General features: G+C 33.2%; 3 protein-coding genes and 1 pseudogene across 53 annotated transcripts in view; all 4 read left to right on the forward strand.

Moving 5' to 3' along the window:
* LOC145243857 (oxidation resistance protein 1-like) overlaps positions 1-32,581 on the forward strand; it is an 886,868-nt gene extending 854,287 nt beyond the window's left edge. For 37 of the 50 annotated variants that reach the window (XM_080106914.1, XM_080106919.1, XM_080106921.1 and 34 more), the window contains 6 exons: positions 14,785-14,898; positions 15,944-16,096; positions 19,872-19,967; positions 22,369-22,442; positions 26,618-26,753; positions 31,700-32,581. In XM_080106914.1, the coding sequence (XP_079963040.1) occupies positions 14,785-14,898; positions 15,944-16,096; positions 19,872-19,967; positions 22,369-22,442; positions 26,618-26,753 (573 nt within the window). In that variant the 3' untranslated portion in view covers positions 31,700-32,581. Of the gene's footprint in view, positions 1-14,784; positions 14,899-15,943; positions 16,097-19,871; positions 19,968-22,368; positions 22,443-26,617; positions 26,754-28,918; positions 28,978-31,699 lie in introns of all 50 variants that reach the window. The other 13 variants (XR_013862960.1, XR_013862953.1, XR_013862955.1 and 10 more) reach the window with 1 other exon arrangement.
* Positions 32,582-68,701: 36,120 nt separating this feature from the next.
* Positions 68,702-135,442, forward strand: LOC145243863 (cholinesterase-like). Its single transcript, XM_080106932.1, has 11 exons — positions 68,702-69,094; positions 77,121-77,270; positions 80,485-80,680; positions 87,396-87,581; positions 101,051-101,253; positions 104,474-104,639; positions 107,433-107,611; positions 114,825-114,951; positions 120,023-120,185; positions 133,411-133,583; positions 134,881-135,442. The coding sequence occupies exons 1-11, from the start codon at positions 68,768-68,770 to the stop codon at positions 135,039-135,041; spliced, it is 2,031 nt and encodes a 676-aa protein (XP_079963058.1). The 5' UTR covers positions 68,702-68,767; the 3' UTR covers positions 135,042-135,442.
* A 21,405-nt stretch (positions 135,443-156,847) lies between these two features.
* On the forward strand, positions 156,848-243,473 carry LOC145243864 (G-patch domain and KOW motifs-containing protein-like). 2 transcript variants are annotated; one of them, XR_013862966.1, is made up of 12 exons: positions 156,848-157,072; positions 174,157-174,317; positions 176,888-177,027; positions 179,524-179,627; positions 189,274-189,463; positions 202,432-202,564; positions 211,086-211,302; positions 216,651-216,750; positions 220,255-220,324; positions 223,916-224,001; positions 224,625-224,811; positions 243,458-243,473. XR_013862966.1 is itself a non-coding variant. In XM_080106933.1 (11 exons), the coding sequence occupies exons 1-11, from the start codon at positions 156,879-156,881 to the stop codon at positions 224,757-224,759; spliced, it is 1,530 nt and encodes a 509-aa protein (XP_079963059.1). In that variant the 5' UTR covers positions 156,849-156,878; the 3' UTR covers positions 224,760-224,925. The 2 variants fall into 2 exon arrangements, 1 of the variants encoding a protein (XP_079963059.1); XM_080106933.1 differs by lacking the exon at positions 243,458-243,473 and having other exon boundaries at positions 156,849-157,072; positions 224,625-224,925.
* On the forward strand, positions 200,977-201,113 carry LOC145244112 (U2 spliceosomal RNA; annotated as a pseudogene).
* Positions 243,474-244,021: the final 548 nt, after the last annotated feature.

Consider the following 244,021-nt stretch of genomic DNA (forward strand, 5'->3'; position numbering starts at 1 on the left):
TGATGAAAGATAATAACTTTGGTTACGTCTGTGATGAAAGATAATAACTTTGGTCATGTCTGTGATGAAAGATAATAACTTTGGTCATGTCTGTGATGAAAGATAATAACTTTGGTTATGTCTGTGATGAAAGATAATAACTTTGGTCATGTCTGTGATGAAAGATAATAACTTTGGTCATGTCTGTGATGAAAGATAATAACTTTGGTTATGTCTGTGATGAAAGATAATAACTTTGGTCATGTCTGTGATGAAAGATAATAACTTTGGTCATGTCTGTGATGAAAGATAATAACTTTGGTCATGTCTGTGATGAAAGATAATAACTTTGGTTACGTCTGTGATGAAAGATAATAACTTTGGTTATGTCTGTGATGAAAGATAATAACTTTGGTTACGTCTGTGATGAAAGATAATAACTTTGGTTACGTCTGTGATGAAAGATAATAACTTTGGTTACGTCTGTGATGAAAGATAATAACTTTGGTCATGTCTGTGATGAAAGATAATAACTTTGGTTACGTCTGTGATGAAAGATAATAACTTTGGTTATGTCTGTGATGAAAGATAATAACTTTGGTTACGTCTGTGATGAAAGATAATAACTTTGGTCATGTCTGTGATGAAAGATAATAACTTTGGTCATGTCTGTGATGAAAGATAATAACTTTGGTCATGTCTGTGATGAAAGATAATAACTTTGGTTATGTCTGTGATGAAAGATAATAACTTTGGTCATGTCTGTGATGAAAGATAATAACTTTGGTCATGTCTGTGATGAAAGATAATAACTTTGGTTACGTCTGTGATGAAAGATAATAACTTTGGTCACAGCTGTGATGAAAGATAATAACTTTGGTTACGTCTGTGATGAAAGATAATAACTTTGGTTACGTCTGTGATGAAAGATAATAACTTTGGTCATGTCTGTGATGAAAGATAATAACTTTGGTCATGTCTGTGATGAAAGATAATAACTTTGGTTACGTCTGTGATGAAAGATAATAACTTTGGTTACGTCTGTGATGAAAGATAATAACTTTGGTCATGTCTGTGATGAAAGATAATAACTTTGGTCATGTCTGTGATGAAAGATAATAACTTTGGTCATGTCTGTGATGAAAGATAATAACTTTGGTCACGTCTGTGATGAAAGATAATAACTTTGGTCACGTCTGTGATGAAAGATAATAACTTTGGTCATGTTTGTGATGTTTCGTATTAGAAGGAATCGATACTCGCTAAATATTGGTTACTCCAGCCCCTATCCCATCACTGCAATGTTGAATTCCTGTGCTTGTTTCACAAGTACTTCTATACAATGTGCTCTGATGAACTTAAATTGCATGAATATCTCTGACTAGAAGCAAATTTCTACCCCTTCACTGTCATCATCATCAAGTGGTGCCCTGCCTGGTACAGGCATTAACTGCTATGGCTTGCCATCTATCTCTTTCCCTCAAAGTATTCATGAATTCATTGTTGCTCATCAATTTCAATGTTGCCCAGGTATTCAGACTGTCAATGTATGTTTCTCACTGTAATCCTCTGCTTCTTCTACCCATGGTCTTTTCCGTCAAGCTAATCTGTTCTATTCCACTTTGTCTGTAGACACTATGGCCCCCATTTGTCTTTTCCATACTGTTCATATTAGAGACCTTTCTTGGTTTGTTTTCTTTTCTATTTAGAATATCTTCAAAATTTTCCAAATTTCAGTTGCCACTTGTCTCTTCCTCGTGCTGTTGGTGATTGTTCGGCATTCAGAACCGTATAAAAGAAAAGACTATACATATGTTTAGAGTATCCTTCACTGTAGAGGTTTCAACATGCTGGAAAATTTCCTATCCAAATAGCTTCTTTCCTAACCTGACTGCTTGCCTTTGGAATGACCTCCCTGTTCCTTGTTTCTTCTCACCTGTAACTGCCAAAATTTAGATGTAATATAAACAAACATCTTCCTGCTGCTGCTTAACCCCCCACTTAGGATGCTTGCTATAAATCCCTTTACTCACTTTACCCTTCATTGCTTTAATCACAATAATCTCTTATGTTTCGGTGGCAATATGCCTTGTTTGGGGTGAAATAAAGTTGAACAAAAACTAATTTCACTTGCATTTTTTATTGTATGGGTCTGTCTTTTCCCATGCATGGCACGATAGATCATGTGACTCCCATCGGTTGATCCATTTACAGATGTCACCAGATATAAAATACTCAACATGAAGGACCACTTTTACTCATATTTTTTCAGTCAGACTGTTCATATGATAACTTGTGGTCAATTGAGATCTGATCTATAAACAGATTTTGGCAGTTACAGGTGGGCTTTCCCGAGGCCACAATCCTGTGGGTGAGGACAGCTGATGGTCTACTTGTATTGCATGTCTGGTATTCTGCACAACTACTTGTCCAGCACCCCCTCACTCATCCACCCTAACTGAAACTTTTAAATAAAATAAAATGAAATGACAGCTCAAGCAAAAGTTACGTTTAAACCAGGACCAAACTCAAAGAAAACCAACCTGCCTCCTCCCTTGAGGCTTGCATTTACTAATATCCGCGGGCTTAGAACTAACTTAGATGATGTTGAGTCATTTCTCCTTGTAAACACCCCGGATATCTTAGCATTAAGTGAAACTAACCTTCACTCCTCCATACCCTCTAACCACTTTAACATGCCTGGTTATCTCCCACTCTACCGTAAGGACTCGGACAGACATATGCATGGACTTGGAGTCTATATTCGAAACACCCTCCCCCTAACTAGAGAAATAAAACTAGAATCAGAGGGCCAGGCCTTTATGTGCTTCAGACTAAATATGCAACACAATATTAGCTACTTATATTTTCTCTACCGCTCTCCCTCAAACCAAGACTGTACCCTAATAAACAAAGTCTCAGACAGCATAGATATAGCACTCTCCCTCGATACTAGCGCACAAATACATGTATTTGGTGACTTCAATGTCCACCACAGTAACTGGCTAGGATTCTCAAATCACACAGACGTAGCTGGTAGCGCCACATATAGCTTCTCTATATCTCATTCCCTATCTCAGATGGTTACATTTCCGACACGTTTCCCAGACCAGCACGATCAACATGCCTCACTTCTAGATCTCTTTCTGACAACAGTTCCCAATGACTGTACAACAAATGCCCATAGCCCACTCGGGAATGCTGATCACGCTGTGATAATGGTAGAAATCAGCCTAAATTCTCGCCCTAAAACTGAAGACCCACTACTCAAAACAACGAGGTATTACAAAAAGGCTGATTGGGAAGCCATCAGGGAGCTCATCAGAGATGCCCCATGGCAAAATATCTTTACTCTTCCAGCGGAACAGTGTGCAAATGAGACAACTGAATGGTTCAAAACTGCTATTGAAGCACATGTTCCCGCACGGAAATACTATAGCAAGCCCCACTCCCCCCAATGGTTTACTTCTGCTTGTGCAGCTGCCATTTGTCAAAGGCAGCATGCGTTCCGCAGATTCAACCGACATAAGTCCAGCTCAAATAAACAGAAGTTTATAGAAGCTAGAAATAATTGTAAGAGAGTGATAGACACAGCTAAGTCAGATTACTCTGAAACCACCAGAAAGCGCATCGAAGCACAGAAATTAGGAACCCGGGATTTTTGGAAAATCTACAACAGCGTAGTTAATAATGGACAGTCAATTATTCCCCCACTAACAAACAATCATGAGGTTGCTTGCACGGCAACTGACAAGGCTAATCTGCTTGCCAGTCGGTTTGCCTCAAACTCCACACTGAACTCGGTACACCACTCACTCCCTGATTTTCCTCTGCGAACAGACGCCACACTTGACGACTTGAAAATCACCCCTTCTCAGGTACATGCTATTATAAAAAACCTAGACACCTCTAAAGCATGTGGACCAGATCTCATCCCGGCTGTGCTATTAAAAAAATGCTCTGCCGAGGTTGCTCCAGTTCTGTCCAAACTTTACAATAAATGCCTTAACGAATCTTGTTTTCCCGACTGCTGGAAAACCGCCTCTGTGGTACCAGTCTTCAAGAATTCTGGTGAAAGAACTGACCCACTAAATTATCGCCCCATTAGCCTCCTCCCGCTTTTCGCCAAAATATTTGAGTCCTTAGTTAATAAAGCCCTAGTCCAGCACCTAACAGCTGCTAAACTCTTGACTGACAAACAATATGGATTCAGGCAAGCCCGTTCAACAGCAGATATCTTAACTGTAGTTTCTGAACGTATATACCGTTCATTGGATAAAACAGGGGAGGGTAGAGCGGTGGCCCTTGATATATCTAAGGCTTTTGACAGGGTATGGCACGATGGTCTTCTAAGGAAAATTAGATCATATGGAATCACTGGAAGAATTCATAACGTAATTAAATCCTTCTTAAGTAATAGAAAAATCAAAGTTGTCCTCGACGGACGTACATCCAAACAATATGACATAAATGCGGGAGTGCCTCAGGGGTCTATCCTTGGACCTCTATTGTTCCTGATATTCATAAACGACCTCCCTGATAATATTGTTTCGGAGATGTGTATATTTGCCGATGACACCACTCTCTATAACAGATATGAGGGGAAAACAAATGAACACATATCCAAGAAAATGGCAGAAACACTAGAGGATGACCTCCAATCCGTAGTGGAATGGGGACAAAAATGGTTGGTCTCATTCAATGCTGCTAAGACTAAGCTTGTTTCCTTCAATAACTACAAGAAACCTTCTCTACCACCAATAGCAATGGCCAAGAACACATTGCCTGAAAGTACTTCTTTTAAACTCCTCGGCCTAACGTTTACAGGGAATATGAACTGGAATAGATACATTGAGAGCATTGCCAAGGCTGCTGCAAGGAAGGTTGGCTCCCTCTACCGTGCTAGAAAACTACTTACGCCTGCCAGTATCCTATACCTCTATAAGGCAACCATTCGCCCATGTATGGAGTACTGTTGTCACATCTGGGCTGGTGCATCTGCTGCTTGTCTCTCGCTCCTGGACAGGGTTCAAAAAAGAGTCGCAAACCTGATAGGTCCTGAACTGTCATCTGGGCTTCAACCTCTGTCCCATCGACGAGATGTTGCATCCCTCTGCCTGTTCTACAAATACTTTAATGGTGAATGCTCTGACGAACTGCAAACACTTGTACCTCCCCGACGTAACTACCCCCGACAAACCCGACAAGCTACTAAGTCTCATCCCTTTACAGTGGAGATCCCTAGGTGCAAGAAAGCCTTTTACTCCAATAGTTTCTTCCCCAGAACTGCGGGTCTTTGGAACTCCCTTCCGGGATTCTGCTTTCCCAACTGCAATGATATGCAGAAGTTCAAGTGTAATGTTAACAAACATCTTTCTACTCTTCTCCCTTCATAATGACCCCGCTAATTAATTCCCTAATAGTAGCCCCCTGCTTCAAAGTGGCACTGTGCCTTGTTTGAGGTGAAAATTGAATAAAAAAAAAAAAAAAAAAAAAAAAGATCTTTGAGACAAGATTGAGCATATTCGCTGTCGTTTCAACAGCAAAACAATTAAGCATAGTGACGTGTGTGCACTTTGGGGTGCATTGTTTTTTAATGTAAATAAATTTGTATTCAACATTTTTGAGACAAGAATTGATAATTTGTATTTTTCTAATTGTTATCATCCAATCATATTCACAACATTTTGGCCAATGTAATCTCCAACCGTCATTACTTGAGAATTTTTTTTTGTTTTTTTGTATTTTCACCTCAAACAAGGCATAGTTCCACTTTGATGCAGGGATATTATGTTGGAAGTTGAGCATCAAGATGTCTGTTCACATAACACTTGAACTTCTACATGCCAGCACAGTCAGGAATCTGGAAGTGAATTGCAGTCTTGCAGTTCTAGGGAAGAAACTATTAGAGTAGAAGGCCTTCTTACATCTAGGGACCTATACTGTGTAGGGCTGAGACTTTGTTGCTTTTTGGGTTTGTCACGGATATTTATTTTGAGGGGGTACAAGTGCTTGTAGTTCGTCGGAGCACCTAACATTAAAATACTTGTAAAACAGACAGAGGGATGCAACATTTCATTGATGGGGTAGTGGTTAATGCCTATCTGACAGTGCGGGTTAGGTTTAGGTTTAGGTTGGCAACTCTCTTTTGAATCCTTTCTAAAAATGAGAGACTAGTAGCAGATGCATCAGCCCAAATGTGGAATATTTCTTTGAACTTGGGAACTTGTACAGAATTTCAATCTGAACGTTTTATTAATCCTTATCCTGTGGAGTTTGATAAGTGGTGATTTATTTGTAAAAATAAAAATAAAAAAAAAACAACCCAGAACATCCAGCTTTTATAACATGCTAAATATTATATACTGTTAAACAATTCCTAACAGAATATAGCGATTTTGTTCATATCATAGCTTATTCGATCTTAAGGGCTAAGTTTTGGACAATTAAATTACTCAAGTCATATTACTATTGAATGGGATATAAAATATCCACAACGATAACTTATCAAATGTCAATATTACTTGCGATCTGTGAATGACGTCAGAGGAATATTAAATCTGAACAATATAGGGAAAACAGTACTCTATCCTTGGACGTACCTGGCTCTTATATAGATAGAGAATTGCATCAGCAGTGAGATATCTACTGGATTGATAGAAAGATCCCACCATTTTCTCAGCCATCCTCTCCTCTCCAAAGTAGATAACCTGAAAACGGTCAAGGAGAAAAATTAAATAGTTTCAAAAGTTATTGCCCTTCCATTTGTTTAAAGATTTAAACTCTAATATCAACATTTCTATTAAAAAATGTGTGCAGAACAGGAGACTTTGTTAGTATGGTCACATTGAAAGAATGGATGAGAGTTCTTGGGTTAGTCAAGGTATAAAATGGTTGAGGTAGGAGGTTCAGTTTACAGAGGGAAGGGCAAGCAAAGCATGGGAGAATGTGATGAAAATGAACTTAAGAGAAATGGAGATAAAGACCTGGCCAGAGATAGGTTAGTTCGGAAGTCTATTCTTAAAACTGTCTAATCAGCATGTAAAATAGACCTTAAACTGTGACGATGATGTATTCATGATTATGTTGTATGGACTGGAATATGAATTGCAGACGGAAAAAATTCAAACATTGATGTTGAACATGTAACGGATAAAGAATTTATTTACTTGCATTTACAAAGATTGACTTTGGATAACTTATGTGAATTTAGTGTTGTCTCTCAGTTTATCCTTGTGGTTAGATTCCCATTTTGAAAACCATTCTCTCCTCTCCAAAGTAGATAACCTGAAAAGGTCAAGGAGAATAAATAGTTCCAAGAGTTATTGCCCTTTCATTTGTTTAAAGACCTGGCCTTTGGGCCGAGATCACAGTGTAGTATCTGTTCTTCAGATGCTGCACTTCAATTTCTTGTTCTGTCAGTGGAGGAGAAGTCCTTCATGACTGCGACAATCTTTAATTTTTGTTCCTTTTCTCCACGTTAAAAAATGACTCTGGTGTCTAACTGTGTCCCATGGGGAGGCATTGTAAATAGGAACTCTAATATCAACATTTCTATAAAAAAAAAAAAATTATCTTAAATCCAAGTGGCACTGTGTCTTGTTTGGTGTTTAAAAAACAAAGAAACAAAAAGTTTTAAATTAGAAACTAATGTTCACTTTTTACTGCGAAAAATACATGTTGACAAAAAATTTTTATTTGTGTTACATATCGTTACATGTCATTACATATCGTTACATGTTGTTACAATTTAAAGTGTCTTAAAATAAATACTCTTTCTTTTTAATAGAAAAAAAATTGTCAGATAAATAAAAATAGATAACTCTATTTTAGATAAAATTTACAGGGATATTGTGTATGGGAGTTGAGCAGCAAGATGTCTGTTCACATTACACTTGAATTTCTGGATGTCAATACAGTCGGTGAAGTAGGGACCCGGGAGGGAATTCCAAAATTTAGCAGTTCAAGGGAAGAACCTATTAGGATAGAAGGTTTTCCGGCATCTAAGAATCTCTACAGTGTGGGGGTGTGATTTTGCTGTTTATCTAGTTGGAGATATTTATGTCGAGGGGGGCACAAGGGCTTGGAATTCATCAGAGCACCTTCCATTAAAATACTTGTAATATAGGCACAGAGATGCAACATTTCGTCGATGGGACAGAGGATGGAGATTTGAAAATGAGAAAGTGTTAAATCAATATGTTCAAGGTTTTGTATTTAAGTTTTAGTTAAAAATTTAAAAAACTAAAACAAAATATCAAACAAAACACTAGAATATATTATTTCTAAACTATTTATAATAAAAATATTATTTCTAAACTATTTATAATAAAAATATATTATTTCTAAACTATTTATAATAAAAATATTATTTCTAAACTATTTATAATAAAAATATTATTTCTAAACTATTTATAATAAAAATATATTATTTCTAAACTATTTATAATAAAAATATATAATTTCTAAACTATTTATAATAAAAACATTATTTCTAAACTATTTATAATAAACATATATTATTCCTAAAATATTTATAATAAAAATATATTATTTCTAAACTATTTATAATAAAAATATATTATTTCTAAACTATTTATAATAAAAATATATTATTTCTAAACTATTTATAATAAAAATATATTATTTCTAAACTATTTATAATAAACATATATTATTCCTAAACTATTTATAATAAAAATATTATTTCTAAACTATTTATAATAAAAATATATTATTTCTAAACTATTTATAATAAAAATATATTATTTCTAAACTATTTATAATAAAAATATATTATTTCTAAACTATTTATAATAAAAATATATTATTTCTAAACTATTTATAATAAAAATATATTATTTCTAAACTATTTATAATAAAAATATATTATTTCTAAACTATTTATAATAAAAATATATTATTTCTAAACTATTTATAATAAAATATATTATTTCTAAACTATTTATAATAAAAATATATTATTTCTAAACTATTTATGATAAAATATATTATTTCTAAACTATTTATGATAAAATATATTATTTCTAAACTATTTATAATAAAAATATATTATTTCTAAACTATTTATAATAAAAACATTATTTCTAAACTATTTATAATAAACATATATTATTTCTAAAATATTTATAATAAAGATATATTATTTCTAAACTATTTATAATAAAATATATTATTTCTAAACTATTTATAATAAAAATATATTATTTCTAAACTATTTATGATAAAATATATTATTTCTAAACTATTTATAATAAAATATATTATTTCTAAACTATTTATAATAAAAACATTATTTCTAAACTATTTATAATAAAAACATTATTTCTAAACTATTTATAATAAACATATATTATTTCTAAAATATTTATAATAAAGATATATTATTTCTAAACTATTTATAATAAAATATATTATTTCTAAACTATTTATAATAAAAATATATTATTTCTAAACTATTTATAATAAAAATATATTATTTCTAAACTATTTATAATAAAAATATATTATTTCTAAACTATTTATAATAAAATATATTATTTCTAAACTATTTATAATAAAAATATATTATTTCTAAACTATTTATAATAAAAACATTATTTCTAAACTATTTATAATAAAAATATATTATTTCTAAACTATTTATAATAAAAATATATTATTTCTAAACTATTTATGATAAAATATATTATTTCTAAACTATTTATGATAAAATATATTATTTCTAAACTATTTATAATAAAAATATATTATTTCTAAACTATTTATAATAAAAACATTATTTCTAAACTATTTATAATAAAGATATATTATTTCTAAACTATTTATAATAAAAATATATTATTTCTAAACTATTTATAATAAAAATATATTATTTCTAAACTATTTATAATAAAAACATTATTTCTAAACTATTTATAATAAAGATATATTATTTCTAAACTATTTATAATAAAGATATATTATTTCTAAACTATTTATAATAAAAATATATTATTTCTAAACTATTTATAATAAAAATATATTATTTCTAAACTATTTATAATAAAAATATATTATTTCTAAACTATTTATGATAAAATATATTATTTCTAAACTATTTATAATAAACATATATTATTTCTAAACTATTTATAATAAAAATATATTATTTCTAAACTATTTATAATAAACATATATTATTTCTAAAATATTTATAATAAAGATATATTATTTCTAAAATATTTATAATAAAGATATATTATTTCTAAACTATTTATAATAAACATATATTATTTCTAAACTATTTATAATAAACATATATTATTTCTAAACTATTTATAATAAACATATATTATTTCTAAACTATTTATAATAAACATATATTATTTCTAAAATATTTATAATAAAGATATATTATTTCTAAAATATTTATAATAAACATATATTATTTCTAAAATATTTATAATAAAGATATATTATTTCTAAAATATAATTATATAAAATAATAATAAAAAGGCCTAAAATTTAATTTGATCCATAATAGATTTAATCCTTTCTCATTTTCAAATATGGTGGTTTATACGCCTGAAGAAGGCCGGAGGTTACATCGACTGAAACTTTGTGTAAATAACTCCCAAGATGAGAACATTAGTCTAAATAATTCAAATAATACAAAGAGAACATTGTTTTAAAATGATAGAAATTGTTACGATTTTCAATAAAGAAGAAACACTCGTTTTATTTATTTAAAAAAATAGTTCACTCACGATCACAATTATTTTTGCATGAAAAGAGACACTTTTTTACTTTTTACTCTTACAGGCTTTATTTCAAACGCAATATCATTAAAAGTAAATTATGAAGATACATAAAGAAAACTAGTGTGGAATTTCCACAAAGTCCCACAAGTAAACATTAACTAACTAATCCTTGTTGAGTGTGTTCCATCTTCTAACACACACACACACACACACACACATTTTTTTGAATTGATAAAAACTGGAAAGACACAAAACCTAATTATTTAGCCAGACTATTTTTCCCAAAACCCTGACACAAATTCTTTTGGGTTTGTTTATTTCTCCTTGGAAAATGCCACCATTGTTTGGTCATGAGTCTTACAAGCTGGGAATCATTAGTCGGATGCGACACACTTGTTTAATCGACTCACATTTTCACACAATTTTTTCTTTATTTCCATTCACCAACAACGCAATTACTTGTCTTTACCTTTTTTTTGATCCTATCTTTTCCGCCTTTTGAGTTTCTCTCTTTCCCTCCCACCTCTCTCATTTATCTCCCACTCTCTACCTCCCCTCACCCTACCTCTCTCCACACTCTCTTACTCCTCCCTCTTTCTTCTCATAAAAACAAAGTCAAAACAAATCACATCAAACTAAATCCTCACTATTCCTAACATCTCTGTAAGTAATGATAAAACCTTTGATTTGAATGCATTGATTTTTATGGCATTTCAAGATTGACTATTCTTTTCGGATCAATATTAAATTGAGATTCATGTGACACAGATATATGCACGAAAATATGTCGCTGTTTGTGTACGAATGATGCATGACCAATGATACATGCAGGATAGGATAGCATTCAGTTAACACCAGAATGTAAAAATAAAATCTGTAAGATGCTCAATTTGTTTGTCACATTTAAATTTGAAATTGTCATTTTCATTATTGAATGCACTGATTTAACATTAACTTGGAGAAATATTTTGAGTCAGTTGATGATAATAGCATTTGATAGGCTATTTTCGGGATGGTAATAGCGCTTGATGGGCTATTTTCGGGATCGTAATAGCGCTCGCTAGGCTATTTTCAGGGTGGTAATAGCGCTCGCTAGGCTATTTTCAGGGTGGTAATAGCGCTCGCTAGGCTATTTTCAGGGTGGTAATAGCATTCGATGTGTTTTATCCGAGTCTTTGTCACATTTTTCTTCTCTTTAAAGTGAGATTACTGTATTTTAGTTGATAACAACTTGCATATGGGAATTACTAGATTAGTGTTTACACAATATTTGCTTGCTTGACTTCTTTTGTGCTGGTTGAAGGTTTACCAGTTGCATTTATTTTTTATAGAATTCCTATTAATATTTCTTGCTTAATTACCAGAAACCCAGAACACTACTCTTGTTTTTGTTTTTTTGTATTTTTTAACTAATTGGCACATCTAAATCAAAAATTGCTCCAATGTTTCTGCATTATTTTTAAATGAACTTAAAGAATTTGTTTACATTGGATTTGATATGTTGTATTCAACCGGAAAGCAGACCAGTGGAACAGTGTTCCATCAGACGTGCAGTTCTGGGAAAGAAGCTTTGTTCATGGAATTTGCATTTAAATTTGGACACAGATAGGGAGTGGGGAAATCTTATATAGTGGGTGTAGCTAGTCAAGTGTTTTTGTGAAATTACTGCAAGGAGTATCATAGATTTTATTTCCTACACACGTTGTGAGAGTGAAAGAAAATGTCATTAAATGTGAGAAATAAAGTAAAATGTATGAGAACCAACCAGAAAAGGAGAAAAAAGGAAGTGAGTTTTGATTCTTTCAACAAAAAAAAAAAAAATGAAATCGCCTATCAGTTTCTCTCCTTTTAATTTGCATTCTTCTTCTCGTTCTTTTCTCTTTTTCTCACTAATTTGAATAAATAGATTTGTTAGCCAAACTTTTTTTTTTTTTTGGTGCATAACTACTCCTTGCACAATTTGATGTTTACACAGTTTTTTATTTTTACCTGAAGTAAATTTGGTTTTCCTATTACTATTGCATAACTGCTTTAAGTTAATTAGCAAAATAACTTTTTATACCCTTCTAATTTTTTTTTCTTTTCACAGTGGCTGTTGCGTGATTATTATTATTACTCACTAAGAGTTTTTACACAGTCCATCTTTAAAAAATTTTCTTTGAAAACGTGTGGTGTTCCCTGGAATCTTAGTGACAAGTCTCCCCAGATTTCCAGTCATCACCACTTCCTTGAATAACCTTTGCAAATTAGTTTCTGTAATCGCAATGGCCATTTACTATTGTTTTCTCATTGGTAATGACCATTTGTCTTCATTGGAATTTGGGTGGCAATAAGCCTCCTCAAGGTCTCAGTCCTTTTCGCACTCACCTGATGGAAGTCTGGTTAGTGCTTTCTCTCTTTGGTCTTTTCATGCTCCTTAAACCTTCTTATGTATTTGGTGTGGCACTAATTTATGATGACACTAAAAAAACAATAGGGGGGATTAAAATGGAAGGCGAGGACGGTTAACTTACAAGTTTCAGTTTTCATGATTCACCTGGTGTTTCTTTGTGGTTTACATCTGTAGCTGCGTCTACATGTCCAACTTTCACCTGTGGATCAGATGTATTAGTTTATTATTATTATATTATTATTATTATTATTATTTTATTATTTTTATTTTATTTTTATTATTTTATTATTATTTTTATTATTTTGAATTGAGTGAATTAAAAATATATATATAGATAGTCACTTTTGGTGATTTTGTTTTCTGTTTTTATCACATAGATCCTTCTAAAAATTGTTGGCTTTTTGCTGTTGTTTTTAGTTCTCAAGTGAAATATTTTATTGTTTCAACATTTTTTTATGTTTGGATTGTTTGAACTACTGTCCATGCTGTCTGCATAGCCACGTGGTGCAACAGTTAAAGATGTTATCAGTTCTAAACGAACCTTTCAGAGGTTTGAGGTTTAATCTTTACTACAGACGATATTAATAAAAAAAAAAACTGCTTAAAACATCTACTCGGTTGTGGTTGATGGAATGAGAATAACTAACCCTTATTGATTATATAAAGAATTTAAAATTTCATATAGATTCACGATTGTGACCCTATATATTACTTGAGAGTCACTACTTATCAAGGCTTGGAGGCCACGTGAGGATAAGAGTTAATGTAAGGCAGTGGTGTAGTAATCACTTATCGTGTAAATTGGGTTGTATTCAACCACAAAAAAAAACAAAAAAACAAAAAAACAAAGCATGCCAGCAAAACAGTGTTCCAAAGGCAGGCAATTCTGGGACAGAAGCTTTGTTCATGGAATCCGCATTTAGATTTAGGCACAGCTAGAGAGTAGAGAAAATCATATCTAGTGGTTATAGTTAGTCGAGTGTTTTGTTTTTGCTTTTTTGCAAAAGTTTAGCAAGAAGGTCTCAGATTACATCATTGAAAATGTGAAAATAGTAGTTCAAATATGCATAGGCCATGAAGAAATAAATTGGATGAAAACAATTCTGTTGAGATAAAATAAAATTGCTGATTAGCAAATGTACAACTGAAAGAATTTGTATGAACGAGGCGGAAACTTAGCTGTTGCTAAGCTGATTTCAGTAGTTATGTCTTTTTTTAAATTTTGTCTGTTTGGTCAGTCCACAAGCAGATAACTCTGGGCAAATCAAATATTTTGCAAAATGTCTCTTGGCAAAGGAGGTTAGGGTTAGGGCACAATGAGTTATCTGCCTTGGATTTAGTTATCAATCTAACAATTTTCTTTTTCAAATTTTCAGCAAATAACAATATTCGTACTCGTTCTTAAAATCAAGTTTGATATGCAACAATACAGCATTTTTTTTTTTTTTTTAAACATTGACATCTACAACAAGAATGGATATTGTATATCACAATTAGTTCCAAATTGCCAGACACTATTTCAGAATGTGAACCAAGAGAATTCCTGCAAAATGGTTCGAATTTTGGAGTGGAAAAAGAATTGTAATTTTTTTTATTAATGTTTCAATTCCATAATAAAAATATTCATAGTATTTTTTTTTTGAATTTCAGATTGTCACAAGTGATGAAGCCTATCGTAGGAAGTCACTTGAGATAGACGACACTCCTTATCTTCCAGAATTGGTAGGAGAAACGCATATCTTAACTGAAGAACAGATAACCACGGTACGTAGCCTTTTATTAGTTCATTTTATAACGTACACATTTTGTAAGCAAAATTGCTTGTGCCTTAAAATAATAAAAATTATATATATATATTAAAAAAAAAAAAATTGAGTTTTCTTATACAATAGCTAGGGAAGCCATTTCTGCTTTCTATCTTCCATTTAAAAAAAATGGTAACTCAGCTGACCAATGTCATTCAGAAAAAAAAATTATTCTCTGACTAAGAACAATTATAAGAAAGACGGGAAACGTATCTGTTTTCTAAAAGGAACAATGAAGACGTATATGTTTTGAATAAAATGTGTTGCATAATTGACATGAAAAGGAAATTGTTAATTTGATGACAGGTGAATTACTTCCCTTGAATTTTTATAAAGGAAATGAAGGTATTTGTACAGTTTAATCAAGACATTAAAAACTGAAAATATCGAAAAAAAATAAAAATAGTCATATTGTACCTATCCGTTATGGAACAAAGTTCTCCGAAAAAAATTTCACTTAATTTGATAAAGTTTTTTTTTACAGCGAAAAAACAATTTATGATACCGATCAAAAGGTAGCACATTTCAATTTTTAGGAAGAAAATGATTTCGCTGTTGTAAAAACGTGTTTTTCCGCTGTAAAAAAAAAAACAAAAAAACGATCAAATTAAGTGAAATTTTTCAGAGAACTGCAGTCCAAAACGGATATGTACAAAATAACTTTTCGACATTTTCCTTTTTTCATGTCTTGTTAAAACTGTACAAGTACGGAAATGGAGACTAAGGTATGTGAAGAAAATGTATTTGTAAAATTCTAAGCAAAGTGTGGAAAACATTACGATTTGGAACTGCACTCTGCTACCAAATATGAATGTTTCAGAGACTCTTCACTTGTAATCAGCAAGTTTGGCTTCCTGTATAATAATTGAAGGAAAGTAACTAATCTCACATTGACATGACGATTAAAAATATTTGTATTGTGATTTTACTAATTGAGTTTACATGATTTTAATTTTAACTATGGCTCATTTTTGTGCTTTTTTTTTTTTTTTTTGTTATTGCAGTTAGTTGAACATCTTCCTGGCCGCACTGTTGGGTATTCATGGGTGCTTATTTACAGCACAGATTTGCATGGATTCAGCCTGAAAACGCTATATCGTGATATGGCCAACTATGACAGTCCTGTCTTATTAGTTGTCCGTAGCACTCGTAATCAGGTTAGTCAATTGTACGGATGTTTTTCTTTATCAAAATTGAAAAAGTTTTCAGATTGCTTTCTAAAAATTCCAAGTTTTTTTTTGTTTTGTTTTGTTTTGTTTTTGGCACAAAATTTTCTAAATCCCTTTACTACATAGTAAACGGTTTTTTTTTGGTTTATTTTAATAAACATAATGTGGACATTTTTAACAATGGCCAACAAAAAAAAGAATGAAAAATGAATGTTATCAAAGGCAAGCTAAGTTATTCTTCCACCTACCTAGATAAGCTTTTATGTTTTGACTTATTTACAAATAACTATCATAAAGCCTCCCAAGTTAGAACAAAAAACAAAATAGTGGTCTCTTTAGAACCATAGTGAAGTCTCGATAATTGTTCAAAAATCGAAAAATTAAACAAAATATGTATATAAACATATCCAATAAATATCACCTATAATGCAAAACTGTAATCTTCTGTTATTATTGTGTGATGTGTGCAGAATAGGAATCTTTTTTAATTGCTGCAGACAAGGTATGAAGCCACTTGATGTTGATGTGAGTTACCAATTTGTAGAGATTGGAGTTACCAATCTTTATGGTATATAAAATGTGTGTTCAAAAAATTTGATCCCAAAATGAGACAACAAATACCGAGTTACAATCTATACAAAGAATATATTTTATTTAACAAAGTAAAAACAACAAGTGCGGGTGTGTGTGTGTGTGTGTGCGGGTGTGTGTGTGTGTGCGGGTGTACACGCATAAGCATGCTTTGACTTGATACGTTTGTATGTTAATGTTTGTATATGCATGAATAGGAAAAGTCCTAATAAATTCATTGTGAATGCATGTGTACCGAGTGTTCAGATAAGTTTGTTAATGTTGTTGTATACATATGTTGTCTTACCTTCAAACTAAGGTTATGTCTGTTAACACAAACAGAATGTGCGTCTGATTACATCGGCAGTTTGAGCGAAAAGAGGGCGAGATAGAGAATGGAAGTGGGAACTGATCTGAAACTGTTAACATTTTTATGTTTTAATTTCTATAATTTTTATAAAATAAATTAATATATATATATATATATATATATATATATATATGTATATATATATATATATGTATATTCCAAAATCAGAAGATATATTTTATTCTCATAATATTTTATTTATATTTTTTATACAGCATGTCTTACACGTGTTTCATTGAATAGCAGGAGCCAACTAAACCACTTATCAAAGATAAAAATATATTCTGTATATTCATCCTTGGGTGGTTAACCACAACAGGATAAGGATACTGAATCTTGTAACTGTCATCCATAGTTGTTGCATCATCACGTGGTGAAACAACAATAATTATGAAAATAAAATTTTTTAAAAATGTTCATACGGATCTGATAAGAACACAAAATTGGATTCATAAAACCATAAAATCCAACATTGATCGCCCTTCGGGGCCCGTGGTGCAGTGGATAGAGGCATTGTCTCTACGGTTCCACATGAGCATTGTCTGAAGATAGCGGTTTCAATCCTGCCTAAAGCATGCTTGGGGATTAGTTGGCCGCAACATAGCGAGACAACAACTATGGAAAGCAGTAATTACTGGGGATACAGTTACAAAACTCAGCATTCCTATTCCATTAGGGTTAATCACCTGAAGAAGGCCAGAGGATGAGTTGGTAAAACAACAACAACTATGAAGATGAGGATAACAGTCTGCAAAAACAAAGAATGCATGAATTATGAAACCTCATCTCAAAGGATTTAAAAAAATAAAAATGAAATAATATATAAAAATATATTCCTCAAAAAATAGATTGAAAAGGATTTAATAAGAAAAAATTGTTGATAAAAAAAAAATGGAGTTTGCACAAACAGAAGAATCAAAGACATTTAATTATTGCAGCATTTATAGGCACCTACCACATAGAAAAACCATTGCATTCAACCCATGCATGTGGAATCAGTCTACTTTAATTCTTTTATTTATTTTTTATATATATATATATATATATATATATATATATATATATATATATATATATATATATATATATATACACAGACATGACAAAAGAATAGACACCAAGTTAAATATTTTTTATATTTACAGATTAGAATAGTGTTGAAATAAGAGTATCTTATTAAAATTGCATCTAACAACATTGAAGCATGCCAGGAACCAAACGACCATCAGACCTATCGGAATTTATGCAGGGAGAAATCATGCATCAACATGGTGGTTGTCTTAGTCAACGGAAGATAGCAGGAACTTTGTCAATACCCCTTTCTATTGTTAATAAAATGATCGTACAATTCACAAGAGAGGATAAAGAGTGCACAAAACCTCATCCAGGTCATCCTTGGCTCTCTGAAAGAATCTTGCGTCTTGTGAAAAGAAATGTTGAAGAGGATCCTCAGTGCAAAGTCTCTGGCATGGCAACACAAGCTGGTGTCTGTCTCAGAACAGCTGTCACATATCTTCACATGTTGGGCTACTATGGTAGAGCTGTGAGAAGGAAACCTTTTCTTCGTCCTGCTATTATCAAGTGCAGAAAAGATTCAGCTCATTTTGGAACAATGCCTGTTTTTTTTTATAAGTCACAATTTGGATTATTTCCCAACAGTGGAAGGGTATGAGTATGAAGGTTCCTTCAGCAAGAGTTTAACTTTAAAAAGACTGCAGCCAATCCTGAAACATGGAGATTTCTCGGTTATGGTATTGGATGCACTTTGGAGTGATGGTTGTTCAGACCTGGTGGAGTGCGAAAGAAACATCAATTCTGCTAATTATGTTTCAATATTACATGGAGGACTCCTAATATTCTCAAGTCGTAAAATGAACCAAGTTAACTCCATATTTATGCAAGACGGAGATCTTTGTCACACTGCTACAATGACACTGCATTGGTTGAGCCAAAATGGGATTAATAAACTTCCATTACTAAGTCAGTCTCCAGATATGAACCCAATTGAAAGTCTTTGAGGCATATTAGACAGGAACCTTCGCAAAAAGAAAAGGAAGCCATCTTCTAAGCCTGAACGTTTAGCATTTTTGCATCAGACATGGCAATAAATTCTTCAAGATGATATTTGTCAACTGATCAATACCATGCCTAAAAGGGTTTTAGCATTAAAAATGGCAAAAGTAATGTCAACCAAGTCTTAGATATTAAATTTTTGACCATTTTTTTAAATTTATTCTATAAATTATGTTTATTGAATTGAAATAAACTGTTTCTATGGGTGTCTATTCTTTTCTATCATGTGTATATATATATATATATATATATATATATATATATATATATATATATATATATATATAATGGATTTGAAACAAAAAATTTAATTTCCAATTTCTGCAGAATTTTACAATATCCATAATATGCACATTTGAAAGTTGAATACGTTTGACAAAGGGAATATTTTCCAAAATATTGCAATACGGATCCTCCATTTAATCATGCTAACACAAGTAAGAATACAATACATGTAATATATATATATATATATATATATATATATATATATATATATGGATATGCATATACAATAAAAAGGAAACTGTTTTTAACTTTTATGAGCTATCCATATATAAAACTAATTTTTCAGTAATTTTTTGTTTGATTAAAAATTTGATGCTTTTTATTAAAATAAAATAAAAAAAAATTATTTTTTGAATGAATAGAGCTGATGTATTTTTTATCTTTCTGGTCCTGATGTAAAAACATGTCTCTAATCTTGCATATTCTAAACAAAAATGTGAATTTCTTTTTCTTTGCCACCAGGTGTTTGGTGCCCTCATCTCGTGCCCTCTAAAAGTAAGTGATCACTTTTATGGGACGGGCGAATCATTCCTCTTCAGTTTTTACCCTACATTCCGCGTAAGTTGCTTTTCTTATATTTTCACATTTTTTTATTATCTTTGTTTTATGTCTATTGCTTTTTTTTTTTTTTTTTTTCGTCCTGTTTGCTAGGACTGTAGAATTCACCAATTCCACCTCTGCAATGAGTGATGATCTATGATATCTAGGGACAGGATCTTGCTGGCTGAGCAGCCAATGTCTATTGAACTTAAAATTCATTGTTTGCAACACTTTACTTTGGTCCTTACAAAACTAAATCAGCAGTCAGACCCAATCCAATTGATCATGGCAAACCCTGACACCCACTTCCTCTAAAAGAAAAAGAAAGATTAAAATAAACTGCCGATATAATTTTTACATAAATGGTTTTATCACAAAGTAAAATGAAATAAAACAGAATACGAGTATTAGGTGGCTCAGAGTTCAATTGATTCTGCAGTAGAAAGCCACAACATGGCTGTATACTCCTCGAAAGGCATCCCTGAACTTGGTCAGTGAGGCTCATAGAAGGCTGTGATTTTCCCCTTAATAAGAATATACCTTTCCTGTAACTTTGAGGTGCCAAGATGAATGGGTTTATCTCCTGTTACTTTCCAGTTGGGCTCCAGGTTAGGTCGGTAGCAGGAAGGATGAAATGGTGACAAATATAATAATATAAAGCAAGAATAAATAAGTCAAGAACAAAACTATTGCAACTAAAAACAAAGTTTAAATCTTGAAAACAGAGGATGAAATCCCATACATAAATAAATCTCCAACAAAATAGAAATCTGGTTTTAAAATGAACTCTAACCCCCAAAAATATAACATGACTAATAAAATTATCCAGTGAAATTTTGGATAACACGACCAACCACTGAAAATTAAAACTCGTTATTGCCACATTCTGCCCAGCAGTCATATCCTTACAAGAAACTGTGCTTATGCATTATAATTGGATATAAAAAAAAATGCATAAACATTATTACGTGATTATGTATCATGTCGAAATCGGTTAACATTCCAAAAATTATGAAACATAATACAGTTGAAAAATAATTAAATTAAAAGTAAAATTTTTCAAATAATGCAGTTTTATTAGTTTCTTCTATTGCAACCAATTCCATATAACAAACTGACTTATCTCCCTTGTTTTCAGTTTTGCTGTTTCAAATTAGAAAATGGTGATTGCGAATATACGATAATAAAAATGTTTATTTGTTGCATTTGCTTTTCTGTTCAATATATTTTATTTCCACTTAATACTGAACAAATATCTTTGAGAACACACTTGATTTAACATTAAGCGATCCTACCACTCAAATGGATTATTACTGAGGAATACATGATGAAACATGCTGAAACGGCCCAATTATTCTAGAAGGTACAGACCTGCAGAAGAATAACAAAATATGACATCTTTAGAAAGGCAAATTGACAAGATTTCAAGAATGTCAAACAAAATCTGCAAGACAAATTATGAAAAAAAAATTGTATATTTTACACATTACAACAAAATTGTAGAAGTAAACTTACAAAAACTAATACTCTGCCAAATGCAATAATTCTTTGTTTAATAAAAAATGCCAAAAATCTGGAAATTGAAAAAAAAAACCCAAGGAAAACTTGGAGATTTGTGATAAAAATAAGAAAGAGCGAGAAAATGCTCTTAGATTATTAAAGACACCAATTGATAACATGACAAGTATGAGATATCTATACATATATAAAAGCGAAAATGTATGTATAACATGACAAGAATTCAAATAGCAAAAAAAGTATGAGATATAGTCAATAAAAAAGGTTTAATGACATCTTTGCTGAAGAAGTATGTTTTTCTTAAAGAATATTTTTAAATGTTTTTTTTTCTTTAAGAATAATGTTTTTAAATAATTTTTTTCAAAGAATCTAACATGATTTATCATTAAATGACCTGAAAAAAGTTCATACCCCATAAAACAAACATACAAAATGCATTAAGGTGCCGTGTTTGTCATAGGGAGGATAAAATGAATTACTATTAGCTTCAAAACTGAGACAGAAATAAGCATGAAGCACTCTGGGTCTACCAACTGCAATTGTTACAATATAAATTTGGAAGCATCATGTTTTTGATCCATCATTGTATGTTTTTGGCTCTATTCTGTTTTGTCGCATTGTTTTATCCAGTTCTTTCAAGAATATGGTACTTATAAGAGGAAGCATTTGATGGTTGCCAACATCGAAAAGTGAAAGTGGTGCTATGGAACAGACAAGATTTGAACTGCCACACTCATGGTAGTATCCACTTCACTCCAGCCACCTCTCACTATTACTATCCAAAACAGTAAACCCTAATGTATTTCTAAACTATTAGGTTGTAAAAATCCGTTTATGTTTTTGCATTGTTTTTCATGTTCTTTTTTTATCTGTTTATTTTTTTTTTTGTTTCTTTTTCTAGATTTTCCGGTGGACAGGTGAAAATAATTTCTTTGTAAAAGGCAATCAAGAGAGTTTAGCAATTGGTGCTGGCAAGTAAGTCATTATTTTGAACTTCAGGATTTCTTCTTTATTTTTACTTTTTTTAATTATTTTCTATTTTTCTGGATATGCTTTTCATTCGCATCTATTTTTTTTTTAATAAAGAAAAACAAGTGCTACCAAATCAGGCTGTCTGAAGATACTGGCTTCCTGAGAAAATAGCACCAAACACTGATGTTACTGTTTTCTTTTTTTTTTCTCTTTGCAAACTTCAATCAAGTTCTGCAAAGTCAAAAACAACAACTTGTCTATACAAAACAAGCAAACCAAACATCATGAATAAATATTTAAAGTTGCAAAGAACTTTAAGCATAAAATCTTTTCCAAAATTACTTGATTTTATAGTTGAAAGAAAGTTCAGTGAGAAAGGTTAGGAATATTTCAATGACTAAGTTTACACGTTAGCTTTTGATGAGCAGACTATAATGAGAAAAGTTAATTAGTTATTTTTTGTGTGTTTATTGATGTCTGCATGTGTATGCTTTTGACTGTACATAGCAGCAGACCAAGCCTGACAGAAGGGTGGAGGGGGGACTGAGATTATATCGATCTGTCATAGATTTCAGCTCAATTATTTATTGAAGAAAAATCTAGCCTTATCTAGTGATCGAGGTCACTCCAACAGGGCCATTTTGAATAAATTCAGAAAATCGTCTATTTTTTATTTGTTTTTATTGATTCAGGTGGATACATGCATGGATTTAGTTGTGTAGAAACAAGTTTAAGCTTTTTCATTTTGGACACCAAAGATTAAACTTTGGTCACTAAATCAGTTACTACCCACTTTGTGATCCATTCTTATCGAGAAATATCCTGATACTTATATAGATTCATATCGCGATGTAAAAAAGCTTTGCATTATATTTTTAGATTGTGCAAATTTTAGTGTGAATATTCCAATAATCATGCATTCCAATAACAAACATATCCAGTCAAATCTGTTAATTATTGTCTCCCTTTACTACAAAATTTGTTGACAAAGAAAATTTTCGCATAAAAAAATGCATCTGTTTAAAACTAAAATTTAACAAATTAAACAGAATATCAGTTGTTTGACCCAACTATCTATGGTGGTCGAATTTTACATTAATGGCAGTTATAATAGAGCTAGGTTAGAACTTTTACTATGTGAACAATCCCAACTATCTATGGTGGTCGAATTTTACATTAATGGCAGTTATAATAAAGCTAGGTTAGAACTTTTACTATGTGAACAATCCCGGGCAATTATCAATTGCCTTGCTGACCCAATTTGTTTGATTGATGACGGAACCAAACCAAGAAAAAATAGCTTCAGTTAGCAGATTTGGGGTTGATAATAATAATATCTTGATACTAACATTATTTTGCTTAAAAACAATGTATTTCAAAGTATTAGATATATCGAAATATTAGATATATCGAAATATATAAAAATTAAAATGTAAAATTCGATCACAGCTATTTTGTGAAATTAATTTACATTCTCTTCACAGTCAGAGTTTTAGCAATTCAATATCAGTTTTGAATACAACCATTGTCTCCCTTTATAAATCTAATTTATAAATCTAATTTATAAAACTCACTGTCCGTTTTGATATTTTCAAACTCTATCGTTTCCAAAACTAAACAGAAACAGAAAGAATCTGAAAAACTTTTTTCACCCTAAACGCTAAACCTTTATCCATGATATAAAAATATTTGTAAATAGAATTGTTTGTTATATTAAAATGAAAGCATTGAATTAATGAGATGTTTTTCTGCAAAGCAATATGCAAATTAGTTAATCTTACTCATAATACACCCCCACCCCCCACCCCAAAAAAAAAGAAAAAAGATCATTTATTTACATTACAAGGTTTATGGACTGACGTTGCCTGAGAAAATTGAGGAAACAAAACCAAAAATTACAACCCTCCAAAGTAAATTGACTGGAAAGAATCTGTAAAAATTATTCTCAGCTGCCATAGCCAACATCTACCCCATCTGATGTGGAAGACGTCCATTTAAAGAACATGCTTCAGATACCTATTTTTCATGGATTCAGTTCATTTCAGTTTCATTTAAAAAAATTTAAATACAAATAATTTTTTAAATTACTTATATTCATATTAGGAGAATCTTAAAAAATATTACTCTCCATCATTTGAAAACAACTTATTACATATTTTTGTTAAACAATCAGGATTTTATGACTTTTTAAACTACCAATAAGTTATAATAATTATTTTTAAACTACCAATAAGTTATAATAATTATTTTTAAACTACCAATAATTTATAATAATTATTTTTAAATAATCAATAGTCTATTAGATAAATCTTAAATGTTGGTTTCTTTGTGTGTTCATATGTCCGCTAAAAACTTTTGCCAGCCATATCAGACCAGATCAAGACAGGGACCATCTGAAAGACCAATCCTTTGGACGCATAATGTGTGAAAATTAGAAAAAATAATTCTCTGGTGATCAACTAGACCGTTTTTTGGTAGGGGGATCATTGCGATTTTTTACAAATCATGCACGCGTATCAAACTTAAACTATGTTTAAAAACGTTATTTTGCAGGGTCATAAGTCATTGTGTCCATAACAGCTAGCGCGTTAGCTAATAACTTTTTTCCCTTCTTATCCTCTTTTGCATTTCAGGTTCAAACCCAGCTGCCGCAGCTCTTTCTTTTTTTTTTTTTTTTTTTCTTTTTTTTTTTCTTTTTCATTCACATGGGCACTGGCTGCTATTTTGATTGAAAGAAAAGTTTCTTTGATTCATTTGTTTTGTTTTTTAGGGAAAGGGGCTGAGAGTAGCTACTTCTCTTTGTATTCCTTCTGCCAAAATATCCGATGGGGAGGTTGTTCTTTTTGTGGGGGTATCGATGAAAGTGCTCAATATCCTTAGTATAGCAGCTGTGTCCAAACCAACCTTCAAGTCCACCTGGGCAACGCCGGGTATCCATACTAGTCTACAATAATTAGACAAGCAAAATGGTGAAGAAGAGATGCTAACTGATATAAATACATGGTGCAAAATGAAAAAAAAATAAGTCCCTATTTACTTGCCTCTTCATGGAAGGAAGATTTAGACACAGAGTCGGTTTTTAATGTGGGAAAGTTTTTAAAAAAGGGCACTCAGGATTGGGGCAAAAAGTGTCCTCAATCAAGAAAAATGTCTTCCTTACTCACCAAGAACAGAAAAGATGAAGTGTAGGTAGTATCAGAAATAGGTGCTACATTTTTGCATTGAGCCCAAAAACTAAGGAAAATTATACCACATGAGAAATAACTCTGCTCCTTACTTAAAAAATTGTAAATAGTTAAATGGCATCGGTTATTTCCCTTTGGTATAATACAACCAGCTAGCTTGCTCCAGTTATTTACTGAGCAGCATTTTTTTCCTTTTCTTATTTTCTCATTCTTTTAAAGTAACCGACTTACTTTAACTTATGCATTTATATTAATGATTCCCAACCACTGTGACACAGAATGATTACTGGTGTGCCGCAAAGTCATTTAAAGCGGTTTAATTTCTTAATCATGATGACACCATTCAATTCAGAATTGCCTAATGTTTTGGAATCTACACATTTCATGGTTTATATTGAAGTATGTACACCTGCCATTGGACGCTTTTTGGATTCAGATTATGGAAGTTTATCTAATTCTAAGTAAAAAAGGCATTAAAATCTTAATGCAATTCTCAACTTATGTGAACTTTGGCTTTATTTAAACAACCTTAAAAATAAAAAATGTGAAAGAAGAATTGAGGAAACAATCTTTTTCACATCAACACCAAGCACAACTGTTTCACTGACATTCACCATTATTGTTTTTACCAGATATTGAAGACAGAATATGTTGATTCTTATTATATAATCGTTGGGTTTTTTTATTGCAAAAGAGTAGAATATGAGTAGAAAATATTTTTGTGATATTTTTGTGCTGTGAAAATATTTAACCTCCCTAGTGTGCTGCCATGTAAAAAAGCTTGGAAACCACTGATTTATATAATCATTTTATTATTATTAAGGTCTGGTATGCTTCAAATTTTTAATGGATCCTTATATAAAGATAGAAGTTTTATGCTAAAACATTGAATTTCTATAAAAATGTTGCATTGCCAAACTTTGATAAATCTTTTCTTTTTCTTTTTCAAAAGATTGTCACTTTACCAATGAAATTTCTCTTTGTTATTTGAAGGGGATTTTTTGGCCTCTGGTTCGATGGTGATTTGTATCATGGCCGTAGCCACCCCTGCGATACCTTTGGAAATGAAGTCCTGTCAGAAGAGGAAGATTTTGTGGTTCAAGCATTTGAGGCCTGGGGATTCGTATAAGTAAGTAGACAACTATTATTGCTTGGATTTCACCTTTCATTTCAAATCTTTTAAATAAGATTTTGTATCTCGTTAGCTAAAAAAAATATGCATTCTCTTGTCACATTTTTTTGTTAGTATATATAACTAACAAAAATATACTACACAGGAGGAGGTAATGCCTAAGAGGATAATATTATGACCACAGAACATATACTACACTCCTTTCATTCTACAAAAAGGAGGCAATCTCTGTGACAATGATATGACAAGCAAATATATTGCGCATTTCGCACAAGATTGGGAGGATTATGGAATGGACCGACAAACTAAGAGAAATGGAAGATCGGATTTTGACGGTCAAAAACAATGCGAGAAGAAATATTAATGGAATGGAAAAGTTGAGATAACTGAGAATGAGAACAGAGGTACGAAGATATTTTTATAGTGAAAAGACAGTATTTCCCAACCATATTCCTGTCATGGCTCCTTTTCATCTAATGTGAGTTCTTGGTGGCCCCTTTGTGTCATTTGTGTCAGCTTAAGGTCTTACCCCTTCTACAGCCGTCCCTCAACATAATATATCTGGAATAGTTTGGATGGTAAATGGCATCAAAAATGCCAATTCCAGTTGTGAATCAAAGAATATGATTTGGATATTTTATTTGAATGAACTCAATTTATTTACGCAATATGAAAAGTTGTCACTACTACCTTTCCTGTTGTTGTTGATCGTCATTCATGGTGATTTCTTTGGCATTTGTTTCCGTGATATCTTTCTATTAAGAACTCTTTCTAGAAGGATATTAGATGGCTGCTACAGATTAAATGTAACTAATCCTTGTATCTAGAATCCTTATTCTAATTTTGATAAAAGTCCATCGTATGATTTTAAGTCTAAAATTTAAGGGGTTTTAAGAAGTTAAAATTCAAGAAATTTTAGCGTCAAATTATTATAGATCAAATTTAATGCAAATCTGAAATATCGTTAATAATAATAAAAAAATAGGGAGTTGAGCCTATGTCTGGCATTCTTAAAATTGTTTAAAATATTTTAAAAACAACAAAGTTTGAAGAATATTTATTAATTGATGTCTAAGGGCAAGTGAAGTGCACTTTTAGCCTCTGTCGGCAATCACATAGAGATAGTGTCTCAAGATAAAACCATTGCTTTCCATCATCTCATTGTTGGCATAAAAAAGGCATTCAGCTTATAGAAGATTTTGCCTCAAAGAAACAACTTTCAAATGAACCAGAAATAAATGGAAGTTAATTGCTAAAAGCTGTCCAACATATGCCAGCATGTAAAGCAATCATTAAACCAGATATGATAATGACAACAATTATTAATATTTCATGACAAAAATCCAAGGTATCTTTTCTTTTCTTTTCTTTTGCCGGTTTTATTTTTTGTAATCTTGTTTTTTCTTTGTAATTCACAATCTTTCAAAATTCCATCATGAATAAATTATAATTCTGAATTTTCATCTAAAAAAATATTTTTTATAACAGGATGAAATTTTTTGTTTTCTTTATACTGTTTAACTTTTGATGTCAATAAATATTCAAGTTTTTCTTTTTTTTATTTTTACTTTTCATTTGTCTTTTCTTTCTTTTAACTTGTTCCTTTTTCCTTTCTTTTGTTTTTTCCCTTTTGTTTCTTTTCCCTTTTGTTTTTTCTTTTCTTTGTTTTTTTTCTTTTCTTTGTTTTTTTTCCTTTCTTTGTTTTTTTTCCTTTCTTTGTTTTTTTTCCTTTCTTTGTTTTTTTCCTTTCTTTGTTTTTTTCCTTTCTTTGTTTTTTTCCTTTCTTTGTTTTTTTCCTTTCTTTGTTTTTTCCTTTCTGTGTCTTTCTTTTTTGTCTCTTTTTCATTTTCCTTCTTTTTCACCTGTTTTTTGTCTTGTTTATTTTTTCTTTTCTTGTTTCTATTTTATTTTTATGTTTCCTTTTTTATTTTTTATTTTATTTTTATTTTTTTTTTCATTGTTTTAGATTTTTTCTTTTGTTTCTTTTTATTCATTCATTCTTTTTTAATTTTTTTATTCTTGTGTTTTTTATTGTCTTTTTATTTTATTTTTTATTCTGTTTTACTCTTTAAATTTTTTTCCATTCTTTTTCTTTATTTTTCTTTTTTCTTGTTCTATTTTATTTTTTGTTTTTTATTTTCTTTTTCTTTTATTTTTTTTAGGGGACTATGGGGAGTTGAGCAGCGAGATATCTGTTCACATTACATTTTAACTTCTGCAGGTTAGTATAGTCAGGGAAGCAGGGAACAGGGAGGGAATTCCAAAGTTTAGTGGCCTGAGGGAATAAACTAATAGAGTAGAAGGCTTTCCAACATCCAGTGCTATGAGTTCATACACATTCCATCAAAATACTTGTACAAAATACATTGCAGCAATGGAACAGAAGTTGGAACTTGGAACTTGGCCAACAGTGCAATACTTATTAGATCTGAAACTCTTTTTCAGACCTTCTCTAAGACAGACGTGGCAACAATACCCCATGTATGGTCCAATTTTGGATGTTTGATATAGGATGCTCTCTGGTGCAGATAATTTTCTAATGCAGCAGTCCTCAATGTATTTGTTTCAATTTATGTTTATTGTGAATGTTAGGTCAAGAAGTTTGAAGGGTGAGCTCCCAGGTATGGTGTTATTTATCATGGCAATCATTGGTTGTGAACATTTTTTGTGTAGTTGGTAAAGGAAAGAAGCTTAGTCTTAGTAGCATTAAATGTTACCAACCATTTACGTTTTACAACCGATTTTAGTACAGAATGAAGGTTGATTGCCATGGTTTTTGCCAATGTCTTGGATATGTGTACATTTATTTTTTTCCTCATGTCTATTGTAGAGCGTAGTGTTATCAGCAAATTCAGGAAGGTCATTTATGGATATCAGAAATAATAAAGGCCCAAGGATCAACACACCTGCATTAATGTTATTTAGATGTACAGTCATTGAGAGCAACCTAGATTTTTCTCATGTCTAGGAAGGATCTGATTATATTAATTTTTGTGAGAAGCCCTTCACATCAGACTTTGTCGAATGCTTTGGATATATCAACATTTATCTAGCTTCTTCGGCCTTATCAAGTGCATGGTATATGCATTCAGAGATGACGGTTAAAATATTTGTAGTAGAATGGCATTGTCTAAATCCATATTGTTGGTCAGAAAGAAACTTTCCATTCACAAAATGGTGAACTAGTGCTTGATTGGTTGAAGACTCCAAAAGTTTTAGCAAAAGGTGGGGAGCAGGGGGCGCTGATGAGAAGATAATTGAGCGGATCAGTTCTTTTGCCAGAATTCTTGAATAATGGTACTAGGTAATTTTCCAACTATCAGGAAAGCAAGACTTGGCTAGATATTTTTTGGAGAACACAGGGACAAGCTCAGCAGAGCATTTTTAATTAGTATGACAGAGATTAGATCAGGCCTACATGTCTTGGAGGTGTCTAGGTTTTTTATGATATCATGGAGATGAGAAGGGATGATTTTCAAATATGAGTGTTGCTTCTGTCTGCGAAGAGAAATTTAGGAGAGAGTGGTTTGAGAAATCTAAGTTAAAATTGGAGGCAGACCACCGGGAAAGCAGGTCTGCTCTCTTGGTTGCTGTGCAAGCAACCTCATTGTTGTTGGATAGTGAAGGAATTGTTGAATGTCTATTATACATTTTCTAGAAATCACAAGATCCTATTTTCTGCAACTCTATACATTTCCCCGATCACTTCAATATACCTTCTCTTGACTGCGGCTATTTCTCTTTTACAATCATTTCTAGCTTATGTCAACTTGTGTTTATTTGTACTTGATTTATGGCAAACGAATCGGTAGAATGCTTGCTGCCTTTGCGCAATGGCAGTTGCACAAGTTGAAGTCTTTGAAACTTTCTTTTTGCAGATTTTTTTTCTTTTCCCCTCACTATTATCACCATTCCATATATTTCTTTAAATCGTAACCTACCTCGATTTAGCTTTGTTGATCGAGGTTCAACATTGGTTAGCTATCCCTTCAGTCTTTTAATTTTTTAATTCATTATGTTTAAAAATAAGTATGGTCTGTATATAACCATATTAAAATTTGGCACTACACAAAATATATATATATATATATAGCATAAGTTATCATTCCAAAACCGGAAGATGTATTTAATTCTCATTCAGAGTACTTTATTCATATTTTTATGTAGTATGTCTTATACATGTTTCACTGAATAGCGGCAGTCCACCAGACAGCTTCTCAGAGACAGATGTGTGTTCTCCAGAAAAAAATTTTTTTTTGTTTAATAAAAAAAAAAAAATTTGAAGAAAACATGTTAATAAAAATGAATGGAGATATTTAAAGTTTGCAAAATCATAAGAATAAAAAAACTCTAATTGTAGTGTTTATAGATATCCTGCTGAAAACAAACAAAAAAACACTTGAATTCAAAACCCATGAGCAGAAGTTATCTTATGGCACTATCCTTTTGGAAAGACAAAAAACACTACCGTGGCCAACTTCAAACTACACATGGAACTTGTATTCATTCTTTCAATTCACTCACTAAAAAGATCATCCAAAAAAATAAAGAAAAAGATCATCAAAAAAACTAAAGAAAAAGATCATCCGAAAAAAATAAAGAAAAAAAATCTAATTAAATGAAAGCTCTCTGTTGTCTTTAACATTATTGTTTATATTAAATTTATTTATACAAACATTTATGGCTACATATGTGCATACATGTTTCTGTAATCACGCGTATTAAGGAGATTACAGAAACATGTATGCACATATGTAGCCATCAATGTTTGTATAAATAAATTTAACATACCTGCTCTCTTTACTCATTGAGCACTTTTTGGTAGACACATGTTGTTTCATTGGATATACCACTAGGAAACTAATCTCTACTGCCATAATATATATATATATATATATATATATAATATCTGATTAATATATTCTCCTTTCTTTCTTTTTCAGAGTACATCTACACTTAATTTTGGACTGACTGAGCTTTTAAACCACCGACTCTACGTTGTTATATTTGAGTCACTGGTATTGTGCATGCCCCGTCTGCGTAGGGTCGGTGGTGTGTTAGAACAAGCCAGCAACGGACTATTATACTACTTGTGCCATGGAATGGTACTTGCAGCGGTAGTTCTGGGAGCAGGCAGGCGGGCTCGACGGCTTGCTGGCATGAAGGCAGCAATATTAGGTTGGACATTAGTGAACGGTGGCCAGCATTTTGCCACACAACTCGAGTGGATTTCAAAAAAAAAAAAAAACTACTCAGCTTTTTTTACTCTGTGGCACTTTGGATCCGACTGTCTTGCCTGCTACTGTGATAGCTAATTGTTCCTCTAAGTGCGGAGCTGCACTAGCCGACATCTTGTTTCTTTAAAAAAAAAAATGAAAAACACAAAAAAAAAATAATAATATAAAACCAAAAATATAATCCCTTTCCTCCCAAAAAATAAGGAATTAAAAAAAAAAAAATTAAAATATAAAATAAACTCACTCAACCTCTAAATCAGCCACTTCCATTTTCTTTATTTTTCATTTTTCTTCTTTTTTTTTCTATTATTTTTTACATCTTTTTTTCTAACCATAACCTAACCACTCTGTTGAACAAACAGATAGGTTGTCGTGGTTACTTTTATTCACCGTTTTTGTTTTATTTATTTTTTTATTTGAATATTTTTTTTTAAGATCAAAATGTTGATTTGAATGTCTCGTTATAACTGACAATGACAATAGTGGAGGTGACGGTGATATAGATTATTTTGATGTATGTTTAACTATTTCTTTTCATGTACAGATCAGGAACCAAAGTATGTGCAACAAATAAATCAATAAAATACATGTTTGGTAGATGTTTTTTTCCAAGAAAGGAAACAAAAAAAAAACTGTGAGAAAGAAAGATTTTTCCTCTCTTTCTTTCTTCATTTACCATTTTTGTGAGAGAAAAAAAAAAGTTATTTAAAATAAAATAGAAAGGTTATTGTTAAAAAAAAAAACAATTAAAAACACAAATACAACTTGTTTTACTATCGTCACTGACTGCAAATCATTGTATCTGCCGCCATTTCCTTGCCCCTTCCCCCCCTCTCTACTCTTCCCCAATCTCTCTTCCCTCTCTAGCTTGTGAACGAATGTTTAGTACGCATATATATATATATATATATATATATATGCATACTAATGAACAATAGCGTTTGCACTTAACTCCAAAAGGCAAAAATAAAAAAAAATAACGCATCAAATGTCTTTTTTTTTTCTTTTTCTACAATATTTTTTTTTTTGTTTTTTTACTGAAGACATGATGTTTTATTATTTGCATTAAGTGACAGTTTTAACGTTAGACTAGAAGTACATCAAGGTTCTGTACTGAGTTCATTGCTTTTCATTTGTGTCTTAGATGCATTGCTTGGAAGAGATACTCTATGTTGATTTAATGTTTTCCTGTGAAAAAATGGGATGTTAAAGACTTGGATCCATGCTATGGGAATGTTAACATTTGAGAGTGAATGCTAGCAAGACTAAAGTGAATTGTTATGCACAAGGTAAATTTTGCTGTAAAAACAAAAAACAAACATGCAAGTTAAATCTTAAAATACCTGAGTTTAGTTTTTTAAAAGAAACATATTTTCGTCCTTGTTTAGAATTTGATTCAATTAAAAAAAAAAAATACTGACAAATCTTCATAATGTGCATACACATTACAGAACAAAGATGTCATATTCCAAAAATCATATAAATTGTTCAAGTACCTTTATTTTTAACTAAGAATATCAAATTTTTTGAGAAAGTGAGATGCTATTTTTGCTTAGAAATAAGGGGAAGATAACCCTAACCCGAACCATCAAGATCAAAAATCAAACTTGTAAATCGATACAATTTACTCATAAAATCACTAAAAATTGTAAAAAGTAATTTTCTATATAAAATAAAAACTATGTGATCAGTTTATGTGACTTTTAGAATATGACATTTTCGTTCCATGATGAGTATGTACATCATAAAGATTTTTTCGGTATTTTTGTTTAATTAAATTCAATTCTAAAAAAGAACCAATAATTTTTCTTTAAAAAATAAAATGATTCTCTTGTTGCAGAGTATGATCATTTCAGGGATCGATTGATTTTTCAATAAACATTCATTTCAGGGATCGATTGATTTTTCAATAAACATTCATTTCTGACAGCTAAAAAAGTAGACATGAGTAAAAATATGGCAAAGATGACAAACGCAGATGAACCGTGCGAAATAAGGATCGTATTTGTTGCAGCAAAAGTGCAAGAGTAAATAATGAAGTAGAGTGGAGGAAGAGGTTGCATGGCGCGCGTGGATGCAGGAAGGACAGGAATGACGTTTGTGGAACTTGAAACAGCTGAAAAGGCTAGATTGATAGAAATTAGGAACTTGAATAGTAAGAAAAAATAACATCTTTTGAACATGAACAGCAGGAAGGGCTGAATCGGCAAGGCAGATGTTTCTGGAATCTGGACATCATGGGATGATGTCACACAGTTTGGTGTAGACATTCCTGGTGTATAATGTCTTGTGTAAGTCTGGTTTGTAAAGACGTAGCCAAGAGCTGGATTAGCAGAAACAGGCAAGTTTTTTGAATGGTACTAGAGAGGCAGGTTGAGATAAGGTAGACATCTTTGGAAGCAGACAGCAGCAAAGGTTGGAGGGATTGTAGTTTGTGAAAGTTGCTCTGAAAAGATTGTAGTTTGTGAAAGTTGCTCTGAAAGGATTGTAGTTTGTGAAAGTTGCTCTGAAAGGATTGTAGTTTGTGAAAGTTGCTATGAAAAGATTGTAGTTTGATTGCTACTGCCTTCTGCTTTTGGTCTTATTAACTGGCCACAGTTGAAGGGGGAAAGGCTTTGAACCTCCTCCAAGATTTCAACTGCATGATGATGATGATGGGAGTAGAGGAGTTAGATTATTTTAGTTTCATCAAAAAATGAATTCTTGTCACCTCCATCTTTCTTCTAATTATGACTTAGTTGAGACTAATTGGAGTTATTTAGAAGAAAAGTTGTTTTTTGTGCTGTTCTTTCTGTGCATGCATGCATATACACAACACATTGATGTCAGCTTTTTTGCCAATAACTACTCACGTTGCTGAAGAAATGAAATGTGACTGAATAAAAATAGTTAAATATTAGTTAAAATGTTGTTAGAACAATATTGGTTGAAATGTCATTAAAAAATAATATCAGTTGAAATGCCATTAAAAATAATATTAGTTGGAATGCCATTAAAAACAATATTAGTTGAAATGCCATTAAAATTTTTTAGTTAAAATGTTTAAAAAATATTAGTTGAAGCGCCATTAAAAAATATTGAGACATTGTTAAAACATATTAATTGAAATGTCATTTAAAAAGTATATTAGTTGAAGCACTGTGTAAAAACAATATTAGAATGCTGTTAAAAAATATTAGTTGAAACACTTTAAAAAAATTAGTTGCACATCATTAAAAAAGTATTAGTTGAAGGTCTGTAAAAAAAATATTAGTTGAAGTTCCATAAATTAGTTGAAACGCTGTTAAAAAATATATTAGTTGAAGCACTGTTAAAAAAACAATATTGGTTAGAATGGCATTAAAAAAATATTAGTTGAAACGCTGTTACAAAAAAATTGTTGAAATACTGTCAAAAAAATATTAGTTGAAGCGCAGTTTAGAAAAATATTAATTGAACGCCGTTAAAAACAATATTAGTTGAAACACCATTAAAAAAGAAAATTAGTTGAAATGTCTTTAAAAAAATTTTTAGTTGAAATGTCTTTAAAAAAATTTTAGTTGAAATGCTGTTTAAAAAAAATATTAGTTGAAACGCAGTTAAAAAAAGATATTATTTGAAGCACAGTTAAAGAAATATTGACTTAAATGCTAAATTCATTTTACTGTAAAAATCCAAACAATTAATCTAAGGTGAAACTTATCATCTAAGAAATAGTTGAAACTCTATTAAAAAAAAATAGTCTGCATTCAAATGCTGATATTCATTTCATTCATCTGCTGTAGATGCGAAACATGGTTCCGTTTCATCTTGGACTGTTGTTTTTGTTTTGTTTTTTTTGCAAGACTTCTCTACTCCTTCAGTTGCTCACTTGATCTTAGTCCTGCATTTCAGAGATCTGCTCACAGCTTCTCAAGCAACCTAGTACAGTGGCAGTTTTTATTGTGTACTACTGCAAATTTAATGAATTTTAGAGCATGTACTTTTTTAAGCATCCGTGACACCCAAAGATCACCACAGCTGTGCCTCCTTTGGTGAAAGCCGAATGGTGTGTTAGTTCTTATATAGATGACTTCCACAGCAAATATTTGAGAACTATTGCTGAATTTTATTTTGAATTTTATATTTTTTTGCTGCTGGCAAAACAGTCTAATCATCAAGGTTTGATATGAAACGTTACAACAAGAATCCAAATAATTCTTTTTTTTTTTTTAATCCTAAATTTCTCCTTTTTATATTTTTTGTCTGCTGCTAATAGATCAGGTTCTCTGAAGAAACCAGCTTATTGAGGGAAAAACGAATGGACACATATCCAAGGAAATGAAACCTTAGTAAATGACCTTCAGTCTTTAATGGAATGGCGCTGTAAATGGATGGTAACATTTAATGCTACTAAGACTAAGTTTCTTTCTTTTAAAAACGATAAAAATTTTCTTAACACTGATTACCATGAAAAATAACACCCTACCTGAGAGTTCATCCTTCAAACTCCTTGGCTTAATATTCACAAACAATATGAATTGGAGCAAATACATTGAGGACATTGCTAAAGTTGTTGCAAAGAAAGTAAACTCCCTCTACCATGCTAGAAAATTACTCAAACCAGAGAGTATCCTACAAAGCTACAATTCGTCCATGCATGGAGTAGTGTTGCAACATCTGGACTGACGCATCTACCACTAGTCTCTCACCCTTACACAGGATCCAAAAAGAGTCTTAAATTTAATAGATACTGAACTGTTAGCCAAGTTTCAACCTTTGTCCCATCACCGCAATGTTGCATCCCTGTGCCAGTTTTACAAGTATTTTAATAGAATGTGATTTGATGAACTCATAGCATTTGTGTCCCCTCAACATACATACTCCCTACTTACATAAGAAGTAGCAAAATCTCACCCCTTCATTGTTCAGGTCCCTAGATACTGAAAAGCCTTCTACTCAAATAATTTCTTCCCTCAGACTGCTACAATTTGAAATTCATTCTCTGTTTCCCTGATTGTATTAACCAGCTGAAGTTTAAATGTAATGTGAACAGACATCTCATTGCTCAACTCCACACAGTCCCCTGATTTCAAGCGGCAATATACATTGTTTGGGGTGAAATAGAATGAAAAGATTAGACCTTCCACACATATGACAACGCCCACAATCATGTGATAGTGGTGACCAATTGTGTATTGCATTCTCTAGCTACTGAGTGCCTCCCTTTCTGGCCAACTCTTTCCTGGGAGCAGGTTAGCCCATCCTCTGTCTCAACTGTATCAACAACTTTTCTCTTCTTTGTCATTCCTTGGAATTGAGAGAGATATGTCATCGTCTTCCTTCCACCTGTCGTTTTTGTGGCTGCGAAGAGATAATCTAGAATTATCTCTAATAAAAGGATTTAAAAAAGAAGGATAACAAAACTTATAAACAACAATTATAAATATTAATTTCTAGCAACCTACACCGTTAGGTGTAGGTTGCTAGAAATTAAGTCAGTGAAGAAAGGAAGTAAATAATTATAATAAATTACTGCTGCTAAAAGTCTTTTCTTGAAGCAATATACATTCAAGTGAAGATAGCTTTGCTCCGTGTTTAGTCGACAATCGACAATGTCTCTTTATGACTTCCTGAAAGCTCTCTGAATGTTCTACAAATTCTTAAAAGTCTCTGATAAAAATTAATACATCTAGGAGTCTGACTAGTCATCATGTGACCAAACCATCTTGCAGGGGTTGCTCTCCATAAGAGGAAAGAAATATACATTTGAGACTGTAATAGTGTATTATTATTTTTTATTTTTAGCTGATAATTCCACTCCTTTTTTATTCAGATGGATTCCTTTTGTCCGTATGTTATCCCTCTAACCTTAAAAGCCTTCTGCACTTTCCAAGATCTGACTAATCATTTCCTTCCCTTCATCTCTGAACTCACTCTCAGCATCCATTGCTTCAGTATCTGCAAGAGTCATCTTTCTTGCTCTTTTATGTTAACTTCTTGGCTCTGAGCACTTCAAACTATGTTAATTTGAACTCCTTCTTGTCCTTTCGGACATCTGATGTGGTCACGTTTGCTTTCTATTTCTGGTAGTGTCACCCTTGGCAGTTCTTGGACACTAATTCTTCACGTGTTCCGACATGTCTTCATTAAAATTGCATAAAACAAAAATTGATGTGAAGAAAAAAAAATTAAAAATCGATTATAATCAAATATCCACATGTGTTTAATCAACAAAAGCAATAATTTATTTTGATCAGAAATAATCGATTTTCTGTTGTCGCACGGGAACTAAATATTACTGTAAAAATCCAAACAACTAATTTAAGATAAAACTTATCCCCTAAAAATATCAGATAAGTTTTATTTCAAAAAAATAATAATTCATTTGCTACTGAATCTAAATCTATATATGCATATGAAAGTGAGAATGTGTGTGAGGACATTTCTCAACCTATATACCAAATGAATTTTCGATCTACAGAGTTGAAAATTGGTATATAGGATAGTTAGACATGTAGAAAACTTTCTATTGGATTTTCATCTGAAAAAATGGCCTTCTAAGGGGTCAAAATTGGTACATGGGGGGGGTAATCGATTTTTATCGGTTTGCTAATTGTTTCAGGAATGTGCATACATGAATGGTTCACATAACAGATTCATTATGTTAAAAATAAGTAGGTGTGAAAACTTTTTTTTAAAGGTCGTGTCAAGCCAACCAATTGGTTATCACACTTGACTCAGAGTCTTTAGGTTTTGATCTCAGCTTGATGATTTTTTTTTTACTTACAAGAAGTGAACTGTTTAGAAAATAGTACTCACATGCACATATCTCAGTTTCTGTATGAATTAAAATATATGACCAGGCAATGCCAGGTGACCTGCTAGTAAAATATAAAGAAATTTTCCTCTTATTTTTTTTATTGTTAGTTATTAAGCCTTCTTTTCTTTGTTCGTAAAAATTAAATTTGTATACATAATAATTCTTTCCTTCTTCATTATCATCAATTAATAAGATAAAGCTTCCGTTTCTTTGCTTATAAAAATAAATTTTCATTTGTTTTTATTGAAGCAAGCCAGACACGTTCATTTTTTTTTTTAAAGGAAAAAATGATTAAGCTTAGCACTACCACAGTTCATGGCATAATATCAGAAGTGTGTCTGAGATCAAGCAAAAACAAGTTAGATTGAAGTATTTTTATTTAAATAGAAAAGCAAATATGTATGTATCCACATTTCACGATAAATTATTGTTTGTTTTTTTTTTTTTCATTATTATTTATTTTATATATAACATCAGTTTTCTTTTTACTTCAATTATATACATGGTTTTATTAACACTAACAGCACTGTTACTAATTATTTGTGTTTGTTATTGATGACCTATTGTCCATGCAACAATAACTAAATTTAATTTTATGACTGATAACTTTAGCTTATTGTTTTTATGTCTTTTATTCTCAATTGCCAATCTGTTTTCACTTCATCATAAGGTGGATTAAACCAGATTATATTTTGTTTTCTGTTATTTCTATTATACCTTAATTTTTTATATTCATTGTTTTAAATACTACAAAACCAAATTTTTTTTTTATAAGGAAATCAACACTTATCAAGGCTTGAAAGCCACTCAAAGATAAGAGTTGATGAACGTAAAGTGGTAGTGTTCTACTCGTTAATCATGTAGATTGGTTAGAATTTGGATTATTTAAGAGGACGGCTCAGCAAGAACTTGTTTACATTGGACTTGAAGGCTACCATATTGTAGTTAGTCGGGAAGCAGGCCAATGGAACAGTGTTCCACAGGTGGGCAGTATTAGAAAAGAAGCTCTGTTCATGGAGGCTGTGTTTAGATTTAGGCACAAATAGAGATTGGGAGAAATTGTTGATAGTGGCTGTAGCTAGTTAATTGTGATTTTGTGAAAATTTGGCAAGGAGGGACCATAGATTGGAGCTCAGACGAGCACCTGCTATGAAAATAATGATAGATAGGCTCGCAATATCTCTTCTGTGGGAAAGAGGTTACAGGAAAGAGAAAAGGGCAGTTTCAAAACCGGTTTTGAACTCTACCAAGGCAGGGTAGGGCTCGTTGAGCAGCTCGTGCCCAGATGTGGCAACAGTACTTAATTTTAGGACGTACTTACCTCTTCTACAGATAGAGGATTACATCGACAGTGAAATACCTACTGGAGCTGTAGAATGAGCCAACTATTTTTTCAGCAATATTGGCAACAGATTTGATGTATGTGTTCCATTTCCGATCAGGAGTGAAGACCGGTCGCAGAAGCTTTTCGAATACGAGAGAAATTCATTTCAATTGGGCAGCGATGGAGGTCAGAAAAATTTTGATGAAACGAAAGAAGCTTGGTTTTCGATGCATCAAAATTAACCACGTTTTTCCTTATTGCACTGTGTTCTCAACATCAGAAGAAGAGAATCAGAGAAATCTTGGTCATTGCTAGTCTTTGAAGTGTTGCCATTAATTGTGTCGTCTGTTTAAATGTCTACAGATGATCTAAGAATGTGATTTGAGAGATCATTGATCAGGACGAGAGCCATTCATTGTTTCTGTTATTATAAACCCATCTTCACGGGCATTACCTCCTCTTTTTGGGGGGTGAGGGATGAATAGTTTAATATATGTTCTAAGGAACTAATGAAACCTACTTGGAATTTTTCATTCGAGAGATCAGTTACCAAAATCCTTGCAAAACAATCCTGAATTTTATGGCCTTTTGACTGGGTTACTGATGCCTCTATTCTGTACACTTAATGGCCTTGTGCCTAATTTGTCAATTTTGTTTTTCATGAGTTGGCACGTATCAAGGCCAAAAGCCACTCGAGAGTAAGAGTAATGGAAGAATATGAAGAGTGAAAAAGTTAATGAAATGAACAGAATTGATTTTTTCTTTTTTTTTTTTTTTTTTTTTTTTTTTAAATAATTTTTAATCTTCACACCTGGGCAATTTTATTTTCCTCCCATCCAGAATTCCTCTGTGGAGAAACTGTTATATAGTTGTTATTATTATTATTAGACGATACCACTTGTGCGCGTATGTTACGTGAGTTCTTATTAGTAATGATATGAGTCTTAGTGAGAGTTCTTGTCTTATTACATATGATGTTGTATCTTAGAGAGAGAGATGTTGTTGTAATGACATTTTATAACACAGACATATAATAACAATACAATTTACCTTTTTGTAGAAATCACAAACACAAAGATGAGCTTTATCACAAACACATGATGAATTTATTTTCTGACGACCGGTCGACTTCCTCATTAAGAACTCAAAGTTTCACATCTTAGTTTCTGAAGTGACGTCTCGCTTCAGACGTCCGCCTGTCTGTCTCCCCTGACTGTCTCTCCTGACTGTCTCTCTGACTGTCTCTGACTCTCTCTGACTCTCTCTCGACCAACTAACTCCCACCTGCTATATTGAGAACTCCATGCATCCCGGCCACGTGAGCAAAATTCACGTGTCTCAACATGCGTGACTTTGCACGTTTTCGATATTGATTTCCCAATAACCTATTTTCCTTGTGTTGTTTCCACAAAGGAATTTAACCTACATATCTAATTTATTTAACTCATATTTTATTATCCACATTCTTTTAACAATGGAATAGTTTATTTATTATTTATTTCATCCGAATTAACAATTTACTGGACATTCCATTTAAACCTATTGTTCTTTAAAACTTATGTCCAGGGTTCGATTTCTGCTTTCTCTTATTTTTATTTTAACTAATCTCTCTATTTTTATACTTACATGAACAGGGGACAGCCCTTATCATGTAACAAAACTAGATATTAGATAGCACATTAAAAATTAATTATATTTTTGAATTTGCTCTTTGAGAAAAGTAAATAGATATTTCCAAACAATCAAACCATAAATTATAAATTAGGTGACTGAAGTTATTGGTTGCGAAAAAGTTATAATTTTGTGTTGCTTCAATTTGAGGCGCAGATGCAATGAGTGCTCAATTTTGAATCATTTTCTGTCCATTTCTTCAAATTTGTGGTAAAATAAATTCACTTGAGTGATTTATTCCTTTTTAAAGACCCGTTTAAAAGCAAAAAATGTTAAGCCCACAAAAATATCGGCTACAGTGAAAACTGTATAGCGAACTTTAAAATCATTTTGAGAATCTGTTTGCAATTGCATCATTGTTTGAATCCCATTAAAATAAAGTTTTTAAATGGGGTTCATACCTCAGCAACTTGAAAAAAAAAGGTAAAAATATGAGCCCCTATTCCCTCCCTGTTTCTTGCTTCCCTGATTGTACTAACCTGCAGACGTTTAAGTGTAATGTGAACAGACATGAAGAGTTTTAAAAAAATATATTAGAATTTTTTTTATTTGTTAGTATTGTTTGTGCTCAGTTTTAATGTGAAGGTAAAGATAATTTATTTCTTCATAATATTTACAACTTGATTTCAGCAATTATTTGCAATTATTTTTTCTATTCATAAAATTATTAGGATTTCCAAATTTTAGATTCATTAGGTCATAACTTAAAGGCAGTTAGCTGACAGACAGATAAAACATATTTCTCTTTTATATATAGAAAAGTTTATTTTTTTTTACTTTTGTTCACCTTAAATAAGAGATATTGCCATTGGACTATAAAGAGTTACTGTGATAGGAGCCAGATTTATAAGAAGCAACTTAGGTGGGGAGTTGGGCTGCAAGTTCATGTTACATTTAAATTTGCATGTTGATATAGTCAGAGAGCAGCGAGGTAATTCTAAAGGAAAAAGGTTTGAGGAAAGAAGCTATTACAGTAGAAAATTCTTCAGTATCTACGAACCTCTGTAGTGAAGGGGTGTGATTTTGCAGCTAGTTTGGTAGTTCGGGAGTATTTAGATTGAAGGGATGCAAGTGCAGTAAATTCATTAGAGCACATTTAGTGGAAGTACATGTAAAACAAACACAGGGATGCAACACTGTGGCGATGTGACAGGGTTTGAAGCTTGACAGACAGTGAAGGTTAGAAATTCTTTTTTGTACCCTGTCCTGGAGGAAGAGACGAATGGTTGGTGCACTAGCACACATGTGGCAACTACACTCCATACATATCTGTGCCTAAATCAAAACGTGGATTCCATGAACAAAGCTTCTTTCTTAGAACTGCACGCCTGTGGAACTCTGTTCCGTCTGCCTGCTTCCCACCGGACTACAACTTGGATGTCTTCAAGTCCAACGTTAACAAATTCCTAATGAACCGCCCCCTTAAGTAAACACTTCATCAAATCTCCACACTAACGTAATGTACTTGCAATAACCCTTATCCCTGAGTCGCTTCCGGGCCTTGATAAGTGGTGATCACTGTGTAAAAAAAAAAAAAAAAACCATAAGTGAATGGTGGCTTTATAAAGATATAAGAGACTGGTAGGTGTGAAGTTTTCTAGCTCGGTAGAGGGAGACTAACTTCTATGCATTGCTTTCATTGCATATTACTTATTCCACTCCATGTTCCTTGAGAATGTCAGGCTGCGAAGTTTAAACATTGAATTCTTGGAAACGATGCCATCAGCCATAACAGTGGTCGGAAAACTTCTTATAATTACTGAAGGGAAGGACCTTTGTCTTGGCTGTATTAATTGCGACCATCCATTTTTGGCTCCATTCTACTATAACCTGGATGTCATTTTCCAAGGATTTAGTCATTACCTTGCTTGTGTGAGCATTCGATTTGTCCTCATGCCTAGAATAGACTGTGATGTCATCAGCAGATACACTTCGCTTAGGCTACATGAGCATTAGGTAAGTATAGATAAGAAATAATGTAGATCTGATAATCGACTCTTGTGTGTGCGGGGAAACATCTGTATTGATGTCTGGATATACAGCCATTGAAAACAATTCCAATCTATTTTTATTTAATTAAAAAAAAATAAATACCTGACTTTATTAACTATTCATCCAATCCAGTGTTCGTTTTCATGCCAGAACTTTTCTAAGATCTTGGAGATTCTACTCCTTATCATCATATCATATGATTCTGAAAATCCTATTATTGGCATTGGTTTCCCCGATATTTTTATAGTCCAAATTCTTTCTAGAAAGACATTGGGTACGTATGGGAGGGATCACGAAAAGGTTGCCAACATTTTAAGTGAAAGTGATTTTTCTTGTCGAACAAACTGGATTCGAACTTGAAGCACCCAGGTTATCAGCCCATGTTGTTAATTACTTGACCACTGTCACTTCCCACAATCTACTGCCTTAACTTCAGTTAACTTTCGTAAATGGTCGTATAAACATTCATAGATGATCCACAGAACGGGATGGCCTAAATTCATATCATTAGTCAGAAAGGAATTTAACATTTTCAATGTTTTTAATCATTTTCATAATTAGTTGTGACAGCTAATGTTGATACTCTACAACCCAAGGGTTAGTCATATCAAATTGAGAGAATTTGTGTCCAATAGTTATGGAGCATATACATGTTTATTGTTTTTAGAATTAGACCCAGTAGTAGTCTTAACAGTTTCACACGTGAAATAGTTGGTGTCTCAAGAATGCTTCAGGCCAGATTTGATGCAATTCTGTACAACAGTTTTGAAGCCTATAGGTTCTTTTTTTTTTTTTTTTTCATTTTGCTGATGGGTGTATAAGTGCTTTATACTCCAGGTCACTGCTTTAAAATATTTTCTTTCAAATAAATCTCCATTTCTGTATCCCTGTCTTGTATCTTAATTCTTTTGCTACAAGACTTTATATACATACACAACAGTAAATACAACTCTTAGCCGAATGATGATGCAGCCATAAAAAAAAAATGAAGGATCAGCATAAAAGAGAAGGCAAAAACAAAAAGCCACAAATAAAAAGAGAACTACAAAACGCAACACGTATCCAACATCGAAGAAGAGGAAGAAAAAGGTATTCACGCAAATATATTTAGACATTAGCCAGGTTATAGACAACCACAGCAGTAACACTTGGTGGTTTATTAGCTTGAATCTGTGTTTGGTTTATAAGCTCGGTGTTAATTCGTACAAGTATTCAACTTCGCTTCTTGCTTGCCCAATCAGAAACCAACTTCTAGACAAGTTGAGCACCTTATCAACATTATGGACAACAGAAAACAATTTTTAATTTAAATAAAGGGTATCTAACAAAATATCTGTAATAAAAAAAAAAATCTATCAGACAAGATCTTGTGTTTCTTGTCCATATGTAACTGATAAATACATTGAATTATATTTCCATTTATTATTAATTGGATATTTATTGAAATCCAAAACGAAGAGAAATCTAAAACGGATTTTTAAAAAAGCATATGTAAAAACTATTGTGCATACGACTTTATTTTGAATTTATTTTTCTATAAGCCAATATGTTCTTCCTTGAGCGATGCTGAATAAATAATTGTTGATTTCAATTCTTTTGAACCCAAATCTCACCCTTTTTTTTCTTTGCTGTCATTTTTCACTACATTACATTATTTATTACAAGCTGGAATATCTGTGTCATAGAAATTGATATGAAAAAAGAAAGGACAGAGGATGGTTACGAGCTGATATAAGCTACCACTTTTCTTTCCTTTTTACTTTTTTCTTTCTTCTCGAAAAGAAAGTCACTGAAGTCATTTGCTTTAAATGGCAGTGGCATCTCAGATGTTGACATGGAGGTCCAAGCTCTATCATTTTTCAACCAGTGTAAATTAACCCCCTTCCTATCTTTGCTTGCTTTATCATCAAAATATACGTATCAAGTAGAAAGACAGTCTCGTTCTAACATTTAAAAACAATTTTATTGATTACCTTCGTTAATAAGAATGTAGAAAAAGAAAAGTCATGAGTTCATATGTATGGATGGAGATGAAAAGATTAGGGAGTTCTGTTGGAAGAGAAAAAGTTCATCAGTAACCATACTGGATTATTTATTTTCTCGTTAAAGTCGAACCCAGAGCCAAAGGCCTGGGTAGTTTCTGTTGTGCCTCAAGCAAGGAGTTTGTAGGGGTTGGTCTGAGCTATGAGGAGTTGTTATGAGTACCAAGTCACAGCCCTCTGTAATAAATAATGGCATATATTACAAAGGTCATGACCGAGTTCTGACTAAGAACCTATTTTTTTTTTTATCATGAACTCAGTTCTCTTGAGAAATGGCCTCTAATTGGTCAAGTCAGAATGGAAGTGGAGTGCTTGCACCAATCAGCACTGAGCTTATAAACCAAACTAAACCACTAAATGTCGCTGCTTCTACACTAAAAAGCTTATGCCAAATCAACAAACCTTATAAAAACGGTACCATGACCAATTGGGTCCAACTCTTTTCCTGATCTACATCAATGTTCTCTCAAATCACATCCTAAGATCATTTGTAGACATTTATGCTGATGACACTACCATCTATGGTAACACTTCAAAGGCCGTAAATGACCAAGTACTCTTTGATTCTCTCTCCTCTGATCTTGAACACATGGTACAATGGGGAAAGAGGTGACTGATTAATTTTAATGCATCTAAAACCAAGCTTCCATCTTTACATCATCAACTCTGATCGCCGTCTGGCATCAATTAAAATGAATGGCTCTCGTCTTGAGAAGGCTCCATGCTTTGACAAGCTTCTGGGCCTGTACCTTTAATCCTGATCTGAAATGGAACATGTATATCAAATCTGTTACTAAGGTTTTTTTTTTACATAGGCATCACCACTTATCAAGGCCGATCGGCCACTCAAGGATAAGGGTTAAAGAGTGTAGAGTAGTCAAAAGGACAATATAGTAATCGATAGTAATGGAAGTTCGGTAAATTTGTTAACTTAAGTGGAACGGCTAATCAGAAACTTGTTCACGTTGGACTTGAAGACAACCATATTATAGACAGCTGGAAAGCAGAAAAACGGAAGACAATTCCACAGGCGTGCAGTTCTAAGAAAGAAGCTTTGATCATGGAATCTATGTTTAGGTTTAGGCACAGATAAAGAATGGGGAAAATTATTGATAATGTTTTCAGCTAGTCTAGTGTTTCTTGTGAAAGTTTGACGAGGGGGGACCATAGATTGAAGCTCAGTTGAACACTTTCCATGAAAATAACGATAAAGCAAAGACAAACTCGCAACATCTCTTCTGTGAGATAGAGGTTGCAGCGAAGAGAAAAGGACATCTCCTACCAGGCCACAAAGTCTATTTTGAACTCTATCAAGGCAGGACAGGTCTTTTCTAGCAGCTCCTGCCCATATGTGGCAACAGTATTCCATCCTTGGACGTATCTGCCTCTTATATAGATAGAGAATTGCATCAGCAGTGAGATATCTACTGGATCAATAGAAGGATCCGACCATTTTTCCAGCGGCCTTGGCAACAGATTTGATGTACGTATTCCATTTAAGATCAGGAGTAAAGGTCAAGCCCAGAAGCCTGTCAAAACTTCCATTCTGACTTGACCAATTAGAGGCCATTTCTCAAGAGAACTGAGTTCATGATAAAAAAAAAAAGGTTCTTAGTCAAAACTCAGTCATGACCTTTGTAATATATGCCATTATTTATTACAGAGGGCTGTGACTTGGTACTCATAACAACTCCTCATAGCTCAGACCAACCAACTCCCCAAGACGAGAGCCATTCATTTTAATTGATGCCAGATGTGGATCAGAATGTTGATGATGTAAAGATAGAAGCTTAGTTTTAGATGTCTTAAAAGTAACCAGCCACCTCTTTCCCCATTGTACATTGGTGGGATTATTCTACCACTCCAGTAGATATCTCACTGCTGATGCAATTCTCTACCTTTATACGAGGAACCAAGTCCGTCCACAGATAGAGTACTGTTGCCACATCTGGGCAAGAGTTGCTAGAAGCACCTTAACCTGCCTTGACAGAATTCAAAATAGACTTCGTAGCCTGGCTTGAAATGATGAAGAAAATAAGGTTGTCAGAGTTCCATGTAAAAATACCAATATATTCTCTACAATTAAATCAACTTTATTTAATAGTTTTATTAATACAAAAACAAAAACATAATGCAAGACAATTTGGTTCGGCAGGCATGTATTAAGTAAATATAATATATTCTAGTTTTTTTTTTTTTTAACTCAAACGTGAATTTGTGCTTCGTTTTTTGCCAAATTTTAGTGAGAAACAAGGAAGACACTACAATGTCTTAACTATTCTGCAACTTTGCTGGGATCAAATCGTGTTTTAGTGCCAAACTCAGGCTGGATGAAAAAAAGAAAAGATGCGCACGGAAGTGTTTGAACTGCTTGAGGTATTTCTATGCAAGTTTTTTCATGGCTGTTTTATCCAATCGAACTACAAACTAATCACGATGTGAGAGATTGCGCGTAACACAAAAGAAAGTTGATCACAACAAACCTTTCGAATCAAAGAAAAATATTAAAAAATAATCTCCATAGTTAGAAATGTCATTAATTATTTTGAAAGTTTCAATTAAATCATTTCCCATTAAATTTCCATTAAATCATTGTAAAAATGATGAAAATAATGAATGTAAAGCTAAATTTATGAGCTTCGACATTTGATCAGTGAAAATCCAATCAAGAAGTTTTAGAATAATTGAAATTTTCTTTGAATTTTTCTTATGGTTCAGAATTCATGAAAATCAAAGATTAAAAGAATTGAAAAGGGGGGGGCATTAAAAAAGTGCAAGAAACCATATTCTTCATTTTCCCAAATTGATTGAAATCATTAACTCCCACAGCAAAATGGGGAAAATAACGCTTACATAACGGAAGCCATTAGTTGAAAAAAAAAAGTGTTTATTTTCTGTAATTGACATCTGGTTTAAATATGATGAAAATTTCAAAGAAAGAAATTTCAGTGGGTGAGACGCCCTCTGAGATCTGTTTTAAAGGAAGCGAGGCCACAAAATACTTTGACTCCATCTAAACCATATTTAAACTCTCTTCCGTTTGCCTGTTTCACACCTGACTACAACCTGGATGTTTTCAAGTCCAACATAAACGAGTTCCTGTTGAACCACCCCCTTAAGTAAAACACTTCATCAGATCTCCATTACTAGCGATTACTACGATATTATCCCAATGATTACTGTAACACGCAATAACCCTTATCCCCAAGTGGCCTCCAGGCCTTGATAAGTGGTGACTTCCTTGTAAAAAAAAAAAAAAAAAAAAAAAACCCTCCTTGGCCAAGTCTTCAGCAATAGGTAGTGTTTTATTGGCCTTGGGGCTTACGGAGTAGTTTCCCTTATGAAGCTCTCTTAATTCAAGGAGCTAAGAACTATTTTCTGCATGTTATCAGTAGTTTCAGTACCAGGAGGTAATCACACATGAGCATAGTGATGCTCAACAGAATAGCTGGAGGGTTGAGCTTAATAGTTTTAGCGTGATTTCTGACATATATAGCCCCAGTTTTGCCAAAGAAGGAAGAAGTCCCAGAAGTGGACTTACGACTATACCTGAATAATCTGTTGTGAGGAGTCACGTTAGTGACAGTGCAGAGTAATTACCTAATTGAATGGAGTGCATCAGGTAGCACCTATTCTCAACATTTCATGTTGCTAAAATGCCAAGTTATTTGAATGGCCTTCCATAAAGTGCCATTAAGTTTTTCAACTTGTCCATTACCTTCTGGGTGATATCTACTTGTTTTAGATATAGTAATACCTTTTCTGTGTAAGAAGTCTCTGATATCTCCCACTAGGAAGTCAGTAGCTCAGTTCGTACGTATCATATCAGGCATACCAAAAATAGAAAATGGTTCAGAGAGTGGATGACAGATTTGCTTGTCATGTCCCCACAGGGAAAAAACAGAGAAAGCGAGAATATTTATTAATTATAGTAAGTAGATATTTCTTACCATGTCAAGAAGTTGGTAATGGACCTTTAAAATCAATCGCTAGAAAGTATGGCCTCTGAGTTTTGCCGTGTACTACTGGCAAATTTGGGTTTCAGATACGGGTAGGAGAAGCAGGAGTTTGTTATGCTTTTTATTTGGTCTAAAGAGAATGGGAGATTCCTCATTCTAATAAAGTGGCAGAGCCATGTAACACCAAGATGGCATAATCGAATATGCAAATCACAAAAGTCTTGCAGAGTATGAGTAAGAGTTGAAATGTGAGAGAACATGTCAGCGGTAGCATTTTCTGTTCCGAACTGTAGATGATACTGAATTTGAACTGCGACAGTTCAACACGCCAACAACATATTTTGTCATTTTTAAGTTTAGATTTTCTACTGTTGTCGAACGTAAAAGTGATGCTCTTTTGGTCCGTAATGACTTTGAATTGTCTACCAAATAGGAAGTGGCACCACTTTCGAAGTGCTTGAACAAGCGCAGCCACTTTCTTTTTGATCACATAATGTTTGATTTCACTCAGGTTCAGTGCCCGTGAAACGAATGCAATGTAGACCGTGTTGGTTTAGTGTAGCAGTAATTACTTGCATCTGTCTCTACTTCAAATTATTTATCAGACTCAACCCTTATTAAGGTAGCATTTTTTAAAGTTATTCTCCAATGTCTGAAAAGAGTTTAAGGCAGATGGGGGCAGTGGAAATTTCTTTGTAGTTGAGCAATATTATTTTGTCAAAGAAGTTTTGAATAAATTTGCTATAGTACAAAATCATTCCAACTATTCGTTTTTGAGATGTGAGATTTAGAGGGTGTGGCATTTCGAGAAGAGGTCTCAGTCTTTGGTAGTCTGGAGAAGTTTGGTTGTTTTGTATAATATAGCCAGGTAGGATGATAGAGGTTGCCAAAATGACGCTCTTGCTTTCATTCAATCTTTTCGCTACAGCATGGAATTTTTGAAGATTGTGGCCATGCTCTTTTTGATTTCTTCCACATATTGTGACGTTGTCTACACACATGAAAGCATCCATTAATTTTCCCTTATCTATGATGTCATCAATACATCTTTGGAATGCACTTACTCCATTAATAAAAGGGACACGAGTGAATTGGTAAAATTTATTACTTGCTTCGAAGGCTGTGTACTTCCGATCAGTGTGACATCGGTATTTGGTGATAGGCGAACTTCAGGTCGAGTGTTGTAAATATCCTATACTGTGCTGTGCCTTCAATAATTTTATTGATGTTAGGCATAGGATAGACACTCAGTTCTGTAAATCTATTTATGGTATCACTGTAGTCAATGACCATTCTTTTTTGTGACTTTCATTAGAGGTCACCAGAACTTGAGCTCGCCAAGGAGAGAAAGGGGGCTCTATCATGCCTTATCTCATCCTGTCTTCTCTATAATGAATTTATTGTCAGCAATGGTATGACAGCGTGATTTGATAGCAATAGGAATGTATGTGGGGAAAGGTGAGAAAATAGAGGAAGAACGTTTATAGATGGAAAAGGGTTATTCTTATTAATAGTTGCAATAATGAGTTCATCGTCAGGACGTCGAATTTCAGAGTCACTACTTTTGTACATTTTTAGAATGCCTTTCCCGATAATTATGTCAATAAAGAGATCCTTAATCACTTCTACTGTCATGCCAGGATTTTATCAAGACCAAGAAGCCACTCAAGGATAAGAGTTAAAGAGTGTACAGTAGAAATTGGACACTATAGTAATCGTTAATAATGGAAATTCGGTAAATTTGTTAACTTAAGTGGAACGGCTAATCAGAAACTTGTTCACGTTGGACTTGAAGACAACCATATTGTAGTCAGCTGGAAAGCAGGAAAACGGAAGACAATTCCATAGGCGTGCAGTTCTAAGAAAGAAGCTTTGTTCATGGAATCTACGTTTAGGTTTAGGCACAGATAAAGAGTGGGGGAAATTAGTGATAGTGTTTTCTGCTAGACGGGTGTTTCTTGTGAAAGTCTTGCAAGGGGGAACCATAGATTGAAGCTCAGCCGAGCATTTTCCATGAAAATAACAATAAAGTAGAGACAAATTCGCAACATCTCTTCTGTGAGAAAGAGGTTGCAGGGAAGAGAAAAGGACATCCCTATGAGGCTACAAAGTCTATTTTGAACTCTATCAAGGCAGGATAAGTCCTTTATAGCAGCTCCTGCCCAGATGTGGCAACAGTACTCCATCTTTGGATGTACCTGGCTCTTATATAGATAGAGAATTGCACCAGCAGTGAGATATCTACTGGATCGATAGAAGGATCCCACCATTTTTCCAATGGCCTTGGCAACGGATTTAATGTATGTGTTCCATTTAAGATAAGGAGTGAAGGTCAAGCCCAGAAGCTTGTCAAAACATGAGGCCTCCCCAAGACGAGAGCCAGGATGAGGTTTATATTTTAGTGTAATACCCACAATTGTTTTGCCAATAATTTTGGCGTGCTGGTTAGGGTCTGCTAAAGTTGTAGTTTCTTGTTTAGGGATAGTAAAGTGTTTCAGTTTTTTGTTTAGGTATAGTAAAGAGTGTCAGTTTTTTGTTTCGGGATAGTAACGAGTTTCAGTTTTTTGTTTCGGTATAGTAACGAGTTTCAGTTTTTTGTTTCGGTATAGTAACGAGTTTCAGTTTCTTGTTTCGGTATAGTAACGAGTTTCAGTTTCTTGTTTCGGTATAGTAACGAGTTTCAGTTTTTTGCCAATATTTTTGCTGATAAATATTCCCATGCTACATAAGATCACGTTTACCATTTATTTCACATTTAGTGAATGTAATATCTTTAGCTTCTGTTTCTAATTAGGCAAAACTAGGCGACGAAGAGTCAGGGTCGAATAATTTAGTAGCATTAGAAGATTTACATACTTTAGTCCATTGTCCATTTATTTTTAATATTTCTTACACTTGGTGTTGCAAGCCGGGCATAAGTTTCAGATGCTGCGCATTTTCACAGGAGAAGCAAACTCTTTTAGGTTGGGCCTTTTCCCTTTATAGGTGCTAAATAGGTGTATTCTGAAAGAATTACAGCAGCGGCTATATTAAGGTTGTTTTCATAGCTTTCTGGATGTTTTCCTGTTCCAGTGATATGGCCATTGTGTAGATTTCTTGGAGTGCAAGGAAGGATTTCTCGAGCAAGCATTGTTGAATTGAGAAGGAAGAGATGCCACTGATAAAAGCGTTTTGAATGTACAGTCTTTTGTTTTCTTCAGCGGTTACAACTTGAAAATCGCATGACTTTGTGAGTACTTCCAACTGTTGCGTGAAAGCGTCAATAGTTTGTGCCAGTTGCTGTTTGTTTGTGAGTAATAGTTTGTATCTATTGTACACAACGTTAGTCAGTTTAATATAAGCAGTATTGAGGGCCTCTATCATGCTATTGTAGTCCGTGGTATCACTCTTTACCTTGCAGACTGTGGCTGAAATGATGTTAATTAAGACAAAGAAGTTTTGAGGGTTGTTTTCAATTTTGCCGTTGTTGATAGTCGATAAATAGTTTCTGAAAGTCAGTTTCCAGTGCTAATATAATTTCTCCAAGTTCGAAGCAGTAGGTTTGACGTTGAATCTTTCCGGGCGTAGTAGTCTGTCCATTAAAGTGAATCAAAGAGTATTTGAAAAAGTGAGGAGAGACTGGTATTCCGTTAGTATCGGTTTTATTAACATGTTGCGTTTTTTTTTTTTTTTTTTTTTTTTTTTACACAGTGATCACCACTTATCAAGGCCCGGAAGCCACTCAGGGATAAGGGTTATTGTAAGTACATCACGTTAGTGAGGAGATTTTATGAAGTGTTTAATTAGGGGGGCGGTTCATCAGGAATTTGTTAACATTAGACTTGAAGACATCCAAGTTGTAGTCCGGAGGGAAGCAGGCAGACGGAACAGAGTTCCACAGGCGTGCAGTTCTAAGAAAGAAGCTTTGCTCATGAAATCCGCGTTTTGATTTAGGCACAGATATAGAGTGGGGGAAATTTTTCACAGTGGATTCAGCTAGACGGGTGTTTTTCGTGAAAGATTGGCGAGGGGGTACCAGGGATTGGAGTTCAGACGAGCACCTGCCATGAAAATAACGATAAAACAAGGATAGGCTCGCAACGTCTCTTCTGTGGGAGAGGGGTTGCAGGGTAGAGAAAAGGGCATCCCCCACTAAACCACAAAGTCTATTTTGTACTCTGTCAAGGCATGATAGGCTGTTTTTGGCAGCTCCTGCCCAGATATGGCAACAGTATTCCATCCTTGGCCGTACTTGGCTTTTATAGAGATAGAGAATTGCATCAGTAGTGAGATATCTTCTGGAGCGGTAGAAGGATCCCACCATCTTTCCTGCGACCTTGGCAACAGACTTGATGTACGTGTTCCATTTCAGATCAGGAGTAAAGGTCAAACCCAGAAGCTTGTCAAAACACGGGGCCTCACCCAGACGAGAGGCATCCATCACAATTGATGCCAGCTGGGGATCAGAGCGTTGATGATGTAAGGATAGGAGTTTGGTTTTGGATGCATTAAAGGTAACTAGCCACATCTTCCCCCACTGAACCACGCGCTCGAGATCAGAGGAGAGAGAATCCGAGAGAACTTCGTCATTTACAGCCTTTGATGTGTTGCCGTAGATGGTCGTGTCATCAGCATAGATGTCAACGAATGATTTAAGTATGTGTTTAGGGAGGTCATTGATGTAGATCAGGAAGAGAGTTGGGCCCAGGATTGACCCCTGAGGGACTCCAGCATTTATATTGCAGGCCTCCGATTTTTGTCCATCTACCACTACTCTTATGAGCCTATCAGAGAGAAATGATTTAATGATTGAGAAAACATTTCCAGTTATACCGTAGCTGGAAATCTTGTGAAGTAGACCCTTATGCCATACTTTGTCAAAGGCCTTTGATATGTCGAGAGCAATTGCCCTAGAAAGGAAGCCTTTGTCAAGAGATTCACTAATCCTGTGGGATATAACCGTCAGCACATCTGCGGTAGATCTTGCAGAGCGGAAACCATATTGTGTGTCACTAAGAAGGTTATTCCTGCTGAGGTGGTTGACTATTTCTCTATTTAATATTGATTCCAGTAACTTACTCATAACACAGAGAAGACTTATTGGTCTGTATTGAGAGGGAGATGACTTATCACCTGAATTCTTAAATACAGGACAAACTGAGGAGGTCTTCCAGGGGGTCGGAAAGCACTTCTCCTTAAGGCAGCGCTTAAATAGTTTCGTAAGTATGGGAGCAAGTTCTGGTTGAAGCTTTTTTAACACTATAATTGGGATGCCATCAGGGCCAGTTGCTTTACTGGAATCTAGGTTTTTTATTAGCTTGGCGACCTCATGCACGGATATTTGTATGTTACCTAGCTTGTTCTGTGTTAAAGGAGGAAATATGGGGAGTTGATGGCCGTTATTGATGAAAGTCGTAATGGCGGAATCACATCTCCCAGCCAAGGGGAATAATCTGCGATATTTTATTACTGCTAGGGGTTGCTGGGAGTAATAATACTAGAGGGGCAGGGGGGACAAGAATAATTTAAAACCATAACAATTTCTAACTTTGTTCTTATGGTGAGACAAATAAATAGTGACTCCATCCAAAACATATTTTGCATAACGATTGTGTGCATTCAGAGAAAAAATATTGAAGTATTACAATATGAAGAGGAATCACAAATATACTTATGCTCCACAAGAGGAGGGTGCGACCGGTGCATTGTACCAGGGCCCATAAGATAAGAGTGCAGGGGGAGGGGGCATGAATGAATATTAATAAAGGGTCAACGTCTGTGTTTGTGTGTGTTCGTATGCCTGCTAAAAACTTTTGTCATCTGCATTGTACAGGCACAAACCTGATATCTTTAAAAAGAGTGATCTCTCGGAAACATAATATCGAAAAAATTGGAAAAAAAAACATCAATTATTTCGTGTAGAAATATCGTTTTGTTTGAAGGGGGTGTCAGATAAAAACCTTGTTTTCAATATGGTTTACAAACCACGAATGCACGAACTGTCGTTATATTCTTCCATTTTAAAAAGCTAAATTTTTGGTGTGATAATATCTGTGTCCTCCTAGTCCCATCAATAATGCATTCACTTACTAACTAACACACCCAACATGTGTCGTTTTTTTTTCTTTTTCGGTTTCATTTCTGGCTGATGCCACCCAAGCAACCCCGCTAGTGAATATTAAAGTTCAAAATTGAAATGGACAATTATGTGTGAATTTTTTTTATTGTTGATTTAAAGCTGAAAAGGAATTCCGAGTATCATAATCATGGGTGCTAGACATTAATAGATAAATAATCAGGACATTCGCTATTCCATCAGGGGGTAAAGAAAAACGTTCACTGTCAATCAACACACAAAAACTCCAGAAAAGTCAAAGAAATAACAATCCAGGACAAACCTGAATAGGTCTCCATCAACACAGCCTACATACTCCCAGATGACCAACCTCAATCTTCTTCTTTCTTTCTTTCAGATTTTCAAAAGTTCTTACTTCATAGGTTCAACGCTATCTACCAAAATTCAACCCTTGCTCCATCATTGCATCCCTGAATTTGTAAAAATTTGTGAAAAGTATACTCGCTTGAACATATTAAACCAGCATATTATCTGAAGTCAAACAGACAAAATGTTTGTGGATTTGTTTAAGCGCCGATTAAAGAAAATTAATGGAACAATTTCTCCCGATCTACAGATCCCAAATTCAAATCCAGAATCGGGTTTATCTTTAACTGAATTGATGTTTGTAAAGAGAGTAAGATCGATTCATGAAAAAAAAAATTGTTGCCAGAATGTAAAATGAATACTTGAAAACCAAACATCAAACAGATATTGTAAACTGAAAATATTTTCGATCTGCATGATTCTGGTAAAGAATATGGAAAGATGTTGTCATTATAAATAGATTGGGAAAAACTACTTCAGTAATACAGCAAGTTACCCTATAACTTTAGCATCTACAAAGTAGCATGGAGATATAAAGTGTTAATGCATGCATGCATGCGTGCGTTTAATAAAATCCAAATGAACAATAAAGTAAACGTATATATCATTCATAAAACAGTTCACTTAAAACATTCATTTTAAGATGACAAAAACAGTTCTTTAACAAACAATAAACAGATGAGCGTGAAACATTCTTTATAAAACACTGCTTACTTCAATCTCAGTATGCAGTTATGTCATTAAAACTTTTACTTGAGCATAGTGCACAGACATAAAGGGAACATACCTTCTTTTATCATTTCCTTATCTTCTGCTGGTTGAAACGCTGTGAACAAAAATACTTCCCCCCCCCAAACGAAATCCCAAATAACAGGATATATTCTACATAACTTTATTTTCACAGGATTGACTTCCCTGTGAGTTTTTAAACGTCTCCCCAGATTCTATATCTTGCTATAAACGTGTCTCTTCAAACTGTCAAACTTTGCTTCCCCCACAAGGGCAGAGTTAGACACCAAGGTCGTTTTTTAATGTGGAGAAAGGAACAAAAATTTTTAATTGTCTCAGCCGTGAAGGATTTCTCCTCCACCAACTGAGAACAAAAAATTGAAGTGTAGCATTAGAACAGATACTACACTTTGATCTTGACCTGAAGGCAAAGTGCAATTCCTTTATCATAAATATTTTAACTGGCTTTAAAATATTTGACTCCGTAGATATTTTGCTGTGACTTTAAAATGTTATTGTTTCTAATCTATATATCCGTAAAAGTGAGAATGTGTGTGTGAAGACACTTCTCAATCTATATATTCAATGAATTTTTCATCTATAAACTCGAAATTTGGTATATAGGGTATTCAGACATATGGAAAACTTTTTAATCGGTTTCCATTCAGAAAAAAAGAGAGGTGCTAAGGGGTCAAAATTTAAAAATTGGTACTTAGAGGTCATCGGATTTTTATCTGTTTGTCAACTGTTTCATGACTGTGCATGCACATATCATTCACATTATGTTAAAAATAAGTAGGCTTGAAAACGCTTTTTTAAGATTGTTTTAAGCTGGCCTAGTGGTTATCATACTTAACTCACTGTCTTTAGGTTTTGGTTTCAATCTCAGCTCGAGTATTTTTTTTACTTACAAAAAATGAATGGAATTGTTTAGAAAAAAATATAATACTCGCATGCACATGTTTCGGTTTGATTCCATTTTTTATTTCATTTTCTTAAGGATTTTTTTTTTTTTTTTACATGGGGGATCACCACTTATCAAGGCCCAGAAGCCACTCGGGATAAGGGTTATTGTGTGTACAATAATCAATGGGATAATATCGTAGTAATAGTTGGTATTGGAGATTTGATAGAGTGTCTTACTTAAGGGGGCGATTAATCAGGAATTTGTTTATGTTGGACTTGAAGACGTCTAAGTTGTAGTCAGGTGGGGAACAGGCAAACGGAAGAGAATTTCTCAGAAAGAAGCTTTGTTCATGGAATCTACGTTTTGATTTAGGCACAGATAAAGAGTGGGGGAAATTACTGACAGTGGTTTTAGCTAGACAGGTGTTTATCATAAAAGATTGGCGAGGTGGGACCAGAGATTGGAGCTCAGACGAGCGCTTGCCATGGAAATAACGATAAAACAAAGACAGGCTCGCAGCGTCTCTTCTGTGGGAGAGCGGTTGCAAAGAACAGAAAAGGACATCCCCCACTAAGCCACGAAGTCTATTTTGTACTCTGTCAAGGCAGGATAGGCTGTTTTTAGCAGCTCCAGCCCAGATGTGGCAGCAGTACTCCATCTTTGGCTGTACCTGGCTTTTATATAGGTAGAGAATTGCATCAGGAGTGAGATATCTACTGGAGCGATAGAAGGATCCTACCATTTTCCATGGCAACGGATTTGATATACGTGTTCCATTTCAGATCAGGAGTAAAGGTCAAGCCCAGAAGCTTGTCAAAACAAGAAGCCTCCCCAAGACGAGAGCCATCCATTTCAATTGATGCTAGATGAGGAACAGAACGTTGATGATGTAAAGATAGGAGCTTGGTTTTAGATGCATTAAAAGTAACCAGCCACCTCTTTCCCCACTGTACCACGCGCTGAAGATCAGAGGAGAGAGAATCAGAGAGAACTTTGTCATTTACGGCCTTTGATGTGTTGCCATAGATGGTCGGGTCATCAGCATAGATGTCAACGAATGATTTAAGTATGTGTTTTGGGAGATCATTGATGTAGATCAGGAAGAGAGTTGGGCCCAGGATGGACACCTGGGGGAATCCAGCATTAATACTGTGGGCCTCTGTTTCTGCCCATCAACCACTACTCTTATGAGCCTATCAGAGAGAAATGATTTAATTATTGAGAAAACATTTCCAGTTCTACCGTAGCTGGGAATTTTGTGAAGTAGGCCTTTATTCCATACCTTATCGAAGGCCTTTGATATGTCGAGCAATTGCCCTAGAAAGGAAGCCTTTGTCAAGAGATTCACTAATCCTATGGGATATAACTGTTAGCACATCAGCTGTAGATCTAGCAGAACGGAAACCATATTGCATGTTACTAAGGAGGTTATTTCTGCTGAGGTGGTTGACTACTTCTTTATTTTACATTACATTTAATACCAGGCAATTCTGGGTACATTTTCTTATAGTATTTTATATTTTAATGGCACTGTAATACATTGCAGTGTTGTCACTTGCTTTCTCTGGTAGTATAGCGTTGCCTGGGAGTTTTGTTACTTGAATTCTCATTTTTGCTTGTTTTGGCGTTGCCCCAGCCTCTCATTATTCAACATCAGGACTTTTTTGTTTTGTCTGTCATTAATTGTAAAACTGATCGCCAGCATCGGCATATGTAACAAACAGTTCAACACATGCCAGCCATTAAATGAAACTTAAATTTAAACGAACATATGATGATGTAATAGAAGCAGCAGCACCTCTGTTTTGTCTGTCAGGCGATGGGATTGAGAAAGGAAAAAGAAGAAACAAAAAGCTTAAGTTTATAGATGGATTCTTTATAGACATGTGACATTAATTTGCATATGAGGGGAATAGCAGCTATAAAAAGGACGAATTGAAGAGGACAGGGAGGCGAATTTTGAATGAGAGTGCTTGAGCTATTGTAAAAATGTTAGGGGGGAATTAGTAATAATATATTTGAGAAAAAGAGGGATAAATAAAGTCTTGGACAAAGATAGCTTTTTTTTTTCTTTTTTTTTTACACGGTGGTTACCACGTATCAAGGCCTGGAAGCCACTCAGGGATAAGCCCGGAAGCCACTCAGGGATAAGCTTAGTTTGAAAGACAAATTCTAAAAGCTGTTCAACACATGCCACCATGGAAACCAGATGTTAAACCAAATATCATCATCATCATCATCATCATCATCATCATCATCATCATCATCAACAACACTATCAACATCATCAACAACAATACTATCAATATTATCATCAATATCATCATCATCAACACTATTATCATCATCAATATCATCATCATCATCATCAACACTACTATCACCATTATCATTTACATGTTTTATGCTGGACAGCTTGTAGAAATTGACTTTCAAACTAACCTATCTCTGGCCAGGTTTTTATTTAACTCTTTTTCTGGTAAGTTCATTTTTATATCACTGTCCCTTAGTTTTTCTCTATGAACTGAACCTGCTACCTCAACTGTTCTACATCTACTGACCCAAGAAATCTCATCAATTCTTTCAAAGTTTCCTGTTCTGCACACATCTCCCTATATTGTTCCTGTCTTTAAGACACACATCCATCATTTTAATATCATTTCTTTCTATACAACGCACGTCCTCAATCCTCATTGGCCAGCTTTCACTAACATACATCATCACACTTCATACAACGCTATCACTAAAATGACAAAACTTCTCAACAACCTTGTCATCCAAATATACTTTGACTTGCAGCAACATTCACCCAGGATGAGTTAAGCCGAGTCCTCCCATAGAGCATAGAGCATTTCAGGTGAACATAGACCACACCCAAATGCTTCACAGCAGTCAAAATAGTGATGCACAGCCACTCCTTGGACCAGCAGCATTGAATGTTCCCTGTGAACCAAACCTGCTACTTCAATTGTTCTACATCTATTAACCAAACAACTATCATCCAACATGACCATATTATCAAAGTCTCCTGTTCAGCACACATCTCTCTATACTATCCAGATTTAGTCTTCCTCTGAGGGCATCAGATCTAAGCCAGTGTTTAAAATGCAGATTACACACCATCACATTATTTTCATATTTTTCTTTCTTGCAACGAACGTCTTCAATTTTCATTAGCCAGGTTTCATTTCCATTCATCATCAGTCCATACACGTGCCTGATTGACTCTTCCCTTGGTTGACTGATAACTCTCTGCTTGTTAGTAATTACAGAAGTCCTCTGAACTCACTCCATCCACTCATGACTCTTGCAATCACACTAGTACCTGCTCCATCCTATGCTCCAATAGGCATCATCAAGATAACATATTTCTGGACAACTTCTTGAATCTTACTTTTCTGCTAGATGGATGTCTTTGTGGTGCTAGTTTTTAAGAATTCTAGCAAAAAAAAAAAAAAAAAAAAAACTCGCTCGTAAAATTATCATCTAATCAATTTCCTCCCGATTTTTGCTAAAATTTTTGTATCATTGATCAAACAATCGTTCATGACTTCAAAAATGCTAAATTTCTTTCTCATTAATAATTTCGTTCTTACTGGGTGTTATGTTTCTGAATTTTTGAGAGGAGAATTTATTATTCGTATTATTTGAATTCTTCAGATTACTGTTCTCACCTTCAATGCTATTTTTCACAACGTTTCAGGTGTATCTTGTTAACTTGGGAATCTTTCTGTCACACTTGGGAATCTGCATGGAATTTTGAACAGAATCCCATATTTAATCCATGGGGTAGCATCTTAAGTAATTTGCAATTGTATTTTTGAGTTTCACCCACAATGAAGATTGAACCTTTAAAAGAGTGAAACTTTACAACTGAATATTACCAGGTACTTTATCCATTACGCCACAGAATCATGCATGTGAACCAATCCTTTTAAATATATATTTGAAAATATTTTTTTTGGGGGGGGGGACAAAATTTAATTATGGCTAAATACAGACCAATCAACATGATGACTAAAAAAAATAAAAAATGAAAATGAAGGTTAGCTAACCAGGTTTCATTCCTCGCTAAACAGAGCTAAATCGAGGAAAATACAATTAAAAAGAAAAAAATAGCCATGAATATGGCGGGAGATTAAAAAAAGAAAATGAAAAAAAAAGCGGGGGGGGGGGGAGATTACATAGAAACCAAATTAAGTCCGAAAAGATTTTCTTTTTGCTTGCAAAGAGAAGGTCTCAAAGACTTAATAAAAATAGTTGCTAGAATTTTTACATGAAAGGGTGAGTGCAACATACTCAAGACCGTAAACATGTCAGCACTGAAATTCATGGCACACGCACGGTTATTTATGAGGTGTTCACAAATCGAAGAACCATACGTCTTACTCAGAAAATCTGAAGGTGAAAAATTTGCATAACGAATCTTTGATGTTACGTGTTGTTTTAAACGAAAATCCAATCTTTGCGATGTTCGGCCAACGTAGTGCGCGCTGCAACTACATTTGAATAAATAAATAAATAATAGAATTATTATGGCGAGGGTGGGGGCGAACATCTTTGCAAATGGACGACAACATTGGTCTGGTTGAAAAAACAATGTGTGGATTCGATGCAAAATAACACCATTGTACAAATAAAGAAATTCACTGATTGTACCTAGCCAAGGTAGACAAAGCCCCTCTTCCTCCACTAGTATTTAATATAATCAAACTTTTCTTAGGTGAAAAAAAGATCCAACTCATTCTCGATAGCCATTCCGGGGTTGATACTTGGATCTATCAGGATGACAAGAAAGTTCTTGTGATTTTTAACTTTTAAATTCAGATAAACATATCTCGGCTCAAACAAAAATTTATTCATTAAAATAAGCACCATCAGAATCAACACACTTTTGTCAATGCAAGACAAGTGTATTGATGTATATTTATATCTTGAGTTCAGATGGCAATGAAGTCGCTGAAGGCGTTTTTGATATTGTTTAGGTTCTTGAAGCATTTCTCATGCAGAAAGTTGTCGAGATGCTTGAAAAAGAAAGGAAGATGACACCTCATAACAGCATTTCTTTTGGTTATCGTTCATGACGCACCTATTTATCAGGTATTTTTGTCTTTCCAATCTGTCTCAAGTGGTTAAAAATCATTGTATACGTTATACCAAATTCAGAAGTCAGTTGTGCATGGATTAGCTTCGACTAAGGCTCTTCATTGATCGTTGTCAGCATCCGATGGCCAACCACTACGTTCTTCATCAGTAATGGTTCTTAGGCCAAATACTTTGTTGATGTCATGAGTTTTTTTTAGTGGCTTTTCTGCATTGAATTAAGAAAATTGTGCTTTTTTTTCCATCTTGTATTCGACTTTCTAAAAAGAAGACATGATTGCTTTAAAATGATTGCAATTTAATTTATTAAAAACGCTCTTGAAAATGATATATAAAGTAAAGGTATTATGACAAAAACTTATTTGAAAATACATCATTTGAAATCAAAATTAAAAATTCCACAAGAACTTTCTTCTCAATCTAATACATGATAACATCATGCTCTATTCTTGATAAGAGGTCAAATCAAATGTCACCACATGCAAGGCAAAAGCTGACTCTTTATAAAATGACTTCCAGTCTGGAGTAGAATGGTACAAAACATTTAATGCTACTAAGACAAAGCACCTTTCCTTTGTTGCGGGAGGGTCTAAAGGTGTGAAGGTGCCAATCAACCATACAACTAATGCAACTAATAAAGGCAAGAAAAGTGACAGCAATCGCAAAAAAAGGATGATAAACACAGATGTTCGGTTCAAGACAATCGGATATCATGTTTTATTGTTTTATTGTTTTATTGTTTATATTTAATCGGATATCATGTTTTATTGTTTACCAAGAAAAAACTAAAAATCTCCGGCAATAGATTCAGGATCAGCTGACAAGGTTGAGATTCTTGTGTCTTTGAGTCGTCAGTCGGCACTGGAATGAGTAGCTGGACGTCGCTGGGCACTGAAGCAAGTAACTGAATGTCAGTGAGCACTGGAAACTGGTAGATGAACGTCTGGGGCTGCAGGAGAGAGCTGGCATCGCTGGAGTTGTTACAAGATTGAGCTGGAGTCGCTGGAAGCTGCAGGAGTAAGCTGGAGAGCCACTGGAGCCATTGCAGGAGTGAACTGGAATTATTAGTGATACTGGAAGCTGCAGAAATGAGCTGGAAGCACTGGAGACTGCAGGAGTAAGTTGGAGTTGCTGGAAGTGAGCCAAAGTTGAAGCAGGCTCAGGAATTGCAGGTACAGGCTGTGAGGGGGAGTGCTAGGCGGCAGGCAGCATTATTGAGTGGAGCATGCATCATATTCTGCTGCCCCTGGTTCCTATGGCGACTGGAAATGCCAACTTGATGAGAATCAAATCAAGATATCAGTGCTTCTACCTTCTGGGCTGAACTGGAGATTTGTTGTAAAAGCTGATAGCTTTATAGAGAATTGTTCATACTACAGGCTCCACAGCCAGTGATAGTGTCGCTAAACAATGAATGACTATAATTAATTTCACACCATATTACTTACAGTTAAAAATGTCTTCAGTGTTTATTAACTGTATTTATTTCAATTTAGGTTCCAAATAATAGTCTTGTTTTTGTTTAGTTTGTGAAAGATGAAGTTTTTGTGTTTTCTCTTCATTGTTAAAGAAAAAGTTAAGTGGTTAACTACGCATAGTTGTGGCATATTTTCAGTGGTGTCAGGTTTCAGGTAATGAGTGTTTTTGTTTACAAACGTAGGAGTGGTTAGCTGACACACCATGAAAAAGTCCTCTCCCTGTATAATAGATCATTATCAATTACCAAAGAAACAAATATGACAGACAGTCATATCAAGGGTCCATGCAGATGAGTGTGAATGTATTTGCAAAGATTGAATTGATGAGTGTCATAGGTTTGCATGTTGATGAAAATATTCATGGTATACATACCTCAGCACGCTTGGTTTAAAGTGATGCATCACTGAAAGTGTGTCTGCACGATTGTTTGTGTTTTTAGTTTACATGTGCATCTGCAGAGTCCAAGAGATGGAGTGCAAGTGAGTTTGCACTTGTTTGATGCACCATTCGTATTGTGGAGTGAATTGTCAAGATTACTGGTACACTATGATCGAAGTCAGTTGCGTTAGATTTGCAAGTGAGTTTGGAAAATCAAGTCCAAGTGAGTCTGTATTGGTGTTGGAGTGTGTTGTTTGAAGAGATTGGGTCCTCTGTATGAATCATCGAACATTCAGTCATTGAGTTTTTCAGTGTGCGTGTTGCAGCTTAACTCATCTTAAACTGATGCAACTTCATCCATCATGATTGTCGGTCATGTCCATGGAGTTTCATAATGAATGTCCCTGAGGGTTTTGATCGTTGCATCTGTTGATAACTATAAGACTGTCATGGCCAATAACACCCTTCTCGAGAGACCAACGTACAAATTCCTTGGTCTGACATTCTCAGACAACATATGTTAGAATAAGTGTATATAAATGTTGCCAAATCTGCTGCCGGGAAATTAGACTCCCTCTACCAGCTTAGAAAACTTCTCACATCTGCCAGTATCCTATATGTCTATAATTCGTGCATGCATAGAGTATTCTTATTATGTCTGCACAGGTGCACCTGCACCACCCACTAGCCTCTTCCTCTTGCGCAGGGTGCAAAACAGGATTTCTAACCTCGTAGGTCTCACACCATCTGCCAAATTTGAATCCCTGTCCCATCACTGCAATATTGCATCCCTGTAATTGTTTTACAAGTATTTCTACGAAATATACTTCAATGAACTGCACTGTTCTAAGCGAAAATATCTCTGATCCACATCACAAGCTAAAAAATCACATCCCTTCACTTTAGAGGTTCCTAAATGTCCAGAGATTTTCTACTTTGATAGCTTCTTTCCTAGGACTTTAAAATCCTATGGTATTACTGGACAAATGCTTAGCATAATTAGGTCCTTCTTAAATGAGAGAAGAATCCAGGTTGTCCTCGATGGGCGTACGTCCAAAAAATTTGATATAAATGCGGGTGTGCCTCAAGGATCGATTCTTGGGCCTTCTTTATTTCTGATGTTCATAAATGACTTACTTGATAAAATTGTCTCTGAGATGGGTATATTTGCTGACGACACCACACTGTATAGCAGGCATGTGGGGAAAACTAATGAGCACATATCTAAGGTAATGGCCGAAACCCTAGAGGAAGACCTTCAGTCTAGTGGAATGGGGTCAAAAATGGATGGTAATGTTCAATGCTGCCAAGACAAAGCTAGTTTCCTTTAATAATTACATGAAACCTTACCAACAACCAATAGCTATGGCTAGAGATATTTTACCTGAGAGCACTTCATTCAAGCTTCTTGGCTTAACGTTCACAAGAAACATGAGTTGGAATAGATACATCGAGATTATTGCTAAGGCTGCTGCAAAGAAGGTGGGCTCTCTCTATCGTGCTAGAAAGTTACTTACATTTGAAAGTATCCTGTACCTCTCCAAAGCCATTATTCGCCAATGTATGGAGTACTGCTGACACATTTGGGCAGGTGCATCTGCTACTAGTCTCTCGCTCCTGGACAGGGTCCAAAAGAGAGTAGCTAACTTAATAGGTTCCGAACTGTCATCTAAACGTCAGCCCCTGTCCCACGGACGTAATGTTGCGTCCTTCTACCTGTTTTACAAGTATTTTAATGGTGGATGCTCTGACGAACTACAAGCCCTTGTACCCTCTCGACGAAAATACCCCCGACAAACCCGACAAGCAGCGAAGTCCCACATCTACACAGTTGAGATCTGTAGATGTAAGGAAGCCTTTTATTCTAATAGCTTCTTCCCCAGAACTGCAGGACTTTGGAATTCTCTTCCGGTTTCCTACTTCCCCAACTGTACTGACATGCAGAAGTTCAAGTGTAATGTGGACAGACATCTTGCTACTAAACTCCCTACATAGTACCCCTGCAACTTAGGTCCCTGATAGTAGCCCCCTACATCAAAATAACAACATGCCTTGTTTGGGGTGAAAATGTAATAAAAAAGAAAAGGATTGTTTGCTTTTGGAATTCCCTTCCTGCTTCATGTTTCCCCGACCGTATAAACATGCAGAAATTTAAATGTAATGTTAAAAAATATCTTACTGCCCACCGAAGTTGCTTTCCTTATAAATTTGGTCTCTATCACAGTAGTTGTTTTTACACACTTCAGTGGCAATATGCCTTGTTTAGGATAAACAAAGTAATAAAAAAATAAAAAAAACTGTCGCTGTGTGCTTACGTTGAGGTGCATATTTTTTAATACGTCGGCCATTTTTTTTTTACTTGTAAACATTCTCAAAGATGCCACCTGGTGGCAGACAAACGGAACTACTGCCTTTGTGCTAAAAACAGCAACTGAGCAACACCCCTATTTCAAACTTTAAAGAAAGAAATCTAAATTCAACCCTTTCTCCATTAAATAAAATAGAGACTTTGATACTGAGCTGAATCGAACATAAACACAATCAATTTACACTTTTGATTGTATTCAATTCAGCGGAGAATTAATTCTATTCATTTGTTTGGTTTTGACTGAGAGCACACTTGTTGTAACAATACCTTCTCATAAATACAGTGCATTAGCGGCCAGCCTGACTAACGAGGCGAGGAGCAGGGAGTCTCTGAGATGCGACTTTGGTGTTCCCAGTCAAGTTGAGCCCAGCAGCCGAAGGATCTCCAGCAGCAGTGGTTCAAGCAGCCCTTGTCAGGGCTATGCGATCCACAAACTACTTCTATGCAACTACTACTGCCTGTCTGCTTTCTGAGACATCTCTTCTTCAACCAGCAGCCTCCAGCTCACTTCAGCGCTTCCTGCAGCCTTCCGGACCTTGATGCCCCCAGCAGTCTCCCAGCGCCTTCCACATCCTCCTGCAGCTTGGCATATCCTCCTGCAGCCTCCTGGCTCCTGCATCCTCTTGCAGCCTTCCAGCACCTACTGCAGCCTCCTATCGCCTGCCACATCCTCCTGCAGCCTTTCAGTGCCTGCTGCACCATCCTACAACCTCCCAGTACCTGCAACTCCTCCTACACCCTTCCAGTACCTGCCATGCCTTCCTGCAGTCTTCGAGCACCACTTGCAGCCCTCAGCAAGTTACCATTCTTATTTCCTTGCTGTAAATAAAAGGCGATTCGTCGTCTTTAAACTGACTTCAGTTTTTTGTCATTCTTCTTTTTGCTTTGCCGTTTTTCTTTTTGCCTTTGTGCTTAACATTTTAGTTGTACGTACGGTCAACTGGTTTAATCACCGGGTGCTCTCCTCTGCAACAAACGTGCCGAAATTCATTTTGGTGGTAATAATAAACGGGCATAGATTATTTTTAAATCAAATGAAATTATGATTCTGAATTTTTTTAGATAAGGATTGATTATTCGTATTATTTGGATTCTTTGGACTACTGTTCTCGTCTTGGGTGTTATTTTCACAACGTTTCGATCGATGTAACCTCTGACTTTTTCAGGGGTATCTTGTCAAACTTGGGAATCTTTCTGACAAACTCTGAAATCTGCACGGAATTTTAAACGAGACCTTTTTATTTAATTCAGGCTCTCGTTCCGTCAGACATGCCTGGGTAGAAGTCCTAATTAATTCGCAATTGTATTTTTTTGGGTGTCGACCTCACTGACGATTGAACCTTACAATACATCTAAATTGAGTACCCGATGTGTGTAGCAGCGGATCCAAGCATCTAAATAATACAAATGAAATTACTTTTCGCACGTGCCCCTGTCATATAAAAGAACATAGATTACTTTTCCAACTGGGACGATCACACCTGTTTTATGTTGTTGTTGTGTTTCTAATTAGGACACACCTGAATGCGAGAGAGAGAGAGGGGGGGGGTCGTCATGTGACTCATAGCCATCTTTTCACCTGTCTACTTCCGGGGTAAAAATGTCGACGATGGTCACAAAATGAAGATACCATTATCATTAATTGGGCCGAATAAATTTGGCCCTTCCTGTTGTCGGTCAACGGTCAAACTTTTGTTTTTAGTGTATATTTTTGCCGCCCTGACCAGTAACAACAGGTGCGCGGGACTTACCTGTGACGAGGAACAAGACCAAGGCAGATACCGACCGAAAAACCACGACACATTGGTCCATTTGCAGTACGGGTCCGTTAATGGTTTTACTATACCCGTCCATAATAAACGACGCTACCCGGACAAAAGAATCAGTGTCTACCTCGGAATACCTTATGCCAAAAGACCTTCGTACCGGGGAGAGTTTAGGTTCAGGGTAAGAAAATAAAATTAAATAAATTGTTTATTTATTTTTTTTAAATTTAATAATAAGATCTTTTTTTTTTTTTTTTTTTTTATAGAATCACTCCCGTCTATAAACCGTGTTCTGCCTTTAAAAACGAATATGTTATTTTAAGTTCGTTGGGTTAGGGTAACTTGTTTGCGACAATTTTCAATGGCAAAAATTGTCCTTGGGGCATTGTTCATGTAAATAAAATGCATCAAATACTGTGGATTTTGTAATTAGTCAGGTCCATGGAGTAAATATGGTATTATGGTGAAAGTACTTAATTTAAGAAAAGATTTTAGACTCCCCCCCCCCCCGAAATTTATTGGCCTTCTCCTTATTTTGCTATAAAAAATATGCAAAACTAATAGCGAATAAATATAATAAAATCAAATGTCAAATTTTTTTTTGTAATAAAAAATAAAATGAAACAAAAATATAACCGCCAAAAAGAAATAAACAAACAAAAATATAATCACTTATTGGTGAGTTTTAAATTCATATTATTTTTTGTTGTTGTTTAGATTTTAAATAGTCCGATGAAGTCGTTTCAATTTAAAATTCGATTCATCGACATTCGAAAGTGATTTTGAAGCCTTTAAATCGACAAAAAGTAATTTCTGGCTAGAATAAAATTTTCGGCGCTTCTACATTATTGAAACGAGATTTCGTAATCGATAAATGGAGTTTTCAGAAAAAAAAAAATGATTTCAACTGATGGTACTTGTACAGTTTAATCAAGACTAATGTCTTGATTAAACTGTACAAGTACCATCAGTTGAAATCATGAAAATATCGAAAAAAGATTATATTGTACATATCCGTTATGGAACGAAGTTCTCCGAAAAAAAATTCACTTAATTTCATCAAGTAGTTTTTATTTTACAGCGAAAAAACAATTTGTTGTAATACCGAGCAAAAGGTTCGATTTTTAGGAAGAAAAGCTAGAATTAAAGATGGGGAGGGAGTGTCAGCGCTTTAACTGGAGTTATCTCCCCGTGGCGTGTTCAACAAATTTCATAATGGCTGAATCTAACGCGCTCTCATAAAAACGTGTTTTTCTGCTGTAAAATAAAAACTACTCGATTAAATTAAATGAATTTTTTTGAGATCTTCAGTCCTAAACGGATACGTACAATATAACCTTTTTTTTTCTTTTTTTTTTTTCGATATTTTCATTTTTGAATGTCTTGATTAAACAAGTACACCCAACTGGTTTATCTTTTGTCAGTTCCAATAAATTACAATAGTAGCTTCCAATTATGCAGTCGGAATTACCTGACTATTACTGAATTATTGAAAAAAAAAACTTTGATCGTGTTAGCAGATGAAAAATTGCTGCCATCTTGTTAAATCGAAACAGACAATTACCTCCCTTTTGAACTCTCCTGTGTTTTACGATCGTTTTCATCAAATTCTATTTTTTATTTTCTTTATTTTCGCAATTTTGGGATATGATCATCTTCAAAATACGAGGAATGCGTAGATACCATTGTTTTTATGTGCAATAACGATTTCGAAAATTTCGTCTCACTAGTGTAGAAGCGCCAAATTTTCTTTCCCTCAAGACTAAAATTACATTTAATATTTTTCTATATTCAATTTCTTGTCTAAAGATTTTCAGGTGTCAATTTTGTAAACTTTTAAAGCTTTTTCTTTATGAAATTATAAAAATAATTGCTACACATGAAGTTTCACGATTTCAAATAATCCATGACAATTGACCTAAATACTAAATATCGGTTGATTTTTTTTAAGTGTTTTTATTTATTTCATTTGATTGCCTTTTCATCACCTGTTGTCTTTAGGCACCGCCAAAACTGGGGGGGCAGGTCAGTACTTTTTGACGGACCGTCTTTTTAAAAATCTACCAAAAATCAGGTAATTATCCGATCAATACGAAATTTTCAGCGATTATTAGGAGAAGAATGAACTTTATAACAGTGTACTTATTTTTCATAAACGATATTTATATATATATATATTTTTTTGCTTACAAAACCCCCCTTGTTTTGAAGTGGGAACAAATATGCTTAAAATAATCATCTGAAACTGAAATCAACATATTGTGTTGTAAGGGACAGAATTATAGATTCAAAAAAAAAAAAAAAAAAAAAAATTGTTTGCATACCTTATTTTGACGTCTGAATATCAGAACTTCGATTGTGTTTAATTATCCCGCTTTTGAGTTTTGAAGTGTGAAATTCGGTGAATATGTTAAGTAAAATAATTAATTTAAGTTAAGCAAAACAAAAAAAAAATTTTTTTAATATTTATACGAAAAAAGCTATTTTAAAATTTTTGATAAATAAATTAACAATTTTTTTTTAGCGAGCCGAATAATGCATGACCATTATTAAACAGGGCATGCTTTGAATAATCGATACCAAAAAAAAAAATTCGATAAATATTGTGCCCTTTGTGTTAAAAATAGCATCTTTTTTTTCGATCCCGTTTGAAAACGTTTGCCGCCTTTCGACTATGGTGGACCAAACGCGCTGAAATAATTTTTTTTTATTCTGCTTTAAATTGCCCCCCCCCCCATTTTGGGGAGTCTGGCCCCCACACACATACACATTAAAAACCAAACGCATGCAAATGGTCACCCATCTGGTACTGGCCAGCCTCAGCTTAATAATACATTGAAATTTTCGTCACTGAAAAATAAGTTTTTTTTGGCCTGTTTGGTCTTCCATAGTTTGCTTTTTATCAGACGAAAACGTAAACAGAGTCGATCTGAACTCTACGTCAACGCGAATATCTGGTTACCTATATGAATAAGTGGAATTATTTGAAATTCAGGTACTTATATTATAATATTTTTGCATATTCTCTTAGAAAATCATCCTAAATCTTAGTTAGACAATAAATAAATAAATTAATTATTTCAAAAACCCTTTTTTTTAAATATTTAAGTACGTTTTTTGTGCAAGACAAAAAATGTCAATTGTTAACTTTTTGGGAAAATTTAACATTTAAAATTGAATTAAAAATAGTAGAAAAAGTTTTACATTATTCTGTTTTCTATATGATAAAATTCAGGGTTTTATCTTTCTGGAAAAAAAAAAGTTACTCAGAAATAATGGATTTTAATAAATGTAATTTCGTTTTAAAAAACAACAACAACTTGATTTTGCGGCCATTTTTGGCGGTGCCTACAATATATAAATATTTTAATTAATTCCTATTTCGATCGTTTAAAGTATTTAGAGTGAAAACGTTTTCTTTTCTGCTTATAATGGCATTGCTAAATTTAAAGTATAATGAGCACCCACTTTCTGGCTCCCCCTAGTGATAATATTTTTGTTGTTTTTAGGCTGCCTGAAAGTTTTTTTAGTAAATATGCACACGCTTGCGCGTACAGAAATGGCCACCACTCATAACATAAGGAATTTGTATAATATCCGGAAAACTTTGCGGCAAATTTAAATGCGATATTCGTTTTCAGCATACCCGAAAACTTATAGGAGTCGTCATTTTAAATGTGAAGGTGGAAAGTCATTAAAAATTTACCAAAAGAACTTTTAGACAGCCTGTGGCCAGAAAGTGGGTGCTCATTTTACGTTAAATTTATATAGAACAAATGATCCCCACTTTCTAAAAAATAATTTTTTCATATCATGGAAACTATTTCTCTGCGCCACTTTTAAATGTTATATTCGTTTTCAGCATCCCTGAAAACTAATTAAAGATTTTCAGGAGTTGGAAAGAATCTTGACATTGACCTAATGAAAAATCTTTATGATGTACGTAACCTTCAAGGAACTAAAATGTCATATTCCAAAAATCACTTAAAGTAGTTTTTTATATTACATATATAATGTAATTTTATTTTTACTATTTTAGTGATTAATAAAATATTCTAGCCATTACAAAACTAATTTTAAAATCTCGAAAGTTCGAGTTGAGTTGTCTCCTTTTATTAACTATGGCAGATCAAAATATAATGCCCTTGCTCCCTCATAAAATTTGATGTTTGAGAACTTAACACTAGCAACTCATGTCCCCGATAGTAGTCCCCTGCTTCAAAGTGGCAGTGTGCCTTGTTTGGGGTGAAAATTGAATTTTAAAAAAATAAATAACAAGTCACAAAAGTTTAATTTCCACACATTATTCAATGCATAACAATAAAGTGTTCATTTGATTGAGCGTGGTAATACTCTGCTGGTTAATAATCGCAGAGGTGTCCTGAACTTACTCCATCCACTTCTGACTTTTGCAATCACACCAGCACATGCTCTTCCCTGTGCTCCAATGGGATCACTAAAGTAATAAAAATTTGGACAATTTCAATAGCCTTGCTATCCATATATATATATATATATATATATATTACTAGCAAAGATATTCCCGCTTTGCACAAGACTTTGCTGTACACTCGGGTATCCACTTTGCAGGTACCCTTGCAGTAAGTGGATGTTGTTAGAGCAACTATTTCTAAAGGTGTTTAAAAGTTTTTAAAACGACCTCCTGAAATGACTGAAATCCAACTATGAACTTTAAAGCAAATAGAATATATCAAAGTTGACACTTATATTGTTACACATAAAAATTGAAACGATTAGAAAGAATCACAATGGTTTACATTTGTTTAATTAATTGAGGGGGTGGAGGAGGGTGATCGGATTCAAATTCACAGAAAAGTTGGTCGGTGCTATGGTGACGAACCCCAACTTGGTGTGCACCATCCCTAGGTGAGGTAGTTTATGAAAAGCCACACTAAATATGACCTTGAAAAATGGTGTGCACCATCCCTAGGTCAGAGACCATCATCATCCATTTAAAAAAAAAATTTTTTTTTTTTGCTCAATTCAAAAAATAGTCCATGTTGTGAGAAAGTAGTTCTTTGTGTTGATCAATGACTGCTAGAATTTTGTACACAAATCAGCCGTGTTTTGTATTTTTTAGCATCCTAAATTTTCAAGACATCATACTATATAATTATTCGTTTTTTTGCTTAAAAATGACATTACAATTTAATATGTAGTAAAATAATTCATAAAAATTTATGTAGTACTAGCAAAAATACCAACACTTTGCATGAGACTGTGTTGTATTCTCGGGTATCAGCCTTGCAGGCATCCTTGCAATAAGTGCATGTTGTAAGAGCAACTATTTCTAAAGGTGTTTAAAAGTTTTTAATTACCTTCTGAAGTGACTGAAATCCGAGTATGAACTTTAAAGAAAATAGATTATATCAAAGTTGGCACTTATATTGTTACACATAAAAACTGAAACGATTAGAAAGAATCACATGGTTAACATTTGTTTAATTAATTGAGGGGGTGGAGGAGGGTGATCGGATTTAAATTCACAAAAAAAGTTGGCTGACACCCTAGCTTGGTGTGCACCATCCCTAAGTGGGGGAGTTTATGAAGAGCCACATCTTAACCTTTGACCTAGACCTTGTAAAATGGTGTGCACCATACCAAGGTCGGACACCATCATTATGTCAGGTTTGGTCATGATCGGTCCAGTGGTGTGGGCTGTAGGAGAGTTGTCCACACAGGCAGACACACACACACACAAATAGTCAAGGACGCTACTTCTTATATATATATATATATATATATATAATGTATAAATATTGTTTTTTCACCCCAAACAAGGCACAGTAGTACCACTTTGGCATAAGGGGCTACTATTTGGGACCAAGTACGTATGGAGTTGAGCAGCAAAATATCCGTTCACATTACACTTGAACTTCTACATGTTAGTACAGTCAGGGAATCAGGGACCCAGGAGGGAATTCCAAAATCAGGAAGAAACTATTTGATTAAAAGGCTTTCTGGTATCTAAGGATCTCAACAGTGAAGGGGTGGGATTTTGCTGCGTGTTGGATTAGTCGGGGATATTTACATAGAGTTTTTTGAGTTCGTTAGAGCACATTCCATTAAAATAGTTGTAAAACAGGCACAGGGATGCAACATTTCAGTGATGGGACAGAGGTTGCTGTTTGGTGGATAGTGTGGGGTCTATTAGGTTGATACTTTTTTTTTTTAACCCTGTCTAAGAGTTAGAGACTAGTGGCAGATGTACAAGCTCAGATGTGGCAACAATACTCCATGGCCTTGTACAGGTACAGGATACTCTCAGGTGTGGGTAACGTTCTCGCATTCTCTCTCTTTCTCCTCCAGCAAGTATTTCCATAGTATAGCGGGAGATCAGTTCTTCTATTTCACATCCCTTTCAGCAGGATCAACAATGCCTTTCTACAGTAAGTGTTTCCGTAAAGCCTTTTTTCAATAGGTAGTTCTTTATTGCATCGTGGTAGATCAGTTCTTTTACTTCATGCGAGTTCCTGGATATCCGATGGTGAGGCCCCAGCTTGCGGGCTTTGGGGAGTGTGGAGCCACTCTTTAATTGCCATTGCTCCCAAGTCTACTCTGACCCGGAGTGGTAGTACCTGTTAGGGTCCCAACTATGGTTTGAATAGAAACCGACTTGTAAACAACAAATATATTCTATTAAAAAATTTTTCTTTAAAATCTTTGGACTCGGCATTAAATAACCTGAAAAGGATTGATATGCCGTAAAATAAAAACAACTAACCAACTTCATGTGAGGTAATCATGTCTTTTGCAACCCAGTGCAATGAGTGGGGGTGGGGTCAATATTAAGCCCTCTAAAACCCTTTAAAATAATCCAGAGATTGAAATTAGAGAAATATTTATTAACTGGCAGGGGTGCCTGGCGTTGCCCGGGTGGAGAGAGGTGGTATAATAAGATTGTTAAGTGACCCAGCCCTAAAAAACATGGTTAAATCAAAATAGCAACGAGTGCCGGTGTGAGCGCCCCCCCCCAAAAAAAAAACATGTAATCACACTATAAATATAATGTATGAATAAGTACACATGTATTTGTAATTTGTATTAATAAAACTTTTTCATCTGCTTCAGTTTGTGTCTCTCCATCACCTCTGCATTATACTGCCTTCTACATATTACATTTAACTAAAAAAAAAAAATTAGCCACAGTAGGTAGGCAGGCTCGAACCTGTAATGCTAAAAGGAAAAGAAGGTGAAAAAAGCAAACGCGCTAGCTGTCATGGCTACAGGCCTTCGAAATAAAAAATGAGATATGTTTTGTACAGAAATTCATCCGATAAGTATTGAAAATCTAAAACATCCAATCTTTTCTCTCTTAAAGATAAAAAGAATCATTTTTAAAGAGGAATATTGTATGTTACACCAACAAGGGAGATAATAAAATTTCAGCAAATCATTTCTTCTTAGGAAAACAGATTTATTACAATCTGGAGATATAGCTTAGTGGTAGAACATTCGACTACAGATTGAATGATCCCCTGTTCAAGCCCGGGTGTACCTCACCATTTATTTTAATTTTTCTTATCAATGAGTTCAATTTATGATAAAATAGAAAAAGAAGTACCATTTAAAATTGCTGCAAATCATTTCTTTGTTTGCATATTTTAAAATTAAACATTAATCAGAAGGGACTTTTCCAGGGTGTTCATCGTCAAGCCCAAATACCAGCTGACGTGATATTGTAAACAAATGCAGACAGAATTTGATGAACCACATTATCATTATTTTAAAAGTTTTTTGCGAATTAGTCCAGCAGGCAAATTATTCTTCATAATTAGGGCTATGACAACAGCATATTCTTTTCCTTGTTTTGAGTCTCAAATATATATTCATTGATATGTTACATGTTTTTATGTAGAGTGATGTAGTTCTTGGTTGATTAATTGTGTCTAACTGTGTCGGATATATATTTGAGAGTAAAAACAATGAAAAAAATATGCTGTTCTATAATAATACATACACAATCTGCATGAATTAAAATATCATGTTAAAGTGTATTGTACGACCGGGCAACGCCGGGCTGGCAACTAGTAGAATATATATCTCAATATATTATATTAATTGTAAGAATATGTATATATTTTTTTCTTCTGTTCATAATAAAAAATTTAAAAACGAATTTCATCTTTAAAACTTTATATATTGAATATCTATTCTCATCTTTTAATTAATTCTGCCATTTTTAGGAACCAGAGAAACCAGAATGGAGCAACATCTGGGATGCAACCTATTACAGGCCTGCCTGTCCGCAGACACCCTGGTATGTACGCGAGACCGTACCAAAATTTCAAAAAATGGATGAAGACTGTCTTTACTTAAATGTCTTTGCACCAAACGTAAGTTTTTGTTGTTTTGAATTAAAAAATTTTTTTTTTAATGTTTTCTCTTTTCTCTGTTGTTCATGATGAGTGGATGTACCATTTGAAACTATAACGCACCGTATATGGGAGAAAGCGAAACCTCCATGCAAAAAGTGCAAAACCCAACATCATGTTGCATAATCAAGATATGTATGTGACTAATATTCACTAGGAACTTACTCCTTCGCAGAAGTCAGCTCAATAAGCCCAGAGTGAATCCTGCTTTGTTTCATGTTTTTGTTTTAATGAATCTGATGCTACGTGGGTTGCAAGTTTGTACAATTTTGAATATCTGTGGGGGAAGTAAAGGTGTTTCACATTTTGACTCGTATTCAGTTGAACACGTATTTTACATGTTGGCATATATTGGACTGCTTTTAAAAATTGACTCCCATTTATTTCACAGCAGCCAAATAGGGCTTGACACTGGTCATGATCGATAATGACCAACAATGACCAACTGCAATAGCATAGTTTACCTCCTAAAAAGAAATCAAAATTTACTTTTTTGGGGGAGGGGGCAATACGTTTTAAATGGCTTTTAAAGGTAATATAAAAGAGCAAAGTTTAAAAAAAAATAATGAAAATTTAACATTTTAGAGTGGAGGATCACTTTCCTATATAAATTTAACGTAAAATTAGCACCCACTTCTTGGCCACAAAGCGGTGATCGAGACATGTAATCATGTTATGGTGGCGAGGAGGATGAGCCAAGAAGAGAAAACAGAGTTGGATGGAATTGGGTCTAAGTTCCAAACATTTTAAAAATATGTAGAAACACTTCAAAACATGTATGTGGAGGGGACATTCTTTCTTGTTTTTTCTTTTTTAAAATTTGCTTTGAAAAGGTTTCACCATAAAATATTAATTAATTAATTAGTTAATTAAAAGGTCTCACCATTAAATATTAATGAATATTTCTCACTATTTTTAAGGCTTTTAAAAAAAACTTGGGTGGATCTGTACAATGCACACTCCCTCCTTGTATTTTTTTTTCTTTTCGTTTTTTTTTTTTTTCAATCTTTTTCAATGGATGGATTACACCTCTCTTATATAAAGGAGTTTCATTTACTCTAAGGGCATTGATGTTAAGACCTTTATAATCCATGTATTTTGCATTGTTTTCACTGGTCACCATGTTTGTTTTTGTGCGCTCGCGCTCATTTAATTTTTGCGCCTTTATACATTAATTCTGTATATTCACTAGTCCATAGCTAGCCATAACATATACTGACCCAATGGATCACGAGTAGCTTAGTACTATATATATATATATATATATATATATATATATATATAGTAATCCACATACTGTAGTTTTGTTGTATCACAACTCATCAGGTTAGACTAGCACTTTTCTCAAGCCAGAGGTTGAACCTATAACCATTGTATAGATAGTCAGCAGTTCTACCCATCAGCCCATGGGATCGGTGCTCGTAAATGACCTCAACAAATGTCCATTTAAATAAAGACTCGACCACCACTTTTACAGTGCTCAAGCTGCTTGTTTATTTACAAACCAACAAACAGCGAGCCAATATATATATATATATATATATATATATATATATATATATATATGTTGTTTTTTTGTTTTTTTTTAGCGATAATTAAATATTCGGTATTAGCGTCTCCTACCTAGATCAAAGAATTAGTTTTCCCCAAGACAGATCACCTATATTTTTTGAACATAAGAAAATAAAAAAAATATTTATTTTTATTTTACTTTTTAAAATGGTACTCTACGTACACATGTTTCGCTGCTCTACAGTTTATCAACGTAGCTCAACTGTATTAGGGCTCAAACCGCTGATATTGATTTTTCACTTATTCATTAATTGGATCATCATTTTCAGGAAATTTTTATTCATTGAAACATTGATCATAGATTTTTATTCATTCAAACATTGATCATAATTTTTTATTCATTGAAGTATTTGGTAATAAATTTTTATTCATTGAAACATTGATCATAAATTTTTATTCATTGAAACATTGATCATAGATTTTTATTCATTGAAACATTGATCATAAATTTTTATTCACTGAAACATTGATCATAATTTTTTATTCATTGAAGTATTTGGTAATAAATTTTTATTCATTGAAACATTGATCATAATTTTTTATTCATTGAAACATTGATCATAAATTTTTATTCATTGAAACATTGATCATAAATTTTTATTCATTGAAGTATTTGGTAATAAATTTTTATTCACTGAAACATTGATCATAATTTTTTATTCATTGAAGTATTTGGTGATAAATTTTTATTCATTGAAACATTGATCATAATTTTTTATTCATTGAAGTATTTGGTAATAAATTTTTATTCATTGAAACATTGATCATAAATTTTTATTCATTGAAACATTGATCATAAATTTTTATTCACTGAAACATTGATCATAAATTTTTATTCACTGAAACATTGATCATAATTTTTTATTCATTGAAACATTGATCATAAATTTTTATTCATTGAAACATTGATCATAAATTTTTATTCATTGAAACATTGATCATAGATTTTTATTCATTGAAACATTGATCATAAATTTTTATTCATTCAAACATTGATCATAAATTTTTATTCATTGAAACATTGATCATAAATTTTTATTCACTGAAACATTGATCATAATTTTTTATTCATTGAAGTATTTGGTGATAAATTTTTATTCATTGAAACATTGATCATAATTTTTTATTCATTGAAGTATTTGGTAATAAATTTTTATTCATTGAAACATTGATCATAAATTTTTATTCATTGAAACATTGATCATAAATTTTTATTCATTGAAACATTGATCATAAATTTTTATTCACTGAAACATTGATCATAGATTTTTATTCATTGAAGTATTTGGTGATAAATTTTTATTCATTGAAGTATTTGGTGATAAATTTTTATTCATTGAAGTATTTGGTGATAAATTTTTATTCATTGAAACATTGATCATAAATTTTTATTCACTGAAACATCGATCATAAATTTTTATTCATTGAAGTATTTGGTGATAAATTTTTATATTAGAACTTTTATCATGAATTTTTAGATTGATTGAAGCATTAGTCAAAAAGAACTTTTAGCTTTTTTTATATTTTTTATTTTATATTTTTTTATTTCATGTTTAGAATTTGTAAATTGTACAGTTTAATCTAATCTTTTATTTAATTGTAGCTAACTACAGAGAAATTTCCTGATCCTGATCAAGGCCCCAGGGGAAGAGACATAGCAAATCCTTCTCTCTATCCAGTTATGGTATTCATTCATGGTGGTGGATTTGTTACTGGGACTTCACAACAGCACCCCGGGTATTTTATTGCGGAAAGAAATGTGGTTGTTGTAACTATTAATTATAGGCTCAACGCACTTGGTGAGTTATTATTGCATTTTTCCAAATATGAGAGATTTTTTTTCTAAATATGAGATAATATTTGTTTCTCATGAGAAAACAACGCTTTATCAACACACAAAATTCAGAATTTTCATCGTTTTGAAAATTTGCAATAGTAACTTCACTTAAATATGCTGTAATTTGTAAACTAAATTGAATTTTAACACACGCCAGTTAATATCGAAATATTAATTTACTTGTCAGTACATCTAGTGTCACAAAAAAAACATCATCAGTGCAAACATTAATGAGAGAAGAATTACCTCCCTTTATAGTGGCTCTTTATCAGTTAAAAATCATTAAAACCATTTCCTCTCCAAAATTTTCAAAATAAAAAAAGCATGGCAGTCTGTTTATGGTTTCAAATTGGTTATTTAATTTTATAATTCAAAAAAGTCATGTTTAAAGAAGATTATTATAGTTTCTTTTTAAAATAAAAAAAAAACGTGCAAGTGAATTGACATCTGTTCCTTTATAATTTATATTCAAAAATTATTCAGAGGAAAACAAAAAACAATGTGTTGTGTGTTGAATTTTCATTGAAAAAAAGTGTAAATTTTTAAAATTAATTCTTTTTAGATCAAAATTGTTAAAAAAAATTTACTCATTCATTTTATTTTATTTTTTATTCATTTTATTTATGTGTTTTTAAAATTTTCAACTACTGTGGAATTCCCAAGGGTTCTGCTAGTACTCTATAATAAAGTAAAATCGATTTCCTTCCTACCTCTTTTATTAGGAAAATAATTGAATGCATCTTACACTCATCCTATTTGTAGAATATAGAATTTAGCAACTGCAACCCTATCTAAAGGGGTAAAAAAAAAATCCCCTCTCCACTACATCATGAACAGGAATACGTGTTGTAGGCAGCGAATAGTAACCTATGATGTTTAAGGATGAAATCTTGGAGACTGAGCGATCCATGGCCTGGTTACATAAATAGTTACATGTTCTGTCGGTCCTTTGGCTAGGCATGAGGTTGAAGAGGCCTGATCAAACTAACTTGCCAGTCATGTTAAGCTCTAATATTTACACTCACAAATGTCGACCATCAAGGAACAAGTTTTAAAGATATTGCAATATTATTAGTGCTGATATGTTGTATAAAACGAAGACAAATTGGGAAAAATTTGGATTTGTGTGCCTAAACTGAAAAAGCAAACTATGTTCATTCATGGTACACGCATTAACAGCTATGCCTCTCCGTCTCTGTCTCTCCCTCAAAGCATTTATGAATTCATGGTTTCTCATCATTTTTAATGTTGTCCAGGTATTCAGACTGTCAACATGTTTTTCACTGTTATCCTTTGCTTCGTCTATGCACAATCTTTCCCGTTATTCTTTACTGGTTGTCGAAGAGGAGTTTGCTGACCATCAGGTGCCACTTGTCTATCATGGTAATCCTTACCGAGTGAAATGTTCCGATTCAGAACCCTATTCACGCTGTTTCTCAAATAAAAAGTTTCATGTATTGTCATAGCTTTCTTTGCAGTTGTACAGACAGTAGGTTGCAATTTCTTTCTGTCCGAGCAGTGCCCATATTGGGCGATTGTTCTAACCATTGTATCCAAAGGTATCTTCTGCTCAGCGCAACAAAATATGAAACCATGAACAGAATTATTTCTGTTTGCTTTTTGTTTTTTGTTTTTTTACACAGGAATCGCCACTTATCAAGGCCCAGAGGCCACTTGAGGATAAGGGTTAATGGGTATACAATAGTTAATGTGATTATAGCGTTTTTGACATAGGTAGTGGGATTTTTGTAAGTTGAATTACATAGGGGGACGGTTCATCAAGAACTTGTTTACATTAGACTTGAAGACAATCAGATTGTAGTCACCTGGGAAGCAGGCCAACAAAAGAGAGTTCCACAAGCGTGCAGTTCTAAGAAAGAAGCTCTGCTCATGGAATCTACATTTAAGTCTAGGCACAGATAAAGAGTGTGGGAAACTATTGGTAGTGGTTCTGGCTAGACAAGTGTTTTTCGGAGAAAGTTTGGTGAGGGGGACCATAGATTGAAGCTCAGATGAGCACCTGCCATGGAAATAATGATAAAGCAGAGATGGGCTTGCAATGTCTCTTCTGTGGAAAAGAGGTTACAGGGAAGAGAAAAAGGGCATCCCCCACTAAGCTACGAAGTCTGTTTTGAACTCTGTCAAGGCAGGATAAGCTGCTTCTAACAGCTGCTGCCCAGATGTGGCAACAGTACTCCATCATTGGCTGTACCTGGCTTTTATATAGGTAGAGAATTGCATCAGAAGTGAAATAACTACTGGAGTGGTAGAAGGATCCTACCATTTTCCCAGCGACCATGGCAACGGATTTGATATGTGTTCCATTTCAGATCAGGAGTAAAGGTTAAGCCCAGAAGCTTATCAAAACAGGAGGCCTCCCCAAGACGAGAGCCATTCATTTCAATTGATGCCAGATGGGCATCAGAGTGTTGATGATGTAAAGATAGAAGCTTGGTTTTAGATGCGTTAAAAGTAACCAGCCACCTCTTTCCCGATTGTACCATGCACTCAAGATCAGAGGGGAGAGAATCAGAGAAAACTTGGTCATTTATAGTTTTTGATGTGCTACCATAGATGGTGGTGTCGTGAGCATAAATGTCTACGAATGATGTAAGGATGTGATTTGGAAGATCATTGATGTAGATCAGGAAGAGAGTTGGGCCCAGGGGGCACCCCTGAGGGACCTCAGTGTTAATACCGAGAGCTTCTGACACAGATTCCAGTAACTTACTCATGATGAACAGGAGACTTATTGGCCTATACTGAGAGGGAGATGATGAACAATCACATGAATTCTTAAATACAGGGCATACTGATGAGATTTTCCATGGGTTTGGGAAGCATTTCTCCTTAAGACAACGCTTAAATAGCTTTGTAAGTATGGGTTACATCAGTCACCTGCTTTCTATGACCTTGGGAGGCTAAGTGGGTTCTTAACCATACCCAAGGGTCTCCCACAGTCTAGCGGATTGAAGGAGGCATGTTACTTTTCCTTTGACTTTAGTGTTGTCTAACTGTATTAGTTTTCTTTTTCATCACAAAATCTATCAACTGATCAATCGATCATCCACCACCTCTTAAATGCTAAGTTTCTTTCTGTCTGGCTGTATAAATCTAAGCAAGCCTGTTCTACTGTGAGTATTTTAACGGTCATTTCTGAATGCATATATCATTTTTTTTTTTTACTCATGTTCACCCATTACAAAGCATATCGCCACTTGGACATAAGGGGCTACTATTTTGGGCCATATCTAAGAAAGATTAACAAGATATTTGTTTATGTTACATTTAAACTTCTGCATATCAGTACAGCCAGGGAAGCAGGCAGCAGGAAGGGAATTCCAAAGTCTAGCTGTTTGAGGGAAGAAACTATTAGAATAGAAAGCTTTCTGGCATTTAGGGACAACAACAGTGAAGGGGTGAGATTTTATTGCTAAGCGGGTTTGTAGGGGATATGTATGTCGAGGGGATACAAGTGAAACGAGTTCATCAGAGCATATTCCATTAAAATATTTGTAAAACAGGCACAGTGATGCAACATTGCGGTGATGAGACAGGGGCTGGAGCTTAGTTGATAAAATGGGACCGATTAGATTGACAACTCTTTTTAGGGACTTTATCTAAGAGGGAGAGACTAATGGTAGATGCACCAGCCCAGATGTGGCAACAATACTCCATGCATGGGCGAATGGTGGCCTTGTAAATGTACAGGATACTCTCAGGCGTGAGTAGTCTTCTAGCTCGATAGAGGGAAGCCACCTTCTTTGCAGCAGTTTTTGCAATGTCCTCTATGTATTTGTTCATATTGCCCACAAATGTTAGGCCAAGGAGTTTGAAGGTAGAATTCTCAGGTAGGGTGCTATTTGTCATGGATATCGGTGGTTGGAAAGGCGTCTTGTAATTGTTAAAGTAGTCTTACTAGCATTACATGTTACCATCCATTTGCGGCCCATTCCACTATAGTATGGAGGTTATTTTCTTACAATTCTGCTATTGTCTTAGGTTTATGTACATCTGTTCTTCTCTCGTGCATATTATAGAGCATTGTATCATCAGCAAATATACCCATCTCTGACACAATATTATCAGGGATGTCGTAAATGAATATCAGGAATTATAGTGGTTCAAGGATCGACCCCTGAGGCACTCCCATATTAATGTTATGCTGCTTGGATGTACGTCTGTCAATGACAACCTGTATGCTTCTATTGTCTAAGAAGGATCTAATTATATTTGATATACATCCAGTTATACTGTACAATTTAATTTTCATTAGCAGCCCTTCATGCCAGACTTTGTCAAAGGCCTTGGATATATCAAGGACTACAGCCCTGGCTTTGCCAACCTTATCCAGTACATGGTAAATGCGTTCAGAAATGACTGTTAAAATATATGCAGTAGAATGACATTGCCTGAATCCATAGTGTTTGTCAGAGAGAAGATTTGCTTTTGCAAGGTGGTGAACTAGTGCTCGATTAATTAAGATTTTAGTGAAGAGTGGGAAGAGACCAATGGAGCGATAATTGAGAGGGTCTGTTCTTTCACCAGAATTCTTGTACACTGATACCACAGAGGCCATCTTCCAGCTATTAAGGAAGCAAGATTCAGCAAGGCATTTATTGTAGACCTTGGAAAGTATGGGGGCTAGCTTGTAGTATTAGTAATGCAGGGATGAGATCAGGCCCACACACCTTTGAGGTGTCTAAGTTTTTTATGATATTGCGGATAATGAGGAGGGTTTATTTTTACATCATCTAATATGGCTTCAGTCCGCATAGGAAAATTTTGGAGGAAGTTGTTTGTTGGCTCTAAGGTGGAGTTGGAGCGATAATTGAGAGGAGTTGAAAGCAAATCGCTGGGCAAGCAGTTCCGCTTTCTCCATTGCTGTGCATGCAACCTCCTGGTTGTGGGATAGTGGGGGAATTACTGATTGCCCTTTATTCACTACACTATTATAGATTTTCCAGAAATCACAAGTTCCTATCTTTTGCGATTCTATGCATTCCTAGATTATTTCAGCATGCTATCTTTTGGTTGTTGCTATTTCACTCTTACAATGATTTCTAGCATCTACAAATTTTTGCCTATGACGTACAAACCGGCGGAATGCATGCTGTCTTTGTACAATGGCAGCTGCACAATCTATAGCAAACCATGAGGGTGAGTGGGGCTTGCTATAATACTTCCGTGTGGGAACATGAGCTTCAATGCTCGCTTTGCACCATTCAGTTGTCTCATTGTCACACTGTTCAGCAGGAAGAGAGAAGATATTGATCCATGGGACATCTCGGATGTGTTCTCTAATGGCTTCTCAGTCAGCCCTGTTGTAGTAGCTTGTTGTTTTGAGCAATGGTTCCTCACCTTGAGGTTGGGATTTAAATGTGATGTCAACTGATACCACTATGTGATCTGTGTTTCTTAGTGGACTGTGGGCATTAGTCACACAATCCTCAGGTACTGTGGTGAGAAATAGGTCTAGAAGTGAAGCCTGCTGAGGTTCACGATCTGGTAGGCGGGTTGGGAACATTACTGTCTGTGTGAGGGAATGGGCTTTAGAGAAGCTATTAGAGCGTCCAGTTGCATTTGTGAACCTAAGAAACCAAGCCAATTTTTATGGTGGACATTAAAGTCAGCAAACACATGTATTTGGGCGTTACTATCCACGGAGAGTGCTGCATCTATACTATCAGAGACATGATTGATTAGGGTATAATCCTGACTTGAGGGAGAATGGTGGAGAAAATATAAATAACTAACGCAGTGATGAAAAGTTAGTCGAAAGCACATAAATGCCTGGTTATCTGATTCAAGATTTTATGCATTGAATAAAGCCAAGGAAACTAAGGCAGTTGACCTTGATGTATGAAAAGCTTTGACAACATCTGACATGAAAGTCGTGTCATGAAAATTAAATCATACGCTATTACTGGACGAATAATTAATATAATCAAATCCTTCTTAGACAAAAGGAATATTCCAGTTGTCCTTGATGGAAACACGTCCAAACATGATATTAATAGTGCCTCGGGTTGATCCTTGGACCTTTATTATTCCTAATATTCATAAATCTACCTGATAAAATTGCATCTGAGATGGGTATATTTGCTGATGACACCAAGCATTATAACAGAGATGAGAGGAAAACAAATATACACATATCCAAAGCAAAGGCAGAAACTTTAAAAAAACTTTCAGTCTGTAGTGGAATGTGTCCATAAATGGATGATAACATTTAATGCTATTAAAACTAAGTTTTTTTCCTTTAGCACTGAGAAGGAAGAAACCTTTTCAAACACTAATTGACATAACAAATAACACTCTTCCTGAGAGTTCATTCTTCAAACACCTTGGCTTAACATACACAGGCAACATGGTCTCTGAAAAAAATCAATATTATACCGGTTGTGATAGGAGCAACTGACATAATAAAAAAATGAACCTTCAGAAATATTTAGGAGCAATCCTGGAAGACTGAGATGTAACGAAATACAGATAGCAGCCATAAAGGGAACAGCGTCTATTCTTAAAAGAGCCCTCAGATATAAATTTAAATAACGGAATTAAGTGTTTGCTCCAGGAGGAGTTAGCTCCCTTGATCTCTTCAAACTTGAAATTTTAGATTTTTTGTATAAAGAACTTTTTTTCTTAATGATTTGTTTCATTTGCTGTTTTTGTAGGATTTTTTAGCACAGGAGACTCTATCGCTGCTGGTAACTATGGGTTATGGGATCAGTTATTGGCACTGCAATTTGTAAAGAATAATATAAAGTATTTTCGTGGTGATCCCGAAAAAATCACCCTTGCCGGTCATGATGCAGGTGCAGCTAGCGTTGGTATTCACTTGCTCTCCCCGCAATCAGACAGTAAGTAAGACATTTTTTTTTTTGTCATTCTTAAAGACTAAAATTGTGTATAAATTTTATTACTGAAATTTAATATTGTGTTTGCCAATTTTGTTTTGAGTGACGACATAAAACAGGTTCAATAAGTGCAAAAGGATTACAAATGGAAAAAGTTCTATCTGGTATTTTAAGTAAACATGGCATCTGGAAATCTTGAGTGTATGAAACATTAAAAGATTAACCAGGATTTGAAGATATATATATATATATCTTCAAATCCTGGTTAATCTTTAATGCTTCATAGGGTAACCTGGGTCAATTTTTGCTTTGTTAACTTCTGATGCTTGAGTAAGGCACTCTGTCCTCCATTTTTTTTTTGCTGCTTCGTCTTCATCTTTTTGAAGTCGCTGCAGACATTCAGCTGAAATCAGTCTCTCCATAGCCTTTTATCTGTTGGAATCATTTTTTTCTTTCAAACTTAGCCAGCATGGATGTCAACTTTCTCATGAAGAAATTCTTTATAGTCTTTTTCATTGGACTGAGTCATTGTACACATTTCAGGAAGTGAGGGTGGGTCATCTGTTGGGTCATGTGGAAAGCACGGGTTCTGATTAGGAAGGCACATCTTCACTCGATGCTGAAGGCACAAACAGCACATCTGCGCTTGATATCTTGCTGGAGACTGCTGTTGAATGTTACTGAGTCATTTTACTTTTTTCCTTCCTTTTTGTGTTACAGCTTCTTACACATCAACTTTTTGTGTTACAATTTCTTACACATCAACTTTTTGTGTTACAGCTTCTTACACATCAACTTTTTGTGTTACAACTTCTTACACATCAACTTTTTGTGTTACAACTTCTTACACATCAACTTTTTGTGTTACAGCTTCTTACACATCAACTTTTTGTGTTACAACTTCTTACACATCAACTTTTTGTGTTACAGCTTCTTACACATCAACTTTTTGTGTTACAATTTCTTACACATCAACTTTTTGTGTTACAGCTTCTTACACATCAACTTTTTGTGTTACAATTTCTTACACATCAACTTTTTGTGTTACAGCTTCTTACACATCAACTTTTTGTGTTACAACTTCTTACACATCAACTTTTTGTGTTACAGCTTCTTACACATCAACTTTTTGTGTTACAGCTTCTTACACATCAACTTTTTGTGTTACAGCTTCTTACACATCAACTTTTTGTGTTACAACTTCTTGCACATAGACTGGTCATCATCTCGCAACTACACTTCATGTGTACCCAATGTTTACAAGTAACACAAAAAATTGAGTTGTTTCCGACTCCCTTTCCACAAACATAGCAGAGGAACTTGTCAACGTTACAAACACTTATCACTTCTCTTTTAATAACATCCATTCCCAGACCTCGACTTTCTATACCTTTTCTCCGAGGCTTTAACTTAAGCAATAGACATCACATGGTTCTAAAATCAATCAATAAATCATTAGCATAAAGCATTTTTTCTGATCAAAAATTTTCTTACCTTGGTGATGCTATGAGAGCACAAAGTAAAACATGATTGAAAGAATTAGGAATGGATGGAAAAGGTTCAAGGGAATTCTGCCATTACTAACTAGCAGAACATTATCACTGCTGACCAAGGGAAGAGTATCAGGCATGCGTATGCAGTGTGATGATAAATGGAAATGAAACTTGGCTAGTGAAGGTTGAGGATATGTATTGCATGAAGAGAAATCGTATGATGGATATGTAATGTCAGTATTAAAGACAAGCTTAGATCTGATGACCTCAAAGGAATATTAAATCTAGACAGTATAGGGAGATATATACAGAACAGGAGACCCTTTTGGTTTAGTCATATGGAAAGAATGAGTGAGATTGCTTAAGTTGGCAGAGAAAGTAATGATGATTTTTTAAGAGCTGGCTAAAGATAGCCTAGTTTAGAAGTCAATTTCTAAAGCCGTCCAGTATGTAAAATAGACATTAAATCTGAAGATGATGATGTTGATGATGATTAAATATGCCTAAAGTGACTTGATATTCTGTTTTCCTTTTTTTTGTTTTTCTTTTCTTTAAAAATGTCAAAAAAGAATTTTGGGTAAGAAAGAAAAAGAAGTCAAATGATGAATCTATGATTTTGTTTATTTTATTTTATTGATATATTCAGATTCACAATTTTATTGATATATTCAGATTCACAATTTTATTGACATATTCAGATTGGAGCAGCCTGATCTGATCAATCAGCTGGTCAGGTCAAACCCTAACGTCTACTATCAAACAAATTTACCCAGAATACAAGAATCAACATACAAATGTGAATAAAAGAACACAAGTCAAACTTATCTTCCTCTTAGGAAAGATACAAGATAAAAAAGATCATAAGAAAAGTAGACGTTAGGATGTGCTGGCTGAGAGTCAATCAACATGTGAAGATTATTAATTCAAACATGGCTGAAAACAAATTTATTTGTCCACATAGATTTTGAGGTGTGCGTCGAATATTAGTGACAGAGGCTTTGAGAGACTCATATAGTTGAGTATACTGCTTTGTGTAACTCTAACCTGTTAAGGCGATTTCCCCCTTGACAGATCCCAATACTGGGCTCCATGGTAGGTGGAGAGCACAAGCAATGAAAATAAAAAAATAAAAACTAATGTCTGTAAACACAAACAGAAAACCCAAAATATCTCCATCTGATTCAGAAAAAAAAATAGAAACAAACACAGAATTTCTTAGATGCGATGTAATAGAATCTTTAGGAGAAAAACAAATGTCTAAATTATCTGCTTTTCTAATAGAAAAAACTCTATCAAACTATATAAAAACCTAAAAATATAAAGAAAATGAAAAATGGAAATTCACTAATCCAAATAGAAACAAAAATACAAAGTATCAAAATTAAAAAAATGAAAACCTTCCATGACATAAATGTAAAAGTTACTCGTTATAATAACCTTAATCATTCCTAGGGAATAGTAAGAAGCAGAGAGTTATCCCTTGCCACATCTGAAGAAGTGCTAAACAAAATGAAAAAACAAGGGTTTATAGAATATAAAAGAATTTTTATAAAGAAAGAAAATGAAAGAATTCCAACAAATACATCTTCACTTTTAATACACAAAAAATACCACAAAAAATTAAAATTGGATACAATATGAAACCCGTGGAAATCTAAGATGTTTCAGATGCCAAAAATTTGGAGATAGACATATGTCAAGGAGTAACCACTTGTGCAAAATTGTGGCACAAAAGATGCAAATCGTAGAGATGAAGAATGTCAAGGAAACAAATGTGTAAACTGTCAAGGAAACCACTCAGCCTTCTCCAAATCCTGTAGATGCTGGATGAAAGAAAAAGAAATAATAACCATAAAATGCAAAAGAAATATTCCATTCATAGCATAGAAGCAAAAAGGAAAGTTGAAGGAATATGAAGAACCAATCCTGTGTTAAAGTGGCAGAGAAAGCAAACGTTAATAGTCCACACCAAATGGACAAATACAATGAATTAACAGAAAAACTAATCAAAATTAATTTGGACCAAAATAAATGGACAAATTAAAAAAACAAAAACTAAAAGCAACAAACCCCCAGAAAATTGAAAAGGCTAAACCAAAGTAAAAAAAGTGAAACCAAAAAAAATATTAACTTCACCTCAAACTCAAACCTCTCCTCAAAAAAACAAATCCTTTGGAGAATAAAACTACCAAAAACCTAAATTCCAATCAATAAAATCTACAAATTATGAACTGAAAACATCACCAAAGAAGACCAAAACAACTCAGCAAAAATAAGAATCCCCAACAAAAAAAATCAAACACCTTTGAAGAGAAGGAAATAGATAACCCAATCAAACAAATAGTTGAAATATCAAAAACTGATAAACACCACCAACCTTTGGAAAAGCAAAAGAGAAACAAAATAGAAATAAAACGGGGGAGACAGATCAAACTCAAAAACTAGAAATACAAATAACAAATCTGAAAAAAAAAAAATGGAGGTTGTTGAAACAAACAGAAATGCATCAACAGAATATAATGTAAGAAAAAAAGAAGATACACATACTCAAACTTCATTAAAACAAACTAAAAATATCATATATATAAAAGAGGAGTGTAAAAATAAACACTAGCCACTTCGGATAAAAAAGAATAAGAAAAAAATAGTAAACCAAAAGAACGCACTAACCTCTTGGAAAAAAAATAGTAAACTAAAGGAAAAATCCTTTTGGCAAACCATAAAATAATCCAATGGAATTGCTGAGGCCTAAATGCTTAGCATTTAGGCCTCAGCAATTCCATTGGATTACAACAAATCACAATTACTAATAAATGAACTAAACCCGTCAACATAATTTGTCTCCAAGAAACATTCAAGAAAAAAGGGATAAAATCAATGTTATGATTTCGTACATGAAGCTGCACAAACAGCTTCCAGCAGAACATCTCTATTAGTTAAGAAAATAATCCCCAAGAGAAAAATCAATATTAATACAAGCAGTAGCAATATCAGCAACACTTCATAAAACCCTAATCCTTTAGTTCACTTTATATCCAACCCCAGGATAGAATAAAATAAGAACTAAACAAACTAATTGAAGAACTTCTTAAACCACTAATTTTAACAAGAAATTTCAACATAATATGGGGAGGAAAAAAACAGACAAAAAAAAAGGAGAAATTCTAGAAAAAATCATAAGATGCTTCCTCATCTCAAAATCCCAAACACACTTGGACCCAACCTCTGGATCATACTCAGCTGTTGACCTGACGTTATGTGACCCCTCTACACTCCTTGACTTCATTTGGAGAGTTTATGAAGATACAAATGGAAGTGATCATAACTGAGATTGAGATGGAAATTAAAAAAGCAAATTGGAAAGAATTCAAAGATTTATGTTTTGAATACTTGATCCTAAATGAAAATATTCAAACAGCCAAAGATTTTAATTTATTTTTATTTCGGACTATTAGTCTCATCTTTATTAGTTGTTGTTTTTCATCTTTTTATTGGATTGTTTATACACAACGTTTCGGCCAACTAATTCCTCTGGCCTTCGTCAAAGATTTCTCTAAAAAACTGATTACAATAGTGGAAAAATGTATCCCTTTTAAAACTACTTCATACAAAACAAACCATGGTTCAGCAAAGAATGTCAAAAGGCCATGAAGCAACAACATAAAGCACTACGAAAATTTCAGAATCCACAAAACAAAATCACTGAAAATACCATAAAGCATTACTTCGAAAAACTATCAATGAAGCCAAAAGAAACTCTTGGAAAAACTATGTCAGCGAATTAGACTTCTCCTCTAATGAGAAATCAGTATGGAACATTCTAAGAAGCATGCCTGGAAAAAAAAATCCCATAAAACATCTAGTAATAAATAATTCATTAATAACAAAAAAAAAAACATATAAAAAACACACAAACAAAACAATTTGCTGAGAACTCAAATCAATCCAAAATGCAGAAAAAATAAAACAAAATGCAGAAAAAATGAAAGTAAATCTATCCTCAAGCAACTCCGAAGTGTATAACAAACTAATCACTATTATAGAGCTAACCAACTCAATATAAAACCCTATAAATCAGCAGTAATAATAATGACAATTATCCCAATACCTAAAACAGATAAAGAGGCATTTAACCTACAAAGCTATAGACCTATTGCTTTAACAAGTTGCCTACTGTAAAACAATGGAGCATATAGTCAACAACAGACTAATATGGCTGCTTGAACCAATCAAATCACAAAAAAAATAACAATAGACCAAACTCTCATAAGAAAAGCTTTCATAAAAAAACATATGACAGCAATATTTTTCGGCATAGAAAAAGCTTATAATACCACAGCGATATGGCATCATAAGAGATCTCCAAGACTTAGGCATACGAGGAAAACCTGCATTATTTATCAAAAACTTTCTATGTACTAGAAACTTCAAAGTTTGAATGGGAACAACTCTACCAGAAGCATAAAATCTCACAGACGGAAGTATCCTGTCCACAACACTATTTTCAATAAAAATCTATATAAAAAAATGAAACGTCTGGTTTGTTACTTTTTGAACAACTAAAAACTCATCGAACCGATTACTTTGACATTTTGGTATAGTATTTTCAGTTTACTCATGCATGTTTTTATATATTCTGTAAAATCGAACAGAATGAAGGAAGAAAGCGACCACATGTCTGTGCGTGTTGTCTTACCTGCTGGGAGGATCACAGGGAGGGCAGAAATTAAAAATGGCGGCTGTGGTTTTTGTAAGATTATTGAGCGATGACATCACCCCTTACGTGACTGTTTTTCTGGCCACCGATTGGCTGATGACGAACGCTTGGACAATAAAAGGAGTATGTTTAGAAGTTCGACGTGTGTGTTAATCGACTGCCATAGTTGCGAAACAAATTCAAGCTATTTCGGTGAAATGGGGGGAAAAAATCGACCCTGCTCCCACCAAATGGCAAAAGATCAGCTGGAAGTCGACGAGAATTGGAACCGACTAGGCATGGACATAACCCATTATGGTGGTCAGCACTTCCTCACACTGATCGATTGCGGACCAACGAGGTTTGCGATCTGGCGACTATTAACAAGACAGGACTCGGCTAGTGTCATCCGTCAATTAGAGTTCATATTTTACGAGCGGGGGCCACCTGAAGAGATTCTCACTGACAACGACACAGCCTTTTGCAGCGGAGAATTCAGGCGTTTCGTAGATGAGTGGGGGATCCGGCTTAGACACAGGTGTGCGTATGTACCGAGTGGCAATGGTATAGCGGAACGCTGCCACCGAAGTGTGAAGAGGATAGCAGCAAGGAAGCAATGTACGATTGCAGAGGCAGTATATAGGTACAATACAACACCAAAGGATGACACGACTGCTGAAAGTGCACCTGCTAATGCGATACATTGCTATCGAGTGCGTGTTAAGGGCATTGATGCCTGCCTGCCTAATCAAGAGAGGACGCAAGGACGGTACAAGTTAGGGGACACCGTCTGGGTAAGGCCTCCCAATAACCGATGTACGACCAGTTTCAGAAGAGAAGGGATCACCGGCATAATTAGTGAGCAGGCTGTGCTGGTCGATGGTATTCCACGGCATGTGAGGGATGTCCGGCCCGCCCTTGATACAAACCAAATGGTGAACAGCGAAAGTGATGAATCATCCAATGATGAAATGTGGATTCGACCTATGCCCCATTGCCGTGATGACATGGTTGAGAACCTCGGCACAGATGGCGATAGTTCCAGCGCCTCTTCTGAGATCCCCAATGACGATGGAGTCCAGCTTGATGGAAGGACTGCTGGCAACGTTAATGGCGACAGGTCTGTTACCCCTTCTGAGAGCTCGGATGAAGATGGGGCGCAGCCGGATAGTAGGACTGTGGACACTGACCCAAGTAGCTCTGATGAAGATGAAGAAGTCCAGCTAATCCCCCTCCGTAGGAGTGCTCGTAACAAACGGCCGCAATGCCGCATGTGTGATCTTGAGACCGGGGGGGGGGTGTAAAGTCGAACAGAATGAAGGAAGAAAGCGACCATGTGTCTGCGCGTATTGTCTTACCTGCTGGGAGGATCACAGGGAGGGCAGAAATTAAAAATGGCTGTGGTTTTTGTAAGATTATTGAGCGATGACGTCACCCCTCACGTGACTGTTTTTCTGGCCGCCGATTGGCTAATGACGAACGCTTGGACAATAAAAGGAGTATGTTTAGAAGTTCGACGTGTGTGTTAATCGACTGCCATAGTTGCAAAACAAATTCATATTCCTTTTTAATTATAACATTATACTTAATTTTTATTTAATAAATTAGGTGGTTTTATTTGTTACGATCTGGCCATTTTTTTTATTTGGGGAAAATCACATCACCGCCCACTGTCATGAGACATCACTAAAGGGACTTTTCGTCTTCTTTCATAATGTGTTTACAATATGGGTAAATTTTAAATGGATAACATTTAATCACGTGATTATTGAAAATGTAATCATGTGATTAAAATTTAATTTAAATTAACCATATGTGGTCGCTTTTCTGTCAAATATTCAACGAAAATATCGATATATCCAATGTGAACGGTGAGTTGGACTTATGAAAAAAAAATACTAAAAAGATATTTTTTTATTTAAGATTAAATTATTTCATTCTTGTTAATACGATTTTATTTTTATAGATAAAAATAAATAAAGTACAATTGTTGAATGTTATTCTTTTGATCAAATTCGTTTTTTAGTGGTATAATTAAAAAAAACAATCAAAACGGAACAAAAAAAAAAAAGGGCGGATGTTAGAGAGATTGCCCCCCTTCTAAATTCCACAAGTTTCACTTTTTTTAACAAACTTTTTCCTGTTAATATCATCGATTACATAATTAAGTTTTAGAATATAAGAAAAAAAAAATTGAAAAAACATTTTTTATAACTTTTCATGTGGAGGTTCATTTTTCAATTATAACGTTGTACTAAATTGAATACAAAATTTATTGAATACTGAACCCTCACGTGAAGTTATAAAAAATGTTCTTTCAAATTTTTTTATGACCTAACTTAAGTCTGTAATAACAGGAAAAAACTTAATAAAAAAAAGTGAAAATCGTGGAATTTAGGGAGGGAGGATCCCCCCCCCCTCCAACAAAAAAAAAAGCGAAAAGAACCTCTCTCAACCATATGGGCAATAATTTGATTTCGTGTTTCCAATAAGGGGAATAGATTTACTAGGACTTTGTATTAGAAACTGAGCACCACTTAAAAATAATTAATTATTGAAGTTTTTGCATTTTGGTTAAATTTGTTAGTTTGCAATCGCTGATAATCTACTCAAAAAATTGAAAAAAAGACAAAATTAGGAAGAATTTGACCTGAATCCTCGAGTCCAATTATGGTTAGGGCTAGACCAGCAATTACCGGATTAAGCCAAGCGTTCTTCAAATGTTGAAACACTAAATCGGCATTTTTTTTGCATAATTAATGGGAGTGTGACAAAAAATAATTTGTACATTTTCTTGAAAATAAAAAAAAATTCTGTACTTCCACCTAACAATTTACAGTGTTCATAAAAAGCATTTATCTTTTCTTATAATAAAAAATTCTATTTGCAAAGGGATACGTTTATAACAATTTTCTATAAAAAATGTAAGTTTTCTTGAAAAAAACTTTCACCTAAAAATTTACGGTAAAAAAAAAAATTTTTTTTATAAAACAATTGCGAAAAAAAATAAAAGTAACTAAACAATACAAAATGCAACTTTTCTGGAATATATATATATATATATATTCAATAAATTTGCAGTAGGTTTTTGTTATTTTATATTAATTGTATTTCTATTTTTTCCATTTTGTTTGTTTTGAAATTCGCCTGCATCTGTTACTTTGCTCGGCTTCTCCGGTGACTGTTGGTCAAGCCCAAATCATAATTGACAAAAAATTCCGAGGGTCAGGGTCAAGTTATGCAAGGGTACCAAAAAAATATGATGTTAACAAATTCCTAATGAACCGCCCCTTAAGTAAACACTTCATCAAAGCTCCACACTAAGGTAATGTACTTGCAATAACCCTTATCCCTGAGTGGCTTCCGGGCCTTGATAAGTGGTGATCAATGTGTAAAAAAAAAAAAAAAAGAAAAAAAAAAGGTTTTTCATTGTACAGGTCTGCCGATAAAAAGGGTGCTTCTTTATTATTGTAGTGAAATCGGCCAGCTGAAAAGTTGATATTTAATTTAAAACAAAAAACAAAAACAAGCATGATAACTCCTGACATTGTCAATCACAACAATAACCAATGTGTCACAATTTTTTCGATCTTCAATGATTACGCGAAAAAAATGATTGCGGCTATGTTTGTTTGGTCATGTGACATGTGACGTAAACACAAGGGAAATAGCTAAAATTTCTAATTTCTTCGAAAACTATTTCATTTAATCATTAATTTCTCCGTCATCGTTTTTCGAAAGTTTTGGCTATTTTCATTACTGTGACATGGCAATTCAGTAGATACTATTTATATATAATATTTCGATTTGTGTATTAGCAACAATAAAGAAAAAGCACCAAAATGTTTACGCATATTCTCATTAATTATATTTGAAAGCAATATATTTTCTTGGAATAAAACAACAAAAACAACAGTTTACCAAACTATTTCTTTCTGTGAAAACTTATCCTACAACATTTTTACATCCTTTTCATCTTTCTTTCTTTATTCTGAATTATCAATGGTCTCCCACTTACTTTGTTGGTTTAATTTTTAATCAGTTTTTCTTTCAATTTTTCCATCGGTTTATCTTTGATAAAACCGTATACTTACATCCAAAAAGAAAATCTGCTAAATTTTTTTACGTTCCAAGATTTTCCAGTGCGTGTTCACATACACGTCTATAGTAAAATTTAATCCTCCTGTTTTCCCTTTCTGTCAACCGTCAAGAAGAACAGACAATAAACGTACATTGTATGATTTAAACGGATATACCATTTTAATTTAAAATATTGCGCTTCACAATTTGCTTGGCGTTTGCAATAACCATTAACACTGTTCAGGGACAATTTTTACATTTGTGTGACTTACATATACTCTATGATGTCTTCTCACATGGAAAAGTATATGTTACGTATACTACAGACAATCTCTACATCTGCACAGAAAAAGGATACCTCAAAATATTGTGTATCCAAAAATATTGTGAACATAAACATAAGACATATTTTTTGTCTTTTTCGTTTTTGTGTTCCATTTAAATAAACTGAGCCACAGCAACGTGTAATATAATAAAGACTTAACTCTTACAATTGACAGTGCTCTGTATGTCGATGACTTGGTCATCAGCTACAGATCCTCTCATATCCAAACAATAGAAAGAATTTTACAATTAAATCTAAATAGAATAACTGCGCTATAAACAATGGCTTCAGTTTCTCAAAAACCAAAACTCAGTGGATTCATTTCTGTTCTTTAAGAAAAATGCATAATGATCCAGTCCTCAAACTAGAGGGAAACATAATACTAGTGGTCAACCCAAAAAACATAATACCAGTGGTCAACCCAAAAAACATAATACCAGTGGTCAACCCAAAAAACATAATACCAGTGGTCAACCCAAAAGAATCTCACTTGGAGTCATATTAGATAAGAAATTGAATTTCATATGCCACATGAATTATCTAAAAAGCAGCAAAACCCTACAGCTCTTTTTTTCTTTTTTTTTCTTTTTACACAGTGATCACCACTTATCAAGGCCCGAAAGCCACTCAGGGATAAGGGTTATTGCAAGTACATTACGTTAGTGTGGAGATTTGATGAAATGTTTAATTAAGGGGGCGGTTCATTAGGAATTTGTTAACATTGGACTTGAAGACATCCAAGTTGTAGTCCGGAGGGAAGCAGGCAGACAGAACAGAGTTCCACAGGCGTGCAGTTCTAAGAAAGAAGCTTTGTTCATGGAATCCGCGTTTTGATTTAGGCACAGATATAGAGTTGGGGAAATTTTTCACAGTGGATTCAGCTAGACGGGTGTTTTTTGTGAAAGATTGGCGAGGGGGGGGGGCCAGAGATTGAAGTTCAGACGAGCACCTGCCATGAAAATAACGATAAAACACGATAAAACAAGGATATGCTCGCAACGTCTCTTCTGTGGGAGAGAGGTTGCAGGGTAGAGAAAAGGGCATCCCCCACTAAGCCACGAAGTCTATTTTGTACTCCTTCGAGTAGTTGCTCACACAAAGTGGGGAGTTGATTAACAGACCATTCATAAAATATGCAAATACCTTATCAGATCCTAATTAAACTATGCCAGCTTTATCTATAGATAAGCCAGAAACTTATATCTAAAATAAAATTAGACTCAATTCACCATGAAAGCTTAAGATAAATTTTAGGAGCTTTCAGAACTTCTCCAGTTGATAGCCTATTCATAGAAGCAAATGAAACTCCCCACAATTACAAACAGAAAAACTAGCAGTACAATACTACATAAAAATCAAATCCACCCCATCTAACCTAGTTTATGAAAACATTTTCAACCCAAAATATAAAGAGCTATTTGAAAGTAAAGAAAAAACAATAAAAACATTCAAACTAAGAATGGAATCGACACTTAAAGAAATTGAAATTCCCATTTCAAACATACACAACCATATAACCCTGAATGTTCCACCATAAATAATTAAAAAACCAAATGTAAATCTTTGTTTAAAAGAATTTATCAAAGCAGAAACCCACCGAAGCATGTATCAAGAGGAAATTCACAACATCCTCTTACAATATCCAAAATGTCACCTCATATATACAGATGGATCGAAGGACAATGAAAAGAAAGCTTGCACATCCGTATCCAACATAAAAACCTTAAAAACGCCTTTACCAACAGAAAGCTTAAGCTTTGCAGCAGGAGTGTATGCAATAAAACTAGCACTTGACATTATCTCAAACAGCAATTACCGGTCCTGAATATGACCTTAAACTATATCCGATGGTGAGGCCCCAGCTTGTGGGCTTTGGGGAGTGTGGAGCCACCCTTTAATTGCCATTGTTCCCAGGTCCACTCTGACCCGGAGTGGTAGTACCTGTTAGGGTTCCAACTATGGGTTAAATAGAAACCGACTTGAAAAAAACAAATATATTCTATTAAAAAATTTTTTCTTCCAAATCAATGGATTCAGCATTAAATAACCTGAAAAGGGTTGATATGCTGTAAAAAAAATCAACCAACCAAACAGCAATTAGCAAAAATTCATCATACTTTCAGATTCACTATCAGTATTAATATCACTGTAAAGTAAATATTTTAAAAATCCCTTCATCGTAAAACTTCTATACAAACTAAACAATATAGAAATTCTTTTGTGTTTGACCCCGAACCACAGAGGAGTAAAGGCAATGAAAGAGCTGACAAAGCAGCCAAATCTGAAATTAACCCCCGAAAATCTTAAAATTTCATGTACAGATCTGAAACCAGAAAAATGAAATTCTCCAAAGTAAATGGCAACAAAAATGAAACAGCACCCAAAACAAATTATTTCAAAAAAGGCCCAAGATAAATATATATATATATCGCTGCCCTCATAAAATCCAGGAAAGAACAAGTTATCCTATCCCAGTTCGGCATAGGGCACACAAATCTCACACACTCCTTTATTCTGAACAAAGAATTACAACCAAAATGTAGCACATGCCAAACATCTATCAAACACATCCTTATGGAATGTGAAACACTGAAGAACCTCAGAAAGTCTTTCTCCAAAAGTAATATGAAAAATTCATTTGAATATACTAATATAGAAAATATCTTTAAATTCCTAAAAGAGTTAAAATTATATCAGAAGATCTAAATCAAGAAAAATAAAGAATCTCAATAAAAAACATAACTGACCTTAAATAACCCATAGAGGTTGAAAGGTCAAAAAAAAAATACCCAACTTCCCTTCCACCAAAGATGCTTATTTCTTACTCTAACAGTTCATCGTTTTTAAAAAATTTTTTTTATTTTTTAACACGTTGTAGGAATGTTTCATTATGCTATCATGATGGGAGGTTCCGATAGCAGTGACTGGGCTGTCCGAGCGCCAAGCAGTGCCGCTTACTATGCTTCTACTTTGGCTCAAAACCTTGGCTGCCCTTCTAATGACAACCAGAGAATGGTTAATTGTCTGAGAGACAAATCTGCCATGGAAATAGTAAACGCTTCTGTCTGGATCCCCTTAAAAGTAAGTTCTACATTTTTCTTCAAACAGTTGCAAGAATAATGCTTTTATCGGAATTTTTTAATGCATTACAAATCGATTTTATTATAATAAAATCAATTAACCAGGATATGAAGATATATATATATATGTTGCAATCATGAAGAGAAGACGAAAATTCATGATTAAGGTGTTAAAATAAAATCCTCGTTTAAAATAAAAGGAACGGGGTGAAGAGAATAAAAAGGGGGTGGGGAAATGGGGGAGTAAGCTGACCGGTTTCGCCCTTGCTTTAACAAAGCTGTATCGAGGGATTTGAGTGAACAAAAAAAAGGAGGAAAGACACGAATGAAAATTGAGATTATGTACAGAGACTAATCTTAGAGACTAATCTTAGAGACTAATCACGCTTAAACCTAAGAGGCATTCTTTCCGCTTGCAGAGAGAAGGCCTTCTCAACCGAACGTGAACCGTCTTCAAGATCTTTAACTGAAATAATGAGTGAGCACGACTTAGGATTTTAAAAGAATTTGTGCTAAAGTTCGCTCCACAAGACGGGTTTTTTATAAGGTGGTCAAGACCCGTAAGTATTGGCAATTACGTCTATTGTTTGGTATGTTCCATTTCTGATTTTGGTAGGTACGTGTTGTTGGACTCTTCCATCCAATCTTAATGTTGTTTGACCCACATAGTTGGCACTGCAACTACATTCAAAATTATAAATTACATTATTATTATTATTGGGGGGGGTAGAACATCTTTTCGAGCGGATGGCATTAACGTTCTCGTAAAGAACACAAAACGTACATTTGAAGCAAAATAACAATTTTGCACCGTTGAGCTGATTTGCTTTGCAAATTTCTCACTTACTGCCCTCAGCCAAGGTAAACGCAGATATACTGGACATTTATTAACCGTTTGAATTTTAGTTACAGAGGACTCTGCTATTTTCCTCTGTATAACTGACCTAATCACATCCAACGGGTACTCATTGTTGGAGAGGGTGTCAATAATTATTTTTAATTCCTCATCCAATTTTGATTTGGAGCAGATCATAAGGGCACGATGTGTTAGAGTCCTAATTAAATTTATCTTACATTTTCGGGGGCAAAATGAATCCCAATGTGTATACAGTCCCGTGAACGTGGGTTTATAGTATATTGATGTAAGGTAACTTGATGATGTTTTCGTTACCAATACATCAAGGAAAGCTAGGGATGAATTAGACTCTCCTTTATAAGTTTACTGTAACGCAGCATGCATTTTATTAAGTAAGGAGAAAACATTATTTGCCTCTGTTTTGTTATCGAAGAGACAAAATGTGTTGTCCACACAGTGAAAATAGATCAATAGTTTGATGGGTCCAGAAAGCAATTGTTCTTCATGGAAACCCACGAAAATATTTGCCATTATCGGGCACAAAACTGAGCCCATCGACACATCTATTTGCATATACATTACATCGTTGAAACTGAATTCAACTGATGTAGTGGCAAGATTGGATGGAAGAGTCCAACAACACGTACCTACCAAAATCAGAAATAGGACATACCAAACAACAGACATAATTAGCTAGGCCTCTTTAAAACTATATTCCTCTCAAGAACTGTCCTAAAATCTATTTTCAATTTGATATTTATTCCATAGTTATCTAATTTTCCTACCTTGGCTAAAATTGTCTAATTTTTGTTGACTAATTTTTCAGGTATCATTTTTTTTTTTATAACTTATTGGTGAAATACGGAAAAAATTACTGTATCCATTTTTTAATAGATTTTATTCCAACACAAAATGGAAAAAAAAAAAAATTGTTGATTTTTTTTTTTATTCATTTTTAACTTTGGTATATTTACATTTTAACTTTACTAATCAGTGCTGATCATTTTAAGAAGGTTTGCAATAAGAAGAGCTTTAACTATTGGAAGATTTTTATATAAACTTAACCTTAAAATGACACCATTTAATGAACTCTTCCAATACATTACTCTGCAGTTGAGTAAATAATTATTTTTATGTTGCTGTGTGTTCTTTGGGTGCTTTTGTTATTGAAATCAGGAATTTAGAACAGAACTGATAATTGTATTAAAATTGGGAATAATATTGGAATTGTCTCATCACTGTTTCAGATGTATCTCAAAGGACACTGTAAAGATTGAATATTTCAGGTTCAAGTCCGCCGTAAACGTCGTGCTCAAAAGTTCTTACAGTGAGATGGCAAAATATCCCCTAAGAGATGCACTTTGAATTATAAGTATATAGTATTATATATACATAATTCTTCCTGCTTACAACATCGTTTAAAAATATATGAGAAAATTCCAAAGTTTATTTTTTTAAAGTTTTTCGCAGATCTTTCAACTTGTGTCATTTCTTTTAACAATAATCCAGATGCTATTTTTTCCTCCAGCACCATAAGAATCTAGCATAGCACAATATATATATATATATACACACACACACAAAATATACGGCATAATCACATTTGACACACAGGTCCCCGTCAGATCACTGAAGTTAAGCAACGATAAGCCTGACCAGGAACAGATGGGTGACCATTTGGGCCTTCCATGTGCTGTATGCACTTTCCGCTTATCTCTACATTGTTTCCAGTCGTCCTGGACTTCTCCTTGCCACTGGACTCGAGCAGTGTCGATTCAAGTGCGGTGTGGTTGGGGATTGTGCAACTCTTGCCATACAATTACACGCGCAGCTGCCCTCTCAAGGGATATCCTTTGTCTTTCGAGACTGAACGGAGGCAACGAATACAAAATTAAAAAATTTAACGGTTTAAGGCAAAAACAAGTGCAGAATCTCTTTCAATAAATAAACATTTATTTATTAAAATTAAATTCAATATTTCGATTCATAATAGAATCTTCATTAGGAAAATGCAGTTTTCTTTTTCTTTTTTTTTTTCCCTTCTTTTTGCGTGCCTTGGTGGTGGTAAGGCTTGACATGTCTTTCTTCAGATTTTGATGGAGTATAAGGTTTTGCATATCTGGTACAGTAGAAGACACTGGTCGAGTGTGTATGTGTTAAGTAATAGAAAGTTCACTGTTTATAATAAACACTGTTGATATGGAATACAAAATTCAAAATTTAACCGTTTAAATTAGGTTCTGCACTTGTTTGGCTTTAAACCATTAAATTTTGAATTGCGTATTCCATATCAACAGTGCTTACTATGAACAGTGGACTTTCTATTATTCAATATATATAATTTAAAATTTCTTTCTGCTCATAGAACGGAGAAATTGGTAATCCATTTGGACCTGTTGTTGATGGACCTATAAAGGGAAATGCGATCAGTTTTCTTGCCTACCTGCCCAAAAGACTCAGAGACCAGGGACGCTATAAACGTTTCAAACTTTTGGCTGGACTGACGGCTAATGAAGGAGCTTTTTTTATACGTAAGTTATTCCATCATAGTTTCAACCCTCTGCTAGTGTTTTTCATGGCAAATGTCTGTAGTTTCACCATTAACTAGAATGTTATATATAAAGCTTATCATGAAAGATAATTATTGAACTACGTGTGAAAAGAAGGTCAAAGGTAATAACTAGTATTGAGATGATTAATCAGAATTGGGAACTTTTGGGGCATTGGAATCGGTATCAGATGTAGAAAAATATTAGCCAAATTTCTGATTCTGAAAATGATCTTTTTTATTTTGTTTAAAACTAAATGTTCTATTGTTGACACTTATGATTGATTTTGATTTTAAATTATTAGAAAAACTTTACATTGATTATAATAACGAATTTAGGTGAAATTGGCAACAAAAAATGGCACAAGTGGAATAAAAAACACCACAAGTGAAAAATGAAAGTAGAGTTTATCAAAATCTTGGATAAAATACATAAAGAGAAAATGTTAAGTCAAATTAGAAAGAAAATTACAAATTTAAAAGATGAGGACTCTCTGCTAAATTCTGCCCCGCATCCTTCCAATAAGAATCAATTATTTAGGTGATGACATGTGAATATCATGACAAATTTGGAGAAGAAAACATAATTGTTTTAAAATATAGAATGGAGGATTAGTTATGCTTATAAATTTAACATAAAATAAATTTAATTTTTGGACCAGTGTCTAACATAGCATTTTAAGGACATATAACCAAAATTTAAGGGGGTATATAGAGAATGAGAGATAGGTTAAAAAACAACTCTATCTTAACTTTAACTTTAACCTTAATCTTAAGTCCGGGTGGTAACAGACTCCACTTGTCTCAAAAAGAAAAAAAGAAAGACTCCCTTAATCTTACTACTAACTATAAGTTCAAGTGTATCCCCCACCCCACCCCCAAATAAAATTCCTTAAATCCTACCACTAACCCTGTTCGGGTAATAATAAACCACCAAACACTCTGAACCCTAACCCCACTAACTTTAAGTTTAGGTGGCGACAGAAATCGCCTCCACAAAAAAAATAGTTATATCAAAGATTTAACACAACAACAAAAAAGACACTTTAATAGTTTGAGTTCAATATTGGGGTGGGGAAGCTTATCTTCTATTTAAAAACTATACAAGAAACTTAGCCCTTTCCTCTTTTCCTAACTTAGACAACTCAGTGATATTTGTTTAAAATACCATAGTATATTCTTATTTTAAAATAGGTGGTAGGAATCTAGTTTTTGTTTATACCTTTAGGAGAGGGAACCACCAAAAAAAACAAAAATTAGAAAAATTGATTCCATTTGCAACAAAGAAATTTTAAAACATTTATTCTAAAATGGGGTGGACTCTACTTTAAACTAATCGATTTAATTTGTTTGTAAATAACAAACCAATTTGGAACTTTTGGATTGCTGGCCTCATCTTTTCAATAAATATTTTTTACATGAGAGTCAACACCTATCAAGGCCTGAAAGCCACTTAAGGATAAGGGTTAATTAATGACAAACATCATTGATAGTGAAGTATAAAAAGGGTAAATCTAAAAAAAAAAATTTATTTCTTTTAATAAATTTTAAAAAATTTTCTTAGACTTTTGTCCATTTTTAATTATAATGTTTGTTCATGTAGCATTGGCAAACTTTACAAAAGGTGAACACAAATTGTAGAAAAAAAACATTGACCATTTTGAAAGGCTTGGTGTGAAGTTTAACAAATGAATTAGTGAATTAAAAAAATGTTTATGTCAGTGTGAGAACCCCTTTCTGTTGTGGATATGTTAACGAGATTACTCAGAATTTCAATATTCAATATTAGTACAGCTCTCCAGCACGTGACTGTAATTTTATTATTTTTTACACATCTCTGTACTTCAATAATTTATGGCATAGAGTTAGAATAAAACTTGAATTCTACTGTAAATCATTTGAGTGACTAAATTGCAATCCTCCAATTCCGTGTTCTTTATCGAGTGCTGTTTTTTCCTGAATTTATTTTTATTTCTTTATTTAAGGATGTAAATTGGTAACCCTTCTTATAAATTGGCAACCCCGTTTAATTTATTATTAAGGATCCCAAAAATGTATTCTATAACATATTTATTTCTTCGATTACAGGTTGTTTTTCTTTTGTAATAGCCAACTATTTTGGCTTGTATTACTTGTTTTGATCGGATTATTATTCTCATCTTTAGCATTATTTGTGCAAAGTTTTGACCGGTGTAGCCTCTGACCTTCATGAGGCATCTTGGAAAAGAAAGGAGAAAAGTTACTGGCTCTGTAGATGGTTTCATATTCTTGAAGTTATTTTTGTTTTCTTTGCCGTGGTTTCATATGTGTGAAACAAAAACAACTCCAAGAGTACGAAAACCTCTATGGAGCTAGTAACTTTTCTCCTTTCTTTTCCAAGATGGCTGACGAAGATTGAAGGTTATACCAACTGAAACATTGTACAAATAACACTCGAGATGAGAACAACAGTCCAATCAAAACAAATAATATAAACAATCAGCCCTCATCTAAAAAAATTCACAACTGAAATTTTTTGGTTTACTTTGGGAACACTCCTCATATTTTTTTTTATTTTTTATTTTTTTTTAACTTTTCATAAAATCTCTGTAACTATTTATTTTGATTATTCAGACTAAATCTCATCATAATGTTTCGTTGAATGCAATTTCTGACCTTCTTCAGGTGCATCTTTTCAAACGTAGTAATCTTGAACTGGTATCGCTATCATTTTCTTTTCAATTCACATATTTAGTACTTCGATTATAGGTTGTTTTTCTTTTTTCATTTCTCATAGCCAACTATTTTGGTTTAGAAGATGGCATTCAATCCACAGAATTTGACAACATGTTGTATGAATTTCTGGATGAACGTAAAGTGCTCAATTTCGATCAAGCCAGGGACTCCCTCAAGTTTCAATATACTTATTATGAAGACCCAACCAATATAACAGGAATCCGAAACAGGTCCATTGATGTAAGTTTGTTTATATGCCATATTTATTTTTATACTATATTTATATTTTTATACTATATTTATATTTATATTTATACTATATTTATATGTATATTTTTATACTATATTTATATTTATAGACTATATTTATAGACTATATTTATATGCTATATTTATATTCATACTATATTTATATTATATTTATTTTTATACTATATTTATATTATATTTATATTTATACTATATTTATATTTTTATACTATATTTATATTTTTATTATATTTATATTTATAGACTATATTTATATGCATACTATATTTATATACTATATTATATTTATACTATATTTATATACTATATTTATATTCATACTATATTTATATTTCTACTATATTATATTTATACTATATTTATACTATATTTTTATACTATATTTATACTATATTTATATTTATACTATATTTATACTATATTTATATGCTAGATTTATACTATATTTATATTTATACTATATTTATATTTATACTATATTTATATACTATATTTATATTTATACTATATTTATATACATACTATATTTATATTTATACTATATTATATGCTATATTTATATTTATACTATATTTATATACATACTATATTTATATTTATACTATATTTATATACTATATATTTATACTATATTTATATTTATACTATATCTATATTTATGCTATATTTATATGCTATATTTATATTTATACTATATTTATATTTTTATACTATATTTTTATACTATATTTATATACCATATTTATATTTTTATGCCATATTTATTTTATACTATATTTATATTATATACTATATTTATATGCTATATTTATATTTATATACTATATTTATATTTATATACTATATTTATTTTTATACTATATTTATTTTTATACTATATTTATATCTATATTTTTATGCAATATTTATTTTTACATGCTATATTTATTTTGATACGACATTTTGTTATATACTATTAGGTTGAGAAGAAAGTTCTTGTGGAATTTTTCATTTTGATTTCAAATGATGTATTTTCAAATAAGTTTTCGTTATAATACTTTTACTTTATATATCATTTTAAAGAGCGTTTTTCGCTCTATTTAATCGTTTAAATTACAATCGTTTTCAAACAATTATGTTTTCTTTTGATAACGTTGAATACACGATGGAAAAAAAGCAAATTTGCACAATTTTCTTAATTCGATTCAAGCTAGGCCAAAAAACTGCTGAAACAGCTTGCAATATCAATGAAATATTTGGCCCAGGAACCACTACTGAATGCACAACACAATGGTGGTTTAAGAAATTTTGTGGCGATGACAAAAGTCTTGAAGATGATGAGCGTAGTGATTGGCCATTGGATATTTACAGCGATCAATTAAGAGTATTAGTTAAAGCCAATCCATGCACAACTGTTCGAGAACTTGCTCCTGAATTAGACATAACGTATATTACAATTTCCAACCACTTGAGAGAGAGATTAGAAAGACAAAAAACTTGATAAATTACTGACTCACAAATTGAATGACAACCAAAAGAAATGCTGTTATGTTATCTTCTTTTTTTACATAACAAAAACGTAATTTTTCTCGACTGGGTTTTGACTTGCGATGAAAAGTGGGTTCTTTATGACAATCGGCAACTCTCAGCTTAGTGGTTAGACATTGACGAAGCTCCACAACACTTCCCGAAACCAGAGTTACACCAAAAGGGGTCTGAGACCAGTCTCATTCATTACAGTTTTTTGAATGCAAGCAAAACCATTATGACGGTGAAGTACTGTCAACAAATGGATGAAATGCATCAGAAACTTTGACAACAACACCCAGCATTAGTCAACAGAAAATGCCCAATTCTCCCCCACGACAATGACTGACCACATGTTACTAAATCAACCCAGCAGAAGTTGAAGAAATTTGTCCATGAAACTCTGCTTCATCCACCATACTCTCCAAAACTCTCACATACCAACTATCACTTTTTCAAGCATCTCGACAACTTTTTTGCATACGAAATGCTTCAAAAACTTAAGCGATATCAAAAATGCCTTCAGCGACTTCATCACCACTAGAACACAAAATTTTTACGTTACATAAAATACACTTGTTTTGCATTGGCGAAAGTGTGTTGATTCTGATGGTGCCTATTTTAATGAATAAATTTTTGTTTGAGCCGAGATATGTTCATCTGAATTTAAAAGTTAAAAACAGCAAGAACTTTCTTGTCAACCTGATATTTATTTTTGTTTTCAATTCAGAAAAGACTGATTTCTTTTTTGACTTGATCTCATTTTTCTCTTTTCTTGTGTTTTCCTTTTACTTCTTCCTCTTATCTTTCTCCCTCTCTTTCTCTGGAAATGTTAATTTTTTCAAACTTCAACGTATTCATGCTGTGGAAGGTAGGCAAGTAGAAGACTTTTGATTCATCAAAAAATTACCTCCTGTCTCCTCCTCACATACGCACGGAGTCCTTCTCTCGCTAATGGCAATGTTTTTTGTGTTTATTTTTAATTTTTTTATACTCACAAAAAGCTTTAAGCATTGTTTTTAGTCAAAAAGCTAATTTTATGGACCTTAATGAGTTTAAAAGCAAAAATGAAGTTTAACCATAGTTTAATTATGAACAAAATGGTAATTGCTATCCCGTACACCACAAAAAAAAAATGAGATTCTATGGTTTTTAGGCAATTAAGTGTGAACAGTCTATAAAACTTGAAGAAAAAAAAACCCCAATTATTTTAGAGTTAATAGTGGGAGATCAGTTTAGCATATAAATTAAATTCATTCCAATCTATTCTAATGTTTTGGAGCAGTTAACCATTTTTTTTATAATTTGCAGTGAGTGACAAGCTCTCTGCATCTTTTTTTTTAGTGGGGGAGGAGGATCTACTTTTTAAATAATTATGTGTGGTTTTGCAAGGGTTTGTGTCTTGGAGTGGGTTTCCCACTCAGACTCAGGATTAGTAATAGGTTATAGTAGTATTTTAAGGATTACTTGCCACTTTGACTTATGGTTAAGAAAAAATTATTTTTAAGGACTGAGTGTTTATGATAGTTTAAATTAATTGTTTTTTTGTTTTTTTTTTTACTAAATTTTCGATATGTAAAAAAACTCACTTTCATCAAAAAAAAAAAAAAAATTCACACAGAATTCCTCCCATGACAAAAAATGTTTTTGGTTAAGTGTTTTAAAAAGTTACAATACCCAATGAGGATCATTTGATTTGGAACAATTTAAAAAATGAAAAGAAAAGAACAAGTTCAAAAGAAAAGAAAAACAGATGATTAAAACAAATGTGAACTTGTGTGTATGTGTTTGTGTTTGTTCACTACCCACGTTATGATTGTCTGCTCCTTGTTTTTGCTTGGATTTGATGCATGATTTTGACATTGGCTGTAGTGCCAATTGTGTGTCTTCATCACTGATATAACAAAAGAATTTTCCTTCTGAACAAAATCACAAATCAAGCTTAAAATAAATCAAAAATGTTTTATTTTAAGAGGCAACAATGGTATGTGACTTCTCTACTGAACTTGACAGACAAAAAGAAATATAATATAGATATTACTTTGACTACACTGCAGGACCACTAAAGATTTATCGGTTGTTAATCTTCGGACATAAAAAGTAACTAATCATGAAAACTGATATGAGCATAACTTTTAAAAAGTCTCAAGTGGCTTCCAATCAGCAAGGAACCTTTGTATCCAAGAAGACTTCAAAGTGCCAGCCATTTTTGAGGGTGATCCATCCCCAAGCCAGATATTTTTCCCATTATTGCCCTTTCTCTGCAGCATGTATCTATGCCACATTGCATATATTTACAGTTATTGTTTATCTGTTTTGAATTTAAACAAAATAAATAAAATCTTGAATCCAAGAAAACATTATTTCAGCCATTTGAATTAAAAAAAAGACCAACAAGCACAAATTGTCTAATCTTGAGGTTCCAATATCTAAAAAATAATCTCATAGATCTTTGAATAATTTTCGGTAAAAGCAAACAGTTCTTGTCCAGAACTCTCCAGAATTAAAAAGCGAAGCTAAAGAAGGATCTGTATGATGTACATACCTATGATGAAACGAAAATATCATATTCCAAAAATCACATAAATTGATCAAGTAGTTTTATTTTTATAAAGAAAGTCATTTTTAAGTGATTAATGGGAATCCATAGATATTACAACATAAATCTTGCACGTTTTGAATTATTAAGTTATCACCTTTATTTTTTTAAAGTTTTTGACATCTCTATAGCAATCACCCTAGAGACAAAGCCCCGAGCGATTGATTCACTGATCCTGTGCAATATTGCATCAGCTGTAGATCTTGCAGGATGAAATCCATATTGCTTGTTACTAAGTAAATTGTTTCTGTGCAGATAGTTGACTTCTTGATTTATAACAGGTTCAAGCAACTTACTCATGGTGCATAGGAGACTAATCAATCTGTACTGTGATGCAGAAGACCAATTTTTCATATTTTTAAATACTGAGTAAACTTATGATTACATCAGTACTCTTTGCTCAAGATCAGCTCTATTTATTTAGGTATCTCATTTGCATACCATGCTACATCTCTCTTTGTTACTCTCATATTTGCTTTTCTCTCCTTTTTAATGGAAGAATACATTTCATTAATTTAATTTTGCTTTGATTCGTTTATTTTTTAGTTTCTCAAAGCATCTTATCAATGTTTCTACAGTCTAAATTGTCGGGGGTTCCATTTTACTTCACTCAGAATTCTCAAAAATCAAGGAGTACCCTTTCCGGGCGCTAACACTTTGTCTTTATACAAGATACACAGATATTTAAACAAGATACACAGATATTTAAACGAGATACACAGATATTTAAACGAGATACACAGATATTTAAACGAGATATACAGATATTTAAACGAGATATACAGATATTTATACAAGATACACAAACGAGATATACAGATATTTAAATGAGATACACAGATATTTAAACGAGATATACAGATATTTAAACGAGATATACAGATATTTAAACGAGATATACAGATATTTAAACGAGATATACAGATATTTATACGAGATACACAGATATTTAAACGAGATACACAGATATTTAAACGAGATACACAGATATTTAAACGAGATACACAGATATTTAAACGAGATACACAGATATTTAAACGAGATACACAGATATTTAAACGAGATACACAGATATTTAAACGAGATACAGATATTTAAACGAGATATACAGATATTTAAACGAGATATACAGATATTTAAACGAGATACACAGATATTTAAACGAGATATACAGATATTTAAACGAGATACAAATATTTAAACGAGATACACAGATATTTAAACGAGATACACAGATATTTAAACGAGATACACAAATATTTAAATGAGAAACACAGATATTTAAATGAGATACAGATATTTAAACGAGATACACAAATATTTAAACGAGATACACAGATATTTAAACGAGATACACAGATATTTAAACGAGATACACAGATATTTAAACGAGATACACAGATATTTAAACGAGATACACAGATATTTAAACGAGATACACAGATATTTATACGAGATACACAGATATTTATACGAGATGCACAAATATTCAAATATGCTATTACAGTTGTTTTACTTCTCTAAGTTAATAAAGAAGTTGAGAACATAATTTTCCTCTCCCCGATTGACCATTTAAATATGTCATAGTATATCTTTCTTATAGTTTCTTGGTCTTGCTGGATTCCAGCACAAAAATTCATCTAGTCTGGTGGAGTATCTAACTTTGTGTTAATTTTGTTACTTGAGGTAACATCTATTGGAGAAAGGGCACCATCTATATATATATATATATATATATATATATATATATATAAAAGCGAAAATGTGTGTATGTATGCTCGCTTTTTGTGTATGTCTTCAAAAGGCTTTTTTTGCTGGGCTTCTCAGTCGGCTCACTCCTTCTTAAAACTTTTTATATGCTGTCTAAATGATAATATCTACAATTTACGAACGGGGATCACATGTGTATTTAATTTGCCCGACTTTCACGCTCTATTTTTTTCCAGATTTTTAGATCGCCGCATGTTTCTTTTGCTTTTCAGTATAAAAAAGCGAAACATGATTCAAATCGGCAGTTCCCTAGCCCACGGCCGGGTGGTCTTTGGAAAGTGATGTAAACATTTGGTCAATGTCAACTTTTCACCGTTATATCAGACAATTGCTTTCATCTGGACACTCACCTAAAAAACGGGGGAGCTACTTTTCCCCAAAGTTAGGTAAAAACATACAAACCGGATTTTGACCTCATTAAAAACTGTCCCGCAAAAAATATTAACTGCAACTTCTATTTGACCTCATTAAGTTATTAAGTGCGGGCACCTGTCAATTCTCTTCCTACTTAAATAAATTCAAACGTCTTCAGTAACTCTTTCTTGCTGGCCGAGCAGTTAACGTGCCATGTTTTTTTCACATTTTATTTTCCAACTTCACCTCAGGGCTACGCGTTCGATCCTACCTACCTACCAAAACTTTTTTTTAACCCCCCCTCTCCCCTATGCTTCTTTTTGACTTAAGGGCACACACACCTTGAAATACCTGGGCAACGCCAGGTACCCCTGCTAGTTTCTTGTAAAAGTCAGTGTATGATAGCTATGCTGAGATCTTATTTGGACTGTGAATACTATATAAATTTGAATATTTAGTCATGGTTTACTTGTAGGAAAATATCCTCATGCCAGGATGTCCTGACAAACCCCTATATAGAAAGACCTTAGACATTCAAGGATTGTGTCTAGTAGGCATTCAAATTTCTCTAGTAGGCATTCAAGAATGTTCATTCATCCTATCGGCAATGCTATTGCTGTGCTGTGTTAATTGTGTATCAAGCCTCATGATTACAGTGGTACTCATTGCTCAAGGTCAGCTCTAGTTATTTACATATCTCATTTGCATATGATGCTACAGATAGAAAGCATTTGCTCACCATTACAAACAGTAATCACAATTCATTGTAAGTTAAGCATTGAGAAAAGATGCAAAGAATTATCTCCCTTTTCATGAATTATCTCCCTTTTCATGAATTATCTCCCTTCTCAAGCCTTAAGAATTATTATCAACATTTTGATCTTAAGAATTGAATTTTCTTTTATTCATGTTAAGTTTTTTTTTTTTTTCTTCTTTCTTTCACTATGTTCGCAGATGATGTCTGATTTCATGTTTGGAGCTGGACTCGATGAAGTTGTCAAATGGCAGAGCAGATACAACGACACTTACTTCTATGTCTTTGACTATCGATCACACAACGATTACCTGCCATCTTGGCGAGGTGAGTTTTTCTTCTCTAATACAATAACTTTTATATTGTGTGAACTCAACGATCGCCATAAGTATCAACACTATTACATCATCATCATATTTGGATTAACATGCATTTTACATCCTGGCACCTGAGAATGTGATCTTTCTGCTTTTCCACATAATAGGGTATACTAAATTCATTATATTAGATGCTGGCATATGTTGGACGACTTTAACAAATTAATTTCCAGACTAATCTATTTCTGGCCAGGTCTTTATTTATCCCTCTCACTCGCAAATCTATCCTTATCTAATATTTTTTTTCTTCTTCCCTTGCTAACAGACCCTGTTTCTTCAACTGTTCTACATCTACTAACCCAAAAACTTTCATCTACTCTTTCAACTTAACGATACCAATCCTGCACACGTCTTCCTATACCGTCCGGATTTTTTTTATCAGATCCAAAGTTTAAGTCTGTCCTCAGGACTTACATTACACATCTATCATATCATTCCCGTGTAATTTCTCTCTTCATGTGTTTTTTTTATTGTTTTTAAACATACCTTTTGTCTGTGTACTGTGTATGCTGACATTATATAAATAGAACTAAGTTACGTTTTAAAATAAATGCTGACATTATATAAATAGAACTAAGTTACGTTTTAAAATAAATGCTGACATTATATAAATAGAACTAAGTTACGTTTTAAAATAAATGCTGACATTATATAAATAGAACTAAGTTACGTTTTAAAATAAATGCTGACATTATATAAATAGAACTAAGTTACGTTTTAAAATAAATGCTGACATTATATAAATAGAACTAAGTTACGTTTTAAAATAAATGCTGACATTATATAAATAGAACAAAGTTACGTTTTAAAATAAATGCTGACATTATATAAATAGAACTAAGTTACGTTTTAAAATAAATGCTGACATAATATAAATAGAACTAAGTTACATTTTAAAATAAATGCTGACATTATATAAATAGAACTAAGTTACGTTTTAAAATAAATGCTGACATTATATAAATAGAACTAAGTTACGTTTTAAAATAAATGCTGACATTATATAAATAGAACTAAGTTACATTTTAAAATAAATGCTGACATTATATAAATAGAACTAAGTTACGTTTTAAAATAAATGCTGACATTATATAAATAGAACTAAGTTACGTTTTAAAATAAATGCTGACATTATATAAATAGAACTAAGTTACGTTTTAAAATAAATGCTGACATTATATAAATAGAACTAAGTTACGTTTTAAAATAAATGCTGACATTATATAAATAGAACTAAGTTACGTTTTAAAATAAATGCTGACATTATATAAATACAACTAAGTTATGTTTTAAAATAAATGCTGACATTATATAAATAGAACTAAGTTACGTTTTAAAATAAATGCTGACATTATATAAATAGAACTAAGTTACGTTTTAAAATAAATGCTGACATTATATAAATAGAACTAAGTTACGTTTTAAAATAAATGCTGACATTATATAAATAGAACTAGGTTACGTTTTAAAATAAATGCTGACATTATATAAATAGAACTAAGTTACATTTTAAAATAAATGCTGACATTATATAAATAGAACTAAGTTACGTTTTAAAATGAATGCTGACATAATATAAATAGAACTAAGTTACATTTTAAAATAAATGCTGACATAATATAAATAGAACTAAGTTACATTTTAAAATAAATGCTGACATTATATATATAGAACTAAGTTACGTTTTAAAATAAATGCTGACATTATATAAATAGAACTAAGTTACGTTTTAAAATAAATGCTGACATTATATAAATAGAACTAAGTTAAGTTTTAAAATAAATGCTGACATTATATAAATAGAACTAAGTTACGTTTTAAAATAAATGCTGACATTATATAAATAGAACTAAGTTACATTTTAAAATAAATGCTGACATTATATAAATAGAATTAAGTTACGTTTTAAAATAAATGCTGACATGATATAAATAGAACTAAGTTATGTTTTAAAATAAATGCTGACATTATATAAATAGAACTAAGTTACGTTTTAAAATAAATGCTGACATTATATAAATAGAACTAAATTACGTTTTAAAATAAATGCTGACATTATATAAATAGAACTAAGTTACGTTTTAAAATAAATGCTGACATTATATAAATAGAACTAAGTTACGTTTTAAAATAAATGCTGACATTATATAAATAGAACTAAGTTACGTTTTAAAATAAATGCTGACATTATATAAATAGAACTAGGTTACGTTTTAAAATAAATGCTGACATGATATAAATAGAACTAAGTTACATTTTAAAATAAATGCTGACATTATATAAATAGAACTAAGTTACGTTTTAAAATGAATGCTGACATAATATAAATAGAACTAAGTTACATTTTAAAATAAATGCTGACATAATATAAATAGAACTAAGTTACATTTTAAAATAAATGCTGACATTATATATATAGAACTAAGTTACGTTTTAAAATAAATGCTGACATTATATAAATAGAACTAAGTTACGTTTTAAAATAAATGCTGACATTATATAAATAGAACTAAGTTAAGTTTTAAAATAAATGCTGACATTATATAAATAGAACTAAGTTACGTTTTAAAATAAATGCTGACATTATATAAATAGAACTAAGTTACATTTTAAAATAAATGCTGACATTATATAAATAGAATTAAGTTACGTTTTAAAATAAATGCTGACATGATATAAATAGAACTAAGTTATGTTTTAAAATAAATGCTGACATTATATAAATAGAACTAAGTTACGTTTTAAAATAAATGCTGACATTATATAAATAGAACTAAATTACGTTTTAAAATAAATGCTGACATTATATAAATAGAACTAAGTTACGTTTTAAAATAAATGCTGACATTATATAAATAGAACTAAGTTACGTTTTAAAATAAATGCTGACATTATATAAATAGAACTAAGTTACGTTTTAAAATAAATGCTGACATTATATAAATAGAACTAGGTTACGTTTTAAAATAAATGCTGACATTATATAAATAGAACTAAGTTACATTTTAAAATAAATGCTGACATTATATAAATAGAACTAAGTTACGTTTTAAAATGAATGCTGACATAATATAAATAGAACTAAGTTACATTTTAAAATAAATGCTGACATAATATAAATAGAACTAAGTTACATTTTAAAATAAATGCTGACATTATATATATAGAACTAAGTTACGTTTTAAAATAAATGCTGACATTATATAAATAGAACTAAGTTACGTTTTAAAATAAATGCTGACATTATATAAATAGAACTAAGTTAAGTTTTAAAATAAATGCTGACATTATATAAATAGAACTAAGTTACGTTTTAAAATAAATGCTGACATTATATAAATAGAACTAAGTTACATTTTAAAATAAATGCTGACATTATATAAATAGAATTAAGTTACGTTTTAAAATAAATGCTGACATGATATAAATAGAACTAAGTTATGTTTTAAAATAAATGCTGACATTATATAAATAGAACTAAGTTACGTTTTAAAATAAATGCTGACATTATATAAATAGAACTAAATTACGTTTTAAAATAAATGCTGACATTATATAAATAGAACTAAGTTACGTTTTAAAATAAATGCTGACATTATATAAATAGAACTAAGTTACGTTTTAAAATAAATGCTGACATTATATAAATACAACTAAGTTACGTTTTAAAATAAGTGCTGACATTATATAAATACAACTAAGTTACGTTTTAAAATAAGTGCTGACATTATATAAATAGAACTAAGTTACGTTTTAAAATAAGTGCTGACATTATATAAATAGAACTAAGTTACGTTTTAAAATAAATGCTGACATTATATAAATAGAACTAAGTTACGTTTTAAAATAAATGCTGACATTATATAAATAGAACTAAGTTACGTTTTAAAATAAATGCTGACATTATATAAATACAACTAAGTTATGTTTTAAAATAAATGCTGACATTATATAAATAGAACTAAGTTACGTTTTAAAATAAATGCTGACATTATATAAATAGAACTAAGTTACATTTTAAAATAAATGCTGACATTATATAAATAGAACTAAGTTACGTTTTAAAATAAATGCTGACATAATATAAATAGAACTAAGTTACATTTTAAAATAAATGCTGACATTATATAAATAGAACTAAGTTACGTTTTTAAATAAATGCTGACATTATATAAATAGAACTAAGTTACGTTTTAAAATAAATGCTGACATGATATAAATAGAACTAAGTTACGTTTTAAAATAAATGCTGACATTATATAAATAGAACTAAGTTACGTTTTAAAATAAATGCTGACATTATATAAATAGAACTAAATTACGTTTTAAAATAAATGCTGACATTATATAAATAGAACTAAGTTACGTTTTAAAATAAATGCTGACATTATATAAATAGAACTAAGTTACGTTTTAAAATAAATGCTGACATTATATAAATAGAACTAAGTTACGTTTTAAAATAAGTGCTGACATTATATAAATAGAACTAAGTTACGTTTTAAAATAAGTGCTGACATTATATAAATAGAACTAAGTTACGTTTTAAAATAAATGCTGACATTATATAAATAGAACTAAGTTACGTTTTAAAATAAATGCTGACATTATATAAATAGAACTAAGTTACGTTTTAAAATAAATGCTGACATTATATAAATAGAACTAAGTTACGTTTTAAAATAAATGCTGACATTATATAAATAGAACTAAGTTACGTTTTAAAATAAATGCTGACATTATATAAATAGAACTAAGTTACATTTTAAAATAAATGAACACTCACAAAATAAATGCCTGTCACTTATATATAAGAATGTATCTAATCAACATAAATTGTGATCTTTCTACTCATTTCCCTTCATAATGACCCCGCTAATTAAGTCCCTAATAGTAGCCCCCTGCTTCAAAGTGGCACTGTGCCTTGTTTGGGGTGAAAATTGAATAAAAAAAAAATAAAATAAAAGTGTTGTTTATAAGGATATTATTTCACACTTTTTTTGTTTTTGTCATTCTTTCAGGAGTTGCTCACGGTCAAGAGCTACAGTATCTTTTTGGCTTTCCCTACTTTACAAGATGTTACCGAGAGATGAGTGGTGTGTATCCGCGCCAGGACTATAGCTACGGGGACCAAGAAATGAGCGAAATGATCATAACACTATTCACCAATTTTACAATGCAAGGGTGAGTGGTACACACTGATGACACAAAAAAAATTTCTCATGATGCCTTGAATGTTACAATTGTTTTTACCTAATTTGAAAGCGCTCATTCCAAAAATGCTATCACTTTTTTTCACAAATGCCATCCACGCACTCAATTATGCTTGATTCGTAAAATTACAGCAATTTGCGTCAATCATTAAATTTACAATCTGGGGTTCATAAAAAATTCCAACTTTTGATTTCTCTATGGTTAGGCCTGGAAATTTCAGGCAAATATATTTGAAACGGTCGCCATCTTTCTCAAGAACCTTCACAAACTGTTTCATGATGCCAGGCTTTATATGAAGATGAGAAACACAATTTTGGAATGCTCCACCACAGGAGAAGTTAGAATATTGAGAGCCAAAAATCAGTTCACAATCTTTTTTTATCCTGTGCTATGTTCTTGCTTTGCTATCCCACAAACATAAGAAGCAAGGACACTTTGTGTAACCACCTTGTAGCCTGAGGAGAAACCCAACCATTTTCAAATCGATACATATGATTCATTGGTGCTGTCTGTAATGAAATCTTTTCCAGAACAAATTTGATTTCATATTTTTCTTTGAGGGTCGTTGAATGGTCTAGAGGAACTGATTCATATAAGATGCCATTGTGAAGGAGACACATTTTAAACTTCTTTTGGAACTGTCTGTAAAAAAAGCACCAATCTTGAGAATAATACTGTTCAACACCAAGCTGCCACAGCAAGCCGACAACATCATTGCAATATATTATGTTGAATGAAATATGGCAAGAATTTGATATGGCGTTTTCTATAGAAGGTTATGAGATTTTTTTTTTTTTTTTTTTTTTGAGTCTTGAAGCTAAAAGTTCAGAAGATTCTTTGGAAAGATTGAGATCTCTTGTCAAATCATTAAGTTCTCCTTGAGAAAAAAAGCTGTGGTAGTGAAGAAGGAGGAAAACCGACATCTGAAACAGTGGCTTCACTACTGTCAGTGGACAAAACAGAGGCTAGATTTTCTTCAGAACCAGGCAATTCCAATTTAGGCAAATCTTTAAACATTGGAACAGGAATTTTATTGCAGTGTGGAATTGGCCTAATTGCAGACTTGAGGTTTGGATAAACCAACAAATTCCTGTCCTTCTTGGAGTTTTTCCGTACATGCCAGACCATCAGAATACGAAAGTGGAGTGACTTTCTATCATTTTTTGTCCAGTGTCGAAGATGCTCAACACATGCCTTATCTTTATCACCCAGCATTACTTTGAAGTAAACAAGATAATCACACTTCATAAATTCACTGGTCTTTTTCCTGTTGGATTGCAATGTATATTCCCTGCAAATATAGCAAAACGCATTTGAATTGTTTAAACAATGTTGCCTAGGAAATGATGCAGCCATGCTTAATTTTTGCACCAAAAATCTGCAATGAAAGTAAAATAATGCAACTTATTTCCTGTCTGACTTATAAATGAATTCCTAACATTAAGAGAAAAAACCTTATTACCCAGAAATCATCCAAAACATGCCACAATTGGTAGGCCTATTTACTACTCAGTGTCCACTTCTAATCAACTGCATACCTCATTGTATAGCAAATTTGACTTTTATTTTAAGGTTTGTGATGTTGTAATCAATTAACATATATCACAGTAACAGCCTACAATTGTAATTATGAAGCTCGAATGTATATAGAAACACGCCTAATGTACTGTCGTCATGCTTCACAGTAAGATAAACTATTCTAAAAAATGTACTGTCGTCACACACACATATGCTTCACAGTCAGATAAACTATTCTAAAAAATAATGACTCTGAAGAGTAGTACATAATCCACAAGTATATTTATTTAAAGAGAAAAAGTTAAAACTGAAAGAGAAAAAAATGACAGGTATGAGAAAGTAAAAATAACAACAAATGAGGGTAGGAAAATGAAGGAGTTAAAGAAATCGAACATGAAATTTTATGTTGCAAAGTAAACAAACACATTGTTCAGAAGAAGAAATGAGTAAAACATACCGTTGATGCTGGGATGGGAGAGAATAAAGAAGTCTGCCGTGTCACTAGCAGTGGCAAAACGGAAGTAAAAACCAATCAGAAGAGGAAATTAGGAAGAAAGTAACTTTTTAGCAAAGAGTAACATAAATGGAGATGGTTGGTTCAAAACAGGGAGGCAGAACACCTAATTTTAAGGTAAAAAAAAGGTATAATATAGCAAATATCTCAACAACTTGACCTGATGAGGAAAAATTAATGATCTTCGGAATCAGCACCCCAAAATTACTCTAAATCGGCTTAGAAACTTTGGGCACCAAAAAATATGTTGGCCAGTGTAATGCAAATGCGTTCTTTTACACGTTTCAAGATTTGTGAGTGTTTTCGTTTTTTGTTTGTTTTTTTTATCTGTAAACAATGATTGATTTAGGAAAATCTTGTTTTTTTTAAAGTTAATTCTGTATTTGTTTTTCCTGATGTATTGATTATGGTTCTACATAATGTTTATTGAAACTTTTATTAAGTTTTATTTAGTATACAACAGTTGATTGCTGCAATTTTGAAATTAATGTATGTTTTTTGTCTTCGTAAATATATATATACTAGCATTTCAGCCCAGCGTTGCCCGGGTGTTTGGATGTGTAAAAAAGTGGTAGTAGGAGGGCAGGCTTGTGAAGGAGGAAAAGAACGGGGAAAAAAAACTTGATGTCTTTGCTGTTACTTCCGGTTTGGCGATGGTCGTAACATAGGTTTGAATTAAGGCTGGACAATCGAAAGGAGAGGAGGACTTTCAAAAATATTGGAGAAAAAAGCCCCCCCCCCCGTAGAAAAGTGCCCAGTTAAAGGTGAAGATATTAATGTTTTTAGCCAATTTTTCAATATTTGTCGTCTGAAAGGTCGAGCTTTAAAACGATACTGATCTTGTGAAAATCTGTCACCTCTGTCGAACGTTTTAGGCAGACATGCAAACATACATTCATACATACATTTATATATTGGTAACTAAAAATTCGACCCAAACCGATTAAAAAGCTTGCCCTATCTCTGAATACACTTTATGTAAAATTTCAAATGTTTAGACCAGAAATTGTCTGAGTAATTTGATAGAGACCGCAGAGATCAAATTTTTTAAAACTTTGACCCCTATTATGACCCCTTAACATTTATTATTTTGGGCTCAAATCAAGTTATTAAGTTAGATCCATGTCCAAGGAACCTATATCTAAACTTTCAAGTGTTTAGACCAAAAATTGGCGAAGGAGTTTGGTAGAGTTCTCAAAGGTGAAGTCGTTGAACTTTGACCCCCATAACAGCCAAATTTTTGGCCGAAAACGGATTACAAAGATTTTCTCAAATCTCAGTACCCTGTATATCAAATTTCGAGTCTGTAGACTGAAAATTGACAGTTATTGCGTAGGGAAATGTACACAGATACACACACAGACACGTTCACTTTTATAGATATGTAGATATATTAACAGGCCGCCCAGCACTGCCTGGTTGTAAAATACGCTTAAATATATTTTGATTAAATCAGATTTTATATATATTATAATATATTGGACCCAATATATAGTAATGATTAAAAAAAAAAAAAAAAAAAAAAAAAAATCATGCATGCCCACCAAGAATTGAAACCAAAACGTTTAGCTTACGATTTACTTTTTCCTTTGATGTTAATGCCTGACCTATAAAGACATGTTTGCTGCAGGGCTAAAAATTAAAACATGAACCAATAACTATTACGTTATGCATGCATATTTGTAATTCCGTTGTTCGACTTTCACCTGGTAAATTCCATTTTTTAAAATTTTCACACTTTTGTAACGATTTTCCCTGGCTAAAACCCAAATATAAAGTTTCACATGGGTTCGAATGCCCTATATAATAATTTTCATGTCTGTAGACTAAAAGCTGATAGAGGAGTTTGGTAGGCAAAATTTTTTAAACAAATATATATATACACATACATAAGTATATAAAGAGGTTAGTGTTTACTATAACCTTTTTATGCAAATATTACGCAAGTATAGATAATGTAGACTATCTGCATGTGGAATGCTGTTCCGTCTGCCTGCTTCACACCTGACTACAACCTGGATGTCTTCAAGTCCAACGTAAACAAATTCCTAATGAACTGCCTCCTTAAGTAAACACTTCAATAATAGTTAACTAAAGATGATCATCCCATAAGAAAACCGAAAAAACTAATCGGGAATTAATTAAAACGAATGTTTAAAAGAATATGCAAATTAGCTTGATCTTTTGCAGATGAATGCAATTCCATGACCCATATATAACAAAGTTGTATTTTCTTTTTAAATAAATAGAAAAAAGGGGTTTTAATATGAATATTAAAATAAAAATTAAAAAATTTATCGGAGTACAGATATATCTAGATATCTATAAAAGTGGGAATGTGTGTGTGAGGACACTTCTCAACCTATATACTCAACAAATTGAGATGTAGAATAATCAAAAGAACTGTGTTAGTCAATAACACACAACAACAACAACAACAATAATAGCAGCAACACTTACCAAGGGTCCAGCTCAATCTGATGTCTGTCTTGTGCATGAGCTGAACCCTTGGTAAGTGTTGCTGCTATTATTGTTGTTGTTGTTGTTGTGTGTTATTGACTAACACAGTTCTTTTGATTATTCTACATCTCCCCTCTCCCCCCCCCCCCACGAGTAGGCTGGGTTGTGTGAGAGGTGTATCTCTCTTTTAGGCCTAGTTTGTTGTGTGGTAGTAACCTAGAAAGAGCTCGGGGAATCCTTGATCGAAAGCGTGGGGATATATGTGTGGTTTGTTGTTGGGGTTTGGTTGCTGTGTATGTGCTATTACAGGGAGATAGTGGGATATGCAAGAATGTAGTATCGCTTGAGGGAATTGTTGGTCCTAGTGCTGCACTTGGTATTGGGGTTGGTGTAGGCTTAAGTTCGCATTTTCTGAGGAAACGGCGGTTCCTAAGTGTGATCCTTCCGGATCCGTTAACCCTGATTCGGTATTGTCGATCTGGTAGGGAACTGATGATTTTGCCCGTTTTGTTCCATCTGCGATTGACTGGATTTTGGATGGCTACAGTGTCACCAGCTTGTAATGGTGGAAGGTTGTGGGTATATTTATTGTATCTTTCCACTATTTTTGCATTGCGGTGGTGGAGCATTTCCTCGCGATGTTGTGCCGTTGACACCCATTCAGGATGAGGCTTGTAGAGGATTGGCTGTGATGGGATGGAGTCACGTAGTCGACGGTGAAGTAATAATTGGGCCGGTGATAGGCCAATGCTTTGGATTGGGGTATTCCGATACTGCAAGATGGCCCGGGCAACACTGTCATTGTCCAAGGAACCGTGGGGGCCTGTGTTTCCTTTCACAATCCTCTTTGCAGTTTTTACTGCGAGCTCTGCCCTGCCATTGGATTGGGGATACGCAACAGAAGATAATCTGTGCCTAACACACCATGTTTTCAGGAATTCTTGGAACGTGCTGGAAGTGAAAGGTGGGCCGCCATCGGTGCTGAGTTCTTCTGGGGCACCATATGTTTGGAACAGTTGTCGGCATATGGACATCAATTTGGTTGTAGTAGTGTGACCTGATTCTAGGCGGTATAAAATTAGCCAACCAGTTAGCCTATCTGCGCAGGCAAGGTATATGTGATCTCCAATATAAAAAATATCCATGACGATTTGTTGGAATGGCCACTCTGGGGATCGTGTTAGAATGATAGGTTCCCTTGGTTGACTAGGTGCGATGGTTGAGCATACCATGCAATTTGCTCTAATACTGCGGATTGATGCATCCATCCCTGGCCAGTACACCGATTCGTTGGCACGTGCTTTCATGCCGACTACTCCTTGGTGTGCAGAATGCAGGCAGTGTAGGACCTTTTTTCGTTGTGTTTTGGGGATGACGATCCTTCGATCCAACAATACTAGACCATTGTCAGTGCTAAGGCGGTGCCTCACCTCCCAATACTCACGGATTTCGGGCGCAGTGAGATTACGTGTTTTTGGGAAGCCTTGCTGTATTGTGTCTATTAATTTGTTATATTGTTGATCGCCACGACCTGCTGAACGAATTAGGTCTGGTGATATCATGGCTATATTACTGCTGTCTGCAAATGTTGCTATTAAGGCTGTTGACTCTGTTATGTTGCTTATCCTGTTCGTAGCGCCATGTTGAATTGTGTAGTGGACTTTCGGTCAGCGTTCAAGTTGTGGATAACTTGACAAAGACTAAAGTTACTTCTCATGAAAGAGGAGAACTATTTATGGCACAATGGGAGATTCCATTGTGCACACATGGGCCAGTCTATTCCTTGGATTGTGATTGGCTGAATCACCTGATTGGATATGCTTGTACATAAATACAAGCTCAATCTGATGTCTGTCTTGTGCATGAGCTGAACCCTTGGTAAGTGTTGCTGCTATTATTGTTATTGTTGTTGTTGTGTGTTATTGACTAACACAGTTCTTTTGATTATTCTACAATTTACAAACTTGAAATTTGGTATAGAGAATATTCAGATATGTGGAAAACTTTTTAATCAGTTTGCATTCGGAAGAAAGGGCTGCTCAAGGGTCAAAATTTAAAAATTGGGAGGGGGGGAGGGCTCATCAAATTCTTAACTATTTCACAAATGCGTATGCGTGAATCGTTCTTATGGCATATTGCTTATATCAAGAATAAGTAGATTTTTAAAACACTTTTTATGTATCGTGTCAAGCTGGCCTAATTGTTATTGTACTTATTAGGTTTTGGTTTTGATCTCAGTTTGAGTATTTTTTTTTTATAGTTACAAGAAGTGAACTGTTTACAGAAAACATAATACTTGCATGTACGTCTCAGTTTCTGTATGAATTAAAATAATTATGCGTATTTTACGACTGGACAGCGCAGGGTTGCCTGCTAGTTTATATATAAAAGTGGCCTTGTCTGTGTGTGTATATGTGGAAAGGTCTCAACCAAATTAATATTTCAAGTTTTGGTCTACAAACTCAAAAATTTGATATATAGGGGATTCGGGCCTGTGGAACAAATTTGATTTGGTTTTTAAAAAATGTAAAAATTCCTGCTAAGGAGTCCAAATTAAAAAATTGGAAATTGGCAGGTGTAAGTCGACTTAAAGTGCTCCTCTATGTATGCACAAATATAGATTTATATGTTTAAATCGGTTAATTTGTAAAGTTTTAATATGCATATGGACTTAGCTCAGATGGTAGCAGATGACACTGAAACGCTAAATGTTTTGATTTCGGTTCTAGCTAATAGCACCCAAGTCATTTTTCTGTTTTAATTTTTGAAATCACTTCTATATATTGGGTACAATATAATAATCAATAGAGAATTGGCTCTATAATCATAAATATGAAATCTGTGTAAATATATATTATATTGAAGTGTATTTTATGACTGGACAACACCGAGCAGTGTGTGTGTGTGTGTGTATGTGTGTGTAGATATATATATGAAACTGTCAGATATCCATACATATATGCACACATATATCTTCAAATTGAAATCAATTAGAAACTTTTTGAGTTAATTAAAATTGTGATATTATTGAGCCACCCTCTCAAGAGTTATGAAAAAAAAAAAGTAAAATAAATATAACAAAATAAGATAAAATAGGTTTATCGAGAGAACAAAGGTTTGTAAAATGTGGTTGGTTGAAAGACAATGGGTAGGAATTTGTTCACCAAGGTAGATAAAGGAGAGCTGAGATACAGTTGTAATCAAGGTATGGCAGTGAACACGAACAAAAGGGCCTGAGATATATTTAGAATTAGTTTTAGGATTGACAATGAGTTTTATGACGGTTTTATTATGTTTGGGAATGGTGGTGGGTTTTGCGGTAATGAGTTTTGTGATGGTTAGGGAAGTATGATGGTCACTGAATGTTTGCAATATGTTACGACAGTTGAGGAGTTGCCAGTTGGACATGAATTGTGAGTTGGATACAATGGAAAGCAGATTGTGGCTAAAGCGCAGGTAATAGCTTGGAGATGATGAAGAAACGAATTGATCAACTGTTTGCTGTGAGTTTATTTTTATAGATTTTGCAGAATTGAACCTTTTTTGAAATTATTTTTATGAAATGCTTTTTAAATATTTTATGAATTTTTGAGATTCACATTTGGAGTCTTCGGACTATTTCTATTTTGTTAAACTCTGGGAACTTTTCTGTCTGACTCGGTGGAGGGGGGAGCTTTCTGTCGCACTTGGGGAATCATTTATTTAATCGTCTGGGATAAGATGCTCTTGTTCCATCTGGGTAGAAATCCTAAGTAATTTACAATTGTATTTTTGGGTCACCTGCAATGAGAATTGAACCTTCAATCTCCAGGAGTGTATAACTGAATTTTATCAAGTACTTTATCCACTGCACCACGGGTCTTTGCAGGACAGTGGCTCGAAGAATCCAAATAATCTGAATATTCTACAAACATAAAATATATAAATATTTTATTTTCATCTCATTTAAAATTCGTAAGCTGTGACATTAAAATATTCTTTTTGCATAACTAAAAATTATAAATCTCTTTACTTCTGTATTATCATTTGTTTTTGCCCAGGCTATCATCGGATATTACTGATAACCAGTGGTGTGCCCTAGAATCTGGGTGACAACAAGTCTCCCAAGATTTTTTATCCTCTGCACCTCTTTTGATAGCCTTTGCAAATGGCTTTGTGTTATCGCGACAGCCATTTGCCATTGGTTTCTTGCTGGAATTTAGGTGGCAGTAAGCCTCTTCAAGATCTCAGTACTCTTTGCGCTCATCCACTGCAGGTTTGGTTAATGCTTTCTCTCTTCAGTCCTTCCACCCTTCTTCATGTCTGTTTTATTTGGTTTCAGTTGAGACTGATGCTTTTTCTTTGGGAGTGGGGAGGGGGACATTTTATAAGCATTCAAAGGTTTTTCTTAAGATAGCATTTGTTTTCAGCATTACTGTCTGCTGTATTATCATTATCATCATTATTCACTAGGAGTTCTCACATAGGCCATCATCAAAGATTGCTCACCGACAACAATCGGTCGTATTCTCTGGAGTCTGAGTGACAACAAGTCTTTCCAAACTACCAGTACTCTTCACTTTTTTTTTTTTTTTTTTTACACGTAGGTCACCACTTATCAAGGCCCGGAAGCCACTCAGGGATAAGGGTTATTGCAAGTACAGTACGTTAGTGTGGAGATTTATTGAAGTGTTTACTTAAGGGGGCAGTTCATTAGGAATTTGTTTACGTTGGACTTGAAGACATCCAGGTTGTAGTCAGGTGGGAAGCAGGCCGACAGAACAGCATTCCACAGGCATGCAGTTCTAAGAAAGAAGCTTTGTTCATGGAATCTACGCTTTGATTTAGGCACAGATAAAGAGTGGGGAAATTTTTGACAGTGGATTCAGCTAGACGGGTGTTTTTCGTGAAAGATTGGCGAGGGGGCACCAGAGATTTGAGTTCAGACGAGCACCTGCCATGGAAATAACGATAAAACAAGGATAGGCTCGCAACGTCTCTTTGGGAGAGAGGTTGCAGGGAAGAGAAAAGGGCATCCCTCACTAAGCCACGGTCTATTTTGTACTCTGTCAAGGCAGGATAGGCTGTTTTTAGCAGCTTCCTGCCCAGATATGGTAGCAGTATTCCATCCTTGGACGTACTTGGCTTTTATATAGATAGAGAATTGCATCAGTAATGAGATATCTTCTGGAGCGGTAGAAGGATCCCACCATCTTTCCAGCGACCTTGGCAACAGACTTGATGTACGTGTTCCATTTCAGATCAGGAGTAAAGGACAAACCCAGAAGCTTGTCAAAACATAGGGCTTCTCCTAGACGAGAGCCATCCATTTCAATTGATGCCAGATGGGGATCAGAGCGTTGATGATGTAAAGATAAGAGTTTGATTTTAGATGCATTAAAAGTAACCAACCACGTCTTCCCCCACTGAACCACTTTCAATAACCTTTGCAAATGAATTTGTGTTATCGCACTATTCATTTGTCAACCATTTCTATTCACTGGAATTTGGATGGCAATAATTCTCTCCAAGGTTCTAGTCTTCTTCGCACCCATTCAGTGAAGGTTTGCTTAGTGCTTTCATACCTCAGTCTTTCCATCCTTCTTGACTCAAAGAACAAATGCATCCCCCTCAAAACCCTTAAAAAAAACCATTCCTCTGATTCTGACCTCTCAAGCTCAGATGAAGAACAAAATTCAAAACTAGAAATCTCTTTCAACTATAGACGAAGGAAACTTGCCACGATTCTTGGTTATTGAATTAATCGAAAATAAAAAAAATTGGAAATTTATCACCTTTCCTAATAGAAAAGACATTATCCACAAAAAGTAAACCAAAAATGATAAAAAAAAAACAAAAGATGGAAATCTACTAGTTGAGATAACCAATCTAAGAGATGCTCAATCTCTACTCAAAATGAAGAACCTCCATGAGTACAAATGCTAAGTCTTTCCCCATAAAACACTAAACACTTCGAAAGGAGTAGTTCAAAGTTATGAACTATCGCTAGCAACTGAAGAAGAAATAAAAACCGAATTAGAAAAACAAGGAGTAATCAACCACATCCGCATAAACATAAAAAGAAACAATAAAATAATAACAACCAACACATACATATTAACGTTTAACAAACCAACAATACCTAAAGAAATAAAAATTGGCTACTTAAATGTAAAAGCAGACCAATATATCCCAGCTCCATTAAGATGTTTCCATTGCCAAAAAGCCAATAAAGAAGCCTGTAAAGGAATAAAAATATGCGGAAAATGTGGCAACAAAGAGCCTGACCACACCGAAGATAAATGCATAAATGAGGTGAAATGCGCTAACTGCAAAGAAGATCACCCAGTCTTCTCTAAAGTATGCAAAACATATAAAAAAGAAAGAAATTATAGAAGTAAAGTACAAAAAAAAACACAACCTTTCCAGAAGCCAGAAAAATAGTTGAGACGTGCATGAAAGACAACACATATGCTGAGACAACAAAAAAAGACAACTGAACCATACCAACATAATGAAATACATGATCAATATAGGGAACTGATAAACAAACTGATTACATTAAATATTAAAGAATGGCCAGAATTTCAAAATAGCCTAAAAGAAAAATACTCAAATCTGGGAAACAAAATAGAAATAACAAATCCAAACAAAGAAAATAATATTCCATCCACAACAGAACCATTAAAAAAATTATCACAGAAACCAACAAAACAACCACCAGAAATTAATAAAAACATAAGCAATGATAAAACAGCAAATAAAGAACGTTCCAGAAAAGAAGAAAACCAAACAATAGACACTGAAAATAGATTCCAAATTCTAGAAAAAATGGAAACCGAAAACACCCGAGATAAAAAAAAGAAATTAAACACAAGTAATCAAGAGGGGAAAAATGAACAAGAAGCCAAAATAGCAATATCTCAAGCAAGATCCAGATCGACGTCCAGATCAAAACAAAAAAAAAAGAAAAAACCCAGCAAAACACTTCACGAAAGACACAAACTCCGACAAAAGATAAACCCTCTACTTCTAAAGAGATGGAAATAGAGGAAAACTAAACAGCCTCATGGATAGAAATAAAACACAACAAATTATCCAATGGAATTGTCGTGGAATAAGATTTAACTATAATGAACTTCTTATACTTATCTCACTCTTCAACCCAGCCATTGTCTGCTTACAAGAAACCTTCCTACAAAACAATAACCATTTCAAAACACCAAACTATGAACAATACAACTATTTCCATAATACAGGCCTTCGTGGTAATGGAAGCACCTCAATCTTTGTAAGGAATAACATACCTCAAAGCAATTTCTCTGTAAAAACAAATCTCCAAGCAATTACAACTCAAATCACATTAAACAAAACAATATACCTCCCTCCAGCACGCAGAAATTTAAATGTAATGTGAACAGACATCTCACTGCTCAATGACTAACAATTCCCTGTAGACATGATCTCAAATAGTAGCAAGTGATGATATGCTTTGTTTAGGGTTAAAAAAAAAAGTTAATAAAAAATTAAAAAAAAATTTGTAATAAATTTCCAAAAGATGATTTAGTACTTTTTGATTAAAGACTTGGACGAATAATATGATGCTGATGATGTATGTTAGCAAAGTAAAGATGCTGATGATGTATGTTAGCAAAGTAAAGATGCTGATGATGTATGTTAGCAAAGTAAAGATGCTGATGATGTATGTTAGCAAAGTAAAGATGCTGATGATGTATGTTAGCAAAGTAAAGATGCTGATGATGTATGTTAGCAAAGTAAAGATGCTGATGATGTATGCTAGCAAAGTAAAGATGCTGATGATGTATGCTAGCAAAGTAAAGATGCTGATGATGTATGCTAGCAAAGTAAAGATGCTGATGATGTATGCTAGCAAAGTAAAGATGCTGATGATGTATGCTAGCAAAGTAAAGATTGGAAAACCTTCAGAAAAAGTAAAGTTCCTATTTTTATGCGTGTCATCATGATCATCGGATTTGGATTAAAATCCTGGAGACTTATTTTCTATTGAACGTAATGCAACTTTGGAAACTCGTTAGCATCAACATGTTCAGTGTGATGTCTGTTGTACATGCTGGCATATGTTGGACAGCTTTAAGAAATTGATTTCTAAACTAACCTGTCTTTGGCCAGGTTTGTATTTTTCCCTCTTTCTCTAGAGTCCATTTCTGTCACTTCTGCTGTTTTCCTTTGCCTTCCCCTGTGAACCGAACCATGCTACCTCAACTGTTCTACATTTACCAACCCAAGAACTCTCATCCATTCTTTCTTATCATCAGAGTGTCTTCATGTTCTGCATGCATCTCTCTCATCAGAACTAATTTTGTTTTTATGACTCGTATTACACATCGATCATATCATTCTCATATCATTTCCTCTCCATGCAACGCATGTCCTCAATCTTCACTGCCGGGTTTCATGCTCACACATCACCATGCTGTGTACATATACATGATAGACTCTTCCCTTGTTCAACAAAGGTAACACTGTGATTGTTAATGAAGGTAACACTATGATTGTTAATGAAGGTAGCACTATGATTGTTAATGAAGGTAACACTATGATTGTTAATGGAGGTAACACTATGATTGTTAATGGAGGTAACACTATGATTGTTAACAATGGCGAAATTTCTCTGAACTTACTCCATGCATGCTGACATAGCAAATGATTTTTTAACTATTTTTTATTCATTTTATTATTTAGGAATCCCACTCCTTGGCGCCATGACATGCCGCAATTAAAAGACCTGATTTGGCCAGAATTCCACTTGTACAATCAAAGTCACTTGCTCATATCAAACCATTCAAAAGTCGAACATGGTTTCCGCCAACAACAATATGAGTTCTGGGCAGATTACTTCCCCACAATTATGAAAAGTAATGTATTGCTATTTCTACAACATTATTTTATTAAGAATCTCTGACGTATTGCGTTTTTATTATTGCATTTTATTAATAAAAATCCATAATTTTATTAATAAAAATCAATAATTTTATTAATAAAAATCCATAATTTTATTAATAATAATCCATAATTTTATTAATAAAAATCCATAATTTTATTAATAAAAATCCATAATTTTATTAATAAAAATCCATAATTTTATTAATAATAATCCATAATTTTATTAATAATAATCCATAATTTTATTAATAAAAATCCATAATTTTATTAATAAAAATCCATAATTTTATTAATAAAAATCCATAATTTTATTAATGTATTAGTATTACTAAGAAATCTATTACATTTTTATTATTATTATTATTATTATTGCATTTTTATCAATAATTTTAGGGTATGTTTTACTGTCTGCAGTCTTTTGAAAAAGTGGTAAAAAAATTAAATATATAACAAATAAATGTTACCAAAGGCAAGATAAGTTACTCTTCTACTCAACTGGGTAGGTTTTTAGTGTTTTTACTAAAATGTAAAATGTTCAATCTGCTCGAAAAACAAGCAAGTTCAAAGGATACGCGACCACAAGAAAAATAGCCACAATGTATTTGTTATGCGGACATTTTTTTTTGTGGCCCTTTGAAAACGTGTTTTTGGAGCCGAATAAACATTTTACATTAAGTAAAAACGCTAACAACCTACCCAGTTGGGTAGAAGAGTAACATCTTGCCTTTGGTAACATTTACTTGTTTTATATTTGCTTTTTGACCACTTTTTCGAAGGACTGTGAAGAGTAAAACATACCCTAATTTTATTACACAATCTATTACATTATTATTATTGCATTTTTATTACTTTTATTAATAATATTATTCAATCGAATACATTATTATTTATTATTATACAACTTTTGTCTTTAGATCTATAAATTTATGTTGATTAGATTTTAAAAGTTGGACCTAAACAGCATTTAAGTTATCGAATAAAACTTTGACTCTGATTAACTAATTTTCATGTGTTATTGCTGTCCCATGTTATTTGTGATGCCTAATATTTTGCTACAATTTATTTTTAAAATACTTTATCCAATCTCGTCGTTTAGTAATGTAGCGATTCTTAAATAATCACCTTTATTACTAAAGATTTTTCACTGTCGTATAAAATAAGGATATGCTGTAAGTAAAAGAACGTTTTTATGATCATATGTTATTATGTAAGCATATAGAAATATTAAGTTGAATCTTAATTTATAAAAGAAACACTTTTTATTTACAGAAGCTTCTCAGTGTTTTTGCGACCAGAAATGCAGTTTCAGGAGTCCTGTGCAGTATGAGAAAGCCACGTGGTCTTTGGTTGTGATTAACTGTGTTTTGATTATTATCATCCTCGGCATTTCCATCATGATGTACAGAGTAACCAGAACAAAAGACTATTAACAAAGAGCAGAATGTCAAGAATTGTAGTTCACAGTCAAGGGTCCCATCCTCATAATAACTTGTTCATAACCATCTTAGTTACATTACAGCATAAAATATGCTAAATTATATATTAGTGATTGGATGATTCCAATATCTTTTCCGATTCCGGACTAAATCAATGATTCAGATTCTTTGTAAATCTCTGAATATTTAACTATGAAATGGTTATTTTGTCCCAATTACCATAAAAACATATCTTAAATGTGTATATATATTTTCTCAAACATAAAAACACACTTGTGGGATGGGGGGGGGGGGCTGTAGATTTCAGTTTTACTGCAAGTTTGAATCAATAAATATTTATTTTATTATTACTTCCAGAAGTAGATTTTTTAATAAAATCAAATAAAAAAAAAAAATGATTAAAGGAATCGTTTTTTGCATTGGAAAATAGGCACACATTTTTTCCGATTTCGACGGCCCAAAATGTTCTGAAATAATCCTAACACCATTATATATATATATATATATATATATATATATATATATTGGAAATGTTTAAAATATTAAGGGAAAATATCTTTGATCTCTCCTCTGTAAAAGATAGCAACAGCAACCGCTCATAAATAATATATTAAATTGACGATGAGCATAAAAAGGACAATTTAGACAGAGATGTAAGAGAAATAATTTCATTATGTAATTTCTCATAGATCCAACAAGTTCTTATAGATGTGTTAAGTTTAGTGAAGCACAATATCAATTTAATTACTTTTTTGAGAGATCAACTTGGGAGCAGAAAAAATAAGAGTGCGATGCTGTTCAAATTCACCAACCCTAACCCCAACAGCAAGAACAGGGAGGTGATGATGGGTACATGGTTAATGGCATGGACTGACAACCTGAGTGTTCCAGGTCCGAATCCTGTTCGTTTCATAAAAAACACTTTCACTTAGGATGTTGGCAACCTTCACATGGTTTTCCTTGTAAATACTTGGCGTCTTTCTAGAAAGAATTTTAACTAGAAAGATACCGGGGGAAAAAACGCCATCAATAATATTCATATCTATTTTTTTATTTTTATTTTTTCACAAATATTTTTATAGCATTTTTAAATTTCAATTTTATTCATTACAGTTTTCTTTTTAATTAACTATTTTAAATAAATTGTTAATCAATTTGTATTCTTTTAAATTTTTACAAAACATACTCATTTGTATTGATGCACACACACACACATCTCCTCAGATATATTTTTTAAATAAAGAAGTTAAATGTCTTTGCTCTTCATGGCTGTCCATCTCAAATACAGACCCTTATAATATTATTGGAAAAAATAAAATAAAATTGATACAAACTTGATATTAGCATTGAACTCTCCCAAAAATATTTCTTTGGAAAATTGTTTTATCTTGATATAGGGCTTTGTTTTCAGTTGCATCCTTGAATGAGAAACAACAACAATAGATTCCTGATATTACAGATATTTTATTCATTAGTGAAACTAGATGTTGGGAACCCTTTGACACAAGTGGCACATTGTCCATTGGCTGCAAATCAATACAATGTAATTTTATTACATTTTTTTCATAGACAATTTTACTTTTTGTGTCTTAAAAAAAGTATGGGTTATCTCCCTTTACATAACCGTAGTTATTTCTACTCATTGTTTCTCTGGAATCTTTATTTTACATTTTTTGTTTTACTCATTGATCTCGACCCTACCTCACCTTCTCGCCTTTTTCTTTCAATTCAATTTATATAAAAAACGTTTACATTTTTGAAAAAAAAAAACAAACAATTCAATGAAGAAATATGTTATCAAAATGAAATGTATTTGCTATAATTAAAATAAAATTTGGAATAGATGTCTTTTTTTTTAATTAGATTTGTGTGAAGTTTATAATATAGTCATTATGTTCAATAAAATTATAGCATGCTTAAAAAAATAGCATAAAAAGTTATGCTTGAACTTTAATTCCATATATATATATATATATATATATATATATGGAATTAAAGTTCAAGCATAACTTTTTATATTTTTATATATATATATATATATATAATTACAATTAAATTTACCAAAATTATTATAATTACATAATAATTATAATTACAATTAAATTTACCAAAATGATCCAAGATGGTAAAACTAAAGTATATTATAAATATTAAAGAATTAATATTTATAAAGTAATTTCAACCAGATGTAAAAGCTCGATAAAACCAAATAGGAGATAGAGCTTATAATAAGAGCAAATAGTTAATAAAACATGTTAAAAAACACTTTGAAAAAGAGTTAAAAACATTTAGTCCTTAATCTGCAGAGTTTCGAAGAAATACTTTCCTTCTATCCACTTATTTAGTGTTTCCTTTTCAAATTAAATATGTTTTTAAGTGTTTTTTAACATGTTTTATTAACTATTTGCTCTTAAAACGGCAATATAAAGATGTATACTAATGCATACAAATTTTATTCAGTAGGGAAATTACATCAATTAGGAGTGTAGGATGAATATGTTTTTTATACCATGGTATTTCGAAACTTAATTCTTCTCATCAGGAGAGGAGAGAAGGTTCTAGGTAGCATATTGGAAATGTGACGTCTAACATTAGGAATAAAATAATGGAGCGTGAGAGGAAGAGGGGAAAACATTGTAAATTAATATGGTGGGAGGAAGACGAGAACTACAGTAATTAATGCGATATAGGATGAAAGTGTGGATGTCATATAATCGATATGTGATATGTGATAGTGTTGGGGTTTGTCATGATGGGTTATGGGAATGAGTTCAATGCATGTGCTATGTAGAGATGTACATTTAATATTGAGAAATGATAAGGGAAGGGAGTGATAGGAAGTAAAGACAGGGGCTCTTATAAACATAAGGAATTGGGGATATGAATATAGAGGGGGATTTCTTTAAATAGAGAACAGAAGTTAAGTCGGTATATGTCAGAAAGAGCACAGGAGTACAGTGCAGTATCAAACAAAATATAAATTAAAATAAAAACATAAAATTGAATGAATGATTAAATTATATTAATTAGTATATATCTTTATATTGTCATATTTTTTCTTCTATATAAACTATATATGCTCCACCTCAATTGTTGAGCTTTGTATTATTCCGATAGTCTCCTTTTAAAGAATTTCTCTAATTCTTTTTGGCTCCCCCATACACACACACACACACACACACACACACATATATATATATATATATATATATATATATATAAAATGAACTGATGACAGTTAAAAATTTACATTATTTATTGCAATATCAAATGTCCAAAGAGAGAGAATAATATAGAAGTTCTTGCTTATTCAATAAAGTTTTAAAAAATTACACTTTTCTCATCAGAGGACATAAATAGTCCAATAGTGTAAAAATGTAAAACATTTCTGAAACAGTATAAAAATTGAAACCTTAGAAATTGGGGTTTTGGAATCTAGTTGCAAGAGTAGGGAAACAAAGACGTTATGAACAAATAAATGCAACAGTCTGTAAAAATTGAAAACTTAGAAGCTGCAATCATGGAATCCAATTGTGGGAGTAAGAAATTATCTCTTTTAAAATGGAATTTATTTGATAATACTCATATTTTCAAATTCTCTTTTATTCTAATATATATATAATAGACTGGAATATTTATTTAGAAATTTTACTAAAGTTTAGGTCACATGGTATGAAAAGGGTTAAGAATGATTAAGGTTTATCCATTTTTTTTTTTTTTTTTTTTTCATGATTTCATATCTTGTAAATATTTTTTTCCTAGATTTATAAAAAATTAATAACAGTAAATTCTTTTTGAATAAAACGATTATCTAAAAATATATTGCCACATTTTTTTTTTTTTTAATTTTTACATGGACCAATTATCTCCTTTGTTTCTAGTAGCACTTGATTTTTCAACCAATCAAATAATTGCTTACTCAAGAAAAAACAATTTGAATCATTTGGATTTCTATTCATATTTTGGTTATGTCCACAACATTTTGGCTGATATAACCTCTAACCTTGTTGAGTTGCATCTTCTTAAAGTTGGAAACTTAATAGCTTTAACTGTACAATCTATACAGATTCCCAAGTTTGAAATAAAGATTCCCAAATCATCATACGACATTATTGTAAAACTAACAACCAAGATGAGAACAGTAATCCGAATGATATAAATTATTGATTGCTGCTTATGTTGGATATACAAAAACTGAAATTACATGTCGAGGAATGAAAACCAGTCTGTGCGCAAGAAGACGAAGGAAAGAGATGAGAACTTGCATGTGTAAAAAGCATATTCGGATGGTGAGGTTGTCCAGAAATTTTGTTACATTGGAACACAGGAAGGAAATGGTGCTAGTGTGATTGCAAGAGTTAGAAATGGATGAAGTAACTTCAAGAAATTTTTGTTCTTACAAACTGTCAGAGCATTATCATGTTTGATCGAGGCAGGAATCTATCAGACAAGTGCATACAGCATGATAAAGTATGAAAATGAAAGCTGAGCAATGAAGGTTGCATGGATAGAAACAATATAAGAATGATATGTTGCATGTGAATCTTAAAGAAAGGTTTAGATTGGATGATTTCAGAGGAAGATTAATTATGGACAGAATTGAAAGATGTGTTGCTTTGGTCACATTAAAGAGGTTTTCTTTTGGTTTAATTTTTTTTTTTTTTTGATTAAACTAATAAGTGACAGGATCACTCAGGAATAATGGTTTTAATGGGTTGGTAGATATAAAAAAAGTTGAGCTATAAGATACGGGTGGTAGAAGAAGGCTAATGAAAACCTGAATCGATAATGATAGATTTGAGAGAAAAACGGATAAAGACCTGACCAGAAAAAGGTTAGTTTGGAAGAAATTTCTGAAAGCCATTCAACACGTTAACCTGTAAAATGGAAGATAAATCGAATATTATGATGATGTTGCAATTTAATTTTATTTCACGTGGACCAATCATTTTGCCTATTTATGATGGCATTTTAATTTTCAACCAATCAAATCATTTGGATTATTCAGATAACTATTCTCATCTTCGTCGTTATATTCACATTCTGGTCAGCATAGCCATTGGAAATTTTCAGTTGTGTAGTGTGCTTTCTTGAGAGGTCGCAAACTTTAAATCAACAAATATTTTTTTTAAAAATTGCTGATTTAGCAGCTATCAAGTTATTTTAAGTTCAGCTTGGTTTAGCAATTCATCATGTGGTTTCTGCAGGAGGACACCACATGCCATGATCAATTTACTAAGAGGAACACATTTGATCAAATACTTTCACGAAATGGACCTGTCAATTTACCACCTCGTTTATGCGAGTTAATCCAATTAGATTATTTTCGTTGAGGATATGTAAATTCTCATGCCTATGCTGATAAACCAGACACAGTAGACCACTTGGAAGACAACATTTAACATCTTATTGTCGAAATACAGTCTAATTTAATGTGTAAAGTTGTAAAAAATTGAAACTCAAGATTACGTCATATACATGTGAGCCACATATGCTCGAAATTGTATTTAAATTATTAATGTCAAAAATAATCTTTGGAATAAACCATATAATTGTGTAATAAAATTATTTTTCTGTGATTTATTTTAATTTAAAGTTCACTGCCTCTAAAAAAAAAAACATTGTTTATCTTTTCATATTTGGGTTCAAAAAAGTGTACCTGTAGTCAGTGGTTGCATCATCCAAAGCAGGAAAATAACTAAAATGAAAATAGTAGTTTAAATTATACATCAATTTTAAATAAATAATGGGCAATCGCCAATACCCCCACTATCAAGCAATCATGAGGTTGTTTGCACAGCAACTGAGAAAGCTAACATGCTTTCCCGTCAGTTTGCCTCAAACTCTACCGTGGACCCAGCAAGCCATTCTCTCCCTAATTTTCCTCTGCGGACAGAAACCACGCTAGATGATCTGAAGATCACACCTTCCCAAGTACATGATATTATAAAAAATACCTAGACACCTCAAAAGCATGTGGACCTGACCTCATCTCGGCTGTGCTATTAAAAAATGCTCCGCTGAGGTCGCTCCTGTTCTCTCTAAACTCTTTAACAAATGCCTTAACAAATCTTGCTTTCCTATCTGCTGGAAAACTGCTTGTGGTACAAATTTACAAAAACTCTGTCGAAAGAACTGACCCATTAAATTATCGCCCAATTAGCCTCCTCCCTCTTTTCGCCAAAATATTTGAGTCCTTAATTAATCAAGCTCTAGTCCAACACCTTACAGCTGCTAAACTTCTGTCAGACCACCAATATGGATTTAGGCAAGCCTGTTTTACTGCAGATATTTTAATTGTAATCTCTGAACGTTTATATCAAGCACTGAATAAGGCAGGAGAGGGGAGGGCAATAGCCCTTGATATATCTAAGGCTTTTGACAGGATATGGCATGATGGTCTTCTGATGAAAATTAAATCCTAAAGTATTACATAGACGAATGCTTAGCATAATTAGATCCTTCTTAAATGAGAGAAGAATCCACGTTGTCCTCGATGGGCGTACGTCCAAAAAATTTGATATAAATGTGGGTGTGCCTCAAGGATCGACCTTGGTTATTTCTGATATTCATAAGGATAGACCTTTGTTATTTCTGATATTCATAAATGGCTTACCTGATAAAATTGTCTCTGAGATGGGTATATTTGCCAACGACACCACGCTCTATAGTAGGCACGTGGGGAAAACTAATGAGCACATATCTAAGGTAATGGCTGAAACCCTAGAGGAAGACCTTCAGTCTGTAGTGGAATGGGGTCAGAAATGGATGGTAACATTCAACGCTGCAAAGACAAAGCTTGTTTCCTTTAATAATTACATGAAACCTTACCAACCACCAATAGCTATGGCTAGCGATACTTTACTTGAGAGTACTTCGTTCAAGCTCCTTGGCTTAACGTTCACAGGAAACATGAGTTGGAATAGATACATCGAGATCATTGTTAAGGCTGCTGCAAAGAAGGTGGGCTCTCTCTATCGTGCTAGAAAGTTACTTATGCCTTAAAGTATCTGTACCTCTACAAAGCCACCATTCGCCCATGTATGGAGTACTGCTGTCACATTTGGGCTGGTCAATCTGCTACTAGTCTCTCGCTCCTGGACAGGGTCCAAAAGAGAGTAGCCAACCTAATAGGCCCCGAACTGTCATCTAAACTTCAGCCCCTGTCCCATCGACATAATGTTGCATCCTTCTACCTGTTTTACAAGTATTTTAATGGTGGATGCTCTGACGAACTACAAGCCCTCGTACCCCCTCGACGAAAATACCCCCGACAAACCTAACAAGCAGCGAAGTCCCACCCCTACACAGTTGAGATCCCTAGATGTAACAAAGCCTTTTACTCTAATAGCTTCTTCCCCAGAACTGCAGGACTTTGGAATTCTCTTCCGGTTTTCTGCTTCCCCAACTGTACTGACATGCAGAAGTTCAAGTGTAATGTAAACAGACATCTTGCTGCTCAACTCCCTACATAGTACCCCTGCAAATTAGGTCCCTGATAGTAGCCCCCTACATCAAAGTGGCAACGTGCCTTGTTTGGGGGTGAAAGTGCAATAAAAAAAAAAAAAAAAAATTTTTTTTAAATTTTCAGCTAAAAAATAAATTTTTTCTTTCTTTTTACTCACGTTCACCTCCAACAAGGCGTATCGCCACTTGGATGTAATGGCCTACTATTTGGGGCCATGTTTAAGAAAGATTCACAAGATGTTGGTTTATGTTATATTTAAACTTCTGCATATCAGTATAGTCAGGGAAGCAGGCAGCAGGAAGGGAATTTCCAAGTCTTTGAGGGAAGAAACTATTAGAGTAGAAAACTTTGTGACATTTAGGGATCTCAACAATGGAAAGGGTGAGATCTTATTGCTAAGCAGGTTTGACAGGGATATGTATGGTGAGGGGGCACAAATGCAACGAGTTCATCAGATCACATTCCATTAAAATATTTGTAAAAAAGGCACAGGAATGCAACATTGCAGCGATGGGACAGGGGTTGGAGCTTAATTGACAAAGTTGGACCTATTAGATTGAAAACTCTTTCTTGGATCCTGTCTAAGAGGGAGAGGCTAATGGTAGATGCACCAGCTCAGATGTGGCAACAATACTCCATGCAGAGGTAAATGATGGTCTTGTAAAGGTAAAGGATACTCTCAGGTGTGAGTAATCTTCTTGCACGATAGAGGGAACCCACCTTCTTTGCAGCATAATATCGAAACAACATTAAGCTAAGTAGTTGACTATATTCAAAGGCTTCCACTTCATTAGTTTCTACACTGAGATATAGGGGAGCGCCACTTCTTCCCAGGATTACTCCACTTGTCCTTGATTCTCTCTTTTTAATGCTGAGTATTTAGCAAGGGAGCATAAAATACCATTTTTTTTCTTTGAAGTCTTTGGTATAACTCACCCGAGGATTAAACCCTAGTCTCCCAGCCTATCAACAAACAGTCAATGGCGACCAAAAGCTTCCTTTTCATTAGTGACTACACCAAGGTGTAGGGAAGGACATTTGACTTAATTTATTTATTCTCATCTTTATTAGTTGTTGTTTCACGATGTTTTGGCCAACTATTCCTCTGGCCTTCGTCAGGTGGTAACCGTAATGGGATAGGAACTTCGAATCTCCTGACTGTATCCTCAGCAATCACTTTCATCCGTAGTTGTTGTCTCACCACGTTTTTGGCCAAGTAAGCCTCTGGCCGGCTTTGGGTAAGATTGAAACCGCTATGCAACTTCGCATTTCCATTTATTTCTAAACATGCAGAAAGATCTGGCAACACGCCACTTCACTACAGATTACAAGATCATGAAGGTTGTGGATCAAGCTCCAAAGCAAAGGGATAAAAGTCCTTGCACACATAGACTTAGAGAAGGTCTATATTGGAAAATAAAAGAGCGCACAAATTTGAGCATTAATCAGTCATCAAATATCATCATCTGAAATCCATAATGATATAACACAAACCTTGGGAGGATGGCAGGGATCAGATTAGTTAAGCACTAGGTTAATGTGTGATATTTGACCACTCCCCTCCCCAAGTGGTGTTGGGGAAGAAAAGTAGAAGTATGACAAAAGACTAAAGGAAATAGGGTTTATCGGCAGAACAATGGAGAGGAAGTTGTTCACTGGGGTAGATGAACTGATGGTTGAATAAGATTAAATTTGTGCTTATTTTTGCATTAAATATACCACAGCACCCAAGTCAGCCTATAAACACATAGGCATATGCTCTGGTGGGGTGGTTTGTTTGGCCAATCCTGCAATCAGTGTAATAAGGCTGTCTCCAGTCCCTAAATGCAGCGGCTAACCCTAAGTCTCCATGGCTACACTTTTATCTTCATCTAGTGATGGACCCTTTAAAATGTAATCAGACACTTACTTGTTACTGGAACTATCTCTCTGGTGCTCAGAGCACACAAAATGCATATGAACCCAAGTCCATGTGGGAATACCTTTAGTATGCTGGCTGGTCACTCGTTGTCAAATGCTGTGGTTTAAGTTCTTCTCATATGTGCTTTGGTGAATGGCTGGTTGTGGTGTCGGCGCTGTACATAACTGGGTTTTTTAAATCAAAGCAATTCAATAACTCAGCAATCATTATTTTATAAACAAGAATAATTATTCATAAGATATTTCAAGGTAAACTTTGTGCAAAGGAAAGTTAATTCTTTGGGTTTTGAATGGTTTCAAGATGCAGGATGTTTTCACTTAGATTTGTTTAGGCAGCTATTCGCTCAGAGGAAGAAGAGTTTTTCAGCTTTGCTCTTTCGCGGAGGTTATCTAGCCCAAAAGCTGAGGTGTGTCCTCTTCGATGCCCAGCAAGCAAATCTTCTCTTTTCACTTGCCAAACATGTTTTTTTATGGAACCCAAATTCCGACCACCATCTCTTTGAGATTAGCATTTCCTCCTCTATCATTTGAAGATTACACTTTCCTTTTTATTGTCTTCCTCCTTGTTTTCTTTCTTTCTCTCTCTTAAACTATATCTATCTTTAATTCTCTTTTTTCTTTCTCTCCCTCCAACCCCCTTTTATTTTTCAAAGAAGCTTTATTATCAACTATGCTGGAGGTCTTGCCAACTTTCAAATTAATCCTTATTACCAAGAAGGTGGTCTGTCACTTTAACATAAAACATGTGGTCTACTGCCGATATCTTCATGGATATTATTCAGACTTCAGGGCGCCAATGTCTACTTTATTTTGCTGAGAAATTACTTTTTTGTCTACCATATCAGCCATAAAAACATATTCCAGACTTTGGGGAAAAGAAGGAATGTCTTAAACCTTGTGTCAAACACCCCACCTAACCCTTCGCCTGCAAGCAAGATGAATTGGTATTACCTGGCGCATGCAGCAGTATTACATCAGTACTAATCCTAATTAATACTTAACTGTGCATTTAATGGATACTGTAATACTTAGTTCGCTGTTTTACAAATACTTTAATAGAATGTACTCTGGTGAATTCATAGCACTTGTGCTCCCTGGACATACACCCTCCCGACTAACCCAACAAGCAACAAAATTCCATCCCTTAACTCTTGAGGCCCCTGGATGCTGGAAACCCTTCTACTAGTTTCTTTTCTCAAACTGCTAGATTTTGAAATTCTCTTTCTCTTTCCTGCTTCCATAACTGTACTGTAATGTGGACAGACATCTCGCTACTCAGTTCCCCACACTCCCCTGTTAGAAACACTCCAAAATAGTAGCCCTTTATGTCCGCGACAATATACCTTGTTTGGAGTGAAAAGGGTTATATATTATTTGGATATTTTATTTAAATAAACTCATTTATTTATCCAATATAAAAGATTTATTAGTAAATAGAAATTACAATTAAATGTGACAATTACAGAAAATTAACAATTACAAAAAGAAAATTTCGAATACAATTTTATAAAAATCTTAATTTAAAGAATAATTTAGATTAATTTTAGAAAGTCAAAATCCAAAATGGTCATTTCACATAAATCAGACACAGACAAAAAAAAAATAATATTCATAAATTTCATATTTTAATTATAAGAAATAAAATATTATAACACACTGAAGTATAATTATTTTGTTAAGATAATGTTTTAAGCTCTATTTATAAGAAAGTCCAAATAGGTCAGTTGATATAGATGTCAGACTAAAGATCTAAATGTCTTGATTTCAAGTCATGGCATCCACTTTATAGATTAGGAATTTATTATTTTGATATTATTTCGATATTATTTCAATATTATTTCGATATTTTCTAAAAGTTGTTAAGATCACTGATATTTTGAAAATGTAACAACTTCTGCAATGTATTACATTTAAAAAAAATTGTGATCTGAAAATAACCTCATGGCCACCAAGGCGGTCGATATCTTTTGACAAAAAGAGACACAGATAGAACGAGGCACAAAGGAAAAATCTTTGTTTTCCAGATTTCATCTATTGGAACGTCTACTTCCGAAGGTCTACTAACCTAAAAGAGAACTCTGGACCTTCTGGAAGCAACATATTTTTTTCTTTCAGGAGTAAATTTAAAAAAACAAAAAAAATTAATGAAAAATTAATTGTGGTCCCTTAAAAGGCAACAAGGGTTTATAAAAAAGTCAGTTTAAATCTCATGACGATGATGATGATGATGGTGATCTGTTTTAATCTGACCTTTGAACTGTCTTGGCTTGTTTTCTGTTGGTTTTACCATGAATTCACAATAGCAATAAGGATTACATAAAATCAATAGCTTTCATTTCTTTCTTTGCTTTTAAACTTTGCTAATGAGTTTCTCATTATTCTTATCCCGGATAGTGTCCTGCTGATTGAATTATGTGGAATTTGTGTCCAACTACTAAATTATCTTCGAAAACACAACCTCTGACATGAAAAGTGGTGTGTGTGTGTGTGTGTGTATATATTTTTTTTTTTTTCATTCTGGAGTCTAAAAATGTCACTTAAACTCACCCCCCTCACCCCTCGCTTTTAAATTTAACGTTTTATTTTTATTAAAATAAATATATTTCTTCAATTCTCCCATTTGAGAACCGGACACTTTCAGTGGTACACAAACTTTATTATGTCGCCTGCCGAGGACTTTTCGTCCTTACCAACCAATTGTCTGAAGCATAAGCATGTTCAGTGTAGCGACTATGTAATATTTGTCTATATAAATAAAAATATTATTTATATATATATATATATATATATATATGTATGTGTATATCATCATATTCAATTTAACGTCCATTTTACATGTTAGCATGTGGTGATCGTGTTTAAGAAATCAACCTCCAAACTAACCTATCTGGCCAGGTCTTTATTTATCTCTTTTCTCTTCATTTTTATATCACTTCTGTTCCCCCCTCATGTTTTTTTTTAATCTTTCTCTGTGAACTGAACACGCTACCTTAACTGTTCTACATCTACTCTCATCCATTCTTTCCACGTGGTCATACCATCTAAGTCTACTCTTCTGCACACATCTGCCAATACTCTCAATCTAGTCTTCTTCTGAGGTTATCAGAACTAAGTTTGTCTTTAAAACTCACATTACACATCAATTGTATCATTCTGATATCATTTATCTCCATGCAACACATATCCTCAACCCTTATTGCCAAGGTTTCACTTTCGTATATCATCGCACTGCGTATGCATGCCTGATAGACTTTTCACTTAATTGACAGCAATAATAAAAGTTCCCTTAACTTACTCCATCCACACTTAATTCTTACAATCATATTAGCAACTGCTTCATCCAGTGTTCTAATGGATCCACTAACAAAACTTTTGGACAACCTCAATAGCTTTGTCATCCAAATATACTTTGACTTGACTTGAAGCAACATTTACCCAGGATGAGTTGAGCCAACTCTTTCCATAGGACATACAGCATTCCAGATGAACATAGATCATACAAAACGGTTGACAGTGGCCAAGATAGTGATAGACAGTACTTGGACCAGCGGCAAATACTGTAGATCTGTGGACGTAAGCTGAGTTTGACGTCAGCTTTGATGATTTGTAACCATGACTTCAACTGGCCTCTTGTTCTGTCTTATTTTTTTTAATTTTTTTTTTTAATCAATTTTCACCCCACACAAGACACAGTGCCACTTTGAAGCAGGGGGCTACTATCAGGGACCCAATTAGCAGGGTCATTATGAAGGGAGATGAGTAGAAAGATGTTTGTTCACATTACACTTGAACTTCTGCATATCAGTACAGTTGGGAAAGCAGAATCCCGGAAGGGAGTTCCAAAGACCCGCAGTTCTGGGGAAGAAACTATTGGAGTAAAAGGCTTTCTTACACTTAGGGATCTCTACTGTAAAGGGATGAGACTTAGTAGCTTGTTGGGTTTGTCGGGGGTAGTTACGTCGGGGAGGTACAAGTGTTTGCAGTTCGTCAGAGCATTCACCATTAAAGTATTTGTAGAACAGGCAGAGGGATGCAATATCTCGTCGATGGGACAGAGGCTGAAGCCTAGATGACAGTTCGGGACCTATCAGGTTGGCGACTTTCTTTTGAACCCTGTCCAGGAGCGAGAGACAAGCAGCAGATGCACCAGCCCACATGTGACAACAGTACTCCATACATGGGCGAATGGTGGCCTTATAAAGATATAGGATACTGTCAGGCGTAAGTAGTTTTCTAGCACGGTAGAGGGAGCCTTGGCAATGCTCTCAATGTATCTATTCCAGTTCATATTCCCTGTAAACGTTAGCCCGAGGAGTTTAAAAGAAGTACTTTCAGGCAATGTGTTCTTTGCCATTGCTATTGGTGGTAGAGAAGGTTTCTTGTAGTTATTGAAGGAAACAAGCTTAGTCTTAGCAGCATTGAATGTGACCATCCGTTTTTGTCCCCATTCCACTACAGATTGGAGGTCATCCTTTAGTGTTTCTGCCATTTCCTTGGATATGTGTTCATTTGTTTTCCCCTCATATCTGTTATAGAGAGTGGTGTCATCGGCAAATATACCCATCTCCGAAACAATTTTATCAGGCAGGTCATTTATGAATATCAGGAATAATAGAGGTCCAAGGATAGACCCCTGAGGTACTCCCGCATTTATGTCATATTGTTTAGATGTACGACCGTCGAGGACAACTTTGATTTTTTTCTTACTTAAGAAGGATTTAATTACATTATGAATTCTTCCAGTGATTCCATATGATCTAATTTTCCTTAGAAGACCATCGTGCCATACCCTGTCAAAAGCCTTAGATATATCAAGGGCCACCGCTCTGCCCTCCCCTGTTTTGTCTAATGAACGGTATATACGTTCAGAAACTACAGTTAAGATATCTGCTGTTGAACAGGCTTGCCTGAATCCATATTGTTTGTCAGTCAGGAGTTTAGCAGCTGTTAGGTGCTGGACTAGGGCTTGATTAACTAAGGACTCAAATATTTTGCCGAAAAGCGGGAGGCTAATGGGGCGATAATTTAGTGGGTCAGTTCTTTCACTAGAATTCTTGAAGACTGGTACCACAGAGGCGGTTTTCCAGCAGTCAGGAAAACAAGATTCGTTAAGGCATTTATTGTAAAGTTTGGAGAGAACTGGAGCAACCTCGGCAGAGCATTTTTTTAATAGCACAGCCAGGATGAGATCTGGTCCACATGCTTTTGAGGTGTCTAGGTTTTTTATAATAGCATGTACCTGAGAAGGGGTTATTTTCAAATCGTCTAGTGTGGCGTCTGTTCGCAGAGGAAAATCAGGGAGGGAGTGGTGTACCGAGTTCAGTGTGGAGTTTGAGGCAAACTGACTGGCAAGCAGATTAGCCTTGTCAGTTGCCGTGCAAGCAACCTCATGATTGTTTGATAGTGGGGGAATAGTTGACTGTCCATTATTTACTACGCTGTTGTAGATTTTCCAAAAATCACGGGTTCCTAATTTCTGTGCTTCGATGCATTTTCTGGTGGTTTCAGAGTAATCTGTCTTAGCTGTCTTTATCACTCTCTTACAATTATTTCTAGCTTCTATAAACTTCTGTTTATTTGAGCTGGACTTATGTCGATTGAATCTGTGGAACGCATGCTGCCTTTGACAAATGGCAGCTGCACAAGCAGAAGTAAACCATTGGGGAGAATGGGGCTTGCCAATCTTGGATTGATTCTGAAACAATTGTTTTGTGAATAACTCTCCTGAGTTGCAGCACACAATGCATGGCTGAACCATTAAAATATTCTTTGTCCACATCTGAGTTTTCATCTATCTCCATTATCTTGCTGTTCTTGCATATGAACTGGTTATCATCTCTCAACCTACCAGTAATTCCACTGCATTTCTTGCGTATTCAGTAAGTACCACAGTAAAATGTAATTATATTCAACTCTCTCCCTCTCTCTGTCAAATAACCAGGAGAACTTTCGTCCTTTTGGAAGCTTTTTCAACACTTTCATCCATCTCCATTACCTTGCATATAAATTGGTTATCATCTCTCAACCTACTAGTAATTCCACTTCTGGTGTACTCACTAAGTACTACAGTAAAATATAATTGCACTCAACTCTCTTCAAACTAATCAGAACTTCCTTCTTTTCGGAAGCTTTCCAATGCTACAACCAATAATCATCACTTTGATTACATTTATTCTCAGTTTTTTATTTTTCATGATATTCCTCTAAGTCTGCAACTTAACATGTGGACCTTCCATTGTTTTGCAGGTAAGTACTAAATAATCTACGGCACAATCACATTGACTGGTTCTCACCTAATCACCGAAGTTAAGCAACAATGAGCCTGGTCAGTACCAGAGGAATAACCATTTGGGAAGTGTAGGCACTGTATGTACCGCGCTGAATCGTAGAAATTTCCAGGTTTGTATCTGGAGGCGTGTTTAACTCACCACAGGGGAAGATACACCCCCAAATCAAGACAGAAAGCGACGGGAAACTACCATCTTTACTTGTCTTCCCGAGATTACCATGGCTCTACAATTTGGGGAGCCGTGGTCGCCAATGCTATTAAAACAGCAGGGATGCTGCATGCATGCATGCACTAAATAATCAGCATATAGCATCTTTCCTCGACAACCAATACAAAACTATGGATCATACATATTATGAAGATTCAATGTGTTAGCTGTTGAAATGATCTTATCTGAGCAATTAAAGGTGTTTTTCTATGTAAATTTTGTACGTTATTTAGCAAAATAATAGAATTTTGTTCAATGCTAAGGTTGGCTTGACCTAATAATTATTTTTCATTTACTACAAGATGCCATCATATTTCTAAGACTTCTTCACTTGTATAAAGCATGCATTTTTCATTATACACAGTGAAAATTGGCTCCTGTACCAATAGTAATGAGATAGAAATTTGTCTAATTTCCAACAAATTTGGAACAGTCAAAATTCATTGGCTAATGGTGCTACCAAAATAAATTTGATATTCTTCATATTTTGCAATGACCCATCTATAAACATTAAAAGTTTTTAAATATAAAAAGAATAATTTTGTTTGGGAAGCCTACTTAGAATGATTTCTAGTTTTATATTTTCTCAAACTATTTTTGGTAAATATAAATCTCTCAATATTTAGTGAAATAGGGACCAAAAAAACATAGCAAATAATCAAATTGACCAGACATAAGTAATAGATGATGTGTTGACAAAGAAATTAATATTATGAGTTAATATTTCTGAACATGAATACATTAATTTGACATTTTTAAACTTCCTTTTGTTTCTGCCATTCATTTCAACGACTAGTCAGAATAGATACATTTTTCTTCCATATTGTTGTCACTTGACAAAATCTTTCTTGTACATATCACACTCATTTTTAAATTTTAAAATGAAGAAAAGAAAAAAGAAAAAGGAAGGAAAAAGAGAAACGACAAAATAAAAAGGAAAAGAAAAGAAAAAGGAAAAAAATAAATATTGTTTCACTGATAAAACAAATGTCAGATTCAAATTTTATGTTGTGCAAACTAAAAAGGATGCTTATTTAAAATTCCACTTATTAAAAAAAACAAAATATAGAAAACCTTCATGATGTACATACTCACCACAGAATGATAATGTTATATTCCAAAAATCATGTAAATTGGCGAAGTATCTTTTTTTTTTTTACTAAAAGAATCAAATTTTATGATGAAGCGAGAGGATTTTGACCGGCTATATTGAATAATAAAAGGGAGACAACTCGATTCAACCTATTAGATCAAAATCAGCCTTGTAATTGATACAATTTAATATTAAAAATAGCTAAAAATTGTAAATTTTGATTTTCTTAGTAAAAAAAGGAATACTTGATCAATTTACATAATTTTTTAACAATGACGAATACATCATAAAAATTTTCCTGTATTTTTTTTTTTTAGTGCAATTTCAAATAAGCTCCTAAAATTGTTCTAATTATTATTCTATCAAAGTGAAAACAAGCAAATAAATATTGTTTTACTTAAGATTTTCATATTTTCTTAAGTTTCCAAAATAACACCACACTTATTGCAACTATCTTTGATGTTGAAAGTCTCTACTCCTGAGCTTGAACCATCTTATGAGAAATGAAAGTGAACACAGGTGAATACAAAATCTTAAAGGAAATATCTTAAAAGACAACAAAATGGTAAAAAACAAAAACAAACAACAAAAAAAAAAACCCCAAAGATTTTATGTTTCTTGGTTCAGTGGTTCCAGGATTTGCAGAAGAACAGGGATAACTTTTGCATTTGGAAGATGTAGAGCAGAATGGATATATCAATGCCATGGATATGGAGCAGGAAGTCTGGAGTTAAGACTTGCATCCCTGTGCTTATTTTACTAATATTTTAATGGAATGTACTTTGGCAAACTCCCAGCACTTATGCTCGTTGATGTAAAAACACCCGATAAACCTGACAAGTAGCAAAATCCCACGCTTTCACTGCCAAACTTCGTAGATGACAGAAAGTCTGCTGTTCGAATAGTTTCTTCCCATAAACTGCTAGACTACAGAAATTTAAATATAAAGTGAACAAACAGCTTGATACTCAACTCCCTACATAGTATCCCTGTAGACATGGTCTCAACTAGTAGCCTCTTACATTTCACGTAGCAATATACATTGTTTCGAGTGGATAAGGGTGTAAAAAAAAAAAAAAAAAAAAAAATTTAATTGAATTAATTAAAATTTTTTTTTTTTAATTCTTATCCACTCCAAATAATGTATAGTTTCTATCTGCAAGTGACTTGAAGTCCTACAAGAATTTTAATAATCTGAATTTGCAACAAAATTTAAAGTAAGTCTATCAACAGCAAAATGTGAATAAAATTTTGCACTTTTAAAGTGTACTCGACATATTCAAATCGGGGTTATATTTATTCATGCATAATAATTACAATAAATTTCACAAAAAAGAATTTCAAAAAATATACTGAACAAAATTATACAAAGAATGTGACAAAAGGGCAGAATGAGGAATTTTGTAAAAAAAAATGATGATGATAATATTTTCCAATCATCCTGATAAATTACATGTCAGTATTTAACAAAATGATTGAAAAATACAAAGATTTTGTGTTTTTTGGCTTAAATGTCCCAAGATTCATCTGACATTATCAGAAGAATAGGAATAGCAACTTCTGTATTTGGATGTTTACAGGAAATGATATGCAGCAGGAAGGACATATTAACGTCTTTGAAATCAAGACTTGCCAATTCAAGTGAAATATGGACAATACTGGCTGATGATGAGAAGGAAACTCAATGTCTTTTCAATGTAATATTTAAAAGCTATCCTTGCAGTAACTTCACAGGATGGAAATTTAAATGTAACATGAACAAACATCTTGCTGCTCAAATCCCTACATAGTACTCCTGTAGGCGTGGTCCCAATTAGTAGCCCCTTATGTCCAAATTGCAATATGCCTTGTTTGGGGTGAACAAGAGTTTAAAAAAAAAAAAAAAAAAAAAAAAGAAATTTACATTGATAGTTCCTATTGCTGATTATCCAAGTGAAACTTGTATGATACTCGCAGAGCATGAGAAGAAACTCATTGTCTTTGAAATGAAAGTTTTGAGAATTACTTTTGGAGTAACATTTCAAGATAAACAAAGAAATATAAGAAAGAAACTTATTAACAGATCCATCAACAATGTTATAAAACAAAAAAGAGATTTGTTTCCTGGCAATCTCTAGCGATGTAAATAAAGTATATAAAGACAATTTCATTCAAGAAAAAAATCAAGAGGACAACCACCAAATAGCTGAGCTGACCAGATAAAGATTGAGACTGCCATATTGCTCCTGACCGCTAAAAGACTGGTCCAAGGTTATGATAAGTGACAGAAATTTTTTTTATTTCAAACCTTTGGCAAAGTTCTTATAAGCTCATAAGTCAGAAATGAACTAGATGGGTCACATTTTAACACAAGAATACACGATAGACTTGAAAAACTCATGAATTTACTCATATTTTTTATTAACCCCCAAAATAATCCAAAAACTACCAGTATCTGGATAGCAACTTCAAAGTTGGCTTCAACTCATAATTCAGCGATTTCAGTAAAAAAATGTTGACATTGTGGTCATGACCACAAATTCTGCTTCGCCTCATAGTGCATAGGTTGTGGCTGAGAGATTCTTTTCAAATAACCGTCAAAATGACTGGCACCTACTCAGTTTCTAGAAAGAAAAATCTGAAAAATAATAAAAACTGCTTGTTGTTTTCACTTCAAATCAGATTAATAAGTGCTTATTACTATTTGAATCTGCACAACGTAAAATGAAAATCTCATATCACTTTCTTTTAGCCATGAGCTGTATTATTGCAAAAAAGCACCAAAAGCGTACATATGATATAGAAGAGTCAGATTTAAGGGAGATAACTGTCTGGGTTATTGAACTTGATTGCATTTCTGCAACACTATCCTCCATTTTTAACGACTTGATCCCACCACCTGTTCTCCGACATTTTGGCTTTCAGGTCCTTGCAAGGACAGTAAGCCTCTTTGGACCTTCTTTGGCGTTGCTTTATTGTTACTGTTTGCAAAGGGACCCTTTATTATATAATTCAACTTTAAAGAAAAAGAAATGTAGGTCCGTCTCAATGGATAAGATTCTATGTTTAGTGTATTAAAAACACTGTTTTATAGATAGCGTTCACTTTTCATAAAATGTTTCAATTGTATGTTCGCCTAATTAGAAGGCTCGTCGAGTAACATATGATCGATTGGGAGGAGTTTAACTGTACATTTACTGTCCTTATCTAATACAACCGTTACTACATCCGCCGACTCTAACTTGGGATCTTTTAGAGGGGGTGTCTTTTTCCGGATGATTTCTTGAAGGGTTTTATGTGCATCCTTCGGTTCTTCCTCGAAAATCCGACTATCCTTATAGCAAGCGATTGCGTCATATATTTTACTCTTCACTAGGAGAACCCGTTCGGCATCAGGATCCATTTCTTCAGCCTGTTTCAGTGCACTGTTAAACGTTGAAAACATATCTGCAAGACCTTTCTCTGTAAATTTCCTTTTTGGGGGTTCTTCGGGCACTCTCGGTGGTAAGGTTGGTCCCCCAGTCGGATGCTGCTGCTGTTGCTGCTGCTGTTGTTGCTGCTGTTGTTGTTGTTGTGGTTGCTGCTGCTGTTGTTGTTGTTGTTGTTGCTGTTGCTGCTGGCCATCCGGTTGTTGGTGTAATTGTTGGTTTGGCACGTTTGACATGTCTTTGTTTGGAACGAAGGGTCGCCTGGGCTCATCCCTCCAGCATAGCAGTGACTCGTTCATGTTGTTGAACATTTGTTGGGGATAATAGCCTTCCATTCCCATGAGATTATCAAATCCTTCTGGAAAGCTCTGAGCTGGCAACACACCAGGACTCACTGCGTCATCGTTCATGATGATATTCTGTAAGGAATTGCGTTTTTTGAAACGCTTAAACCATTTAGTGGTGGCGTTGAATTGGACATTGTAGCAGGGTCCGGCATTAGTCTTCAGCATCCTGAAGAGAGCCCGGGCTTTTGACGTGACCATCGTTTGAGTTAGGGTCACATATTTTTGGTGCTCTTCATCTATCCATATCAAGAGGAGCTTCTCCACATCGGCGACAAGTGCCTCGCGTTGCTTTGTTATTATTGTTGACGTCATCGGGGTATCTTCTTTGACGGCCTTCACAATTTTGGTTCGGTTGTTTAGAATTGTAGTTATAGTTGAGTGAGACCAGCCCAGTTGACGTGCTATGGCGTTTACAGCTTTACCGTTTTCATATTCGTTTATAACCTTTAGCTTATCTTCCATGGTAATAACACGCCGTTTTTTCTTTGCACCCTCCAGATTAGCCATGGTTTCGCTTAGATAGTGTTTAGGAGGCATGATTCAGTATTACACTGAAGATTTTTCCGAACTTAATCAAAGGACCGCAAAAAATGCGATTTAATACAGCCTGCAGGAGACACCTGCGTGTTATTGTCAACGAAAATTAACGTACACAATAAACACGATTACAATTTTAAAAGTTTTTTTTCTCTTGAATATAAAGTGCGGTATTATGTAAATAGTAGTAAAATTATTTTATGATTTTGAAAGCGATAAAATTATATATATATATATATATAAATAAAATAACAAAAAATACTTAAGGCGTCTGTCTGTGGATAGCCGAATCAAACTGACGTAATTACAATCGGACGTTAAGTCGCTTGGACGTGGCTTGAAGTATTCTTGAACCATAAAATTGCATAGATGTTTACTATAACATTTGAAAGTTTTTAGTAGTATTTACTGAACTATATATTCGCCTGGAGCAATAATTGCGGGCGAAAGACCTTTCTAGTCTTCGCTTTCTTTATTTTTTTACTCAAAATTTCTACACCGGAAATCCAAGAGCAAATAACTCGTCTTAATGAAACAGAAAACCGGAAGTAAATCTTTCGTAATGGAGGGGATTTCCAATATGGAGTCCACTGTACCGATAACCGCTATGAAAAAAGGTGGAGGTGTTTCATTAGTTTTCTCGAAGACAAATTTCTTAAAAAAACTGCAGACATCATCGCTGATTTCTGATAACAAGGAAAGCAATAATGAAGAGCCGGATTTTGTATCGGCTTTAGAAGATAAAAAAGTGCACAGGTTGTCTGTTTATTTTTTTTATATGGTCTCTTGTTTTGTTTGTTTTGTATTCTTTCAACTCAATTTTTGTTTTATTTTACTTTACGTTTTCAGAAATCAATGGCCCTCATTCCTGGGACTTACACTTGATTTTTACATGAAACACATAGATATTCGAATATTACATTAAAGTTCTCCTTTATTTTTCAAACACAAAATTAGTAAAGAAGTTGAGAAATAGTTTTCCTCTCCCCAATTGAATGTTATAGTATATCTTTCTTATTACCACGCCCGGGACAAGAATTGATCTAGTCTGGTGGAGTGAACAGCTTCGTGCTGTTACTTGAAGAAAGTTTGCCATTCCCCGTAATAGCCAGTGTGGGTTAGCCATATCGAGGATATCTTACTTGGGCCGCGAAAAATATGTGATTTTGAATATTTAGTCAGGGTTTACTTGTAGCTAAAAGTATCTCATGCCAGGTTATCCTGACAAAATCCTGTCACTCGAGGACAGTGTCTAGTAGGCATTCAAGTTCTTTTCACTCCAACAGAATATCTATATGACCAGTGACAATTTAACTTCACCACCAGTAAATGCTATATCAAAAAATAATTCCGGATTATGTTCTTGAAATACTGTCTCTTTTCAATTTAGGAACAAACAATTATCTTAATACTTGGCGTTGGTCTATAATTTGTAAATTATTACTTTTCAATTGACAGTTTTCAGTTTAAATGCTTCCAAATTCCTTTCAAATTGGATGACTTGTTTATGAAAACACCAAAACGTATCAAATGGATTTAATTTCGTAATTGTTATGATTATTTGTACTCACTAGAAGTTCTCACAAAAGCCATCCACAAAAATTTACTCACTAACAGTGATAAGCAGTGGTGTTTCCTGGAGTGTGAGCGACAACACATCCCCCCCCCCCCCAGATTTCCAGTACTCGTCACCTCTTTTGATAACCTTTGCAAATAAATTTGCATTATCACCACAGCCGCTTGCCATTAATTTCCCATTAGCAACGACAATTGCTCTTCACTGGAATTTGGGTGGCAACAAGCCTCCCCTAAAGTCCCAGCCTAGCTCGCACTCATTTGGTGGCGGTCTGGTTCGTGTTTTTACTCCTCGGTTTTTCCATGCTCTTTGACCCTTCATGCATGTGATGTCTGTTGATGCTGAGAGCACTTTTTTTTCTTTTTTTTTACTCATGTTCACCCCTTACAGAGCATATCGCCACTTGGACATAAGGGACTACTATTTGGGACCATGTCTAGGAAAGATTAACAAGATATTTGTTTACATTACATTTAAACTTTTGCATATCAGTACAGCCAGGAAAGCAGGCAGCAGGAAGGGAATTCCAAAGTCTAACTGTTTGAGGGAAGAAACTATTAGAACAGAAAGCTTTCTGGTATTTAGGGACATCAACAGTGAAGGGGTTAGATTTTGTTGCTAAGCGGGTTTGTCGAGGATATGTACGTCGAGGGGGTACAAGTGAAACGAGTTCATCATTCCATTAAAATATTTGTAAAACAGGCACAGTGATGCAACATTGCGGTGATGAGACAGGGGCTGGAGCTTAGTTGATAAAGTGGGACCGATTAGATTGATAACTCTTTTTTTGGACTTTGTCTAAGAGGGAGAGACTAGTGGCAGATGCACCAGCCCAGATGTGGCAACAATATTCCATGCATGGACGAATGGTGACTCCGTAGAGGTACAGGATATTCTCAGGTGTGAGTAGTCTTCTAGCTCGATAGAGGGAACCCACCTTCTTTGCAGCAGCTTTTGCAATGTCCTCTGTGTGTTTGTTCCAGTTCATATTGCCCACAAATGTTAGGCCGAGGAATTTGAAGGTAGAATTCTCAGGTAGGGTGCTATTTTTCATGAATATAAGTGGTTGGAGAGGTTTCTTGTAATTGTTAAAGAAGAACAGCTTAGTTTCACTAGCATTAAATGTTACCATCCATTTACGGCCCCATTCCACTATAGTCTGGAGGTCATTTTCTAACGATTCTGCCATTGTCTTAGATTTATGTACACCTGTTCTTCCCTCATGCATATTATAGAGTGTTGTATCATCAGCAAATATACCCATCTCAAGCACAATATTATCATGGAGGTCGTTTATGAATATATGGAACAATAATGGTCCAAGGATCGACTCTTGAGGCACTCCCACATTAATGTTATGCTGCTTGAATGTACGTCCGTCAATGACAACCTGTATGCTTCTATTGTCTAAGAAGGATCTAATTATATTTAGTATGCATCCAGTTATACCGTACAATTTAATTTTCATTAGTAATCCTTTGTGCCAGACTTTATCTAAGGCCTTGGATATATCCAGAGCTACAGCCCTGATTTCGCTCGCCTTACATGGTAAATGTGTTCAGAAATGACTGTTAAAATATTTACATTAGAATGACATTGCCTGAATCCATACTGTTTGTCAGAGAGAAGATTTGCTTTTGCGAGGTGGTGAACTAGTGTTTGATTAATTAAGGTCTCAAAGATTTTAGTAAAAAGGTGGAGGAGACTAATGGGGCGATAATTAAGAGGAGTTGAAAGCGAATCGCCAGGCAAGCAGTTCTGCCTTCTCCATTGCCGTGCATGCAACCTTTTTGTTGTTGCTCAGTGGAGGAATTACTGATTGCCCTTTATCACTACACTATTATAGATGTTCCAGAAAGCACAAATTCCTATCTTTTGCGATTCTATGCATTCCCCAATTATTTCAGGATGCTTACAATGATTTCTAGCATCTACAAATTTTTTCCTATTTGTATTTGACTTATGACGTACAAACTGGCGGAATGCATGCTGTCTTTGTGTAATGGTAGCTGCGCAATCTTCAGTGAACCATGGGGGTGAGTGGGGTTTGCTATAATACTTCAGTGTGGGAACATGTGCTTCAGTGCCTGCTTTGCACCATTCAGTTGTCTCATTGGCACACTGTTCAGCAGGATAAGAGAAGATATTGGTCCATGGGGCATCTCAGATGTGTTCTCTAATGGCTTCCCAGTCAGCGCTGTTGTAGTAGCTTGTTGTTTTGAGTAATGATTCCTCACCTTGAGGTTGGGATTTTAATGTGATGTCAACTGATACCACTATGTGATCTGCGTTTCTTAGTGGACTGTGGACATTAGTCACACAATCCTCAGGTACTGTGGTGAGAAATAGGTTTACAATTTAGTAGGCGTGTTGGGAACATTACTGTCTGAGTGAAGGAATGGGCTATAGAGAAGCTATAAGTAGAGCATTCAGCTGCATCTGTGTAACCCTAACCTGAGAAACCAATTTTTATGGTGGACATTAAAGTCACCAAACACATGTATTTAGGCATTACTATCTAAGGAGACCACAACCTGCACAATTAAAATTAAATTTTCATTTCTTTCAATTTATGAAAAAAAGTTTCCGTAAGATTTTATTAGCTAAAAACCGACGACGCGTTCATTCCTAACATTAAAATCGGCCTTTTCCGGTTATTAACATCAGCTGGCAAACCTGAGTAACTTTGTGTCATCATGGGACGTACAATGCATGAGCACCTTTAAAAATATTTTTTTTTAAAAACAATGTTAGTGCTCTCTCACTATTTGCCATCATTCTTTTTTTCACCTTTCTTTTTTGTTTTCTTTTTTAATTACAATTACCTATGATGTCAACTAGAGAATTTTCTTTTTATCGATATTTAAAATTTTAGTGTGCAGGTAGGATCAGTTTCCTATATAAATTTTATGTAAACTGACCCTTCACTTTGTGACCATTGTTATTTATTTTATTTTATTTTTGTTTTTGTATGTAATGAAAATTGTAACCAAATGTAAATATATTTATTTTATGAGATGCCTTCAATAAGTTTCCAGACGTTTTGGTATAGGCACTTTTATTGATACTACATACATGAAATTCTAGTCCCTTTCGAAGTAATCTCCCCTGGCTGCAATACACTTGTTGTACCATTCCAACAACTTCTGGAAGGCCTCATGGAAGTCATTGACTTTCATCAAAGCCTCTTTCATCTCCTCAATTGTCTCATAACGACAGCCTCTAAGGTTTTCCTTGAGCTTAGGGAATAACCAAAAGTCACAGAGAGCAAGGTCTGGACTATAGAGAGGGCAAGGAACTGTCTTGATGCCAATCTGCGTCAAATAGTCTGTGATCTTCGCTGAACATACTTGGGACAAACTTCATGCAAATTTTCCACATCTTCAGTTTCTTGCAAATTGGTCAGTCATCTCAGAAGATGTATAGCAATAACATACTGAATTTTCAAAAGTCTATGACAATTTTTAAATGCTTGTACAAAAAACCCTGGAAACTTATTGGAGGCATCTCGTACAAACTTTTTTTTCTTATTTATCTTGAAATATATGTGAAATATGGCAATTAAAAATAATCACAATAATGATACTTAAAACTTAAATAATTTCTGGCATTCCTGCATATATCTAGAAACATTCTTAAAAATAAATAAACATTATCATTTTATAAAACCTTGTTACACGAAATAAAGTAGTTGAAAAAAATCATTTCGTAATCGTGTAATATTTATTTCTTGTAACTGGGAGCTTTTTATGTGAAACATTCTTAAAAGTAAATAAACATTGTTTTTGGGGGTTTTTTTTTTACAGAAAAGTATCATTCTTGCGCCAAACTTCTTATAATAGTACAAATACAACTAATAATTTGTCTAAGAATGTGATAATTTCTTCAGTTAAGATATATGTTGGAAGATGTTTCGTCGGGGACGCCAAATCAGCTATCACTGTCTAGAAAACAGGGGAAGTAATTCAATAATAAAATGTCTGAAGAATACTTTTTTTTGTTCTTGATTATATTGAGATATATGTAAGATATGGCAATTAAAAATAAATTAACAGGAAAACTTAATTATCACTGAACGATATTAAATGTACACTAAAAATTACAGAAAATGAGTAATAAAAAAAAATGAAATTAATTTAATATTCGAAGTCAGCAAACCCCAAACGACAAGACCGCATGGCATCTTTAGAAGAAGGGAGATAACCTTCTATTAACAGGATCCGTGGAAATTCCCAACTCTCTTCCTGATCTACATTAATGATCTTCCAAATCACATCCTTACATCATTCGTAGACATTTATGCTGATGACACTACTATCTATGGTAGCACATCTAAGACCGTAAACGACCAAGTTCTCTCTGATTCTCTCTCCTCTGATCTTGAGCAAGTGGTACAATGGGGAAAGAGGTGGCTTGTTACTTTTAATGCATCTAAAACCAAACTTTTATCTTTACATCATCAACGCTCTGATCCCCATCTGGCATCAATTGAAATGAATGGCTCTCGTCTTGGGGAGGCCCCATGTTTTGACAAGCTTCTGGGCTTGACCTTTACTCCTGATCTTAAATGGAACACATACATTAAATCTGTTGCCAAGGCCGCTGGAGAAAATGGTAGGATCCTTCTATCGATCCTGTAGATATCTCACTGTTGGTGCAATTCTCTATCTATACAAGAGCCAGGTATGTCCAAAGATGGAGTACTGTTGCCACATCTGGGCAGGAGCTGCTAGAAAGGACTTATCCTGCCTTGATAGAGTTCAAAATAGACTTCATAGCCTCATAGGGGATGTCTTTTTCTCTTCCCTGCAACCTCTTTCTCATAGAAGAGATGTTGCAAGTTTGTCTCTGCTTTATCGTTATTTTCATGGCAAATGCTTGGCTGAGCTCCAATCTATGCCCCCCCCCCCTCGCCAGACTTTCACAAGAAACACCCGTCTAGCAGAAAACACTATCACTAATTTTCCCCACTCTTTATCTGTGCCTAAACCTAAATGTAGATTCCATGAACAAAGCTTCTTTCTTAGAACTGCACACCTGTGGAATTATCTTCCATTTTCCTGCTTTCCAGCTGACTACAATATGGTTGTCTTCAAGTCTAACGTAAACAAGTTTTTGATGAACCGTTCCATATAAGTTAACAAATTTACCGAATTTCAATTATTAGCAATAACTATATTATCCAATTTCTACTGTGCACGCTTTAACCCTATCCTCGAGTGGCCTCTTGGCCTTGATAAGTGGTGATGCCTATGTAAAAAAAAAAAAAAATCAACAAATGTTTTGATAAAGCTGATATTTTTCTGGATAGTGCAAAAAATTAGTTTTTTGAACAGAAAAACCAATAATACGCAGTAAATATGTGTTTATTAACATTTCTATGAAAATAGTGTCCATTGTTTCTTAAATATAGAACTGATCTAATTGAAATATATTAATAAGTACTAATGAATAACCCAAATGAGATAAATTAATAAATATTAATAAATATTCAGAAATTAATATTGTGCTACATAGTTCAATACAAATAATAAAATCACATTGTAAGAGAGAATCTTTAATTTACTGCTTCAGTCCATCACCTCTTGGCAGACAATGTTTTTTCCCCCTGTTTCTTTCAAATGTTCCCGTTTTTAAATGTAACATGACACTGATTTCTTTCTTCAGTGAAAAATCACTGCACGTCGAAATTACTATGAGTTCCTTTCTCACACCATTACAGCAATGATTATATATTATTATAATGATATTCGAAAAACCAAAGCTACACCAAAGGGAAGTTACTGTCATAGTCTTGTTCAGGATTGCTAGATTGGCCTTTCTAAAGCCAAATTTTGCAAATTTGTTTTTTTTTTTTTTTTAAAGCAGTTTGGCCTTCAAATATTGTATTTGGTCTTCAAATTGTAACAAAAACGATCTGAGGAAGGCACAAGAAAAACATAGATGATGCAGACGCATGAGTAAAATAAAAGTATAAATAATGATTGCTAAATTATTATAAACATTACCACAAAATTGCATTAAACTTGGTGGGTAGGGGGTCTTTTTCTCATTAAGTATGAATCGGAATAGGAACAAAAAAGTAGCAGTTCTTGGCTAGAGGAGGAGGAGGAGGAGAAATCTTCCTAGAGTGTTGGTACTGTTTTTTTCTATCTGAATCCGGTTTCGTGTCAAGTGCTCGACTGAGCTTCAATCTATGGTCCTCCTCACCAAACTTTCACAAGAAACACTCATCTAGCTGAAAACACTATCAATAATTCCCCCCACTCTTTATCTGTACCTAAACTTAAACGTGGATTCCATGAACAAAGCTTCTTTCTTAGAACTGCACACGGCTGTGGAACTGTCTTTCGTTTGCCTGCTTTCTATCTGACTACTGTACATTTATTAACTCTTATCTTCAAGTCTTGATAAGTGGTGACTCTCAAGTAAGGGGTAAAAAAAATTTTTTTAAAAAAGAATGAATTTGAGAAACAGAAATAAAAATTAACTGTCAATGATGGATCTACGCTATGCGATGAATTTGCTGGATTGAACCGACCCAACCAATCCAGGGTAAATGCTGCAACAACCAACCAATGGATATATTTTAGAGATTTACTTTAAAATTTCCTTAAATTACTAAAAATTAGGTACAAAATTACAGGATTATAGAACAAGATAATTTGCTGAAATCTTAAAATAATTTTATTTTCAAAATAACTTTAAACTTGATGAAATTCTGTATTTATTTGGTAAAAGATAACAAAAGTACTGACAACATCTATCCAGACATCATTTGTCGACATTATTTATGGCAACAATCAAAAAGTAAAGAGTTATGAAGAAAAGTGTCACGAATAAATCAAAGAATCTATATGAAGAAAGTATTGTTTTTGTCTGTATGTGTGTAAACTTGTGAGTTTGTGAGACTAAGCTGTCGATATATTTTAGTGTTTTATGGCTGATTTGTGTTGTTTGCCAAGATGCCAATGATCCACAGGTTACAATTACGTTCATTTGCCCATGAGAAGCCTGGGTAGTAGTGTTATGACTGATCATGTGGCAAGTTTAGTGTCTCACTGATGACAGCGATTGGGTTCTTGCTTATAGAATACGTCAAGTCTGTTGCCAAGGTCGCTGGAAAGATGGTGGGATCCTTCTACCGCTCCAGAAGATATCTCACTACTGATGCAATTCTCTATCTATATAAAAGCCAAGTACGTCCAAGGATCGAATACTGTTGCCATATCTGGGCAGGAGCTGCTAAAAACAGCCTATCCTGCCTTAACAGAGTACAAAATAGACTTCCTGGCTTAGTGAGGGATGCCCTTTTCTCTACCCTGCAACCTCTCTCCCACAGAAGAGACGTTGCGAGCCTATCCTTGTTTTATCGTTATTTCCATGGCAGGTACTCGTCTGAACTCCAATCTCTGGTCCCCCCTCGCCAATCTTTCACGAAAAACACCCGTCTAGCTGAATCCACTGTGAAAAATTTCCCCCACTCTATATCTGTGCCTAAATCAAAACGCGGATTCCATAAACAAAGCTTCTTTCTTAGAATTGCACGCCTGTGGAACTCTGTTCCGTCTGCCTGCTTCCCACCGGACTACAACTTGGATGTCTTCAAGTCCAATGTTAACAAATTCCTAATGAACCGCCCCCTTAAGTAAACACTTCATCACATCTCCACACTAATGTAATGTACTTGCAATAACCCTTATCCCTGAGTGGCTTCTGGGCCTTGATAAGTGGTGATCACTGTGCAAAAAAAAAAAAAAAAAAAAATGCAAACAGGTGCTTGACTCTCACAACAAACTAATTTCTGATTGGTTGAAGTCCGATATAGGAAACTAATTTGAATTGAGTATTTGGATAGAATTTTAACCAAATAAACTTTACATGTTTCAGAGATGGTTCCACAATTTATCACTTTTTGTATTTCTTTACATTGTAATTACAATTACAATGTTGTCATATATAATTGATGATTCTTTGAAGTTTCCTTTGCAATAATGATGATATGCTTCATTAACCTTGAAGTCTGGGGATGACTATTAAAAATTCCTGGATCAAAGTGAAAATTGAGGTTTCATTACAAAATGTTCATTTGACTTGTCTCTACAAGTAACCATTTAATCAAGTTATTGTGGATGTAATTTTGAAAACTAAATACAATCATTCTAAATTGAAAACTCTAATAAAAGACACTACGCTTTGATATTGAAATAAAAAAAAAATATATAACAGCAAATCATTTCCTCTGAAAAATAACAGCACTATTGTCAGTGGTAGAGCATTTGACTACAGATCAAATGATCCCCTGTTCAAGGCCGAGTGTACTTCACCATTTTATTTCAATTTTTTTTTTTATTATTAATGAGTTCAATTTACTATAAAAGAAATATTAAATATTTATTTTATATAAATATTTAAAATCATTGCAAATCATTTTTTCTATTGCATATTTTAAAACTAAACATTAATCAGAAGTGACGTTTCCAGGGCATTCATCGTCAAACCCAAATCTCAGCTGACGTTATATTGTAAACAAACACAAACGGAATTTGATGAACCACATTATCATTATTTTTTTTATTTTTTTACGAATTAGTCCACCAGGATTATTATTCCTCGCAATACATAATATTCAATGGAGGGTTGATTCTATAATAATACATACAAAATCTGCATTAATTAAAGTATTATTTCATTATTGCGGACTATTATCCTCATCTTTTAAAGTTGTTGTTTTATAACGTTTCGGCCAACTATTCCTCTGGCTTTCTTCAGGTGTTAACTGCGACGGGATAGGAACTCCAAATCAACTATGGAAGGCAGTAATTACTGAGAATGCAGTTAGGAGATTCGGAGTTCCTATCCCGTCGACGAAGGGCAGAGGAATAGTTGGCCGAAATGTTGTGACACAACAACTAAAAAAGATGAGGATAATAGTCCGCAGTAAATAAATTAATAAGCGCATATTATGTATCGTTAGGTTACTCTGTAATATTTAATTAGGAGTTAATGTTTTAATATTTTCTTTATAAGTTTTGATGGGATTATTATTTTATTTAGAATTCATTACTTTTTCAGTTTTGTAATTATGAACTTAGCTAATGTAATATCTTAATTTTTCCTTAGTTTTATAATTTATTTTATTTTATTAATATCAACAAGCTACATTGGTTGTCGTCTCACCATAATAGTCCGCAATAAATAAATGAATAAATAATACTCATCTCAATAATGAATTCCAATTAAATAATATATATTTAAAATACCATGTTTAAGTGTATTGCCTAACCAGGCAACACCGGGCGTCCAGCTAGTCGTAATTAAAAGTAGGTACAACATATAAGGGTAAATCAGAAGGGTAGTAATATTTACAAAAATATATATGTAGGTAATATTTACAAAAATATATATGTAGGTAATATTTACAAAAATATATATGTAGGTAATATTTACAAAAATATATATGTAGGTAATATTTACAAAAATATATATGTAGGTAATATTTACAAAAATATATATGTAGGTAATATTTACAAAAATATATATGTAGGTAATATTTACAAAAATATATATGCAGGTAATATTTACAAAAATATATATGCAGGTAATATTTACAAAAATATATATGTAGGTAATATTTACAAAAATATATATGTAGGTAATATTTACAAAAATATATATGTAGGTAATATTTACAAAAATATATATGTAGGTAATATTTACAAAAATATATATGCAGGTAATATTTACAAAAATATATATGTAGGTAATATTTACAAAAATATATATGCAGGTAATATTTACAAAAATATATATGCAGGTAATATTTACAAAAATATATATGTAGGTAATATTTACAAAAATATATATGTAGGTAATATTTACAAAAATATATATGTAGGTAATATTTACAAAAATATATATGTAGGTAATATTTACAAAAATATATATGTAGGTAATATTTACAAAAATATATATGTAGGTAATATTTGCAAAAATATATATGTAGGTAATATTTACAAAAATATATATGTAGGTAATATTTACAAAAATATATATGTAGGTAATATTTACAAAAATATAGGCCACTGAAATAATCGTGATCATTAAAGAAGAACCAATAATAAAAAAAGAAAGAAAAAATAGGAAAGAAAGTGGAGAAGGAAGAGGAGGTGATAAAAACAGTAAATAAGAGATAAGGAAATGCATATATAAATAGATAAAAAAAAAACATACACAGATATTACAGAAAAGAATAGACATTAAGATAAATAAAATTAATCATTCAAACACATTAATGTTTGAATATAAGGTTAAGCTGCAGTCTTAGTCATTTAGAACTGCTTTAAAGCTTCACCACTCACTCATTTTTCGACCAAATTTCAAACAATTATTACAGTTTATAAGATCACCTTCTCAGTTATATTGTGAAAAAATTTTTCGTTCAGTAAAACAAATGTTATGATGAATTTTCTGGTGTTCAAAATCGTAAAAATTCATAAGAAGGTGAGCGACGTTTTTATGACTGGTTTCCATAGCAACCACGTCGCTTCAGCAACTACTGTTGCTACCAATTCACCGCTCTTGCAAAAAGAGAAGTAACTAGTGAAACAGAGAGAATGAAAGCATGTAAAGGAGATAAATGGGGGTATTTTATTGAAAGCAGACGAGTGCTGTACGTTGATATTACATATGTGTATATTATGTTTATGGGGGGAAAAAATAAGACTGAAATTAAACAAAGAACAAGTGAATTTACTGGAAGCCTGGAAAAATCATAGATTGCAATAGAAAAATGCAAGCATGAAAAGTAATATGGTTAAGCTTAAACATGGAAAAGAAAATTCCTAATGAACCGCCCCCTTAAGTAAACACTTCATCAAATCTCCACACTAACGTAATGTACTTGCAATAACCCTTATCCCTGAATGGCTTCCGGGCCTTGATAAGTGGTGATCACTGTGTAAAAAAAAAAAAAAGAAAAAAGGACTAATGGTTAAAACTGGAAAAGAAAAGGGCAAGATATTCTAGTAAAAAATATAAATTTATAAATTAAAATATTGCAACATTAAGAATTTTTTAAAAATTCGATTTATAACATTATATAATCAATTTTTAATGCTGCAATATTTGAAGTTATAAATTTATTATATTTTTTACTAGAATATCTTGTCCTTTTCTTTCTCAGTTTTAACAACTAGTCTTTTACTCTTCCATGTTTAAGCTCAACCAAATTACTTTTCATACTCACATTTTTCTATTGTCATGTATGCCTATTTATATTTACAGATCAGAAAAGTGCTGAAATAAGAGTATCATTAAGATTGCATCTAATAACATTGAAGCATGCCACGAACCAAAGGAGCATCAGATCGATCAGAATTTTTGTGAGGATAAATCATGGGTCAATGTGAAGTTAGTTACGGCAAAATAGCAGGAAATTTTTCAATAGGCTTTTCTACTGAAGAGAGTGCACAAAACCTCATCAAGGTCGCCCCGAGCCCTCTGAAAGAACTTTGCATCTTGTAAAAAGAAATGTTGAAGAGGATCCTCAGTGCAAAGTCTCTGACATTGCAACACAAGCTTGTGTCAGTCCTAGAACAGCTGTCAGGTATCTTCACAAACTGGGCTACTATAGTAGAGCTGCGAGAAGGAAACCTTTTCTTTGTTCTGCCAATATTAAGTGCAGAAAAGATTGGACACTAGATGGTGGTGAGACCTATGACTTTCTGAACTAATGTCGTTTTTTTCTGATGAGTCATGATTTACATTATTTACCAACAATGGAAGGGTATGGGCTCCCTCAGTAAGAGTTTGATTTAAAAAAACTGCAACACATGGGTGTTTCTCGGTTATGGTTTGAGATGCAGTTTAGAGTGATGGTCGCTCAGATCTGATGGAGTGCAACGGAAACATGAATTCTGCTAAATATGTTACAATATGTTCCAAACTTTTAGCATTATTGCGTCATACATAGCAAGAAATTCCTCAAGATAATATTTGTCAATTGATCTATGCCATGCCTAGAAGAGTCCTAGAATTAAAAACATCATCTAAGTTAGTTCTAAAATCAAGGGAATGTCAACCAATTAAGTTTGTGACCATTTATTTTTGACTAACTCAAGTACCCAACGTTGCCAGGTTGTATTTGATATATTTAAATTGTCTTCATACATTATTATCAAATTAATCAAACAAATCATTAATTCATAATGGCTTCTTTTTCCACATCCCCCATGAGGTAGGAACAGTAGGAATGTTTTATTTTATAGAGGTCTCGCCAGTAACCCTAATCCTCTTTTCTAGTTTAATCTTTTAGTCTTTCTTCTTTCAAAAATATGTAAGAATTGCAATTATTATTTTATATTATAGTGCATATCTGAAAACTGTTAAATCTCTTTTTTTTTTTAATTATTTAATGTGCTATTTTTATAAAGATGACATTAGGAACCTATTCTGTTAATAAAATCATTAAAATTTTGTTTCAAGCAGTGCATATCTGAACACTGGTAAATGTATCGGTAGCATTAATTTTGAAAAATCTCTACGTAAACAATATTTTGCGTGTGACATCTAAAAGGTGTGAAAATGTAAAGTTTTTCATGACTTCCAATGCGTGAGAAACCAACATACAACTGGCCATGAGAAAAGCAAGGTGTTTGAAGATTAAGTCCAACAACTTTGAGGCTTTGTTCTTGAGATTTATTTATAGACATGTAAAACTAACTTTTATTGGGAATTGTAAACGCTTGAACTGAAATGGAATGTCAGAAGGAATAAGAGGAATTAAGTTTCACCTTAAAATTTTCCAGTTCTTATAATGGCTTCCAGAACATTAGCTTTCAAAGATTTTATTGCTAACCGTGCGCCATTACAGTTTAGGTGGATCAAGATTTCTTGATAATATAACTGGAGTCCCTTCCTTCAATATTAGGTTATGGTGTGGCATTCCAGGCAGTTCTAGTGAATTCCACAGGAAATTCTACTGTCTGATCTTCATTAATAACACATTCAATAGATTGATAACTCTTACAAAATGTTATAATCGATCATATCAACAGCATCATTTCTAGGGGTCAGAATTGCTCTTTTATGAAGCCATCCAACATTGTGGAAATTTTTAGCAATATCTGGGAAAACATTAGTTATCAGGCCACCAATTGGATTTACTGTCTGGTAATTTGTGCAATTGAAGATCTCTATTCAGTGTTATTGAACCGGTGCCAATGAAAAAGAGGTGATTTGAGAAAAGTGCTGCAGAATGATCATCAAATAAATGTGTGCTCATAATAATATTCTTCAATCTTAAAACCAAAAACGTGGTTATCACGCAGTATTGAAGAAATGTCAGATTTTCATATCACATTTTAAATGGAAAGAATTTGGAACCGAATCAAACGTTCGGTTCCTAACAACAGCAGCACTCTGCTTGATAGATAAACCACTTATTGCAGACTATAACGTTTTGTTAGACCCATCTCTCCTTTTTTACCATTCTAAGAATAACCTATAGTAATATCATAATTAAATATTAATAATGTAAAGTTCTGGTGGAGAATGGTTTTGAAATACAATGTAAAAAGAATAGAATTATGCTTACAATATAGTAAAGACTTGGAAATTGCCATTTCGCATGGCGTGGATGAACATAAACTTTATAAAATTCATTGTTTTTGAGAAAATTCAAATTTTAATGAATTTCGTTTAAAAATTATGGACAAGAGAACTTCTGTTTATGTTTCAATGATTGCTTTTGTGTCAACCTTTCATTCGTTGATTTCAGTCTCGTGGCAAGTTTTGGATTGTAAATGTTGACTTTGATAGGTTTTTCGGATATGCTGACAACGAATATCACAGTTAAATTTGGGGCTGATAAGTCGTTTACCAGATATGAAAACATATGATGTCCAACGTAACTGCTATTGTAATCCCTGGCAGTCATTTTGTTTTCACAACCGAGTAGTTAGTAATGTGCATGCGTGTAACCGAAGAAGACAACAAAGCAAATATCCCCCCCCCTGGAAACTTAAAAAACTATTTAATGACACACAAAAAAATGTACATTTAAGAAAAGAAAAAGAAAAGATTAAATTTTGTTAGGATCAAAATTTTTGAAAAAAAAAAAAGAATTATCACAAATTAAAATTTAAGGGCATCTCTTTGTCTACCCATTCCACTTTTTCTTTGAAACTACTGAGCCGATCTGACTGAAATATTGTATGGACCTTTTTTATGAGAAGGTGCAGTGAACTATGGTATCTGTTCGATACACAGTTAGGAATTAATAGGGATTAATATTGAATGTTAAAATGAGCAAAAATTTAACCATATGCAACCATCAATTTGGCATAAAGCACCTATTCTAAATCAATGGACTATAACTTTTGCCCATTTTTAACTGGCTAAAAAGTCTAGTTTCACTATATTTCCTTTTATATTTTATGTTTTACCTATTTCCGCGCACTAAACTCGTAGGTTGTATAAGGAATCAACAGAATAATGTCTACAAATTATGCAACTTGGAAAGTCTTTCTTTGTGAAACTTTCGAAAGTTTCAGTGTTTGTAGAAAGTGACTAATAAACCTTCAAAAAATAATATTAAAAACAAAAGATGTTCTATAGATTTAAAAAATAAAGAAGTTATTTAAGATTCTTTAAGGTGACCGTGGCTGTTGCTAACGTTTAATTTCTGTAAAATCAACCGTTCTATTTTCCCAGTTTATCTTTTTTTTAACAACAGTTTCAAAGGTGGGAGAGAAACTTTGGATGGAGGTAATGGCAGGAATTTAAAGTTGATGGATCTGGTTCGGAAGTTGATTGGAGGGGGGGGTCAGTTGAACAGCAAATACAAAGTCAGATGGGCATGGATAGAATGCACTTTGGTTTTATGCCTGGATAATAATTCTCTATTGTCCTGAACCAAATGCACGGGAAGTATATTGGTAAGAACCTGGATTATGCTTTCTGGAGAAATCTTTTGATAGAGCGCCAAGAGATGTTTGGTGAGTTTTGCATGGACTAGTGGTTGTTGAAGGTTGCTTGAACAGCAATGTACAAGAATTCTTACAACTGTGTAAGAACAGCACATTTAGTGGTAGTTTTCATGTTGCGGTGAGAGTACAACAGCGTTCTGTACTGTGTCCATTGCTTTTTTGTTTGTGTCTTTGAGGTGTTGTTTAGGGACTTCCCTGCAAATTGCTTGGAGAGGAGGATGTATGTTTATCATTTCGTGCTTTCAATAGAAAACCTGCTTGTTAAGTTGAGGATTTAAAGGAGTGCTGTGAAAAGTGGAGGTATGAGAGAAAATATCACCAAGATTAAAGGGATCGTCAGTGATTGTGGTGTTGGAGGTCCTCTTGAAGGAGAAACGTTCCTTTGCTTAGTTTGTGAGGTGCAACTAAATTTTTTGTTGTAATTGCAGACATTAAGTATACAAGAAGTGAGGCTGAGTTGCTAAAGGGTAACCAGTTTATGTAGAATAAGTTTAAAACAACGGAGACTGATCGAAATTCTGAGGTGGAGAAAATATAATAAAAAAAATAAAAAAATGAATTGTACCACCAGTCAGACGATTTGAACCCTGGACCAAAGTTATTGTTAGTGAACTCCAATACAGTCTGTGGCCGCTATATTAAATCTGAGAGAAATAAACCGTATATTTTATTTATGAGCATAGTAAGAGTCAGAAAATGTTCGATCTGTCAAGGGGAACAACTTTTACTGAATTAGAAACTTTTTATATTTCTGAATTTTTGAGATAAGGATCTATGGCGTAGTGGATAAAGTACTTGGTAAAATTCAATTGTAAGATTAAACTCTTTTGGAGGTTGAAGGTTCAATCCTCATTGCAGGTAGCACTCAAAAATACAATTGTGAATTACTTGGGACTTCTACCTGGTCATGGCTAACAGAATGAGAGCATGCTACGCCTGTGGATTAAATAAAGAGTTCTGTTTGAAATTCTGTACAGATTCTTGAGTTTGATAAAAAAAAAAAAAATTCAAGATGCACCTAAAGAAGGTTGGAAGTTATATCGACCAAAAATAATACTCAAAAGGAGAACAGTAGTCTGAAGAATCCCAATTATAGAAAATTTTTATATTTGTCAAAAATTTTAAAGAAGCTTTAATAATTTTTTTTTATAAATATTTAATTACCCAGTGGCATGTTTCATATTCACTAACAATTATCAGTATGGCTTATATAACTCTACTGCTGTCATAATTTTTATAATGTTTGTATATTTTATTTATTTTTCTTGTTTTAGTTCAAAAGGTGAATCAGAAGAACCAAAAGAATATGTGATTCCTTTAATCAAGAAGAATTTGTGGAAAAAACAATTTGATGATAAACCCAAGAAGACATCTGAAAATAAAACAGAACCTCTAGATTCCCTGGAGAGTTTGGCAGCCCAGGAAATTGTTGCAGGTAATTAGTAAATATGAATTTTTTGTATAAAACTAAAGATATCACGAACAGGACTTTTGAATCGTCTCGATTAAAAAGAAAGTTTGTTTTTTAAATTTATTTTATGGCATATTAACTCTTTTCTAGTTAGTTGATATCATGACGCAATACATCTTGTAAATGATCAGTTCATTAAGTCTGTTTCATGTGTAACGTTAGATGTGACTACACTTTACTTTAATAATTCCTAAAAATAAAACTGGAAAGAAATAAAAATTTGTGTCAGCGTTCTTTTAAAAATGCAAATGGAATTTATCACCATCACTTTCCAAATAATGCCTGCTTCTTGTACTGTTTTACTGTCTTGTCAAACTTGGGGAATCTGTAGTGAATTTAGAATGCAAGTCTTTATTTAATCCATGCAACGGATAAAGTGCTAAGTAATAATTAGTTTTAAGTGATAGTCTTCTGGAAGCTGAATGTTAAGTCCCAAGTGTGGTCAATACTAATACTACTAATTACAAATGAAGATTTCTACCTCAAAATGGCTCACAAAATGAGAGTAAGCTATTTCATAGATTAAATAAAATGTTTTGTCCGAAATCGCATACAGATTTGATTCATGTTTATGCGTTTTCCTATTTTCTGACTCTATCATATCACGTCATTCTGTATAGTTGGGGGGAAAAATGAAGCCATAAAACCTTGATATGGTACAAGAAAGAAGTAACCTTAGTAGAAGTTAGTGTCTCCCAATGATGCTGGATTAAACAGAACTAAGAGAGGAAAGATAACAAAATACCAAGGTTTTATGTATGACATAAAAAGAAACTGGAATCTTAGGAAGATTGCCATCATTCAAGTAATTATAAGAACAACTGAACTCATGAAAAAGAATTTCTCAAACTACCTGGCAAATATACCTGGTGAACCAAGTGCAAGAGAAATTCAAACAATTGCACTTAAAGGGATGGTCAGAATCTTAAAGATCTCTTAGTTGGAAGATCTGAGTTAGTGGGTGAATGTTTTGCAGCTTGAACGAACCCATAAGAAATTTAAAAAAGGAAAGCGGGGATGAATATTATAAATAAATACCTTGCGTCTAACTCTCCTCTAATTAGGACTTATTGGAAAATAATGTTGAAAAAGTATTAAGCATTTTTTTTTTTTTTTGCTATGTGAAGTCAATTCTGCGCATTTTTTTTTAGGAGGACGTTAACTCTTTTACAAGGGTATATTAGTGGGAGAGGGAGGGACTTGACACTCTGCTTTGAGTTTAAGGAAAGTTTTATTTTTTTAAGCGGAGTGCCACTCAAATTTAGGGTTAGTGGTAGGTTAAGGAAGGTTTGGAGGCTTGCCACTCTGACCTAAAGTTAGTAATAGAATAAATTATTAAAAAAAAAAATTAACTTTTCAGCAAAAAAAACCCTGATTTTTGTGAAAATTTAACAATAAGTATTGGACATCAATTACTAAATATTTCAAAAAGTTGGATTTTTCTGAAGTATTTCAAAAGGCTTTTAGAAAGGAAACACGACTTTTCATTTAAAAATTCAAATATTTTAATGTCACATTAAATTTTATCCGTAGACTCTAATTAAGCAAAATTCCCTGAATCTCAATTTCTTTTCTAAAATGAAATTGTATATATTGGTATAAGCATTCTGGACGCAAAGTTTAATAGCTTTATACCTTGGTTTTAATCTTTGTAAGAGGACATAAAATCAATGCAAAAATGTTCTGTTTAGGCAAATTAATTTTACTTGTCATAGGATTTATTTATTTTTTTATTTGCAAACTGTTTTCCTCATCTTCAAAGTTGTTGTTATTTCACTACGTTTCGGCTAGCTCATCCTCTGGCCTTCTTCAGGGCCTGTGTTGCAGTGGATAGAGGCATTGAATCTCTACAGTCCCAGGTGAGCATTGTCTGAAGACAGCGGTTTCAATCCTACCCAAAAGCAGACCAGAGGATTAGTTAACCAAATCGTGGTGAGAAACAACTGTGGAAGGCAGTAATTACTGGAGATATAGTTACAAGACTCAGCATTCTTATTCTGAAGAAGGCCAGAGGATGGGTTGGCTGAAATGTGGTGAAACAACAGCGATTAAGATTAACAGTCTGCAAGCTCATCTCAAATGATTCCAATAAAAATAATATGTCATTATGGAATGTATAATCTTCTAATTCTTTATAAAATAAATCCTGTGTTAGGTTTAATAATCCCAGGCAATGACTGGTCGGGACAGCTAGTTATTCATATTATTTGAACTATTATTCTCATCTTGATTATTATATTTACAACATTTCAGCAATTGTAACTTCATAAAGGTTCTCAAGTTCAACAAGATGTATGTGAAGATCAGAGGTTACATTGGATGAGACATGAATTTACCGAAAGATGAGAATAATAGTGATAAATATAATTAATCCTCATTCTAACATATTTAATTTTTTATTTTATTTAAAAAAATTTTGTTTTTAATTTTTAAATGAACAAAAATGTTTTTAATAAAACATTTTTGTTTAATTTAGAAAAAATTTTTTTTTAATGCCAAAAAATTTTTTTTTTAATTTTATTTTATTTAACCAGAATCTGCCAAGCAAAATGAGGCTTGGAATGATCGTGGAATCGAAGACACAACTTTGGCCATTCCTCTTTTGATGCAAAATAAAATTCCTGATGGGTTTGAGACCGACGATAAACTGGACGTATCATTACGACCTGAAGCGGTAAGTAAGAAAGGGGGAACATTCATGCTTCTCATTTTTTTTTTCCAAGAAATTGAAGGAAATGTGTCTGTTTATATGGAGAAAGATTACAATTGAAATTCTATTTAGTTCATAAGAAAATACTCCCAGTTTTTGACTCGACTTATAAATCAGTTTAATTAACATAAATCAAATGCATTGATGTAAAGTAAAAAAACAAACAATTCAATCACCTGAACACATTTTACTAAAACAGAAATAAATTTATAGTTCCATGAAATTACAATATCTTGGACTTGACAAACTCTCAAAGGGCATGACTTCACGAATGGTGTCACCTGAATGTCAACAAAGGCATCTGGCAAGGAAAGATATTTTGGAGGAAGTAGATCAATGATTGCAATCTGTACTGTTGGAGATTGCCAGCAGACACAGAGGAAGCGGCATAAATAGTAATGGTTGAATACCTCCAGTTTGTGTATTCTACTTGCCTGCATAATGCAAAATATGCAGCCATAAAGGAGAATGGTGCCAGGATATAAGATAAATGAATCCCCCCTCTGATACAGCACCAAAATATTCTTTGATGATTTTTTTAGTTTGGAGAAACATTTCACCGCTTCATGATTCAACCACAGAATTGGTCATCAATGATTTTTTTCTTAGAATATGATCAAGTAATGGGTTACTTTTATTTTACAAAAGAAATGTTGATTCCACCTCAAGCCAATGATTATTTTGTTAATTCTGGAAACCGTGAAACATGTACGTACGTACGTTAAAGGTACTACGGTATATAGATATCGTTGATGTAATGAAGTTAAACCTGACCCATGTGAGTTGAGGATATGTGTTGCATGGGGGAAAATGATATTATAATGCTACAATGGATGTGTAAAGGGAGACTTAAAAACAAACTTATATCTGATGACCTCAGAGGAATATTAAATCTAGTCCAGGAAATGTGTAACGAACAGAAGACTTTGTTAGTTTGGTCACATTACAAGAATGAATGAAAATTCTTGAATTAGTAGATGTAGAGCAGTTGAGATGGCAGGGAAAGCCAATCAATGTGAGGAAATTATGAGGATATATTTGAGTAAAAGAAGGATAAATAAAACCTGGCCAGAGATGGATTAGTTTAGAAATCTTTTTCTAAAAGTTATCCACACAGCATGTAAAAAAGACATCAAAATGAACTAATATATATATTTTTTTTACTCATGTTCACCCCTAACAAGGAATATCACTACTTGGACATAAGGGGCTACTATTTGGGACCATGCCAAGGAAAGATTTTGGTTTATATTACATTTAAACTTCTGCATATCAGTACAGTCAGAGTAGCAGGAAGGGAATTCCAAAGTCAAGCTGTTCGAGGGGAAAAAACTATCGAGTAGAAAGCTTTTTGGCATTTGGAGACTTCAACAGTAAAGGGGTGAGATTTTGTTGCTAAGCGGGTTTGTCGGGGATATGTACGTCGAGAGAGCACATGCACTGAGTTCATCAGAACACATTTCATTAAAATATTTGTAAATATCAATTAAATAGATGTATATTGAGTGACATTTAAAAATAGTTGTAGATTGAGTGACATTTAAAAATATTTGTAAATAAATATCAATCAAATAGTTGTAGATAAGCTTAACATATTTAAATTTTTCAGCGCCATGCAAAATTGCTAAATAGACCTACATAAAAAATTTTGGTAAAATATAGTAAAATAGTCCCAAAAATGGAGTGTTTTTATTAGCCCTAAAAGAGCCCCTGGGGCACACCCAAGGGTTATCGCAAAGTATAGACAAACAAAATTATATAGAAATCAGTTAGTTATAACTTTTCAGAACGTTTTATAAAAATCCAAGGCATCAATTTTTTTAATAAGCACAAAAGTGTCAATTTTAGCCATTTTAACCCGAAAGGCACCCTTGGGGGAGCAACTGGAGTTTTCCCCGGAAAATCCGTTCTGTTACTTTTTTACTCGTATCATGTTTAATGTTTGCAAAATTTCCAAAAAATTGCAAGTTGTAGTTATTGAGAAAAGTGCGGACAGACAAATGGACAAGGATGAATTTACAGGTCCACCCTCCTTTTGTCGGGGGGGACCAAAAAAAAAAATGAAAAATGATTGAGTGGAAGATGCATTGGAAGTATTTTTACAAAAAAACGTTATTATTGATCCGGCATTTTCTAATTTGAAATAGTAAAACTAAAAACAAGGGAGAGAAGTCAGTTTGTCATTCAGAATTGGCGGCAATAGTAAAATAGAAACAAATAAAATTACATTATTTGATAAATTATATTTTTTCTTGTAATTATTTTTCTACTTAATCATTTTTTGTAATTTTTTAAAATATTTACTAATTTCAATGTGACACGTAATTATGTAACAGTGTACTTTGAAACAATTTTTTTAAAAATCCAATTGGTATGCAGAAGCCCTAGAAATTTTGTTATATTCATTTTTTTTGTTTGTTTTTTTCTTTGTTTAATAAAAGTTGTTTGTTTTTTTTTTAGCCAGCAGATGCATCCTATGATGAGATTCCGATTGAGCACTTTGGTAAAGCCATGCTTCGCGGAATGGGATGGAAAGAAGGGGAAGGAATTGGAAAAAATAAAAAGTAAGTTTGCTTTATTTTTAAACAAAACTTACATTATTTCATATAAATATCTTGGCGTATTGCCACCAATGTGTACATCAACTACACACACGCACACATATATGTACATATACAGTAAAACACCGAGATATGATATTGAAAAAGTAGTAACAAAATACAGTACAGTATATGATACACATGTATGTAATCAAATAACATTATAAATAATACCGTAAGGCGGGGCAAATACCGTAACCAGGGACTGGAAAAGTGTATTCTACATCATAACCTGAAAAAAAACGTATCCAGGGGGTGTCACTGTATCCAGGGGTTCTACTATATAGATATATTCATTCAAGCAAATATTATTAAATGCAACGGAGACACTTTGCTTTATGATTCTTTTTTTAATTTTTCGATTTTCCGTATAATCTTTTTTTATATCAAAATTGAAAATATTAATAAAGGTTCTATAGTTGTTACTGTCACAAGCCCTTCGATTTGTCCACGTATCATCTTCAGGTAAAGTAAAATTGAGAAGGAGCGAAAATGGAAATTAAAAAGTGAAAAGTAAAATATACATTAAATCGCGTTAGGTGATGAGAAGTTAATAAAATCGATGAGAAGTCGATTTAAAATTTGTCAACAGTGTCCACAAACTTGCTGATTTTAATACTCCAAAGTAAAAGGTAAGGTAGCAACAGGGACATCCATTAGCATCCCTGCCGTAATGAATGTGACAGAAGCTATTACAGTCTTATCCCAGTTTCTGCAAACGAAATTATGTGTTATGCCCTTTCAAATTAGAATACTAACATAGAGCAAACACCAAAGAACAGTACCTGAAAACTTGCCACAGTGTGCACACCATATATAAAAGGCCTGTCCGAAAAATATTTTACAAATATACAGTCCATATCACATTAGAATAATATTCAAGAGTTATTCGATTCTAAAAAAACACTTAGTACAAGTCAAGCCCCCGACCGAAAGTCTCATGATAAAAATCTGTGTAAATAAGATTTCAAGCAAATGCGGAAAGGAAAACTATACAAAGGTGAGACCAGTCGCTCCCTAAAGGTAAGGCTAGAAGAACGCTGTAAGCCATGACACGGGGGAAGTCAAAAAGTCGGGACTAGCTGATTACATATGGAAAGAAAAAGGAACACACTTTCCTTTGTGGAACGAGGTCAAAATAATTGACAGAGATGCAAGATGGAGAGTCAGGCGAGTCAGAAAAGCAGCACATATACTAAAACCAAATAAAAATTACTAAACAGACCAAGCTTAGAAATTAATGACATTTGGGAGCCTTTAATTGTAGAAAAAACAAAAATTGTACACTCTTAAAATTTGGGTAATGGAAGAGAGATAATCCCATGTCGATCTTTATTAGCATTGCCTCACCTTTGTCAACCAATTTTTTTCATAGATACAAAACAGCAGCCATAAAACAGAGACCAACTCCAAGAATACAAAAATATCTATGGAGTCAGTAACTTTTTTCCTTTCTTTTCCAAGACAACAACCAACATGCTTGACAACGGTCGACAGCTACACCAACCAAAACGTTGCACAAATAACACTCAAGATGAGAATAGTTCAATCAAAACAAATAATACAAGACAAATATGTCTTCCAATCCAACACGGTTGTTTGCTTGAGGCCCATCTCTCTATGATACGCACACAAACCCAATCAACCTCCACCCCTTGTCAAATCTGCTCTATTTAGATTTTAGCATATCAATATATGGAAAAAACAAAAAGTAACTTTGCTTTATTTTTAAACAAAACTTACAGTATTTTATTTAAATATCTCCATACATTGTCATCAGTGTGAACATTTCCCTTTTATTGCCGAAATTTTAAGGATGTACAATTTTTGTTTTTTCTACAATTAGAGATTCCCAAATGCTATTAATTTCTAAGCTTGGTCTGTTTAATAATTTTTCTTTTTTTTAGCATATGTGCTACTTTTTTGAGTTGCCTGACTCCATCTTGCATCTTTGTCAATTATTTTGATCTCTTTCCACTAAAGGAAGTGTGTTCCGTTTTCTTTTTGCACGTGATGAAGCTTCTATCTTTACATCATTAATGGCCAGATCCCCATCTGGTATCAATTGAAATAAATGACTCTCATCTTGGAGAGGCTCCATGTTTTGATAAGCTTCTGGGTTTGACCCGTACTCCTGATTTGAAATGGAATATGTACATCAAATCTGTTGCCAAGCCTGCTGGAAAAATGGGGGGATCATTCTACCGCTTCAGTGGATATCTCACTGCCGATGCAATTCTCTACCTTTTATAAGAGCCAAGTACATCCAAGGATGAAGTACTGTTGTTACGTCTGGGCAGGAGCTGCTAAAAGCCTTTTATCCTGCCTTGACGGAGTTCAAAATAAACTTTGTAGCCTAGTAGGAGATGCCCTTTTCTCTTCCCTGCAACCTTTTTCCCACAGAAGAGACATTGCGAGCCTGTATTTGCTCTATCATTATTTTCGTGGCAAGTGCTCCTTTGAGCTCCAATTTATGGTCCCTCTTGCCTAACTTTCATAAAAAACACTCGTCTAGCTGAAAACACTATCAATAATTTCCTCCACTCTTTATCTGTGCCTAAACCTAAACATAGATTCCATGAACAAAGTTTCTTTCTCAGAACTGCACGCATGTGGAATTCTCTTCCTTTTGCCTGCTTTCCAACTGACTACAATATGGTCGTCTTCAAGTCCAATGTGAACAAGTTCTTGATGAACCATCCCCTTAAGTAATCCAATTTACCAAATTTCCACCACTAGCGATGACTACGATATTTTCCCATTGACTACTGTACATTCATTAACCCTTATCCTCGAGTGGCCTCTGGGTTTTGATAAATGGTGATTCCTTTGTAAAAAATAAAAAAAAATCAACTATGCTTATAGATCTAAATATATATATATATATATATATATATATATATATATTGGTGGTATGATTCCAAAATTTTTCCCGATTCTGATCCAATTACCGATTTGATTCCAATTTTTTTGATATTTATTAACTTAATTAGAGACTTTTTTTTTTCTTAAATTTTCAAATTATTACGTAAATCCCCGGATAATTTCCGGGTATATTTTTTTCTCAAATGTTTTCCTTGTAATGTATTGCAAATTGAAAGACAACAAAAGGTGTATTTTGATTTTAAACAAAGCCAAATTGTATCAGTTCGTCGTTAGTGTACAACATGCTGCTTGAAAGTTTTCATAAACAGTTGAAAACAGTCGATGATTGGTAGATAAAATGAGAAAACAATGTAAGAACAAAATATTAACAACGCCCCCCCCTTCCCATTGTTACGAATGAATTTCTAAATAATAATGTTACTATTTGGAAAACCATTTTTAACATGGAGAGGGTGTTGGGTTTTGTTAACTATTATGTGCCTTCCTTCTATGACTGTTTAAATTTTATTTTAATTATATAAATTTGGTGGGTTATTAAATTGATTTGCTTTTTTTGTAAAAAAAAAACAAAAATGAGATGCAAATAATAACAACTAGCAGGACCTGTGGAAATTCCATAGGGGGCTCATTCATATGTAATATATTGATATGGTATTCATGGCGTAAATAGAGATGCTCTGATATTATTGTAACTCTTTTGTTAAAACTGCAAAAGTATTTATCTAAGTTAGCAAGGATGCCCGGTCGTAAAGTACGCTTAAATATGATATTTTAATTCTTGCAGATTTTGTATATATTATTATAGAGTTAATGTTCTATCAATTTTTATATATCATTTATTATTATTATAAAGTTATGATTTAAAAAATAAAAAAAAATATATCCACATGACTTTGGTGCATCAGCTTGAGTTCCTTCAGCTATAATCGAAACCGAAACCAAAATTCTTGATAAAATTATTTATTAAAAAAAAATAGATCACTGGAGTCCCATCAGCTATAATTGCGAAATAGAAACCAAAACTTATGAAGAATTATTTATAAGAAAATAAATGACTTGAGTGCCACCAGCTATAATCGAAATCGAAACCAAAACTTATGAAGAATTCTTGGTAAAATTATTTATGACAAGAAATGGGAATCCATAATTAGCCAAGTCGTTAAGTATGCTTTAATATGATATTTTAATTCTTGCAGATTTCATATATGTTATTATAGAGTTAATGTTCTATCAATTTTTATATATCATTTATTATTATTATTATAAAGTTGCAATTTCAAAAATAAAAAATATATCTATATGACTTCGGTGCCTTCAGCTATAATCGAAACCAAAACCAAAATTTATGAAGAATTTTTGATAAAATTATCTAAAAAAAAAAAAAAATGGATCACTGGAGTTCCATCAGCTATAATCGAAATCGAAATCAAAACTTATGAAGAATTCTTGGTAAAATTATTTATAAGAAAATAAATGACTTGAGTGCCATCAGTTATAATCGAAACCAAAGCTAAAACTTATGAAGAATTCGTGGTAAAATTATTTATTATAAGAAATGGGAATCCATAATTAAACAATAGTCACTCGAATGTAATCGTAACACACAAAATAAATAACACACACGTTATCATATTAATATATAGTATTGTTAAAAGTCATGAAAACCACTAATTCCTACTACTAATCCTAAGTACGAAAAATATAGCAATTGCATGTGATTTTATGGTTTTGCTGATCGGACTTTGAATTGATGGTAAAAATTACTTAACTGCTTAAAAAGTTATAATGTAGCGAAATGGGATCAGTTTACATCATATTTATATGCACAACTGAACCCCCATTCTAAATTCTAAAATAACGTGTCAGTGTGCTCACATATAATCGCCTAAAAAAGTAGAATCTCATATTTAGGGTATTTTAAATGTAAATGAAAGTTTTTTTTTTTTATTAAGTTGACAAACTTCTCAATGTTTGCCTTTCCAAAGTTTTGATAAACTTGTGAGATGTTCATCTATTTTCACTTGTGTCAAAACCAAACAAAATATAAGAAACATGAAATATTTCAAAAGATGTCATGATCATACAAAACCAGCGAATTTAGGAAAACTCGTCCTTGGAAAACTGGTACCCAGAAAACTCGTCCTCTTTTACTAAGTAGGAAAACTGGTCCCTTATTGAATAAATATTGATTGAAAACACATTTCATGGCCGTTCTTGAAGGAGATGTTTTTAAAAGAGACTATACCCCCCATAATATTTAAAAAAATTAATTTTACTTGTTTACTGTTGTTTATAAAAAAAAAATCAATTTTACTTGTTTACTGTTGTTTATAAAAAAAAAATCAATTTTCTAAGTGTCCGACAAGGCCAAACTATTTGCCAAGAACTTTGCAGCTAATTCTACCCTATGCGACGAAGACCATCAACTCCCCATATTTCCTCCTATAACACAGAACATGCTAGGTAACATACAAATATCTGTGCATGAGGTCACCAAGCTAATCAAGAACCTTGATTCCAGTAAAGCAACTGGCCCTGATGGCATCCCAATTATAGTGTTAAAAAAGCTCCAACCAGAACTTGCTCCCATACTTACGAAACTGTTTAAGCGTTGCCTTAAGGAGAAGTGCTTTCCAACACCCTGGAAAACCTCATCAGTATGCCCTGTATTTAAAAATTCAGGTGATATGTCATCTCCCTCTCAGTACAGACCAATAAGTCTCCTGTGTGTCATGAGTAAGTAGCTGGAATCCATATTAAATAGAGAAATAGTCAACCATCTCAGCAGAAATAACCTTCTTAGTGACACGCAGTATGGTTTCCGTTCTGCAAGATCTACCGCAGATGTGCTAACGGTTATATCTCATAGGATTAACGAATCTCTTGACAAAGGCTTCCTTTCTAGGGCAATTGCTCTTGACATATCAAAGGCCTTCGACAAGGTATGGCATAAAGGCTTACTTCACAAGATTTTCAGCTACGGTATAACTGGAAATGTTTTCTCAATCATTAAATCATTTCTTTCTGATAGGCTCATAAGAGTAGTGGTAGATGGACAAAAATCGGAGGCCTGCAATGTAAATGCTGGAGTCCCTCAGGGGTCCATCCTGGGCCCAACTCTTTTCCGGATCTACATCAATGATCTCCCCTAAACACATACTTAAATCATTCGTTGACATCTATACTGATGACACGACCATCTACAGCAACACATCAAAGGCTGTAAATGACAAAGTTCTCTCTGATTCTCTCTCCTCTGATCTCAAGCGCGTGGTTTAGTGGGGGAAGACATAGCTGGTTACCTTTAATGCATCTAAAACCAAACTCCTATCTTTACATCATCTCGTCTAGGAGAAGCCTCATGTTTTGACAAGCTTCCGGGCTTGACCTTTACTCCTGATCTGAAATGGAACACGTACATCAAGTCTGTTACCAAAGTCGCTGGAAAGATGGTGGGATCCTTCTACCACTCTAGAAGATATCTCACTACTGATACAATTCTCTATCTATATAAAAGCCAAGTACGTCCAAGGATGGAATACTGCTGCCATATCTGAGCAGGAGCTGCTAAAAACAGCCTATCCTGCTTGACAGAGTACAAAATAGATTTCGTGGCTTAGTGGGGGATGCCCTTTTCTCTTCCCTGCAACCTCTCTTCCACAGAACACAGAAGAGACGTTGCAAGCCTATCTTTGTTTTATTGTTATTCCCATGGCAGGTGCTCGTCTGAGCTCCAATCTCTGATCCCCCCTCGCCAATCTTTTACGTAAAACACCCGTCTAGCTGAAACCACTGTCAAAAGTTTCCCCCACTCTTTATCTGTGCCTAAATCAAAACGTAGATTCCATGAACAAAGCTTCTTTCTTAGAACTGCACACCTGTGGAACTCTGTTCCGTCTGCCTGCTTCCCACCTGACTACAACCTGGATGTCTTCAAGTCCAACGTAAACAAATTCCTGATGAACCGCCCTGTACATGCAATAACCCTTATCCCTTATTTACCAATGTATTTGAAAATTACAAATAGTGCTAGACTGACTCTTTGTTGAACACGGTAAGTTTGGGAAAAGGAGTTAAAAATAAAAAAATTATACAAAATACTGTTAAAAACCCATCAAATATATGTCAGCTTATGTCACGGTAACATATATTGAGCAAGTTTCTGACAGTATTCTGTATAGTTTTTTTTATTTTTTAACTCCTTTTCCCAAACTTACTGTGTTCAACAGAGTGTGAGGCGCCATTTGTAATTTTCAAATACATCGGTAAACACTGTATGTTTTTCAAGCTGAATAAACATTTTACATTAAATAAAAATGCTAAAAAATTAGTAACTTATCTTGCCTTTGATAATATTTATTTGTTCTATATTTGTTATTTGACAACTTTTTTGAATCTATGTATATAGTAATACAAACCCTAAATGTTTATTTGACTGAGAAGCACCATATTAATTGATGAAGTAATTTTATTATTAAATAAGAAAATCAAATTTCATTGATAACTGAGGAGTGACTGCCTCATAATGCCATTTTGAAAACAAACTATATATATATATATATATATATATATATATATATATATATATATATACTAGCAAAAGTACCCGTCGTTGACTGGGTTCAAAAACAGCCTACAGAAAATGGACTCTGATTTATGAAAGTATGATAGGTTATGAAAAGGAAGGGTTGTAAAGAGATAGCTTCGAATTTGGGGGTATCAAAACCAAAGCAAAATATGATGAAAGTAAAAATAAAATAGATAAACCTCATAATTTATTATACCATACCTGTTCATACTGAAACGCTTATCACAATATTCTGTGGATGTATATTAAAAAACCTTGTTAAACTTTGTGACATATTTCCATTCTATTGAGATCAGGCGCGAACGAACACCCCATAATTTTATTATACCATATTTCTTCAAACTGAAACATAATTATCAAAGTATACTTACGCAGATAGATATGAAAAATCTTTATTAAAGTTTGTGCCTATTTCCATTCTATGGAGGCCAGGCACGAACGCAGACCCCACAATTTTATTATACCATCCCTATTTAAGTTAAAACATACTTATCAAAGTATTATTATGTACATCTATATCCAAAACACTTTTTTTTTTTTTTTTTTTTTTATTACATTTTCACCCCAAACAAGGCAAATTGCCACTTTGGTGTAGGGGGCTACTATCAGGGGCAACGACTACTGGGGTACTATGTAGGGATTTGGGCAGCAAGGTGTCGGTTCACGTTACACTTGAACTTCTGCACGTCAGTACTGTTGGGGAAGCAGGGACCTGGAATGGAATTCCAGAGTCTAGCGGTTCTGGAGAAGAAACTATTGGAGTAAAAAGATCTTTTACATCTAGGGATCTCTACAGTGTGGGGGTGGGATTTAGCAGCCTGTCGGGTTTGTCGAGGGTGCTCACGTCGTGGGGGCACAAGTGATTGCAGTTCGTCAGAGCATTCACCACTAAAATAGTTGTAGAAAAGGCAGAGGGATGCAACATTTCGTCGATGGGACAGAGGCTGAAGCTTAGATGCCAGTTAAGGGCCTATCAGGTTTGCGACTCTCTTTTGAACCTTGTCAAGGAGCGAGAGACTAGTAGCAGATGCACCAGCCCAGATGTGGCAGCAATACTCCATACATGGGCGAATGGTTGCCTTATAGAGGTACAGGATACTTTCGAGTGTTAGTAGTTTTCTAGCACGGTAGAGAGAGCCCACCTTTCTTGCAAAGCAAACTTGTAAACGTTTTTTTTTTAATTTTTAAATTTTTTATTTCCATACTTTGTGGACCAGGTGCGTACGCAGACCCTATAATTTTAATGAATCATCATTATGCCAGATCAAACATACCCATTCCTGTGTCTCGATACATCTTCTATCATTATATATGATCAGTTTTCTATAATAGTCAACACTATATGTGCCTATTCGTGACCAGACACACACACACACACACACACACACACACACACACACACAGACATCAGCTTTATATCATATATATATATATATTTTTATATTTTGTGTACAGAAAGTTGTTAGTTGAGACAGTCTCGAGACGAATATTGGCTGAAGAGAGCTTGATAAGGATACCTTAAACGGGCCTTATTATCAGGCTTGAAACCGACGGTACCAATGATCTGTCTCAACTAACAACTTTCTGTACACAAAATATAAATACGCTCTTACAATTTGGATTTTCCTTTTAATTGAGCACTCTGCTGGAATTCTTTTTCCAAAAAAAACTAATCATATATATATATATATATATATATATATATATATATATATATATATATATATATATATATATATATATATATATATATATATATATATATATAGAGAGAGAGAGAGAGAGATATTGGTGTCATTTAGGATAGACCACATAGCCAACCCACTTGAAAACCATGTCTCATTTTATCACTGGATATAACAACTTGCTAATAAAGGACACTCATATTTGAAGTGGACATTAATCTTTTTAGAATTTGAATGGTTTGATTTTTCAGTTTAAAGAGTAACAATAACTTGTCCAGGTGGAGAAATCAAATTTTTGGTCAAATTTTGAGCTAGTAATTAAAAATATTGTTTTCTTTTTGTCTTTTTTCTTTTTCTCTTAGTATCGTATTGAAGTTAGAATTCCGATATCCTGACAATTTTGTTGTTATATTTTGTTTTTGTTGTTTAATTTAAACAATTTTCTCTCCAGGATGGTGAGCACAATTGATGCTGTGATTCGTCCAAAGGGCATGGGACTTGGTGCCGACAAAAGTATGGTACAACAATTGAACCAGAGCAAACAGGGTCGACGCCAGAACAATGATGAAGAGATGTTAGTGATGAAGAAAGGCAGTTTTTGTTTAGTAGAGAAAGGATCTTCGAAAGGACTTTATGGAACCGTAAGTACTTTACTGGGGGTGACTTAAAAATAACTTGAGAATGTTTTAAAAAATAAGCATCAGGTAGGTAGTATTGGAAAGTATTTTTGACAGTACGTTAGAGACAAGGCAGACAAGCTGTACTTGGTTGATAAAATCATGTGATTATTTAAGGTAGAGGTCAACAATTTTTGCAAGAGTAGGCTTCTTTTTTCTTTTTTTGTCCATTTTTATCCTTTTTTTCCTTGTCTTTTGTCATTTTCTTATCTTTTGTCTTTTCTTTTTTTTTCTTTTCCTTTTTTTTAAACTGGTTACAAAATTGGAAGATGAGTATTTTTTTCCTACAACTCCTCGCTTCTGAATTGAGAAAGAGATATCTTTTAATAGAAGTCACTGAAGCATTCAACAGAACCAGAAACTCGTTCATAAGGTGGCTATCTTGTGCTTGATTCACCAAGTCAATCATACAAAGATAAACAACAAAAACAAAATATATAACATTCAACAGGGCCTATAGATACTGCCCATATTTAGGTAAAAAGTTGTTTCTTTTAATAGGATTTTTTTAAGTTAAATTATTATGACATTGTTTGGTCATTAAATTATCTTATAATTAAATTATTTATAAGATTTTCATTCAAAAAAAATGTTATTAACTATGGTACTTTTCCAGAATTTCCCTTTATTAAAAAACAAAAAAATTCTGTATGATGTACATAATCATGATGAAATGAGAATATCATATTCTAAAAATCATGTATAGTGGTCTAGTAGTTTTATTTTTAAATAAGAAAATCAAATTTTATGAGTATCCGAAAGGTGATTGTCTCATCCACGATTTTGAAAGAAAAAAAAAAAAAACGTAAAAAAACAACTAACAATACATACAATAATTCATACTAGATTTATGTTGTAATGCCTATGAATTCCTATTAATTGCTTAAAAATGATTTTGTTTATAGAAATAAAACCATTTGATCAATTTACATAATTTTTGGAATATGATATTTTTGTTTCATCACAGGTATGTACATTGTACAGATTTTTTTTTTGTTTGCTTTTGATTTTTTTAATATAAAGGGGAATTCTGGGCAAGAACCAAAACTATAACTAAGTGTTGTTAATGTAATGTTTTAATCTTTATTTATAAAATTCTTGGAATGTAAATAGCATGAAGATTTGCTAATAATTTTAAAAGCGAGTTTAAATAATTTTTATTCAACAGTTTACATGCTTCCTAATTTTGCAGGATTTCTTTTTTCAATGATTAATAAATCACTAGAATGGCTGACTTTTATGAATAAACCAAAATGTATTCTGATGGATTTAATTTTGTAAAATTATTTGTCTTTTATAGAACTTTGAATATATTTTTTTATTTAGCACTATTACATTTTTTACTTATTTGATTGATATTTAGAAAAAATAATAAATCAAATGTATGGTTTATCAAAGTTACATTAATCTGAGAAACACATACACACACGTGAAGTTTCTCGTAATTGTATTTTTCTCGTAATTGTATTAGCATAGATATGACAATGTTATTTGCCTAAAATCATTCGTAACATCAAATACTCGGTCAGGAGTCTAATTTGTTTTTGTTTATTTCATTTTTTCTGTATACAATATTTGTATACGAGATTTATCAAGTAACTTCTCACCTCTGATTAGCAATATTTTTCAAAACTATATAATTGTTTTCCGGGACAACTCTGGTTGCCTCCCTAGGGGTAATTATAGAGGTCAAATTTCCCTCAAATTGTTTATCCATTTATTTGTTCACACTTTTCTCAATAACCATGCCTTGGAGTTTTCAAATATTTTACACAAACATTAGTCATGGTGAAAGTAAATTTTTCACTCATGGAGGGGGACCTTGCATGCTTGGCTTGTTTTTGTTTAAAACTTCTGTCTCTCTCTAATACTCCCTTCTTTTGATCCATATTGAGCATTTTCAAAAGAGTTATTTCCTTATGTTTCTGTTTTTATTTCATTTATTTGAGCTGGAAACCATGTCCTGGAAGAATTGGAGGAAGGGGCTATATACACATAAATATTTATGAAACCTCCTCCCTCCAAAAAATCAAAAATGGTCTATAATGGCACCTGTTTAAAACGATATATAAAATATTATGTGTGATTAATAATAGATAATTTCTAAAAGAAAATTTATTTAAAATTAGCGTGGCTACCCGGCATTCCACAGTGTCATGGAAAACCAAATAGAAAAGTTAAAAAGTGTGTTTAATATTTGATCCCCCTGACAAAGGAGGTATTGGACTTAGTAATTCACTTCCATTTGTCTGTTCATTTGTTCACACTTTTCTCAGTAACCACGGCTTGGAATTTTTTTGAAATTTTGCGCAAAGTCATAAAAGTAAATTTTTCACTCATGGAGGAAGACCTTGCATGCTCGGGGTTTTTTTTTTTAAAAACTTCTGTCTCTCTCTAATACTCCCATCCGTCTCCTCTATATTACTATCTAGCTGGACACACACACACACACACACATATGAACAACTTTGCTTTATATGATAGATAACTAAAGTGTTTTCACAAATTTCTGAATTGGAAGGATCTAAAACTTTTCTTCTTTGCTTTTTGAAAACATCTTACAATTCTCCAAAGACCCAGTTTCAAATCTCCTGTTTTTTAAATGGAATGATTTTCAGTTCATGTGAAAGACGCGTAGTAATGAGGAATGTTTCCAAATCTAGTTTGATAATGCACATTTTTTTATGCAACTTGACAGATAAACTCCTCGGCCTAACGTTTACAGGGAATATGAACTGGAATAGATACATTGAGAGCATTGCCAAGGCTGCTGCAAGGAAGGTTGGCTCCCTCTACCGTGCTAGAAAACTACTTACGCCTGACAGTATCCTATACCTCTATAAGGCAACCATTCGCCCATGTATGGAGTACTGTTGTCACATCTGGGCTGGTGCATCTGCTTCTTGTCTCTCGCTCCTGGACAGGGTTCAAAAGAGAGTCGCCAACCTGATAGGTCCTGAACTGTCATCTAGGCTTCAACCTCTGTCCCATCAACGAGATGTTGCATCCCTCTGCCTGTTCTACAAATACTTTAATGGTGAATGCTCTGACGAACTGCAAACACTTGTACCTCCCCGACGTAACTACCCCCGACAAACCCGACAAGCTACTAAGTCTCATCCCTTTACAGTAGAGATCCCTAGGTGCAAGAAAGCTTTTTACTCCAATAGTTTCTTCCCCAGAACTGCGGGACTTTGGAACTCCCTTCCGGGATTCTGCTTTCCCAACTGCAATGATATGCAGAAGTTCAAGTGTAATGTTAACAAATATCTTTCTACTTTTCTCCCTTCATAATGACCCCGCTAATTAAGTTCCTAATAGTAGCCCCCTGCTTCAAAGTGGCACTGTGCCTTGTTTGGGGTGAAAATTGAATAAAAAAAAAAAAAAAAAAAGATAACCATGAAGGTGAGTGATCACTATAGGGGCTGTTTCGTTGTCCATTGACCATAATGATATTTTCTTTTGCGTTATTCAAGCTACTATCTTTGTAATATTGTCATCTATATAATTTATGGCTTGCACTTTTACAAAATGTCTGTCATAGTATATACATGCAACCGTGTTATTTTGTAATCAAACAACAACTTGTTAAATCAACAAAGTTTTATTTACATTACAGTGATAATAGGATAAGTGAAAGAGTTTGGGTCAGTGTGAGGTGTGTGTGGCGGCGACGGCAGAAGTGTGTCAGCTCTTCTTTCTCTTCTACCTGACTGCCTTTGTTTTAACTTATATTTATATTGCCCCGCATTCCTTGATCAGAATCTAATTGTTTATTTTAACCTTCGATTTGAAATTTTGAATATTCATTATTCTGCCTTTTAGCAATTTCAATTCCGTTAAAATATTTCTTCTTGTTGTTTCATGATTTTGATTCTTCCATCGGAATATAGGGTTGACATCATCATCAGCAATCCAATTTACATCTGGTTTTGCTCAGATCCGATATTTTCCAGCATTGTCCGTCACCTACCTATGCATGTAACATTATCTTAATTGTTATTCATTATCTTATTTGTTTTGGTCTATGTAAACTCCGACCTTCTTTAGATGCTGTCAGAAAGAAAAGAAATCTGTCCCTGTAATGGGTCAAGACAGGGGGTAAGATCCTGGGAGCTGTGCTACATTCTAATCCTCTACAAAGATGAAGAGAACCATTGAACACAATAACTATTGTTGTCTTAAGATTATTGATGAGGTAATGAAACTGTTTGAGCGTATCTTGAATAATCACATCCATCGAGAGGTGAACATCAATGAAATGGTTGAGTTTTGTGATGGGCAGAAACACCTCGGATATCATTTTCACTGCATGCCAACTGCAAGAAAAGCACATTGCTTGATTTTGCATTCGTTAACCATGAGAAGGCATTTGACAGTATGCCTAGGAAAGTGCTCTGCTCAATCATGAGAAGTATTAGTGTGGAAAAATGGATTGTCTGTTACCGAGAGCGTGCATGCAAATAATCATAGTTGTGTTTCTGTCCATGTCCACCACAGCAAACAGTTTGGAGTGCGCATTAGGATCCATTAGGCAAAGAAAGTGAATTAAACAACTAGCTTCAAATCATTTTTTTGTTTACTTTATTTTTTTCAAATAAATGAAACTTAATTTCCTTTAAAAAAAAAAAAAGTCTATATGGTGTTTATGGTTTGAATTCCTATGTCAAAAGACAAAATAAAAATATGGTTTCATAGTTCTGATTCCGATTATTTATCTATCTCTTATGTTAAAAAAATGTTTTACATTATAAAACATTTGGTTGCAAAAATAATAAGAGACTCTGATTAGACTTAAAAACAGTGAATCTACATTGGTCTAATTTATTTCTCTTGAAAGTGCAAGCTAAAACATGTTATAAAGAAAGTAACTATGTAGAGTTTTTTGAATGAAATTGATTTTTAATGGTCCTGTCTGCTGTTGCTTTGGATATGGGCTGCTATTACTACTAATACTAATCATAATAAAAAAATAAAGCAGGAGTAGTAATAATGGTAGTGATTATAGTAGTAGTAGTAGTAGTAGTAGTAAGTATGATATATCTATTTTTGTTATGACCTACTATTATTACTCATGAAGATAATAAAAATAATTAAGTAGTAGCAATAATGTCTGATATCTATAAAATAATAACAGATGCAGAAAAAGCAAACACTGTTTAAAAAAAATGGATTTTGTATGAAGTGCTTGCAAAAAAGTGAAAAAATTGGGTGTAAAAGTAAATAACAGCAAAAAAAATATGTGTATCTTAATTATTGTTAGGTGAAAAATGGTATGAAGAAAATAATATTTTCGAGACAAGTTTAATTTTAATAGTTTTGTTTACTGTTGCTTTTGTTATGGACTGCTGCTACTGAAAATAGCAATAAAATTATTAAGATGAATGGTCATATTAATAAAAAAAAAATGTTTCAGAAAAACTTGACAATTTAAAAAGTTGTAAAAAAATGAATGTTTAATATTTAGGAGCCATGTTTAAACCCGTGCCAAAGTCTGGTGTTGTAGTCATAAAATGTTTATTCTGGAATATATTTTCACTGTTGTGTTATATAAGCACACTAAAAGTATAAACTGAAGAGGAAACCTGAACAAGTAGTTGAATGTAATGAATGTTTAGTTATTGCATAAATTGTATAATTTAAAAAATGTGAAAGAATTCAAATGAAAAGAAATGATTATTTCTAAATACGATTAATGTGACTGTTCTTCCATTGACTGCGAAGACCGATCTATTTTTTTTTGTTTTGTTTTGACAGCCAATCTGCTATTCGTTTATTCCATCAATCTGAAAGAAAATATTTGGAATAGCCAATCTGAACATCTGGAGAGAAGAAAGAGTAGTTGAAAGGAGCGCCCTGTATTTTGGATGAAAAAACATAGGTAACAGACAATATCAAGATAAAAAATAAATGAAATGGTAACAATGCTACAGCAAAATAATGAACCTATAAAGAAGAATTCCCAGTGAAGTTGGTGGTAGTGAAAGTAAATATGAGCATGAGGATGAAAAACCTCCTATCTTCAGTGTTGATGACTGTGTTAGAAGTTATTGAGTCATATGTATTTGGACAGCATTATTTCATTTGAACAAACATTAAAGACAACAGAGAGTTTTCATTTAATTATACCTTTTTTTTACTTTTTCAATTTTCCTGATCTTTTACTAAAAAGAATTTAAGTACCATGTGTAGTTCGAAGTTAACCACGCTGGTGCTTTCTGTCTTCCCAAGAAGACATCATCAAGAAGCAGCCCTCCTTGCAAATAATATTCACACATTCTTCCTGGTGATGTCTTGGAAAGACAAAAAGCACTACTGCGGTCAACTTCGAACTACACATGGTACTTAAATTCTTTCGATCTACGCATTAACAGAATCATCAGAAAAATAAAAAAAAATAAAAAAAGGGGTCTAATTAAACGGAAACTTCTGTTGTATGTAACAACATTTGTTTAAAGTTATAGAGTCATAAATAAATAAATATTTTTCAAAGTTAATGAAACAAATGCATATTTGCTGAAAACATATATAAGGATTGGCCAAAGTGCCTACCAAACTAAAGTAGCATGTTTTGGTACGACAGTTGCAATGGTCAATAAAATTATTTCAATAATTAAGGAATACATGTATATTATTATAATAAATCTATATTATCTCTTATATAATAAAATGACTGCAGAAATTCGTCTCTGGACCAAAGTATTGTAGGTTTGCAACAACTGATGACATATACAAATTTAATAAATCTAGCCTATTAGCCATTATCTTATGTAGCTTTCGAACACCATCTTAGACAAACTCAGTCGTGATAATAAAATGCTATATTGCATCTGACAAGCAACATCAGCACAATTGCAACATCCACAGAAGGAGTTCCTATTTTTCTCTCTAAATATTTAGTCCTATCACCACTACCATTTGTCATCAGAAACAATTCCACATGTTCCACAGATAATGTGCTTACACTGATCATATCTGGCTAATATATACAGAGATAACATACTTTCCTATTTCTGATTCATAAATAATAAAGTCTCCCTCATTTAATCCCGTCCCTTCTGATTGGCTGAGCTTTGAAAAATTTTCATATTCCAGAATCAAATTATTAACTTCATAAACAAACACTTAGTAGCATTACAATATAGCATCACTAAAAGACATATTTACGAAAATGAAGTCTTCATCAAAACATCTACAAAACTGAGTTCTTATACCATTTAACACATTGTGTGTACATTGATGTTTGAAAATGATGCATTATTTATGTATTTATATATTGAATGTTATAGATCCTAAATATTTGCGGAATTTATATTTAAATGTTTCCTATTAACATAAAATTTAACACTACCGTCGTCTTTGCCGACGATGACAACACCTTTGTCAAAACATAAACAAAACTTGATTTCTTCTAGTATAAAACACACTGCATTTCCACTGGTGATGTTTAAAAACTAGGCATTACATATGTATTCGTCACTTTTATATTAAGATTTTACCTAAAAACTTGAGTAAACAAATGGTGCCATCTTCGACGAGGACGACATTGTGTTTTTTTTATTCTGCCCAAAAATAGATATGTAACTTTATTTAACAGACAAAAATGAACTTATTTTTTGCCAACAAAATTGAAGAGGTTAACTCTGAAATATATATATTTTTTTTTTAAATTATTTTGAGAGATAAATACGTAACTTTATTGAACAAACTAAAACAAACTTATTTTTTGCCAAAAATTGTATTTCTGTTACATATTTCTTTTAATAATATTTGGTAAGATTTTTTTTTAAAACTCATCATTAAAAAATATACTCGACTATTTTGAAGCTAAACCCTTCAATATATATATGAGAGAGAGAGATATGAAATGCGTCAATACTTTGCCACGGTACATTTACTTTGGCCACGAGCGCCAGTGCCTGCTATTATACTGGGCCAGTAGTGGCTCCCACTAACAACCGCAGTTTAAAAAAATTTTTTTTTCTTATAGAGATGGCAGGGGGGGGGGATATTTCCACCGTGCAATGTCGGTACATGGGTCCTGCTAGTGACAAATAAATTTATTTTATAATGATAAATATATATTATACATCGAGGGCATTGCCAGGGCCGCTGCGAGGAAGGTGGGCTCTCTCTACCGTGCTAGAAAACTACTAACACCCGAAAGTATCCTGTACCTCTATAAGGCAACCATTCACCCATGTATGAAGTATTGCTGTCATATTTGGGCTGGTGCATCGGCTACTAGTCTCTCGCTCCTTGACAAGGTTCAAAAGAGAGTCGCAAATCTGATAGGCCCTGAACTGGCATCTAAACTTCAGCCTCTGTCCCATCGACGAAACGTTGTATCTCTCTGCCTGTTCTACAGGTATTTTAATGGTGAATGCTCTAATGAACTGCAAGCACTTGTGCCCCCACGACGTGAACACCATCGACAGACCCGACAGGCTGCAAAATCCCACCCCCACACTGTAGAGATCCCTAGATGTAAAAGATCTTTCTATTCCAGTAGTTTCTTCCCCAGAATCGCTAGACTTTGGAATTCCATTCCAGGTCCCTGCTTCCCAACTGTACTGACGTGCAGAAGTTCAAGTGCAATGTGAACAGACATCTTGCTGCCCAAATCCCTACATAGTACCCCAGTAGTTGTTGCCCCTGTTAGTAGCCCCCTACACCAAAGTGGCAATGTGCCTTGTTTGGGGTGAAAATGTAATAAAAAATAAAATAAATAATAATAATTAATAAATTATTAAAATGATAAATAAATTTGTTATACTGATAAATAAATTATATTATAATAATTAATAAGTAAATTTATATTATTAAAAAAATAAATGAATTTATATTTTATAAATTAATAAATTTATATTGCAATGATAAATAACTTTATAATAATTGCTAAATAAATTTGTTATTATAATGATAAATTAAGTTATCTTATAATAATTAATAACTGTATATTATAATAATAAATTTATATTATTGAATTAAGTAATCTGGGCTCAGGTGTCTAACTAGTTGAGCTCAAAATTAGTTTTAAAGTGATGGCACCTGATTCTAGATGGTACTAAATAATCCCGCCAGTGAGTCTCTATTCAAAGATAAGATTAATAATGTGATATTAAAGGGATCGATCACTATCTTTTTATTTTTGCATTTTCACCTCAAACAAGGTACAGTGCCACTTTGATGTCTAAGACATAAATTGCAGGAATACTATGTAGGGGGTTGAGCAGCAAGATGTCTGTTTACATTACACTTGAACTTCTGCACGATAGTACAACCAGAGAAGCTGGAAGGGAATTCCAAAGTCTACCAGTTCTAGGGAGTCTGCAGTAGAAGGCTTTTTAGCATCTGAGGACTTTCATTGTGTAGGGGTGGGATTTTGCTGCTTGTCGGGTCTGGAAAGCTAAGATAAGATTGGAGTTAATGCAAGTGGTTCACGTTTGGGTTTAAATTTGTGCATACTATGCAATTGGTTCTAAAGTTGCATATGAATATGTGCATACTGAACCAATTATACCAAATTATTGGCTTTCATGCGAACCACACCTTGCTGGGTTGAGTGTAAATCGTGTAGTACTCATCCTTTTAAGAGATTTCGGCATCATTTTTTCATCTGTCGGTACTGAATTGATGGCATATCTTCCAATAATCATGGAATGAATTGTTAGTAGTTGTGTTGAGACTGTGTGCGCACACACACACACAGGTGGTTGGCAGTACTGAGTGATGAGTGTAGACCTGTCAAATCTGACGTCACTGGAGGTGAATAGCTCAAGTAGTTGACCTCACAACTGCTGGGGTTAAACACCTGCAAGAGAACAGGTCGATATAAATAAGCGAGGCGAAAGAGAAGTCAGAATGCAACATTAACCACGAGCATGCACATCTGCTGTGTTGCTGAAATCCGCCCACCTATTGCTCCCCCTCCTGTCTACCAACTGAAGTGTGCAACATAAAAGCGAGAAATAAAATAATCTGTAATATTATAAAATCAAATCGTCTTGCTTAGGCATTGAAACCATCCATCTGGTTTACAGCTTCTGGTTTGAAAAATTCTGCGCATGCAAAAACAAAGCCACAAAAGCTTTTTTTTTAATTGACCATTTTTTTGCATTTAAAATATGCAAATTCTGTCATAGTCATACATAGGAAATTTGAACATGAAAAAATATTTGAAGTCTTTTCAGTTAATGTAAAATTGTTTTGTTCTTTTCGTTATTTAAGTAAAAAATAATCTTGTTTTTTTATATACAGAATCAAATTGACACTTATTAATGTTGGATTTCCATATAGGAAAATTGATATACAATCAATGATTCACTTAATGACTAGCAGCAAATTAAAATCCAGAGAATGGACTTGCCCGTTTAAAAAAATTTTTTTTTTATTTATTCATCAAACTTGGATCAGTTTATCTTGATGATTTGTTGTGTTCGTTTCACATGATGGTACTGCGTTTGTCTTTAAAGACAAACTTGAGTTTTGGGTTTTTTTTTTTGTTTTTTTTACAAGGTAATCACCACTTATCAAGGCCCGGAAGCCACTCAGGGATAAGGGTTATTGCGTGTACAGTAATCAATGGGATAATATCGTAGTAATCGTTAGTATTGGAGATTTGATAAAATGTCTTACTTAAGGGGGTGGTTCATCAGGAATTTGTTTATGTTGGGCTTGAAGACATCCAGGTTGTGGTCAGGTGGGAAACAGGCAAACGGAAGAGAGTTCCATAGGCGTGCACTTCGAAGAAACAAGCTTTATTCATAGAATCTACGTTTTGGTTTTGGTAGAGTTAGAGTGGGGAAAACTTTTGACAGTGGTTTCAGCTAGACGGGTGTTTATCGTGAAAGATTGGTGAGGGGGGGGGACCAGAGATTGGAGCTCAGACGAGCACTTGCCATGGAAGTAACAATAAAACAAAGACAGGCTCGCAACGTCTCTCCTGTGGGAGAGAGATTGCAGGGGAGAGAAAAGAGCATCCCCCACTAAGCCACGAAGCCTATTTTGTACTCTGTTTACCTCGGAATTGGCCACAGGCCTTCATCACTATCTCCTGATCTTTACCTTTTTTTCCTTTTCTCTGTCATGCTCAAGTTTGAAAAGAAACATTGTTAGTCGCATGCAAGCGACTCTATAAGTCACTCCGTCGGGCGGTCTGTGGGTCGGTCAGTTTGTTGGTCTGTCCGTAACTTTTGTGCTTGGCCTTTTTGGTTAAGATCAAAGGTCTGTTGTTAATAGATGCTTTGGCCAAGATCAAAGTGTAGTATCTGTTCCGGCAGATACTGCAAGCAAAGACCATATGTGGGGGCAACCCCACATATAAGACCTTGGTCAATGTAGGGGAAACCCTTCATACCAATTGTCACTATCCAGCTCCCCTACTCCCCGGGGAGTTGGTCCCCATTTCCCCTTCGCTCCTCACATTAAAAATCAGCCTTGTGCCTAATTTGCTCGGTGGGGGAGCAAATAAATACCCCTTTTCTTGGCCTTTTGGCCAAGATCAAAGTGTAGTATATGTTCTTACTACATGGTGTACTTATGTTTCTAACTTTGTGATATAAAGTGGGGGATCACTTTTCTGTATTAATTTAATGTAAAATGATCACCCACTTTACAACCAGTCAGTCTCAAAGCCATTCAAGTCATTCTCCAGATCATTCAAGTTGTTTTTGAAGGATTCCAGTTATTTTTTAAGCATTCAAATCATTCTTAAGGTCATTTAATTCATCCTTAAGTTCATTAAAGTCATTCTACGTCATTTCATTTTTATTTATTTAAGTAATTTCAGCCCATTTTTCGGTCATTTTAGTTTATCTTTAAGAATTTTATGTCAATCCTACATTCACGCATTCATTCATTACATGAGAGCACGTGACTAATGGCTATCGGCCTTGTTATTATGAAACTGGCAGGTCGCCTAACATTACCCATGTTGTGGAATACACTTAAATATGATATTTTAATCCATGCCGATTTTGTATTTATTATCGAGTCAATTCTCTAGCGATTATTATATTGTACCTAATATACATATTAGTGATTTCAAAAGTAAAAAAAAAAAATGATTTGTGTGCCATCAGCTAGAATCGAAACCAAAACATTTAGCTTTCCAGCCTTATCTGTTAGCGTATGATCTATATCCATATGTATACAAAAACTGCAAAAAATAATGTTGTTTAACTTTTAACATTGAATTAGCACATGTGCAGAAAAAAAATGGGTATAGTCGATTTATGCTAGGTCATGGCCAATGTTTCTTTCAATTTTGAACACTTAGCAGCTATTTTATTGGCTAAAACCCAAATCGAAAGTGTGCTACAGATCCAATTACGCTATATATCAAATTTCAACTCTGTAGACCAAATATTCAGATAGGAGTTTGGGAGAAACTTTTCTGCACACACACCAACAAGGTCACACACACACACACATACACACACACACATATATATATATAATTTGTATGTGCTAGGGTATTTTATCTTAAATTCTATACAATTATGCAGAATGTCGAAACCATGCATAAATAGAATTCAGTAATTAATGATCATTCGTTTTTCAAACGAATATGCAAATTAGTTAACCATCATGTAATTGTTTGCATATTCATGACTGATTTAAAAGTTTGTTTTAATAATTTTTTAATAGAAAAAGTCGGCTTTTAATATCAATGTCAGCGTGAGAAGAAACTGTTACAAGTATATATATGAGAAGATTGGATGCACCCATCTTCGAGATATTCGTTGGAGGATTATGTGTTTATTTATTATCATAGGAGTTTGTGATTTCATACGTCTTTGCATCATGGGAACTTTTATAGTTTAACGCATGAAAATCTCGTGAATATATGGAAATAAAAGTCTGTTTTGTTGTACTCATTTCATGTTTTCTGCACATCTCATTTGCATAAATTCTTTTATTTCTTCTAGATTGAAAGTGTTGACGAAGACAATGCAAGGTTGCTGGTGAAATTATCCATCAATGGTAACACAATTACCGTCAGTCAGTATAATATGCGACTGGTAAACAAGAAAGAATTTGAAAAATATTCCAAGTATATCAGTAAGTATGCATTTTTGAGGGACGTGGACAATGATAGACATTTTTTTCATTGTTAACTTCCATTTTATATGTTGGCATGTGTTGGATGGCTTTCAGAAGTCTATTCAAGTATACTTTCTATATATTACTGTTGATTTACTACTAGTGGGAGTACCTGACGTTGCTTGGGTGTTTGGAGGTGTAGAAGAAAAAAGATAGTGTTAATAGGCAGGCAGGCTCGAACCCGTGATGAACCAGTGATGCGAAGGCCATAGGAAGTGAAAAGTGTTTGAATTTAGCGATGTCAGTCGAAAAGTTGACTTGCTAGCAGGTGCAAAAACAAACGTTGGCTGAAGGCCTGTTCAGCTTTCCGCTATTTCATTTATTTGTTACCCCACAATGTTAGGGAAAACGAGCTCTCCACAAAAAGGGAGTGTCCAAATGAATAGTAATTGTCTGATATGAGGGGTTTCCCCCACATTGATCAAAGCTAATTGCTTTCTGGACGTACTAGCACGAGCCCCCCCACCCCCCTCCCGAGCACCCCGGTGAAGAAAGCTTTTGCTGGGCATACAAAAACATGTGCGCCACTTTTGCCTTTTCTATATATAGATTGCTCGAGTGAATTTTAGGAAAATGTTTTATTTTGAATCTAATTTCTTAAATCAAAATGGAAGTTCAGAACAAAAGCGAAAGTTTGCAATATAAATTTAATAATGACTCTCCTGTAGCTTATATTCCACAATGACATGTTCCTAAATATTTTATTTAATATCAAAAAAAAAAAAAAATCATTAGATTGTTACACAGATTGAACAATAAATTATTTTAAAGGAAAAAGATTCAGGTTACTATGTAAGTTTGAAAATACAATTTATTTATTTTTTCAATATTTTGTTTTCATAATCTGAAACTTTGGTACTTAATCGATGATAATCCTGATATTAAAAAAAATATATATTGTTCTTGTCTGTGTCAGGCAAAGATTTATGCTCTGTGGCACATTTTGTTACAACTTTCTCCAGTTTTGATCGCCTTTTTGACTGTTTGAAATTTGAATGTAATTCTGATTTGTGCATATTTCAATCCATTTCTGATTTTCCACACAGCTTACTTTTGAAGTTTAATAACAGTCATCTTTTCAATGTTATTTCATTTACTACTAGCATGGCAACCTGGTGTTGCTCGGGAACATGGACAACAAAAAGGAATTAAGTGTAACTTTTTTCTTTTAAAACTTATCTCTCTCTTCTCTTTTTCCTGCCTATCTTTATCAGTCTACTATTATATGTTTTGGTTATTTCCTAATTAAAAAAACAAACCTACAGGAAATACAGCAAAATAGTTTTGATGTATGTACTTGTCACAGAACAGAAATGTCATATTCCCAAAATCATGTAAATTGATCAAGTAATTTATTTTTAACTAAAAATAAAATTTTATTGCCATCTAAGAAGTAACTGTTTTAACTGCCATTATGAAAAAAAATATGTCGTGAATCAAAGGAAGATAACTGAATAACTTTATAAAAATAAATCTACTTTATCAATTTATATGGCTTTTGGAATATGACATTACCATTCAGTGACAGGTATGTACATCATGAAGATTTTGCTGTAGTTTTTTTTTTTTTTTTTTTTTTTTTTTTTTAGGCTGAATTCTAAATAAGGATTTATATTTTCTATTATGCAACATCTCAATGCTTTTAATTCTTTGAAAATCAATATTTTATGAAACTAGAAATAGTAAAAACTCGCAGTTCAGCTCAGCTTTGCTCGGGTCCTTTGTACTGTTCATAACTTTATGTGCATATATATATATATATATATATATATATATATATATATATATTAAAAGTTTGACTCATGTTCAGGTGACCTACATCTAAAGTTTAAAGCGTTTAGACCCAAAATTGGCGGAGGAGTTTGGTAGAGTTTGCAAAGCTCAACTCTTTCAACTTTGACCTTTTGCCAGCCAAATTTTTTCCCAAAAACTGATTAAAAAGCTCGCTGCATGTCTGAATACCCTTTATGTAAAATTTCAAATGTTTAAATCCAAAATTGGCTGAATAGTTTGCTAGAGACCGCCAAGGTAAAATCTTTTAAAATTTGACCTCTTAGTAGCCAAATTTTTGGCCAAAAACCGATTAAAAAGCTTGTCCTATGTCTGAAATAGACTTTATGTAAAATTTCAAATATTTAGACCAAAAATTGGCTGAGACATCAAATTCTTTTTAACTTTAACCCCATTTTTAACTCCTTAACATTTGTTGTTTTGGGCTCAAATCAAATTAAAAAGTTTGATCCATGTTCAAGGAACCTACATCTTAAATTTCAGTGTTTAGACCCAAAATTGGTGGAGGAGTTTGGTAGAGTTTTCAAAGGTCAAATCGTTGAACTTTGACCCCTTGACAGACACATTTCTGGCCAAAAACCGATTAAAAAGATTTTCCCAAATCTCAATACCCCTTATGTCAAATCTCGAGTCTGTAGACTGATAATTGACAGAGCAGTTTGGTAGGAAAATTTACACACACAGACATTTTCACTAGATGAGGAGTTAAATGTAACCATTGGTTGGAAATGAAAATTTATGTTGTGCAAAAAGTATTATATTTGGAATGTATTAAAAGAAACAGAAATTATATGTTTATATAAGATAATAATTTATGTGCGAGTTTCTTATTAAGGCAACATAGTGTTAGAAATATGTAAATTCTACTGATTCGTTTAATCCTGTGTTGCTTAGAAGTTAAAATCTATGCATTTTGAATGAATGAAAGTACATTGCAACTCTGTATACGTAAGCTGAAAACCGATACTTTAACAGAAAAAAAAAAAAGTTAAATAAAGGCTTAATGTACCTGACATGTTCTAAGAATATTTTTTTGACATACATCATATGGTTCAAAAACTGTAATCTGAAATGTATTAAAAATAAATAAAGATTGAAAAATATAAATGATGTAACAACAATTGTCCTATTGACTCCTGGGACCACTCAATGTTTAAAAACAAATCTGCTAATCTGTTATTCTGCCAATCAAGAACGTAAAAGAAAGTCTTTGAAATGGCCAGTCAAGATATCGAAAAAGAAAGTGTGGGTGAAGGATGCATCCTGTGTTTAGATGAAAAATGCAGCATAGCTAACATACAATAGCAAGATTGAAATATGAAATAATGACAGTATCACAAACATGTGTTCTACAAAGAAAACTTCCCAGTGAACATATGTGATAGTAGTGATGATAATGAAAGTGAAAATTCTTCCCCCAACTTCCTGTATGGCTGACTATCTTAAGAAATATCAAGCAGGATAAGATATAAAAATGGATTGAGATATCCCAAACTGAATCTGTTCCAAGTTAGACTATCGCTGATGTTTTTGATCAAGTTTGGTGACAATTGATCCAGCAATGTAGATGCTAGGCTGTAAACAAGCAAACATAGTTACAAATTCAATCAAATAGATAACTTCTCTTTGCCAGAAATAATGATATTTGTAAATCTGAAAGGACTGTTTGCAAAAAAAATTTTTCACTCGAGGCTGTCATTTGTTTATGCTTTTGTTCGTTGTTGATATCTGAGCACAGATGATGGCCTAAAAACAAAAATTAGAACATATCATGAACTTCATATTAGTATTGTTTGCGCTAGTCTTTACTATTATATAAAAGTCACTTTGTGTGTGAGTTCCTCATAGGTTCCGAAATGGCTAAGCCTATCTTTTGCAAATTTCACACAAAGGTAATTTATATGTCTGGCAGTGTTCTTAGATATGTTTTGTACAGAAATTCATCTGATAAGTATTGAAAATCAAAAAATCCAATCTTAAACATAGTCTTTTTTCTTTTATAACTAAAAAGATTATTACAAAATATTTTGTTACATTGGCAAAGGGAAATAATTTTATTATTTCCCTTTGCCAATGTAATGTAAAATATTCCCCTGTAAAATTCTTTTTTTTTATCTTATAGATAAAAAGAAAAGAAAGACTTTTTCTAAGATCGTCAAACCCAACTATCAGCTGACATGATATTGTAAACAAACACAGACGAAATTTCATGAATGACATTTTTTTTTTTTTTTTTTTTTTTTTTTCAAATTAGTCCACCGGGCAAATTATGTCTTCCAATCTATAATAATCAAAAGATGATTGATTCTATAATAATACGTACACAATCTGCATAAATTCAAAGGTGCTTGTTAGGATATGGTCCACAGATCGATTTTTTAAAAAAATATGTTTTAAGCAAAAAACAATATTACATCATGCCAAAAATAGTAAAATATCCAAAACTTATGAAAAATCATTGAGTAGAAAGTTATTTATAGTTAAATAATTTTTATGGAAAATTGGGTGAAATCGCATTTTTCTGAGATGATATAAAATAGACAGTAGGAGGCTACACGCAGGGGACATAACTCCAAAATGAATGTGTCATGGCTGCAATATTTGTTGTCTATAGCGATAGACTTTTTTTTTTTTGCAAAGGGATCACCACATATCAAGACCCGGAGGCCACACGTGGATAAGGAATAATGTGTGTATTGTAGTCATTGGAACAGTTGCGAAATAATCGTTTGTACAAGTAATTTGGTATAATTAGATCATTTATGAGGACAGCTCAACAAGAACTTGAAGATAATGATTTTGTAGTCAGTTGGAAAGCAGACCAGTGGAACAGAGTTCCACAGGTGGGCAATTCTAGGGAAGAATCTCTGTTCATGGAACACATCTTTAGGTTTAGGCAACGATAGGGAGTGGGCGAATTTATTGATAGTGATTATTTTGGCTAGATGAGTTTTACTAAAAACACGACAGCAGTTGTTTTAAGGAATTTTTGTGATTTTTGGATATCTAACAATTTTCAACATGACAATTAAGTATGTAATATTATTTTTGCTTAAAATGATATATTTAAAAAATCGATTTGTCGACTATATCTTAACAAGAACCAATTAGAATATCATGTTTAAACGTATTGTATGACCAGGCAATGCCGGGTGGCCAACTAGTGAACAATAAAAGAACCTTTCGATGAACATAATGAGTTTTGCTTCTCTGTAAAGAAAAGCTTTAAAAAAAAAATGAAAAGTATTTTTAGCTCTAGTTCTGTACTATTGAGCTATTTAATTTGTGTTAAATAATTTATATTTGGAATAGAAAATTTGTATTTGAAAAAAAAAAAAAATTCTGAACCAATCTTGTGTTATTTAAAAATTTCTTTTTTTTTTCAAACACTTATCCAGTTCATTGGTACAACTGGTTATAGTCAGTTAATGTACTTTTTAACTTCTAGCTGGCCGCTACTGAAAGCAGTGACATGACTAATCAGTTCTTTCACGTTTGTTGTTCTTCAGCATTTCTATTGTGAAACGATTTATTGAAATAAAATATAAAAAAAACAATATTATTGAAAATATACAATAAAAAATAAAAAAATTACACAGATAAAAATAACAGGGTTTTTTTTTTTTTGCACTTTTAATTGCAAAATTAAAAAAATAAGTCTTTTTTATATGAAATTTTATAATAAATATATGTTATGAAATAATAAAAATTATTTTTTTTAATTTTAAAAATAAAAGTTTTTTTTGTTTAATTTATATAATGAATATGTTTATGAAAGTATACAAATATAGAAATCAAAATAATAAATGAAATTATTGAAATCAAAATAACAAAATTTCAAACATCATAAAAAAAAAACTGTATCCAATACATAATATTCCCAAAATAGTTTTAAGATTTTAAAAATGTTTTCAATAAAAAGAAGTAATTTCAATGATTTTTAATTAAAATAAGACCGAAAAAAAAACATAATTAAAAACACTTTTATGCACAGGGGAGATATAGGCATGAGAGATGAAAAAACGAAGGAACTGATTGGCCTTGTTACCGTTTCCGGTAGCAGTCACGCCGGAAGTTAGAAGTATGTTAGATGACTATAACCATACAACTCTATAACTGCTCCCCTCTCTCTGGAAAAACAAAAATAAAGAAAATTCTTCATGGTGTACGTATCCGTGATGGAAAGAAAATATTGTACACCAAAACTAACATAAATTGATCAGGTAGTTTTATTTAAAAAAAAAAAAATGAAAAACAAAATTTACGGCTAAATGCTGATCTCTCGATGCCATTTTGCAAATAGGTTGAAGGTCAAGGGAGATAATTCCAAGTAATTCAAATTTTTGTGAGATTTTATAAAGCCATTCTTAACATGGGAGGGGAAGTAATTGTCTGTATTTTTGAGATGAGGTGTTTTCATTTATTGAGATTGTCGGACTGACTTCCTCATCTTGGTTGTTATAGTCACAACGTTTCAGCCGTTTTGCCCTCCGGCCGTGATCAGGTGTTTTGTATCGAACTGGGGAACCGTTTGTTAGGAGTCTCGAACCCAACCCTTTATTATTATTATGGGGATACCATGTTCACTGGGACATAGTTGCTAATTCTTTTTTTTGAATGTTACTTTTTCACTGCCTTCGTTCAGGATTGAACTCAGCACCTTTGGGTAACTGTAAACTTTGATACAATGTCTAGGACCACTCGGCCATATGTCACTAGGACAATTCTTAGTTGGTTTTTGTTAATGTTAAACCTATGTTGTTATTCAAGGTTTTCTCTCTCTATTAGAGGTGTCCAAATTGCATTCAGCTCTACGCTTGGTTTGTTCAGTAGGTTGTTATGTCCGAGCATGTGAGCTGTTACGAGTGGAGGAAAACATGACCAAGAACTGCATATACTCCATCCCATGCAGTTGCAGAAAGGTTTACAAGGGTGAAACATGCCACCCCCTTAAAGTAAGGGTGGAAGAACACCGAAAAGCAGTAACTAAAGGGGAGACGGAAAAATCAGGTATAGCCAACCATGTCTGGATGGAGAGGGAGAACCATCGCCCCCTATGGGATGAAGTAAAAATAATAAACAGAGAGACCCACTGGAAAGTGAGAAAACTTAAAGAAACAGCTCACATGCTCGGACATAACAACCTACTGAACAAACCAAGCATAGAGCTGAATGCAATTTGGACACCTCTAATAGGGAGAGAAAACCTTGAATAACAACATAGGTTTAACATTAACAAAAACCAACTAAGAATTGTCCTAGTGACATATGGCCGAGTGGTCCTAGACGTTGTATCACAATTTACAGTCACCTAAAGGCAGTGAAAAAAGTAACATTCAAAACAGAGAATCAGCAACTATGTCCCAAAGCCTAGCTGGAGTCTGAACACGGTACCCCCGTAATAATAATAAAGGGTTGGGTTCGAGACTCCTAACAAACGGTTCCCCAGTTCGATACAAAACACCTGATGAAGGCTGGAGGGCAAAACGGCCGAAACGTTGTGACTATAACAACCAAGATGAGGAAGTCAGTCCGACAATCTCAATCAATGTGAGGGGAACATTAGAAAAACTCAAATTCGCACTGGTTAACTCCACCGTGAAACACTCTTCAGAAATCGTTTAAAATCATTGTAATGCACACAAATTTTCATTTTTTAAAAATGATTTTCTTCATAAAAATTAAATTGAATACTTGTTTTGTTTAAATCAAGACATTAAAAAAAATTATATTGAACATACCCGTTATGGAATCCATATACAAAAAAGTTTACTTAATTTGATCAAGTATCTTTTTTTTGACAAAGGAAAATAAAGTTGTAATGAGATCAACCATATCCTGCCATCTTACTGATTTTGTGGACTAGGAGGAAGGGGCGCCATGGGAGTTAACTCCATCACCGCTTAAAATTGATCAACATTTGGCGAAATTATTTTTAAACATGGGCAGAAAAAATACCTAGATGAATATTTTTGTTTTTTTCCCTTATTTTACAGTTTTGTTGTCCTTTTTTAATCCCTTTTTGATTTTGTCCTTTGTCAACTACTTTTTTGTTTAACGCCCCCCCCCTCGTCCACAAAATAAGCAAGATGATGGGATAAGATAGATCTTATTAAAATTTAGTTTTCCTCTGTAAAAAAAAAATAAAAAATACTTGATCAAATTAAGTCATTGTTTTTTTATGAGAACTTAATTCCATAACAAGTATGTACAATATAATTTTTTTCAATATTTTCATTTTTTTAATGTCTTTTTTAAACTAAAAAAGGTACCACTAAATTAATTTTTGTGTACAATATTTTCTTTGTCACAGATATGAGATTATTCTTCATTTTTGTTATAGACTTGTACTATTGTTTTTTTTTTTATGCGTCTTTTGGGGATCATCTCCCTTTTTAAAAATCTTGTCAATTGAACCCTTAGAAAAACATTTGCACTATTAATACAATACCAATGTACAGATCAAATTCAATATTTTATTGTAATTGTTCCTAAAAAAGCATTCTTAATTTCTATTAGTTAAAAATAAAGGGAAGTAATTTAGTATTGATTTTTTTTTTTTTTTAAAGGTTTAACTCCAAATCAAATCTGTCTAAAGTTGTCCTCTCTTTCGTCATTACAACCTTGGCCCCACTTTTTGACTTTTCACCTCCTCCTCCCATTAACACATTTTTCTTCCTTTGACCAGACAAAGCAAAGGTTGATGAATATAAAGCAGAAGAGGAGAAAAAGAAACAGGAGAAAGAAAGACATCAATTATCAACATCATCATCATCATCGTCATCCTCATCCAGAAATGGTAGCAGTGGTTATGGTGGCCATCATCAAACCAGTAATAAACGCAACAGTGAACGGTCTGACCACTATGACCGTAATCACAAAAAACATAAAACAGAGCATAATAAGTAAGTTAATTCATTCATTTTTTTTTTTTTTTTTTTTTTTTTAATTCACAAATCTATAATTGCTCTTTGGGTATTTCTTTTTTCATCTTTATTTTTTCTTCTTCTGGTAGCTGTAATGATGAAGAATTAAAAATCAACAAATAAGTGATTTGCTGCTAAAGTTTAATTCATTGAATTCTATCAATGTAGATCTATATGGGCTGTAGTTTTCTGTAGGAATGGTGAACTTAATAAAAGATGTCTGCTCACTTTAATGTTATACCCCCCCCCCAAAAAAAAAGATGGAATTGATTTTGCTTCTCTATCCGATACTTCCTTTGTACGAGAGCACGTATGAGTGCAATGGAAAATATCAGCAGTAGCTGTAAGAAAAAAAAAAGAAATATGCAAATTAGAAAGTTGTTGTACATGAGCTGAAAAAACTGAAGAAAGAGAAAAAAAAGGACACCACGTGCTCAGGGGAAAAATAAAAAGGATGGTCAGAAAAGATGAACGTACAAGAAATGGCTGTGGCCGGAGGAAGGCGAGATAGATGATGGTGAGAGAAACGGGAAAGTAACGTTTATAAAACGAGAAAGTGACGTTTATAAAACGGGAAAGTAACGTTTATAAAACGGGAAAGTAACGTTTATAAAACGGGAAAGTAACGTTTATAAAACGGGAAAGTGACGTTTATAAAACGGGAAAGTGACGTTTATAAAACGGGAAAGTGACGTTTATAAAACGAGAAAGTAACGTTCATAAAACGAGAAAGTAACATTCATAAAATGGGAAAGTGACGTTCATAAAATGTTTTGTTAAAAAAAGCAAATGATGACCGGGATCTTTATTTTGCTCCTCTTGTTTGATTATACCGTCGTGAGTTTTATAAATTAGGTAATCAAATAAAGTGTATATAACTTTGAACTTTCATCAATTATTTCTAATATTTATTTGCTCCACCTGTCTTTGCAGAGTTTACTACATCGTAATAAATAGGTTTTTGTATAAAGATTTTTTATTATCGTTATTACTTTATTATTTACTAGCAGTTCAGCCTGGCTTTGCTTGAGCTATATGTACTGTTAATAACGTTATATGCATATGTATATATTAAAAAGTGTGCATATGTATGGTAATGCCTTCTATATAATAGGCTTCCTTAACTACCATAGAGAAAAGTGGCTAGAGACTGCAGAGGTCAAATTTTCTTTTACTTTGACCCTTATTTTGACCCCTTAACATTTATTGTTTTGGGCTCAAATCAAATTACAATGTCTGACCCATATCCAAGTAATCTACATCTAAAATTTCAAGTGTTTAGACCCAAAACTGGCGGAGGAGTTTGGTAGAGTCTGCAAAGATCAACTCTTTCAACTTTGACTTCTTGTCAGCCAAATTTTCGCCCAAAAACTGATTAAAAAGCTTGCTGAAAGTCTTTTTTTTTTTCTTTTTTTTACACAGTGATCACCACTTATCAAGGCCCGGAAGCCACTCAGGGATAAGGGTTATTGCAAGTACATTACGTTAGTGTGTGTTTAATTAAGGGGGCGGTTCATTAGGAATTTGTTAACATTGGACTTGAAGACATCCAAGTTGTAGTCCGGATGGAAGCAGGCAGACGGAACAGAGTTCCACAGGTGTGCAGTTCTAAGAAAGAAGCTTTGTTCATGGAATCCGCGTTTTGATTTAGGCACAGATATAGAGTGGGGGAAATTTTTCACAGTGGATTCAGCTAGACGGGTGTTTTTCGTGAAAGATTGGTGAGGGGGGACCAGAGATTGGAATTCAGACGAGCACCTGCCATGAAAATAACGATAAAACAAGGATAGGCTCGTAATGTCTCTTCTGTGGGAGAGAGGTTGCAGGGTAGAGAAAAGGGCATCCCCCACTAAGCCACGAAGTCTATTTTGTACTCTGTCAAGGCATGATAGGCTGTTTTTGGCCGCTCCTGCCCAGATATGGCAACAGTATTCCATCCTTGGACGTACTTGGCTTTTATATAGATAGAGAATTGCATCAGTAGTGAGATATCTTCTGGAGCGGTAGAAGGATCCCACCATCTTTTCAGCGACCTTGGCAACAGACTTGATGTACGTGTTCCATTTCAGATCAGGAGTAAAGGTCAAACCCAGAAGCTTGTCAAAACACGAGGCCTCACCCAGACGAGAGCCATCCATCACAATTGATGCCAGATGGGGATCAGAGCGTTGATGATATAAGGATAGGAGTTTGGTTTTGGATGCAAAGTAACCAGCCACATCTTCCCCCACTGAACCACGTGCTCGAGATCAGAGGAGAGAGAATCCGAGAGAACTTTGTCATTTACAGCCTTTGATGTGTTGCCGTAGATGGTCGTGTCATCAGCATAGATGTCAACGAATGATTTAAGTATGTGTTTAGGGAGGTCATTGATGTAGATCAGGAAGAGAGTTGGGCCCAGGATTGACCCCTGAGGGACTCCAGCATTTATATTGCAGGCCTCCGATTTTTGTCCATCTACCACTACTCTTATGAACCTATCGGAGAGAAATGATTTAATCATTGAGAAAACATTTCCAGTTATACCGTAGCTGAAAATCTTGTGAAGTAGACCCTTATGCCATACCTTGTCGAAGGCCTTTGATATGTCAAGAGCAATTGCCCTAGAAAGGAAGCCTTTGTCAAGAGATTCACTAATCCTGTGGGATATAACCGTCAGCACATCTGCGGTAGATCTTGCAGAGCGGAAACCATATTGTGTGTCACTAAGAAGGTTATTCCTGCTGAGGTGATAAAGAGGGTCTGAATACCCTTTATGTAAATTTTCAAATGTTTAGACCAAAAATTGGCTTAATAGTTTGCTAGAGACCGCAAAGGTCAAATCTTTTGAACTTTGACCCCTTGGAAGCGAAATTTCCAGCAAAATAAAAACAATTAAAAAGCTTGCAGCTTGCCCTATGTCTGAATACTTTTTATGTAAAGTTTCAAATGTTTAGATCAAAAATTGGCTGACTTGTTTGTAAGAGACCATAGAGATCAAATTTTTTTTAACTTTGACCCTAATTTTGACCCCTTAACATTTACTGTTTTGGGCTCAAATCAAATTATAAAGGTAGATCCATGTCCAAGTAACCTATATCTAAAATTTCAAGTGTTTAGACCTAAAATTGGTAAGGGAGTTTGGTAGAGTTCTTAAAGGTCAAATCATTGAACTTTGACCCCTTAACAGCAAAATTTCTGTCCAAAACCCAATTAAAAAGATTTTCCCAAATCTCAATACCCCATATGTGAAATTTCGAGTCTGTAGACTGAAAATTGACACAGTTATTTGGTAGGGAAATGTACACAGAGAGACAATTTCACTTTTATAGATATATAGATTGCATATTTTCATATCGATATATATTGACCTCATAAAGATTTCTGACTTTGATGTCAGAAACCTAAAAGAAAATTGATCTTCTTTGTCCTTCTCGGCTGACGTCATATTCTGTAATGTGATTAGAACTCAAGTGTGATAATTTCCAATGGAATTTTCCACTAATCCAACCTTATAGTTATGTTAGCTTTGTATTGTAAATTACTGCTATTTTTACATATTTACATACACACACATCTGTCTTTTATTATTTTTTTTAATTTGCATTCTATATTGTGGATTTTGTTCCGTAAATAGAAAACCTCTTTTCAATATTCTCATTTTGTTTAAATATTTTTAAACTGACTATTAAAAAAAATAAAAATGCCAGTATTTTATTTGATCATAAATCAATTTACCTAAAATTTCGTGAATAAATAAAAATTAAATTATTAGTTTGTGGAAAAGGCTTTATCCGCCATGTTAAAATTATTGGATGGTGTGTCAGCTATGCTGCAACCAGCATCTCCTGTTCAAACTTTGTCCAATCCAACTACGATCTATTTATATTAGTATCACATTTTATGAAGTGTGACCGATTTGAGTATTTTGAGAAATCTTTGCAGTGGATGTTTCAAATCAAAACTGAAGGATTGCTACTTTGGCACAACTTCACAGACAATGATGGTCTTTATTTAAAAACAATAGTTGTTGCTGTTTTGAATAAATTTGTGCATAATAAATTATTATTCTAATATTGCTTCACAATTTGTTCCTCAAACTAAAAAATAAATTTAAAAAAATATGTACACTTTATAACCTGAATTATGATTTAGATGATAAAAAATATTTATTGTTAATTTTAGTTAGTTTAAAGGATAATGACACTGGGATTTGTAAGACTTTTTCACCATAATGATCTTTCATTATTAGTTTAAATGATTCTATGATTATCTTCAAACTAGAAAACATTTAACGTTCAATAGTTAAACTACTACTGAGAATTTTTGCATTTTATAAACTTACCTTGAAAAAAGTGTTTATGACAAACAAAATCTTCCACTTTCTGAGACAGATGGCGGCATACTGAATGTAAGCAATGGACAGTTGCAATCTGGAGATATTTGGCATTTACTCAGATAGTAAACTAAGGCATGTTTGAATCAATTCTCGCTTTATTTATGCCGTTATATTCATTTATTTACGACTGAACGAATTAGTTCAGTCAGATCATAATGAGTTAGTCATAATTCAATTAAGAAAACATTTTTTTGAGAATTATGACAAGATTTATGGACTTCAGAAACTTTATTTTTAATTTGATTTTAAAATGTATAAATTAGGAGGAATCTTTTTTTTATAAAACAAAAGGATTTAACGTTCAGTCAAGATGAAGTCGTTTCTCTTTAATTTTAACCTCTTCTCACCATCTCCATCTTTTTTTCAATTTCATTTGACGTAAATTAACAATTTTTTTGCCATTGGTCAATCGCATCTCTGCATTTAGTTTTCGGAAAAATAAAATCAAATGTGTCAAAAATTGGTACATTGAGGTTTCTTGCAATGACAGAGGTGGAAACAACTCAGCCATTTGACATGAGAGTCACTCGGTACAACTCGCTTGTAGTTGAGAAGAATTAATGTCTACGCTTGTTTGCGACTATTTTTTGGATTGTGCTTTGGACAAGTTCACTTGAAAAAGACAAATTATCTTTGTTGGATAACAGGATGAAGAAACAAAAAATTGAATTTGACACAAGGTCAATTTTTAATGTGGAGAAAATCCAGCATCACCAAAAAAGAAGCAAAAATATCCGGTATAGCTTAATCAGATTCTCACACAAACAAGGACGCTTTCCCTTCAAAAAGAGGAGGTAATGCGTGGGGGAATATTCTGCCCGTAACCAAACAAATACTAAATTTTCATCCTAGCTAAATGTCTAGAAAATTTGTTTCTGTTAAATGATTTCCTCGTTTTTATTTTTTGATCTTTGTTTTCTTCAAAATTAATCAAAATTTTGTTTTCTAGTCAATCAAATCGCAGCGGCAGTGTCATTTGGTTGCGTCCACAAATCCGAGTCCGAATAATCAGCAATTCTTACAAAAAAGGAAAATATTACAAAGAAAAGGTAAATATGAAAGAAAATTTTTTTTTTGTGTTTTTGCATTTACAACTGATTCAGATTCATAACTTCCGTACGTATTTGATGTTTATGTGTATGAAGCATCGGAAATGAATTAATAAAACCACCCTAGGGCAATGCCAGATAGGTATAGCTAATCTCTCTCTCTTTGTGTATATATATATATATATATATATATATATATATATATATATATATATATATCTTACCCAATAGATCTTACATTTAAAAGTGATCCTTGTTAAAAGTTTAGCCATGCTAACGACAGGTGATACCCAGAAACATGTTCATGGATGACTTTTGTGCACGTAAAAAATATTTAATAAATATTTAAATAAAAAAATCATTAAATATTTGATAAATAAAATTAATAATAATAATAACAAATAAATACCCCCCAAGGGGTGGGGAATAAACAAAGGGCAAGTAACTCCCTCAATGCTTAGGTAAGCGAAACAATTAAATAGAACAGAATCACTAATAAAAAATACATAAAAAAAAAACAATAGATCTTCTCTCTCTCTCTCTCTCTCTCTCTCTCTCTCTCTCTATATATATATATATATATATATATATATATATATATATATATACATATATATACACAAGTGACCTTGTGTGTGTGGAACAGTTTCTGCCAAACTATTATATCAATTTTTGTTCTACAGATTTGAACCTTGATACATGGATTATTTAGACCTGTAGAACAAATTCGATTTGGTTTTCAACCAGAAAAAATAGCTGCTAAGAGGTAAAAATTGAAAGAAATTGAACTTGGCAGGCGTAAGTCAACTTAATTTATCCTCCCTTTTCTGAAAATTAAATGCAGATGCGATTGACCAATGGCAAAATAATTGTTAATTTACGTCAAATGACATCGAAAAAATAAGATGGAGATGGTAGGAAGAGGTTGAAATTAAAGACAAATGGCTTCATTTTCACTAAGTTAAATCCTCTGTGCATGCACAAATATATATTTATACGTTTAAGCCGATTCATTGTTGTTTTAGCTCAGATCGTAGCAAATAATGCAGGAAAGCTAAGTATTTTGGTTTCAATTCTAACCAATGGCACTTAAGTTATATATATATATATAATTTTTTAAATCACTATTATGTATTGGGTACAATATAATAATAAATTAAGAATTGACTCTATAATAAATACAAAATCTGCATAAATTAAAATATCATTTAAGTGGATTTTACAACTAGGCAAAAATGGGTGGCCTGCTAGCATATATATATATATATGTATATATATCTAGGGCAATTAATGCTCAAATATTTTTTTTTGTACTTGTGTTCACATCAAACAAGGCTTGGATGTTTGGAAATAAAATAAAAATCACAATTTTTTTTTTTTTTTACATGGTAGTCACCACTTATCCAGGCCTGGAAGCCACTCAGGGATAAGGGTTATTGCAAGTACAGTACATGTGTGGAGATTTGGTGAAGTGTTTACTTAAGGGGGCGGTTCATTAGGAACCTTTCTATTTACTTTGTGGTTGTGTCTGTTTACTTTGTCATGTCTGGACTCTAGCAAGGATAACTTGGTATTGCATCCATGTCGGATAGGTTATATATTATTGATTTTTATGGTCTATATCACAAACGCGGAGTTTTAGTAACGTGCAATAACGGCAATAATTTGGGTGACGCTTCAATTAAGTAAGGATGCAAATGATAATAAATTCAAATCTATAAAAGTGAGAATGTGTGTGAGGACACTTCTCAACCTATATACTCAACAATTTTTTGATTTACAGACTTGAAATTTGGCATATAGGGTATTCAGACATGTGAAAACTTTTTAATCAGTTTTCATCTAGAAAAAAGGGCTGCTAAGGATGTTATATTGTGGGGTGTCATAAAGGAGATTGTATCATAAAGGGAATAGTGTCAAGAAGGAGATTCGTGTACGTGATCGTCTAGTTTCTAATCTTATTGTTCATGTCTTCGTGGGTGTGTGTTTGTGTACATGCATTTTTTAACATACCTTTATTCATGTGTCGTCGGTTGTCCCTCTGGTGTTCATCGTCTCTTGGAGGGGAGCTGGCCTGTTGGATGAAGAATTCACTCCAAGATGATAATTAAGGTTTTATGTTTTTATTCACCTTCCAGAGGTCGACACAGAATGGAGGTGAACCTTGCTTGCTTGTTGGTACACGTCAGCGTCCTCCCCAGCCCAGGGGGGGGGACAGCTGAAAAGCCGTCTGTCTTCTTCAACACCCGAAACCAAAACTGCCAAGAAAGAATCAGCTAACCTCATCACATGACACCACGTCATCTGGTCAGCTGACCCTTCTTCTGCAAACGTGTCCACTGTCCACGTTATTCACCTCTCTCTCTTTCCCTCCCTCTCCCTCTCTCTTTCTCTATTCTTTAATAGAGACACAGAGAGAGAAAATAGAAAGAGTAAGAAAGCCAGAGAGGGGGGGAGAGATGCTCTTTAACAAGGAGTAAAAATTAAAAAATTGGTACGTGGGAGTCATATGAGTTGTCAACTATTTCATGACTGCGCATGCGTTAATCGTTCACATGGCAGATTACTTATGTTAAGAATCAGGCTTGAAAACACATTTTAAATATCGTGTTTGGCTGGCCTAATGGTTATTGTACTTGACTCACAGTCTTTAGGTTTTGGTTTCAATCTCAGCTCGAGTTTTTTTTTTTTTTTTTTACAAGAATTGAATTGTTTTTTTTTTTTTTTACAAGAATTGAATTGTGTTTTTTTTTTTTTTACAAGAATTGAATTGTTTAGAAAAAACATAATACATGCACATGTTTCAGTTTCTTTCCGTTTTTATTTCATTTTTTTTTTAAGGAATTTAATGTTATGTTTAATACGTGCAGTATTTCTGTTTATAATAAATAAGAATTTTGCATTAGTAAAAAATATATTCATTTTATGACCGGGCAATGCCAGATGGTCTTCTAGTTTAAAATAAAAATGAATTTCTTTGTTTCGATGTAATGCAACGTTTTGTGTCAAAGCTTATGAAATGCTGATGTGGAGAAAACTAATTGCGATGCGAGTAAGGAAGAAAATAAGAGGGAGTTACAGAGGAAAGAGGTGGTCGCCACTCATTTTTTCTTCCCTTTGTTCTGCATAATAGTTTCTCCTTCGCTCACCAAGAGTGAGGTGTGATTGGCATTATGGATACGCTCGCAGACTATGGAATTAGCAATGTTGAATTCTAATCCTCCTATCGAACCCTTTGCAGTTATGCACTGTGACCATTGAGAAAGGTATGGACTGACATTACCCGCACCCAACTTTGAGTAAAATAATGACTTGCATTCAACTAATTGTATAACATTAACCATTGACAGAAGATATTGCTTTAACATCAAATGACCCAAAAATGCTTGATATACCATAAAACTATTGTTCTATATCTGTCAATATTTTTATTTTCTATGATAAACATGTTTCCGATTCCTTTCCTAAACTTGTATTAATTCTTAATTTCCTCGTTGTTGTCAGGTTTCAGTTGAAGACATTCTTTCCGTGGATAATTGTGTTTGTAAAACAGAGAGTGGGAAAGTGCTTGAAGGTAAAATTCATTTGTTTTGTTTTCAATAATTTACATTCAGTAATTGGAAATCATCTGTAACAATTTTTTAAATAACTAAATAAAAGTGTAAACAAATAATGTTACAGGAAAAAGGGCTGTTCCTTTGCATGTAAATAAGAATAACATTAGATAAGTGAAAATGAGATTAGGATAAGCCGAGATTCGAACTTTGTAAGCAAAGTTAAGAAATAGAATAATAGAAATCGGAATGTTAAAAAGGTCTATTGTTAAATTCTGTTAGAAATAGTTAGATATTGTTTATATTGTAAAAAGGATTGCTCATTCATTACAGAACTGAATATTAAAAATGTCAGCTAAAAAGAATGAACAATATGAATTAAAAATACATTGTTAAAAAAATAGGTTAGTTGAGAATTCTTTATTGTCAAAAGTGTGTTAGGAAAAACGTGTGCTTAGCCACGTGAGTTAGTCACGTTTTGGAAACACACTTCTGAGGTCAAAGCAAAAAAGGGGATTCTCAATATAGAAGCTAGAGTTAGTCAGATCGCAGCAGTTGAGGTGTGAACCATCTTATTATGAACATTGCGTAACCCTTTCTAAGAATATATATATCTCTCCTCCTCCTCTCTATAGGTGTTATAAGAAATATAAAACTGTGCATCTATCTTCCTCTCTCCTCGCTAATATATGTTATGAGAAACATCCACAGAACTGTAGAAATGTCCCCCCTCATCATTTTTATATATATGTCCCTTATGCAACAATAAATTAAAAATTGAAAAAAACAAAAACACTCCCAACTTCATTTGAAAAATAAACAAATCAGCTCTGATTCCCTAAAGAAAAAATCTCTGGCTCCTTACCTCAAAAATGAGGAAGTGGCTAAAAGGAACATCTAACTATTCCGACATGATATATATAATAGTTAGATATAATAGTTAGAATGGTGTGTGTATGTATATATAAGTGAAAATGTCTGTGTGTCTGTCTAGATTTCCCTACCAAATAACTCTGCCAATTTTCGGTCTACAGACTCGAGATTTGACATAAGGGATATTGAGATTTGGGAAAATCTTTTTAATCGGTTTTCGGCCAGAAATTTGGCTGTTAAGAGGTTAAAGTTCAACGATTTGACTTTCAAAAACTCTGCCAAACTCTTCTGACAATTTGGGATCTAAATACTTGAAATTTTAGATATAGGTTACTTGGACATGGATCTAACTTTATAATTTGATTTGAGCCCGAAACAATAAATGTAATAATTGGGGTCAAAGTTTTGAAAAATTTGACGTCTGCAGTCTCTACCAACTTTTCTCTATGATAGTTAAGAAAGCCTACTTAAATAGAAAGGCATTACCGTACATATTCACACTTTTTAAAATATACATATCCACATAAAGTTATGAACACTACATATGGCCCGAGCAAAGCCGGGCAGAACTACTAATATATATATATATATATATATAAGTTAGAATGGTTCTTCCAGTACAAATTTACAATAGTGATATATCTTTGAACTTTTTGATACTTTTGAGAGGGTTACATTCCCAAGTCTTTTAAACTAAAGTTATGGGTCTAGAAAATCTGAAATTTTGAAAATCTAAGTTTGTGCAATTTAGGAAGGATTGCATATGCATTATGTTCAACAATTGACAATCTCTTGCCAGTCACTATTTCATCAGCGAAGAAGGTCGTAGATCTGAGGGACAAGTTATTATTTCACATTCGACTTTCACTGTTGTCGACCGCATTTTTTCTTCCTTCTGTTCTTTCTTCTGTCTGTCATATAATCACTTGAAATTATTAAAATTATTTCACTCTCCAAAAAAAAAGAAACAATTTCTAAACCCATAACTTCAGTTGTGTTTGTTTTATTTTCCCACAGTTTTCGCCATTTCAATGTTTTCACTTCTTTCAAGTATTTTGGGGTGTCTGACCTCGTATGAAAGCAGTGATTCACAAACTTATTTTCTCTGGCTGTATTTTTCTCATAATTGATTGTGCAATCCTGAATATGAACAAATCAACTACAAAGATTGAAATTTAACCGTAGTTTGGAACACGTTATGTTACTTTTGCTAATGATAATTTCTGGTAATGATGCCAACCTGATGATGGGGACCAGTGTTTTTATGAAAACACCATCTCTAGGTGATTGCCTACCAAGGCTAAAGAGTACTTCACCTACCCTTTTGTCATTTTTTAATTTAGTTTTCCAAAAATACATTACAAAATAAACAATAAGCAAGTAATAGTGCTCGATTCATAACCCGACAACTTTATTATGATTATTTTATTTATTTTTTACTGTTGGATCATCATTTATCAAGGCCATGAACTACGTAAGGATAAGAGTTAAAGTAATGAGATGTAAATGATTGCCTGGATGAAAAATGAAGAACTCTATGGGAGTACTAACATTGATCAATGGTATCTTTATTATAATTATGTTATAAAATAATGCAGCTAGTAGGTTTTTCAGAAAATAATGACCGATTGGAGAAATTGATATTTATTGAACTCGTGTGTGGCCCATTTGTCATCGTCTTTCATTTTATCAATTTTTTGTAAATTGTCACTGTTGAAATACTGACATCAAATCACTTGATGTGGTTTTCTCCAACAATTATTTTCAAATATATGTTGATCATGTTGAGTGCATGACCATTTTTTGCATTCTTCAGCTTCAAGATTCTCATTAAAAAAATGGAATTTATGAAACCATCTTCGTTCCTCCATATTCTGCACCCCCTCATCAAAATCCAACCTTTTATAGACATCATTATCGGGGTTCAATCATCTCACGCTAAAAATTTTGAGTGTCTCATGAGATTCCAGCTGATATTAAAGGAACAGATATTGTCTCAGAGCTCTATTGTATTTTGAACATTGGCTAAAATTTTCCAAAGGTTCTCAAAGACCGAAGGAGGGAATAACTGAGCCTCAAAATGTGTATATAAAACACAACCTCGGATGCAGCATTTTATGTTTGAACTTAGAAAGGTGTTTTTATGCTAAGAATTAGGATACCATTACAGTGAGGTTGCGAGGTGTGTATTCTGCATCTCTGGTGCAGGAAAATCTAAACAGATTCGGTAAATATGTGTGTGCATCTCGAAGACAGGTCTCAATTTTCCCCACTGCTTGGTTGGGTCCAGTTTTCCCCACTGCTTGGTTGGGTCTAGTTTTTCCCACTGCTTGGTTGGGTTCAATTTTCCCCACTGCTTGGTTGGGTTCAATTTTCCCTTCTGCTTGATTGGGTCCAGTCTTCCCCACTGCTTGGTTGGGTCCAGTTTTCCCTACTGCTTGGTTGGGTTCAATTTTCCTCACTGCTTGATTGGGTTCAGTTTTTTAAAGGAAGAAAGAGAAGAAAGCAATATTATTTTTCGAAATAAACAATTTTTCCCACAATAAAAAATTATTCGTTTCCTTCCTACGTTATTTTTTTGTTTGTTCTCAGAAATGTTCACTGCAATTTATCAATTTCAGAACAAAAAATTGCATCGGATTTTTTTTTTTTTTTTTTTCTAAGATTAAAAACAAAAATCATATTTTCAAATTTATTGTGTAAAGATAATAATCCGACTCTCTTCGTAATTTCTTCAGGATTAAGTCAACAAATGTTGGAGACTGTGATTCCTCGTACGGAACCTGGCGTTGTGATGATCCTAAATGGGAAATACAAGGGAGTGGTAAGCAGAAGCATTTCTTTAAAAAAACTTTTCACACAATTTTTATTGGCTAAAAAAATCGGTTAGCTCCTTTTTTTTTTTTTTTTTTTTTTAACTAATGAATCACCATTTATCAACGCGTAGGTAGAGTTCTTGCCGTGAATGTACTGTGGAAAAGAAGCAGAAATTGTAGTAACTGCATCAAGCAGCTTCCATAGAAATAGAAATAGAAAAATTAGCAAGTCCCTTCTGCGAGGAAGGGGCTGCAGAGAACAGAATAGATAATCACCTACTAGATTACAAAGTCAATTTTATACTCCGTCAAGACGAAAAAGAGCGACACCACCTCAAATATGACAAAGGATTCTGGTTCTGCTTGACTGAGCACTATCAACCCGGTGTTTGGGGGTGAGGTAAGTTTGAATAAGATGCAATTTGAATTAGTTGCAGCCTATAGAAGATCTAATAGAATAAACAGCTGACTGAAGTATTAGTATTTTTAGATGTCTCAACAAATTTTCATAATCAGCGTTGTTTTTTGTCTAATGATGAAAATCCTATTTCAAACTTAAACGCACATATTGAACAGAAACAAGAATGGATTTGATTTTTTTTTTTTTTTTTTTTTTTTTTTTTTTTTCCAGATTGCAGAAGTGCTAAAGAAAGACAAATCCAAATGTGTAGCCACATTACAGTTGCTGACGGATCGAGACGTAATCTTAAAATTAGACTACGATGACATCAGTGAATATGTTGGAGACATTCGAGACGAATACTAAGAAATGGAACCTGCATCTTGTCATCATCCTCACTGCTGGGTTGTCTTCCAAGGTCATCCCTTTCCGATTTTGTACAGTTTTTTGTCTGTTATCTAACGTATATGTCAATACGTTTTCTGCTGTTTGACAATAAATCATACATTTTTTGTTGTTGTTTAAATCCTAACTTTTTTGTTGTTTTATCTTTTTTACTACGTTTTTATGAAGACAATTTTGATATAATTTTTTTTCTTTTTCTTGTTTTTTGTTTTTCTTGTTTTTTGTTTTTCTTGTTTTTTGTTTTTCTTGTTTTTTGTTTTTCTTGTTTTTTGTTTTTCTTGTTTTTTGTTTTTTGTTTTTCTTGTTTTTTGTTTTTCTTGTTTTTTGTTTTTCTTGTTTTTTGTTTTTCTTGTTTTTTGTTTTTCTTGTTTTTTACTACCTTTTTACGAAGACAATTTTGATATAATTTTTTTTTTTAATTTACCTGTGAAGAGTAAATAATATGTAATAAATATTTGATCCAAATTTTTTTCCAATTGTGAAGCTGCATTTTTTCATTTCACCAGGTTTGACTCATCGTTAGTCATTTACATCTCTGCAAAAAGCAATTGGGCAACAACTTTTGCTTCATAAATCTCCTTCTCTTTTTAAATCGTATTTGCTATAATGTCAATTTTACATGCTAGCATATGTTAGATGACTTTATAAAAATTGATTTCCAGACCAACCTATTTCTGGCCAGGTCTTTATCCTTCTTTTTCTTATCACTTTCTCCCATGTTTTCCTTGGCCTTCCCCTGCTCCCTCAACTGTTCTTCATTTACTAACCCGAACCCTCATCCATTCTTTTAACATGACTTTACCATCAAAATATTCTGGCTTGCACAATTCTCCCTATACTTTTCAGATTTGATCTTCCTCTGAGGTCATCAGATCTAAGCCCATCTTTAAGATTCACATTACACATTGATTCTATCATTTTCATATCATTTCTCTCCATGCAACACATGTCCTCAACCCTTGCTAGACAGGTTTCACTTGCATATATCATTACATTCTACACACATAGCTGAGAGACTCACACACACTTTCATCACCAATGTATGATAATAAATCATATATTAGATAATATATGATAACAGAGTAGATTATATAATATGTATATAAGATAATCAGAAACACTTAGTCTGCCTTCATCCAGTCTTGTGCCAATAAGATTGTTTGCGAACGGCTAAGTTATAAACAAACATTAAATTCCTATTGAACACTTCAAAAATAAGTCCATTAAATCTCCACACTCTGCACAAAAAACAATAAAAAAAATGGATGTCCCTCAGTGTTTTGTTTAAATACTCAAACTTTACATCCATTTTTATTTTTTTAAATGTTGGCATGTGTTGAACGTCTTTAAGAAATTGACTTCCAAACTAACCTTCATCTGGTCAGGTCTTTTTTTTTTTTTTTTTTTTTTTACATAAACGGCACCACTTATCAAGGCCGATAGGCCACTCAAAGATAAGGGTTAAAGAGTGTAATGGAAGTTCGGTAAATTTGTTAACTTAAGTGGAACGGCTCATCAGAAATTTGTTCACGTTGGACTTGAAGACAACCATATTATAGAAAGCTGGAAAGCAGGAAAACGGTAGACAATTCCACAGGCGTGCAGTTCTAAGAAAGAAGCTTTGATCATGGAATCTATGTTTAGGTTTAGGCACAGATAAAGAGTGGGGAAAATTATTGATAATGTTTTCAGCTAGTCTAGTGTTTCTTGTGAAAGTTTGGTGAGGGGGGGACTATAGATTGAAGCTCAGTTGAACACTTTCCATGAAAATAACGATAAAGCAAAGACAAACTCGCAACATCTCTTCTGTGAGACAGAGGTTGCAGCGAAGAGAAAAGGACATCTCCCACCAGGCCACAAAGTCTATTTTGAACCCTATCAAGGCTGGAAAAGTCTTTTCTAGCAGGTCCTGCCCATATGTGGCAACAGTACTTCATCCTTGGACGTATCTGGCTCTTATATAGATAGAGAATTGCATCAGCAGTGAGATATCTACTGGTCTTTATTTTTCTTTACCTCAGATCAATTTTTATCACATCCTTTTATGTTTTCCTTGATTTTCCTTCCTCTGTGAACTTGATCTGCTCCCTCAACTCTTCTACATCTACTAACTCGACACACTCTTATCCGTTCCAACATGAATGAGAGTTTCTTGAAGAGAAAAAAAAAACAAATGAAACCACCAAAATCTTTATAAAATTTACACAGTGCTGAATAGAACCGATAAACATGTACGTTAGATAATACTGTTTTTGTTTTTTATTGTCTAACAATTTGTTTACGAAAAGTAAAACTTTTTTATTGGGATCCTTTTGAGATGAGTAATTTATATATATATATATATATATATACTAGCAGTTCAGCCCACTTTTGCTTGGGCTCTATGTACTGTTCATAACTTTATGTGCATATATATATATATATATATATATATATATATATATATATATAAATTAAACTGTAATTTAATGAATTTCAAAAAACTCTTATTGAAATGAAATGAAGTGGTTGAGTTTCATATCAAAGAATTTTTATTATTCTAAGCAAGACAAAGAATGTTTTAGAAAGTTTATCTCCTTAACCTATAGGGTTTCGATGTCTACCATCTCATCAGAGGAGTGAAAATATTAGCAAATAGTTATAAAGGTATGCACCCTATTTGCTAAAGTCAGTGAGACATGGAAAGTCAAAGAAAAAATAATATATTTATCAGAAGTTCTGTAGCAGGAGTATTTGTAGAACTTCTGATAAATATATTATTTTTTCTTTGACTTTCCATGTCTCACTGACTTTAGCAAATAGGGTGCATACCTTTATAACTATTTGCTAATATTTTCACTCCTCTGATGAGATGGTAGACATCGAAACCCTATAGGTTAAGGAGATAAACTTTCTAAAACATTCTTTGTCTTGCTTAGAATAATAAAAATTCTTTGATATGAAACTCAACCACTTCATTTCATTTTAATAAGAGTTTTTTGAAATTCATTGAATTACAGTTTAATTTATTTGCTCTATCTTGAATATCGAGCAATTCTCGTTTAGATGGGATAACTTATAGAATATTACTGCCAGTAATATTTTGTAAACCTACAATCTCACGTTTACATAACCACTGATTGTTAAATAAAAACTACTCCGAAGAATATATATATATATATATGTATATATATATATATATATATATATATAGTCTTTGAAGTTTTTAACATTTGAAACTATACAAAAAATTACTTTTTATCATTCGTTAAAAAACCATCTAGTCAGTAAGTCATTTAATCACCTGCAATCACTGCATCAACTCTCTCGAATTTACTATAATACCAATTTTTTTATTTTTCAAGGGATCATCAGTTGTTTACCATGAAACACTGTTTCGGGGATTTAAAAACAAAACAGTATATTACTTCATGGCTCCCCAGCAGTGTTGATCAAACACCACCACCCTTAATCTTAGGAAGAAGACGTATTACAAAAAAAATTTTATCCAATTTCCTATTCTTAATTGCAATTACTAACCTTTTCATAGTATATAAATGAATTTCTTACCCGTGCGATTCATCAATTTCCACATTTAAAATGGATACATTTTTTAATTTATCAGTCTTGTATTTATAAGCTTTGGATTAATCCATTTAACTACTTATCACCCCCACTATAATTAGTAGTTTTTATATTTACATTCTTATTTATTTAAAATTAGATATATAAAGGTTAAAAATATTTTATTTTTACATATATACATTTTTTTTTTTTTTTTATATATATATATAAATTTATTATATGTAATTATAAATACATTTTATACATTGCTAATATACTTTTGGATTTCCTTTATTAATATAGTCTGGTTTATCTTAAACGATTCAAAAGCATCAGGATAACGAACAAATGCTTTATTTAACTGTTTAAATATTTTATTTTTATCCCCACCTTGTTTTATCATCCTTATTACTAAGCTAGAAACTGGTGGTATAAAATCTGTTAATTTTAGAGTAACGCGAGCTATTCTCAAAAACTCTGACATAATGGTTCCATAAAACACAAAAACAGGGCAGGTGCTATCCTTATGGGGCATACGTACTATTTTAAAGGGGAATGCGTTTCTTTTATCAAATATTTTATAAAGAAAAATCCCATCCTCAATTTTTATATCTAAATCCAGAAATGTAGCCTGTTGTCCTCTATGTTCACAATTCAATTTTAGTTCGTTTGGATATATAAGATGTTTATTTTTTTCGAATTCATCATTATCGTTTATGCATATAAGGTCATCTATAAATCTCCTACACCCATGAAAGTTATGTTTTAGATATATCTGTTTTTAATAATGATGACATATATATATATACTCGAGTCTATGTAAATACAAATTTGCCCAAAATGGTGCAGGATCCAATCCCATTGGGATACCTATCGTTTGGAGTAATATTTTATTTCCTATTTGAAAATAGCATTCTTTAATAAGATGACTTACAAGTATTTTTAAAATACCTTTAGAAATACTAGTTTTGCTATTTTTATTTTTACACCAGAAAGCTTTAGAGTTTGAAAAGTCTATATATTTACCTTTGCCACCTTCAAAAGCTAAATCTACAGTATCATTTAATTCTTTTATAAGTTTTTCGTGCGGAATTCTAGTATATAGCGTACTAAAATCATAAGTAGCTATAGATTTTGCTTTTATTCTGGAATTTATTTTATCTAATTTTTCTTTCACTGGTTTGGAATTATTTACTACCCAAAATAGATTTATATTACTATAGAATTTACTTTTCAGGTGAAAATTATTTATTCGATTTATAATTAATTTAAATATTTTAGATACAGCTTTACTTAGAGGTTTAGTTATGCACGTCTTAGAACCTACAATAAATCTAGCACCAACTGGATTTTTATGCATTTTAGGTATCCAATACATACATGGAAGATTTTTGTGTTTGTCTTCTAACTTTAATCGTACTTTTTCATTTATAATACTATTATTCAAAATAATGCTATCTAAATTACTATTACTTACTTTATAAGTATCCGAATCGTTTCCTATAAGTCCTACTTCTATCAATAAACGTTGTATATAATATTTTTTACATATAAAAGATATATTGTTTGCCGCTTTATCAATCGGAACTATTACAAACTTTTCTTGAAGTATTTTAAGTTCCTCCCGTATTTCTGAATTTTTTAAAAGAGGATTGGTTTTTCTAGGGTGTTTAAATTGTTTTATATGTTTAACCTTTTTATTTACGCATTCAAGTATACTATTTTTCCATGCATCAAACGTAGACTGTGCTAATTTATATTTCTTTACCATAGACATAATAAAACCTTCTAGTGCTTTAGTTACTCCTTTAACGCATTTAGTGTTATTTAGGCATTTAGGTTCTCTATAATTTGGACCCTTACTAAGTAGTTTTCTTAATTTAGGATTATTTACTATATTTAAATCTCCTGTAATTATATGTTTTATCTCATTATTACAGAACGGAGAGGAATTACAATCACATTCTGGAATATTTATATTATTTTTTTTCTATTTATATGTTCTACCGTTTTCTTATAATTAAAAATCTTATTGCGTATTGTTGGCCCTAGTTTATATGTAACTATTGGTTTTTGATCTTTTTTCTGAAACTCATTTGGTAGTAATTTTATAGTTTTTTGTTTATTAAATATTTTAGGTAAATTTACATCATCAAAACCTTTATTTTCATACAAAACTACACAAACATTTTTAGGTTTCTTTTTTATATCGTTCACTGGTGGCTTATATAATTTAGTGTCAATTATATCTAGAATATATTCATACCATTGAATGAAATAGTCCTTCTTATATATTATATCCGGTTGTAATAATATTTTAGATGCTATTTCCTTCAAAACTTTCTTTTTTGTTTGATTAAGCAACTTTCTTATATAATTGAACGACTCATAAATTTTATTAATAATAATATCTTTAACTTTACTAAAAAAATCCTCGCATGAAATAACTGATGTTCTATTATTTCTATTAACATGAGTTCTATCTCTAATACCGTAGCGAGGCAAAGCTGGATATAATCTACCTATAATTTCAGAATCTTGTAGGTTATTTTTTTTAATTTTAATATTCAACCCATATTGGTAAATTACTCGCGTTTTTTTAATTATATCGTCTTCCTTATCCTGACGCATCCTTAGGATATCGTTATCTACATTACCTAGACTATTATATCCATTACATTTTAATTTTTCAATTATTTGTACGGAAAAAGACGACTGCCTACAGGTTTCTTTAAAATGTTTAACAACATGAATACATCCCTTAGTGCTAGTCCTATGCAAATTCATGCGTTTATTTAGAGGCATTACAGTTTCTCCTACGTATTGTAAATTACAGTTTTTACAGGACAACAGGTAGACCAAATTTTGGGACCTACATGACAAATCTTCTTTAGAATGATTTATAACATAATAAATTTTATTAGTCACATTTGACTTATATTCTTTAGATGTTATAAGAATATTACAAGTTTTACATAAGGGTGCTCCACAAGGAGCAACCTTAAAATTATTTTCGGCCGAACACGTCCCATTTGCCACTTCGAAAGAAGGAGTTCCTACTTCTATATTACTAATGACAACGGCTTGACCCTGTCGAGACATCTCCAACCTCCTTGGGTGGTAAGCCCTAGGGGAACTCACTAGTTCTGAGGACTGCCCAGACCTAGCTTGCTTGGTTTAGTGACCATATTTAAAAAGTTATTTGATAATTATTTTTGTATTTTATCAAAAAAAAAACTTTAGTACCTTTGGTACCAGAAAAGTATCCAAATAAGAGGAAGGGAACCTAGCCATACATATTCAAATACTCAATATATAGTCTTTGAAGTTTTTAACATTTGAAACTATACAAAAAATTACTTTTTATCATTCGTTAAAAAAACATCTAGTATATATATATATATGTGTGTATATATATATATATTAATAAGTTTGACTCATATCCAGGTAACCTATGTCTAAAATTTCAAGTATTTAGACCCCAAATTGGCGGAGGAGTTTGGTAGAGTCTACAAAGCTCAACTCTTTCAACTTTGACCTCTTGCTTGCCAAATTTTTGCCCAAAAACTAATTAAAAAGCTTGCTGCATGTCTGTATACCCTTTATGTAAAATTTCAAATGTTTAGACCCAAAATTGGCTGAATAGTTTGCTAGAGACTGCAAAGGTCAAATCTTTTGAACTTTGACCCCTTGGTAGCCAAATTTTCAGCCAAACCAATTAAAAAGCTTGCCTTATGTCTGATTATACTTTATGTAAAATTTCAAATGTTTAGACCAAAAATTGGCTGAGGAATCTAGTAGAGACCACAGAGATAACATTTTTTGAAAATTTAACCCCAATTTTGACCCTTAGTATTTATTGTTTCTGAGATCAAAGTAAATTAAAAAGTTTGATCCATGTTCAGGCAACCTACATTTAAAATTTCAAGTGTTTAGACACACAATTGGCGGAGGAGTTTGTTAGAGTTTTCAACGGTGAAATCGTTGAACCCTTTGACAACCAAATTTCTGGCCGAAAACTGAGTAAAAAGATTTTCCCAAATCCCAATAACCCTTATGTCAAATCTCGAGTCTGTAGACTGAAAATTGACAGAATAGTTTGGTAGGGAAATGTAGACACACACACACACACACAGACAGACAATTTCACTTTTATAGATATATAGATATTATTTTATTTTATTTTATTATCGGACTATTATCCACATCTAGTTGTTTCACAATGTTTCGGCCAACTATTCTTCTGGCCTTCCTCAGGTGGTGAACAGCAACAGGATAGGAATGCTGAGTCTCTTAACTTTATCCACAGTAATTACTGCCTTCCATAGTTGTCGTCTCACCACAATAGCGGTTCCAATCGTACCCAAACCAGGTCAAAGGATTAGTTGGCCAAAACGTGGTGAGACAACAACAACTATGGAAGGCAGTAATTATTGTTGATAAAGTTAAGAGACTCAGCATTCCTATCTTGTCATGTTTTACCACCACCTGAAGAAGGCCAGAGGATGAATTGGCCGAAACATTGTGAAACAACAACTAGATGAGGATAATAGTCCACAAAAATCTATATATATATAAAAGCGAAAATGTATGATGTATGTATGTATGTTTGTGTGTCTGCTAAAAACTTTCAACAGACAGAACAAAAATTCACAAATTTGGTCTCATATGAAAGCCCCATCTTTCGCCCGACAAATATCTCAAAATTGGCCAAAAACGTTAATTTTTTCACCCTGAAATCAGCACTTTTCTACAGGGGGGGGTCAGCAAAAACCGTCCTCTCATGACGAAGTCGCTTCTACGCATGCATCATATGATGTCGTAACCTGATTTAGTTTAAAGATTAAAAAAATGAGCTAATTTTGTGTACGTCGTGTTAGGTCAGTTGGTTAGAGCGCTGGGTCATTATCTAAACATTTTGGGTTCGAATCGTGGTGTGAGATGTCTTCTTTTTTTTTTTTTCAAATTTTTAAATTTTAATATTGCAGCAGGGTTATTTAAGCCATTTTTCACGTAACGTTCGTTTTTCTGTTTTTTTTTTTTTACTTTGCTTATTCTTAGGTTTTCATTAAACCCCCCGCCGATCATACACACACACCCAAAAACACCCGGGCAACGCCGGGTACCCACCGATTTTTTAAAATTTTAATATTGAAACAGTCTTTTTTGGGGGGGGGTATTTTAAAGATTTTTTTAAAGAATTTTTAACGTTCGTTTTTCTGTTTTCTTTTTTGTTTTTGTTTTTCCGATTTTTACATTTAACATCGTTCGTTTGCTTACGTTAGTTTTTTTGTGTTTTTTTTTCTATTTTTTTTTAAGTTTTAACTTTCTTTTTATATAATATTTAATTTTTATTTAATATTTAAAAATATTTACTTCGCTTATTCTTATGTTTTGATTACCCCCCCCCCACCGCCTGGGTACCCCCCGCTTTATTTTAACGTTCATTTTTCTGTTTTCTTTTTTTAGTTTAGTTTTTTTTTTACTTCGCTTATTCACTCCCCCCGCTAGTATATATATAAAAAAGTAAAACATTTCTTTATAAAAATGATTCCAGCCTGAAATGACCATAAACATGTTGATATGCCATTTAAACAAAATCATCGAAACCTTTATATACCCGCAGTACATAACCGGCATTGCCTGAGGGTCTTTTATCTTTGTTATACCTTTTTTTAGTAAACTATTCCTTTTTAGCAAATTATTAAATTTGTTTTTGTAAGAAGTTTTTTGTTTTTTAAGGTTAACTTTATTACTGTATTGTTAGTGTATGAAATTATAAATTGAACCAAATTGTTATAAATCTATAAATAATTTTGTAATGTTTTATTTATAAAATTATTGAATGCAAATAGTTTCCAAAACTTTAAAATTAGAGTTTTTGAAGAAATTTAAAAACTGTCATAAATTTCTATCCTGCAAATTCAAAAATGTCAAAAATTAATTGTTTTTTTTTATTATCAACAAAAAATTACTATGATTATAATAGTTGACTTTTACCAAGAAATCAAAATGCACTTTGGTGGATTTAATTTTGTAATTATTTTTATTTCAATAAGATTTTAAAATGTATGAATTAAAACGAATTTCTTAAACTTCTTTCCTCCTTTCTTCAATACCATACCATGTGACATGTCACCTAAAAACCAAATTTTGATAATTTAAATACAGGAAATTTGTTCATCCCCAAAATTTAAACATGGTCATCATTTCCTGTTTTTTTTTTTTTTTTTTAATGATTACATCTATAATATAGATCTCACCTGTCTGTTTAAATGTATGTACGTTTGCCTAAAACTTTCGATAGAGGCCACAGATTTTCACAGGATTGGTATCGTTTTTAAACTCGACCCTTCAGATGACAAATATCATAAAATTGGCTAAAAACATCCACTCCTTCACCCTCAACTGGGCACTTTTCTACAGGGAAGGGTTTTTTTTTTTTTTTTTTTTTTTTTTTTCGATATTTTCCAAAGTCATCCCCTCTTTTAGATTGCCTTAATTTAAACATACGTTACTTCCGGTGTGGCGATGGGCACAACAGCAAAGACGTCACATTTTTTTTTTTTTCACGTTTTTTTTTCCTTCGTGGTACAGGTTCAAGCCTGCCTATTTTTTTTTTTTTTTTTTTTTGCTCAACACACACCTCTAAACACCCGGGCAGCGCCGGGTAACCAGGATAGCTATTAATATAAGACAAAATCAGATTTTAATAAAAGCTTATTATGACCAAAAAGTACAGATTCAGACATTTTAATATTACATACTTCAATATTAATATTAAATATTAATACTTCAAGATTAAGACAGATAAGGGAGAGAAACAAAAAAACCCATAAATTTGGAGTCATCTCCCTTGAGTATTCACTAACATACATAAAAAAAAAAAAATGAGATTTTAACATTTAACCTTGAAAAATATTCACTAAATACATTATTTAATAGCAATTTACTTCATTTACAGTAGCTGTGGCCGTCTCTCAATTCGGTTCATCACTTAATGTAAATTGGCTTTGGGCAATTGTAAAACCAGGATTGAACCACAAAAGTTTGTATGACGCCATAGTGTGATAAATGCCCAGTGTCTGAAAGTGTGTTCAAAGAGGGTTTAGGGTCAGCGATTGATCGGGTCGGTGCAGTGAAGAGAGTATGATGCTGAAAGACGCAAACCCCTAACCCGATCTACGCAGAGACAGATTGAAGATAGCCTCCAGTACTACACCATGGTGCGTCCGTTTGATATTACATTGTTTCTTTATTATTAATTTTTCTTCACCAAATATTTATTTACTTGTTGCATTTTTACTACTTCTGCAGTATATGGACGGTGGGGATGATAGGGGGCAATAATTCCAATTCTTCTTGGTCAAATACGATGGCAAATAAGTAACAAACAAGAATTTTTTCCCGAACACAAAAATAATTGAAAACCAAAACATTTATTGTATAAAAATATATCAAAATATAATTGTAAAACAGAAAAGTCTGCATTTAAAAATAAAATTTTAATAAAACAATTTTGTAATTAATGCAATGGATTTTTATAAAGCGAAATTGTTTTTTTCTAAATAAAATAATTTAAATGAAACATTTTTCGAATTAAAGCAAAAAAAAAAAATGTGAGATTAGTTTATTTTAATCTTGCATTTTTAATTATTTTTTGAATTAAAGCAACCATGGATTTTTTTTTTTTTAATAAAGTTTCTGAAAAATTTCCCAAAAAGTAAAACTTATTGTCCCCTGTTTTTTGACCAAGAAGCATCACCTGGCGACAGTTTAGTGAAACGCACAAAAAAAAAAAAAAAAAAAAAAAAAATGGTTGCTGCCCGTATACTGCAGAAGTGCCGCATTTTTTTTTTTTTTTTTTTTTTTTTTTTTTTTACACAACATAGAACAAGATTTTGTATCTGTTCTATTTGTTACAAAATCTTGTTCTATTTGTTACAAAATCCGATAATTATTTTAAAATTTTAAGGCCGTTCAAAACTAAAAACACGCAAAAAAAGTTCCAAACAAATCTGATTAGGGACAGCTAACAATACATAAAACAAATCCATTAATAAAATCGAGGTCACATAGTTTTACTAGTATGTATGATGAACGGACAAAGGTAGAAGTAATATCTGGGAAGATACTACACTACTCCTTCCTCTTAATTGAGCATCGAAAAAGAAGAGTACATTAGTCTGAAATCATAAACTGATTTGAACAGTAATAGGTAGTACTAGTAATGGATCGGCGCCAGACAGATACCAAATCTCTAGTGGTAATAAACGTCTGAAATTTTGACAAAATAAGTTGATGCCATTAACTAATGGCAGATAAGTCCCATCATTTGTCAGATAAAAGGCAGTTGTCTGTGTGTGTCCAGTTAAAAGTTAAAAAAAAAAAAAACTACAAAACAAACACCCACAAAGTTGATATATTCTGGATTGGTATTGTCCTGGATGAATAAATCCAATGTAACATTAAAAAAAAATTTTTCTTTCAATTATTCTTTGTTGATCGACTGAATCAATTTTCGTCAGCAAGGGTGGGGTGGGGGTTGTTTCAGCCATTTCTAATGTTAACTATTGCATAAAGAAGTGCATGATATTATTTTCAAGATGAATAGGCCGAGCAGAGATGAAAGAGGGGTGGAGGAAAGGGTGCAGAAAAATGAAAAAAATAGAAAGGTAGAGATTGCCAAAACTTCTTTCTCTCAAACGATTGTGCTCCCAAAACAAAGATGGCGGAAATGGATACAGTTGATGCAAATATGGAATGGAAGCCACCAAACATGAAACACAAAACCATACAGAATCATTTTATTTTAAAAAACTATCCCAGTTTCAACATTTCTAGTGTTAATATATTTAATATATTATTTTAGAAAGACTTTGTAGAAATGAAAAAAATAAAAAACAAAATTAAAATTTTCTTATTTTTTTTTATATTGTTTCGTGATGACACAAGTGGTAAAAAAAAACTTTAAAAAAATGTAAAAAAAAAAGAAAAATTTATTGTTTCATGATAAAACAAAAAAGTGTCAAAAACAAAAAACAAAAAAACAGAAAAAAACAATTTCTTGAAACAAAACATCTTCATGTTGTTTCGCACTTCACACACGAAGCAGCAGGTAACTTTTCTATATCCTATTCCTTGACACGAACAGTAATGTTCCTGGACCCGTCTCTTAGATCGACAGGATTAACAAACCTCACTTCTAGACCTATTTCTAGCAACAGTTCCCAATGAGTGTGTTACAAACGCCCATTGTCCACTCGGGAACACTGATCATGTTGTGATACTGATAGACATCACCCTTAACTCTCGACCCAAAGCGGAAGAGCCATTGTTCAAAACGACAAGGTACGATAAGAAGGCTGACTGAAAAGCTATCAGGGATCTCAGAGATTCCTGATGAGGGAATATCTTTTCTCTTTTTGCAAAACAGTGTGCAAATGGCAAATGAGACGACTGAATGGTTCAAAGTAGCAATTGAAGCACATGTTCCCACACGTAAGTTCTATAGCAAACCCCATTCTCCCCAATGGTTCACTTCTAATTGCACAGCTGCCATTGCTCAAAGACAGCATGCATACTGCAGATTTATCTGACATAAGTCCAGTACAAATAGACAAACGTATATATAAGCTAGAAATAATTTTAAGAGCAAAATAGCCGCAGCTAAGAGAAAACTTACCAAAACCACTAGTAAACATATTGAGTTGCAGAAGTTAGGAACTCGCGATTTCTGAAAAATTTATAAGTAGCAAATAATGGACAGTCAACAATTCTCCCCACTATCCAACATCTTTGCCCAACAGTTTGCCTCCAACTCCACTTCAGACCCAGCAAACTACTTTCCAGATTTTCCTTTGCAGACAGAAACCATACTCAATCTGAATTCATCCCTTCCCAAGCTTGTGATATCATAAAAAAAACTAGACACCTTAAAGGCGTGTGGACCGGATTCATCTGCTATACTATTAAAAAAATGCTTTGCTGAGATTGTTCCAGTTCTCTCCAAACTCAACAAATCTTGCTTCCCTGACTACTGGAAAATTGCTGATGTGGTACCAGTGTTCAAGAATTCTGATGAAAGAACTGACCCACTCAATTATCGCCCCCCATTAGTTCCCTACCTCTCTTTGTCTAAATCTTTGAGTCCTTAATTAATCACTCAATAGTCCACCACCTCATAGATACTAAACATTTTTCTGACTAACAGTATGGATTTAAGCAAGCCCGTTTTACTGGAGATATCCTAACTGTAATCTCTGAACGTATATACTATGCATTGGATAAGGCAGAGAAGACAAGGGCAGTTAGCCTAGATATATCTAAGGCCTTTGACCGGGTATTGCATAATGGTCTTAAGAAAATGAAATCATATGTTATTACTGAACGAATACTTAATATAATTAAATCTTTTTTAAATAAGAAAAAAAATCCAGGTTGTCCTCAATAGTCCTATGTCAAAACGACATGATGTAAAATGTGCCACAAATCTTGGACGTTCATTATTCATATTCATAAATGATCTCCTGATAAAATTGGCTCTGAGATGATTATATTTGCTGATAACACTACATTCTATAATAGACACTTGGGAAAACGAATGAACGCATATCTAAGGAAATGGTTGAAATCTTAGAAGAAGTCTGTAAGTGGAATGGTAACATAAATGAATGGTAACATAAATGAATGGTAACATTCAATGTTGCCAAAACTAAACTTCTTTCCTTTAAAACTTTCTCAATCACTGATTGCCATGGCTAATGATACACTACTTGAAAACTCTTCTTCAAACTCTTCGGCTTAACGTTCATAAGCAACGTTAATTGGAACAAATACATTGAGGGCATTGTGAAGGCTGCTGCGAAAAAGATGGTCGGTCGGTCTCTCTCTCTCTAAAAAGTTACTTACATCTGAGAGTATCCCGTACGTCTACAAGGCCACCATTCACCCATGCATGGAGTATTGTTGCCATATTTAGGCTGGTGCATCTGTCACTAATCTCTCACTCCTAGACAGGGTTCAAAAAAAAAAAATAATAAAAAAAATAAGTCACCAACCTAATAGGCCCCAGAAAGGTGCTCTGACGAACTCCAAACCCTTGAACCCACTCAACATAAATATTCCCAACAAACTCAACAAGCAGCAAAATCCCACCCTTACACTATAGAGTTCTCGATAGACCAGAAGCTTTTCTACTTGATTTGAGAAAACATCCATTGCATCGCTTACATGTGTGACCATTTTTGTTGTTGAGGAGAAATGAAATAAAATACTTGAAAGCTCTTCATTCAAACTTCTCAGATTAACATTCACAGGCAACATGAATTGGAACAAGTACATTGAGGATATTGCCAAGGTTGCTGCAAAGAAAATGGGCTCTCTCTCTCTCTCTCTCTCTCTCTCTCTCTACCATACTAGAAAGTTATTCACATCTAAGAGTATCCTACGTCTCTACAAAGCCACTATTCATCCATGCATGGAGTATTGTTGCGTCTGCTATAATCTCTTGCTTGTAGAGTAAAAAAAAAAAAAAAAAAGTCTAACCTGATAAGTCCCATACTATCAACCAAACTCCGACGCTTGTACCATCGCTGAAATGTTGCATCCGTGTTTTACAAGCATTTTAATGGAATGTGCTCCAACGAATTCAAAGCACTTGTGTTCCTCGACATAAATACTCTCAACCCAACAAGTAGCAAAATTCCCCCCCTACACTGTACAAATCCCGAGATGCCGGAAAGCCTTCTACTCAAATAGTTTCTTTCTTCAAACTGCTAGATTTTGGAACTCCCTCCCAGATCCCTTTTTCTCTAACTGTACTGACATGCAGAAGTTCAAGTATAATGTGAACAGACATCTTGCTGCCCAACTCCCTACATAGTATCCCTGCAATTTCTGTCCTAAATAGTAGCCCCTTATGTTAAAGTGGTGCTACGCCTCTGGTTTAGGTATTAAAAAAACAGGAAAAAAAGGGCAAAAATTGAACCAAGATACTTGACTTTTGCAGTTTACACTAATTCAAGCAAAAAAAAAAAAAAAAAAATGATTTTATAAAATCAACAGTAGGTTCTTTACAGTGCAATATAGACTATAATGTATTGTAAACTAACCGCGAGGAGGCATGTGAGCTTCCTCTCAGTGCACCATGGTGGGTCCCTAACTAAAGTAGGCAATCTAATCTAATGAGCAATTTCACAGATTTTGATGACAAAAATGTATTAGAAGTGTGGAACATTTGTTGATCCTTATTCAATCCTGGGTAACGTCAGGTCTCCCTGCTAGTGTTATATAAATCTTTAAGAAGAGGTATAATTATGCTCGTCCCTTGCACAGAGAGCTTAGCCTCTACTTCCACAGGTGACAGGTGCACATATGATTGATTGTTGAACGTGGAAGTTTCGAATGATGGAAGCTTCACCTAAAAAAGCAATAAACTTTACTGCATTTAAAACATTTAAAATTTCATGACGTCATAATTATTGAGTGAATATTTTACTTTCGGTGAAAAAAAAAATGGATATAAAGTTATGGTAAATTGTTAAAATTTTATGAAGTTGAGTATTTGAAAAGAATAAATGATAAAATTTTGCAAAACTATTTACAAAAAAAAAAACTGTTTTAAAATTCTGGACACAAAGAATATTAAAATGTTTTAAAAGAATAAATTATAAAGTTTACAAAAACTGTTAAACAAAATGAAAAAATTGCATAATGCCGAATCAGTATTTGAAAAACACTTTTAGAAATAAATCAAATTCTTGAGTTCTTTGTCCACGATTTTCTACTTTTACTCTGCCAGCATCCCATTCCAAAATTTCCATATTATTGAAAAGATCATCTTACAACACACAAGATGATATTTTATACAATAATGTTAAGATTTGACCTTGTCAGAAACATTTTTTTTTGGAGGGGGGGGGGACTATGATGATCAAAAGACGCCCACTTCCTCCATCTCAAATGATGATGTATTTGGTTTACTTGCAAATGTTGACATTGTGACCTTTTCTTAAAACGATTGTGATTGAATTTCCTACGGTCAAAACTGTCACAACAAATCTTTGATCAAAATTGATTTTTTTTTTTTTTTTTCAAAGAAAATTCTTCATTAAATTGATTTTCTCCTTGTGACATATCCATGGTGAATTTAGAGAGAAATATTTTCTTTAATAAAAAAAAATTTTTCTTTTTTTTTTTTTATTTTACTCATATTGCCACTGAAACAGGAGTAGACTACTTTGATTAGAGGCCACATTTATAGGGGATAAATCCTAAGTGGGGAATCGTGCAACAAGATGTTTGTTAACATTATATTTAAATTTTTGCATGTTTGTATGCCAGAAACAGGAAGGCATTAGAATAGAAAATTTTTCAGCATCTACATTGAAGAGGTGAAATTTTGCTAGCAATCGTTGATTGTATTTATGTTAAGGGGGTGCAAGTGAAATAATGTTGTCAAAGCACATTCTGTCGAAGTACTTGTAAAATAAGCCGATGGATGCAACATTGTGGTGATGGGACAGGAGCTGACGTTTGTAGACAGTGCAGAACCTATTTTTAGGTTAGAGATGATTTTTTTGTACTTGATCCAAGAGGGAGAAACGAGAAGTCCATACACCAAGACTCCATGCGTGGGCGATTGGTGGCTTTATAAAAATATAGGACTTGCTGGTGTGAACGTTTTCTAGCATGATAGAGGGAGCCCAGAATGTAAAAACATGGAGTTTGAACTCTTGACAAATCAGCCATGGCAATTAGTGGTTGAAAAAAAGATTTCTTCTGTTTTTATTTAGTTTTTCTTCACGTCAAAGGAGCTTTATCTTAGAAACATTAAATGTTTTCGTCCATTTTATGAATCCATTTTTACCACAGATTGGAGGTAATTTTCTAAGGATTCAGCCATTGTGTTGGATATGTTCATTTTGTCTACATGTTCAGAATAGAGCAAGGTGTCATCAGCAGTTCTTGTATATGATTGAATCAGGGAGGTCATTTATGAAAATCAGAAATAATAAAAGTGCATCTTTCTATTATTGTGAAAGGGGAGAAGCAGAATTACCTGGGAGCAAGAGGTTATTGCATTTTGTTTTACTAAGTGTTGTCAAGGAGCAATAAATGTAAGGTTGTAGTATTATTAAATCTTTTCAGACTATTTCTATTATCAACATAATTGCTCGTCATATTCATTTTTTATCATTCATTTTGATAATATTTCTTATTACCTTCTTCACAAAATAATGTTGTCATAAATAATTTTAATAACTTATATTTCTTTCATTTTATCAATTTTTTTTATACATATTTCATTTTATCAATTTTTTTTATACATATTTCATTTTATCAATTTTTTTTATACATATTTCATTTTATCAATTTTTTTTTATATATTTCATTTTATCAATTTTTTTTTTTTTATACATATTTCATTTTATCAATTTTTTTTTATATATTTCATTTTATCAATTTTTTTTTATACATATTTCATTTTATCAATTTTTTTTTATATATTTCATTTTATCAATTTTTTTTTTTTTTATACATATTTCATTTTATCAATTTTTTTTTATATATTTCATTTTATCAATTTTTTTTTATACATATTTCATTTTATCAATTTTGTTTTATACATATTTCATTTTATCAATTTTGTTTTATACATATTTCATTTTATCAAATTTTGTTTTATACATATTTCATTTTATCAAATTTTTTTTATACATATTTCATTTTATCAATTTTTTTTTATACATATTTCATTTTATCAATTTTTTTTATACATATTTCATTTTATCAATTTTTTTTTATACATATTTCATTTTATCAATTTTTTTTATACATATTTCATTTTATCAATTTTTTTTATACATATTTCATTTTATCAATTTTTTTTTACATATTTATTTTATCAATTTTTTTTTTATATATTTCATTTTATCAATTTTTTTTTTCACATATTTCATTTTATCAATTTTTTTTTTTCACATATTTCATTTTATCAATTTTTTTTTACATGTTTTTTGCATTCATTCACATTTAGTTTATTTTTTGTTTTTACATTAATTTTTGTTTCATGCATTTATATTTATTTATTTATTTATTTTCATTAATTTTAGTGGCATATGTTCATCTGAAAGTGCTGAAGATAGGAGATAGTGCTGGTTTGGTCAAACAATGTTTCCCCAGGAGAAAGAAATCCACTGTTTTGTTGTACTGGTGTACACAAGAAAAGGTATTTGGTGTTTCCCAGGAGAAATAAGAGTAATGATCTTGTATTGAACTTAGTAAGCAGTGTATTTTATAGCAAAAGTGCTCAATACTGTATATGCTGGGAAAAAAATTTTAAAACATGTAAAATATTTTCTTGTTTATATAATCCCAATAAAAAAAATATATGCAATGTGAAGACCATATCTTTGATCCGACCGGAAGGAAGAGAAGAGATGCGGCCATTGATAAACGAGTCATGCAACAGTTTTGATTTCACAATTTACACCCAACGGATCATCATTCCACGATGATGCAACAGGTGGTGGGGTATCATCACCACCACCTGTTGCATCTAAATGATCTGCCAATCGTTTGAAATTACGTCAGGCAAATGGTGCTACTCTTTCCAACTGAAGTAGAAAGCAATTCAGAAGATTTTCCAAGAAATCCTGACCAAAATAAATATCTGC

The sequence above is a fragment of the Euprymna scolopes genome, chromosome 22 (genome assembly GCF_053919585.1).
Source record: "Euprymna scolopes isolate OS-2025 chromosome 22, ASM5391958v1, whole genome shotgun sequence".
NCBI lineage: Eukaryota > Metazoa > Mollusca > Cephalopoda > Sepiida > Sepiolidae > Euprymna > Euprymna scolopes.

Excerpts from the sequence above, each read along its gene's own strand:
- LOC145243864 (XM_080106933.1), top strand. The coding sequence starts at position 156,879 with ATGGAGGGGATTTCCAATATGGAGTCCACTGTACCGATAACCGCTATG. Across the intron at positions 179,628-189,273 it reads GGAATTGGAAAAAATAAAAA|GATGGTGAGCACAATTGATG; the intron begins GTAAGTTTGCTT and ends TTTTCTCTCCAG. Across the intron at positions 220,325-223,915 it reads GAGTGGGAAAGTGCTTGAAG|GATTAAGTCAACAAATGTTG; the intron begins GTAAAATTCATT and ends TAATTTCTTCAG.
- LOC145243863 (XM_080106932.1), top strand. The coding sequence starts at position 68,768 with ATGAAGATACCATTATCATTAATTGGGCCGAATAAATTTGGCCCTTCC. Across the intron at positions 101,254-104,473 it reads CTGTCTGGATCCCCTTAAAA|AACGGAGAAATTGGTAATCC; the intron begins GTAAGTTCTACA and ends TTCTGCTCATAG. Across the intron at positions 114,952-120,022 it reads TTACCTGCCATCTTGGCGAG|GAGTTGCTCACGGTCAAGAG; the intron begins GTGAGTTTTTCT and ends TCATTCTTTCAG.